The sequence below is a fragment of the Protomyctophum parallelum genome (genome assembly GCF_964188405.1).
Source record: "Protomyctophum parallelum genome assembly, chromosome: 4".
Taxonomy (NCBI): Eukaryota; Metazoa; Chordata; class Actinopteri; order Myctophiformes; family Myctophidae; genus Protomyctophum; species Protomyctophum parallelum.
In genome coordinates, this window is record NC_139700.1 from 11,177,456 (window position 1) to 11,465,813 (window position 288,358).

Consider the following 288,358-nt stretch of genomic DNA (forward strand, 5'->3'; position numbering starts at 1 on the left):
TATATATACACACAGTGATTGGTTGCCCGTGGTCCCCCAGAGGTTTTTAGACTACTTGGTGCCTCCTTTTTTTGCTCTTCGCCAAATCGCTTGGTTGGAAGTAACCGATGTACAAGATGACAACGTGTCACGTTGTTGGCTTGTAGGTCGACTATTTTCTCTGAATGTTTGGTGATGTTAGCCGAACGATCACCTATTATGATGACATGCTCAGAATAGGGACACTAGGGTTAATTTGGTTAGTAAACTCTGGATGAGAGAATACTTTTTATACTTAATATCTATGTTTGAGTTCAGTACAGTACAGGGAATGTTGGAATCTGCTTTCTGGGTGATTTCCATTTTCTTTTGTTTTTCTTGGATCGCCATGAACACAAAACACAAAACACCGGCTCAATTGTTCAGTTATTCAAGTACCAAATGATTCTTTATTTTGATAGCACGAAGAAGCCAACTTCAAACCTTGATTCAGATTGTAGGTGAAAGAACGTAACGTTAGGTGCTTTAAAGCCCTAACCACACCAAAGGGTCAAGGTGGTTTTAGCGTTAACTCCTTGCAACCGTTTGGACCCAAGGTGTTACATGGTGACACTTTGCTGTGGTTAGGGCTCAAGAAGTGACGACGGCTCCGTGTGTTGCTGAAGTCGTCAAGTTTCTAGATGACTCATCTTTTGGCACGTCGTGGAGTTCCAGAACAGGAGCGTCATTCATTCTCCCATGATGCTTGGTGCCAAGTATGAGGGTCACGACCCCAAAGAGACTGGATGGGAGGGTTAAAAAAGAGAGGCATGAGGTGACAGCTATGTTATGAACCCCAATCCAGCCTTTCTGCAGATGTACAGTAGCATATTTACACGCTTCTATTCCAATATATATTCAAAGTCAAAGTTGTACTATTTGTCACACACGTTACAGCAGTGAAATTTGTTCTCCACATTTGACCCATCTCTTGGAGTGGTGAGCCGCAGCCAATCATTTGATTAGCTGATTTGACCCCCCAATCCAACCCTTTGATGCTGAGTGCCAAGCAGGGAGGCATTGGGTCCCATTCTTACAGTCTTTGGTATGACCCGGCTGGGGATCAAACCCCAGCCTCCCAGTTTCAGGGCGGACACTCTAACCACAAGGTCACTGTCCTTGTGGTTAGAGTACATACGTATATATTAGTACACATACATGCTTCTTTCTCTCCATCTCATGTACGTTTCCCTTCTGTCTACTTCTTCTCTGCATTTCCCCTGAGGCTCGTCTTGCATGTTAGAGAATGAGGGGATTTGGGGTAAAACAAAGACAGGTGTGTGTGATCACTGATGAATAATTTAAACTCACTATAAAGGGACCAGATACAGTATACATGTAACAGCCAATGGTTTATTCCTGAACAATTCTTTTGTTCTTTTTCAGGGGCACGAGATCCTGCCTTGATCTCCTATGAAATATTGAGAACCACTGATACAGAAACATAGGTATTTCAGAAAACTGTCAGAATTTAGAAGACATTTGTAGAATCTGATCTCAGGTCAGAATGGGTTTAAACCTGTGATGTGACAATATAAAGATGACTCTGACGGGAGGTATAAGACCTGACTGTGCAGTGTTGACTCCATGGCCGCTGAACTGAACAGAGGTCTGTTTCATCCTACTGGCTGGCAAGCAAATAGACACGCCGGACACCCCACCCTCTCTCTCTCTCTCCTCTTCCTCTTCCTCTGTGTTCCCTCTTCCTCTCTGTCTGTTCCGGAGGCCTCTAGGCTCCAGGATATGAGATCAGCTGCGGGCCTCTTTTCTTTCTTTATTTTCTTCTCATCTGGCTGTGTGGATCAGAGCCCACCAGCCTCATGCAGCAACACAGTGGACCCAGTGATGGTGGCCCGGCTGCCCCCTCAGTCCAGCATCACAAAAAAAGGGAGGCTTTGTGCCCGTGTGCGTCTTTCCAACAATGAACGAGTCAATATGAGCCAAGTATTCCCCCCCGGGGGCTGGGAAGGGGGGTTCTGCAGGACTCCCCAACTACTGGGTTCTGCTTTAAATCTGTCATTCTGTGTCCCCATGTCTCCGGTTACACACTTTTCTCTCAGTCCTTCCACTGATGTTCATGATTATTTGCTTCCTCCCTGGGACTACTTCATGTACTGTCCTGCCCTGACTGTCCTCACTCCATTCACTGTAGACGCTGTGCATATATGCAGTGGTGTAATGGTGTTTTTTTTTCTCCCCCGGGGGTACGGCATTTTGACGTCACACACGTGCACGTGCCTGCATGCGCACACACAGAACAGCTGATTGGGACCGAAGGTCGCAGATTACTAGGAAAACCTTAAAAGCTTGTCAGTCGTCATATATGGAGGTCACAACTCCATATATGGTCAGGTTGCCAGTCCAGCGGCCTCGCTTCTTGCCCTCAGGGGGGCAGTGTTGTGACTAACTAGCCCCAATTTCCCATTCCCTTTCCCACATCATTGATGGGGAATCCAAGCTAATAGAAACTGCAGGCTTTCTAGTCCTGAAAAGTTGCGATGCGAAAATGGAAGCCATCGTTCTCATGATAATACAAATCTAAAAGAATATCTGCCTAATGATGATGTCACTGGTGGATGGGTTTCTGAACTGCCCACAGCCCTCCTATGAGACACAGACTGAGTAGAAAAACAATTGTGCCATTTTATCATGATTATTAGTGAGGACCTATTATATGAAGATAGGTTGAAAAGTGGTGAAGTGGTCCTTTAATGCTTCCAAAGAGAGATTAGACGAGGTAGCGCGGCGGGGCTTTTCAGAGTAAAATCTGCCTCATCTGCTGGGCACTCTAGCGCCTTTATTTTGAAAAATCCCAGGGGATAAAAAGAGTGATCTTTACTTACTGTAAGATCATCCAACTTTCAAAAGTGAATTTACATCAGTTTTCACAATGTTTGTTTGTGTTTGAGTTCTTGTCACTACCCATCTAGTTGAACCCTCTCTCAATCATAATTATGCTTCAACTCGACCACAATTTACATGATTGCATGATCATCATGTGGTGGACTGGATCATATTAGCACATGTACGCAACGCAACGCCCTACAATTTGAGAGCTTAAATGCAATGCAGGTCGACCCATATAACACACACACACACACACACACACACACACACACACACACACGTCATCCAGCATCCTCATACAATCAAGCTGGGCCAATTACGCCAAACATGATTAGCCAAATTTGGCACAGAGTCGGCATTCAATTAGGCAGACTGAGCAAGCACAATAGTTCTCCTCAGCTTGTTATAACCGGTAGTGTGTCCACTGCGAGGGCTGTAACAGACCAGACCAAGAGGTCACAAGGTCACTGTACCCAGACCTCATCTCCCAATATGAGCCCTGCAGAATTTACACCGAGAAATGTGGAGTGTTGACGTAACTTATAGTTAAGGGTCCATTTAGGTGAATTACGCATTGTTTTTGGTTTTACGGTTTAAGATTGGAACTAGAAATGTGTGCTCCTCAGAGCACAGGTTTTGCTCAAATCCACCTGTTGGTGGCGCTATAACAGGCCAATGTGAAAAGGCTGGGATATATTCCTCAGCCTAGTAGGAAATTGCAATAAATCACGTAAATTGCACGCTGCGTTCATGATTTCAGGCTTTTTTTTCCTAAACGGGCCAATTCTACAAACTGAAAGCTTGGAATCTGAAATATCGGACAGATCCGTCTTGAACACATGACTATAGAGATTGTGTTTATTGTGTAACGATTTGTGGGATTTATGGACAGAATCTGGAGGAGTAATATCAAAAAAATTGTTTTACAAAAGTCTGCCTCCTGGTGGCGCTATAACAGGCCGTACTGGAAGATTTGGGGCAGAGGTTCATCGTTGGCATCCAGGGAGTGTGTGTGCAAGATTTGGCATCGACCAGGTTAACGGTGCCGGAGATTAGCTGGTAACAGACACACACACACACACACACACACACACACACACACACACACACACAAACACTGACACACGGACGGAGTGCAAAACATACTCTCTTCCCATGCCTCCGGCCTGGTGGAGACAACTACCACAGCTTAAAATACACCGGGGAATTCACACTGGAGCTAAACCATATTGTGACCAGTGTGGAAAACACTTCATTCACAATTCATGGTCTTCAACCAGCCAAAATGCTCACGTGTCTCCCCCCCCTTCCCCGCTCCCTCCATTGGCTCCCGGTTGCTGCCAGCAAAGAGTACAATACACTGATGCTGGCCAGCCTGGCCTACAAAGCAACCAAAGTACAGTAGAGCAGCCCCATATGTGATGATCCAACCAGTCTGATCCAACCCTACAATTACCGTAACCTTTCCCCCCCCCCTGCTCGCTCAGATCAGATCAGCAAACACAGGGAGGCTGGCAGAACAGTCGGGACAACGCTCCACACGTCCCTGACTTTTCTGGCTCCAAAACTATGGAATGAACTTCCCATTGCAATCAGAACTGCAGACTCACTCCCAATCTTCAGTAGTCTGAAAACTCACTGTACGGTATACGCAAAGGCTAAACTTAGATTTAGCATTTTATGCACTCTATACTAGTTTCATTGTACAGTCCAGATATTCTACTGTTAGACAGATGTTAGGTTCCTAGCTTGCTTATCATCCCTAACTATTACTATGAATTTGATGTGTTACCATGTGTTGTACTCGTTCTTGCTTACTGTAAATTGCTCTGGATTAAGAGCGTCTGCTAAATACCTAAAATGTAAATTGTCGTCTGCCGGTGGCCATTGAGCACCAGTTAAACCATTACCTCATCCCAAGAGTCCTCCATTATCACTAGCTATAATGACAGGCTTCCCGTCACCATGACAAAGGGGGAGCGATTATCTGTGCATTACACAGCTCCAGCTGTCCTAAAACGTACCTGCCTCAGAATGAGACACGAGTTGAGGACTTGACACATGACGAGACATTCCTAAATGGTTTCGCTAGGGCGGCCATTAGGAATTTGGAGTGGAAGTTCCCTTGAGAAAGAGCTCTCTGTGCAGTGTGCACCCTCTTCTGACGTCAGGATTTGGATGTGACTTGTGGATTATAGCAGCTATTATATCAGACTCAGGCCGAGTATACTACCCATGATGAGACCAAAAAAATGCTTTGGAGTGGTCCGAAATTAGCAGTTTAAATGCAGTTATTTTGAAAACTATATGAAAACAAATCCTCAATCATCATTAATCCCTTTCATCTTCACAGCCTTCATTACTGACATGCATTTCAAAGGTTGTGCCTGGAGCCATTTTGCTGGGATGTGGACACTCAAAAAGATCATTTGTATTCACATTGCACACATACACATTGTATCACAATACATTGTGAGCTTGTAGAAGAAAAACATCACACCTGTGTGAAGTGAGGGGCTCTCTTATCATCGTACATCATCATGACGTAAACTAGACACTGAGGTAAAATCCTCCATTCATTGTCAATGGGAATTTAATGCTTGTGTAGGACAAAGTTTAGCTGGTAATATTATTTGTTTTATTTGGGAAGAGCAGTACATTACAGATAGCATTTTCACATATGACACACAAGCAATTCCCAAGATTTTTTCTTTTTTCCCACCCCTCTTCCCTCAGGGAGGCTAGTCTTAAAGTTATTAATTCAGAGGTGGAGGAAAACATATGGAAAAATACTGGAATTTTGAGGTTGAATGCGAAAGCTATAGGCCTATTATTCCAAATGCTGGCCCTGCAGCCTTGATATCCTCTCTGTGACCGAGTGGTCACATTTATCTATCCTCAAATATCTGACCTAAATAGAGACTTTTAGAACCCCATTCTGCATGACCACACCAGGATCAGATTCCACTAATCCTAAATGCCACATCTGGGCGGGGGGCAAGGAAGGATATGCTGCAGCCTCGATCGCTCTGCCTTTCTGGGATAAATTATGTTTAACCCAGTGGTTTTCAACCCTCTTCAGTTTCATATCAAGTAGTCCCATTAGTTATTTGGCTTTGGAGCCAGTGTGGACCCCCATTTGATGAGATTTAGCCTCTCGGACCCAAAACTTATAATATTTTTGTTTTCATTGTCTCCACCAGGCCGAAGGCATGTGGGGAGAGTATGTTTTGCACTCCGTCCGTCCGTTTGTGTGTTTGTGTGTCCGTCCGTCCGTGTGTCCGTGACAGGCTAATCTCGGCCACCGTTAACCCGGTCGATGCCAAATTTTGCACACACACTCCCTGGATGCCAACGATGAACCTCTGCCCCAAACTTTCCAGAACGGCCTGTTATAGCGCCACCAAGAGGCCGCTTTGTGCAAAAACTTCACCGTTAACCCGGTCGATGCCAAATTTTGCACACACACTCCCTGGATGCCAACGATGAACCTCTGCCCCAAACTTTCCAGAACGGCCTGTTATAGCGCCACCAAGAGGCCGCTTTGTGCAAAACAAGTTTTTGCACAGTACACCTACAGATTTTGTCCAAACATCACGCAAATTGGTACACAGTCTCTCTAGAGCCATTCAACGAAACGGGTCTTTCAGATTTATCACACTCCATCCTGATTGGTTAAGATTGGCTTCCAAAGTTCACAGGAGTGCTCAGTTTCAAACAAAATGCTGCAAATCATGAACACATCGCGTGATTTCCGTGAAATTGTGCACCCACATTCCCACTAGGCCGAGGACGAAATGCCACATGAACAATTTCAACTCAGCCTCAAGGTGGCGCTATAACTGGCCGAAAAGTGTTTTTACCTCTAACTGCACGGATCTGTGGATAACCTGTGCCCGGAAGGGCACTTTTTCTAGTTGGATATGATTTGGTCCACAATTCCATACGATTTTGCTTGAATTTATAGGTCAGGTAAAATGTCAGTTCATTTTTCTGTGGCTACATTTTTTGAGGGGTTTGATTGATTGATTGATTTATTTATTAACAGTTTGCAGAATTACAGTACATTTCAAGCACAAACTCAAACTCAAACGACTGTTAACTGTGAGTGGACGACCCAATTAAGCATTACACTTGTTTACAAGAGGGTCCACCTTGTTCAATTCATCAAATGTGCTAGTTAGTATAGTGATAGTCCAGCTTTGAGGGTTTGTGTAAACACAAACACTGTCCTAACACAAACATTGAATGCCCAATGACAATGAATGGCCAACTGTGAGTGTTTGCATAAACGCAAACATTGAATGCCATTGACAATGCATGGCCAGCTTTGAGTGTTTGTGTCTATTTTGGTGTGTTCCACAGAGGGTGGGTGGGTTTGTTTTACAGTACACTGACAGTCATTCGTGCCATGGACTGAGCTGCAGCCTGGCTGTACCCATGGCAGATGCTGTTGTCAGTCAGTCAGTCAGTCATGCTCCCTCCTCTCAGGTTCGGTTGAGAGAGTCACTCACTCACTCACATCTGGAAGGAAGGGAACACCCCCTCGGTTAAACTCAGCCAACCTGCCGCCGGGGTCTGTCTGTGACTCTGTGTAGTGTAGTCAGCAGAGGAGGCATCACTCCGATCGTTGTTTTTACTACACAGCCATCATCATCCAGACCAGACCAGACAGATCGAGACGTTATCTTTCCCCGCCGTCGTAGCCCATTATAGCTGCGTCTACAACAATGGCCAGAGCTGCATCATAGCAGCACAGTGCCGCCTTGGCTTTGCATTTCAGCAGCGCAGCAGTTAATGGTTTCTGAATGTGTTGTTGTGCGTTGCTGAGTGCCGTGGTGTGGATCCCTCCTCACTACTCCAGCAGCAGCAGCAGCAGACCACCACCGCCACACTAGGAAGATGGCGTCGGAAGGAGCAAGCGCCGCCGCGGAGCAGCAGCCGCCGCCTCAGTTGCCTCCTCCTCCGATACAAACACTGGCGACCACGGTCCTCGGGAGTGTCGACGCGGTAAGCCAACATAACAAAGATAGAACCTGGACATGTTTTGTTGTCGGTGTGGTTCGGGTTTAGAGAGAGACACACACAACACACACACGCGGCGGAAAAAAGGGGGGACGAAAATCAGTGCGCATCTATTACATCCAAGCGCTGCTGGCTGGCTGAGTGCTTGCTCATAAAAAAAGCCACAGCAAGGCGGCGTTATTTTTTTGTGTCGATGATGATAAATCGAGGGGAACGGTCGGTGATTTACGTTTGTTTACAACAAGGGACACGTATATCTTGCTGTTATACCGTCCCGAGTGGCCCAATAGAATAGCCACTATTAAAACGTTTTTCATTTAATAGTCCTTTTGTGTTTCACCGTACGGACTCGTGGAGGGCAGCTTTCTTTTTCATTATGAACACTCAACAACACAGCCCTGTCGTGAGGTTATAGGTACTAAGGTACCCCACCACCACGGGCTATGTATACATTGATTTGCTGCTGCTGATACGTTACTATAATAGACCCACAGTCACGTTGTTACACATAGTAGTAGCCTGCAGGTTCTGCCTATAGCAGGCTCTGCACGCAGTTACGTGAAATAATGTCAGCTACCCCCCGTCCCCCGTCCCGTCAAAAAAGATCTCAATTTAATTTCCCACTTCCAACTGAGGAAAAACATATTTTGGTCTGGAGTGCAACCCTTTTACAATTCAATAAGCTTGTTGTGGTTACTATACTGTGGTTGTGTGTGTGTGTGAGCAAAGCAGCCTTCATATCAAAATGGCCCTCTATTTGTATGAGGAGACCACATTTGTTGTTGTTGTGTGTATTCTGCCTGGCCTATATTATATTGCAGCTAGCTGTGATGATGAAAGATGTCAGCATTTAGGTTCCAATAGGACTAAAGTGGCAGGGGAGCAGAATGGAGTGTTACTTGCTAGAAGGCAGTGATGACAGTATGTTTTACAGTATGTTTGTTGTTAACTAACTGCTTACTCTGCTAAACTTGTTTACACACAACTACCTGTGATTTCTAACGCTTCGGCCTTTCACAGGTTGCAACATATGTGCCAGCTAGCCCACTGGCGTGCCTTGCCTCTGCTTTGCAAATCGGTGTGTGTATAGATGCTGAGAGTGGTGGTCTGGTGGAGGTCCATCAGTGTGTTTAGATGCCGAGGGTGGGGGTCCATGAGGGTCCAAGGGTCCATCCATGGAACATTTCCTTGGTTGGCCTGGCTGTCAGTGTATTCCTGTCTGGCCCCTGTGGCGTCTGGCGTACTGCACAGTCACTGCTCGGCTGTCCATTGATATTATTGACCAGCCAATAATAATGGAACGGTTTGTGGTGGCAGCCATCCCATTTGCCACTTAACCTTTGTAGTGTACTGCGCAGCTCAAATGGTAGAGGATGGCACTAATATAATAATACTGCCACTAGGCATGCATTTGGGGTTTGTTTCCCTGTGTACTGTAGCTCATTGGCAACAATGCTAATATAGAGGGTATATGTGTGCGTGCATAAAGTGAGTGACAAAGTGAGTTTAGCGTTGTTTAACGTCATTTAATGCAATCAGATAGTACTTTTCTGTTTGGGCTGTCAAAGTAGTTTTTTAACACTCAGTAGGCATTCCTGCGTAACTTCCGGGTACGATGACGATGCCACACACATAACCTCTCCTCTATACTGCCAGAGCAAAGGCTTGGGGCCACCCATGTTAAACATGTAAACAACACTCTGTAAAGAGTGTTGGATAAAAGTGTCAACTAAAATGGCACGTTAATGGGGTTTCTGAAGTTACTCGCTTGACAAAAAATAAATAAATATACAAACCATTACGTTTGGGGGTGTTGAAAGGGGTTAGGCGGCGGCCAATGGAAATGTGTTTCTGGAATTAGAAGGTCCCATGAGAACGGAGTAGAAGGGTAGTGAGAGAGACAGACAGACGGACAGGCAGTGAGCTGTTGAAATGTAAGGGACGTGTGTGGGAGGACAGGAGAGAGAGAGAGAGTGTGTGAGAGATGGACGGATTGACGGACAGTGAGAGGCGGGGGGGGGGGGGGGGGGGGCAGGGGCGGTGAGGGAGGGGGGTGTACACCGGAGACCTTTCTAAATTGGTCTTAATTTCAGTGACTCAGCCGGCATAGCTGGGAGTTCCGTGTCAGCCAGCCTTCTTCAGAGCGTGCTCAGTGCTGCACACTGCCTTGCTTAATCGGTCTACGCCGGGGGGTAGTTTACATTTAGCGTCGAGCACCAACAGGTGCTCCCAAAGACGTGGCGACCGGCCTCCCTCCTCCTCCTCGGATCAGTCCATACTGTATATATCTCTGTCTGTCGCACCAGCCAATAATGCCCGGAGGGTTTTAGATTTTATGTTTCGTACACCATTATTATAATTACTGTAAACATCAAGTCTCCAGGGTTTCATTCAGATTATGTATGACACTGATTTACTACGACGCTATGGGATATTGGGAGTGCAACTTGTAATAGTGGTTCTCAAATGTTTTATTTGAAAGGAGCCCCTTAACTGTACAAATGGACCCTTTAGGGGCCATTTGGTTCCATTTGTACACCCTCAGAGTTACAGACATGTTATATTATTGCCATGCAGAGCTAGCTCCTTATGTTTTTCTTTCTGGAAATATTATTGTCCGTTCAAAAATGGAATTTTGACAAAAATATCCACCACAACAAGCCAGCATGGCGGTGACTCCTAGTCCTGAATATGCCAGGAGTCGGGACGGCCTCTCCTCTCTATCTCCCTGAAAGGAGGAGTCGTGGTGGTCTGACTCTGTGCCCCCCAATTCCTGCCATGGTTGGTTTAAATTATATAAAGTACTTTGCTGCTCTTTACCCACGCCTGCTGCTACACATCTTTTGTTGGTCCACAGTGGGGCGGTTTCTCCGGTGGAGCGTTCTCACAGATGACCGTCCCACTAGAGACAGAGAGAGAGAGAGATCAGAGGTCGGCCAATGGTGGCTCATTGACCACTTCCTCCTCATTCAGCCCGAGCTGGTTAGACTGAGTAGAGCCGGTTTACGACCGGTATTGTTTGACTTGGCTGTGGCCGCCTACCTACTCAAGCCATTCCATAGAGCTGCGACAGTGCGTACTGTTCCACTACAGCTGCACGATTCTCCTTTTCATTCCTAAGTGACATGTGTACAGTACACATGACTTGCTGTTACATAATGGTTCACCATCAGTTACATAAACTGCCATGTCATAATTTTATCATTTAAAAACCTTTTGTACAAGGTACAAGAAAGTGTCAGATTATTGAGTATAATTTTGGAAAGGATACTTTGCAAACTCAGCCCCCGTGGAACTGGGAAGTAACACGTCGATGTCACTCGCTGATGAACTAGAGCAGTGCTTCTCAAAATGGGGTCCTTGGAGGTGTTCCAGGGGGTCCCCAGCGAAATGAGCAGAGTTCATACGGTTTCACGGCACTTTAACCCTACAGTGCTTTTGAAAATCTTGAAAAAGTTGGAATATTTTTGCATTTTAACAACGCAAATATTGTACGGGTTGGGGGTCCACTGACTCCCTGCTGGCACTAAGCCTTTTCAGATCGGGTACATGGCCAAATACTTAATTAATTTGGCGGTGCTTGACACGAAGATGTTTAAAGAACTGCTGAACTAGAGAACTGAGGACTGCAGGCCAGCACGAGCCTCTGAATATTGGCCGCAGCGACTGCTGCCTATGCCCTTTGCACATGGCACACACAGCTCATGGAACAAATTAGCGTCAGCTTCCCTGAGTTCCCTCACCTGCTCACTGTGCAGAAATGTGTGCACGTGGCTGCGCTTGTATGCTCGCTATGCCAATTGACCAAGGCTGTAGGTCGCATGACATGACGAGCGAGGCTCAGAGAGAGAGAGGGTGACTGTCCGGCTGGCAAGGTTTCCGCCACATCTAATTCTCCAAGTGCGTCTTTTGCTGAGCATTGAACGGTCAGCTGTGTGTGGGTAGGCTGGGGAAATCAAAATAATGGCTTGGAGTGAAAGAATGTCTTCTTTCTTTTGTGTACAGCCATGCCCATGATGATCCATTCTGACAGATGTGACAGTGTTGCTAAATTGAAATGCTTGATTTATGCAAGTGTTTTGTTTTGCTTCTTGGATGAATTGAATTGAGAGCATCCCGTGTTACAGCAGAATATTGCTTATGCTTTTGTTCAGGGAAAGAAGCAAATAACTGACTTTCTTTTCCCTTTTCTCATTTGAAGTTTGTCTGAAAATGTCAATAGGCTACGAACAAGGGATATAGAAGTTCCAAGATTTAAGATTCAAAAATCAGTCAGAGAGAGTTTGTTAATGAAAACGGCATCGTGCTGAAACTAAACCCCTAAGTTATGGTTAGCCTGTGATTTAGGAGAGGCCTTTGAAGATGACGGTGGCTCCTTGATGAAATGGAATAATCTTGGCAACCTTATGTATGCTAGTAAATCAATACAATGAATGCTCCTTAGCGAGGTGATTGAACGTTGTTGAATATAAAGCAGGTATAGCAATGAATGTACCCAACATTCACAGAAGGGAAGGAAGCTCTTTACTTTTACTGTTTTGTTTTAATCCCTGTTGTTTATTCATCATCATCATCCCTCAAGTGCCCTCGAGATCTCACATGCTGCCTCTGCTGCTTTCAGTTGCTCATTGATACAAACACGTTCATTCACAACGCAAATACACAATCTACAATCTACAAAAACGCCTCATGTTTGAGGCTATTATTACCTTTATTTTATGTTTACTTTTTTTTATTCCTTTTTACAGGTCAATACAGACAGACAGGCGATTCAGTCAAAACAGTTATTTTTCTTTCTCTCCCCTGTGCCCCACCCCCTCCCCCCGTCCAGAGACAGCAAACAGATGCAAGGATAGAGTATATATGCACAAAATGTATATAGAGAATAGGATAGCACACACATACACAGAAAACAAAAAACAAAATACAAAAAACAAAGACAACTAGAAAAAGTGCCCTTCTGGGCACAGGTCTCCACCAGGATAGGAATGTAGGACATTGCAGCTTGCCTTCATCTGGTGGTTGGATAAAAGGGCAACAAAAGTAAATTATCCACAGATCCGTGCAGTTAGAGGTAAAACACTTTTCGGCCAGTTATAGCGCCACCTTGAGGCTGAGTTGAAATTGTTCATGTGGCATTTCGTCCTCGGCCTAGTGGGAATGTGCGTTCACAATTTCACGGAAATCACGCGATGTGTTCATGATTTGCAGCATTTTGTTTGAAACTGAGCACTCCTGTGAACTTTGGAAGCCAATCTTAACCAATCAGGATGGAGTCTGAGAAATCTGAAAGACCGGTTTCGTTGAATGGCTCTAGAGAGACTGTGTACCAATTTGCGCGATGTTTGGACAAAATCTGTAGGTGTACTGTGCAAAAACTTGTTTTGCACAAAGCGGCCTCCTGGTGGCGCTATAACAGGCCGTTCTGGAAAGTTTGGGGCAGAGGTTCATCGTTGGCATCCAGGGAGTGTGTGTGCAAAATTTGGCATCGACCGGGTTAACGGTGGCCGAGATTAGCTGCTCACGGACACACACACGGACGGACACACGGACGGACGGACGGAGTGCAAAACATACTCTCCCCCCATGCCTTCGGCCTGGTGGAGACAATAAAGGTACAGAGACTGTAATAAAGGAAAAAAAATAACCGCCACCAGCAATCATAGTCCCGGGAAGGTGGTATATTCCGGCCACATCGACCCCAGTCCTCACTAGGGGGTTAGAACATGGGGTCTAGTTAACCTTTATTTAACCATGCAACTGATTAAGAACTAATTCGTATTAACAATTGACCTTATGCAGACCACCACGACCACCATCTTGGCTTTAAGTTAATGGCAGGGTGGCAACTAGCCGCAATTTGCCACAGCCCATACATCCAAACAGAAAAGTCCTAATCTGATTGTATTAAACGACGTCAAACTCACCAACATTTCAGCTGTACGAAAAGCGTTTTCTTTATTTATAGTGTTTGTTTCATAAAAATCCACCGTAGACATTATGAGCGTTACGTTACGTTATGAGCTACTTTCTGTCAAGAAATTCCTTGCAGGTGATTATTTTTGAGTGGTGCAAAAGAACGGCAATGCCTCAATGTCTGTGACCCTGTGTTGGTTAATGAGCACCAGTATGTACCAGTAGGGGCGCCAGAAACAGAGAGAGAGAGACAGTGCTGCACTGTTGAGAGAGAGAGAGAGAGAGGAGGGGGGGGGGGGGGGGGGGAGAGGGGAGTTGCACCACTCGGTTCACACAGGTGTGATTTTTTAGTTGGAATTTGCCAGTGCTCGTTGGATATATCACTCAACGGTCCTGTTTTGAATTTGCACCTGTTTTGAATTGACAGTATCTGCCTGTCTTCCAGGAGTCTGTTGTTGAATTGACAGTATCTGCCTGTCTTCCAGGAGTCTGTAGTTGAATTGACAGTATTTGCCTGTCTTCCAGGAGTCTGTAGTTGAATTGACAGTATCTGCCTGTCTTCCAGGAGTCTGTAGTTGAATTGACAGTATCTGCCTGTCTTCCAGGAGTCTGTAGTTGAATTGACAGTATCTGCCTGTCTTCCAGGAGTCTGTAGTTGAATTGACAGTATTTGCCTGTCTTCCAGGAGTCTGTAGTTGAATTGACAGTATCTGCCTGTCTTCCAGGAGTCTAGTTGAATTGACAGTATCTGCCTGTCTTCCAGGAGTCTGTAGTTGAATTGACAGTATCTGCCTGTCTTCCAGGAGTCTGTAGTCAAAATCCCACGGTCACCGTTTCCAAATGTCATCTTTTTGGACTTTTTGTATGTGTTTCTTCTTACAACCTGCCTAGAAAATGTTTCTAATTGAGGGTACCGGCATGAAGTGGTCTGTGGTCACTCATTGTTTGCACGTTAGTCCTGCGGTCACTACGGGCCAAATTAGAATCTAATGGCCTAGCTTTGATGTAATTGGACGTTAATGGCCTCAAGGTAGGATGAGACTCATTTTAAAGCTAGTCTTAATGAGACCATAGTTTGTGAGCGGGAATGAATAAGTGGAGCATCTGTCATAGGAGCCCAACCTGTTTGTTTTTCCTTTGATGTGACTATAACCCAGTACCCTGTTGACTGTACGTATGGTTCCTCTTTGCTTAATTATGCCCCCCACGGGACACAAGTCCACATATAGGCCACAATTTATCGTATCTGTCCACACATTCTGTCCAAAACTCACACAAATCGGTTCATATTATCTCCGGTGTCATGTGATCAAGATGTATCTGTCAGATTTAGCAGATTCCATTCCAGTTGGCTATGTGACTGCCTTGTGCCTTCCATATGAATGGATGGATGAATGACTTTATTTAAGTGTCATGCCACCTCGAGGCCCATCCCTCATTATACGACACCTTTTCATACAGTTACAATAATTCGGATATACTCAGTAATGCTGATCGTCTACTCAACATGAGTACAACAAAACAAAACAAAAATAAACAAAACAAAACTCTGGCTGTACATATTTTGCAGGGTAGACAAGACAACCTGGTCTGGCGGAGATCTGCTGCACGTGATTTTTATTTTTTTACAAGCTAGAAACGCTTTGCAAAATCTCTTCTTTTTGGCAAATGATACACACTCATGCAATGGAGTGTGTGTGTGTGATCTGTAGCACATAATACATAGCAGCTTATTGTTCCTCATCGGATGTCTATTTTATGTTCCAGGAACTACAGATGCAATTCAGCTCTGTGAAAATAAAAGCCTGTGTGCCAAGGCTAGCCATGGGACAGTCCATTGTCTCTGCTAAATAAACACAACATAAAACCTTTTGTTCATACTGTTGAGTCCTGCTATCGTTTTTTAAATGCATCTGTGCCTCTAAGAATCAAAAGAGCATCTGGTTCAGTTATCATTATACCCGTCCCATTTTGGAAATGAGGGGATGTTGTTGCCTCTGTGCTCCAACAGTGTGTAATGTCGCGTTCACACAAGGCATGTGCAAAGATGCAAAGCATGTTTGTCTCTTTGTAGATCTGTTGCTCACACAGTCTTTGACGTCATCAAGCGGGCATCCGTAGTGATGTGTGTCAGTTGTATCTTTTGCAGCAGCTAGAAATGTAAAGCGCCTTGGATGAAGGCGCTATAGCAATGCACCATTTACCATGTAAGAGTTGGGCATGTCCTTTAATAAAAGTCTTATTTGTTGTGTGCTCTCTGTGTTTCAGAAATGTGAGTTTAACATGGATAATCTGAGCAAGCCTGAGCTGTTGACCCTCCTCAGTATTATGGAAGGAGAGCTGGAGGCCAGAGACCTGGTTATAGAGGCCCTAAGGGTGAGTCCCCTAATATCTGTCTCTCTCACACACACACACACTCACACTCACACTCACACACACACACACACACACACACACACCCTTGCACTTTCTTTTTTAAATGGGACTTCAACACACACCCTTCCCCCATACTTATATCAACCAATCGGTGTGCATTTGATTTGAGCCATTGTCAGGTTGAATTGAACACAGCCTATTTGAAGCAGATTAGCATCGGGGATGGCAGATTAAATTCAAATTAGAAATGGGTCCTTGTTGAATCCTGACTGTCATAAAATATGGATATATATATTCATTCCATTTGCAGACTACTTGTATGATCATTTAAGATGCTTGCACACTTGTCGTGCAAGCATCACAAGGTGTTACAATACTGAAAGAATGCAATCTACAGCATAGTGTTAGTTCTAATGCTCCCCGCCGGGTCACTGTCTGGTCTGTGTACCGAGACGAGTCCCAGTGCATGTTCTTCATACTCGGCACAGTCAGTGAAATGCAGACAGCGTAACATTGCTGCGGCAAGGATGAGACTGAGGGTTAAACAGATGAACATATCGATCACACATGGAATTCAAGGGGTATCCAGGACGGTGACTGACTGTGGCCGGCACGCACTATATAATAGCCAAGATGAGACTGAGTTTGCTGTCTCATTGTCTGTCTTCTCTGTGTGTCTCTCTGTCGTTGGTGTCCTTGCATTGGAGGTCGCCCGTCCTCCACAGGGGTAGGAATGGCAAGTTATTTCTGAACGAAGCCTTTATGGACTCTCTCTCTCTCTCTCTCTCTCTCTCTCTCTCTCTCTCTCTCTGTTTCTCTCTAGTTCTGTATTTAGGTCAGCGTTGGTGCCATGTTTGGCCTGTGCTCTACTTTAGCGCTGTCCTCTTAAACTCTTTTCTTAAACGGGATCTTAATATGAGATTCATACACCCTATTGGTATTGAGAGAGGTTGCAGGCTAGGTAGCGAAACCTAGCCACTCACGCCTGGCATTAATCAATTTTGGTGTTGGCACCACCGAGTGGCGCGCTACGAGCTTGTAGGTCTGCTATTTTTGAAAAATCAAAGAACGACTGACATCGAAACATAGCTTTTTCAGAAAACTGTCAGGATGCAGAAGACAGTTTTTATCTCAGGTCTCAGATTTATCTCAGATCTCAGGTCAAAATGGTTTAAAGTAGAACCAAATACAGTATACCTTGTCCTTTTTTATTCAAACGTGCCTGCTCAGTTCTCAGTTCTAGGTGTCCCTCAGGGCTGGGTTGGAGGGTTTGTAAGGTAAGAGTAAGAGGAGAAGGCGTATTGGAGAGAAGAGATTCTGAGAACGCTGCTAGAAAGTACAGTACCACTTGTAGACCCCCCCCCCCCCCCCTTTCTGTTGGCAGACGCTTCTAGTGTGTCACCTTACGTTTTCGGCTGCAACACTGAATGAATGATGCACATCGCCATCCACATACATATTAACTCTATATATGATGATTTCAGGTGTATCAGTACAGTAGAGGGACCCCCTGGGGACCCCCACACGGTAACTCTGTCATTTCTCAACCGTTTCGGACGCGGGGTGGCATGCTGGAACCGGCCCGCCCCCCCTGGGGGTGTTCCTGGGGGTCTGGATGTTCCGGGGAATCATATCTTTAACTCATATCGTTGCTTCTGGGGATCCCTGGAACAAAATTAACATTTTGAGTTGGGGGCCGGTGGCCAAATACAGATACATTTTTGGGTTAATCAATTCCTCAAAACTTTCTCCTGACTGTATCATCACGCTAATTCCCCCATGTAGCCCCCCATCTGGGCTCCCGTCTCCCCTGTGGATGACATCCTATCCAGGCTTTAGGGAGATCAAACTCTCTCCCCTCCCCTCCATTCCCTTGATGCCCTGATGATGGCTGTCCCGTTCACAAAGGCACTGTTTGTTCTGTCACTGATAGGGGGGGTGTGGGGGGGGGGGGAGGGGAGAGGGAGAGAGGGAGAGGGGGGGAGAGAGAGAGAGAGATTATAAAAGAATAGCGATATCATTCCTGCCTCTGGAAAAACTCAGGTATAGAGTGGAGTGGACAGAGCCCAAACAAACTTTGTCCTGGCTTGGAGTCCCTTCGTGGAATTTGTCGAGGACTTTTCCTTTAATTGAACTGTTCAATTATTTTGACCTGCTTTGTTCCGCCACTTTTTTTTTTTTTTTTTCAAGGGCTGGATTGGAGTAAGTCCTTGCGACATACTATAGCGTCATCTCCAAGGGGTGTACTTGTACATCATGTCCAGGGGGTACATCAAGCTGCCTCACGCTACAGAAACAAGAGATAGGCTTAGACTCCTATGGGCCTCATGGCTCGGCATTAAGGATTACTTAAATAGATAAATGGGGCTTCTTTTCCACTCTATACTCGACAGTCTGCTCTACTCTCAAATTGATGATGTTTAGGCAACGGTTATGTCACTGGACAGTACTACGTGCCTGGATTACGCCCTAATATGGATATACCCGTCTTTATCATAGCTGACTGACATCGTCCAACTTTGCGCACAGAGCGTGTCGCTTCTGCAACGAGTGCAAAAACCCTGGCAACGCAAGGAAAGCTACTCACGTGGTGACAAACATCTTCTCCGTATTGTATATGCACATGCATTTATCGGACACACTTATCCAGTAAGTGTGAGAACAGTATAAGCATGAACTGTAGACGACAAAAAAGGTAAATATAGTCATGTAAGTAATGTGCACAGATAACAGTGCAGTAGATACAGCACAATGGCAGAAATCCCTATAACAAACATATGGTAATAAAATGCAACACGGTCCAAATATGGTTTGTTTCTTTTTTGGGACGGTGTAAGCGGGGGAATGGAGAGAGTGTGCCAGACAGACAAAGAGAGAGAGAGAGAGATAGAGAAACAGGGAGAGCTGATATGACCTCTCAGCATCCCTGGCAAAGCAGAACCGTGTGCCATGATACAATAGAGGATTAAGACTACATCATCCCCGCCCCTTGCTTTTTCTACTCTCTCTCTCGCTCTCTCTCTGTCTGTCTCTCTGTCTGTCTGTCTCTCTCTCTCTCTCTCTTTCTCTCTCTCTCTCTCTCTCTCTCTCTCTCTCTCTCCCTCCCAAAACGACAGAAAGACAAAGCATCGTCTGGCCACCAGCTGCATGGCATCTCAGTGTCAGAGCAGCACTGAACACGGCCACTCTTTTAAGTCAAACCGTGGAGAGATCATTACATCCAACCCGACCAGCACAGCCACTAAGCCACTACACACACACACACACACACACACACACACACACACACACACTAGTTCATGAAAAGAAAAGCCCGCCCTGACCCAGTATCACCGACTGGCACGCCATCATCGGCGAGCGTTACTTTGCCGTGGGCATTATTAAGAGGCTTTGGTGGCTGCGATTAATTAGCGTTTGGCTAAAAGCCGGCTGAGCCACCGTATCGGGTTTCATTCTGACGAGAAGAAAGGCGAGGGTGGCGTGGTGCAGAGGAGGAGGAGGAGGAGGGTCTGTAAGGAGATTAGCCAGGCCATGGAGATCACATGAGGATCGGAGTCATTGGCATTATTATTCTGCCCTGTGATTTTTCACTGAACATTTTGGAACCGGCATCTATTTACTGGAATATATGAATGTTATTGAAGTAATTAATTACCATCCACATGCAATGACTGATGCATCATTTCATTTCATTTCAATGGCCAGTTTGAACATTACCAGGTCTACATTGTTAACCGTCCGTCTGACCGCCAGTATTTAATTAATTAATTCACCCGTATATACCGCCAGGAATTTCCCCGTTTTATCCTCATTTTGAAGGAGCCAAAACCCGCGACCGGATGTTACTTATGTTACCTCGGGGTGGAACGGATCGGGATTCACGCTCGGACACAACAAAGGATCACAGGAAAAGGAGATAAATGCGAACGAAAGAAAGGGATACAGTGGGTTGCGGATGTACGTGCAGTATAGCGAAGATGGCCTTCACCTAGCAATGGCGCTAAAAGGGTTCAGAGCAGGGTTTAATTAAGCTATCTTCTGAAATTGTTGGCCAGATGCTTGTAGTCGTAGAACAGCACTTAGTCACTTGCCCAACAGCACTGTTTAGCTTGGAGTAGGAGTTACAATTCTTCCTCTGTATAGAGCGTCGCAGCCCCGCCCCATCGAGAGACCCGGGAAAATAATTCCCCGTTCATTTTCCTCATAGACTTTTCAAAAAGTATTTACCGGTATATAAAGACGTTTACGTCGCGAACAAAGCAAACTCTTGTCGTGACAAATCATGACAATAAGCACAATGTTTTGGGCCGAACAAATAATTAGAAAGAAGAAAAAAACACTTCTTTTTGTTGTTTTTCTTCTTTGTAATTATTTGTTTGCTCCAACATTTGGTCCAAAGTTTGTCATGAGTTGTCACGACTCGAGTTGGCATCGTATGACGCTTAAAAGGTCTTTAAATAAATACTTTTTGAAATGTCTATGGGAAAAATGCATTGGGAATTATTTCCTGGGCCTGGCGTCGTCATGACAGGGAGCGGGACCGCAATGCTCTATTGCTCAGTGGGTAGATCTTATAGAACATGGCACCAATGCTACCAGGGTTGGGAGTTTGACTCCCCTGTGTGTCCCAGTAATCTCTAGTAATCCCGCGGGGAGTTATTCCATTCCATTCCCCTATATATGTAGAATAAATGAATATAGCATGACTGAGTTCTCCCACGGGCGAATGCCTGATAAAACATTTACACACTCTCTTATGCGACTGTTTGAGTTGTTGCATATTAAAATAATACCTAACGTCAGCTACGCTTCTATAGGAAGAGCATACTGACATGTCTGAAGGCCCCAGATGGGATGAGAAGCATCCTCCGCCCACCCACTGGCATCTGCCATCGGAGCATCGATTGGAGCCTCGGCTGACTGGGCTCACACGCTTGGCTGGGAGAGGTCACGTGTCCCTGCATATGACTAAGACACTGCCACGTCACTGCACCCTAGGGGGGGCGGGGGGTCCAGAGAGTCAGCATTCAGCTCCCCTGCTGCACACACACCCCCCAGAGCTATCAGGCCTTCATCAGCATCCCGCTACACAGTATATATCCCAGTCATCTCACTATTTAAGGCGTGCAAACCCCCTCTGCTGGGCTTTATACAATTTACAATTACAATTTAGGCATTTAGCAGACGCTCTTAATCCAGAGCGATTTACAGTAAGCAAGAACAACACATGGTAATACATCAAATGCATAGCAATGGTCAACTAGGATCATACATACTGTAAGTAAACTTATAACTAAAAATACATCGCATGGAGGATGCACCTGGGACGTATCCTCAGTGATGTATCCTGAGGTCAACGGGGTTTCGGTGTCTTCCAACATCATACCCCTCACTCAGGCGACCCAGCCGGGGTTGATTAAATCCCGATTTTCGTCCCAGTAGCTACCCTCGATCAGTCCATCAGGGAATGAGCAAGGCCACACAATCCGTTGCTCTGGAACTATACTCTGCCCGGGACTGGGAGAACCAGATTCTGGTGCGTGGAAGGACTATAGGCTCTGTGGGTTGACTCCTGTCCGGGATGATGGAACCTATCATCCGTCTAACAGTATAATATCTGTACATTGTAACTATAAACACTAGAATGCTAGATCAATATTCTGTCTACATAACGTCTCTGTATGTCTGTACTGTACGTGTGTACAGCTGTGATGCAAGTAACTCCAGAACCGTTCGCCCTGCCGACTTCAGATTCGACACACAGGGGGTGCAGTGCCCGCTGTCGACACGGTCGGACCCACGGCTGTCCAGAACCACCACAAAAGGCCTCACACACTCCATGTTTGGGCATACCTGACATCACAACACTGGTCTAGTGTCTAATCTATCGTGTTCTGTTTTTCTGCCTCACCACTCGCCTGCCTCCCTGACTCTGTTTTATCTCTCTCTCTGTTGCTGTCTTTGTCTCTTGACTCTTATTTTATATTCTCTTGCTGTTTCTCTCTCTCTCTCTCTCTCTCTCTCTCTCTCTCTCTCTCAGTAATGAAGCCGTGTTTAGGAATCAATGTTTCATGTATATGAGACTAGTGTATCTATTCTATCTAGAGTCATACAGACAAGGGGAAAAAAAAACATCAAGCAGCAAACCTTTTTCATCATGACTAAATAATGAAACCCAATGAAAGAAAAACATGCATTCATGGCAGGATGCTTAGGGAAAAGGATACAGATTATCTTACTGTCTTTCTCTCTGTCTGTCTGTCTCTCTCTGTCTCTGTCTGTCTCTCTCTCTGTCTCTGTCTCTCTCTCTCTCTCTCCGTCTCCTTTTTGGACAAACAACATGTCTAGGCCTACATCAGGCAGAATCTTGTATCACTTTTAATCCTGACGCACGCACACACTCACACTAGCATCCCACCTCCTCTACTGTCTGCTTAGCAACCAGACCCCCCCCCCCCCACCACCACCACCACACACCAGCTCTCATAGCAACCAACCGAGCCTTGGTTTGCAGGGCTGTGGGTTCGTATTTCACCACCACCACCACCACCACCACCACCCACCGACAGCCAGGCGTTCCACAATGGTTCAAAAAGAGAGTTTTCACCCCTTAACCCACTTCTCCCTGACTGCCCACTCGCTGCCATGTTGGGGGTGGGGGGGGGAGCGATCTGAGAACCCATTGGCAAATACAGAGATAGAGAAAGGGCTTTTTGACGTGAGTCAACGGTCTGTCTCCAGAGACCAGGGGCAAAGTGGTAGGAGGAGTCGGACCATCCCAGGCTGTCTGTCTCTGGGGAAAAGGCTGGGATTGTGCCTGAAGTATTACTATATTTGAATATTCAGAAGTTTGTTATTTCTTATAATATACTGTAGTATACATACTGTATAGAAAGACCTGAGGCCGATTCTACAAAAGGTCTTCTAAATCTGAACATTTCTGAAAAACCCATCTTTCTATGTCAGTGTTTCTCAAACTATTTCATGTCAAGTACCCCAAAAATGATATGTACATGCATGGTCTTGACCATGTGTGCACGCCTACATGCATGGTCTTGACCATGTGTGCACGCCTACATGCATGGTCTTGACCATGTGTGCACGCCTACATGCATGGTCTTGACCATGTGTGCACGCCTACATGCATGGTCTTGACCATGTGTGCACGCCTACATGCATGCATGGTCTTTACAGTCTGTCTGTCTGTCCGTCAGCTGATATTGATTTTGATGTGATTTTGATGATATTGATATTGATGTGGGTTGAAAGCACTGGTGCTGTAACTCGGTGTGAATGTGAAGACAACACATCTCGTCATCACACACACACACACACACACACACACACACACACACACACACACACACACACACAAGGATGTCTGCTGTGAAACAGGACACTGTGGGACATAAACGTGTCACAGAAATAGTCCTCCTTCCTCTCCTCCTCCTCCTCCTCTTCCTCATTCGTCCCGACCCCTTTCTGTGCTCTCGCCCAACCCTAGACCGACCCGATCTACAGGCTCACACCTCGTCACAATTTGACGCGTCGTGAGCTTGTAGATCAGCTATTTGCAACAGACGAGCAACAGCATCATACGACACAGTATAACCCATTCTGGGCGTGAACCCCTTTTGGTGTTAGCATTATGTTATGCTTTAGCTTTTGAAAAATACGAGCTTGTAGGTCTGCTATTTTTGAAAAATCGTAAAAATGAATGTTTTTAACTCAGGCCTAAATGGGATAAAGCAGGCGTAAGCATTCAGGTGTTTCATCTCCTCTCATCATCTGAGAGTAAACCGGTTTGATCGCACACTCAGGATGAGAGTGCCATAGATAATTATGTGTGCAGAAACATCTAAATCCCCCACAGTGGCAGCAGCTAACTGGGCTAATTCTCATCTCCTATTACCACGGCTGCAGTGTGAGTGGCTCACTCTCAGCTATATATGGGTCTCTTTTCGCTAGAGTGGCCCTTGTCGAGTAAAGCGCCCAGATTTAGGACACGCAATTTCAAGGTTTTCATCCTGCTTGAACAGAACGAGCGGAGCAGCTGCGCTGTGCCTTGGCCTTAACGACGTCATCAAGAGCCTCTGTCACCATGGTTAACAGGAGGGAGGGAGAGAGAGGTATAGAGAGAGAGAGAGAGGGGGAGAGAGAGGGAGGGAGAGAGAGGTATAGAGAGAGAGAGAGAGAGTGTCAGGGTTGACGTCACGCCTACCTAGTTGTGACGTCATCCCCTCCTTATATAAGGCACCTTGCCAGAACCATTCTCTGTCTGATCATAAATCTTCCAATCTTCAATCAAGTCTGTATGAGAATCTAAACCTAAGCCTGACAACTAAGCTTTCTTAACTTGTCCATAAAGATGAAGATATCGCCAAGACCTACTTCACCAAGGAGGTCAGCACTTCCCGCTCTTGTGACCAAGAACATTCTCACCCTTACAGAGAGGGGGAGAGAGAGGGGGAGGGAGAGGTATAGAGAGATAGGCAGGGAGAGAGGGGGTGGGAGAGAGGGAGGGAGGGAGAGAAATAGGGGGAGAGAGAGGTATAGAGAGAGAGGGATAGAGAGAGGGGGAGAGATAGGGAGGGAGAGGTATAGAGAGATAGGCAGGGAGAGAGGGGGTGGGAGAGGGAGAGAGGGAGGGAGAGAGACAGGGAGAGGGAGATAAATAGGGGGAGAGACAGGGAGAGGGAGAGAAATAGGGGGAGAGAGAGGGGGAGGGAGGGAGACAGGGATAGAGAGGGAGGGAGAGGGGGAGAGAGAGGGAAAGAGAGAAAGAGAGGGATAGAGAGAGAAAGAGAGGGATAGAGAGAGAAGAAGAGGGAGAGAGAGGGATAGAGAGAGAAAGGGAGGTATAGAGAGAGAGAGATGGAGAGGGAGAGAAAGAGAGGTATAGAGAGAGAGATGGAGAGGGAGAGAAAGAGAGGTATAGAGAGAGAGAGATGGAGAGGGAGAGAAAGAGAGGTATAGAGAGAGAGAGAGAGAGATGGAGAGGGAGAGAAAGAGAGGTATAGAGAGAGAGAGAAAGAGAGGTATAGAGAGAGAGATGGAGAGGGAGAGAAAGAGGTATAGAGAGGGAGAGAAAGAGAGGTATAGAGAGAGAGATGGAGAGGGAGAGAAAGAGGTATAGAGAGGGAGAGAAAGAGAGGTATAGAGAGAGAGATGGAGAGGGAGAGAAAGAGGTATAGAGAGAGAGATGGAAAGGGAGAGAAAGAGAGGTCTAGAGAGAGGGGGGTAGAGAGGGAGAACAGATTGAGATCTTGTCACCCCCAGTCCCCCAGCCTATCAATGTGTAAAACCACTTAAGCCCTATTTTTACCTCAAAATAGCCTTTAAAAATATATGTGTAGGACGGGTTATTTAAAGGATGTGTGCATTTGTTTGGGGGGGGGGGGGGGGGGGGGGGGATGTTTTGAACATTGGTGCCAAGAATGTTGCACACTGTTTAATCATTATCAGGAGTCTGTTATTCTTTGCTCTATTTCTCTAGCTGTGCTTTTTTTCTCCAGGAAGTAGTGTCACTAGTAGTTGTTGATGATGAAGTCTTGCGCAGATGGCAAATGGTGCATTTATATTATAATAGCGCTTTTATCCAAAGTGCTTTACACAGATGGTGCATTATATTCATCCATTCACACACACATTCATATTACCGATGGCGGAGGAAACCATGCAAGGCACCAACCAGCACATCGGGAGCAATTAGGGGTTCAGAGTCTTGCTCAAGGACCCTTCGAGACTAACTGTGGGGGGAGCCTGGGTTCGAACTGGCCGTTCTACCGGCCACTCTACCGCTGAGCCACTGCCACCCCTTAGATGGAGTCAGTGCTTCGCTTCTGCCGTTGTGTGGAACTGGTCTGAGATTCCTCTCACCATCCTGGTGTTCAGAGATTCCTCTCACCGTCCTGGTGTTCAGAGATTCCTCTCTCCATCCTGGTGTTCAGAGATTCCTCTCACCGTCCTGGTGTTCAGAGATTCCTCTCACTGTCCTGGTGTTCAGAGATTCCTCTCACCATCCTGGTGTTCAGAGATTCCTCTCACTGTCCTGGTGTTCAGAGATTCCTCTCACCATCCTGGTGTTCAGAGATTCCTCTCACCATCCTGGTGTTCAGAGATTCCTCTCACCGTCCTGGTGTTCAGAGCTCAGACTAGTGACTCTCTGTCCTGTTTGCCGTTCTCTCCGTCTGGCATGACTTCCTAACCTGACTTTGCCAGATGGGGGCGGTATTGGGTAACCATGTTCCCCAACACCACAACCATCTGGGACCTTTCAGGGAGTTCAGCTAACACCAAACCGCTCCCGGTTCGAACCAATCAGCGTGAGCTAAGGGCGGGATATGTGCGAAACCAGATGTGAAGCTATATAGACACGTCAATATGATTGGTTGTGTTTGCACGCCCACACGGTGATAGACAGACGGTCCCATCCAATCATCTACCAAGTATCTTGAAAAAAAAAGGAACAGCCCTGTCATCGAATTTGCTTCCGCGATCCCAGATCCCAATAAGCTGTGAAACAAATTTGTGTAGCAAGCTTCTTGGATCTGGCAGCGTCAGGTTAATGACTTCCCGGAGACGAGCAGATCCGCCACCATGCTCCCAGATCAATAACGCTGCTGGTGCGTGTCTGCGTGCGCATCCATGTGTGAGCCACAATTCTGACTTGTGTGCTAATGAATATGTGTTCATCGAGCTGTGTTGGTCTGTGTGTATGTAGCTGTATTCTGTAGCAAGACCAAAGCTTCTGACCTGTGTGTGTGTGTGTGGTGTGTGTGTGTGTGTGTGTGTGTGTGTGAGTATCGTTAGCAGTGTGTGTGTGTTATTTATGTATATGTGTGTGTAAGTAAGTACGTGTGTGAGAGTATCGTTAGCAGTGTGTGTGTGTTATTTATGTATGTATATGTGTGTGTAAGTAAGTACGTGTGTGAGTATCGTTAGCTGTGTGTGTGTGTTATTTATGTGTGTGTGTGTGTAAGTAAGTATTTGTGTAAGTATCATTAGCAGTAGATATTGGATGGAGGTCCACACACCACAGGCACAAGAAAGACGTTCTTCATTGAGAATTCTTCAACGTTTCGAATTTGATCTTCATCAGGTCATGACGCGATGAAGATCAAATCGATCGAAACGTTGTCAGAATCTTCAATGAAGAAGCTCTTTCTTGTACCTGTGGTGTGCAACAGGGCTCCATCCACTATCTGCTGAAGTTTCTTCAGCCCAGCACCCAGCCGGTCGATGTGCGTGCAGCCGTATTCTACGTCCGCTCTAAGTATCATTAGCAGCCTGTCATTGTCCCCCTAATTGCATGTCCTTCTGTACCCTAATTATCCTGACCTGAGATCAGATTCTAAAAAATGTCTTCTACATCCTGACAGTTTTCATTCTGACCTGAGATCAGATTCTAAAAATGTTCGATTTTTCAAAAATAGCAGACCTACAAGCTCGTAGCGCACCACTCGGTGGCGCACTATGAGCTTGTAGATCTGCTATTTTTCAATAGCTAAAGCATAACATGATGCTAACACCAAAATGGGTTCCCGTTCAGAATGGGCTAATTATCCTCCTGATCCACCTTAGCCCCTGGCAGGGGTGGGATGGAACTACACTGTGTTTTTACTCCACTACAATTATCTGAAGACGTAGTTACTACTAGTTACTTTGTAGATTTTGATTATTATTACAAAACATACTTTAACCAATTCAGCCCTATATATTACATCTTGGCCGTTTGAAAATAGCCAATCTACAAGCTTGCAGAATCTCAATAGATTTGAAAACTTGTGAAATTGGACCTTCTGCATAATGATTACTTTCTACTTTGGCACTTTAAGTACATTTTGATACCAAATTAATACTTTTGTACATTTTCTCAAGTATATTTTTTAATTCCGGACTTTTAGTACTTTTAGCTGAGTATTTCTACAGTGCAGTATTAAGGAATGTGAGTACTTTATTCCACCTTTAGCCCCCCCCTAGCACTCGGAGCCTAACGGGCAGGAATGCACCGCTCTTTAGCTATAACTATAAACGACCTGCTGTCTCTACGACAACTGGTCTCTATGACAACAGTCAATAATGAGGAGGAGGAGGCAGCCATGCTTTTCCCTCTAGTTAGAGCCATTTGTTGTTGATGAGAGAGAATCGCTTACATAAGGGTTTGTGTTTCGAGACATTATGGAAATAGACATAAAGACCCTCAAATGTTTGACAAATCGGACGGGGACATGATACTGTATAGAGCTCATTTATTGTAACTTTAGCTGTTTGTGAAAAAAAGTGCAAATCTTTGAATATTATATTCTTTCACAGCAAACGTTCTTAACCCTATTGAAAAATAGCAGATCTACAAGCTCGTAGCGCGCCACCGAGTGGCGCGCTACGAGCTTGTAGGTCTGCTATTTTTGAAAAATCGTAAAAATGCGGCACAAATCTTTGAATATAAATTCTTTCAGAGTGAATCTTTGCTTCTGGGTGTGTGTGTGTGGAACAACATATTTTCAGATGGGGGTCGGTGGCCAAATACAGATAATATTTGAAATAGTTTGAGAAACACTTGCGTAGAAACCTAAGTTTTTCAGAAAACTAAGTGTCGACCCTAAAGCGTCCCTATTCTGACCACCACGCCATAATAGCCGAACATTCTGTGAAAATAGCACCGTCGTGAGCAGGCATTCATTCCTTTTGTGTTGGAATCTGTGGATTGTGCACTGATTGTTCCTTGTCCTGCACCTTGGTATGCCGTCTGTCTGCTAACCTGTTCTCGTGGCTCCAGCTGATGAACCCTGTGGGCGTGGTGGTGTTCGTGGGAGTTGTCTTGACATTCAGCAAAAAGGGGACTTGGGGACATTTTCACTTGTCACTTCAAAGCTTTCTAGGACGATTCTACAAATGGCTTCTGACAGTTTTCTGAAAAACCCATGTTTCTATGTTAGTCGTTCTCACATATTTTCATGTCAAGGACCCCCCCCCCCCCCAACATATATGTATATGGCTGCCGACCCCCATTTGAAAATATGTTGTTCCAGGGACCCCCCCCCCCCCCAGAAGCAATCATTTTAGTTAAAACGTTCACTCTGAAAGATTATATATTCAAAGATTTGCACCACATTTTCACGATTTAAAAAAAATAGCAGACATACAAGCTCATGTGCTTGTAGATCTGCTATTTTTCAATAGCTAAAATATAACGTAATGCTTAAGACACCAAAAGGGGTTCCTGCCCTGAATGAATTAACAGTCACTCTGTCTTATCCTTACTCAGAGCTTTGTATATTACATATTGTACTCAATGTATTATGACAGGTATTATTATTTGTAACTCATACAGGTAGAAGCAGTGAAATGTTACACAAATTGTACAAATTCTTACATCACCAGTTGTAATCCTGTGTTTGCATTTAACACGTATATTGCTGTATGTCTCAGAGCGCTACAAGTTTGTAGATATTCTTTTAAATATTGTGAAAACGCCGGGTGTAAATCTTTGTATTCCTTCACAGTAAACGTTTTGAACTGAAATCTTTCATTCTAAGGGGGTGCCTGGAACAACATATTTTCAGATGGAGGTCGGTGGCCAATTACATTTTTTAGGGGATGAAATAGTTTGAGAACCACTGTTATTGAAACATAGGGTTTTTCAGAAAACTGTAATAATTTAGAAGACATATGTAGAAGCGGATCCTCAGTTCTTAACCCATTCTGAACGGGCACCCATTTTGGTGTCGGCATCATGTTATGCTTTAGCTATTGAAAAAATAGCAGATCTACAAGCTCATATCGCGCCACCGAGTGGCGCGATACGAGCTTGTAGGTCTGCTATTTTTTGAAAATAATCGAAGAAATGTTTTTTTTTTAGAATCTGATCTCAGGTCAGAATGGGTTCATCAGACCAGTGTCTGTCCGGCGGAAACCTCGTGTGAATCTGATCTCAGGTCAGAATGGGTTAATGCCCTGACGCTGACGGATAGAAAGCGTGACAACGAGCGGCCTCATCACATGAGAACACTCGTTCACCATAATTGCAACTAAGACCACAATCTAACTACAAATGTACCAGATCTGTCTCAGTCTGTACGTCACGCTGTCCGTGTGTCCCTCACATTATCTCCAGAACCGCCCGACCAATTAGCTTCAAACTTAGTGTGTGCGTGTGTGTGTGTGTGTGTGTGTGTGTGTGTGTGTGTATATATCGCAGAGTGGGAAGTAGGTCAGATCGGCAGTTGTCCATTATATTAACCCGATGTTGAAATTGCTTAACCCATTTAGACCTGAGGACGATTCTACAAATGTCTTCTAAATCCTGTCAGTGTTCTTGAAAAATCCATGTTTCTATGTTCTCATACATTTTCATGTCATGGACCCCCAAAATATATATGTAATTGGCCGCCGACCCCCCCCATCTGAAAATATGTTGTTCTATCTAGGGACTGCCCTGCCCAGACGCAAAGATTTGAGTTAAAAACGTTTGCTCTGAAAGAATACATATAGTATTCAAAGATTTGCACCACATTTTCAAGATCTTTAAAAAATAGCAGACCTACAAGCTCGTAGCGTGGCCCTCCGTGTATTGCAGTCTAGTGTATGTATGTTTGTGTTTTATAAGTAGTTTGACCTCTCTTTTGAGAAACTTTATTTTTTGTTTTTACAAAATAGACGAAGGTCTGCACAGATCCTGAAAAATGTATGCTGTAGTATGTGTATAGATAGAGGTTATGCACATGCATAAAGTGAGTGGCAAATCGAGTGGCAAAGTGAGTTTAACATTGTTTAACGTCGTGTACTGTAATGCAATCAGACAGGACTTTTCTGTTGGCTGTCAAGGCCAGAAAGTAGGTTTTTTTTGCCACTCGGTAGGCGTTCCTGCATAAACTTCCAGGTATGATGATGATGTTATGCGCTCTATTATACCCTCTATTGTTTCTATATAGTGTCTATAATATATATAATATATAGATATAGGACTGTTTTAATTTTCCCTCTCTCTCTCACCAACCCCAGCAGCCCCGCCTCAGACAATAAATGTTATGTGAGAAAGGCTGTGCACATTCAGGACACACGGTGAGACCGGAGATGAGATTGGACAGGCGAGAATGTCATGTTTAAGTGCAGATAAAGCCTCCTGTCTCCTCGCCAGGGCCCTGTCCTGGAACGCACCCCCCCCCCCCCCACCGTGAACAGACTGGACATAAACACTTTGACACCACAAGCCCTTTGGATGTACTGTTAGGGGTGTTTAAGGGATTATGTCAACATTAGGGATCAGCCGCGAGTTTCACGCAGACACAAAGACTAAACAGTTTGAGAGATGGATATCAGAATGTTTCTATCCAGTCCCACAGCAGATGTGTGTGTGTCTATCTGTCTGTTTCCCTATAGGCCAGTTATTTTGTTTGTACAGCTTTTATTTAACATGGGTATTTGTTTTCCTGTTAACCACTCACTTAAACCCTATTGTCTTACAAGAATAGTGGAAAAGAGTTGTGAGCTTGTCGATTTGCTATTTTTGAACATTGTAGACATTTGTAATCTTTTAATGGCATGCCCGCCCCAAACTATGGATGCCAAAGCTGAAATAAAATCTTGAATAAACTAAATCTAAACACGGCACATAAAACTCAACTGTTTGCATGAACCAATTAATTTCTCTGTTGCTCTGCTGGCACATGGTTCATCATGAGTCTAGCCTAGCCTCACATAGGCAGCCTTCAAAGGCCTTTGCGATGCATATTGCCCCAGGCAGAATACGTCTGGCCCCTCTCAATTGTGGGAGGACTTTGCAGACCCGAACTCTAGCGTAGGACCAACCAGATTCGTCTGGAACCAACCAGGCTATAACCATCCAGGGCCCGGTATGCAAATATGGGGCGGGACATTTGCAATAGATTTGTTCCTTTTTCACAACAAAGATGGATGCCGCCATAGCAGTATATTTTTATTTAACCTTTATTTAACCAGTAAAAACACATTTATACTGTATAAATGGGACATTTGTGCTCGTGCTGGCTAAATATGGCATTAAAAGAAATTATGAATTTCTATTGAATATCTTAGTTACAATGAAATTGAACTGAGATGCACTAAACCCTGGTCACCACCAGGGTCCCTGGGGCCCCTGTGTCCCCACTGAGAGGCACTAAACCCTGGTCACCACCAGGGTCCCTGGGGCCCCTGTGTCCCCACTGAGATGCACTAAACCCTGGTCACCACCAGGGTCCCTGGGGCCCCTGTGTCCCCACTGAGATGCACTAAACCCTGGTCACCACCAGGGTCCCTGGGGCCCCTGTGTCCCCACTGAGAGGCACTAAACCCTGGTCACCACCAGGGTCCCTGGGGCCCCTGTGTCCCCACTGAGAGGCACTATACCCTGGTCACCACCAGGGTCCCTGGGGCCCCTGTGTCCCCACTGAGATGCACTAAACCCTGGTCACCACCAGGGTCCCTGGGGCCCCTGTGTCCCCACTGAGATGCACTAAACCCTGGTCACCACCAGGGTCCCTGGGGCCCCTGTGTCCCCACTGAGAGGCACTAAACCCGGGCATAAAGTTCATGGTGACGGCCTGGGAGCCCCAGAGCACTCAAGTCAAGCGGGCTGCTCTCATTGGTTGTCGTTGTAGGTCTAACCAATAGAGTCCGTTTGAATCGTTTTGTAACATTGAGAAGGGACAAGAGTATTATCCACTCAGTGATATTAGTCTGGCTACGCCAGGCGAGATGAGTCCCAGACCTCTGGCCTGGTCTGGGGGGTTTTCGTTGACTCAGCGTGGGAATAGCGACTTCTTACGTCCCCTTTCCGCTTCGCCCCATTAATCGATTAGCGCCCCTACTCGCCCCCCCCCCCTACTCGCCGTCCCGTCTTCCTATCGACTGCACAGTAGTGCATTGTGGAGGAAGAAGGCAATTACATTTCCAAGCATTCAGCACAGCGGATACAGACCGTAGACTGTCTGACTGTCTGACTATGCTCTCTCCTTTCTGTCTCTGCATGCTCTCACATTCACCACGGCCTCTTCTCCTCGACAGGGGCGATAAATGTAACAAATGACCCTCTGCCCTGATTTACGATGGGACTGACTGACATGACCCAAGTACTCTTCTATTTAGAGAAAACTAAATAATCCTCCTGTCTGGGGTCATGAATGATGAGCGATTTGGGGCTGTCCGGGAGGACTTCCGACTTGTAGTGTTGGTCTGATTATACAACACCTCTGGCTTCACTAAATTGCTGATCAACATTGGGCTCGTCTGTGAGTCTGTCTGGAACCTGACTGAAATACAAGACCAGATTTGAAAGGCAGATCACTGTCTGGGACGGGTCTACGGGGAATAACGGGGCACATACATTATTCTCAGGGTTATTTAAATTCCCTGTGGCAGAGGAGGCTGAAAAACGGCAACAAAAAACTAAAACCACGCACATCTACAACCCATTAGGCTGGGTGCCGAATAAAAAAAAAAGGATATAACAGTCTGCACACCAATTTCTGCTCCCAGACATATCTTTTTACTTAAAGTGATAACGTTTGGAGCCAAAGCTCCTCCTTCCGAACACGGACAGATATATGGGATACCCGTGGTGAGGAGTGGTCTATATAATGGATGGTATGCACATGCATAAAGTGAGTGGCAAAGTGAGTTTAACATCGGTTTAATGCAATCAGATATTCTGTTTGCATGTACAGTACAGGTATGGGCTGTCAAGGCCAGAAAGTAGTTTTTTGCCACTCAGTAGGTGTTCCCGCTTTGTAAGCTTGTAGATCTGCTATTTTCAGCATGCAACCAAGTGTAAAATGACTTATACAGGGTCTCTTGTCCATGTCCACTAGTCCCCCTTCCTATCATTTTAGTCTAGTTTTTAGCTGTTGACGAAATACATTTAGTCTCAGTTTTAGTCATCATATTTTAGTTTTCATTTAGTTTTCGTCAGTGACGTTGCAGGCTTGTAGATCTGCCATTTTTACTTTATTTATTTATTTGAATCATTTGACAATCTTCGCCTGTTCAAAAGGTGCCGTGTCATTAGTCAGAAGGTTAATTGTTCCTAAATTACTATCCCTATCTCTAACCCTAATGTAAACATAACCGCAAGCATGGGAGCAGTGCATGTTCGCATGTTCGGACTAACGGGACTTCGGATCTATGGGCAGTTCCCGTTCAAAATAGGGACACCGGGTTGAAAGTAATTAAATTCAGATGAAAACACTAAATTTCATTCCACTGGAACAGGAAAAGTTGACACTATGAACAAACTAAAGGCATGATCCAATTACTGGAGCATTTGGTTGCAAAACAAAATGCCTGGCATGTATTCACACCAATTAATAAGTACAGTTGAGTTGAGTTGTGTTTTGGAAGGTCTGTGGTTTCAAAGAGAGCAACATGCATGCTGAGTCATCTGCCAGGCCACAGTCTACCAGTTACCCTCCGTTTCACACCCAGCGTTGGCTCCCTCTGCTGCCCCATTAAAACCCATTTAGACCCGACAGTTTTCTGTATATAATACCACATGTTTCTATACCAGTGGTTCTCAATATTTCATGTCAAGGACCCCAGAAATTATATGTAATTGGCCGCCAACATTTGAAAATATGTTGTTCCAGGAACCCCTCAGAAGCAAAGATTTGAGTTAAAAACGTTCGCTCTGAAAGTATATATATTCCAAATTTGCGACACATTTTCAAAAATAGCAGACCTACAAGCTCATAGCAGGGCACTCGGTGCCGCGCTATGAGCTTGTAGGTCTGCTATTTTTCAATAGCTAAAGTATAACATGATGCTAATGTTGTGGAAGGTCTGTGGCTTCAAAGAGAGCAACATGCTGCATGCTGAATCATCTGCCAGGCCAAACGTCTACCAGTTGACCCTCTGTTAGTCCGTTTCACACCCAGCTCTCTCTGCTGCCCCATTAACCACACAGTGGGAGTGGGAGGAGTGTGCCAGGCTGCCAGCGCTGGTTTAGGCACCCAGGCTACTGGCAATGAGGATGCAATGGAACGCAGCTGTGTGTTGGGCTTCGTCCCCTAGGACTGGTGGCCCTAATCCATTGAAGTTCTTTTTTATTTTGTTCTTTTTTAGTTTTTATGGTAGCACTTTACAATAATGACCCGTTATAAAGCATTTATAAACGTTTATAAGCAGTTTGTAGACTATTAACAAATCATTATTAACCTGTTTGTTGACATTCGTAAATGATTATTAAAACCGTTATAACTATGTTTACAAATCATTTATAAGGTATTAGTAAGTAGTAAACTATTCATTAATAAGCCATTTATATACATCTGTAAATGATTATTAAATCATTTGTAATGACCCCATGATAAAGCATTTATAAACGTTTATAAGCAGTTTGTAGACTATTAACAAATCATTAACAACCTGCTTGTTTACATTTGTAAATGATTACTAAAACCTTTATAACAAATTTACAAATAATTTATAAAGTATTAGTAAGTAGTAAAACTATTCATGAATAAGCCATGTATAATACATCTGTAAATGATTATTAAATCATTTGTAACTGATGTTATATAATATATACAAGCTATTTGTATATTTGGGAAATGTGTTTGTTCATGTTTAACATATACTTTGTAAAACATTCCTAAAATATCTATAAATCCTTAGTACATGTTATTAAGTGTGGAGGACAGTCATACTCGGATACGAGTGACCGCCGATGATGATGAAAGTGACGACAGTTCATCATTTACAACTGTCTGTTAATGTTTGTTCATGTTTAACATATGCTTTGTAAAACATTCCTAAAACATATATAAATCCTTAGTACATGTTATTAAGGTCCCTATAGTAAAGTGACGACAGTTCATAATTTACAACTGTCTGTTAATGTTTGTTCATGTTTAACAGCTTTGTAAAACATTCCTAAAACATATATAAATCCTTAGTACATGTTATTAAGGTCCCTATAGTAAAGTGACGACAGTTCATAATTTACAACTGTCTGTTAATGTTTGTTCATGTTTAACATATGCTTTGTAAAACATTCCTAAAATATCTATAAATCCTTAGTACATGTTATTAAGGTGCCTATAGTAAAGTGACGACAGTTCATAATTTACAACTGTCTGTTAATGTGTTTGTTCATGTTTAACCCTACATCATTTTATGTTGAAGATGTTGTGTTGCATTGTGGGTAATCCTCAGTACAGAGGAACTCCATACTGAGGGTAAGATGGTCTCCTGTTTGCTCAGGCACAAACAAATTAATTACAAACATCTAAGCTTCATATAAGTGGCCAGATATGCACTCATGTTTACATAGTGTTATTCAGTAACATTCGTTTTTGTATGACATGGTATCATATGACATTGTTTATTTAATTGTTTGGAAAACGGTTAGCATGTTAGCTAGCTGTTAGCTGTGCTGTGTAGCCTGTGTTACATGAGAATTCACTGACACTCCATGTAAGTGAATTCTCAAAAACGAATGTTACTGAATAACACTATGTAAACATGAGTGCATATCTGGCCACTTATATGAAGCATAGATGTTTGTAATTAATTTGTTTGTGCCTGAGCAAACAGGAGACCATCTTACCCTCAGTAGCCTATGGAGTTCCTCTGTACTGAGGATTACCCACAATGCAACACAACATCTTCAACATAAAATTATGTAGGGTTAAACATGAACAAACATTAACAGACAGTTGTAAATTATGAACCCTACATAATTTTATGTTGAAGATGTTGTGTTGCATTGTGGGTAATCCTCAGTACAGAGGAACTCCATACTGAGGGTAAGATGGTCTCCTGTTTGCTCAGGCACAAACAAATTAATTACAAACATCTATGCTTCATATAAGTGGCCAGATATGCACTCATGTTTACATAGTGTTATTCAGTAACATTCGTTTTTGAAAATTCACTTACATGGAGTGTCAGTGAATTATCATGTAACACAGGCTACACAGCACAGCTAACAGCTGTGCTAACAGCTAGCTAACATGCTAACCGTTTTTCAAACAATTGAATAAACAATGTCATATGATACCATGTCATACAAAAACAAATGTTACTGAATAACACTATGTAAACATGAGTGCATATCTGGCCACTTATATGAAGCTTAGATGTTTGTAATTAATTTGTTTGTGCCTGAGCAAACAGGAGACCATCTTACCCTCAGTATGGAGTTCCTCTGTACTGAGGATTACCCACAAAGCAACACAACATCTTCAACATAAAATGATGTAGGGTTAAACATGAACAAACATTAACAGACAGTTGTAAATGATGAACTGTCATCACTTTACTATAGGGACCTTAATAACATGTACTAAGGATTTATATACGTTTTAGGAATGTTTTACAAAGCATATGTTAAACATGAACAAACATTAACAGACAGTTGTAAATTATGAACTGTCGTCACTTTACTATAGGGACCTTAATAACATGTACTAAGGATTTATATATGTTTTAGGAATGTTTTCCAAAGCATATGTTAAACATGAACAAACATTAACAGACAGTTGTAAATGATGAACTGTCGTCACTTTACTATAGGGACCTTAATAACATGTACTAAGGATTTATATATGTTTTCGGAATGTTTTCCAAAGCATATGTTAAACATGAACAAACATTAACAGACAGTTGTAAATTATGAACTGTCGTCACTTTACTATAGGGACCTTAATAACATGTACTAAGGATTTATATATGTTTTAGGAATGTTTTACAAAGCATATGTTAAACATGAACAAACATTAACAGACAGTTGTAAATTATGAACTGTCGTCACTTTACTATAGGGACCTTAATAACATGTACTAAGGATTTATATATGTTTTAGGAATGTTTTACAAAGCATATGTTAAACATGAACAAACATTAACAGACAGTTGTAAATGATGAACTGTCGTCACTTTACTATAGGGACCTTAATAACATGTACTAAGGATTTATATATGTTTTAGGAATGTTTTACAAAGCATATGTTAAACATGAACAAACATTAACAGACAGTTGTAAATTATGAACTGTCGTCACTTTACTATAGGGACCTTAATAACATGTACTAAGGATTTATATATGTTTTAGGAATGTTTTACAAAGCATATGTTAAACATGAACAAACATTAACAGACAGTTGTAAATGATGAACTGTCGTCACTTTCATCATCATCGGCGGTCACTCGTATCCGAGTATGACTGTCCTCCTCCACTTAATAACATGTACTAAGGATTTATAGATATTTTAGGAATGTTTTACAAAGTATATGTTAAACATGAACAAACACATTTCCCAAATATACAAATAGCTTGTATATATTATATAACATCAGTTACAAATGATTTAATAATAATTTACAGATGTATTATACATGGCTTATTCATGAATAGTTTTACTACTTACTAATACTTTATAAATTATTTGTAAATTTGTTATAAAGGTTTTAGTAATCATTTACAAATGTAAACAAGCAGGTTGTTAATGATTTGTTAATAGTCTACAAACTGCTTATAAACGTTTATAAATGCTTTATCATGGGGTCATTACAAATGATTTAATAATCATTTACAGATGTATATAAATGGCTTATTAATGAATAGTTTACTACTTACTAATACCTTATAAATGATTTGTAACCATAGTTATAACGGTTTTAATAATCATTTACGAATGTCAACAAACAGGTTAATAATGATTTGTTAATAGTCTACAAACTGCTTATAAACGTTTATAAATGCTTTATAACGGGTCATTATTGTAAAGTGCTACCGTTTTTTTTCTTTATTGTGGAAGCAGTGGCAGAATATGTATATCTTACGATAAGCTACAACATATACAAGTACTGTGCTGTATGTCCAGAGAGATGGACATTCTTTGTAAGGTATTTTCTGAGAATAATTAAAAAAAAACACTTGTTTTACTTTCAACCCAGGCTGAATGCCATCCCCAACCTAACCTTAACCGCAGCAAAACCATGCGTAGCCCATTTAGACGCCTATACGTTGTGGTGGGAACACCTCTGTGTGGTGCATGGTGTCGCTGCTATACAGTATACCGTATATGGCAACAATTTGAACGGTTTTCCAGAAAACTTGGGTCAGGATTTTAGAAGTTGTTTTCGTCCTCAGGTCTAAATGGCTAAAAGAATAATTGAATAAACTTTTTAAACTCATGCCTAAACTTAAACATATTGGGGCCATTCACTAACACTAAGCCGTGTACACCCATATTTCTGATGTGAAGGACTTTTCCAAACAGTCATTCTAATGACATACAGCAAGTTTTAAAGTCTGCATCCCAATTCCGAGCAGACCTGAGAGAGCGGACAAAAAAAACATGACTGATGAATCGGACTACTAACGTGGGAAGTTTGGAAAATTCCTTTACTCCCAAGATATGGGTGTAAACAGGCGAATCGGACCCAATAATTGTAACCAACAGAATGTTCCGCTAAAACGAGAATTGACACAAGAACCCCTTTAAATACAAACCACTGATGCTAACTACCACCACTGCACCTCAAGTTCCAAAACAATGTTTGGCATTTAAAGTCTAAACGGAACCAGATGGAATTCATATAGCCACTTGTTCTGAAAATGGAACGGGTCAGCAACCAAGGTCTGGTGGCTTCAGAACATCAAGTACCAAAGACTTAAAAGTCCACCAAACTCAATGTCTAGAAGTAATGCGTCCAACATGCACAGACTCCACACACCACATGCTGAAAGTAACATACGCTTGTGATTCTTAACACTTTAGATTTACACTTCATGATTTTACGTTCTGTCGCTATAACCAATATTCCCCTACATCTCCTACAGTCGTGTTGTTTTCCATCTTCTGCCCCACCACTATGTGAGAAGACATTACGACCAATTGGACCAGTTTATGACCCACATGCAACCGACGGCAACTCCTTTTTTACTGCGCCCTCAAGCACGCTCTCATTTAGTTTGGTTGGGTTTTTCTCTGGCTGCTTTTGATTCGGTCCCATTGAGTTGTTGTTGTTGTTGTTTGTTTTTTTTACCAGATGCACCGCGTCATTACCAAGAGGGTTCTTTATAGGAAGCCGTGGTATGTACATTAGAGCAGTGGTTGGGAGAGAGCAGCGGTGGTGGAGACTGTACCGTACTGCCTCTGAGATGTAGTGCTTTTGAAGTAAAATACTTCTGTAATAGAAATACAGAACTACAAATGCCTCGACATTGTACTTAAGTACAGTAGTTACCTTACGCCACTGGAGCAGTGGTTTGGAGAAAGAAGGAGCAACGCATTGAGACGGAAAGAGAGCACGGATGGATGGATGGAGAGAGAAGAGAAAGAAGTGGCACTCTAGAGACAGACTAGTAAGGAAAAGAGAATTACTGCCATCCAGCACAAAGGAGAGAGAGAGAGGGAGAGAGAGAGAGAGGGAGAGAGAGAGAGAGGGAGAAAGAGGCAGAGAGAGAGAGAGGGGGGGAGAGGGAGAGGGAGGCAGAGAGAGAGAGGGGGAGAGGGGGAGAGAGGGGGGAAGAGAGAGGGGGAGAGAGAGAGAGAGAGAAGGGTGATTTGTGAGGCTGAGCCCTTTGATGGATTTAGTGGGTCTGATGTTGAGTCACTCGGCAGTCAACTCCCACTCTCTCTCTGTGTGTGTGTGTGTGTGTGTGTGTGTGTGCGTGCGTGCGTGCACGTGTGCGGAGGTTATGGGCTGGAGCTGTGTGCAGCAAGAGTGGAGGACTCGGACGGTTAAATGTCTTTGGTCTCTTTACTTATGGCCGCCAAACAAGACACACACACACACACACACACACACACACACACACACACAAGACCATACAGCAGGAATGTATGGATGTCGTCTCAGAGACCTACTGTATGTTGTGTATCATCCAGTGAGTCAACACAGTGTCTCCGGCTGCCCCAGACATTTCTGTCTGTAGGAATATCTGTTGCTACTATATAGGAAATAGAGAGTGGAGGGACTAAGGAGCAGCACATATTCATCGTGGTGTAATAAATAGAGAGTGGAGGGACTAAGGAGCAGCACATATTCATCGTGGTGTAATAAATAGAGAGTGGAGGGACTAAGGAGCAGCACATATTCATCGTGGTGTAATAATGCCAGCTCCGGTGCCATTAAAATAAACTCAGTTTATCCCACGCTGTCGGTGCAACGCCACGTGTTGGTAGAGCTGTGTGGCCGGCCTGTCAAAGCGCCCTTGAGCAAGATGTCATCAAATTAAACTATATCTGCTGACTCAGTCACTAAACACAGCTGTCAGGTTAACAGTAGCAACTTAGCACATTTAGCTGACAACTACCAGCGTGTTATCACTGTGAATATCTTGTACAGTTCTCCCCTTTTAGAGGCCTCTTATTGTTAGCCAGTGGGAGTGTAGTGTACCAGATGTCCAGGGCCGGTCCACTAGCCCTATGGCCAAATGAAGCTACAGGAAGGAAAGAAACTGCGTCATTTACTGGCAACATGTCTGTGCTGACCGTGCAGTCATTGTGTGGGTAGAGTGTCTGACCACCAGAGAGAGAGAGGGGGAGAGAGAGGGGGAGAGGGAGAGAGAGGGGGAGAGAGGGGGAGGGGGGGAGAGAGAGGGAGGGAGGGGGAGAGGGAGAGAGAGAGAGAGAGAGAGAGAGAGAGAGAGAGAGAGACACAGACTGACTGACTGACTGACTGACTTTGGATGCTGAAAAGTAGGGGGGGGGGGGGGTTTGAGGCTGAGCCTGAGTGGTCACCGTGCATCTCAGTGGTGGAGTAGAATCCCAGGATGGCTCTCAATAAGAGGTCAGTCGACTTCCACCTCTGAGCAAAGTGTTCCAGTGAAGCATCTACAAATCTAGCCAAACCTTTGTGTGTGGGCGGGCGTGGGCGGGCGCGAACAGATCACAGCGTTGTTGTTGAATAACCGCCACGGCAGGCAGTAATTAATTATCCCGTCAGCGACACGTCCTACATCCTACAACATCGGTTGACATTCTTTCCTCCATTTCAACGTCTGCTCTAATTGGCCCCGGCAGGCGGGATTAGAACTGCGTTTCACTGCGAGGGCTCTCACTGCCCATGCCAACGGTTTGACACTACTGTCTGTGTGACGATGTTAACAACGGTACCTTAAGAGCCGACTGGAGGGTGGTTTAGCCACGCGATATCGGCGTAAAGTAGCGGATTGGAGCGTTATCAACCCACACATCAACCAGTAGGATCAAGTACCATGTAATGGAGCCAGTATAGGCTCTGCTGGAGCGGAGACGCTGTTGTTGGTTCCTTGTTTACCTTGTCTGCACCTTGCCCCACTCTCTCCTGTCCTTCCCTCCTTCCTTCCTTCCTTCCTTCCTTCCTTCCTTCCTTCCTTCCTTCCTTCCTTCCTTCCTTCCTTCCTTCCTTCCTTCCTTCCCTCCTTCCCTCCTTCCTTCCTTCCTTCCTTCCTTCCTATGTCCTCTGTCCTGCCTTTCCTATAGTTCCTTTCCTTCTCTCCGTCTCTGTGATAATAGGCACTTTTAATGTCGTTGTACTTGTTGCAATGACAAATAAAGATCTATATCTATTCATGATGATGATGCCTGTAGCTTAAGTTGCCTTTTGTACGCACGCACGCACGCACACACGCACGCACGCACGCTCGCACGCACGCACGCACGCACGCACGCACGCACGCACGCACGCACGCACGCACGCACGCACGCACGCACGCACGCACACACAGAGGCACATGATGTACACGCTGATCATGTGACAGCTTAGCTTGATCTACTGTTGCCACTGTTGGCTCGATACAGAGTGAACTTTGACACACACTGATGGAGGCAGTGGTGTGTGTGTGTGTGTGTGTGTGTGTGTGTGTGTGTGTGTGTGTAATTAGTGAGGTGAGGTGAAATAGGAGTTCAGTGTTTTGATTATGACCATCATGTGATGTTGGCTAACTCTTGGATTCGAGGCGACTGGCGCATGCGTGAACGCGTGCGTGCATGCTTTTGCATTTGTGTGTGAGCTTGCATACACATGCTTGACTTTTGATATTTACAGCAGTTAAATCAGCCAAGTATAAAATGCACACACACACACACACACACACACACACACACACACACACACCTACTTCTTTCAGATGTTTATTCTGTCTTCAGGGACTGTTGGGTTAAATCAGGCAGAGGTCCGCGTTAGCTTGTTGTGACATTAAGGATAAAAATAGTCTGCAAGGAGCTGACAACGCCTGCAAGTCATACACTGTGTGTGTGTGTGTGTGTGTGTGTGTGTGTGTGTGTGCGGGGGGTCAGTACATATCATCATTTTTTATTAGTGTGTGTGGCTGTGCATATGTGTGTGTTTGTGAGGGGGTCAGTACGTCATATCAGCTTTTGTGTGCGTGCGTGTGTGGATGCATATGCGTGCGTGTGCATGACGTGTGTGTGTGTGTGCATGACATGTGTGTGAGTGGAGCTGAGCAGTAGAGAAGGAGACTGAAGGATATTAGGGAATCTGTGACAATCCATAATGTGTTGGTTGTTGTATGAGAGAAACAGTGACTGAGTCAACAATAAACACTAGCACATGATAAAAGAATAGCATCTCTCTCTCTCTCTCTCTCTCTCTCTCTCTCCCTCTCTCTCTGTGTTTCTCTCTCTCTCTCTCTCTCTGTGTTTCTATCTCTCTTTCTCTCTCTCTCTGTGTTTCTCTCTCTCTCTCTCCATCACTGCACATTCACATGGGCATTGCTTATCATTCGATCATAAGCTATTTTTTCCCCATAACTCAACCCTGCAGGGCTCTGAACGTGGATTTGTGTGTGTTTTGTTTCCTGTGTGTGTGTGTGTGTGTGTGTGTGTGTGTGTGTGTGTGTGTGTGTGTGTGTGTGCGTGCGTGTGCGTGTGCGTGTGCGCTGCGCGCGGGTGGTATCTAGGGCTTTATCAAACATTCTTTATAAACATGAATAGAGAGCTGCAACATTGTGGCATTATGGGTAGAAACAGAAAAGGAAATACCGTCAGTCCTTTTAACCCATTTAGAGAACGATAAAAAAAAGTATTCTAAATCCAAACTATGTTTCTATGTCGGTGGTGCTCAACCTTTTACATGTCAGTAACCCACAGAATTATCTGTATATGGTCGCCAACCCCCATCTGAAAATATGTTGTTCCAGGGACCTCCCCAGACGCAAAGATTTGAGTTAAAATGTTCACTCTGTAATAATATATATTCAAAGATTTTCACAATTTAAAAAAAAATAGCAGATCTGCAATCTGCTATTTTTCAATAGCTAAAGTATAACATAATGCTTTAAAACACCAAAAGGGGTTCCCGCCCAAAATGGGTTAAGGCAGTGGTTCTCAACCAATGGTCCTTGAGGAGGTTCCAGGTGGTCCCTACAGCTAAACGATGGAGAGTTTGTAACCAAATGGACCCTTATAGATCTTTAACTCTTGGAAAGTGTACATGTAAAATCAAACCAATGAAATCCAAGTTTTGGGTACTGCGGGGCTGCCATTGGATCTTCTTTTTATTTTGGTTTTTTCATGTTATATGAAAGCAGGGAATCATACTGTAGCTTTAGATTGACATATTGGTTGTTCAGTTTGACCCACCAGTTTTGGAGATATGGCTTATAGTAACTAATGTCTTGCAGGAAACAGCGAGTTGAGAAAACGGGCTTGGAAAGGTTCAATTCTGTGGTCTCTAACATTACACCTAGCTACATGTTTAAGCACGTTTTTTCGATTTCAGCTCTGACACTTATTTCAGACATGCTCTAGTATGTGAAGAGTCTGCCTGTGCTATTATCTCATTTTGAAAAAAACAAAAAGTTTTTCTCTGGTGAAAAGCTGGAATGTGCGCGATGGCAGGCTCTCAGTCAAATCTGGTCACAAATGGTGGTCTGTGGCTCAAAAACCAAATAAAGAATGGGCCTTGATGTGAAAAGAGTTGAAACCCACTGCTATAAGGTCCTCCACACTGTACACTGCTCAGTAACACACAAAGATTCATTCAGTACGTGTTTCTTTGTGTGAAACCAGCCACAAGTGTGTGTACAGTATGTGTGATTTTTTTGTTGTTGTGTGAAACCAAACCAGCCACTGTCATATACGATTGTGCATCGTATATTGCGGTGCGTGCACGACGTGTGTGGTCCACACTACAGCACGATAATTAACAAGCATCATGTTGTCTTATCCTATACTGGGCGGGAACCCCTTTTGGTGTTTTAAGCATTATGTTATGCTTTAGCTGTTGAAAAATAGCAGATCTACAAGCTCATAGCGCGCCACCGAGTGGCGCGCTACGAGCTTGTAGCTCTGCTATTTTTTAAAAGTCGTGAAAATGTGGTGCAAATCTTTGAATATATATTCTTTCAGAGCGAACGTTTTTAACTCAAATCTTTGCTTCTGGGGGGTCCCTGGAACAACATATTTTCTGATTGGGATTGGCTGGCCAATTACATATAGTTTCTGGGGTCCTTGACATGAAATACTGAGCACCACTGACATAGAAGCATAGCTATTTCAGAAAACTGTCAGAATACATTTTCAAAATTTCAGGTCAAGTCAGGTCTAAATGGGTTAAATATCAGCTATTTCCTTGAGCAGCCCCAGCACTTTTCGCTGCAGGGGGACAATGTCACAAGAGCCTTCCACATGTAGTTAACGGCCAGCCGCAGCATTATGGGCACGGAACGACAGAAATACTTGACGTGTCGCTGGATTCTATCCTGACCTCTGACCCCTCTGCAGACGCTGAGGAAATGGATTCCATGTTTGTTCACCACACACAATCACCACATACTGCAGGGTTTCCCTTTTTCCCAAAGGGCGTATGGGAGCTCTTCTTTTACCCGGGAATGTGCCACCAACCACCAGCAGAATGCCACTGGTGCATTCTGTGGCTACTATCAGTGTTGTTTTCGTCGACTAAAAATAAGACGAAAAATGTTCGTCGACTACCTTTTTTCACTGACGAAAACTAAATGGAAACTAAACTAAAACTAAGCTATGGTGACTAAAACTAAGACTAAATATACTGACAATTTTGTCAACAAATAAAAAGTAGACAAGCTCACAATGCGTCGCGCTGCGACGCGTTGTGAGCTTGTAGATCTGCTATTTTCAGCAAGTGTAAAATCAGTCATTACGACGGCATTGGCGGTGCTCTCGTCGGCAATATTCTGAAACATGACAAAGTGCTTGTTGTGACAGACAGGAACACAGCTCTGAAACATGACAAAGTGCTTCTTGTGACAGACAGGAACACAGCTCTGAAACATGACAAAGTGCTTGTTGTGACAGACAGGAACACAGCTCTGAAACATGACAAAGTGCTTCTTGTGACAGACAGGAACACAGCTCTGAAACATGACAAAGTGCTTCTTGTGACAGACAGACAGGAACACAGCTCTGAAACATGACAAAGTGCTTCTTGTGACAGACAGACAGGAACACAGCTCTGAAACATGACAAAGTGCTTGTTGTGACAGACAGGAACACAGCTCTGAAACATGACAAAGTGCTTGTTGTGACAGACAGGAACACAGCTCTGAAACATGACAAAGTGCTTCTTGTGACAGACAGACAGGAACACAGCTCTGAAACATGACAAAGTGCTTGTTGTGACAGACATGAACACAGCTCTGAAACATGACAAAGTGCTTCTTGTGACAGACAGACAGGAACACAGCTCTGAAACATGACAAAGTGCTTCTTGTGACAGACAGGAGCACAGCTCTGAAACATGACAAAGTGCTTGTTGTGACAGACAGGAACACAGCTCTGAAACATGACAAAGTGCTTGTTGTGACAGACAGGAACACAGCTCTGAAACATGACAAAGTGCTTGTTGTGACAGACATGAACACAGCTCTGAAACATGACAAAGTGCTTCTTGTGACAGACAGACAGGAACACAGCTCTGAAACATGACAAAGTGCTTGTTGTGACAGACAGGAACACAGCTCTGAAACATGTCAAAGTGCTTGTTGTGACAGACAGGAACACAGCTCTGAAACATGACAAAGTGCTTGTTGTGACAGACAGGAACACAGCTCTGAAACATGTCAAAGGGCTTGTTGTGACAGACAGGAACACAGCTCTGAAACATGACAAAGTGCTTGTTGTGACAGACAGGAACACAGCTCTGAAACATGACAAAGTGCTTCTTGTGACAGACAGACAGGAACACAGCTCTGAAACATGACAAAGTGCTTGTTGTGACAGACAGGAACACAGCTCTGAAACATGACAAAGTGCTTCTTGTGACAGACAGACAGGAACACAGCTCTGAAACATGACAAAGTGCTTGTTGTGACAGACATGAACACAGCTCTGAAACATGACAAAGTGCTTGTTGTGACAGACAGGAACACAGCTCTGAAACATGACAAAGTGCTTGTTGTGACAGACAGGAACACAGCTCTGAAACATGTCAAAGTGCTTGTTGTGACAGACAGGAACACAGCTCTGAAACATGACAAAGTGCTTCTTGTGACAGACAGACAGGAACACAGCTCTGAAACATGACAAAGTGCTTCTTGTGACAGACAGACAGGAACACAGCTCTGAAACATGACAAAGTGCTTGTTGTGACAGACAGGAACACAGCTCTGAAACATGACAAAGTGCTTGTTGTGACAGACAGGAACACAGCTCTGAAACATGACAAAGTGCTTCTTGTGACAGACAGACAGGAACACAGCTCTGAAACATGACAAAGTGCTTGTTGTGACAGACATGAACACAGCTCTGAAACATGACAAAGTGCTTCTTGTGACAGACAGACAGGAACACAGCTCTGAAACATGACAAAGTGCTTCTTGTGACAGACAGGAGCACAGCTCTGAAACATGACAAAGTGCTTGTTGTGACAGACAGGAACACAGCTCTGAAACATGACAAAGTGCTTGTTGTGACAGACAGGAACACAGCTCTGAAACATGTCAAAGTGCTTGTTGTGACAGACAGGAACACAGCTCTGAAACATGTCAAAGTGCTTGTTGTGACAGACAGGAACACAGCTCTGAAACATGACAAAGTGCTTGTTGTGACAGACAGGAACACAGCTCTGAAACATGTCAAAGGGCTTGTTGTGACAGACTGGAACACAGCTCTGAAACATGACAAAGTGCTTGTTGTGACAGACAGGAACACAGCTCTGAAACATGACAAAGTGCTTGTTGTGACAGACATGAACACAGCTCTGAAACATGTCAAAGGGCTTGTTGTGACAGACATGAACACAGCTCTGAAACATGACAAAGTGCTTCTTGTGACAGACATGAACACAGCTCTGAAACATGACAAAGTGCTTCTTGTGACAGACAGACAGGAACACAGCTCTGAAACATGACAAAGTGCTTGTTGTGACAGACAGGAACACAGCTCTGAAACATGACAAAGTGCTTGTTGTGACAGACAGGAATGTCTTCTACATCCTGACAGTTTTCTGAAAAAGCTATGTTTCTATTTCAGTCATTCTTCGATTTTTCAAAAATAGCAGACCTACAAGCTCGTAGCGCGCCACTCGGTGGCGCGCTATGAGCTTGATCTATGATCTCAGTCGCCATAACTTATTTCAGTTATTTGGATACATTGGATCCCACAGAAGTATTCAATGGAGACCATGTTGCGCACCGGAAATTGCCGATCTACAAGCTTCTAGATCGGCTATTTTCGGTTTCGGTTATTAGTTTATTTTAAGATTAAAGCGTATTTTTGAATTGGTCAAACTAGCAATAGAATAAAATGTTGGAAGTATCTTCCATGTGTCCATTGTCCACCAAATGTATCTTTTTGGGTGCCTTGTATTTCACTGAGAACTACAACTCCCATGAGCTATCATTCCATTTGAAATGTTTGACAACAGGTGTGAACATTCCTTCAATCAAGTAATGAACATTATATTCTGTCCTATGTCACTTTGTCACTTTTTTGATTATGCCTCGAAGAAGTCAAGTCAATTTTATTCATTTAAAAACAACAGCAGTTGACCCAATGTGCTTTCCAGAGAACAGTTAGACCGTAGTCTATCCACAGTGCAAATAATAGAACATGTAATACAATAGTAAAACAGGCCAAGCAAACAATGAACAACAAACAATAACTTCACACTGTATTACAAGCCAGACTAAAAAGGTGTGTGTTTTCAAGTTGGATTTAAAAATCTCCAGGGTGGGGCTAGCCTTGATGTGGAATGGAAATATACAGTAGACCGAAAACTTGAGAATAAATATATTGATTGTGCACAGTTTTGTGTGTGTGTGTGTGAGTGTAGTGTTATCCTTGTGTGACTCCAGCACCTTACATAAGTTTTTTCAGCAGCAGTGTTTTTTTTTAAACATTTTTGTCTGGAAACATCTTCCATAAAACCCTAATTTGCCTCGGATATTTCATAAAAGCAAAGGTTAAAGCCTCAAATCTGTAATTTCGTCAAGTTGTGCTGTTACTTTAGATAACTGCGAGTGCTATTTGTGACGTGCTCCTCAACGGACATTCTCAGTCGTTAGATTTTATTTAGCTTTAATCCATTTTGACCTGAGATCAGATTCTAAAAATGTCTTCTACATCCTGACAGTTTTCTGAAAAAGCTATGTTTCTATGTCAGTCGTAATTCGATTTTTCAAAAATAGCAGACCTACAAGCTAGCTTGTAGATCTTCTATTTTTCAATGACTAAAGCATAACATAATGCTAACACCAAAATGGGTTAAAGCCTCAAATCTGTAATTTCTTCAACTGGGAATGTTGTGCTGTTACTTCAGATAACTGCGAGTGCTATTGTGAGTGACGTGCTCCTTTCAACGCTAGCCTAACGGACATTCCCAGTCGTTAGATTTTAGTTAGCTTTAATCCACAAGCCTTGTCGGAGACGTCGGTGTGTGCGCTGCCTGTCCCTCATCCATTCCCCAGTGCAGCGCCGCTTACATAACGCTGTCCCCCCCCCCCCCCCCTCAGGCAAGACACATTTTAGAGAGAGAGAGAGAGAGAGAGAGAGAGAGAGAGAGGAAACAAGAAAAGTGGTGAGGTAGGATGAAGGGAAACGCAGTGAGGTGAATTAAAGAACACATCACACAGTTAGATAGAAAGGAACAATCCACAGGGATGCTGCAGAGAGAGCATTGAGCATTGGGGGTACAGTAGTAGTGCTGCACGATTATTATTGCACAAAATGTGAATCTTGATTTTCCTCCACAAGAGTTGAGATCACGATTCTCATTTTGTCCATGTCAATATTTATTGTCTTTTTAGTCTGTAGTTTCTGAACGTTACTACATTCAACATGTGGCACCCGAAGCCATAACTACTATGCCTTTAAACAGACTATATCAAAGTGCTTGACTTAAACCTCTCTTAAAGTCTCTCTCTTTGTAGCGAAAACATAAAGAGTTACTATAGTGCTACACGATTCTTGCTCAAATTTAGAAATGAAATCGCTTATGTGCGTCTGTCGTCTGAATCTAGATCTTTTTTGTTTGATTAACTGTGCAGCCCTACATGGGGGTGCTGTTAGCTGACTGCCTGGATAATACGTCTAACAATTTACAATGTAGGTATTTACATTAGGCAAGAACAGAAAAGCATGGGAATACATCACATATATGCATTTACATGTCTACATGGGGGCGTGCTGTTAGCCCTACATGGGTGCTGTTACAGTAGCTGACTGCCTGCATCGTGGATAGTACGTCAAACCACATAATTGCAGTGTCCCAGTTCCACTCTAATGGGCCCATACATAGTAATGTAATGTGCTGTGAATCAGAAATGACACGTTAACGATGCCCTAATAAAAACAAAACAAAAAAACAACAACGACAATGTTGATTATTTCTATAACTTGTCCCCTGCAGGTTGTAACATTAGCCACCAAGGCAGAAAAGCCCACTATAGAGTCCACGGTATACCTCCAGTGGTTTCTATATCCTAATGTCTTTTACTGGAAGAGCACTCAGAGTCACTGTGGGGGGGTTGGTTTAGCACCGACATCCTCTCTCTCTCCGCTGCCAATTACCTGTCCCGAGTGGTTCCTTTTTAAATGCCAAGCAAGGATTTCAGCCATTACTTTTAGTGGGCAGAATAGACTTTTTAGAAGACCATTAGTTCGGGGCCCCCTGGCAAGAAATATAATCAGTTTTTCTCCATTAGATAGACAGACCGAGAGAGAGAGAGAGAGAGAGAGAGGGAGAGAGGGAGAGAGAGAGAGAGGCCTAATGAGAATGTCTTGTTTGTGAAAAAGGCAGTAAAATTGAACAGCAGCATCTCTACAGACGGTTAATTTAAAACACTACGACTATGAGTTCTCGGGGGGTAATTCAGAATGGCTGGTAATTTTCCTCCGCAACATTCTAATGCTGAATTTATGCATGGTGTTGTTCAGTGAGAACAGCTCTATTTGCACAGTGGTTTTCAACTAGTGGTCCCCAGCTAAATGGAGAGTCGGTAACCGAATGGACCCTTATGTATCTTTAACTCTTGAGAGCGTCAAATGACCAAAACCAGACCCTCACGGGTCCATTTGGTTTCATTTTATACTCTCAAGATTCAAATTATTGTGTAGAAGAATGCAGAATGTAGATCAACGTTTGCCTGTTATCTCTCCTAATGGTACCAACATCAAGACAGCATTGTGGACAAAATCTTATCCAACGACAACAACATATTTTTGTTTTATATATAGTTGTTTTAGACGTGCTGGCCATTGGGAAATTCGGGACAGTTCGGGAAATTCCCAAACGACCGGTCCTGCAGTGCAGGCCGGTCTGGGCCAGCCATTTTCTTTCATTTTTTTTCCTTTTTAGTTAAAAAAAAAACGAAAATCATATTTAATTTCGTAGATACACAATTATCTTTTAACAAGGTCACAGCCTATATAATCATGTTGCTTTGTGACATAATAATGTTGTGCACAGCAGCCGCTCTCAGCCATCCTGGCTGCAGCGCAGCCTGTTAGGTCACTATAGGACCTAAAGTGACCTAAAATGAGCTTGCACGCCCTGGATTCGTCGGTGTTTCGTTTCGCCGGCACACAGCCTTCTCCCGGGATGGGGGGAAGGGGGTAGCGCATCTCCGGCCGAGAGGTGTGAACGGTTTTGCCCGACGTGCTAACGGGGGACCATTAAAACAAAGGTGGCTTTGCATGCTGTGGTTTTCTACTAACAGAAAAGGTTCTGCCAAGTGCAAATTAGGTTATGTTTTGTTGTTTTTCCGCCCCCCCCTCTCTTTGAAGTATGAAAAAAACCACTGTATTAGCATCTCTCTGCACTCTTGCCTCCTCATTCCCTGGTTTCTCCTGCTGTGTGCTGCAATTCCATTCCCGGCAGCCGTCTGCTCTGCGACGCAGACTGCTACATCTTTTCTGTCAGTCCAATCTAATTTGCGTCGTCTTCATCATCATCCCTCCCATCATCTCAGTCTCTCTTGCTTTCTCTATATATCACTCTAACTTTGCTCTCTCTCCCTCTCTCTCTCTCTCTCTCTCTCTCTCTCTCTCTCTCTCTCTCTCTCTCTCTCTCTCTCTCTCATATATGTCTTTGCTCTTTGTCAGATCTAATCTTGCCGTTTTTATTGATCCTTCCAGCCAAGTTAAGTGAGGTCCCTCATGACTTTAAGATAATAGTGTTACTGCAAGCTACAGATACTGATGGTGGAGAAAGACCTGTTTCACGAATGTGCCCATGCTTCCGCTATGTGCGCAGTTGCGCACGCGCGCGTGCGTGTGTCTGTGTGAGCATGCAGTGTGCAAAAATGTGTGTCTGTGTGAGCATGCAGTGTGCAAAAATGTGTGTCTGTGTCCCCGAGATACTGTAACGCGGCCTCTAACTCTGCACGAGTGAATCCAACTGGTTTCATCGCGACGACACAGGTCTATTTCCAGCGGGTGACCCTGCAGTCAGATTGATACATGAGCGACTTTGGGGCGTAAATAATGATGGCCCGTCACGTCCATGTGACGACGTCGTCCTCTCCACAGGCGCTCGTATAAAAGGTTATTTCTATAACAGAACAGCTCCAACAAACTATTCCATGACATGAAAGTAGGGAGTCTATCTTGTAGTATTTTAAGCACAATATTTGTAAACGTAGCGGTCCGGGCACCAACTGTATAGGCTCAATGTAACCTGACGCGTGCGTATCACGGGTTCGAGTCCCGATCCCGACGGCCGCCTTTCTTGCGTGTCACTCCCCATATATCTCCCGACTGAGTTCCTAGATCACATGTGATGTATTCTTACATTTGATGATACACTATACAATGATATGTGACATACAGTATATATCTACATACCATACCAGCATATCTCATCTCTGAGCTGCCAGACCCCAGTGAAAGACAAGCCCCCCCCCCCCCCCCCCCCCCAGTGTGACTCATCACAGCTGAGCGGTTCTGATCTGATCCAATCTGCTCCATTCCACGCTGGCCTGGCAATGGCGTTCTGCAAGGATCATTGCCTGGTATTTTTAGATGCTTTTGTGAAATAGCGTGCGTGTTGAATAGCATACGCGGATGATCAGGGATGACGTGGGAACGCACAATAGAGCACGTTGCAGACTGAAAAACATGTAGGATGAGTATATCTCTGCTGTCCGGAGGAAAACTATTTATTTTTATTTTTTTAGGAAACGAAAAATATACGTTTTTAAGGAAATGAAATGAAACGATGCAATACAGCCTCATCAAAGTTGGTGTTGTGACTTTGGATATTGTCAATTATTTGCATGAGCAGGAGAGAGGTGGTGGAGTTAGCCGTTTTAGCAGACAGTTTGAGGGTCCAATGGAGTTAAGAGGTTTTGTCCAATGCGTTTTTTTACTACTTTCCATTGGTTCAATATTTTCGAAACAACACACAGACATAAAGGGTGTTCAATAGTTTATGGAATAAATCTCAAAAATTGAGTACAGCAACGAATTATATAATAACACCATGTAGATTAGAAGAATCAGAATCTCCTTTATCGTCACATAAAGAAGTGGGTGAAATTATTCTCAATATATTTTGCAGTAAGTTAATAATAAATGAAATGGCTGATAGAGAGACAGCATTAAATAACTGCACATAACAGATTTCCACATCCAACGGCGAATATAATATTAGGGCATATTATCGCAAACCTTTGAAATAAATGGAATTCGCTGGGATTTGTGAAATACCAGCATGGCTTTGGTGAATTAGTTTGGTCTCCTTTCCTTTGATGTCAGTCAGTCCTCTGTACAGAGCAGCAGTGGAGCGCTTTGATCTGGCTGTGGCTCTACGTCACAAAGCTCTGGAGTTCATTCTGGTACGGACGGAGGTGAGGTGATGTGTGTGTGCTGCTCACGGTGCTTAGTTTAGTAGTGACCTCTGTGTCCAGTCCAGTGTGGTGTTCATGGTGCTTTAGTAGTGACCTCTGTGTCCAGTCCAGTGTGGTGTTCATGGTGCTTTAGTAGTGACCTTTGTGTCCAGTCCAGTGTGGTGCTCATGGTGCTTTAGTATAGTGACCTTTGTGTCCAGTCCAGTGTGGTGCTCATGGTGCTTTAGTAGTGACCTCTGTGTCCAGTCCAGTGTGGTGTTCATGGTGCTTTAGTAGTGACCTCTGTGTCCAGTCCAGTGTGGTGTTCATGGTGCTTTAGTAGTGACCTCTGTGTCCAGTCCAGTGTGGTGTTCATGGTGCTTTAGTAGTGACCTTTGTGTCCAGTCCAGTGTGGTGTTCATGGTGCTTTAGTAGTGACCTCTGTGTCCAGTCCAGTGTGGTGTTCATGGTGCTTTAGTACGTGCACGTTTTATGGCCTGTGGCTTGTCGGCCCTTGAATGTCATTGTCAGTTCACATTGTAATGACTGGTATTTCCGAAGGAGGAGGAAAGGGTTCTATGATCATTGATGGGTGACGGAAGGGGAGTTATGTGCGCAAGGTAGTCTAGCCTGGCGGCTGCAGTGGGAAACATGCACACTTAACTGCTCCGAGTAGTTCTGTGGGAAACAGTGCACACTGCTCCGAGTACTTCTGACCAGATTTAGTCAGACAAATCCCACCCTTTCCGCTGTGAAGCTTCCCCGTGTTCAGTGACCCCTAACTACAGGGGAACACTTGAGCCCTACTAGGACAGCCAATGGTTTTCTTGAAATCCAATCAACCCTGCCTCATGTTTTCTTTCACTACAATACGGGTCCGGTAATGGATTCTTCTCTACCAGACCCTATATTACTACTCCATCCGGCGCTAAGGAAGTTCAATGGAGTGTAGTGGCGGTGGGATCTGTCTGTGTAGCGAGCCTATACACCCGCAAAACCCTGAGGGATAATTTAACCTATTTTGGCCGGGCGGGAACCCCTTTTGGTGTTAGCACTATGTTATGCTTTAGCTATTGAAAAATAGCAGATCTACAAGCTCATAGCGCGCCACCGAGTGGCGCGCTACGAGCTTGTAGGTCTGCTATTTCTGAAAAATCAAAGAACGACTGACATAGAAACATGGCTTTTTCAGAAAACTGTCGGGATGTAGAAGACATTTTTAGAATCTGATCTCAGGCCAAAATGGTTAACCATAAGGGTGTTTAAAGTTTACCCTGCGGAAAGCTATATCTGTTGATAGCTTTCATGTCCTATGGCGCTTGCCTTGGTGGGATACTACCCACCCATACATGTGAGCACGCACGCACGCACGCACGCACGCACGCACGCACGCACGCACGCACACAGATCTCTCCAGTATATCCCAGGGCTCTGCGTCCATATCTCCGGAGAACAGAGAGGGATCCAAGGAGATAATGTCTCCACAGGCTGCCCCACATGCATGCATGGCCCGCCAGTGCCAGCCAGCCAATCCCAGTCCCAGCCTCGTCCCCCTTACATGCGGGACGGGTGGTGGTTTATCTAGTCACTGCTGTGCTCGCCGCTGACCTAGAAACGCAGATGAGATGAGTGAGCGAATGAAAGAAGCATCTCCGGAGTGGAATGCAGCCCTGCTCATGTGTCTGTGTCATTCATCGCCGAGAGAGAGGAGCTCTCTGAGTCTCTCAGCCCCTCAATTCCTTACATTTCAGTTCAGAGCACTTGGCTTTTTACTGCCAGGTTTTATTTCCATGAAGGACATTCAGGCTATTGTTTGTTAATGTATGTCCCCAATCGCTTACAGCACTGTTTCCCCAAACAGTGGGTCGACTCGGGACCCATTTGTGGGGGTTGGATTTGAACCCATTTTGCGAGGGAGCCCCTTTTGGTGTTAGCGTCATGCTTTACTTTAGCTATTGAAAAATAGCAGATCTACAAGCTCATAGCGCGCCACTCGGTGGTGCGCTATGAGCTTGTAGGTCTGCTATTTTAGAAAAATCGAAGAACGACTGACATAGAAACATAGCTTTTTCAGAAAACTTTCGGGATGTAGAAGACATTTGTAGAAACTGATCTCAGGTCAGAATGGGTTCATCTCTCTTTTGGCTCTCGAGTCTCGACCTGAAACCTTTGGAAACCTGGCTTTCAGGCTTCCGTACCCGCACACACGCACGCACGCCATGCACGCACACACACGCACGCACACACCAAACAAAAGCCTCACGCAGTCATTGACCTTTCAATCCTGAATGATTATACATCAATCCCTTGCTGTGTCCCATTCAAGCCCTTCATTTCACCAAGGAACGTAAAAGGAGGAAAGGTCGCCAAACGTCCTTTTCTTTACCCTGCTATTCATCCAGCCTTCATGTCCGTCACACTGGGTGGCAAACAGCAGCTGAACCTCTGGTGGACCACATTGGAGTCAATGGAGCCGAATGGATGGACAAGCATAATGAACAAACACTATTTCTAAATGATTGACACCATTATTAAAGAACACAAAGTATGTTTCTGAACGTGCCAAGAATCTCAAGACATGTCCAAACCGCCTAGCAACCAAATCTCGCGATACCTCCGAGACAGAAACGAACCCTGTCGCTGTTTAGATGCCTCAATAAAATGAAACGACCTGCGACATGTCTTCTTTTATACTCCTGATAAAGGTCTCAATCATAAATAGTGTTTGTTCATGAGCTGGTTCAGCCGGCTCCATCCACTGCCATGCATTTCATGGAACTTCTGGTGCCAGGTTTGCCACCCGTGAGCGACAGCAGGTGCACGGTCTCGCGTCCCTTCCTTTCATTACGTTCCTTGCATTTCACCGAGGCCAAATTCCAATACCCAACATTCTCGGCCATTCGCTCTCTCACACTCGCTCACTCCAGCATGGTAGTGTTACTGTTACAGTGAAATTGGTGACCTGCCGAAATATGTGACCAATGTTGTGACCAACCAACATAACTTTCATGGAGGTCTTTAAATACGAGGCCTAAGTTCACCGTAACGCCGCCATGCTGGAGTGAGCGAGTGTGAGTGAGCGAGTGGCCGAGATTTGGTGTATTGGAATTCAGCTCAAGGGTCCTGCATGTGTCCTCCTCAGTGCCTGCTCAAAACTACTGCTCCCTGTCAGAAACTGTACAGAAAACAAGTTCCTATCCTTTGGCAGCTCTTCTTGAGAGGTCATTAATGTCATCAGGTGGTGGTCGGGGGGGGGGGGGGGGGCGGGGGGGGGGGGGTATAGCAGATGGAGACAACATGCTGTAACTGAAAGGCCACAAGTTTTAATTCCCTCACAACAGCCAATATGTGTCAGGCAGCTGTCGTGGGACCTGTCAGAAGTGGCCTTGAACAAAGCATGTGTAGGAGAAGGGAATTAGTTCAGTCTATTGCTCTTGGATGGAAGCATTAGGCCTGTAACAATCATTACTTAATAACCGCCTAATCACAATTATTTGAGATAATCTCAGTTATTCTTTTGCGTGGTCGTTTGCATGTCATAATCATTTTCCATTTCGAAAAAAAGTTACATACACCCACACTAGTGCTGCACGATTCTTGCTCAAATTCGAATCTAGTCTAGATTCGAAGGTCTATAGGTGTATTCTAGAGAAGCAGCAGAAGTGGAGCTTGACAGCCCCCACATCGAGGGGTAGGCCTGTTGACAGGGCTGTGGATGACAGCCTCCCACATCGAGGGGTAGGCCTGTTGACGGGGCTGTGGATGACAGCCTCCCACATCGAGGGGTAGGCGTGTTGACAGGGCTGTGGGTGACAGCCTCCCACATCGAGGGGTAGGCCTGTTGACGGGGCTGTGGGTGACAGCCTCCCACATCGAGGGGTAGGCCTGTTGACGGGGCTGTGGGTGACAGCCTCCCACATCGAGGGGTAGGCGTGTTGACTGGGCTGTGGATGACAGCCTCCCACATCGAGGGGTAGGCTTGTTGACTGGGCTGTGGATGACAGCCTCCCACATCGAGGGGTAGGCTTGTTGACTGGGCTGTGGATGACAGCCTCCCACATCGAGGGGTAGGCCTGTTGACAGGGCTGTGGATGACAGCCTCCCACATCGAGGGGTAGGCGGTGTTGACGGGGCTGTGGATGACAGCCTCCCACATCGAGGGGTAGGCCTGTTGACGGGGCTGTGGATGACAGCCTCCCACATCGAGGGGTAGGCTTGTTGACGGGGCTGTGGAGGACAGCCCCCACATCGACGACGTTGAACTCTGAGGTCGCAGTGAGCTCTCTCATGAGGATGCCGGGTCGATATATCGACGGGTCTGTCACTCCAGGCGAGTCTCGTATACCGTTGCCGGGGATGTGGCCGACGGAAAGCGTTGATTAAAAAGGAAGGAAACCTCTCATCGTTTTTCCCAGAGCGAGGTGCTTGGGAGACGGTAACCTAGGGTGAGAGTCAATCAAAGGTTGAAGTTTACAACTGGAAGACCAGTGCTGGTTCTGTCTTATACAGTATCTATAAAACTTAAGTGTCGGAGGCACATTATCTCACTACTGTTATTTTTTCGAAAGTATCCTGAGATCCCGAGGGATGCATTCCAGTTGTCCAATTAAAAGAAAAAGCTTCCATTGCTCGTCCGCTACTGCAGTGGAGCTGACTGCTCGCTCAGACCAGACTGGGCCTTAATATATGCCAAATGACTGCCTTCTCAGTGGTGACTTAATTCTTTAATTATCTTTTATCCTTTTATGTCATTTCTGTGTGGTTTACACGGCGGGACATATAGGGCATTAGACCGTTTTGAAACCAAGAATGCTGCAGTTTGTGCACAGTAGAAGTTGGTATTATGGTTCTATTGCGGTTTCCATTCTCCAATGTGTTTCTCAGAGCATGAAGAGCTAGGCCTACTGACTTATGCATCACGGCCAGATCGAGAGTTGACCGCTGATGTAATATTTACAACATCCCTGAATAGATAATTAAATGCGAAGCTTTGAATTAGTGATGCTCTGTTTTGTCCAACACGTAATGCTCAGAGTGACTGCCTGCTGTTACCGTTGGCGGAGCGTATTCTATTACAGTTTCATAAGATTTTTCTCCTGCCTCAGGCCTCTTTTCTCTCTCTCTTTGTGTACCCTCAAATCTCTGCATTCTTTTTTTGTATGACCTTACAGTATCGCGCCTTCTGGACTCTTGTGTGTGTGCATGATTTATCTCTCTCACTCACTCTCTCTCTATCTCTCTCTCTCTCTCTCTCTCCCCCTGTCTAATGAATTCTGTCTCTCTGCCAAGGAAATGGCATCTTTCCTCTCTCTGATCTCTGGATGTCTCTTCATCTCGTTTCCCCGTTTTTTATCTCTGCCCCTCGCTTTACCTCGCTTTCTCTACTTTGTTTTACCTTGCTCTCCTCTCACACACCTCATCCCACTCATCTCTCTCTCTCTCTGGCTCTGTCTCTGTCTCTCTCCCCCCCTCTCTCTCTCTCTGTCTCTCTCTCTCTCCCTCTCTCTCTCTCTCCTTGGACGCGTGCCCTCAACCCTCTCACCGGTGAGCACGCTGTAAAGGTTGATTCTAATAATACTGAGGTCTCGTTCAGATTCCCCGCGTTGCTGCCATACTTGTACATACTATAAAGTTACTGTACTGTAGCTTCACTTGTAAATGATATGATTATACCCCACACCACTAACTAAGTAAACATTAACATACTATAAAAAACCTTAACCACAAAACATCGTACAGTATTTTTGGAAATTATAGTTTAATTCAGGTTAGCCTTTGTTATGTGTTTTTCTTGTATAGTTGCCAAGGTGTCAGAAGGAACTTTGACGTCCAAGTGTAATAATCTACAGGCAACGTCTCAAACTTAATTCATGCTCTGTTGCATCATGTCCCTTGCTGAAAACTTTCTTTTCAAACGACACTAGCTGTTGTACTATGCTAAATAAATTGGGCTCCAGTCTCGTCTTTGGCTTTGAGATCATGTCTCATGTCGCCTTGTTACTCATCGGGCTTTCTTCACTACTACAGCTCACCAGTCTCTTCCAAATGTTTGCACCAAGCCAGTTTACAGTAACCTTCACACCTACAGTACCAGCCACAGATTTAGCAACATTTGGCTCGTAAATTATACCTCTCTCTCTCTCTCTCTCTCTCTCCCTCTCTCTCTTTGACAACAAACAACGACTATACACATTAGACACATTGTGATGTCACCGTGTATTGTCCAATGAATCATATCAAGGCAAGTATAGAGCGTCGCAGTCCCGCCCCCTCGAGAGACCCGGAAAATAATTCCCCGTTCATTTTCATCATAGACTTTTCAAAAAGTATTTATTTAAAGACGTTTACGCTGCGGACAAAGCCAACTGGAGTCGTGACAAATCATGGGCCAAACAAATAAATAGAAAGAAGAAAGAAACGGCAGGTTACAACACTTTTTTTTGTTGTTTTTCTTCTTTGTAATCATTTGTTTAGTCGTGTTAGTTTGTTGTCATGATTTGTCATGACTCGAGTTGGCTTTGTACGACACTTATAAGGTCTTTAAATAAATACTTTTTGAAATGTCTATGGGAAAAATGCATTGGGATTCATTCCCTGGGCCTGGCGTCCTCATGAAAGGGGGTGGGACTGCGACGCTCTATAGGCAGGGGTGTGTAATCGTTGTCCAATCAGAGGAGAGAACAAAAACATACTTTAGGACTAGTAATATAATAATGAATACATATTTGCTCAAATACTACTAAAACGTTATAATATTCAACCAAGACTGCAAAACCAATTTAAAAGCTAGCATTTGTTGTAGAAGTGCATCTATACTATAGTATACTGATAGCCCATGCAGGGTCGATGGGGATCTATAAAGCCCACAGGGGGTCTAGGCGTTGACAGCTGATCAGGTCTCGTGGGGTTCCATTCCACAGGCCCAACCCACAAATTAGAAGCCCGTAATAAGGTGACCTATGACCCTGAGCCAGCGCACCAGGGAATATCGACAGCCAATCTTTTCCGCTTCCACTCCCAGGCTTCGCTAGAAGGCACTGCTCCACATGGGAGGAGACACTGCACGCGTTCAGTGAAGAGTGAGATGTGCGGCCTACTCTTACACACTTTTGAGTGGTGCAACCACTCCTATACGGAGCTTTGTGTGTCTCTGGCTGCCTGTGTCCCTGGGTCCTAGCACGAAAATAGTGGTTGGTTTTCATCATGTGTCACTGTTGTGCAGCCTAACACACACGCACATATTAACTGTATATATGATGATTTTGGGTGTGACTGTGACAGTACATTACAGTGAACCACCACACGGTAACTCTTGTCATTTCTCAACCGTTTCGGACGCAGGCTGGCTCTTTTTTCTTTTATGAAAAACAAAAAAGGGAAAAAAGAGAATGAATAAGACAGACAAAAAGAAAAGCCTCAATCCCTCCCCCCCCCCCCCCCCCCCCGTACTGCTCGGTGACACTGCATAAAATACAGTAGCAAGATGAAATGCTGTCATGGAAAACATCTGAAATGATGATGATATACAGTCAACACACATCCTGTCCATTAGCTGCTTCTATTCAGGTAATGGACGAGGGGCAGCCAAACCTTATCAAACTGTCTCTCTTCATTTAGTACCTTATTCTCTCAAGGTGACATGATGTACTAGTCATTTCATTTAGCCAATGTTTGAATGCAGGAGCCTGAAATATAAATGACATGAGCATTACTTCAGGGCAGGCCGCAGCAGAGATACAGTATACCGGTCACTCCTGTTCCTGTGAAAATGATTCTGTGAATTAAGTGTTTTTTTTTTAAACCTTTAATGCATTTTATAAGTTGTCAGCCGACATTGGTTCCTTCCATTCGCTGTCTGTCTCAGTCTTCTCTCTCTCTCTCTCTCTCTCTCTCTCTCTCTCTCTCTCTATATCTGTCTCAGAGTGATGCGTGCGTGTTTGTGCATGTGTGTGTGTGTGTGTGTGTGTGTGTGCGCGCGCGAGAGAATGGGTCTGTAACTGCATCTCCTTCTTTGGCAAAGCATCTACAAAGTACACAAACGCTGCCATTACTCCTAGTTCTCTCTCTCTCTCTCTCTCTCTCTCTACCTCTCTCACCCCTCTGTCTCTCTCTCTCTCTCTCTCTCTCTCCCTCTCCTCCACATTCTCTCTCGTTCATTTAACCATTATTTCTCTCACAAAAACACTGTATGTCTGTAGTAAACTGTAGATACAGTATCTGGCACTTAACCGTCTGGCTCTCAAGGTTCAAGTGCTGCCCAGTGCACCCTGTATGTATTATTTGATTTCTTAGTTCTTGGCTGGCCTTTGTAAGCCAGACCAAACATACGAGAATCATATAGAACTCAATCAATGCGACTAGTGACTAGTCCAATCGATGGCATGATATTTCTGGGTGCCTTGTCAAAAAGTGCTGAATCAATTAGTAACACGTTTTAAAAACTTGGATTAGATCGTAGAACTTTTTTCTATTTGAGAACATTCATTTATCAGCAAAAGAGCGAAATAAAAATATAGACAAATAGCTTTTTCTTTTAACCCATTTTTGGCAGGAACCCCTTTTGGTGTTTTAAGCATTATGTTGTACTTTAGCTATGAGTTTGTAGGCCTGCTATTTTTGAAAAATCATGAAAATGTGGCCCAAAATGTTTGAATATATTCTTTCAGAGTGAACGTTTTTAACTGAAACCTTTGCTTCCTTGGGGTCCCTCCCTGGAACAACATATTTTCAGATGGGGGTCGTTTGCCAATTACATATATTTTTGGGGGTCCTTGACATGAACATTTCTGAGAACCACTGATATAGAGATCAACACTGATCCGCACGCTGTTCTGTGTGGAATGTTCTGGTGGTTTGTTCTGCCATGCCAAGTGTCATTAAAACGGCTGGTTATTATGGTCAGGGATTTGGCCTCTCAAAAGCGCTTTCACTGTGTGTGTGTGTGTGTGTGTGTGTGTGTGTGTGTGTGTGTGTGTGTGTGTGTGTGTGTGTGTGTGTGTGTGTGTGTGTGTGTGTGTGTGTGTGTGTGTGTGTGTGTGTGTGTGTGTGTGTGTGTGTGTGTGTGTGTGTGTGTGTGTGTGTGCGTCCGCACTGTATTATTACCTCACTGGCATATACCGCTAGCAGTCGTTTGGTGGCAAGACTATGTGATATTCTGGCTAACTGGAAGCTTAATAATACTGTAGCTGTGTTTGCCAAGTTAAGACTGCTTCATTGTGTTCGCGGTGACGTCCTCTGTGAGCAGCAGTGTGGTGTAGTCAATAGTCAAACTGCATCAGGTGTGAAATCAAACTATACCAAAACACAGACATTGACTGCTGTTATATATCAAGTTTATATCATTGAGCATGGCTCAACTAGTTGTGCTTGTTGCACTGCGATGCATTTTGAGCTTGGCATTAAGCTACTAATCAATAATATCTAAGCTGAAATCAATAATATATCAGTATTCTGACAGTTTACCTGCAGGCCGCATTACGTGAAGGTGGGGGGCGCATGTGGCCCCCGGGCCGCCAGTTGCCTGTGTATGCAGTACAGTACAGTACAGTACAGTACAGACAGTCATGAATCAGCAAACAAAACACATTTATTTTTGTTTACACTGGAACCTTCTTCAGGCATGCCTGCAACGTTGCTGCTTAAATCACATTGTAAACATTGTTTTTTTTTCTGCCTTTATTTCGATAGTAGTAGCCTGGCCCTGCCAACATATTACATATCATTTTTGGGGTCCTTTACATGAAATATTGAGAACCACTGATACAGAAACATGAGGTTTTCCTCTTTTCTCTTTTTTTAAAAGATTTTCTTAAAGTTTCGACATCAGGTCTAAATGGGTTAATTGTAACTCTCTCTCTCCGTCTCTCTCCAGGCGAGGAGGAAGGAGGTGTTTCTCCAGGAGCGCTACGGCCAGTACAACCTGACGGACCCCTTCCTGGCCCTGCAGAGGGACTACGAGGGCGGGGGGGCGTCGGGCGGGCCCGACAAGGACCGGCGGGCCGTGGGTCCGACTCCCATGGCGGTGCTGGAGGCCGTCATGGCTCACTGCAGGAAGATGCAGGAGAGGATGTCCGCTCAGCTGGCGGCCGCCGAGAGCCGCCAGAAGAGGGTAGGAAACAAACCGCTGTGGTGGGATGGATTGATTGATTGATTGATTGCGGTGGGGTGATCACCACCTCTCCCTTTGACCTGCTGACAGTGACAGATGGATTTTCAGGCCTGTTTTGTAGCCTCACGTATAGCGATACTAATATCACTGCGTGGATATTGGTCTCGTCGTCCCTCTCAGTATTAGGATTTTCTTCTGCAATGTCCCGCCCCATATTTGCATATTACTGGGCCCTGGTTGGTTATAGCCTGGTTTCCAGGCGGATATCTGGTTGGCTCGTCACCGCTTCAGAGTAATCTAGTAAGAGAGTGGCGACACTAGCCACAATGGAATGCGGAAGTGCTCATTCTATCTCAATGGAATAGTTCCAATGTCTGGAACTATAGCCCATAGGCACCCGCTTTGCAGCGAGATCTTACTAGATTACTCTGGTGGGGATGTGGCTGAAGAGAGATGTGGGGTTACGTGGGTTGGGGTGGAAGGTCATATGGTGCGTTCAGGGCTGTTCACACGGGCAGATGCAAAGATGCAGTCTACCATTCGTTGTCAATGGAAGCCTGCAGCGTCATGACGTTGACAATTAAAGATGCATCCGACGTTTGTAGCTGCGGCAAAAGATACAAGGCTATACAAAGCTACCAATTGAAGCTGAGCTGGGTTCAACTTCCAGATGCAAAGCTATAACTGTAGCTTCACATCACTACGGAGGCACGCTTGATGATGTCAAAGACTGTGTGAGCAAAAGATCTACAAATATGCTGTGATCTTTGCATCTTTGCACATGCCTCGTGTGAACACAGCAGAGGCAGAGTTTGTTATAAATGAGATTGAGCTGAGTTGAATTGAGCTTACTGTATTGATACTGTAAGAGCAATTGGATTTGTGACGGCCTGACGTATAATTGGTTGTGTGGACACATATGTGTAGGAGTAGGAGAATACCCCCTAAAAATATATTAAAAAATTCATACAGTAATTCAAACTTTTAAACAGTTGTATACGTTTATTTAACAAATAGGCGTAATTTATTATTTACTATTATTACTATTATTTTGTATAAAACATCAGATGTGACGCGCATACACACGCGCATGTGTGTGTGTGCGTGTGTGTGTATGCGTGTGTGTATGCGCTGAGGTGTCTCCACATGTTCCATTTGGCAAGCAGCTCCAAATCTGTTATTATTACTGGGTTCAGGGACAGGGCAGGGAATACAGTAGCAGTTAGCAAACACACACACACACACAGTCACACACACACACACACACACACTATTATATTGTTTTTTATTTTGGCGTGCGTGCGTGCGTGCGTGCGTGCGTGCGTGCGTGCGTGCGTGCGTGCGTGCGTGCGTCAGCTTGTAGTAACATATGGAGAGAGAGTGAGTGAGAGAGAGAGATGGAGAATAAGTAGGCCACAGCAGACATCTGGCTGCCTAGTAAATCACTGCCCCGTAATCCTACAGAGAGAACTGGCTCACAACACACATACATTTTCTATGACGCACGCACGCACGCACCCACACACACTCACACACACACACATAGCCTGGTTAATAAACCAGACCGAATCAGCCTGGTTTATTAACCAGGCTAACACACACACACACACACACACACTGACGGGACGGATAGCGGGAGTAAGAATCAGTTGTTATGACAGTAAATGTTCTCGTTGGCAGAGACACATAATCCCACTCTCGGTTGGAGGAATAATGTATTGCTGTTTTGATAAGCATGAAAAAGCAGAACTAAATCAGTAATATCCCTCTGGAAATTAACTGTATTTGTGTGTGATCTAAAACAAAACAGCATTCTGTGGAGAATGTTTTTTTAAATCGTACAAGATCTAGGTTCGGTACAAAGCAGCATCAACATTACAAACCTTACAAATAGCCAGTCCAAGAAACATAACAGTTAAAATGAAAATAAAAAAGAAGTCTCTTTAATTTTGCTTAATCAGACCAGTGTGTGTCCAGTGGAAACCTCGTGTGAATCTGATCTCAGGTCAGAATGGGTTAAGGCCAATGCTTTTGCACTTTTACCCATGAAGCACATTTTGAATTCCGGACTTTTACTTGTAACAGAGTCTTACTGAGTGAGTACTTTCTCCACCACTACAGGTACGGTACAACAAAACAGCAAAACTGTTGCTGGTCTCTCAAACCTGGCAACTTTTACCCAAAAGTCAAAGTCATACGATTTGTCACACGTCACCGCAGTGAAATTTGTTCTCCGCATCTCTTGGATCAGCCGAGGAGCGGTGAGCTGCAGCCGTGCCGCGCTCGGGAATCATTTGATTAGTAGATTTAACCCCCCCCAATCCAACCCTTTGATGCTGAGTGCCAAGCAGGGAGGCATTGGGTCCCACTTTTACAGTCTTTGGTATGACCCTGGCGGGGATCGAACCCCGACCTCCCAGTTTCAGGGCAGACACTCTAACCACAAGGCCACTGTCTTCGAATGCTACAGAATTTGTAGTTCCACCTCGTTTAGAGGTCTCCACAGGAAGCTGCCATCTGTTTGTGAGAAAAAGTAACATTTTAAAATGTCTTTAAAATATATTTTTTGAATTTCCATTTCTGCTAAGCAGCAGGCTAGATATCTAGGCTTCGACAGATGTTATCTTATTTACGCGACGGCAAAGGCGAAACGCAAGTGGGCGGAAATCTGCTTCTATTTTCTGCAGATTTCCTTTCAGAGCTTCAACTGTTGCTAGGAAGCATTCGAAATTTTTGAGCCAACAACATGTCTGTCTCGAGAGACTATAGCGACGTGTTAATTAAGAGATTTTAATCCATATGCTCCCAGTCCTTCAGTAAATAATAATAAGTAACACCTGCTAATGGAAGCCTGTGGCAACCAATGGCAGGGCTACTGCAAACACATCTAATGAAGCACCGAGTACATTCACACATGCACATTAATATTGGATGCATAATATCACCATCTACTGACTGTACACAACTGTTTGTGTAGGGGGGTGGGGGTGTGCCTGTCCCGGGCATAACTTGCGCACCGGTTGACTGCAAACCTGCCATGTTGTGTATCACGAATCACGAATGACCCAGGGATTGTTTACGTTTTACTCCAAGTTGGAATTTAGTCATATGATATCAGCGGCTGTCCATAACCTGAGGGGGGGGGGGGGTGTACACTAGAACTTGACAGAAAACAAGCTCACGGTGACCATACATACAGATGCTAATTGTTCTAGATTTTAAATTCTTCTACAAGGATCGAATCTATCTATTGGGTCTTTATTTCATTCACTTTCTCTCCGCCTGGCCTTTACTGTCTGTCTAATCAAGGTTTTTGAAGTTCCAAATATTCCTGTTGTGGTTACAGGGTCTGAACAGGGTTTCCGTTGCTATTTTTATCCCTGTCTTCATTCCACTTTCTTTTTTCACACGCGTACGTGTCATCTTTGCTGTGGGTAAAGCCACTGAATTATCCATGAGGTCTTCTTAGGGAGAGCTGAAAGCAGACTCATACCGCAACCCCCATCCATACACACACACACACACACACACACACACAAACACACACACACACGTGACACGCTCAAGCGCAACTCCATGAATGAATCATGAAGTTGAAGACCAAGAGAGCCCAATCTGACACAAAGCAGTCGACACCAGGAGAGACAACATCGGTTGTTGCTGGATTTGTGGGCAAACATTAGGTGTTGTTTTGGGAGGCACATTTTTTTCATTGTAAGTATGAGGTCATGAAATACGTCCCTCTGAAAATAGCTCTCTCCCTCCACGTCCTCCCTATCACCTTGCTCTCTGCAGCAGTGATTCCCAAACTTTTGCATTTCAAGGACCCCCAAACTGATACTCATTATAGCCTGCGTACCCCCCATTAGAAACGACATGCCAGGGACCCCCATAAGAGAAGACCGTTGCGGCTCTAGCAGTGATTCTCAACCCGTTTAATTTCAAGGACCCCCAGTTTGACATGCATCAGGCTACAGTGGGTCCGGGGGTGCACAGGAGCAGAAGAACCCACTGGCAAAATAATAACACAACACAACGGCTCTTTTAAGAGCTAATAGCAGCCAGCCGCAGCGCAAATATGCGTGGCTGCACCCACTGCCGTTATAGGAACCTTCCGCCACTGCTACGGACCCCCATTTAATGGCATCTCTATCTCTGGGACACCCAATTTATATATGGTAAAATCAATGTTAAGAGAGCCGGAATGGGCGTCTACGTTTATATGTCTATGGGCCTATTGACGTGTTGGAAGCTGCGCACGATAAGTGTTTTACGAACTGATAGCATTAGGTTCAAACCCACTTTCGTGTGTAGGTCATGTCTTTGCTTGCTTTCAAGGATAAAAGACAATTTTCCAATTTTAAGGCGCCCATGGAACAAAGCCTTTGCAGTACCTCCGGGGTGGCACGGACTCAGGGGTAGAGGGATGGGTAGAGTGTGTGTGTGTGTGTGTGTGTGTGTGTGTGTGTGTGTGTGTGTGTGTGTGTGTGTGTGTGTGTGTGTGTGTGTGTGTGTGTGTGTGTGTGTGTGTGTGTGTGTGTGTGTGTGTGTGTGTGAGTGAATGGGTGAATGTAATGCACAATCTATGTAAAGCACTATGTAAATGCACCACTTACCATGACCCTAAATAGGCTGTGACACAAAGGCGTCAAACATTGCTTTCAACTGTCTCTCTAATAATCACATGGGAAAAACTCACAGGAGATCATTTTGAAATGGATAATGGCGGAGTGGTGGAGGTGGTGTTGGATTGGGGGTGGTGGTGGTGTGGTGGGTGTGGAGACAGTTGTTTCATTGAAGCGGTCACTCAGTGATATGGGCTCTGTTGTTCTGAGGCTTGTTAGTGCGACAGGGAGCAGGCAGGGAAGGTTGCTAAGCCCTGTTTGGCCTCTGTACCGCCAACACAGAACTAACAATAGCAATGTCCCGCTCCAAATATACTGGCAGGGAGAGGGCAGACAAGTCATCGCAATCCAATCATTATGTAAAGAGAAGCTCTGTGAATAGATAACTGCCGGCACATTACGTTACCTAACGCCCCCTGTGTGTAGCGTCTTGTCTACCTAATGATCCACATTATACCTTTATCTCTGCCCTGTCTGTTAATTTGACTGCTCCTTCCCGTCTCTAATTGTTTTAACTGCGTAAATGAGGACTATTAGCTTTGACTTTTGCTTCACTTTTCGTCCAATGTGAGATGGACGAGCACGTGTCGTGCAAACAGAACGCAAACGCTTTCAATTTGATCCAGAGGAGAGATAATGCTCAAAATGGTCTCCTCGTCGTATATCTTTATCACAATCTGAGTCTGCCTTTCCCTTTCGTTGTGGTCCATTTGAATTAAAACATCATAATGTCTCTATAGAGGCTCTCTACATAATGCATCTGGGTCTTGTGCATCTTGTGTACAGATTAGTGTGTCTAATGAAGCCGATAGTCTAAGATATTTATGTCCTAATGTACAAATGGGCAGAAAGAGAGAGAGTGCTGCACACTTCTATTCATTAAGAAAGTGTATTGATTTCCTTATAGTGTGTATGGTGAGCTAAGCTCATCTAATGCCCAGAGACGGCAGAGTGGATTGTTTCTGGAACCACGTTGTTTGTTTACCACCCGCTGTCTCAGAATTGCGTCCTGCCAGGCCGCTCCTCGTGTGTGTGTGTGTGTGTGTGTGTGTGTGTGTGTGTGTGTGTGTGGCTCCCTTATGTTGTCTCCACAGGACACTTCCCACCGCCTGTCTCAACACATAAGATAAGATACCTGAAAGACCACAGTCTTGTCAGCTCAACTTTTATAGTACAAAAAAAAAGGTATGGCACCCCCATATCTTCAAAGTCTGATCCAACCCTACAGCCCACCTTCGCTCACTCAGATCCGCCAACACACTGGCAGAGGCTGGCAGAACATTCACTAAAAACAACGCTCCACACGTCCCTGACTCTTCTCCCTTCTCTAAAACATCCGGGACAACGCTCCACGCGTCCCTGACTCTTCTCCCTTCTCTAAAACATCCGGGACAACGCTCCACACGTCCCTGACTCTTCTCCCTTCTCTAAAACATCCGGGACAACGCTCCACACGTCCCTGACTCTTCTCCCTTCTCTAAAACAGCCGGGACAACGCTCCACACGTCCCTGACTCTTCTCCCTTCTCTAAAACATCCGGGACAACGCTCCACACGTCCCTGACTCTTCTCCCTTCTCTAAAACATCCGGGACAACGCTCCACACGTCCCTGACTCTTCTCCCTTCTCTAAAACATCCGGGACAACGCTCCACACGTCCCTGACTCTTCTCCCTTCTCTAAAACATCCGGGACAACGCTCCACACGTCCCTGACTCTTCTCCCTTCTCTAAAACATCCGGGACAACGCTCCACACGTCCCTGACTCTTCTCCCTTCTCTAAAACAGCCGGGACAACGCTCCACACGTCCCTGACGCTTCTCCCTTCTGGCTCCAACACTACGGAATGCGCTTCCCATTGCAATCAGAACTGCAGACTCACTCCCAATCTTCCGCCGCAGTTTGAAAACTCACCTCTTCAGACTCCATCTTAGCCCGTAGCACTTGCCGTAGCACGTGCGCTAGCCTCTGCGACCATACAGGCGTATGCAAAGGCTAAACTTATGTAATTTAGATTTTATGTAGACATTGCACACTATAATGTACAGTATACTCATACAGTAGATCCATTGTGCAGATATTCTGCTGTTAGACGGATGTTAGGTTCTTAGCTTGCTTCTGTTTTTAATGTATTAACATGTTCTTGTTCTTGCTGTTCTTGCTTACTGTAAATCTCTCTGGATTAAGAGCTTCTGCTAAATTCCCCAATTGTAAAAAAATGCTGGGGTCCCCATCAATGCTGGGGACCCCCATCAATGCTGGGGACCCCCATCAATGCTGGGGACCCCCTCAATGCTGGGGACCCCCTCAATGCTGGGGACCCCCTCAATGCTGGGGACCCCCCTCAATGCTGGGGACCCCCTCAATGCTGGGGACCCCCTCAATGCTGGGGACCCCCTCAATGCTGGGGACCCCCTCAATGCTGGGGACCCCCCTCAATACTGGGGACCCCCATCAATGCTGGGGACCCCCTCAATGCTGGGGACCCCCTCAATGCTGGGGACCCCCTCAATGCTGGGGACCCCCTCAATGCTGGGGACCCCCCTCAATACTGGGGACCCCCATCAATGCTGGGGACCCCCTCAATGCTGGGGACCCCCTCAATGCTGGGGACCCCCTCAATGCTGGGGACCCCCCTCAATGCTGGGGACCCCCTCAATGCTGGGGACCCCCTCAATGCTGGGGACCCCCTCAATGCTGGGGACCCCCTCAATGCTGGGGACCCCCCTCAATACTGGGGACCCCCATCAATGCTGGGGACCCCCCTCAATGCTGGGGACCCCCTCAATGCTGGGGACCCCCTCAATGCTGGGGACCCCCTCAATGCTGGGGACCCCCTCAATGCTGGGGACCCCCTCAATGCTGGGGACCCCCTCAATGCATTTTGAGAACCACCAGTGCTGCAGACATTCAATGTGACATTCAACAGACGAAGCCGAGATCAGTGGATATTTATTATAGATATTATGGTCTTTGATGCACAAGATGCATTATGGGAATTGGTCCAGCAGTATATCACAGAGGAGGGGGGGGTGGGGGAGGGGGGGGCTACTGTAGATGCTGGGGTTGTGTGAGATATGTGTTCACGTGTGTGTGTGAAATATAGGCTCATTCTGCGCATGATGACTCGCATACTGTACATGTGAAATGAGTGGAGTGTGTGTGTATCTTTGCTGGTGAGATTGATTGTAGGGGGATGCGAAAATGCTTGTATATTGAAAATTAAAATGCTGATGATGTGCGTGTGTGTGTGTGTGCGTGTGTGTGCGCGCGTGCGCTTTCAGTGTATTTGCATAGCCCATGTCTTTTCTGTGTTATACGTGTGTTGTGTTTTTGTAGACTGTGCATAGAATCTCACTTTGTGTACGTGTGTTTCATGTAATTACATAGAAGCAGAAAAATAGAAGGGCTAAATCTGACAAACGCAATGACATAATATGTGTGCATAACTGATTCACATTATGGGGCCTGCCTTTGAGGTTGTGTGTGTTAGTCCTAATACTGCATATCAGGTGTGCGTCACATACTTGGCATCTATTTTTGGCCTGATGGCGTTTATACTTTACTCTCTGGGTGGGAAATTAGCACCAGTCACCAGCCAATTATAACTGTGGTTGTCAAAAAGGTTGCTGTTGCAGAGCAACAGTCAAATCGTTACAGGCGGTATTCCTGCTCTGCTGAATGTAGCGGCCCGAACCTAGTCGTCTGTACTGTATGATTATTATTATTTGGCCAATGTTTATTTATAAAAATCTGAGGAAAGAAGACGCGACCGCCTCCACACAATAGGAACATTTAGGATTCAGCAAAGAGAATCGGCAAAATGTTGGCGTTTAAACACTTGGCCTGAAAGAGACCTGTCCTTTTTTTTGGCATAGGCATCACCAGGGACAAACTAGACACAGCTGCAGCAGATGAAAAATCGGCTAAAATGTTGGCGTTATAAAGCTGCAGACCACCAGTAATCACGCAGGGGCGTGTAACGATACATTTGAACATCATCATCATTTTTCGACCGCGGTCGAGATCATGGATTTCCACAATGCCATGCCAGACTTTCCTGTGCCTGTGTCCCTATAGCGATGACATCAGGGAACGACAGTTTTCTACCAGGCAGGACTGCAGAGAAGAAGGGAAGATATTATAACCTCATTGTCAGCTCAGTAGCGGTGGCCGGCAAACTGTGTTCTTCTGGATCGGACTAGTGAAGAAACACGGGGAAGGTTGCCGTATATTAGATCAGTCGATGGGTGGCTCTTCCAAGACAGATTTTGCACTCATTAGAAGGCGGTGATATGTATCACGATACATGGTTGATGATACGATACACGATATTGTTTCATTCATGGCAATACGATACGATTCGATTAAATGATTTTAAATCGATACAGTAACTATTTAGAAAATACATGAAATCTGTGTAAAACATGTGGATAGAGCATTTTTTTAAGGGAAATATTTATCTCTAGCATGGACATTATATTTGGACACATTGTGGACAAACCTGCACCTTGACATGAACACAGAGAATAACACATTTATCGATAGACCAAGTGTAGCGATGTGGAATGTAAAAGTAATTAAACCCCTAGTATTGATACAGTTGATTATTTGCATTTCAAAATGATACGATACAAAGTCAAACGATACGATATTTTGTTTTTATTTAGATTCTTGAAATTAAAATAGATTTTTCTAAGTAAGTAGTAATACTTACTTAGAGACTACTGTATGCCACAGTCGAATGGGTTCTCACCCAGGCGTTACCTTTTCTTTGGAAAGGAAAATGAATGTGGTCTCCAAGGCTATTAAACACTTCAACCTCCATCCATCCATCCATCTATCTTCAACCGCTGATCCAGAGTCAGGTTGCAATGCATTGTAGTGCTGCACACAATTCATCGAAAAAAGATTGAGATCTAGATTCAGACACCTTCGTGTGGTTAACTCTCTCTCTCTCTCTCTCCTCTCTCTCTCTCTCCTCTCCTCTCTCTCTCTCTCTCTCTCTCTCTCTCTCTCTCTCTCTCTCCCTCTCCCCTCCTCAGCTGGAGCTGGAGAAGCTGCAGCTGCAGAGCCTGGAGGCGGAGCACCGCAAGCTGACGGCGCAGCTGAAGGACGAGCGCGAGAAGAACAAGCACATCGTCATGATGCTGGTGCGCGAGTGCAAGCAGCTGGCCACGCGCGTGGTGGAGGAGTCCCAGCGCTTCGACGAGCTGCAGGCGCGCCTGGACGACGAGGCGCGCGCCTCGGGGGCCCTGCGCGAGGAGCTGGGCGCCGAGCGCCAGCGCAGCCAGCAGATGGAGGCCAAGATGGAGAAGCAGCTGTCCGAGTTCGACACGGAGCGCGAGCAGCTGCGCGCCCGCCTGGGCCGCGAGGAGGCGGAGAGCCAGAGCCTCCGCCGACAGGTGGAGCGGCTCAGGACTGAGAGTAGCGCCGGCGACGCCGCCGCCACCGCCGCCCCGCAGCCTGCTGGTTCTGCTGCCGGGGCGGAGCCCGCAGGCGCCAAACCTACACCCAAACCTGCGCCGCCTCCTGCGGCCAAATCCCTAGTGGTCTCTGTGGCGGTGCAGGCCACGGAACCCGTCGGCTCTCGGACGGCGTCGTGCCAGACGGATTCGCCCCCCGCCGCTGAGGTGGCGGAGGGAGGAGGGGGAGGGAGGAAGACCCCTCTCGCTGTCCCCGCCAAACCCGCCCCGGCCAACTACGTGGGCCTCAGCCTGCCCAAGACGACGGGCGGCCCCGGGGCCCGGGGCCCTCAGACGGAGAACGGCGGCTCGGAGGGCCAGCCGCTGCACGGCGCGCCCAGCGGGGTGAGCCCGCGCGTCCAGGCCGCCCGCTACAAGTTCCAGGAGCAGGACCAAAACGGCACAACGGCCAACCAGAGCCCGCCGTCGCGCGACCTCTCGCCCACCAACCGCGACAACTTTGCCGCCAAGCAGCAGGCTCGCCACACGGTCACGCAGGTGCTCTCGCGCTTCACCAGCCCCCCGGCGGGCGGCGGCTCGGGGGCGGGGTCCCTGCGTCCGGGCCTGCCGCACTCCGCCTCGGAGGGAGGCCCCTTCCCCCTCGGCCGCCTGAGCCACCCCATCGTGGGCCTCAAGTCGCCCACGGTGGCCCGGATCGACCGGGGGAACCCGCCCCCCATACCGCCCAAAAAGCCCGGGCTCTCCCAGACCCCCTCCGCTCCTCACCCGCCCATCAAAATGGCGGGGGAAGGGGGTCGCTCCCAAACCGGGCCCAAACCGGCCACTCCCCAGCTGCCTCCCAAACCCGCCCTGGACCTGGTCCCAGCCCTGACGGCGTCTCAGGTGGGTGCCTCATGCCCCCTCTCCCCCTCCCCCTCTGCCGGCAAGGCGGGAGGGTCCGTCGGGGGCCCTCAGCAATGGCACCCGGCAGCAGCAGCATGTGCAGAGTGCCCCCTCCTCCCCATCATCAGCCCCCCCGCCACCACTGTCAGTAGCCCCCCCTCCATAAACCCCTCCCCCTCATCCCCCACCGCCTCCTCCTCCTCCCCCTCCTCCTCCTCGGCTAGCGCTCCATCCTCCCGTAGCTCGCTCGCCCCAGCAGGCCTCCCCCTGGCAACAGCATCAGGTAAAGGGGCATCACCACATTCTCCCTCCCAATTCTCTGCCTCCCTCTTCTTATTGGCTACACTTGTTCTTCTCGTAATACCAGGTTCAGGCGAGCACGGCCCAGCTGATAGGCTAGTGTCAGTGGTGCTCTCTCTCTGATAGGCTAGCTCAGTGGTGCTCTCTGATAGGCCAGCTCAGTGGTGCTCTATGATAGGCTAGCCCCAGTGGTCAGGCCTCTTTCAGGTCACAGCAGGGAGCCTGTCCCTCCCGGACCACAGGAATGCAGAGCAGAGGAAAGCGCTTACCTCAGAGACTCTCTGTCACCCAACCTTAGGCTACCTCTGGAGATATGATCTCTCTCTCTCTCTCTCTCTCTCTCTCTCCCTCTCCCCCTCTCCCGCTGTCTCCCTAATAGCCTCTCTCTCTTGACGCCTGTCATCTCCGATGTTGTCACATTAGTAGCAGTTGGTATCAGTATGAACGTCATCCGCCATGTATATATATATATATACAGTAACATGTATAGCTAACATGTCAGTGAGAGAAGCTAGGCTAACTAAGCCCACACGGGAACGCTCCAAGGTTACATGAGACACATATTGTGCCCCCCCCCCCCCCCGCCCGCCCGCCCGCCACCACTACCCCCCCCCCCCTTCTTTCTGTACAGAGGGGTGTGTGGTCTATGGTCTTCCCTATAAAGTTAACCCCCCTGTCCTCTCTGAAGCTGATGCCAGAGGCTGCTCTCTCCTATCCTACCCTTCCTTCCCTCTTCCAAAACTCCCAACAACAACCACAGCATGCTGCGGCCACGGCCACACCCTTCCTGCGCGCACGCTTCCTATATTTTCCAGCCTGTGATTCCATTAACACCTCCCATTCACCCCTCGTGTCACCCATTCTTCCTGTGGCATTCTGTAAGCATTGTACAGTGTGTCATTATTATGTGTGCTAGCGGTTCTGTCACGTTGTGTTCCTGATGTTGCAAGTGTACACTTGGTTAATACCAAGTACAGTATGTCAACTACAAGTACGCAACATTCTAGACTCTATAGGGCTTGGGCTTATTTATAACCACGCCCCGTTTGAAACTAAAGGCATTTGCATTTCATCAGTGGCGTGCACAGATAGACATTTGGGGGTGCTAGAGCACCCCCTGCCCTTTTGGCATTGTGCCCTTTTGGGGAAAGAAATATACATTTTTCCTTTTTTTTTGGGTACAGTGTACACTGTACAGTATGTGGACCATGGTGACATTGATCAATTCTTGATAAAAAGCTTCTAATATAATATTTAGGCCCAAAAATCTATAAATCTCAGACTCGCACTATTAAGGCAACCGGCCGGTTCCACACGCTGCACAAGGTGCCCTTTTTTTCCACTTGAGCACCTGCCCCTCTAAATGTCTGTGCACGCCACTGCATTTCATGCTTATACATTTCAAGAGGTCACGTGATGGGTGTTAATAACACGGAAACACATCCAGTCGTGTTGGTTAGAGGAACAACCGGCCAAAGCCGAGGCGTTTCCAAGCCTGGGAGGAGGAATCACCTTCAGTCTTCATAACTCCAGCTCTCTCTCCTCTATGCCGTGACATAGACGGGCATTTCTGGGAAGTGTAATAATTACCTGACTGTGTCCTTGAGATTCTGAAATGCTCCCTGTACCTCCTGTCCTCTCGTTCTTAGCTCCGCTCTCTTCTTTCCTGTCTTTCTGACGACCAGCATGTGTTTACGAAGGTTTTCTGCTTTTTTTTCGAACCACACACTTTTTAACCTCCTCACCTCCAGTTAAAGGACGACCTCACCACTTTTCAACCTATCTTCATATAATTGGTCCTCTCCTCTCACTAATGTTCACCATAAAATAGCACATTTATGTTTTTTCTATGGGAGATTGGGGACTGTGGGCAATTCAGAAACCCATCTTCCAGTGACATCATCGATGGCAAATCCAAGCTAATGGAAAGCTGTAGGCTTTCTATTGCTGAAAAGTTACAATGCGATAGTTCTTGCGATAATAAAAATCCAAATACGAAAAAGATTATCTGCCTAACGATGATGTCACTGGAAGACGGGTTTCTGAACTGCCCACAGCCCTCCTATGAGACACATAGAATTTGTTTGGCTATTTTAACAAGCGAAGACCAAGTGATTATATGAAGATAGGTTGAAAAGCGGTGAAGTGGTCGTCTAACCCCAGAGCTTCCCCTCAGAGGTAACAAGATACTTTAGCCTCTTTACTGTTAGCAGAATGCTTCTCAACAAAGTAGAGTCTGGTTTAGTCCGTCGCATTAGCTAGGGATCTGGGTGTAGTCATAAGGGTCTATTCCTCTCCACTTCTTTTGTATTTGTATTTTTCTGCCTTCATATACTGACATTTAAAGTTGCTATAAGCAATAATATGTCCATATTTTAATTGCATTATAGGGGCCACACAGTCTGCATTCAAAGATTTTCCAAGAAGCTTTGTCATTGGTCAAACATTTCCCGACGGCAAATGACTAACCAATCAGGAAGTAGACGGGCAAATTCAATGCAAGGTCCACTGCGGCCCCTAGAGGAGTATTTGTTTTTAATTCCATTGCTGGCTGTCTAAAAAAAACCCCATTAAAATCTTGACATAATATTGCTTATTATAGCACCTTTAATGAATGATGAAATCCAGTGTGCATGGACAGGTTCACTGGTATTAATATGTTGTACTGCATAGAGATTGATGATTGGATGAATGCGAGTGTTGACTTTATTATGATTGACTGATGTGAGCTGTCGTCGGTGTCCACCTGTTATCACCTTTAAGTGAATGTCAAAGTCACCCAGGTTTGCACTGTAGTGTCACCTTGGTTTGCCAACCCTGGTACTTATTTTTTAATGTACCCTTTGCAGTACTTTGTTTTGTGTAACATTTTCAAAACGGAGCACGTTTAATTGAACACCCACAAAAAAAAGCTGAAAGTTGAAGCGTTCACTCGGGCAGACGCAACGACGCAGTCTACCATTGAGTGTCAATGGAAGCCAGCGACATGACGATGCAAAGATGCAGTCTAACATTTAGTGTCAATGGAAGCCAGCGACATGACGATGCAAAGATGCAGTCTAACATTTAGTGTCAATGGAAGCCAGCGACATGACGATGCTTGTAGCTGCTCCAAACGATACTCCCATTCGTCTCTGCGTCTGACCGCGTGAACGCAGCATAATAATTCTGGCTAGACTATTTTTAATGATTCCATTATTACACTTTAAATTAACCAGCGTGAAAAGGTTAAGAACCAGTGCTGTAGTGTGTGGATATGATATCCCGGTATGTATGGATGATATCCCAGGGGCTGTGTGATGCCTGCGGGCCACTGGGGAACTGCACCACCACTGCTACAGTATGGAACTCAGGTGTGTTCTCTCTTTCGCCCCAACCTTGTCCGCCAAACCTTCGCCATCATCTCGCTTCCCCCCCCGACCTCCACCAGAGGTTCTAGAAGAGTTCCACCATCGCCTCCTTCATCCTCCTCTTATTTTTAAACCCTCCCTCCCTCCCCTATACCTCCCTCTCTCTCTCCTCCTCCTCCTCCTCCAGGCTGGTGTACCTCCGTAGTGTTCCCTCCTCTGGATGCCGGCGGTGGGCCTGCTGCTGCCCTGGACAGCGGGCGCCCCTCCTTGCTCCTTCTCCAAGCTGCTTCCCAGGGAAACGTCACTTTATTGTCAATGCTGCTTAACCAACCTGACCCGACGACTGACACCACCACCACCACTGACACCACCGACACAACTATGACTACCGACGACGACACCACCACCACCATCACCGTGGACGACACCACGCCCAGTCATCACAACCACCAACAACAACAACTCCACGTCCATCAAACCTCTGCCTTGTTCGCTGCTGCTCAAAACGGATACACAGGTACCTGACGACGGCACCTAACTAGTGATTTGTCTTCGTAATTGGTTAATTTGTTGATTATTTGATTAACCCATTAAAGGGACACTTCACCCTTTTTGCAAAAAAAATATATGTTAATGACGTTTAGAAGATTTAGAACACTTTCCTGGGGTCTTTTTGTGTGTAATCTGTGGTTTTAGATACCAGACTTCCTTCCTGGACTACATGTTGTCTCAGTAAGACAGCCCTCCCCCTATCCACAAGTAGGAGTAGTGCACCAAATCATTATGGGAATTGTAAGTGAGCCCAGTGTCCATGACATCAGAGACACTGGGCTCACTGCTAGAATCTAAAATATCTAAAACCACATATTATACACATAAAGACCCGCAGGAAAGTGTTTCTTTCTTCAACGTCATTAACATATATTTTTTTGCAAAAAGGGTGAAGTGTCCCTTTAAGACCTGAGCTCGATTCTAAATCCTGACAGTTTTCTGGGAAAAAGCCATGTTTTTATATCAGTGGTACTCTGTCAAGGGACCCCCACCCCAGAATAAACTCAGAATATAATTCTGAAAGAATATATTCAAACATTTGGGACACATTTTCACGATTTCTCAAAAATAGCGGACCTACAATCTCATAGTGGGTGCCACGCTATGAGCTTGTAGATCTGCTATTTTCCAATAGCTAAAGTATAACATAATGCTTTAAAACACCAATAGGGGTTCCTGCCCAAAATGGGTTAATTTGTTGATTATTTGATTAATTTCATACCATAAAATGACAGGAACACATTGGACGCTAAAGGCGAGTATAGAGGGTATGGCAGATTGAGATCAAATTTGACTAAATTATTTGCAAGTATAATTCATCCCACTGAGGGTCTGTGCTCTGTAGTGACTTGGGCTGTGTGTCTTATCCTTATCCTGTCTGTCTGTTCTCTCAAGACTAGGAAACCCAGAATAGCTGTGTTTTACATAATGTATATGTCTTTACTCAATGTCTCTCTCGCGCTCGCGCACACACACACACACACACACACACACACACACACACACACACACACACACACACACACACACACACAGAGAGAGAGAACCTGATTCCTGCTGAGATGTTTGGGGTTGTACTGTCAGTCAAGAGCCATTGATCCATGAACAGCCCAGATACATGTGAAGGACAGGCAGAAAATTCAGAGGCACACTCGCGCGCGCGCGCGCGCGCGCACACACACACACACACACACACACACCAGGGAACACACACACACACACACACACGTGCACACACCAGGGAAGCAGGAGCACTAAGAGTGAAGGAGTGTGCACGATGCATACTAATGTGCTACACAGTACACACACACACACACACACACACACTGTACATGCACTTATGCATGGAGACATCTTAGCCCGTAGCACTTGCACTAGCCTCGCGACGACCTTACAGGCGTATATGCAAAAGCTCAACTTATGTAACTTCGATAGCATTTTATGTAGACCCAGCACTCTATAGTGTATACTGTAGTTATAGTTTCATTTTACAGATATTCTACTGTTAGACGGATGTTAGGCTCAGTTTGCTTGTGATCCTTGATGACTATTTCTATGTATTTGGTGTATTATGTGTTGTCGCTCTGGATTAAGAGTGTCTTCTAAATACTTAAATTGTAAATTGAGACACAGCTAATTGAACTATGTGTATTGTACGGCAGCAATTAAATTCTGTCTCCTGTCTTTCCCTCGCTGCCTCCTCTGTCTCTCTTCTCTGTTTCCTCCTACCGTCTCCCTCTTTCTCCTTCCACTCTTCCTCTCGCCATCCTCTCTCTCTCTCTATGTCAGACTGTGTTAGGCTGCTGTTAAATTCAGGGGTGTCCGCTGACGTTTTGGATGAAAACGGATTCACACCTTTACACTTTGCCTCCACAAACGGCCACTGTGGGTGAGTTCACGCGCACGCCCACCCACCCACGCACCCTCTGTAGAAGTACCGCCACCGTCCGTGCATTTCTCACGCGTCATTCACACGCCGACGCTGGAGGCAACCATGCGAGCCATGCGAGAGCAGTTTGACGGGTTCAGTTTCAAGGGCACTTTATCACAAAGCTGAGAGAGGAGCTATAGGAGGATCCAAACCGCTTCCAAACCAAACCACAATATATCTCCTGGGCCACTTGTCGCCAGTCCATGCCCTCTACTAGCAACTCCAATTCAATTCCACTATGGGACCCTGACGAAGGCTGATTGCCGAAACGCGTTGGTCCTCCCTTTTCTTGTAATGATCTTTGCCATGCCTTAAAACATACAATAAAGGCTTTTTCACTTCACTGGAACAGAGTGCCTTGGATTCCCTTCTTTACTTTCATGATTTAACCTCGCCATCGAGCACCTGTATTCAGTTCAACAAACAAAAGGACCACGGCAGCGCTTATTCAATTATTTCTATTCAACGTCAATTCAAAGGAGCTTTATGGGCATGAGAAAACATACGTATACGTTGCCAAAGCGTAGTGTGTCGAAATGTAATAAAAACAGTTGAAAATGAGGAAAGCATATACAGTTGTAGGGGTACAGCATTGTGTAAATAGAGCTACAGTATGTCACATTGTGTTACATGTACACAAGCTTTTTTTAAACAAATGCCACCAATCCTTTGCAGTAGACCAGTACTGTATGTTTGGCGTCCCCTAGTGGCCACTCTGTGTGCTGCTAATAAGCGACAGGCAGGGTCAGCTGGCGTCCCCCACTGCCTGCCATGTGTGTAACACGACCGCTCCACGCCAAGGCAAAAAAAATTAAAAAAGAAAGAAGAAAAACATGATGCCCGTCAGTGCCAGCGTCCCACCGGACCACTTGCCATGATGCCAGTCCGTGTGCCAGCAGCATGTCAGCTTGGCACGGTCCTTGCCAAGGCAGTTTCACCCCGCTTAGGCTAAGTGACTCGGGTGTCACAGATAAGAAGGGGCGATCAGGTGGAAAGCAGGCTCAGTGTTATTTGGAGAGATCAGATGCTGCCCTGTGTGTGTGTTGTTGAACGGGGGTGATTTCCCGTGGCTAAATTAAGCCAAGCTAACATTGGATGCCTCCCATTTCTGCTGCTCTCCGCAGTTACTGTTATTCTGGCCCCGAAACCCCCCCCAGCTGTGAATGGAACCACTTATACCCTGTTAGTCCTAGTGAAACTGACTCGACTCCGACCGCCTTGTTTCCGTCTACACCAAAATCTCTTGGCCTAAAAATAGCCCGATCTACAAGCTCAAAAGTGTGTCGCATTACCACACGCTTAGAGCTTGTTGATTGGCTATTTTTGGCGACTGTCCCCCCCCCCCCCATGCTTTGGGTTCAAGCAGGGTTCAGCAGCAGTAGATTATAGTTCTAATATCAGACGAGGGCCATGTGAATATTAACCATAAGCTCTGGCCGACAATTGCGTCAAATCAAGTCCCAGGTCTGTCTCTCGTATCCGTACACACCCACAGCTCCACACACACACACACACACACACACACACACACACACACACACCCACAGCTCCACACACACTTAGGCCATTTAGTACATTTAAGTGGCTGAGTGACTGTCCCCGACCTTATGACAGCATAGAGTTTCAGCTTTCCTCACATGACCCTCTCTCTCTCGTTGCTAGGCAGGGGACAAACTCTCTTCCCTGGCCTGCCGATGGCCTCTCCTCTGTGTGTGTGTGTGTGTGTGTGTGTGTGTGTGTGTGTGTGTGTGTGAGAGAGAGAGTGATGGCTTCCCTTGTCTCATAACAGGTGCTGCCATTCAGACACATGTGTGTGTACGCGCGCGCGCGTGCGTGTGCGTGTGTGCGTGTGTGTGTGTTCGTGCGTGCGCACGCATGACCTCACGTGCATGCGTCAATTAGCTTTCTCATGTTTTCACCAGTCCATCTGTGACCAAGTGGTTGCTAGTCACAAAAGGAATACAAAACAATAACAGACAATAGTTAAAATTGTGCTAATGTAGGCCTATATAACTGAAACAAAAAGGCAAAATATAGTAAAATAAGTGAAGTCGCTCTGCATATAAAACTGAGACCACAATATCCAATAAAATCACAAATACAGACCAAACAAAATACACAGAAAAATAATAAGTAACTTTTTAAAAGAAAATCTTCTGGTGTGTGTGTCTAACATTTATGGGGAGCATATTCCAAGCCCAGGAAGCTCTATGAAGAACAGTTCTCATCATCGTCATCATACAACAACAGCTATTGCATAACCAGAGGGGCCATCTTTACCCAACAGGAGTCAGCCTACTGTTAATAGTGTTACTACTAGCCTTAATTCCAATTCCCCAAATCTCGGCCACTCGCTCACTGACACTTGGGCCTCACTCACACTGTTTATTTATTTATTTATTTGACAGGGACAAAGCTCATTAATCAACATGTCAGTTTTCACCTCAATGTAAATGAGGCCAGAGTTAGTCAAAGCTAAATATCATCTGTAGTCCCCTGGGCAGGCTCTTAAAAAAATGAATGATAAAAGAAAGACAGAGTGTAGTGTGCCTGCACACAACACCATGCGTTGATGCCATGTGTGCATATGTGCAAGCACCCAACACCATGTCCATACAGAAACACAGTACAATACAGGACCAGATCAACATGGTACAGGGGACAGAACAACTGCAAAGTGAGGTGAAAAATGACACCGGTGATAAATGATAAATATTTATCACCGGTGTCATTGCAACATGCATACAACATTTGTCTTGTGTCTTGATCGTGTTTAATGGCCGGCCCGATGCATTTCCAATGGAAGTCACATGGTTGTGTTGTGCCACCCTCCCCCGCATCAAACAGTTTTTTTTGGTCAAACCATGTGACTTCCATTGGAAATGCATTGGAGCGGCCATTAAACACAGACAAGACATGTGTCTTGTCCGTTGTATGCATGTTGCAATACCTAAATATGTGACAACCGTGTCGACATCACATAACAGTCAGTGTCTGAACGTAACTCATTGCGGTTTGTTTATAAGCAGAGTTCAGCCAAGCGGTATTCAGGCCACCTACTGTACTGTATTTAAAGACCTCTATGTAATTTATGGGAAGTTTACAGGACTCTGTACTGTATTTAAAGACCTATGTAAGTTATGGGAAGTCTATACAAGACACTCCGCTGAGTCATCAGGCTAAATAACCACCACTCTCACCCTGGTGTAGTTTTCGTCGACTAAAAACAAGACGAAAAATGTTCATCGACTACGTTTTTCCACGAAAACTAAATGGAAACTACATGAAAACTAAGCTATGATGACTAAAACTAAGACTAAATATACTGATGATTTCGTCAACAAATACAAACTAGACTAAAATGTTAGGAAGGGACTAGGGCTGTCAATCGATTAAAATATTTAATCTGATTAATCGCATGATTGTCCTGTGATAACTGTGTGATAACTGTGTAACTGTGATTAATCGCAAATTAATCGCATATTTTTTATCCGTTCTAAATATACCTTAAATCAGTGGTTTTCAAGATTTTTCATATCAAGGTCCATTATTTATTCTGCATTTGAGCCACGGACCACCATTTTATGACATTTAGCCTTCCAGACCCAAACTAAAGAACTGTATTGATGTTGGCCAATGGTACCATTACGAGTGATAACAGGCCATGTTGATCAAAATAACATGTTTTCTAAGTTTTCTAATTGTGTAGACTTAAATTAACTTAAGTAATGCAGCTGTTTAACAATTATTCAACTCTTCAGTGTAAAATTGCCATGCATCTCTTGCCAACCATTCTGTCAAACTTCACAGTGCGTTAATCGCGCGTTAAAAAAAATAGTGCCGTTAAAAGGATTGTGAGTTAACTGGTTAATAGTGCGTTAACTTTGACAGCCCTAGAAGGGACTAGTGGACAAGAGATCCAGTATAAGTCATTTTACACTTGGTTGCATGCTGAAAATAGCCGATCTACAAGCTCACAACGCGTCGCAGCATGAAAAAAACAGCATCAAGGCCCGCCAAAATATATATATATTTTGTTCGACTAAATCAACTGTAGATTTAGTCGACTAAAACTAGACTAACACTAAAATATTCCAGGTGACTAAAATGTGACTAAAACTAAATGAAAACTATTCCAGAGACTATGACTAAAACTAAAATTAAAATTAGCTGCCAAAAACAACACTGCTGTGTCCCTACAGTATATTAGCGTGCATGTCAATAATAGGCAAAATCCAGTAAACGGTTGTAAGTGGTTGACGTTCCTGTCTCTCTCTCAATCTCTCGTCCTCCAGCTGTGTGGAGGTCCTGCTGGCTTCGGGGGCCGATGTGGACCACCGGGGGACGTCGACCGGCCACCAGACAGCCCTCTACATGGCCAGCGAGGCGGGCAGTCTGGACTGTGTCATGGCCCTGCTGAATGGCGGGGCAGACAGATCACACACCACAGCAGTACGTGTACTTTGAACTCTGTCTGTCTGTCTGTCTGTTTATCCCACGATTTCTGTGACCCAGTGTCAATTGTCTAATGTAATCCTGGGCGCTACACTGAGCACTCCCTCTGCCAACCTGGGGAGAGCAACGGACTGACCTCATGCTTCCTTCTATGCATGAGGAGTCCAAGCCGCTTCTTTTCACCTATCAGGGGGTTCCCCGGTTGGATGTAGCACGTAGAAGGGACACGGGGAGAACAAACTCCAGAAACACAGAACAAATGAAAAGTATTAACAAGACAAGAGCTTGCGACACAGGTTTTTTTTTTTTCTCTCCATTTCCTGAAAAGTAACGGTTTATAATATAATCAAATGTGACGGTTCATGTCATGAGCGGTTTCACGCCTTTTCACATAAATCTGACGAAGACTAGCGAAGCATCTTAATATCCCTGTGGATTCATTGGCAGACTCTTTGATATCTCGCTTCCGGCCGGGGGTGGGGGGGGACGGGGGTCCCTGTTGCTCGCTGCTTGCGTGAGAGAGAGCCGTGTTTGCTCTACATGTGCAGAGCCCGGCCCCCGCAGGTCCAACGCACACAGCTAGCGTAACCAACGGCGCAGCTAATCACTGCAACACACACGGCTATTTTTAGCTAGCCGTGGAAATGCCCGGCGGATAGGGTGTAATTTCTTTTTTTGCACAGATGTTAGCGGATCTATGTGGTGAAACGTCATTCTTTCACTGCCCAAGACTCTATATCGCGTCTTTCTAATTAAACCCGGAGACTTTCTATCAATATGAAATATGAAACGATTTAGCATAGCCCTGTCCCGGTTGCTAGGCAACGCCTTGCATACCCCCCCCCCCCCCAGCACCAGGAAACGTGTGCATGCATCTCATAGAGTCCCATTTAAAGTAGATAAGTATTTAAGTATTTGTCAGTAGCTGACAATGAGGTTATATCTTCCCTTCTTCTCTGGAGTCCTGCCTCAGGGCGGACTCCAGAGGTAGAAAACTGTCGTTCCCTGATGTCATCGCTATAGGGACACATGCTTCAGTAGGCAGGAACTGGGGGTGGCAATGAAGGACCGGGAAGTCTGGCGTGGCATTGTGGAATCCATGATCTCGACCAAACATCCGATCTTCGTATCTGATTTCTGAATTTTCACCACATCGGCATTGACATATTAGCGTTTCTGACGAAAGATAAACATTGTGAGCTAATGCTAACATTAGCCGTTTTCTCTCAGTCTGCGAGGCCGGGAAACCGCATGTAAATGAGTAGTAATCCAGTCATTTCCGTCAGCAGAAGCTACGTAACTACCTCCAATGGCCACAAGGTGGCAATGAGTGTGAGAGTCTACTATATGCAGTATGCAGTAGGCATGCCGTGGTAATACCGCGACAGGAACAGCCACGGTGAGCATACGGTATTTGAATACAGCGTCGGTGGGCAGCACATGCTGCGCATATGCAAAGCAACTCCACTCGCACAGACGCACACTAACGCAAAACATTTATTTTCACCACACAGCTGCAGTAGATTGAAAAGTTGCTTCCTACCTTTGAGTTAGTGTTGCTGAAAGACACCCAGATCAATTGTATATTCCATATTTCCATATGTACTAACTAAGTGTGAACAAGTGTCAACACGGAGGCACACAGTGACAGTTGTGAGCATGCGCAGATTGCACTACCTCTGCTACAGGGTACAAAACGGCCATTAGGGGGAGCCATAGTACAGTGAAATACAGTGGGGAATAGCTATTGATTCATTGATTGAATAATTTATTGGCAGAAATGTAATCAGTATAGGGTACAAAATGCCAAAATGCAGCAGCTAGAGTTTTAACTAGAACTAAGATGAGAGAACATATTACTCCAGTTTTGGCATCACTGCACTGGCTTCCTGTTGTTTTTAGGATTGATTTTAAAATTATTTTACTTGTCTATAAAGCTCTCAATGGTCTCGCACCTTCCTACCTACATGACTACCTGCCTAAATATGTCCCAAACCGGCCCCTAAGGTCTTCCACTGCTGGCCTGCTGGGAAGCAGCTTTTTGCTTCTACGGGCTGTCGGCATGGAACAAGCTCCCACTGTACCTTCGTCAGGCAGCCTCTGTAGACATTTTTACAGCTCAGCTCAAGACCCACCTCTACAACATTTCATATCACTTTTAAGTGATCTTTTAGTTTTTGTTATTCACGTCCTCACTGTATTGTATTACTGCTTGTTTTTTAATGTCGTTGCCTTATTTTATCTGTTCTTATCTTTGTACCACTGCCTTCTCCTGATTTGACACTGCGTTATTGTCCTATTGTTTTAACTGCATGCCTGTTTTAATGCTGTTTTGTTTTGCTTTTGTTTTTATTATTTTTTCTGCTCTGTAAAGCACTTTGAGCTACATTTATGTATGAAAGGTGCTATATAAATAAAGTTTATTATTATTATTATTATTATTATTATTACAGTCAAACACATGTCCAAAGGGATCACTGAAAAAACTTGTTTCCATTCGGTCCTGGGTAATCAATTTATAATCATGACAAGTCACATGACAAATAACAAAATTCAAATTATCATAAAAGGTAAAAAATAAAAACATAAGATATGTAGGCCTGCAGGTTGGGGAACAAAGAAGGGCTTATAAGGGGGGGGGGGGGCAATCTTTTTTTATTTATTTTTATATATAAATACCGTGGAATACCGAGGTATAAGTTATCAATACCGGCACCGTACCATACTGTAAAATATCATACCGTGACATGCCTAGTATGCAGTATGCCTGGCTGTTGTTATTGTCTCCCTGCCTTTTTATAAATGCAAAAAAAAAAAGAACGGGTCTGAAAGCATGTATACCTGTGCATGTTTACTTAAATCTACTGTGTGTGTGTGTCTGTGTGTCTGTGTCTGTGTCTGTGTGTGTCTGTGTGTGTGTGTGTGTGTGTGCTCTACAGGACGGCTGCACGCCGCTCCACGCGGCCGTGCGCTCGGGCCACGTGGACACGCTGTGTCTCCTGCTCTGCCACCCTGTGCCCGGTGTGCCCGCCGACGCGATGACCTCTGACCCCGCGGCTCATCCCGTCCTCCCCCTGGCGCTGCCCGCTGCGCTGCTCAACCAGGCCAACGCCGAGGGCTGGACTGCCGCGCACATGGCCGCTGCTCGCGGCTTCAAGGTAATATACACGGACGGCCGTGCCAGCACTCGCACTAATGGCGGAGGAAACCGTGCGAGGCACCAACCTGCACACATCGGGAGTAATTAGGGGTTCAGAGTCTTGCTCAAGGACACTTAGGGGTTCAGAGTCTTGCTCAAGGACACTTGGGGGTTCAGAGTCTTGCTCAAGGACACTTGGGGGTTCAGAGTCTTGCTCAAGGACACTTAGGGGTTCAGAGTCGTGCTCAAGGACACTTCGACACTAACTCTGGGTGATCAAAATGGGAACCTCATGGTTACCAAGCGTTACCATTTATATAGCGCCTTTATCCAAGGCGCTTTACATGGATTGTGCATCAATTCACCCATTCACACACACATTCACACACCGATGGCAGAGGAAACCATGAAGGCACCAACCTGCACATCGGGAGCAATTAGGGGTTCAGTGTCTTGCTCAAGGACACTTCAACACTAACTCTGTGTGTGTGTGTGTGTGTGTGTGTGTGTGTGTGTGTGTGTGTGTGTGTGTGTGTGTGTGTGTGTGTGTGTGTGTGTGTAGGAGTGTCTGGAGGTGCTCTTCAGCCACAGTGAACAGGACATTGACAGACGGGATAAATGCAACCGCACCATCCATGATGTCGCCACTGACGACTGTAAAGACCTGCTGGAAAACCTGGGTCAGTATACTGTGTGTTTTATTTAACCCATTAAGACCCTGGAAAACCTGGGTCAGTATACTGTGTGTTTTATTTAACCCATTAAGACCCTGGAAAACCTGGGTCAGTATACTGTGTGTTTTATTTAACCCATTAGGACCTGGAACGCATCCATGTGTCACTCTAGTGTTTAACCACCTTAGCCATTATTTTAGACTTTAGCTGTTGAAATGTTTTTGTTTGTTGAAAAAGCGTGAAAACGTGTGCAAATCTTTGAATATATTATTCCTTCACGGCAAACGTTTTTAACTCATATCTATATGATTTTTGGGGTTCTTGACATGTTTTTCTGAAAACTTTTGGGATTTAGAAGACTTTTTTTTTTTAGAATCGTCTAAATGTGTTAAGTAAAACATTTTGAGTACTGGGCGGCTGTGGCTCAGGAGGTAGAGCAGGTCATCCAATGATCCGTGGGTCGGCGGTTCGAATCCCCGCTCCTCCTGTCCACATGTCGAAGTGTCCTTGGGCAAGACACTGAACCCCACGTTGCCTCCAATGAGTTGGTCGGTGTGAGCTCGCCATCATTGGTGTGTGAATGTGGGAAGTGAGGACGCTGGCGTCGACTGTTCGCCGCTTCACCTCCCAATGTATGAATGAATGAACCATTGTAAAGAACTTTGAGCACTTGGAAAAGCGCTATAAAAATGCAATTCATTATTACTTGTTTCCCTCCAGACTCCTACAGGGTGCAGGTGTGCGTGCAGCTGTCCTCCACCGGAGAAGGAGGAGGAGGAGGAGGAGAAGGAGGTGTGGTGGTGGAGCCCATGTGTCCTCTGCAGGAGGAGGAGGAGGAGGAGCAGGGAGGAGGAGGTGCTGCTGGGAGGAGGACGGGCCGCTGGGCGGTGCTGGGCCGCGTGTGTGTGGAGCGCTCCACGGGCTGGGCCGAGCTGGGCCAGGCCCTGGGCCACGCCTTCACCTCCCACCTCCAGCTGCTGTGCTGCCGAGACGACCCCCCATCCCCCTCCGCCACCCCCCCAGCGCTGGCTGGCCCTCGGGACGACAGCAGCCTCTCCTCCTCGCTGGGGCTGGGCCCCGCCAGCATCGCCTCCGTGCTCATAGGTGAGGAGTTCACACACTTTAACCCATTCTGAACCCCTTTTGGTGTTTCAAGCATTATGTTACGCTTTAGCTATTGAAAAATAGCAGATCTACAAGCTCATAGCGCCGGTCCTGCGCTATGAACTTGTAGATCTGCTATTTTTTTTTTAACGTGAAAATGTGGCACACATGTTTGAATATATATTCTTTCAGAGCGGATATTTTTAACTCAAATCTTTACTTCTGGGGGGGAGACCCCTGGAACAACATATTTTCAGATGGGGGTCGGCGGCCAAATCCAGATATTTTTGGGGGTCCTTGACATGAAAAAGGTTGAGCACAACTGACATAGAAACATATATTTTTTTAGAAAACTGTGTAGGATTTAGAAGACATTTGTAGAAGTCAAAATGGGTTAAAGATGGAGTGCCGTGATCCCCCCCCCCCTAAAGCCCAAAACACACCAATGACCGCTGGGACGAACGCTAAAACGGCTTTGTTGCGTCTCGACCAACCGGTGTGGTTTGGGCTTTAAACATCATCATCACGTACTTTATTATTGTATTTGTTTATTTAGACGGGACAGAGCATATTAATGAACAGTAAAAATGTAGTGTAAATACACCGGATTTAGCAGGATTTTTTTCCATCCGTCGTCCCTTTAGGACATTGAACACTAAACAAAACCGACATTACAAGACATGAGAGTACAGCATACAGAAACATAATGCACACTAGGGGTGCACACAAGCGGTGCGCATGCGCCGTCAAAACGTTTGCTGCGCGGTAGATCAAAGGCATGGAGGCGCATTTGCGCACCAGCTGAGAGACAGTTAGGGATTTAGAGAATGCTGACAGGCATTCAAAAGGAACTCAAATGAGATGTTAACGTCCTGTAAGAAATGAAAAGAGAAGGGAACCCGCACACTCATATGCTCCTAAAGACCAATAAAGAAAATTTGTCAATAAAAGTTATCTTTTGGAGCATATGAGTGTGCGGGTTCCCTTCTCTTTTCATATGTAACTTTTTTGAACCCAGCACCTCCTTGAAGTGATGTGCGTATTTTTCTATAGTTTCTGAACGTCCTGTAAGAAGACTTATTTTGATGAGGCAGTTTCTGCACAGGAAGTCCGTTTCACTTGTAAACAAGCTACGATGGATGAGCTGTCAAAGTGCTAGTCCCCCCACTGTGTGCACCAAACTACATGGGCAGGTTCTCCTTTGAGTACTAGCCCAAAATAATTGTGTGCGCCCCTGATAATGCATTCCAAAACACAGTAAAAGGAGTACTAGGAGAAAGATTTTTTGTTTGTGTACAGAAAGTGTTAACATGTTGTTTTTATGGTGATCCACCTGAACCGAAGCTGTTGTTATATGATAAAGTACTGCAGACCCTGTAAAGGCTGGAATCTTTTAAAAAGGCCTGAAAAGGTTCCTATTTCGGAAGGCCTTTTTCGTGTTGAACTGTGTTGTGTGACCGAAGTCAGCAATGTCCTTTTTGTGCTTGACCTTTTTTTAATTACTCTGCTTCTATGATTGATTATGTGCTTTTAACCATGTAGCACTCTGGGATTCCTTGTGAATGAAATGTGCAATTATACAAATAAGATTCATTATTTTCGGCTTTAGGGTTAAAAAAGAAAAGGCAATCAGAAAATTGCCATTCTAAATTACTGATGTGTATGCATGCGTGTGTGTGTGTGTTCCGGACATAGGCCTGAACTTCAAAGCAGTTGATTGGGGACACATGTTTGTCCAGGGTGATGTTTAGGGTTTGGCATGTACAGTATCTGTTAAGGTTAACCACATTAACCTCCCTATTTTGAGCATGTTGCCACAGGCCAGATCTTCCCAAATGTTGACATGTTGCTGTGAGCTTGTAGATCTGCTATTTCCGCTGCTATATTCTGCTATTTCTTATTACATTCATGACCTGACCACAATAAGACACCATGTTGAAAGAGGCTGACTGTGCTTCACCATACTGTAGATGGGTCCATTATTAGTTTATAACGCATTCCAGCATCGCTAGTATTATTATGTACCGGTTCTTGGCGTCTCCGTCGCCTGCGTTGTGAGTGATGTCATTTAATATTTTCCCTCCGTCCACGCTATCTTTAGCGGCAATCTTTAGCGCCGCTTTTATCCACCGGCGTAGGTTCCATTGGGCCACGCGGGCCATGGCCCAGTCAGTTTAGATCTGGCCCAGTCTAACTTCAAAGAGAGGGGGGGCGAAAAAACAAGAAAAACAACAAAAGACAGCCTACTTTGGCAGCCCTTGTGCTGCAAATGTCTGCTTAGTAGCAAACCACAGCATGCAAACTGCCTTTGTTTTAAATGGTCCCCCTTAGCACGTCGGCAAAATCATTCACATTTCACACCTATCGCATCGCATCTCCCCCTCAACACCCCTGCCTTTTATTGATAGTATCAAGTGAAGAATGACAGGAAAGAGACAGAGAAGGGGAGAGACATGCAGCAAAGGTCGTCATGAACGGGACTCGAACACGCAACACGCTGTCAGGCCAGAGCCTATATATGCGCATGCGCCTGGACCACTAGGCCAGCGGGTGCCCGAAAGCGAAAGTATCTTAACCTATTCTGGACGGGAACCCGTTTTGGTGTTTTAACTAAGCATTATGTTATACTTTAGTTAAAAGTAGCAAATAGCAGATCTACAAGCTTGTAGGTCTGCTATTTTTGAAAAATCGTGAAAATGTGGCACAAATCTTTGAATATAATATATTCTTTCAGAATACTTTTTTTTAATATCGACGTCAGGCCTAAATTGAAATGATTCCGGTTCACCAAATCAGCTGGTGGCTCTTCAAAATAAGGGATCACGGCTGAAAAGCGGGTTGTGAGAGAGAGAGAGAGAGCTAAACTTGAACTTAAACGTGGCCCTTCAAGTGTTAACACTTGTACAGCCTATTGGCAACCATGACAACGTGTCTGACTCTGACGTACAGTACAACACACACTAGGGGGATTAACTAGAAGTCCATTGTTTAAGAGCTAATTAGCAGAGTTTCTATAGGCAACTGCCAGTGCAGCTGACTTTATACCATACTGTACAAATAATTCACAACCATACTGTTGAGGTTGACGTTTGGACTGGCAGCACACACACACACACACACACCCATAAAGACATACAGTAATGTATATCGATCCTACAGAGACACCTGCGCACACACACACACACACACACACACACACACACACACACACACACACAAACACCTCAGGCATGAAGGAAGCATGAGTTCAAGTCCGTTGCTCTCCCCTTGTCCCCCATATATGGGGACTAGGTTGGTGGAGGGTGTGTAGAGCCCAGGATCACATTAGATAATTGACACAGGGGTGAAAAATGGGTTACAAAATCGTGGGATAAAAAAAAGAAAAACACAAACACATACAAATTCACAGTTGCAACAGTGCCAGTGTCAGTGGAAAGGTTACCCACTTTAAACCCGAATTCCTTAGAACGGATACTCTTTTCATCTGTTACAAGACTCCCTCCACCGTCAGCAAAATTGTCTGGGCCGGAATTCAATTCCTGCCGGTAGTTTTCCTTGTGCTCTGACTCTCAGAGAACCTGACAAATGGCTGCTGTGAAGGAGAGTTGAGAAGCCACACTCTTCAGATGTATCAGTAGAGACATGCATAAAGTTAACGTCGCTTAGCGTTGTTCCATGCAATCAGATTTTTTTCTGTTTGAATGTATGGGCTGTCAAGTTGTTTTTCACACACACACACACACACACACACACACACACACACACACACACACACACAAATGGGCCAGTTGAGATGGTGAGGGTGTGTGTCTGTTTTAGGGTATGCATCTAAAACAATAATTGTCTGTGAGGGTGCTTCGTGTGTGTGTGTGTGTGTGTGTGTGTGTGTGTGTGTGTGTGTGTGTGTGTGTGTGTGTGTGTGTGTGTGTGTGTGTGTGTGTGTGTGTGTGTGTGTGTGTGTGTGTGTGTGTGTGTGTGTGTGTGTGTGTGTGTGTGTGTGTGTGTGTGTGTGTGTGTGTGTGCGCGTGCATGCAATCACACACCAAGGACAAACTGTCTCAGTCTGTCTCTGCATACAGTAGTCCCTGCTTTTGTCTCAGTCTGTGTTAAAGGGACATTTCACCACTGGAAGAAACTTAATAGTATTTGTAGTAGATAACGGTAGCACAAGTTGAAATGTGCACCCTATGGCCAGAAATATAATGTAGTCTGTGTGTTTGACTGGATTGCTGAATTCCTACAATGACCATAATGCTTTACTGCACTCCTTGTGAAGAGGGGGAGGGGCTGTCTTACTGAGACAACATGTAGTCCAGGGCTGCGTCCGAATTCATTCCCTATGCCCCAAATAATTTTACAAACTGTCCTTGCAGGGAGGTGACAGTCTGCAGTCACTTATTTGATACAGTCTGTTCCTAGCGAAAATTCAGCAGCAGTGTTTTGACTGGTTTCTTGTAGTCAGTTGATTCTTCATATCCAAATGAGTGAAATTCTTCAAACAGTTCTTTATGAGGCGATCTGAAAAAACCTAATGGGGATTTCATGCAAGTACATGAACCCGCGGACCTATAGCGCCCTCTACCGATATTGATGTCAGAGTCGGTGCTCCCCAAACAGGGAGTATTGTCCGAAATCATCACTATAGAGTCCACTAGAGTCTGGATCCCCGTATGGGGAGTAGGGAGTAGGGAACAACCCTAGCAATTCGGATGCAGCCCAGGAAGGAAGAGAAACCAGTGTCTATGACATCACTGGCATACTAAAATATATCAAAACACACATTACACTCACAAAAGTCTCAGGGAAGTGTTTCTTGTGTCCTACATCATATGACTAAACAATAAACATCATTAAAATAAGGTCATTCAAATCTGGTTGCAAAAGGCTCTATAATGTCACATACCCTGTGTCTTTCTGTCCAAAAAGGACAAGAAAGTTGGTCCACTTCTAATCTTGATATGTGTGAAGGACAGACATACCGACATTCCTTGAATTCAAAGATTAATTTATAGATGAATGCTGTGTCATCTACATTGATGAAGCCTTGACATTTAAGTATTCATATTCTCCTTTGATCTCTCGACTTCTCTCTGGCTCTCTCTCTCTCAATCCCATATTTTCTTTATGTTCTACTGTCACGTTTCATTTATTTCTTACTCTGGCTTATACAGTACATTATGGATGAGATATGAGAGAGAGAGAGAGAGAGAGAGAGAGAGAGAGATATAGAGGGATAGAAATGTCAGCTTTCTGTCAGCTGGTGTGTGTGTGCCCTGTGTCTAAAAAAAAGTCTATGAGGAAAATGAACGGGGAATTCACTTCTGGTTCTCGGAAATGGGCAGGACTGCGAAGCTCTATAGTGTATAGTAACGAGCTTTCTACTTTAGTAGACGGACGATAGGCTCTTCTTAGATTACTTATGATCCTACCATTGCTATGCATGTGATGTATTACCATGTGTTGTTCTTGCTTACTGTAAATCACTCTGGATTTAGAGCATCAGTTAAATGCCTACATTGTAAATCGTGTGCCATATTAAGCTAACGTGTTGTTTTTGTGTCTGATTCCAGGAGACACCTCATGGCTGCCAGGTCAGGAGCTGCCTCTGTCCCCCTGGGATCTGGTCCGAAAGCCCCTCAGTCAGCGCATCATGCTCCGCCTCAAAGGTACGAAACCTGGCAACCAGCAGTGCTGCACCATGAGTCACATATCTGTATTGTCATTGCTATACATCGATTTCCACAATACACACATCGCAAAGGACTGCAATGTCAAGAAGAGGCCAACTTGTGACGGATGACTCTACAGTTTGTTTATCAAAAGTCACAGAACTTTAACAGGATTTGTTATAGTTTGGTTAGACCAGTGGTTCACAAAGTGGGGTCCGGGGACCCCCAGGGGTCCTTGAGGTAGTTCCAGCTAAATGATAGATAGTTAAGAACCAAATGGGTCAGTAACTCTGAGAGTGTAATGGAACCAAACGGACCCTGACGGACCATTTGGTTCCATTTGTACACTCTCAGATAAATATTTATTTTTTAATGTACAGTATGTACAGTAATATATATATATATATATATACACAGAATAATTAATTAATGAGTATGGAAGAAAAAGTATGTAAGTATAAATATGAGGTATTATGTTAAATTGATAGCATTAGAGTAGAATAGTATTGTGGCTGTTTATCATGTAAAGTTTGACCGGCTTGACGTCTTTGCCTGCCAGAACAACTGTGATATGCTCCATTTGTGCAGAAACAGAAAAGACACACACCTGTATTGTGTTATGCTCCATAGACACACAATAGAAGTGATCACAGAGAGATGCAGAAGCTGCAAAATTGGTTTCTTAACATCGGAGGCAATGATGAGAACACATTTGTTGTTGGCAGAGACACAATGACATTTATGTTTGACCGCAATTCACATCTCCTACACCTACAGTATACAATGTGTCTCATTGCAATATCCAATTCATCACACATTGCATATGTTCTCTGAGCCGTGCAGCCCTGGTGCCGGCAAGCTGCATCTTCTCTGTAACAACAATATACAGCAGGAACATTACCATCAATAAGTTATAACAAAGTTGTATTCAATTCATTTATTATCTAATCTTTTCTCATCAGCATTTGGACTTTTAAAGATGTATCAAATCGCCCAAAATAACAGTTTTGGCACAGTATGTCCTCACAGTATGTGGTCCTCCAAACTGGGACAACAACACTGGGGCAGACATGGAGCACACATTTTGCCAACTAATTTCTAACCTCATTGTCAGACAGTGTAGAGAGTCTCTAAAACAAGCTTATTATCCTCTAGTGTAGTGCTCTAAAACAAGCTTACTATATAGTGTAGAGCTCTGCACACACATCAGGAAGTATCATCATTATCCCTCCCTGGATGATACTTTGTCCTGGTTTGCTCTGTTTGCACAGTGTGTGAATGCACGGAATCCATGAGGAACAGTCAGTCTGCCGCCTCCTCACACACCACTGCACCCATTTCCTTTCATTCTTTGTCTTCTCTCCTCCTCCACTCTCTCCTCCCTCCTCTCCTCTACTCTCTCCTCTCCTCCACTCTCTCCTCTCCTCCCTCCTCTCCTCCACTCTCTCCTCTCCTCCACTCTCTCCTCTCCTCCCTCCTCTCCTCCACTCTCTCCTCTCCTCCACTCTCTCCTCTCCTCCCTCCTCTCCTCCACTCTCTCCTCTCCTCCACTCTCTCCTCTCCTCCCTCCTCTCCTCCACTCTCTCCTCTCCTCCACTCTCTCCTCTCCTCCACTCTCTCCTCTCCTCCCTCCTCTCCTCCACTCTCTCCTCTCCTCCACTCTCTCCTCTCCTCCTCCACTCTCTCCTCCCTCCTCTCCTCTACTCTCTCCTCTCCTCCACTCTCTCCTCTCCTCCCTCCTCTCATCCACTCTCTCCTCTCCTCCCTCCTCTCCTCCACTCTCTCATCTCCTCCCTCCTCTCCTCCACTCTCTCCTCCACTCTCTCCTCTCCTCCTCCACTCTCTCCTCTCCTCCACTCTCTCCTCTCCTCCTCCACTCTCTCCTCTCCTCCACTCTCTCCTCTCCTCCTCCACTCTCTCCTCCCTCCTCTCCTCTACTCTCTCCTCTCCTCCACTCTCTCCTCTCCTCCCTCCTCTCCTCCACTCTCTCCTCTCCTCTATCCTCTCCTCCACTCTCTCATCTCCTCCCTCCTCTCCTCCACTCTCTCATCTCCTCCCTCCTCTCCTCCACTCTCTCATCTCCTCCACTCTCTCCTCCACTCTCTCCTCTCCTCCTCCACTCTCTCCTCTCCTCCACTCTCTCCTCTCCTCCTCCACTCTCTCCTCCACTCTCTCCTCTCCTCCTCCACTCTCTCCTCTCCTCCCTCCTCTCCTCCACTCTCTCCTCTCCTCCTCCACTCTCTCCTCTCCTACAATATCCTCTCTCCTCTCCTCCACTCTCTCCTCTCCTCCCTCCTCTCCTCCACTTTCTCCTCTCCTCCTCCACTCTCTCCTCTCCTCCACTCTCTCCTCTCCTCCTCCACTCTCTCCTCTCCTACAATATCCTCTCTCCTCTCCTCTACTCTTACCCCCTCCATTCTGTCCTCACATAACAGCAGCTTTATTCTGAAGCATGTGGGAAAGCAATGTCATTGCTGTGTGTGCATGCATGTGCACGCGCATGTGTGCATGCGTGCAACCCTGACTCAGGAGTCCGTATCGACCCGTCCACCAACAATCTTTCCTCGGCCAGTAATTGTGCGGCTTATGTTCAGTGAAAGAGAACCATGTCTGCCGTGCTGTGATGGCTGTGTTAGTAACACTATGCTGCATGGTGTTACTGTACCACTAGGGGCCACTGTACTGCCTGTAGCGTGTTAGTAACACTATAGCGCATGGTGTTACTGTACCACTAGGGGCCACTGTAATGCATGTAGTGTGTTAGTAACACTATGCTGCATGGTGTTACCACCATGAGCCACTGTCAGTGTTGTTTTCGTCGACCAAAGACCAAAAATGTTCGTCGACTACCTTTTTTCACTGACGAAAACTAAATGGAACCTAAATAAAAAACTAAGCTATGATGACTAAAACTAAGACTAAATATGCTAACAAATAGCAGACTAAAGTGTGTGTGTGTGTGTGTGTGTGTGTGTGTGTGTGTGTGTGTGTGTGTGTGTGTGTGTGTGTGTGTGTGTGTGTGTGTGTGTGTGTGTGTGTGTGTGTGTGTGTGTGTGTGTGTGTGTGTGTGTGTGTGTGTGTGTGTGTGTGTGTGTGTGTGTGTGTTCTGACAGGTCTGTCTGAATCGTGCCTGGATGAGTTGGCTGTGGATTCTCTCTTCCCCCTTCCTCTGCTGCACAACTACGTCCGACTGGTAAGCCATGCACACACACACACACACACACACACTGAACAACGTGAGAGGGCTTAGTTGAGCAAAAAAGCGAAACATGGGTGGGGGGGAGAGCAAGACAAAGACAGCAGCAGAGATGAGCATGTAAAAGAGACGAGGGGGGATTAAATGGACGAGAGAGAGATAGAGAGACAGAGAGACAGACAGACAGAGAGACAGAGAGAGAGGGAGAGAGACAGACGGACGGACGGACGGACGGACGGACGGACGGACAGAGAGAGAGAGACGGAGAGAGAGAGAGAGAGAGAGAAGTAGGTGCCTGATGATGCTGAGGATTCTAGCGTGACAGAGCACCCTCTACTGGCCATTTTATGAATGGAGTATAATTGTATACCAACGTATGCTCTAAACATTAGTTTTGTAGATATTAGTTCTCCGAGCTGCTGATGAAATTTGAGTCTATTCTCGCTTGTTAGTTATTTTAAAATTAGGTTGAGTTATTTTAAGATTATTAAGAGTATAGAAGCATCTCCCATAGACATGAATGGTCTCAGAAATGTGATAAAAAGCAAAAGTTTAAAAGCCTCAAATCTGTTATTTCTTCAACTGGTCGACTGTTAGGTGGAACAGCAGCAACAAAGAATGATAATTCCTAAACATCATTAACCCATTTAGACCTGAGACCGATTAAAAAAAAAAAAAACAGACAGATTTCTGAAAAACCTATGTTTCTATATCGTTGGTCTCAAACTATTTCATGTCATGGACCTCAGAAATTATATGAGATTGGCCGCCGACCCCCATCTGAAAATATGTTGTTCCAGGGACCCCCCCCCCCCCCCCCCCAGAAGCAAAGATTTGAGTTAAAAACATTCGCTGTGAAAGAATATATATTCACATTTTCACGATTTAAAAACAATAGCAGATCTACAAGCTCGTAGCGCGTAATAATAAATAATAATAATGTGTGTCCAGGTGGAGCAATATGGGAACCTCATCTTCCACGGGCTGGAGGGAAGCTGTCAGGAATACATCGCCAATCAGATCGCTCGCTGCATCAAGGTAAACACACTGCTCATCATATTTATTGGGCATTCTAGCCACGGACCACCATGTGATGACATTTAGCCTCTCAGACCCATTCAGTATTTAAGTCCATTATGTCCAGGTCCAAATGGCACCAGCTCCCGTCCGCATCTCATTGTAAATAGCAATATCTAAACGCGTGAATCTTTTTACAATGATGTTATTTTTCAGAAAGGAAGCCATTGAGGGTTAAAATGGGTCTTAATGCTTCCAACTCGAGTAGAATTATTATTATTATTAGTTTTGTACAAGTGTCCATGGCAAAGAAAATATATGATGTGGAGACAATAAAGACTATTATTATCATTATTATTGAATTTTAAGAGTCCATTTGCTCAGTAAAATATTTCGGGGGCATATTTAGAATGTGTGCATGCTTGAGTATGATTAATCTAGTGAATCTAGCAATTAATGAGGATTTATTTGACACAATTAAATAAAATAGCGAATCAGTCGATGGGGCGAGTCACAGTATAACTCTATGGGGACACAAAAGCGACACAAAAGTAGGACCCGGAAGTATCTCTGGAGGGGGCTCTCACGTCACGGCTAAAATACTGAATAGGATTCAAATGGACGTTTATTGGTCTGTAACTCTTGAGTGTGCAAACAGACCATTACAGGTGTTTACGGCAAAACACATCCGCCATTAGCATGAAACCTCTCACTGTCGTCATGGCTGCTGTGCTTCACTATATTATATGATGCAATGTTATTGAAACCGCCCCGGTATACAGCAGCTACTGTAGCTACTGTATCAACACCACATTTCTTCGACATAAACAGATAAACGTTTCCCCAGAATATGGACGCTGGGATTGAAGTGGTGCACGGGCTGGTGAACAGAACATTACTCCAATGTCTCGAGGCTAGCGGGAACATTTTACGTGTGTTTCCATGACAACCTCTGCATCTCTTCCTACCACCCGTCTGATAAATAAAAAAATCTGCCCCCCTTTTTTGCTCCTCCTCTCCACCCCCCCACACCCTTTTCCTCCACCCCACCGCCCCCCCAATTCAATTCAATTCAATTCATTTCAAAGGGCTTTATTGGCATGAGAAAACATGGCTGAGGGGGCATCTCTCTAGTGTTTCGCTGTGTGTGAGTGCCTTGATATGGAGTGCATCTGGGTCACTTTCTTTTAGGTGGTTATAGAATTTAAGTGCTCTTTTTTAATTTTGATTATCCTCTCCTCCTCTCCACCTCCTCCTCCACCTCCTCTCCACCTCTCCTCCCTTCCTCTCCTCCTCCTCCTCCTCCTCCTCCCCAGGCGAAGCAGGAGGCGGTGGGGGTGTGCTGTGACGTGGTGCGCGTGGAGGTGGATGAGAGCCTGACCAAAGAACAGCTGCTGGAGACCTTCATTACCTGTGGTAAAATATGCACGCAGTCAGCCACACACACACACACACACACACACACACACACACACACACACAAATGACTTACACTGGATCTCTTGTCCACTAGTCCCTTCGTAACATTTTAGTCTAGTTTGTATTTGTTGACACAATTGTCAGTATATTTAGTCTTAGTTTTAGTCATCGTAGCTTAGTTTTCATTTAGTTTCCATGTAGTTTTCGTCAGTAAAAAAAAGGTAGTCGACGAACATGTTTTTGTCATAGTTTTAGTCGACGAAAACAACACTGCTACCTTACCTAATGTCCTGTTCCCACGGTGCAGGCTTCCTGGTGCCAGCGGTAGGCGGGGGCTCCGGGGTCAGAGGTCACTGTGTGGTGGTGCTGCTGGAGGGCCTGGAGAAGGCGTCCTCCCTGCCCGCCCTGCTGGGGGACCTGTGCCACAGCTTGGACAACCGGGGCGCGGCCTGCCCACTGGCCCTGCCCACTGGTATGTTAGACAACCGGGGCGCGGCCTGCCCACTGGCCCTGCCCACTGGTATGTTAAGGCTTCTTACAGCAGGACAACCGGGGCGCGGCCTGCCCACTGGCCCTGCCCACTGGTATGTTAGTGCTGCTTACAGCAGGACAACCGGGGCGCGGCCTGCCCACTGGCCCTGCCCACTGGTATGTTAGTGCTGCTTACAGCAGGACAACCGGGGCGCGGCCTGCCCACTGGCCCTGCCCACTGGTATGTTAGTGCTTCTTACAGCAGGACAACCGGGGCGCGGCCTGCCCACTGGCCCTGCCCACTGGTATGTTAGTGCTGCTTACAGCAGGACAACCGGGGCGCGGCCTGCCCACTGGCCCTGCCCACTGGTATGTTAGTGCTTCTTACAGCAGGACAACCGGGGCGCGGCCTGCCCACTGGCCCTGCCCACTGGTATGTTAGTGCTGCTTACAGCAGGACAACCGGGGCGCGGCCTGCCCACTGGCCCTGCCCACAGGTATGTTAGGGCTTCTTACAGCAGGACAACCGGGGCGCGGCCTGCCCACTGGCCCTGCCCACTGGTATGTTAGTGCTGCTTACAGCAGGACAACCGGGGCGCGGCCTGCCCACTGGCCCTGCCCACTGGTATGTTAGTGCTGCTTACAGCAGGACAACCGGGGCGCGGCCTGCCCACTGGCCCTGCCCACTGGTATGTTAGTGCTTCTTACAGCAGGACGTGGGCTACACACTACCGGTATTTTATTGTTGTTTCATTTTATTTAAGTATTAAACCCATTTTGGGCGGGAACCCCTTTTGGTGTTAGCATTATTAGCTATTGAAAAATAGCAGATTTTATTTATTTATTTATTTAACCTTTATTTAACCAGTAAAAACCACATTGAGACTGAAGTCTCTTTTACAAGTGTGAACTGGCCAAGACAAGAGGCAAAATAAGTGACACAGCTCTGCCAGTAACAAAAAATACACAACAAAAAACAGGACAGACATACAATGCTCATAAATACAGTACCCACTACCGAAGAAGCTTAAAGGGAGAACAAGAATGCGACCAATAAGGACTAATAAATAAAAACTAAGCAATGGAAATTGCTAGTTGACTAAAAAGCAAGACAGTTGCTATACGTCAAAGCAGGAGCAATGTATGGGAAGTGTGCCCATGGCAATCCTTTTAAAGCTCACTAGGGGAATCACAGCAGCCAGTTTGAGTCTGGACTGTAGGTCATTCCAAGACCGGGTCCGAAATAAGCAATGCTTTTTTTCCCAGCCTCAGATTTTGTTGGAGGCACGACATAATGGTAAAAAGCTAAGATGACACAGACGCGTTCTCAGGTCTTAAAGGGGTTAAACTGCAGAGCTAAAGATGTATCAGCCACTTGGAAACAGCCTCTCAGTCAATCTGTGACATCATCATCTCTCTCAGGACCCCATCACTTCCGCGAGGGTGGCTTCCTGATTGGCACGCTGTCCAAGACCCGCCTCCAGGGCTCGGAGCTCCGCCTCCAGCAACACTTCCGCTGGGTGACGCTGCGCTGGGACCAGGAGCCGCTGCACGGCATGCTGGGAAGACACCTCCGACGGAAACTCCTCCACAAGGTCAGATAATGGAGTATTATTATTGTTTATGTCGAATCCATCCCAAATTTGAATCACATCATTATTTTAAATCATTTTTTTAATAATGATTTAAACTAAAGAAGTCTAAATATGAATTAACATTATGTTTTCAGTACTTTCTATATAGTATAGTTTTATGAAGTGCTTTACAACAATGCAATATGCTGTAGTAGAAAAATCTTAATCGGCAATAAAATAGAACCATGTACGGATATCTTTGGCATAATGAATCAAAGTCTTGTTTACAACTGGAAGCCTAAAGACTGCAAACCTTGTTAGAGAAACGATTCAAAATGAATCCCACAATACTGGTCTGAAGCCAACGTCTTACTCATTGTTTCAGTTGTGAGACTTTATTTAGCTTTAATTAATCCATCTCTCTCTCTCTCCCCCCTGCAGACGGGAACAGGTGTGTGGTGTTGGGAGGGTGCGTTGGAACGCAGTGTATTGTGGGTAAGCCGGGTGTGGCAGCAGCTCAACGCCTGTCTGTCTCGCCTGGGGACCCACGAAGCTCTGCTCGGGCCCCGCCTCTTCCTGTCCTGCCCCGTGGTCCCGCACAACACGCAGGCTGTGGTCAAGTAAGTCCTCTTGGTTCACACCAAGCATGTGCAAAGATCTAGCCTCGCGTAGCCCACCCTGGGCAAGACCTACGCTGTAGAGGCTATCATTTGTTTTGGGCAGAAGTTGCGGGATTTTAGAGGAAGTATCGGCCCAAGGAAATGACGTTGATGCATTACAAATCAGTTTACATTCTCCGCGAATGAAACAAGTGTTGTGATTGGTCGGGAAAATATTGTATCCGGGGGAAATACATCTGACGGATATTCCGTGGCGCGCGCGCGCGCGCGCGCGCGTGCGTGTTGAGAGGGACGTACCTCATTTACAATGAAAATATGTGCCTCCCAAAACAACACCTATGTTTACCCACAAATCCAGCAACAACTGATGTTGTCTCTCCTGGTGTTGACTGCTTTGTTGCAGATTGGGCTCTCTTGGTCTTCAACTTCACGATTCATTCATGGAGTAGGCCAGGGCACGTGTGTGTCAATTACAAAATACATTGCCAATAGATTTTCCAAAGCAAACAGTGATGTTTGCCCGCAAACGGGTGTGGGACAACCACAAGCAGACAGCTGCAATGCACAAACTGTACTGTACTGAAAGGGTGAACTGGTCGGATTAACGCGTTCCTTCTACTGCGCTGTCCAACCGGGGAAACTCCCCCCTGTCAGGTGAAAAGAAGCGGCTTGGACTGCTCATGCGTTGAAGGAAGCATGGGGTCAGTCCGTTGCTCTCCCCAGGTAGGCAGAGGGAGTGTAGCGCCCAAGGTTTACATTTGATAATTGACACAAAAGACGTGGGATAAAATGTCATAGTAACTATTAGTCGATGAAATCAACACTGGTGACAACTGACAAGTTACGGTTGTTATCTGGTTAACCCGGTCTCCTCTCCTCTCTCCAGGTGGTTGGTGCGTCTGTGGAACGCGGTGGTGGTCCCTCGCGTGGAGGAAGCCATCGTCTCCCGGGTGACGGCCAAGCGCTCTTCGCCATCCTCCTCCTCCTCGCCCTGTTCACCATCGCCGAAGTCACGGCGAGCGTCCTCCGGCAGCCACGGGCTGACCTCAGGTCAGCAGGCGGTGGTGAAGGCTGCCCTCAGCATCCTAGTCAACAAGGCTGTGCTGCTGGGCTGTCCTCTGCCAAGACACGGTGAGTCTGCTGTGTGTGCGTGACTGCGTGTGTGTGTGTGTGTGTGTGTGTGTGTGCGTGTGTGTTAGAGCCCTGCACCAAAATATGGGCCCGGGCCGTTATGGTGGCACAGTGTTAACAGCCGTAGCCCAGTCCAAAGCCCGACACCTTTTCTAGAACGTCGCTGCGCGTGCATTCACAGTGCGCGCAAAACAGCTGCCGCACTGTCAATCAGCGCTTTGCCCTCACGACTTATTTCAAACGTTTTCCTCTTATTACGATTAATTAGTATTACGTTTGATCTACGCTGTGAGATTGTATATTTGAACTTTTTGGCTATTTTTGCTGATTTTTGCATGCCACCATTGTACTGAAGTGATTAAAAAATATATATTAGAACTTTTGTGTCTATTCGTTGATAGACACAAATTTTTCTGAAATATTAGATTAGTAGTATATTTTTGGTTCTAAATTGTCTTAGTTTCTATTTCTATATACAGTATCTTCATTTACTTACCCAGTCCTAGTGCTTCAATAATACTAATAGGGACTGTGCTCACCCCCCATCTCTCTCCCCATTTCCTGTCAGCCTACTGTCTGTCCCTCCATAAAAAATATAAAATATAGGTGAAAGCCACAAAAAAAGCATTTAGAATGCTTTTTACTAAAGTACACATATTGTTTATTGACGCCCGCAACATTCAACTGTTGCTATGACAGACAGACAGACAGACGGACGGACGGACAGACAAAGAAAACATGAACCTGTTGGCGGAGATCCTTAACTGTACTGTCCTGCTCCTCCTCAGAGATTGACAGACACCTGCTGGAGTTCCAGGGCGGGTCCTTCCCCATGTCCGCCATTGGCTCCTGTAAAGGAAGTTCCACCACCGGGAGGAAGGGGCGCGACAGCGGCCAGTGGAGACGGGCCAATACCAGCCCACGGAAGGGAAAGGGAAGCCCCGCCTCCAACTGGAGCTGTGGCGGGCCGCTCAGAGAAGGTGAGAGAAGGTTTGCCGTACCAAAATGTTTCCAGTCAAAGAACCCCATAACTCTGCCAGAGGGTCCATTTGGTTAAACTTTTCACTAATATATATACAGCATCGTGGCTACGAGTGTGCGGCCTTTTTCTCTTTTTTACTTATTTACTGCCTTAGGCCAGCACCTCACCCACACTGGTGTGTGCCCTTTCCTGTTTTGTCAACCTTTTACACAGACCTGTAAAGGTCCCTGCAGAGTTTAAACTGCTGCGTCTTTCCGGTTCTTTTTTGTGGCGTTTTGATTGTTTCCGGCCCGATACTGACTCCCGACCTACTTACTAGTATGGCACTAATCTCACAAACCACTCGGAGACAAATCTTGTCCAGCTAGGCTACCCTTTTCTCCCTCCATATGTTTTATATTTTAAATATTGTGTTTCTTTTAATTTTATACTGGAAGTCAAAGGAGGCTCCGGCCTCCGTGCGAGCGTGCGAGGGAGCGATACGACTTCAAATCAGTATCACGATTATTTCTTCTTTTCTTTGAGAAATGTGTTGGCATTAACAGCTTCTCTTAATAAACAAGTATAAATACATTGAATTTTCACCCCAAAGAAAAGTATCACGATTATTTCAAACGTTTTCCTCTATTACGAATATTTACGATTAAGTTCGATCTACAGTACAAGCACACACCGGGAGTTCAACATTTTAACTTTTACTTTTAACTATTATATTTATATTTACCACTGTTACGTTTTATATATATTTTTTTTTCCTGTATCATGTGCTATCATGTATCTTTCTTTGTGAGAGAAATGCACCAACTCAATTTGCTCCTAAATAGATTCTGATTCTAATGTACAATCCTCTACTGTACCTATTGGTCATGTTTTATTTACAGAAAATGGTTGTCGGTGTACCCAGCACTGTACACTCTGTTTAGTATGCATGTATACAGTATAGTACAGGCCTACATAAGTAACTGTATTGTTTTTCTTTCCAGGCTCACTGTCCACCACTGATGTCCGCTTCACTAACGGCAACAGCCAGAGGTCAGTGTGCCGATGGACAACACACGCTTAAAATCATTTAAATTTAATTATACCCAAATACAATTCTTAGTTTCCAATAGTTGTTAATAGTTGCAGTGCCATGTGTAGCCAGGAGAGGGCAGAAGAGTGTAATTGATGAGTCAGTGTATACTTTTTGTGATGAAGCTGCTTGTAGCCTACTTATAATGTCAACTCCATAGTTGATTTCACCTTTCATTCTCACCACGTTAGATCCATCGAAAACACATGTCCTTGATTCCGGTGACCTTCTAATGCTGTGTGTGTGTGTGTGTGTGTGTGTGTGTGTGTGTGTGTGTGTGTGTGTGTGTGTGTGCGTGTGCGTGTGCGTGTTGTGCGTGTGTTTCAGGCTAGCTGTAGGTGAGCCAGCAGGCCTGTCGGTGTTTTCTGATGATGAGACCGATCTGATCAGAGAACTGACCTCCATGTGTTCCAGCAAGTCAGAGCCCGACATCAGCAAGGTACAACACACTCAAATGACACATATATTGTATCTACACCCTAATTCTCATCAAAGTGAGCTTACATGTAATTAAAAAAGGACATAAAGAAGTGTCCACACGTCCTGGGCCTCCTACGGGTGTAATTATAAAGGCTTGTGGGGACGTCCTGGGCACAATAAATATTAAAGATGGAGTGTCATGATTGTTTTCCACCCTAAAACAACGTTTTTATGTGGGCACCCCCACCAGTTCATTAAGTATGCCTGGTTTGCCTGGTGGGTGGTGATGGGTGTTGATCCACCTGAACTTAAGCCGCACCCACAGCTGTAGTTGTATGATAAAGGGTTAGGGGAGGGGCTGATAATGTGATGTCACTATATTACAGTTTATTTCTTTAGCATGTTTGACTGTCAAGGGTTCAGCCTCCAGGAAGAAACCCTAAATACAAAGTGAATACACCATTGCACATAAAAACAACTCCAGGGTGTCTAATGAAGTACTGTCACCTCATAGACACATTAAAAACTGGAAAAATACAAAAATGGTGGCACTCCATCTTTAAGTGTTTGTCCTGTGTTTTTGGCTGTAGATGGCCCAGTCCAAGGATGACTTGGATGTTGTTTACTCCAGCCCGTCCAGAGGACCCGCAGTCCCCCACCGACCCGACCAGGAAGGAAGCCCCCAACCCCGGACACAGACGGTGAGGCCATACGCAGTCATAGACGCATTTCCAGACGTCGTCACACTGATAAGAAGAACCTGTATGCGTCGCACAGGTCGGGGGACAAAAGAAACCGACCGCTCATTAGACGTACTGTAAAAGTGGTCCCAGCACTGACGTGTAAAAAATGCATCCCAGCAAACTTTCAGATGGTGTTTTCTTCCCCGTGTCCCCCCCGAAGAAGAAGGTTTAGGGTGGTGAAATGTGTACCTCGGTTTATGTTGTTAATTTGTGTGTAAACAATAATAGCGATACTCGAAGCATTTTGTTCCCCAAACCCCACCTCCAGTCACCGAGGGAGAGCTTCCTATGATCACAGCTGTAGCTCCTCAAGCCTAATTTGGGCTCCGCCGTGCTAAGGCGTTGCGTGCAGAGCATTGGCCGAGAACAGCAGACCTCCAAGCTCACAGCGGCCGCGACGCGATGTGAGCTTGTATGTCAGCTGTACTCGGAGCAGAGCACTGTTACATTACAGGGGTAGTACTGTCAAAGGTTATGCTAAAACGATAGCACAAAAAAAGAAGGCCCCCGGGAGCCCTATGGGAGATGCCAGCCACACGTCTAGGAAAACTTTTGTATCCGCAATCTTATTCTTTCGGTCGTGACCCACAGGTGAGAGTTAGAACGATGATTGCTCGGTAGACGGAGAGCTTTGGCCTTCTGGCTCGGCTCTAGTTGTCACAACAGTTGAACCTTGAACTATATGCTCTCTCTGTCTGTCCGTCCTTCCTCCCTCCAGCCCAGCAGCAGCCGTCCCTCCAGCCGAGGCCCCGCCTCCAGCCCCAGCCCCGCCTCAGAGCGCCGCGGGCCGCCCCCCGGCGGCCGCCCCGCCAAGTCGCAGCTCCCCGTCCCCAGCAGCAGGGGGCAGCAGCAGCAGCCACGAGCCAGCAGCAGCAGCACTAGTGGTGTTAGTGGTGGTAGTACTAGTAGTCAGACGACGCTCTCCAACAGAACCACCGCCAGCAGAACCGAGTCCAGCAGCAAAACCAGGCCCGTCCCGTCCGGTAGCAACCTCCACCTCCATCAGCAGCACCATCGCAACAACAACATCGTCAACGGAAACAGCCAACCGCACCACGAGGACATCTGGGTCCTCCACCGAGACCTGCACCAGAACAGCATCAACAACAACAAGTAGAGGGGAAGGGGGGCATACGTTGGTCCGACATACTAGTGGTCCGACATGCGTGGCCGGTTAAGACACATGAGTGGCCGGTTAAGGCGACACATGCGTGGCCGGTTAAGGCGACACATGCGTGGCCGGTTAAGACTCACCTCTGGCTCCGACATGCGTGGCTGGTTAAGACTCCCCTGTGGCTTAGGTTAGGGTTTGGGTGTCGGACTATTGCGTGTAGGACTGTTAGGACGTCGGACCAACGATATGCACCCAGTAGACATCTTCCTCACCCCCGCCCCTCCGTCCCAGGACTCCGCTATGATGACCCCCCCCCCGATCCACCCCCGATCTCCCACGACGTTGTAAAGATTAGGTTTATTATGATTGATGACCTTTGAGTATTTGTACTTGTCATGTGTACTCGTTACACTGTACTACAGTTGTGTACTTACTTGGGGACCATAGTTTTATTCTATTACAGTATTGAAGTAATGAACCTTTTTTGAGTTATTTTGTATTCTTGGAGAGGTATTGGCAGGGAATCATACGATGGACAAAAGGAAGGGTTTACGCACTCCGGTGGGCTTCATTCTGCTGCGTTAACTTGTGTATTAACTTATCTAGGATGCACTCGCGCACAAGTACGCTCGGTGAAAATGTCAGTAATGTGTACTGTGCTTGCCTAGGGTCAGTACCTTAGAGTATATATGAATAGAGACGGCACCCAGAGGAAACCCTGAGGTGAAATGGACACAGTGGCCGAATTTGGTATTGCAGCGCTGGGCCCAAACACATGAAGGCGCTGGTCTGTTGACTATCTTGATGACACGTGAACGCTGAGCGCGTGCAATGATAGTCAACGGCCAGCGCGTTCATGTGTTTGGGCTCAATCAATCCCAGAATGCACTCTGTTCCTACCCGGGAAGGAGGAGTGAAAACACCTCATGCGCTTTTTTTTTAATATTTTTTATGGAGGGACAGACAGTATACGCGGACAGGAAATGGGGGAGAGAGATGGGGGAGTGACATACAGTAAAGGCCGTCGGGATCGGGAGTCGAACCCGCGGCACACTGCCAGACTCGGGCTACCGGCCAAGGTGCCTGGAGCGCTAAGCTACGGCCCAGGCCACCTCATGCGCTTTTGAGCAACTTTAAGGCAAGTGGATGGGAGGAGAAATCCGGTGCCGTCTCTATTAATATGTACTCTAAGGTCAGTACTCAACACAATATAAGTACATGGTGTTATTTGAAGTACTTATACAGTAGAGTACATAGTGGTACTCGCATAGTAGTATACTAGTCAACTTATCGGTACTGTATCTTTACTTTGTCTCAGATGAACAGGAATGAACCCACTGTGAAGTGTTACCGAGGAAAAACTACTACTTAAAGAGTTTGAACTGTTTTGACTAAAAAGTGTTTTGAAAACAACAAAGACAGAACAGGCAAGTTAAGTATTTTAAATATATAAAAGTGTTTTATGTTTAAATAGTTGCAAGGTTGGTTTAAATACTGTTGATACTGTTGCTAATTAATCAGGGTTTTACCAAATATTTGTAAATAAGAATTAGTAACTTTAATGGCATATAGATTGGTGTATGTGGTGTTACTGCTTGTACAGTCAAAGAAACCATAATGGAGAAGAGAAGAAAAAAAGAAGTGATGAAGTTATGTTGTACATAGTGTTTGTAAAAATGGGTGTTCGGTTCTGAATTTTTCACTTGTTTCAAAGTGAACAGAATGTGGCAATAAAGTAACACAGAATCACGAAAACACACAAAGGACATTTTCTCTCTGAACTGTAAAGAAGCCATAAATAAATATTTTAACTACCCATAATCCCTCCCTGTGTCGTGGTTCCATTCAGTTTTGTTTTTGTTTTTTTTGTGGCTTTTGCCTTTATTTTATGGAGGGACAGACAGTAGGCTGACAGGAAATGGGGAGAGAGATGGGGGAAGACATGCAGTAAAGGCCGTCGGGATCGGGAGTCGAACCCGCGGCACACTGCCAGACTGGATTACCAGCCAAGGTGCCTGGACCGGCCCAGACAACGTCAGTTTTAAGGCCAAAGGAAAGCAATTCATAATCAAATTTTTTGCTTGTTTAGTTGGTTTATTTTCTAACTCGCACACCACTATACTGTGTGTGTGTGTGTGTGTGTGTGTGTGTGTGTGTGTGTACGGTATAGTATGTTGTTCATGGTTTGACGATTATCGAAAATGGCTTCAAGACTAGTGTAATCGTTGAAGTGCCTTGCACAGGAGGAGGCATGCTTCACACTCGTTGAATACAAATGATCTTAGTCAAGCAGCTGCCCTGCAGAGCATGCTTTCACACGGAATGTTTTTAAACTTTATGGGAATACACCGTGTGGCATCAAGGTGAAATATTCTTATCTGTTGACTGGATGTTTTTCTTCTCTTATTTGTTTTCCGTCTCTCATCTCAAAAGGAAAATGTCCCGGCCCCCACCATCGTCATACTACAGTACACTACATGTACTGTATATAACAGGACAACAAAGTATTGAACTTGCTGCTTTCCCTCCTTTCAGGACAGGTGAACAGTAACTATAACTTCTAACATAAACCTTTTAATGTCTCCTTGTTGGTGCTGTACTGTAGGCAGTGTTGTTTTAGTATTTAGTCTTCAATAGTTTTCATTTAGTTTTAGTCACAATTTAGTCACCTGGAATGTCTTAGTGTTAGTCTAGTTTTAGTCGACTAAATATGATATTTTAGTCGACTAAATCTACAGTTGATTTAATCGACTAAAATGTGTTTTGGCGGGCCTTGGTGCCGTTGTAATGACTGATTTTACGCTTGCTGAAAATAGCCGACCTATGTGCTGTGACGCATTGTGAGCTTGTAGATCTGCAATTTTCAGCATGCAACCAAGTGTAAAATGACTTATACTGGATCTCTTGTCCACTAGTTTTTTATTTATTTGTTAACGAAATTGTCAGTATATTTAGTCTTAGTTTTAGTCATCATGGCTTAGTTTCATCATTTAGTTTCCATTTAGTTTTCATCAGTGAAAAAAGGTAGTCGACAGACATTTTTGTCTTAGTTTTAGTCGACAAAAACAACACTGACTGTAGGTGAAATAATGTGTTGTTGGTCATTTATGGTATTGCTGCAGGATATTGGTTAACGTCATGGCTGTGTTGAAGTGCATGCTGGGACTTGTGGTTCTGCTTGTAGTCTCCACCTGGGCCCAAGAAGAGGTGAGTGTGGCTTTAATGCAGTGGTGGAAAAACTGCTCAAATGTTTAACTTTACTTAAAGTAAAAGTATCAATACTGTAATATCCATTACAAGTAAATGTCTGGAATTCAAAATGTACGTAAAGTACCAAATACCAATACCTCAAAATTGTACAACAACAAAGAGAGTTAACCAGGAGCTCAATGGAGGTGCAATAAAAGTAAAAAATAAAGTGGACTGGTGCTACAAAGATCCATGGGACTGGAATACTAGAAATAAAGGAGGCGATCCAGCTTCAAAATTGTACTTAAGTACAGTAGGCTACTTACTTTAGGTACATGTACTACTACTTAGTTACTTTCCACCACTGGCATATAGTGCTACAACTAATTATTCATTTCATAATTGTTTAGCCACTTTAAGCCCTGTTTTATACTTTCACACATTAAAAAAAAATAGTACAGTACAGTATGGAGTAGGGATGCCTGTGTGACAGTGGATAATTATTAATATACACCTCAATTCAATCCAGACCTCCCAAAACAAACTGGTCAGGCTCCTACTTGGCCTCACCCCCCGAACCCACCTCACCCCTGCCCACTTTGACAGGCTGGGATGGCTTAGGGTCGACGACAGAGTACAGCATCTGGAAATGGGTCTGGTCCACAAGATTCGATACACCACCAAGATACCCATGTACCTGTCTAAATACTTCCTTAATGTAAACGAAGTCCACACCCACAACACCAGAGGGAGTGCAACAAACCATGTACAACCCAGATTCGGCACAAACAAGGGACTAAATTATTTTCGCTCCTATGCCACCAAAATGTGGAACGCCCTACCAACAGTCATTAAGACATGTGAATCCCTTGACTCCTTCAAAACCGCTCTCAAAGGGCACCTATACGGATGGCTGCAATTCGAAACTGGCCTCTGTAAAACCTCTTTGTTATTCTAGGATTCCATCTAAATAGATGCCGTTCAAACTAGTTGCTTGTTTATGTATTCTAACTGACCTATTTGTTTCCTTATGCATCTACTATGACATCTGATGAACTCCCACTCATGTAAGTTCAAGTGTTTTTTTCCTCCCATATAAATACTTGGTGTAGCACATTGTAACGGGGATAGACTCCATCTCCCAGGGGTCTATACTAGGGCATTGTAACGGGGACAGACTCCATCTCCCAGGGGTCTATAGGGCATTGTAACGGGGATAGACTCCATCTCCCAGGGGTCTATAGTGCATTGTAACGGGGACAGAATCCATCTTCCAGGGGTCTATAGTGCATTGTAACGGGGACAGACTCCATCTCCCAGGGGTCTATAGGGCATTGTAACGGGGACAGACTCCATCTCCCAGGGGTCTATAGGGCATTGTAACGGGGATAGACTCCATCTCCCAGGGGTCTATAGCGCATTTTAATGGGGAAAGACTCCATCTCCCAGGGGTCTATAGTGCATTGTAACGGGGACAGACAACTTTTTAAATACAGATTACTGAATTAAATGAAATGCACCATACCATAATTATGCAATTACAAAACCACAAAAACACTGCTTATTATAGTATACAATACATAATCTATATTAAAGATTATATCATGTATAATTCTTTGTAGGTCCCAAGGGGTTGACTGTCTCTGAGCGGATTGAGAGAGCCAACAGGAATATTGGTAAAGACATTTTACATTTTACTGGATTTTTCTATCCAGGTCAGATTAATTATTTTCACTCGGAATCACATCTCAAATGCAGTTTTAGATTCTTGTCTATATGTGTGTGAGTGCATCCCTTTGGATCAAAATGCCTGTGCTGTTTGCATTTTTCTTTTGTGTAATAAAATATTCAATCAATATAATGCCAATCTAAGCATCAGAACAGAAATCACTAGCATGTCTAAAGCTACTCATGTAGAATGCTCTTGTGATGTTCTGTGCCAGTCCGCGGTCCTGGTGATCCATATCTGTTTTTCTGTGCCAGTCCGCGGTCCTGGTGATCCATATCTGTTTTTCTGTGCCAGTCCGCGGTCCTGGTGATCCATATCTGTTTTTCTGGTCCAGTCCACGGTCCTGGTGACCCATATCTGTTTTTCTGTGCCAGTCCACGGTCCTGGTGATCCATATCTGTTTTTCTGGTCCAGTCCACGGTCCTGGTGATCCACATCTGTTTTTCTTTGTCAGTCCGCGGTCCTGGTGATCCATATCTGTTTTTCTGGTCCAGTCCACGGTCCTGGTGATCCATATGTTTTTCTGTGCCAGTCCGCGGTCCTGGTGATCCATATCTGTTTTTCTGTGTCAGTCCGCGGTCCTGGTGATCCATATCTGGAGGATGACGTGGCCTACGCCTCTGAGGCCGAGAGGAACGCTGATCCGTGCACGTCCAGAGGCTGCATGTGGCCCAAGTCCGCTGACGGCAAAGTCTATGTGCCCTACGTCGTTTCTAGACTGTTCTGTAAGTATAGGTCTATGTGCCCTACGTCGTTTCTAGACTGTTCTGTAAGTATAGGTCTATGTGCCCTACGTCGTTTCTAGTCTGTTCTGTAAGTATAGGTCTATGTGCCCTACGTCGTTTCTAGACTGTTCTGTAAGTATAGGTCTATGTGCCCTACGTCGTTTCTAGTCTGTTCTGTAAGTATAGGTCTATGTGCCCTACGTCGTTTCTAGACTGTTCTGTAAGTATAGGTCTATGTGCCCTACGTCGTTTCTAGTCTGTTCTGTAAGTATAGGTCTATGTGCCCTACGTCGTTTCTAGACTGTTCTGTAAGTATAGGTCTATGTGCCCTACGTCGTTTCTAGTCTGTTCTGTAAGTATAGGTCTATGTGCCCTACGTCGTTTCTAGACTGTTCTGTAAGTATAGGTCTATGTGCCCTACGTCGTTTCTAGTCTGTTCTGTAAGTATAGGTCTATGTGCCCTATGTCGTTTCTAGACTGTTCTGTAAGTATAGGTCTATGTGCCCTACGTCGTTTCTAGACTGTTCTGTAAGTATAGGTCTATGTGCCCTACGTCGTTTCTAGTCTGTTCTGTAAGTATAGGTCTATGTGCCCTACGTCGTTTCTAGACTGTTCTGTAAGTATAGGTCTATGTGCCCTACGTCGTTTCTAGTCTGTTCTGTAAGTATAGGTCTATGTGCCCTACGTCGTTTCTAGTCTGTTCTGTAAGTATAGGTCTATGTGCCCTACGTCGTTTCTAGTCTGTTCTGTAAGTATAGGTCTATGTGACCTACGTCGTTTATAGTCTGTTCTGTAAGTATAGGTCTATGTGCCCTACGTCGTTTCTAGTCTGTTCTGTAAGTATAGGTCTATGTGCCCTACGTCGTTTCTAGTCTGTTCTGTAAGTATAGGTCTATGTGACCTACGTCGTTTATAGTCTGTTCTGTAAGTATAGGTCTATGTGCCCTACGTCGTTTCTAGTCTGTTCTGTAAGTATAGGTCTATGTGCCCTACGTCGTTTCTAGTCTGTTCTGTAAGTATAGGTCTATGTGCCCTACGTCGTTTCTAGACTGTTCTGTAAGTATAGGTCTATGTGCCCTACGTCGTTTCTAGTCTGTTCTGTAAGTATAGGTCTATGTGCCCTACGTCGTTTCTAGTCTGTTCTGTAAGTATAGGTCTATGTACCCTACGTCGTTTCTAGTCTGTTCTGTAAGTATAGGTCTATGTGCCCTACGTCGTTTCTAGTCTGTTCTGTAAGTATAGGTCTATGTGCCCTACGTCGTTTCTAGTCTGTTCTGTAAGTATAGGTCTATGTGCCCTACGTCGTTTCTAGACTGTTCTGTAAGTATAGGTCTATGTGCCCTACGTCGTTTCTAGTCTGTTCTGTAAGTATAGGTCTATGTACCCTACGTCGTTTCTAGTCTGTTCTGTAAGTATAGGTCTATGTGCCCTACGTCGTTTCTAGTCTGTTCTGTAAGTATAGGTCTATGTGCCCTACGTCGTTTCTAGTCTGTTCTGTAAGTATAGGTCTATGTGCCCTACGTCGTTTCTAGTCTGTTCTGTAAGTATAGGTCTATGTACCCTACGTCGTTTCTAGTCGTTTCTGTAAGTATAGGTCTATGTGTCTTACTGTACGTCGTTTCTAGTCTGTTCTGTAGTCGGTTCATGCATTTTAATGCAGTGATTCTAAAAAATATATATCTGCTGTCGGGAGGAAACCTCTTTACTTAAACAAATTTTACATTTTTCAGAAATTGAAGAAAACCTTATATTTTTGGCACAAAACAATACTGCCCCATCAAAGTTGGTATTGTGACTTTGTATATTATCAGATACTTGCATGTGTCATTATATTATCACCACTTTACCCGAATAAAGCTCAAGTGGAGTTAGGTGGTTTTCTCTGTCAAGATAGTTCTTATCAATGACATAAAAAACCTCCTAACTCCACTGACAAAGGATCTCAATTATTATATTACATACAGATTATTATATATTATATAATAATCTTTTCAAGGACCGCCATTCTGTGTTCATTTCAGCCATTAAGACCTGCAACACATCTGTGTCACTTTAGCGTTTAACCACTTTAAGTCTTTAAACCATTATTTTAAACTTTATCTATTGAAAAATAGCAGATATACAAGCTCGGCACAGAGTTTGCAGATCTGTTATTTCAGAAAAATCACGAAAATGTGGCGCAAATCTTTGAATATATTATATTCTTTCCCAGCGGACGTTTTTAACTCATATCTGTGCTTCTGGGGGTCCCTCTGGAACAACATATTTTGAGATGGTGGTCGGTGGCCATCGGTATATAATAATAATTCACACCGATGCCACCCAGTGGCCATGTGGCCGATTGCATCTCCAAATTAGTGTTTATTAGTGTCTAAAAGTACCATTCCTTTATACTTGCAGCCGGCCGCGAGGCGTCCATCATCGCACACGGCCTGAGGTCCTTCCACGAGGTCTCCTGCATCCGCTTCGTCAAACGCACCACTCAGAAAGACTATCTGAACATCCAGTCACTCAATGGGTACGTTATTACACCGTTCTAAAATATATCTGAACATCCAATCACTCAATGGGTACGTTATTACACCGTTCTAAAATATATCTGAACATCCAGTCACTCAATGGGTACGTTATTACACCGTTCTAAAATATATCTGAACATCCAGTCACTCAATGGGTACGTTATTACACCGTTCTAAAATCTGTATGAACATCCAATCACTCAATGGGTACGTTATTACACCGTTCTAAAATCTGTATGAACATCCAGTCACTCAATGGGTACGTTATTACACCGTTCTAAAATATATCTGAACATCCAGTCACTCAATGGGTACGTTATTACAGTTCTAATACTGTCTGAACATCCAGTCACTCAATGGGTACGTTATTACAGTTATAAAACTGTCTGAACATCCAGTCACTCAATGGGTACGTTATTACACCGTTCTAATATATATCTGAACATCCAGTCACTCAATGGGTACGTTATTACACCGTTCTAATACTGTCTGAACATCCAGTCACACAATGGTAAATCTGTATGAACATCCAGTCACTCAATGGGTACGTTATTACACCATTCTAAAACTGTATGAACATCCAGTCACTCAATGGGTACGTTATTACACCGTTCTAAAAACTGTATGAACAATTTGAACATCCAGTCACTCAATGGGTACGTTATTACATAGTTCTAAAATCTGTCTGACCAACCAGTCATTAGACATGATTTCCATGTATTTACAAATGCCATACATTAACCTAAAGTATTCATGTTAAGCTGAGCAACTGTGTTCCGTGAAATATTGACCATGCTGGTGGGAAATAGTTGGAATGGTGCACATCTGTCTTGACTCGTTCTAATGTCCCAGATGCTGGTCTTGGATCGGTCGCTATGGCGACGCCCAGGACCTGTCCCTGGACCGGTCAGGGTGCGTCTACCACGACACGGTGCAGCACGAGCTGCTCCACGCGCTGGGCTTCCACCACGAGCAGAAACGGGACGACCGCGACCAGTACATGCGTGTTCTCTTTGAGAACGTGGATCCAGGTATGGATGGGCCTGTGTGAAGTTACCTGTGTACAGTACAGGGAGAGTACAGTGTCCATGTCGACTGTCGTACATGCACACAGCACGCACGCAGGCACGCACACACATGCACACACACGCACAATGTATTGCAAGAATGATGTAGATGCCCGCTGTCATAGAACGTTGCAGTCCCGTCCCCTTTCAGAACAGCGAGGGCACCAGAAGAGAATTCCCCATTCATTTTCCCATAGACGTTTCAAAAAGTATTTATTTAAAGACAAAGACGGACAAAGCTAACTCGGATGATGACAAATCATCTTGACAATAAACACTTTTTTTTGGGGCCAGACAAATAATTAGAAAGAAGACATTTTTTTTAAATTAAAGTGTTGTACACTTTTTTCTTCTTTCTAATTATTTGTTCGGCCCAAAAAAACTTTGTTTATTGTCATGATTTGCACTGCGTAAAAAGAGGAGTTAACCCCTTTTGGTGTTAGCATTATGCTATGCTTTAGCTATTGAAAAATAGCAGATCTACAAGCTCATAGCGCGCCACTATGAGCTTGTAGATCTGCAATTTTTGAAAAATAGAACGTCTGACATAAAAACATAGCTTTTTCAGAAAACTGTCAGGATTTAGAAGACAATTTTAGAATCTGATCTCAGGTCAAAATGGATTAATACAATGTTATTTCTGTCTGATTTGTTTTCAGAACACGCGCACAACTTTGACATGATCCACACTCTGACCCAGGGCACTCCCTACGACTACGGCTCTGTTATGCAATACAGCAAGTAGGTTATAAAAGGGCTATGCTTTACTTCGATGTGCCTACTTACTGTACTTACTGTACTAAAAAAGTGAGATTTGTCTCTGGAAACAACTACGATGTAAATGTCATAAGTCCTGTAAATGATATGATGAGGTTGAATTTATTCACTGACTCCTAGTTGCATAAGAAAGTATTAATCATGCATTCGTTTGAAATACATTTTCTGTGTACAGGAGTACATTCAATTTGTATTTCCTTCATATAGACACCAGTCTTGTCAAACATTGGTTTCAGCAAATAAGACATTTTTGACATTTTGTTTCCAAATACTAGACATACAAGGATGACATCCTGTCATTCTCTTGTAGCCTATTATTTATTTCTCAATCTCACCACGGAGTAACCTGCGTCTCGGAGGACAGTCAAGGCGGGCAGTGTCAGTAGACCAATCACAGACAGGCGGGGCGTTACCTGCCATGCCTATGCTCGGACACAAACGAGATTCACGCATACGGCAGGGCATAATATATGGAACATAGCCTACTGTGAAGTTGTTCACAGGAAGTTCACCTATAACTTACCGGGAAAACATGCACTCTTTGTTTGCTTTCTTTTGCACTCTCTTTTATTCTAAGCCAAACAAAGATACGTTTTACTCTCATTTACCATTTCCTGTACACAAGATGTAATAACAATAAAGTCCAACCGTGAACCTTTTAGTACAATGTGTGGTTTCCAGGTACGCCTTCTCTGGTAACGGTCACCCCACCCTGGAGGCCTACCCCGACCCCACCGTAGAGTTTGGCACCGCCACCGAGATGAGCCGCGGTGACCTCCTCAGACTCAACAGGCTGTACTGCTGAGTGATAAACACACAACCTGCTGTAAGAAAAGAAAATACAGGTCAGCACTTTCACCATGTTGTCCCTATGTTGGGGCATGCCAATAATAGGAAACATTAGGCAAAATAATTAGAAGCTCTACAAGCTTTGTGGAGCTTGTATATCGGCTATTTTCAAATAGCCAAAGTGCAGACTTTAATAAAAAATCACACCCGTGTGAACTGAGTGGTGCAACTCCCCTCTCTCTCTCTCTCTCCCCCCCCCCCCTCCTCTATCTCTCTCTCTCATTAGCAGGCAACAGTACAGCACTATCTCTCTCTCTGTTTCTGGCACAACAGCGCTATATTGGTACTAAGTAATAGTCATACTCGTGCTCATTAACGTCACATACATAGGCGGACACATACATAGGCAGACACGGACATTGCTGTTCCTTGGAGTGGTTGCACCACTCAAATATATATTGGCCTGAATAAACCTTATTTCAATAAGTGAATTAACCTTTGATTTCTGTTTCAAACAGGAGACGGAGATGCGGAGAGAGTGACAGTGGTGTGAATAGTTGTACCGGTTTGATTCCAGGTGGAACCTCGTGCTGCTGCATGACAAGCAGCCCTCAATTTAATCACACTTTCCTGTCTAAATGAAATAAAATGTAAAAATAACATTTAAAAAAACAGAATGTTTCTCAATAATGTCTTCATCATTAAATCTGCATCACACTATATATTTTATTATTTTAATATTTATTATTTTATTAAAGACCTTTGGTTCCTAAAAGTCCATGATATGGCCTGTATGGCAATACTGTCTGACTGTACAATGTCAAGAGGTGGATATTCATAATAATGCTCTGCAGTGTAAATGTAAGTGTGACAGTGTAACATTTACACAGTGTCAATATTGTAACTTAAGGAGAATTGCTTTTTTTCCGAAGTCTCCTGAACACAGTATTTTGCGTTGAACTAATTTGTTTATAAATCCATGTCGTTACACCACATCTCCACTAGTTAAAGAGTGCTGGGTTGCGCAGATAGCAGATCTACAAGCACATAGCGAGCCACTCGGTGACGCGCTATGATGAGCTTGTAGGTCTGCTATTTTAAAAGAATCGTAAAAATGCAGCACAAATCTTTGAATATATATTCTTTCAGAGCAAACGTTTTTCTAAAATGGTCAGTCTAAAATGGGTTAAATTAACATTGATTTCACAATGTAAATTGGGGGTCCCAGAGACAGAAATGCTGTTAAATGGGCGTCCGACGTCCGTATAGCTTAATGCAATGTCAAACTGGGGGTCCTTGAAATGAAAACAGTTGAGAATCACTGCTAGAGCGGTACAGATGGGGGTCCGCAGGCTGATAAATATCAATTTGGGGGTCCTTGACATGAAGAAGTTTGTTTGCGAAACAACGGTCTACTCTAAATGTTGATAAAAATACATTTATTCTATTGCATCGGAACGACGTACATGTGTGCATCTCAGAATGAACATTCTGTCTTCCCTAACTCGTAGGAGTGACACACTGTCCAGCAGCCCTACTGTATACCCACGCAGCGGCACACACACATGTTCCAGAGATTAGATATACTGTAGCTGGTTTCACCTGCAGATGATGGGAAGAGGCAACGTGGCTTCAAGGTGAACTGTTCTTACAGTATCAACAACATATTTCCATGCTTCCATGCATGACGCCAGCATACTCAACTCAACTCAAACTGTATTTATATAGCACATACTGTATCACAACGATCAATGGTCGACCAAAGTGCTGTACAGGTATAAAAATAGAAAAGACAGAACAGTACATAACAAAAGTGCAACAATATGTAGGAACAGAGAGACAAAATAACAATTACATAATCAGGCACTGTCGAAGGCCACAGAGAAAAAGTGAGTCTTCAATAGGGACTTAAAAACCTCTAATGAGGTGGCAGAACGAATGTGGAGGGGCAGGCTGTTCCAGAGTCTAGGGCCGGCCTCTCATCTTGTATTTGGTTTTGGGGTTGGTCAGCAGTAGCTTGTCACCTGAGGGGTCTGGGCGGAACATAAGGGTCAATGAGTTCTGACAGGTACAGGGGGGCCAGCCCATTCAGGCATAGTCTTTTTTTTGTGGCTTTTGTGCCTTTATTGATAGTTACAGTGAAGACAGACAGGAGGGAGGGAGAGAGGAGGAGAGACATGCAGCAAAGGTTGACATGAGCGGGACCTGTCTATATGCGTCATGATATGCCTGGACCACTAGGCCAGCGGGCGCCCCTCCAAGCATAGTCTTTATAAAGCCACCTTTATCTCCGTACCTTTCTGGTGTTAGCTTTGGGGACTGATTGAGTGAGTCACACATTTTCTGACCTCTGACGAGTCTTTCATGTTTAATATTTACTTCATCATCATGGGGCACATTCTGCTTATATTTTCATACTTGAACACCATGTCACATTGATTTGAAAATACAATTTCTAACCCTGCAGGTTGTTAGGTGGACATCATGGCTGTTTTGAGGATAACGCTGGGCCTTCTGGCCGTGATGGTGGTTTTCACCATGGCAGAGGAAAACCGGGTAAGTATTTCATCCTCTCTCTGGCTAGATGCTGATCCTTCTCCATTGCTTTGCATTATTAATGAAAGGCTATCTCGTTAAGGGAATAAGGCACGTTTTGATGTATATTTGTCTTTGCAAACATAATATCCTTCTGTCTTAGCACTTGCCTTTTTGCATGCTGTGCTTATGTTAGGTCAGGTCAATACGTTGTTTTAATTTAAATCCTCTCTAAATTTGAAGCAAATTCTTTCCGTTCAGAGAGAATAATAATAAATTATTTTTGTTTCTCTCTTTTTTTTAGGATATTAAGTCTGCCTCTGAACGAATTGAGGAAGCCAACCGTAACATAGGTGAGACGGTCTTCATGTCATTTTCTGAGCAGAACCAATGAGATGCAGTCGGTAAGAAATTCGTGAGCTATTTTAATGACAGCAATTAGATTGATTGGCCCATATCAGAAAAGCTGTAGAAGCTCATTCTTACACTTAACGTCTAATATGAAATCTCCTGAATTAGACCTGATTACCAGTGGTGGAAAGTAACTAAGTGCATTTACTTAAGTACTGTACTTGCAGTAAGTACAATTTTGAGGTATTTGTACTTTACTTGAGTATTTCCAATTCCAGTACTTTTACTTGTACTCCACTACACCTCAAAGGCAAATATTGTATTTTTACTCCACTACAATTATTTGACAACTTTAGCTACTATAGTTGTATTATTATTACAAAACATACATTAACCACTTCAGCCATTTGAAAATATCCGATCTACAAGCTCACAATGTGTGGCGAGCTTGCATATTGTGAGATTGTAGCTCTGCTATATACAAAAGATTATTATATAGCTTTGAAAACTTTAAATTGGACATTGTATTTTAACTTACGTACATTTTCCACCACTGGTCAATATCAGAAAAGCTGTAGAAGCTTAGACTTAAGGTCTAATTATGAAATCTCCTAAATGATGATGGCATGGATCTCAGCGTATTGTCTGTGTATGTATTGTGTGCAGAGCGTTCTGTCGGCGGACCCCGGGTGGTGGACGACATCGCCTATGCTGACTCTGAGAACAAGAACGCTGATCAGTGCACCTCCGGCTCCTGCAAGTGGGACAAATCCAGCGACGGCTTGGTCTACATACCCTATGTCATCGCCAACGGCCACTACAGTAAGCAGCCCTCCATTCTAAACTTCACTTTTATATGCATTATTAGTCCCTATGTCATCGACAACCACTACAGTAAGCAGCCCTCCATTCTAAACTTCAGTTTTATATGCATTATTAGTCCCTATGTCATCGACAACCACTACAGTAAGCAACCCTCCATTCTAAACTTCAGTTCTATATGCATTATTAGTCCCTATGTCATCGCCAACCACTACAGTAAGCAACCAGTGTTGTTTTTGGCAGCAAATTTAGATTTTAGTCTCTTGAATAGTTATCATTTAGTTTTAGTCACATTTTAGTCACCTGGAATGTCTTAGTGCAACTGCTAAAAGATATTTTGTCGGGCTAATTGATGCCGTCGTAATGACTGATTTTACACTTGCTGAAAAATTCTGTAAATTCCAAAAATATTAAATTTTTATTTTAGATCGGCTATTGTAGATCAGCTATTTTCAGCATGCAACCAAGTGTAAAATGACTTCTACTGGATCTCTTGTCCACTAGTCCCTTCCTAACATTTTAGTCTAGTTTTTCTTTGTTGACGAAATTGTCAATATATTTAGTCTTATGTTTTAGTCATCATAGCTTTAGTTTTCATTTAGTTTTCGTCAGTAGAAAAAGGTAGTCGACGAATATTTTTCGTTTTAGTCGACGAAAACAACACCGGTTAGCAACCCTCCATTCTAAACCTCAGTTTTATATCGTTGCTATCGGGAGGAAACCTCATAACTCAATTTTGAGGTTTTTGATATATTTTCTATTGCCTAAATCAGTGCTACCTTTTGCGTCTGTGTGTTGTTTCAAACTCAGAATGAAGTGTACAAATGAAACCAAATGGACCCTGCATTGCATATATCCTTCCAGGCTCTCGGGAGCTGTCCGTTATCGAGCGTGGTCTGCAGTCTTTCCACAGCATGTCCTGCATCCGCTTCATTCGCCGTACGTCGCACAGAGACTTCCTCCACATCCAGTCCCTCGAAGGGTAATTCATTCATTCATTCATTCAAACCTTTATTTATTCATTCATTCATTCATTCAAACCTTCATTAATTCATTCAAACCTTTATTTATTCATTCATTCAAACATTCATTCATTCATTCATTCAAACCTTTGACATTGAGGTTCCCTCATTTGCAGTGTCATCGAGATACAGTACAACATAATACAACTTTTTCAAAGCAATAAACAAAAAAATACAAAACAGAACAGCAACATTTCCTCTTTTGATTCTAATACATGTTTAAAAATAGTTGCAGACACTTGGGGGTAAGTTTGCAACCAAAGATTTATATTGGCTTTTATGCTGAGTTGCCTTTCCTATACACATGGCAATTCCAACACGATACAAATAAATTATTATACAGTTTATTATACGAGATACTATTCCAACTAGGAATCTACTGTTCCAACTTCCAAACTGTTTAAAAACTCGCTACAAAACGGGTGATTATGATTATGTGTTTCAGTGATGTTAAATGGTTTATTTAATTTAGAGTCAACTAGATTATATTCCTCTGAAATGTATCCGACTTTGGCTCCAAAACTATGGAATGAACTTCCCATTTCAATCAGAACTGCAGAGTGCAGACTCACTCCCAATCTTCCGCCGTATTCATTAAAATCACCTCTTCAGTTCAGACTCCATCTTAGCCCGGAGCATTTGCATTAGCCTCAACGACCTTGCAGGCGAATGCAAAGCTAATCTTATGTCATTTAGATAGCATGTTATGTAGCACGTATAGTGTATACTCATAGTTTCATTGTACATATATTCTACTGTTAGACGGATGTTAGGCTCTTATATTTGATGCATTACCATGTTTTGCTCTTGCTTGCTGAAAGTCGCTCTGGACTAAGACTTAAGAGCGTCTGCTAATTTGTATCTATAGGTGCTACTCGTATGTTGGTCGTCGGTACTATGAGCAGACCCTTTCTCTGAGCCGCCAGGGCTGCATCTACCACAACACGGTGCAGCACGAGCTGCTGCACGCCCTGGGCTTCCATCACGAGCAGTGTCGCAGCGACAGGGACCAGTACATCCGCATCCTCTGGCAAAACATCACTCCAGGTGAGAGTGAATAGTGTCGCAGCGACAGGGACCAGTACATCCGCATCCTCTGGCAAAACATCACTCCAGGTGAGAGTGAATAGTGTCGCAGCGACAGGGACCAGTACATCCGCATCCTCTGGCAAAACATCACTCCAGGTGAGAGTGAATAGTGTCGCAGCGACAGGGACCAGTACATCCGCATCCTCTGGCAAAACATCACTCCAGGTGAGAGTGAATAGTGTCGCAGCGACAGGGACCAGTACATCCGCATCCTCTGGCAAAACATCACTCCAGGTGAGAGTGAATAGTGTCGCAGCGACAGGGACCAGTACATCCGCATCCTCTGGCAAAACATCACTCCAGGTGAGAGTGAATAGTGTCGCAGCGACAGGGACCAGTACATCCGCATCCTCTGGCAAAACATCACTCCAGGTGAGAGTGAATAGTGTCGCAGCGACAGGGACCAGTACATCTGCATCCTCTGGCAAAACATCACTCCAGGTGAGAGTGAATAGGGGTCCATGTGTTGGATTTAATGTGGAAGCCAGCGGGGCCTTCATTGAGTCTGTCGTCTCCTTTGCTGCCATTTGCTGGTATGGTAACATTGGTGCTTTAGAACGGGGTCGTTAAGGGGACTAGCAAGATCGTGGGGGTCAAATTCTGCTGTCTGAGTCATATTATAGGACGTGCATATTATAGCAGGTGCTACAAAAAAGCATAATCAATTAGAGCAGACATAGCTCTCACCCCCTAACCCGGGAATATTAATTCCTGCCTTTCGTCCAATGGTTAAAGACCCCTGTAACCAAAAACAACAGGTACAAAATCTAATTTATACCTACCTCCACTCAGGCCATCAACAAGGGACGCAGGGGCACATAGCTGCTGGTTTCAGGGGTGGGTGGTGAGGATATAGGAGTGCATGCCTTTTGTCCGACGGAGCATTGGTCCGAACGACAACCTACCTCCTCCCTCACCCTAACCCTAACCTCCCCCGGGGCAGACACCTAAACCTAACCGCAACCCTCTCCCGACCCGCAGCGCACCTCGGAGCATTGCTCCTTCGGAGCAATGCTCTGTCGGATGATAGTACGCCTCCCCATTCTCCCAGGATATAGTTGTACACTTTTGGTTCTAGTTGCACTTAAATGTAATAACCTGTATCTTGTGATATTGTTGTTGTTTATGTATGTTTTACTGTGTATACTGTGTTTTTAGACTTGTTATCATCTGCTGTAAAATCAATTGCCCAGCTTGGGACAAGCATGCATGACCCTGACCTTGAGGGCTGGTCAGTGATTCATTCAGAGGAAGAATATTGTTCCATTAATGTCACTTATTATTAATGTCACTTTTCTCTCCAGGTTTGGCGTATGCCTTTGATAAGGAAAACACTCTGAACCAGGGAACTCCATATGACTACAACTCTGTCATGCAGTACCACAAGTTAGTGGAGAAAACTACGTTATTTGAAACCACTGAATTGCAGTTGTGTACAAACAAATAATTAGAAAGAGAGAAAAAAACTCTTCTTTCTAATTATCTGTTCGGCCCAAAAGAATTGTGTTTATTGTCATGAGTTGTCACCATCCGAGTTGGCTTTGTCCGAGGCTTACGGGTCTTTAAATAAATACTTTCTGAAACGGCTATGAGAAAAAATGAATGTGAAATTCTCCTCCGGGCCGCTCCTCGGCGGCTCTATAAGACAAACTATTCAATGTGTTTTATATGACGTGATTTCAGGTATGCCTTCTCCGAAAACGGCCGAACCACCATGGTAGCCACTCCCAACGCCAACCAGGAGTTCGGCACGGCCACTGAGATGAGTCAGAATGACATCACCAGACTCAACAGGCTGTACGGCTGTAACTGAAGAGCCACGTACAGCCTATAGGTACCTCCATACACCCATTTAGACCTGAGGACACGTCTGTGTCGCCTTAGCTTTAACAACTTTAACCATTTTTTTTAGACTTTAGCCGTTGAAAGCAGATAGCAGATCTACAGTACAAGCTCATAGCGCGACACCGAGTGCCGCACTATGAGCTTGTAGATCTGCTATTTTTGAGTATCTGTGAAGTTCTAATTACATTTCTGCTTTTTTCCCAGGTGGTTGAGAGACAATCCAAGGATAAGAGCTACTGTATGATGATGAGGATAAGACCTACTGTAAGGATAAGACCTACTGTATGATGATGAGGATAAGACCTACTGTAAGGATAAGACCTTCTGTATGATGGCAATCGAGATCAGTCAGTCCAGCAAGAGTCATCTGTGTATTCTGCTGAATTAGTCACTCACTGTAATAAAAACAATTCACCACTTAAATGTGTCTTTTGATCTTTCTCGTTGGCATTTGATGATTGATTAAATGGCTTTGATACTAGTATTCAATCGGGATGTTTGCCTGGGGTTTCTTGAACCTTAAATCAGTGCAGGAATGCCCAGGCCAAGAGCTAAGGCCGTGGCAATATTCTGTGTGTGTGTGCGTGAGGTACAAACAGGTACAATGTTCATACAAGGGGTACAGGAATATTCTTTAAGAGGTACAACCAAGAAGGTACAATAATGTGTACTAATGTTAAAGGTAGTAAGAGTAGGCTACTGATGGAGTGACACAGAGCCTTAGATATAGACAGAGTTACGCAAACTGTGTTTTGTTCACTTCTCTCTCCTACATAGACTATTGAGCGTGGGGACAACCAACTGGGCCAAGTCCTGGACCGGAAGTAGGCAGAAATGCATTGAATGATCTTAAATACTTTATTTTATATAAAGTTATATTATATATTATATATGTTTTGTATAGTAATAGTACAACATAAACATTAAAGAGACTTTTGTTACTGTACAATACTTTAAAACAGTTGGCATGTTGCACACATGCTTAAAATAGCTCTTATTTGCGCCACCCTTGTTGAAAACAATGTTTTTGCCAACTCCAGCTTGGCTCAGTTTTTATTTTATTCAAGGTACATTTATTTAAGGTACATTCATTTCTAATAGTGAATGACCAGTTGTGATGCTTATAACTTTATGAAGGTAAAACAGTTCAACACTTTAGAAGAGCATCTTTGCTCATACAACTGCCCCCAGATAAACTACAGTTTAACGAGTGACACGTCAATGACTCTGTGAGGTACTTTTCCTGTTGCACATTCAGCAGTATAGCATCAATGCATCATGGACTGGTTTTCTCTACAATCCTAAAGGGAGATTTCCAAGTGAAATCAGCTGTATTTTGTTCCTATTCGCCAGTACTTTAGGTACAGAGTACAGACAGCCACACGCATCCTCTGGTATACACATGGAATCACAGGCCACTTTTCAGCTGACAAGGGAAGGAGTTTTGCAATGCACTTCATGCACTGATAGGTTCATTCGGGGCGGGGGTCACGAGACATGGCCAAAGCATTTCGGGGGGTCCCCAAATTATTTAAAAATAAGACATGGCCAAAGCATTTCCGGGGGTCCCCAAATTATTTAAAAATAAGACATGGCCAAAGCATTTCCGGGGGTCCCCAAATTATTTAAAAATAAGACATGGCCAAAGCATTTCCGGGGGTCCCCAGCCAAAAGCGTTGAGAACCCCTGATCTAGTAGGTCTACCACCACTTCCGGTTTCTCTCTCATGGAGCACAGAAGAAACAGATAACGATAAAGATGACTGGTAATATTTTGACTTATTTTGGACATACAGACCAAGTTTCCTCCAAAGTTAAGTTAATTCAGATTTGACGAGAGACAGTGGTTTTGAAGGAGTCAAGGGATTCACATGTCTTAATGGCTGTTGTTTCACATTTTGGTGGCATAGGAGCGAAATAAATGTAGTCCCTTGTTTGTGCAGAATCTGGGTTGCACATGGTTTGTTGAACTCCCTCTGGTGTGAACTTCGTTGACATTAAGGAAGTATTTAGATAGGTGTGTATCTTGGTGGTGGTGTAGTGAATCTTGTGGACCCAACCCTAAACATTTGCAGTCTGAAAATGGGCAGGGGTGAGGTGGGTTCGGGGAGTGAGGCCAAGTAGTAGCCTGACCAGTTTTTTGGGGGGAATTATGTAGCCTAGCTTGTTTTAAGGGCCTTTGAGGTGCTGTGGTACCAAAACACCAAAACATGGTTTGAATTAGAATATGTTTTGGAATTGGGATGCAGCTAGAGAGGCAGACAGATCGATCAACATTCAGACAGCTATGGCCGTCAAACTGAACAAAACTAAAACAAGGAACACGTCGTATGGCTAGATGAAGTTTATTGATTTCATGATCAGTATCTTAGACCACATTAAAAGTGAAGAAAGCACCCACACAGGATTAGTTCCCCCTGCGATGTCTCAGTCACCTGTATGAAAACAGAAACATACAATTATATCAGAGGGTGAATATCAACACATTTTGAAGCTACAACATAATATTGCTCAAGTTTTATTATTGTTCAAACTGAAGACAACATCTGATGCTTTCTCTTTGTCTTTAGTTGAATGTACGTATGAATGCATAGTATAAATAAAACCAGATAAAGGAGTCTGTTTTTGTATTCATGTGAATATAATGACCACAGCAGGAGCTGTGGAGGTTGTGTTTACTGTATACCTTACTGCTTAGCACTTGTACAGCCTGTTGAGCCTGTCGATGTCATTCCTGCTCATCTGAGTGGCTCTGCCGATCTCAACGTTCTGGTTGGGGATGGGCACCATGGTGGGCTGGTTGTTCTTGGAGAAGGCCATCCTGGTGGTCATCACAAAGAACACATCGTATTCAGCTGAATGCTAAACCCATTCTGACCTGAGGTCAGATTCAAAAGAAATTCTTCTACATCCTGACAGTTTTCTGGAAAACGTTTCTATGTCATTTTTCAAAACATAGCAGACCTACAAGCTCATAGCGCGCCACTCGGTGGCGCGCTATGAGCTTGTAGATCTGCTATTTTTCAATAGCTAAAGCACAACATAATGCTAACACCAAAAGGGGTTCCCGCCCAAAATGGGTTTTAATGGAAGGCAGGTAGAAGAATATAGTGCAGCGTGAACATGCTGATATACAGTATGATATACAGTAAGAGAACATAACCCACTTGTGGTACTGCATGACGGAGTTGTAGTCGTAGGCCGTTCCCTGGTTCAGGGTGTTGATCTTGTTGAAGTTGTGCTGCATGCCTGGAAACAAAGATCATTCCTGATTTATGAATAGTTGCACATCTGTGTCTCACGGTGTCAGGCACTGTGAGGCACAGACAAAGAGCTTGAACTACAAGGTCACAACGTGGCACAGCTTCTAGATCTGTTATAATTGTGAGTACTGTGATTGAGTATTATAAATCAGACCTCAAAAATAAATACTGCGCGTGTGTGTGTGTGTGTGTGTGTGTGTGTGTGTGTGTGTGTGTGTGTGTGTGTGTGTGTGTGTGTGTGTGTGTGTGTGTGTGTGTGCATTCGCGTGTTTGTGTGTAGGTGACCTGCAATGGGTGCAGGTGGAGTGTTGAAATCAGTATTTGTGAGAAAATCTGCAGCTTGTGTGTCTGTCTGTCTGTCTGTTTGTCTGTCTGTCTGTCTGTCTGTCTGTCTGTCTGTCTGTCTCTCTGTCTGTCTGTCTGTCCGTCTGTATGTCTCTGATTGTCTCTCCGCCTGAGCTATATGGTTTTGGGAGTCATACTGTCTTACTCTTAATCATGTTTTGCTTGTTTTAATGTTATTTTAAGTTTGTGTTTTTCTCTCTTTTTTGCCATGTAAAGCTTACTATTATTATCATCATCATCATCATCATTATTTAAGGATTCAGGAAGAATGTGTGCATAAATAAAAGGACATCTGACCATTCTGGACATTCTGCAGGAGGACGCGGATGTGGTTGTCCCTGTCGGAGCGGGTCTGCTCGTGGTTGAAGCCCAGGGCGTGGAGCAGCTCGTGCTGGACGGTGTTGTGGTAGACGCAGCCCTGACGACTCAGAGACACCGTCTGGGCGTTACCGGTACGGCCCACGTAGGAGTAGCACCTGCAAACGCCACGCAGAGAGAAAGAGGACATTTCTCATACACAATGTCCAACAGAGCTCACACAAGCGTCATTTGAAACCCATTGAGACCTATAGCTGGAACGCATCCGTCTCACTTTAGCTTTTAACCCGCTCCGCGCTACACAAGCTTGTAGATCGGCTGTTTTTGAGAGATTGTGAAAACGTGTGCAAATCTTTAAATATCTATTATTTCACAGCAACGGCAACAACATTTAAATAAAACTATTCTTATGTATCTGTACTTCATTATTTAACATGAATACAGAGCATGACAGCTGTTAAGTGCTATAATTCCGTCTTCTGAGTAAAATATATAGCACTTCTTGCAGCTGCAATTTCATTTTATGCTTTCTCGTTTCCAGTGAATACATGCATAATAATAAACCAATGAAAATAGGAAAACAAAATCAGCTATCAAAATGTCATCCAATGTTCATGAAAGTTCTACTGTTTGACATTATCTATTTAGTTCATTACTAAACAGAGGTCCAAGTTTCCACTTTCAAATCTGTTACTTGTTGCAACTTGCAGCCAGTATACGTGGCACCAACGTGGAACGGACTATGAACGTCAGGCATTATTTATCCTCACCCGTTGAGGGACTGAATGTGGAGGTAGTCTCTGTGGTTGGTGCGCCTCACAAAGTTGATGCAGGAAAAGCTGGCGAAAGACTGAAGACCACGTTCAATGATCTGGAGCTCTCTGGAAGCTATTGATTGATTGAAATTGATTGATTGAAAAATGTATTAACAGTTTGCAGATTTACAGTACATTTCAAGCACAAACTCAATACAAAGACTGTTAACTGTGAGTGGACGACCAAGCATTACAATTGTTTACAAGAGGGTCCACCATGTTCAATTCATCAAAGAATTGTATCAGAACAGTATTGGGTCAGAACAACAATGATCTGGAGCTCTCTACTTTGAATAAACGTGTGTACGATGAGACTACAGGACTTACAATAGGAGTTCTTGATGACGTAGGGCACGTAGACCTTGCCGTCGTTGGACTTTCCCCACATGCAACCACGGGACGTGCAGGGATCGGCGTTCCTGTCGTTCTCGTTCTCGTAGGCGATGTCGTCCTCGATGTAGGGCTCATCCTCGGTGTGCACTGTGTGCGTTAACACGAGGGAGGACATACATGATGACTACTTTGTAGCTGTGTGCCGGTGCATGTCATGCACTGAAAATAGCAGATCTATTCAAGCTCAATACAGGCTGCGTTTAGACTGTACAGTACATGGACAATATTTATTCATTCAGAATGAATTAATTCCGAACAGAGCCCACTGAGCATTCTTCAGGCTATTAGATGTCTAAAATAATTAGGTCTAAAATCTACGTTTTTTTTTACCGGCCTATTCTTAGATTAGACGTTGAAACAACGTCGTTTGAACAGCTAGATGTAGACGGTCTATATATAGATGTTTAAAAAACTGATTATCAACGTCTAAGCTGATCAAAAAAACGTTTTTAGACCAGCTATAGCCTGGTTTTAAACGGATGTCTAATAGCCGACTATTGCTCAGTGAGGGAGATTCATACCCAACTGTTTACATGGAACCTGAATACAAGTATTCCTCGTTCCAAGCCAAGCATTGTGGTCTAACAGACAGACATGTGTAAAATAATGCATGTATTCCAAACTGTACGTGTCGCGATCGGTGCCTGTACGTAAATCACAGGCTCAATGTTTTAGTACCCCTATAAAGGAATACAGACACATCACCAATAATAATAAATCAATAATAATGAACGTTGCCTCACCAACATCCTTGTTGGCCTTCCACAGCAGTTCACCGACAGACAGTTCCTGGGTGACCTGTGTTGAACACATTGAAGCATTCATCATTTCTTTATACCGTACAAGATAGAAGACGTACAATGACAGAGATCATGACAAATATCGTGTATCGGCTTTTATAGTGTTCCAGTTCCATTTTTGCCTTCTCATTTTTTGTGTTTTTGTTTCATCTCATCCAATTTCACTGTCCTGTCCTGTATGACTTCTCTCCTGATTGGATAAAATTGGTATGCCAGCCTTGAAATGCATGTCTGTTTATACAAAGACTGGCAGACCCCAGTTACTGAACAAACATTCTATGCTGTGGCAATGACTGCTATTGGAATATATAGAGCTATTTAACACTTATTTTAACAATAAATATCAATTTTTTCCCCCTTTTTTTAAACAAAATAGAACGGCATGTAAAATCATTTTGCTGTCATGCATTCTTTCATTTCAGAGTGATAATAATATTGTTCATTTGTCACAGCAGTGGGTAACTGTTGGTCTACACAGCGGATAAAGTGTGTATTATTACTGTTTGTACTCACCAAAAGGTTCAGCCCAAAATGACAGCACACAGAGAAGGGTAGAAAGAGAAAGCAAAATGTCAGCAGGTGTTTCCAACATGAAGACAGCACAGATGGTGTCAAGGCAAGAAGGCACTATAGTAACATATTCTGTCAAATTAAGTATAGTACACGACTTAAAGGACAACTTTAGTTTTTTTCAACCAAGGTTCATGTTTTAGGTTGTTATCAGAGAAAGTAAAAGATGAGTGTTACAATTTACAATTTACAATTTAGGCATTTAGCAGACGCTCTTAATCCAGAGCGACTTACATTAAGCAAGAACAAAAAAGCATGGGAATAGATCACATAAAAGTGTTATTTCTTTTTCATTTGCTGCTTTCTTTCGAACATGGGGCTAAATATGTATATTTTTACACAATTTACGCCAGGAAATTACATCTGGCCACAAAAGATGACAGGATCTACTGAATGTGAAGGAGGGTACTATAGAGGTATGCCATACGGTAACATGTCAGTTTGTCACCCCTTCACATTCAGTAGATCCCGTGATCTTTTGTGGACAGATGTAATTTCCTGGGGTCTAGTAAATGGTCTACAGTAAATAATACAAAAATAAATCGCTATAAAATTGTGTAAAAAAAAATACATATTTAGCCTCATGTTCGGATAACCCCGCCCCCCTGTCAAAAACAGCTAAAATCCCTAAAACAAAAGAAAGCAGCAAATGAAAAAAAACAAAACAACACTCATCTTTTACTTTCTCTAATAACAACCTAAAACATGAACCTTCGTTGAAAAAAGCTAACGTTGTCCTTTTAAGTAAAAGTACATTGAATCTTCATCAGGGAACCCCTCACCTCTTCCTCAGCCCAGGCAGAGACAGCGAGCAGGGCCAGGAGACCCAGGACGTACTTGAGGGCAGCCATGTTAACAACCTGTGGTCAGGAGAACAGTGTCGGTGCTTAGCAGTCGCTAAAGCAGTTCCTTTTATACCTCCTGTCATGCAACACAAACATATACGTTGCATATCTTCTGATAAGATGTACTGTGTCACGTACACTCACTGTGCCTTCAAAAGTCAAAACCTTCTGTCAATTCCCACATGCCTGCCCACGTAGACTAGACTACCCCTGGAGGGAGACAGCTGTTTCTTGCACAAAGATACCCACTGTTCACTGGTGTAGTTTTCTTTTCTTTTTTTAAGATTTATTTATTGATAATGCAGACATCATCATTTACAACAATGAATTACAGAATCATGATTTTCTTTTTTTTTAAACAAGACAAGACAAACTCAAAAAAGAAAAGACAAACAACAGTAAAAAAACAACCCCCCCCCAACCCCAGAAAGGTAAACTACACAGCTCTCATTACTCTGTATTGTACACAACACCACTTGACAACATCAACTCGGATAAATAAATGAAAATAACAAAACAAACTAAACTAACTAAAACAAAATCAACCCAGAGGAGATATTGAAGGTAGAACCTCAGAACCTACCCCATATCTTTTCAAAAGTAGCAGGCCTTCTTCTTACATTGTACAGTATCTTTTCAGGAGTACAGTATGATGAAAGCTCATTCAGCCAGTGTCTCTGTGAAGGTGATTTTTCAGATTTCTAATTAACCAAGATGATTTTCTAGTTTTCTGACATATGCAAATAAAATAATAATCCCTGATCTTGTGGAGCTTACTTAACACAAGTACAATTAAATCAAGGTTAATTATTTTGATGGTACTGTCCCATTGTTGTATCTGTATGTAGTTTCCAAAATATAAATATGATATGAAGGAATGTTAAAATTAGACAAAGTAAACCTTTTTAACAATAAATGCAATGCAATAGCCTAATATCTTTTTTTAACTGGTTCAGATTTTAACATATTGAAACCTAGTTTGTGTAATATTTGAAACACATGAGCGTGCATGCGTGTGCGTGTGCGTGCACGCAAAACAGGCTAAAACCGGCTAAAACTTGGTAGGTCAGGTATGTGTATGTATGTCATAGAGTTCAACTTCACACTGTCTGGGCCAGACAGTGTGAAGTTGAACTCTATGACATACGCAAAAGGGGGACCAGATGTCCCCCTTTGCGTGGGACAGTCCCTCGTTGCCAGGACTTTTCAGGTGTCCCACAAATTGTCCCACATTGTGACTAGCAGTGTTCAAATGCCCTATAGTTGGCTTTCTGTTGTAAAGCTCTTATTGCCTCTTTCCTGCAAAATGTAGCCTAAGTCTGTTAAAATAACATGAGAAATATCCCCTAGGCTACGGTACCAAGTCATCCATACTAGAACTACCCATGACCAAAATTTGCATTTACAACCAAATGTGAGATCAGAGGGGTTTAATAATAAAATGATAGGTATTATTAGGCCTATGGTCGAATATGACATCAACACATTTGAGTAATAAGTTGCTAACGCCGCCCCGTCTCCCCGGTTCCACACAAATAGGCCTATACTTCTGTACCTCAAATGAACAGTTTGGATTTGATTCTGGTCATCCTAAAAGGGCATCAGCAGAACAACAACAGGTAAGAGCTTGACTTTGAAGTCTATGTAATAGTGGCTCTGGCTCTGCAGTGCAGGGTGACAGGTTTGATACTGCATGGCCAAATTGTGTCTCTTTATAGACGGAGCTTAAAACAGAACCTGTATTCTCAGTTGAGATTCTGGTTGGTTTACATTACTGGTCAGTAGTCAGGCTGCATTCAGGTGTTAATGGCAATACCAAAATAAGTAGGAAGCTCCAAATTTGGGCTCCTAATCTAAGCATTATATGAAAATATGCCAGAATTTGCATAACTTTCCAGAATCAAAATATAGGAAGAGGCAACCTTCTTATTTAATTTTGTTTACACGTTAGAATCAAAGGTTTTAAGTAATAAGTTGCTACCCCGCACCCCCCGTCCCGTCCCGTCCCAGACAAGTGATACTTCTGTCCCTCAAATTAAGACTTTGATCACCCTACTGTCTGCCCCTTAATTAGGTCTGCCCTGCGGTGCCCTCTGAGCGCAAACGGTGACGTTTGTGTACGTTTTCCACTGCTGACTGTATCTATGGACTACATTAACCATAACCAGTGCACTTCCGTAAGATGTTTCCAACCAATGGTGAAGCACGTTTCACGCATAAAAGAACGACATTTGAAACATGTTTGTTTTTCTTGGTCGCTGACTGACTGTTTGGGGAAGATTGTTTTACGGTAGGCTGCCTGCTTTATAAAAATAATAACGCCAATATATTAAATATTTATTTTGTCGTCTGTGGTTGGCACTTGGAAGTTGTCACCGATGTGTGTGTGTGACTGTCGTCTTCGTGGTTTGTTTAAATATAACAATGTTTTATTTATTTATGTAGCTGCCTGCAGCACTATATCAGCTGACCGACTAAACGTGATGCGTAGCAAGATGACCAATTCAAATAATGACATTGACATTGCAGTAATGCTACAGTATGCGACAATTTGTGGATTTTAGATATTTATGTTTGGCAAAATGGAATTGGTAGGTTGTTTATATATATATATAATATAACTTTGTAATGTTTGTCTGCAATGCTCTTGAAAACAATGAATTCATGTATTGCTTTGTGGGTTTCAGGTCACGGGTCCTTTTTTATGTCAATCAAGTCACCTTAATTCAAGTGGCAGATGCCAAAAATAGTTTATTATATTCTTATTATTCTATATTTTAGGAGCATGTCATGTGGTCTACTTGCACAGCCTATGTGATCTACTGGTAGATCACGACACGATCTACCTTTTGGGCACCCCTGATTCTATTATTACAAATTGTAAAAATACTTATTTTTCTTAACATGAAGGTATTCTGTCTCTTTTGAATTAGCACTTTACATTGATTGCACTGCCCGAGGATGGATGCCTTCTCTACCGCTGGTAAATATAGGATTAATTAAACAGTGATTGTGTAAAATTGTAACAATTTGTTTAGCAGCTCTGCATGGTTGTGTCTTTGAGTTAACGTATACCTCTTTTTCCATAGATGACTTCTATACATTGGCTGAGGAGAAGTTTGATTTCGACGTTTCAATGTCTTCTGCGAGGTTTGATTGAACATTTTATTTCATAGTATGTAGAATGGGTACATTAAAACTAAAGCACAAGTCAATGCAAAAACTGCTACTTTGAGGACGAGACCGAAAAGCACTAGACTTTGTTCAAGGTTTCTTGGACCCCAACTTAAGGGCCTGCCCTGCACTGCAGCATACACAATACAAGGCACTCCTCCTCAACATCAGAACTTTTAAAGACATCAGAATTCATCGGAACATTAAAGACTTAAAGATGCACTTCTTTCACATGTTAATTAGAACATCCACAGGTTTGGGAATTGGGATTGTGTGGCAATGATCTTGTAACGCATGACTGTTTGCTGCCAGTGTCACTCAGGCATACTTAAATCACTGGTATTTGTCTACTGTATTATATCCCCTGTTTACAGTTCCAGAGAAGACGGAGGTGAGGATGAAGTATTTGTGGGTCCAGTCACGGACGAGGGCAAGGTCAGGGTGGAACATCTGGCCATGGACAGTGTCGGCAGTGGGCCTTCTTCTGTGGCCGAGGAGCAGCTGTGGAGTCCTTGCTCTGGAGAGGACTTTGACCGAGTGTGCAGTGAAGCCCAGAAACTATCCACTCGGTTCGAGGACCGCCAGCCACACACTGGACAGACAGACGGTACTGTGCCTGCTGAGAGGGAAGACCATATGGCGGATGACTTTGTGCAGGACGCTGGGGCCAAACTGGACATGTTCAGCAAGCCATTTACTCGGGCTCTCAGTCCAATTAAACGGGAGACATTCTGTGTACAGGACAGTCCCGTGAAACTGCTTCCGCCCGCCATTCAGAAACGCTTGCTGAAAGGCGGCAGTAGTAGCAGCAGCAGCGTTGGCTCGGGCGTTGGTGTCAACTCCTCTCGGGCTCGTCTCAACACCTCCAGTCCTGCTTCTGGGTCGTCGAAGACTAGGACGCAGCCCAAGATGGCACTGCGAAGCAAGGCCGGCCTGGGCACCAGTGGGATTCTCCCCAGCAAGCCGCTAGTTCCAGCCACAAGCTCTGCCACTTCACTGAAGACCGCAAAGACTAGAGCAGTCCCTGCAGAAAATGCCTCCAGACTGGCTCCATCAAGCAAGGTACGTATATAGAGTTTAACTCTTGAGAGCGTAAAATGAAACCAAATGGACCTGTAAATGAAACCAAATGGGCCTTACGGGTCCATTTGGTTTCATTTTACGCTCTCAAGAGTTAAACCTTTTTATTTTTTAACGACGACAAAATATTCCATGTCTTGGAGGCTGAGAGGCTGAGAGGCTAAATCTCATCAAATGGTGTTCTGTGGCTCAAATGCCCAATTGGTATTGAAAAGGTGCATTTACATGCTGCTGTAAAAAGGGGAAAACAATATGTATTTAATCACTTTAGATTAATAGACTATCCCCCCACCCAGTGCAGAGTTTTGGAATGATCAAAATGGAATCTTATTATTAATCTTAATATTATTATTTCACTTATTTTCCAATTATGGCGGCATAGATTTTTTTCCACTCGGTTCGTCTTTCTTACCATCAAATTTTTCTGCCAGAACTCTTAGCTTTTTAGTGTGACGTTAATGGGGGTGTTTTCAAGGACTGATTCCGGATCAGCGCTACAGAGTCTTAAAAGCAAATTGAGACCCCTGGCCCGGCTCCCTGCTTGATTTCTCGATTAATGTCTGAGTGGGGGTGTTCCTGCCCCATATCATGATTCTAGGTTGGTTTGAGGTCCAAAGCTCACCCTCTTCAGGCGAGGGGAGTGGTAGACGCCAGAAGACATGCACCCTCTTCCTCTTTGTCTAGCTTAAACTCCAGCATGTCCGTTTCTCCTACTGGGAAAGGTAAGCTATCTCCATTGTGTATATAATGTGATTTTTAAAGGAAGTTGGCTTAAATACTAACAATCGGCCAATGTTTTTTATTACTGTAAATATATTACGGTATGTCTATTAAATATCTGTAATGGGCCAGGTTTAAACCTGTAAATGTCTAGCCGGCCGTTGTATTTAGAGGAATGTTGAGATTGTTAAGACTGTTGAGTTATACATGTCAAACTGAAACTTGTCTTTGATGCCATCTGGTGTTCACCAACTTCACCTACAACACCCGTCTTCTTTGGCTTTTGGACCATCCTAGGAAAACTCAGCACTTCTCTGAACACGAGCACAAGTGGTCCCAGCAGCCGTGCGCCGACTACCATGAGCAGACTTGCCAGCACGAGTACTACTGCTGCCAAAACCCGCCGTTGCACAACCGCTGGCAGAGCCGCTGATCCTCCTCCGCCTCCTACAGCCGCTGCCACTGTCAGAGGTGTGCGGCGGTCCTTCTCGGTCCAGTCCCGGAAGACGTCTGACACGACAGACCCGACCAAACTTGCCAGGTCCACACCTGTGAAGAGAGCCGTACCGAGTACCCCCACTCTGTTCCAACAGAGCCCCTCCAAGCGTGCCTCCGTCTCTAGTGTGAGCTCCCAGCAGCCACTGGGCCCGAGGGCCAAACCCATGGCCTTCATCGCCCCTAATCCCAGTACTCGGCTGAGAGCACTCAAGCGATCTGATTCTGGTGAGTTTTGGTCGGTTTCACTCGGTACATTATTCACACCGCCAGCCTAATTTGTTTAGAACATGGAAAGAATCACACCTGTGTGAAGTGAGGGGTGCTCTTTATCATCATACATCCGGCCAATTACAATTTGCGCCCTGCCGTCCTCACCTTCAATGTTTGTTTACACAAACACTCAAAGCTGCACATAGGAGTGGCTAGAGTCCCCCAAATATCCTAAAGTTTATTTTGGTTATCGGCTACAGCAAAGCTTTTGTTAGGAGTTATTTATTTTCCACCCTGACTGCATGTTTGCAGTTTACCTACCTTCTACCTTGCACAAGCATTACTTAATTAGACTTAACTAATGTTTTCATGATGGATTCAAATGTGCCTTTTCTCCATCGTAGTGGTTCACTCCCCAGACCCACTGAAGATCGTGATACCAATGAGACTAAGGAGTGCTTGCAGTTTGGACAGGTACGTGTGCAACTGCATGTACTAGTGTGTTTAAAACATAAAAAATAAAAACTCTCGTTTAATTTGGATGTTTAAATGCCCTCTAACCTCTCTCCGCTGACTTGACATTTCTTCCTCAAGTCTCCTACAGGAAAAAGTGGTCCCCAATTCGCATTTGTTCCACTGTACACCCTCCGTGTCTAGGATAAGACGTCCATCGGCCTTGCCGAACCCCGTCAACAGGAGCGTCATCTCTGGTATTCCCGCTATGACCCCCAGTAGGCTGCCTGGGTTTGGCCCCGCTGAAGCCTTCATCTCTGCCAGGAAGACCAGTAACCAGAGGTGAGATGGTGAAAAGCAGCCCGTGTCAAACCCGACAGACCCGTGTCTGTCGGGTTTGGTTCAATGTGGGAACCCATTGGGTAAAAAATAAACTCTTTTCCCACTTCTTTGTTTATTCCTACTAACAACATTACATGTTTAGGGCAGTTAAGTGGTGGTTCTGCTGTTGGCAGAATCTCATCTGTCTATTAATATTGCTTGCTACTCTGCAAGAGTAACAGACCTGACCACCAGTAATTTCATATTAACGGTAATGTTTCATGCAGCGCACATTTCAAAAGTTACCAATTGTTTCTTCAAGTGCAAAATGCATGCATTAGATGTGATTTTGACCTCTCCCTCTCTTCAGCTCTACTCGGGTTGAGTCGGCAGCCTCAGAGGAGGATCTGGTCGTCTCACCAAAGAAACAACTGTTCTCTCTGGAAGATGCTGATCCAGCAGCTCTCCAGACACAAATGCAGAATGAAGCACTGACTTGTGTCAAAGTGCAGGTATGTCGAGGCAGGCAGGGTTTAACTCATTTAGAAGCCCCCGGAAGCAACGATTTGAGTTAAAAACGTTCGCTCTGAAAGAATATATATTCAAAGATTTGCGCCACATTTTCACGATTTTTCAAAAATAGCAGACCTACAAGTTCATAGCGTGCCACCGAGTGGCGCGCTGAGCTTATAGATCTGCTATTTTTCAATAGCTAAAGTATAACATGATGCTTAAAACACAAAGGGGTTCCTGCCCAAAATGGAAAAACCTGTTCTTGAACTCCCTTTTTTGTTTTCTTCTCGCTAATGACTGTACAACTTGCAGGAAGCTTATTATAATTGGCCATATTAGGTTTAGAATCATTGACATGACATGCATACTGTACATAAAGATGCAAATATTTCAGTGCTGCTCACTGTGCTTCAGTTTGTCTTGAGAAGTAAATATACATTCTGTCCACAGAGCCCGGAGGTTGCACAGGAAGTTGTAGTGAAGGCGCTTCCTCAGCAGGAAGTTGTAGAGAACCCTGAAGAAAGTGTGGCACCCCGGCAGGAAGTTGAAGAGAACATGGTCATGGAGTCTCAGAAGGAAGTCGTAGAGAACCAGGAGCCTGAGCCATGTGGAAACCTGATTGAGCTTCAGTCTGTTGAGGAAGTGATCTCTGAAGTCAAGACTGAGGAGGTAATGCTGTTGTGACACATCCATGAATTGCATTTTTATAGTGCTTTTCCAAGCTTTACAATGGTTCATACATTGGGAGGTGAAGCGGCAAACAGTCGACGCCAGCGTCCTCACTTCCCACATTCACACACCAATGGTGGCGAGCTCACACCGACCGACTCATTGGAGGCAATGTAGAGTTCAGTGTCTTGCCCAAGGACACTTTGACATGCCGGGATTCGAGCCGGGATTCGAACCTCCGACCCAGGGATCATTGGACGACCTGCTCTACCTCCTGAGCCACAGCCGCCCTGAATCAGTAGTACATGTTTGAGTCATGTTGTAGAACGGTGGTGAGAAACCGTGTCCTAAGGATCGACCAGAGCCGGTCGATCTTGACAGTCTTTTTTTTTGTGGAGCTTTTAGAAAACTTAAGACAAAGCAGCTATTCAAACTGTCCAAACTGATTGTGAACCTGAATCATATCAGGGTAGTGGCATACTATAGGCAGAGCAAATTACCAAGCCATGGTGACACGTGAACCAGATGCTAGACTAGAGCAACAACACACTGCCATTTTTGAGTGGTGCAACCACTCCAAGGAATGATGTCCCACTCCCTATGTCCCTATGTTTAGAGTACCAACAGGGGGCACTGTTTCACCACTCACTAGTCTGATTTTTAAAACACTTGAGCCCTATTTGATAGTGCTGCACAATGAATTCAGACACCTATGATATCTCATTTCTAAATTTGCAGTACTATTTGTTACTTTAAAAACATCCCGTCAGTATTGCTGTCCGTAACTTCAAATGTTGCTTCATGTCTTGCCTAGATTTTGCTGATGGATATCCCGGTTTCTTTGTTTAAACCTGAGGATAAACCTCTCATCGACTTGTCCAATACTCCAGACCTCATCAGGACCGTCTCGCACAAGGATGGTGAGATACAGGTGAGGACACATGGAAAAGATGATGTTCCTGTACTGCCACACCGTTTTGTTTTGTATTTATACTAAATATATTTTGGTGCTGCTGGAGGAAATGCCATTGTGTCACCAACCATTGGGGTTAATCTCTGGGACCATGAAGTTGATTATTCATTAATAGTTTCATGGTCATCTAATGGATATCGGGCATAAAGTTGGCCCAAGAGGAAATTGTTGGCCGTTAACACATCAGGATTAAGTATTTAATGGTGTTTAGAGAAGTACACACATTTATGGTGGGGAATAACCAAGATTATTATATGGCAAGTCACATTGTTAATTGAACAATCTATGCAGTAAAACTTGACTGGACCTGGCTTGGTTTGATGCAACATTGACCTGACTTCCCAGATTAATAAAATAATTGCGTGCTTTGTAATTGTCTGTTACGAGCTACAGTCAGTGTACGCTATACAGATAATTTAGACCATTGCCTAACATACTGTAATAGAGCTGACAAACTGCATGCCGCTGATGTGAATGTTTTCCTTCTCTAAACAGTTAATTGATCTGACCTCTCCCCTGATGAAATGGAGTCCAGACAAGAAGAACGTGAACGAGGCTCCCCTGATCAACTTCTCCTTTTGATCAAATGATGTCCCACCGACTCAGCGCTACTACAATCATTATGTCCATGTCTACTGATCTGTTTGTTTACTACATATTATGAAGTCTGTGTTTGTCACGTTCTTATGGAACAATTTATTTGTGATCACCTTGCTGCTTTTTTATCTATAAGTGTACAAGTCAATGTTTTAAACTATGAGATCATTAAAGTTCAAAAACTCACCTTTTCATTTACTTTACAATTTTGTGCATGGATCGTTTACTCAGTTGATGCTTATGGGCAGAATATGGATTCAGGCAAAGCGTGATGATCGTCCTGTTGCGACTCAATTACTTTAGTATGTAGCTGTTTTTAACTTTAGCACTATTTAAGAAAAAAAACCTTTTTGGAATTGGCCCATCTCAGTGTTGTGAGCTTTCACTGTAGATCATCTGCCATTGTGGAAAAAGTTCACCATGCCAAAAACGGGATGCCAGGTTGAAAACTCTGTGATGGCTGGCTCGCCTTCTGAACACCCTTGGCTTGAAAGAACATTTGTTAAAGAGGGAATGCCATGATTACGGCCACGGTGCCGGCCCTGTTCCGGTGAGCTGCCCCACGTCCAAAACGTTAGCGAAATGACATACCGTGTGGGGCTCCCTGTACTGGCACACCCAAAATCATCATATAGTTAATGTGTTTGTGTGTGTGTGTGTTAGGTTGCACACAGGTGGGGAAAAACAACCATGCTATTTTCGTGCTCATATACCAGGCACCCAGCTACCCAGCCAGGCACCCAGCCACACACAGCTCCAAAGACACAGGGAAGACTCATTTGAATATAATAGCCACACCTGGGGGTATATTAGAATAATGTTAACTCCATAGACGCATACAACAATCCCGGCACTCCTTCTTTAATACTATGCATGGATACAGAATTGCCAAATATATTACTACTTAATTCAATGCTATGTTACAGTAAGGCATTAAGTTGGATTATCACTTCACTTTAGGCCTAGCCTGGCTCCAGCTTCTGAATTGCTAACCATGCCCATTCAAATATATATATATATATTCTGGCTATTTTAGATCTATTGCTGTCACTAAACCGGCATCAGACATTATAGACAGTCCATAAGGTAAACTAAATATTGTTCTTTATTGTCCAAAACCATACACGTGACAAGTTTCAAAAAATGAACATCGATCACAGTAAGCACATTTACTTTCGAGGATGTTGATAGATATGTTGTACTTTACCAAATAGTGAAATAAGTTTTGGTGTCATAAGATGTTGAAATGTGGCACATCTTACCTCGCATTTGTTTCATGCAGCAATAACCTCTTTGACTAACAGAGGTAGCCTTCATAAAAAAAAGTGATATATGATTATGATCAGTGTCATCATCTGACTGTATACATTACACATGAGTATTCTGCATCGTCAGACAGATGAACTATCATTATGAAGCTTGACTGCATTATAACCAACAATGCATCCAGCTTTATATAAATGAAGTCTCTTATAATGCATTATAGATATTGTCTTCTTAGAATGTTTACAAAGTATGAATAATCCATTAACCACTTGAACCATAGCTATTGAACCCTATTCTGGGGATTTTCAGTACATTCACCGAACATAGATGATGGCTAACGAGTTGGGATGGGGTGCCTAGCATAGACCCCTGGAGGACTCCGCTGAACTAAGTTATAATAGGGTTTAAGTGGTTTAAGACTGAGATGGACAAATCATTCCAACTTCAGGAAATTATGGATAAACAAACGACCAGCCAAATAAATAAAAGCCAAATAAATAAAAAGTCATTCCTCCCATTTGAAGTCCCAAATCAATTAAAAGATGCATTTTTAAATTGTAAATTACATAATCCAAAAGCAAATGCACAATGGAGTTCAATTGGTCCAGAAAAGGCAAATTTCATAGCAGACAAAGAAACAAAAATGGTGACCTTCAGACACCTGGTGCTTATACAACCCGGCTCATTATGCTTTGTTTGTGATGAACATGACTGACTTTCTGCTCTTTATAAATAATAGTATAAACAAAGCCATATTTTACAGTATGTCAAATCATTCTAAAGTAGCTTCACTGCGACAAAGAACCTTGTCCTGAAGGTCTAAGACTCTTAAAAGTACTTTCTATAATTATTCACATAATTGTGGTATTTCAAAAAGACATGTCAGTTATTAATACTCCAGCCAGTAAGTAAGCCAGAAGGTTTCAATAAAAATGCACACAGCCAAATGAATGGACAGGATAATAAATCAGTGGGCATATATAGTGGTTTCAAAGTGAACGCATCTCAACCTCTACTGAACTTTTTCACATTGTCCAATTGTGCTGGATGTTTTTAGCTGACGAATCTAAAAAATATATTCGTGAAATATCACTCTGGACATTTAAGAAATTGAATGTCAACAAACTATAACTGTGATTCTTTTTTTCTTTTTGAATTTTTATAAAAATCCTAAAATCCAACAATCCACTTAACTTTAAACAGTTTTGTCTATGAATACACAATCTGAGAAGCCATCGTCAAAAAATAAAAGGAAAAACATAGGTCCTCTTTTCCAGTCTGTCTCGAGGGACTAATTTAATACACAAACTAATTTATATCATCTTCAAACTGAAGATTAAAATGTTAACTTTGGACCTATAGCTTGAAGAACAATGACAGGGATATATTTACAGTGTTGAGACCAGCAGCATGGATCATTTGTGTTTGTCCTTTCTCTCTAAAGCCATAAGCCATCCATAAGCTCACAAAGCGTCACGGATGATGGTGCGTTGTAATGCTTACAGAAACATCTCAGTGATGGTGTTCTATGTCGGAGGACAAATTCCTGTAGGCGTACATCTGCACAGCCAATTTACAGTGGTGGAAAAAGTACTCAATTGTTTTAGTAAGTAAAAGTACCAATACCGCAATTTAGAAGTACTTTGTTACAAGTAAAAGTACGGAATTGAAAATGTACAAAAGTACAAAAGTATTGGCATCAAAATGGGCTTAAAGTACTAAAAGTAAAAGTACTCTGGAAATTGGAAATACCTCAAAATTGTACTTAAGTACAGTACTTCAGTAAAAGTACTTTCCACCACTGCCAGTTTCTCAGTCAGTACTGTGTAGTACTGTAGATAATTCTAAATGCTAGAGCAGAGTACAGAATACAACCTGCATGGAAAATTGTCCAGTTACAATGAAAGCTGTTGTTTCACAATATACAGTATGCTTATCATCCAAGATAACGTGCCTTGCCATGTCTCACTATTTTGTCTAAACAAATTTGTAAACAGCTCTTGTTCCCCCCAAAAAAGCCAATATATCAATTTATGTTGATAATATGCACCATTAAAGATGGGGTGGAAAATAATCACGGCACTCCATCTTTAAGAAACGTTAATTTGCCTCCGATTAACACCTGTTTCGGTCTCACGACACAAACAAATGGAAGCCATGTAGGAGGAGGGATTCGGGGGTAGTAGGGTGGTAGGATGGGTGGGTGGGTGGGTGCACACACGGATAACAAAATACAGTATGACCTGTAAAACCCAAGTGGGTTAATGTCCGTCCAAAACGTTTGCTGTTCTCAAGTCCAGAACAAGCCAAACTTGTGAAAAGTGTTTTCTTGATTGCCAACTCGGTATAGTTCATGCTGGCTTAGATAAAAGTTAGTGCCACTGTGGGCCGAGAGACTTTAGTACCCAGTGGGCGGTGCTGTCAATGCATCGAAAGGGACAAAAATCACGTTTAATCAGAGCACAGAATGCAGCTCCTACTGAGATCTCGCCCGGTCAGTGGACGGCTACTGAGAGCATTCAACGCTCTGATTTAAACGTGATTGTGTCCATTTGAAGCGGGCGGTTAGAGAGGCATGTTCCCCCCTTGAACATGCCCCGTTCAAAGGGAGGTCTCCAGGCTGTGCAGCGGGCTTCCCGGTTGCAGACCGCCGGTGGCATTGGGAGCGATCAGACCGGTCTTCTTGCCGCTGTCCCTGTGCAGAGCGACGATCCGATCCACGGCGTTGTTGTTCTGATTGGGCGACGACGCCGACGGGAGGCCCGGGAGAGAAGAGAGCACCGGCCGTCGAGCGGTGGAGTTCCGGTCGGTCGGGGCCTCGTCCTCGCCCTCCACCTCGTCGATGAGGGGGATCGTCGGCTGGGAGTCCCCCATGTGGAACTCCGGGTGGTTCATGAAGTTGTGGATGGAGCTGCGTGACTCCGGGGTCTCCAGGCCGTCGTACGGGGACATGCTGTCTCGGAAGGCATTGACCACGCGGATCTGAGGAGTTGAACACACACAGGCACACGCGCACACACACACACGCACGCACGCACGCGCGCACGCGCACACACACACACACACGCACACACACACACGCACACACACACACACACACACACACACACACACACACACACACACACACACACACACAGAGTTAGAACCAGAGAGGAACTGGGAATGGGAGATCGGTGGGGGGCTCTTTCTCCTTTGACCAAATATAAATAACATCTTTATACATTTCTCAACAATGCAATATATGTGCAAAACCACCTCGCAAGGACAAATGTTGTACTCTGCTACCATAGTTACCAAGGTAACCCAAAGAACCTGCACACATGGGATGTGTCACAGACTCCCATTACATTTGATTTCATGCAAGTAAATTTGACTACCGAATGTAGTTATTCACTACATCCACCACCAGGGGACACTACTGGGTATTTTTATTTATAATGGTACATTATTCTATCATCAAGTGAAAGTGAATGCTAATGGTAAAATTATTATTAAATCGTGACTGGCCTCAAATGAGGATAAGACAGAAGTTCTCATAATCGGTTCTAGTGAGCAGAAAGAATCAATAATAAGCAGACTTGGCAACCTAACTGTAGAAACTAACAGTAAAGTAAAGAACCTGGGGGTTATTATTGATTCTGAATTGAACTTTAATTCACACATTAATCATGTCACCAAGATTGCCTTTTTTCACCTTAGAAATATTGCACGAATCAGAGCCTATTTGTCCTTGGACGATGCAAAAACGCTAATCCACGCCTTTGTTTTTTCTCGGCTTGATTACTGCAATGCACTTTTTTCAGGACTGCCTAAGAAAACAACTGACAGATTACAACTTGTCCAAAATGCAGCAGCCAGAGTTTTAACTAGAACTAAGATGAGAGAACATATTACTCCAGTTTTGGCATCACTGCACTGGCTTCCGGTTGTTTTTAGGATTGATTTTAAAATTATTTTACTTGTCTATAAAGCTCTCAATGGTCTCGCACCTTCCTACCTACATGACTGCCTGCCTAAATATGTCCCAAACCGCCCCCTAAGGTCTTCCACCTGCTCGCTTTGCCCAAAAAAATGGCAACTAAAAAATACGGGGAAGCAGCTTTTTGCTTCTACGGGCCGTCGGCATGGAACAAGCTCCCACTGTACCTTCGTCAGGCAGCCTCTGTAGACATTTTTAAAGCTCAGCTCAAGACCCACTTCTACAACATTGCCTTTAATTGATATTTTATTTTTAATTTTCCATGTCCTCACTGTACTGCAGTACTGCTTGTTTTTTAATGTCGTTGCCTTGCTTTTATTTTATTCTCCATTGTTCTGTAAAGCACTTTGAGCTGCATTTCATGTCATGAAAGGTGATATACAAATAAAGTTTTATTATTATTATTATTATAGTACCATTCAGAGCATCCATTTCGCTGCTTGACCTTGTATGAGTGAAACTTTTTGTTAGGCTTGAATGCTGGTGCAACTAAGATTCGCTGGGATACATCTTACTTTACACCTCTATATACTGTAGCTTTCACTTCATCTATACTTCTTAGTTCTTACGCATAAAAAAGTCATCGTTCTGGGCACTTAGGCTCCTATTCCATTAGCATATTCTTTTTTTTTTTAAAGATATATTTTTTTGCGGCTTACGCCTTTTATTGATTTTTGAAGGGACAGACAGTAGGCTGACAGGAAACGGGAGAGAGATGGGGGGATGACATGCAGTAAAGGCCGTGTCGGGTCCGGGAGTCGAACCCGCGGCACACTGCGACTGGATTACCAGTCCGGTGCCCAGACCGTTACGCTACGGCCTGGGCTCCATTAGCATATTCTAATCTAGCCTGTGCATTTTAGACCTTATAATGTAAGATTTCCTTTATTTTATTCTATTGTTCTCTTTCATTTTTTTTTTTTTTTTTTTCTAGATATTAGTCTTTATTTGTTTTAAAGAGTCATACGACAAACATATATATATATATAAATTAATCCTTAGTTTGATGACTGCGTCCATACCTGAGTTTGCACCCTGTTGAGGCTTCGGCACCACAGCACCTGTCCTCTCCTCATCTCCATCTCCCCGTGGTCGATCTCGTCCTTGTCCTGCATGATCTCCTCCAGCTCCTCCTCTGGGATCTCCTCCTGCTGCGTTCCATGGCCCGCCGTCTTCAGGAACTTCAGACGGCTGGTGGGGATGGTGGAGACCAGCTGGGACCAACATGGAGGAGACGTTTTAAAGACATTCTGTGATAAAATACCGTAGGGATGGTGGAGACCAGCTGGGACCAACATGGAGGAGGCGTTTTAAAAGACATTCTGTGATAAAATACCGTAGGGATGGTGGAGACCAGCTGGGACCAACATGGAGGAGGCGTTTTAAAAGACATTCTGTGATAAAATACCGTAGGGATGGTGGAGACCAGCTGGGACCAACATGGAGGAGACGTTTTAAAGACATTCTGTGATAAAATACCGTAGGGATGGTGGAGACCAGCTGGGACCAACATGGAGGAGGCGTTTTAAAAGACATTCTGTGATAAAATACCGTAGGGATGGTGGAGACCAGCTGGGACCAACATGGAGGAGGCGTTTTAAAAGACATTCTGTGATAAAATACCGTAGGGATGGTGGAGACCAGCTGGGACCAACATGGAGGAGACGTTTTAAAGACATTCTGTGATAAAATACCGTAGGGATGGTGGAGACCAGCTGGGACCAACATGGAGGAGGCGTTTTAAAGACATTCTGTGATAAAATACCGTAGGGATGGTGGAGACCAGCTGGGACCAACATGGAGGAGACGTTTTAAAGACATTCTGTGATAAAATACCGTAGGGATGGTGGAGACCAGCTGGGACCAACATGGAGGAGGCGTTTTAAAAGACATTCTGTGATAAAATACCGTAGGGATGGTGGAGACCAGCTGGGACCAACATGGAGGAGGCGTTTTAAAAGACATTCTGTGATAAAATACCGTAGGGATGGTGGAGACCAGCTGGGACCAACATGGAGGAGACGTTTTAAAGACATTCTGTGATAAAATACCGTAGGGATGGTGGAGACCAGCTGGGACCAACATGGAGGAGACGTTTTAAAAGACATTCTGTGATAAAATACTGTAGGGATGGTGGAGACCAGCTGGGACCAACATGGAGGAGACGTTTTAAAAGACATTCTGTGATAAAATACTGTAGGGATGGTGGAGACCAGCTGGGACCAACATGGAGGAGACGTTTTAAAAGACATTCTGTGATAAAATACTGTAGGGATGGTGGAGACCAGCTGGGACCAACATGGAGGAGACGTTTTAAAAGACATTCTGTGATAAAATACCGTAGGGATGGTGGAGACCAGCTGGGACCAACATGGAGGAGACGTTTTAAAGACATTCTGTGATAAAATACCGTAGGGATGGTGGAGACCAGCTGGGACCAACATGGAGGAGGCGTTTTAAAAGACATTCTGTGATAAAATACCGTAGGGATGGTGGAGACCAGCTGGGACCAACATGGAGGAGGCGTTTTAAAAGACATTCTGTGATAAAATACCGTAGGGATGGTGGAGACCAGCTGGGACCAACATGGAGGAGACGTTTTAAAAGACATTCTGTTCATGTGATAAAATACCCTATAATACAGCTTTTCATCAACGATTTCACCACCAGGGGGCAGTGCTCCATCAAATATGTCTAGAGACTGATTCTACTAAATGTCTTCTCTAAATCATGACAGTTTTCTGAAAAAACGTTTGTATGTTTAATGTTTCTATGTCAGTGTTTCTCTAGTCTCTCAAGACAGACTGTTAGGGGGTCGCTGTTTTCCCGAATATTTGACGATGGGATTCTCAGATTGGTGGTTCTCAAACTATTTCATGTCAAGGACCCCAACAAATTATATGTAATTGGCCGCCATCTGAAAATATGTTGTTTCAGGGACCTCCCAGAAGCAAATATTTGAGTTAAAAACGTTCGCTGTGAAAGTACATTTTCACGATTTTTCAAAAATAGCAGATCTATGAGCTTGTAGTTCTGCTATTTATTTGAGGATATTGCAAGTGGCGAGATGTCAATGATAATATTAACATTCATTCATTCACAATCAATTCACAATCAATAAAAATCTATTACAATAGTATTAAATAGAAAATGAAATGTGATGTTAGATATCTGACAGATAATAACAAATATATATATTTAAATATTGTAGTTGTAATTGCCGTGATCCAAAAAATTACCAATACACTCAATTTCAAGTCAAATAAAAAAGTCAAATAAAAAAGCTCACTCCGCAATTAAGGCTTTTACAAGAGCGTCTTGGGACAACATAATCCACAATATTAATTTTAAGGCTTCCAATAATAGCCACAAAACTTTCTTTCCTCTGACACTGGATTATAAAAAGATTATAACGTAAGTGCCTCACCTGTCCCCACAGAAGAGAACCGACCCCCAAGAACACACACCAAATCCACTGCTCAAGCGAGAGACGGACACAGCTGAATGGTTTACCGCCTAACTGCACGATAACAATCTAGAACACAAGAGACCAAGTAAAAGAGAGAAATTAGGATTCCATAAAAAAACACTACAAGCCTAGCACAATTTATTCCATTCTTATAACCATTGTCATTGTCAATAACAAATTATAATTGAATAATAACCGTATTCTGCAAGGTAAATAAATATACCTCACCTGTATAATCAACGTTCCGAAGACGATGGAGCAGAAGATGGGGTTGTTGAAGATGCCGTCGAAGACGTTCCTCTCGCCGTGGATCTTGCGCGCGTTGATCTCGTTGAAGATCTGCATCAGGACGAAGGTGTTGAACACGATGGTGTAGTGTTCGGAGGGCGGGGCGTGGAGCGGCGCGTTCCTGCCACTGTCAATGTCAAAGATCCTCTCGCCTGGGAAGGACACGGAAAAATCTGTTACACTTCATGTTGGGAAGAGGAACAGGGAAGAAGAAGCCACCCGAATTCTAATGATTAGAGTTGTTCCGATACCATTATTTCTCAGACTGAGTACGAGTACAAGTAGGCTACTTAATTTTTTGTACTCTCCGATACCCGATACGAGTACTTTATTTTTGTTGAGTAACCACTTATTTGAGCCCCTTTTTCTCATAGATGCAGATGGATCTCCGATCTACACTTGTCAGTTGTCATTTATGCTTGTAGATCGGCTGTTTTTGGCAATTTGCTGCAGTGTTGGGTCAGACTTCCTCCCGTTGCATTTGTTCAGCCTAGAGTAATTTGGATGTTTTGGTACTCGGGTCAAAGTATCGGACTGGTACCGTGTACAGGTACCTGAGGGTGGTATTGGCCCGAGTAACCGATACCAGTATCGGTATCGGAATCTACGAATGATATCAACCGATAATCACTACTTATTATCACTCTAATGCAATCGAGCCAGCAGGCTCGCCTGGAGCCGACTGCATGCAAAATTTAAGTCCTGTTTAGTCCTGCATATAATCTCGCAATATTCCCCTCTAGTCTCGCATATTTCCACAATATTTCCACGAGGACCCAAAAAAAAAACACTATAAAAAGAAGCACAGAATGAGAGAGAGAGACACAGAGAGAGAGGGAGAGAGAGAGCAAGTAGGCTCTACTGGAGCAGAGACATTGTTGTCAGCCATTGTCCAAGTTGGTCACGGCAATGGAGGCAATATGGACATTCCCACATACTGCCTACCGCGAGTTGGCGACTATAGGAAACGTGGAAGTGAAATTACTGCGAAGCGAAAACATCGTGAAACTGCGCTATACAACAACTTTGATTTATTTTTTACTTACGTGGCCAGTTAAGACTGAGGTTAGGGTTAGGGTTAGTAATAGGGTTAGTAGTCGGACAACAAGCCAAACGCAGTGTCAGACAACCACGTCAATATGTAGGAAATGTCCATACTGGCTTCATTACATGGTCTTCTTGATAAGGGCTGATAACGGAGATTAAATCATCTGATAACACAGAGAAGGGGGAGGGGGGCTCCTAATACAGGGCACTAGTTTGTACTTTCAAGACCCACACTGTAAGTATTTGTCTAGACACAACGTGAACATAGCAGCCAACGGACCGGCAAAGAGCAGCGTGAAGATGATGGTGAGCTGGTAGACGGCGTGTCCCAGGATGTTCTTCATCATGGTGCGTGAGATGAGGGGCTTCTTGCGCCCGTAAGGCTTCCTGAGGAGGAGGGACTCGGTGGGGGGTTCGGTGGCCAGCGCCAGGGACGCCAAGGTGTCCATGATGAGGTTGACCCACAGCATCTGGACGGCTTTCAGAGGAGAGTCCTGAGGTAGAAACGGGTTTTCTATCAGATCATTTGCAGTGTGCAGTATGACGGGAAATGTGACACCATTGGTTGGAAACAGTGGTGGAAAAAGCACTCACACGTTTTACTTATGTAAAAGTATCAATACTGCAATGTAGGATTGATACTCAAAAGTATATTCTCAAGTATTGACATCAAAATGTACATAAAGTACCAAAAATTAAAGTACTAATTTGGCAGAATGTCCCATTTCAAGTTTTCAAATGTATTAAAAACATCTTTTGAAAATAGCAGATCTACAAGCTCACAATGCTTCGCGACGCAACGCATTGTGAGCTTGTAGATCGGCTATTTTCAAAGGGCCGACATCTAGGGCTGAAGTGGTTAATGTATGTTTTGCAATAATAATCCATATCTACAACTAAACTAAAGTTTTCAAATAAATGTAATGGAGTAAAAGTACAATATTTGCCTCTGAGATGTAGTGGAGCAGACCTAAAAGTATTTGAAGTTGGAAATACTCAAGTATAGTACAAATACATCAACATTTTACTTAAGTACAGTACTGAATGTACAGTACATTTACAGTAAGTATAAATGTAGTCTGGTTACTTTCCGGCATTGGCTTCTGAACCATTTGACCAGGTTTATGAACCTGTATCTGTGTCTCCAAGGACCAGACGGAGGGATTTACATCGCCACACTGGCCCTGGGAACGTCTCAGGATCCCCCAGGAGGAAGTTACTATAATGTTGCTCCGGAGAGGGAAGTCTGGAGCTCTCTGGTGGAGCCGTTGCCCCCGCGACCCGACTACGGATAAGCGGTTTGAAGATGGATGGATGGATCTGTGTGTGTCTCTCACCTGAGTGATGCAGGCTCCGGTGAAGGCTACGATGACAGCCACCACGTTGACCGTCAGCTGAAACTGGAGGAACTTGGAGATGCTGTCGTAGACGTTGCGTCCCCACATCACTGCCTTGACGATGCTGCTGAAGTTGTCATCGGTCAGGATGATGTCCGACGCCTCCTTGGCCACGTCCGTGCCCGCGATGCCCTGTGGTGGGGGGGGGGGGGGGAACCGCGTCAGGTCAGGTTAGATGATATTTGTCACGGCGTATCCGTGACACCAATGACATGGCACCGCCTCGACACTCGCCGTAGGATGTTTGATCGTCGGTGTCAGATATATTTAGATGTATTGCCCTTCCACCCTGTATATCTATGTAAAATGCATATCTACTGTATCAACTTGGAGTTGTGGCAGTGGCAGGCAATGTCTGTCTTTCTGGTGCACTCTGCGCAGACAAGCTCATAACGTGCCACGTTGCAACATGCTCTATAGTGCAGGGGTGGACAACTTTGACGATGGAGAGGGCCACTATATTTCCACACTCCCTCCCAGAGGGCCGTATTACTGTCATAGTATTACTGTCATAGCAAAGAATAGCAGATCTATACAAGCTCAAAACTTGTCACATTGCGTTGATTCATTTTGTATTCATCTTTAGGGCCCCAAATCATACCCTAGAAAGCACTAATGTCTATTTAAAAAAGTGTTTTTTACCTGGGAGTCATATTTTGACGACAGTAGACTACGCCTGTCATAATTTCACCCCCCTCTGTATCGAATGCAAACTGCATTAGAGCTATGGACCAGAGCTTTTACTGAAGTATGTGAAACTGTTCTGTTCTTCTGTAAACATACTGAGTATGACCAAATAATTATAGTAGCCTACAGCCTTGGTGGTATAGGGCTGTCACGATCATGATGACGTTTTAGTTTTTACACAAAATGCTACAAGCACCTCTGGAGATTTCTCCTAATTCTATTCCAATTGGCTACAGTTGGCTTTCAAAGTTTGCAAGAAGTGGCTTGTTTTGCACAAAAGGCCAGACACAAACCACACATTGTCAACTGCATACATTCTCAGCCCATTCTCAAGTTGGATCTCACAGATTTATGTATCATAATTCTGAGTTTCCTTGTTTTTGTTTTTTTAGACAGGCAAATGTGAGAGAAAAAACTACAACATGTATACACATACTTATTAAGTACTTGTGTAAAATGCTCTATTATCCCAGGGGGAAATAAATGTTTGCAGTAATGCAGTTCTTTACTTTATCCACTTGAAGTCAGCAGATACAGAACTACAACTACGACTATATACCTGTCCTGTACACAGAAGTACACTGCTGCTGCAAATGTTTTTATCCATTAGTAGTGGACCTGTATGGACCAGCTAACACACTAGGGGCTGTTCTAAGCAATCATTCTTTACTATTATGCTATTTTGGCAGTGTTTGTGGACTGCCTCAGTGCCTCTGCTACAGTATGTACAGCAGAGGCGGGTGGAAACCTACAGAAATATGTCCAAAACTGTTATGCTGTAGACCTACTCATACTGGGTTAGGGTCCTGTTTCCACTACAGCCACTGGGGGCCGCCAGTTGTCCATGTATGCTCTAGTGAAGGCTTTCTAACTTATAAGCAACAATGCATTGCTTTAGAATACCTACCATGGCAAAACCAACATCGGCTTTCTTCAAGGCAGGGCCATCATTTGTTCCATCTCCTGTTACGGCCACCACCTGTCTCTGCTCCAACACTGTGCTATCAATAATACCTGTGGACACAAGTCAAGATTCTTAGTTTCATTAGATTTAGCTTAATCACATTTGCCAATGAATTCCAGAGGAAACCGCATACCTTTCACTAGAGTATGCTTATCCGTTGGAGAGGATCTCGCAAGGACACGCAGTTTTGGCCAAACCTTGTCAAGGAGATCTTGGTCAACCTGCAGGAAAAAAAGAAAGAAAAACAACATTTTTTTCTCCCTGCTCGGCACAATTGGACAACCATCAATAACCATTAACAGCAGGGAGATAGATATACAATAACAACCCACCCATGGAGAACAGAAGTAGCAGAGCCCACCGGTGGCGCTGGTGTGGCGGTGGGAGCAAACATTGCATAACAACAACAAGGAACGCAGAAATAATGCAGTCTTAAGCCCAAACCACACCAAAGGGTCTGGTTGGTACAAAACTTATTTTTAAGATAAACCACACCAATGTAACTCATTGAGTTGCAAGGAGTTGCATTGGTGCGGTTTTGTCCCGACCCGACCCTGTGGTGTGGTTTGGGCTTTAGGTGAGCTTAAATAGCCCAATCGGTCAGCTGATTTTTACGTCAGCGTTTGACATTATGGTTCTTGCATAACACTGTATACACCCACATACTGTAGTAACGCAGCATAAATGATTAAATGGTGCATTTATATAGCGCCTTTATCCAAGGTGCTTTACATAGATTCTGCATTACATTCACCCATTCACACACACATTCATACACCGATGGCGGGAGCAATTTGGGGTTCAGTGTCTTGCCCAAGGACACTTCGACATGTAGACAGGAGGTGCCGGGATTCGAACCGCCGACCTATGGATCATTGGACGACCTGCTCTACCTCTTGAGCCACAGTCTCATATTAAGTCACATATTAACCCCTCGAGTATACCTGACTGAACTAACTCCGCAAGCTACGTTTCATTTTTGTGCTTTGATAGTGTATGAGAAATATTCATCAAATTTAGTAAAGAATTTGCATAATTTCCTCATCATTCTCCACCTAGAACATGTCCTACCTCCCCCAGCTCGTTGCGTATCCTCTTGTTGAACTCCTTGCCCTCTATGCAGATGAAGTCGTCTCCCGGCTGCAGGATGCCACATTTGAGAGCGATGGCGCGGGCCGTGTTGATGTTGTCTCCGGTGACCATGCGCACCGTGATGCCAGCGCGCTGGCACCTCCTGATGGCATCTGGCACCTAACATGGAAAAACCACAACAATCGATCAATCAATATTTTTTCCACCCAAAAAACATGCAGTAATCCTGGTCTTCCCCTGGCCAGCCGGGGCGCCTGATGGAGGTGAAAGGAACTGGTTGGAATAACGTGTTCCTTCCATGCGCTACGTCCAACCAGGAAAACTCTCCCCCACCCCCCCCCCCCTGTCAGGTGAAAAGAAGGAGCTTGGACTCCTCATGCATTGAAGGAAGCATGAGGTCAGTCCGTTGCTCTCCCCAGGTTGGCAGAGGAAGTGTAGCGCCCAAGATTACACTAGACATTTGAGTTGGGTGTTTAAAAAATGGGTTACAAAACATCGTGGGATAAAAAATTTGAAAAAAACAAAAAAATCAATCAATCAAACAATCATTAAACTAGAGTTATAATAGCATATTCTGTACATTAGAGTGCAATATAATAAACGTTAAATTAAGAATTATATGTGCACAGACAAAAATAGGTAATGAAAAAATAACAAGGACTAAATAGAACATTACAACAAGTACTTACTACTATTGCTACTACTACTTATTACTACAATTACTACTACTAGTACTACTACTACATCACATTTGAATCAATGTGAATCATTGCAGAGTGTGATATTACAGCAATGCGTCGTGTTCAACCATGTTGTCGTGTGGTCATACCTCCGGCCTGACGGGGTCCTCGATGCCCACCACACAGATGCAGGTGAGGCCCGTGAGGATCTCCGTTTCGTTGTCCCAGTCGGGCTCTCCGTCGGCCGGGTTAAAGTCCCGGTAGGCCAGGCAGATGGTCCTCAGGCCCTCCGACGCCATGGGCTCGATGACCTTCGTCACCATGTCGTCCTTGTCCCGAGGCTTGAACGCCTTGGCCTCGCCACTGGCCGTGAGGACTCTGCAGCATCTGGGAGGAACGAGAAGGAAGCTTCGTATATATACGGCCGGGCCAAGGACGTTTTTAACTTGTAATACAACACGTCAAAGAGTCTTAAGGCCCCCGAAAGCAGAACCTAGTGTCCGTGCTGCTCCTTAACACTCAAATGAACATTGAGTGTAAGGATGCCACCAGCATCATAAGGGACCCCCGTCGTCACACCCTGTTTGTTCTCCTATACCCGAAGAGCAGTGTTGATTTTTACAGCAAATTTTGATTTTAGTTTTAGTCATAGTCTCTTGAATAGTTTTCATTTAATTTTAGTCACATTTTATTCACCAGGAATGTTTTAATGTTAGTCTAGTCGACTAAATATCATAGGATTTTAGTCGACTAAATCTACAGTTCATTTAGTCGACTAAAATGTATTCTGGTGGGCCTTGATGCTGTCGTAATGACTTGATTTTACACTTGCTGAAAATAGCCGATCTACAAGCTCACAACATGTCACGCTGCGTCGCGTTGTGAGCTTGTAGATCTGCTATTTTCAGCATGCAAACCAAGTGTAAAATGGCTTATACTGGATCTCTTGTCCACTAGTTCCTTCCTGACATTTTAGACATTTTAGTTTTATTTGTTGATGAAATTGCCAATATAATGAAATTGCAAATAAATTGCAGTATAATCAGTTTGTGTGTGCCTCAGCCTCAGCCTATCAGCCCACGGCTTCACGTTGCGCCGTTCAGACTATGGGTTTTATGGGTACGTCTCTCATTGGCTTAGAGGCAGCCTAGAGACGAGGCAGCCAATCATGAAAAAGTGTCCACTACAGTCGCTACTAGAGGTAGTAGCAGATGTTGTCCAGCGCCTGGAAAAAAGACAAAAAGCCACCAATACTTAGGACACCTACTTCTTGATCAGGACCTCGGAGGCTCCCTTGCTGAACATACGGAAGCTGCCGTCGGCGTTCTTCAGAACGGTGCTCATCGACTTGCGGACAGAGTTGAACGTGTAAACCTTGAAGAGTTTCTCCTCAGGGATTTCATTGCGGATTTTCTGGTAGTCGCGGCGCAGGTCCAGGGAGAAGCCCAGCAAGGCACATTCTGTCTTGTTGCCCACCTGACGCGGGAAACCACCCTCTTTCTCTGGAGGCTGTGGAACCAGGAAGTACGGAGGATTCATTCATGATGATTCATGACTTTTCAGCTGAAATGTAAAATGCGAATCATCTATTGCTGCTATATACTTCTAATAGTAGGGTAATGTCTGTGGACCATTTTCTCTTCTCTACTATACAATTATTAGATAGTAGAGAAGAGACAATGATGCACATATCAACAGTTTTCAGTTTAGCTCACTGGTAGAGCTGTTGTCACCTACCAACTTTTTTCTTTCTTTCTTATAATCATCCTAATTTGAATTTAACATCAAATGTATCAAAGTCTTATGTTGTGAAAATGTGGTTGTGTCTGACGGATTCTCCATTAACATCAGTCAAATTAAATCAGTTTCTGGATTTCTTTAAAGATGGAGTACCATGATTTGTTTTCCATCCTAAAACATGATCATCAATTATTGTTATATAAGGAGGAAGATTTATTTTCAAAAAATTGTACAGTATTCGTTAAAATGTCGTTTTTATCTGGGCCAGTTCATTAAGTGTGCCTGGTTTGCCTGGTTGGTGATGATGGGCGGTGATCCACCTGAACTGAAGCCGCACCCACAGCTGTAGTTGTATGATAAAAGGGGAGGGGTTAGGAGAGGGGCTGATAGTGTGATGTCACTATATTACTGTTTATTTCATTGGCCCGTTTGACTGTCAAGGGTTCAGCCTCCAGGAAGAAACCCTAAATACAAAGGGAATACATCATTGCACATAAAACGACTCCAGTCCAGGGTGTCTAATGAAGTACTGTCACCTCATAGAAAAATACAAACATTGTGGCACTCCATCTTTGCTGTGTGCTTTCCTCTATACTCTCTTTGGCCCTACTTTACGCGCTGAGCTCTTCTGGGTGAATTTAAAGCCAGTCCTAATAGCTCATACCGAATACTTTAAAGGTCTGGTGACAAAACATATATATACCTGAACCTGTACCTGTACTGTATATACCTTTTGACATTCAGTAGATTTTCTGTGGTCTGGTGTTTTCTGGCTCAAACAAGTGCTCTGATTTGCCTGTTTCCATTGCAGCTAAAAAGGCTTCAGGAACACCCAGAGAAAACCCCAAACCACAGAAAATCCACAGAATGTTCAAAGTTCAGGTTGTTTGGGTGTAATGAAGGTCATAAAATCTAAAATCTAAAAGACAAATAAATTAAAATGAATGTAGTGAAACCTTTAAGATACTAATGCTTCCTCTGTGGAAAAAAACTCACCATGATCTTAGTGGTGTAGGCGCAATTGACCCCGATACCCAAGACGAGCAACTCGAGGATCTTGTCGGGGATGAGGTCTGGTTCCGGGACCTTCCTGTAGTGGTGGTCTGCGATGTGGGCCTGCACCACCGTCATGCGGTTCATGGTGAGCGTGCCTGTCTTGTCCGAGCAGATGGCTGTGGCGTTGCCCATGGTCTCGCAGGCGTCGAGGTGACGCACCAGGTTGTTGTCTTTCATCATTTTCTGAGGGAGATCGGGAGAGCAAAATGTGTGTTACACTGATTCCTTTGTTTAATTCATACACAAAAGCACAAATTATTCCATAAATACAGTCAACGTATTTAGGTGGCTCGGGCAACCTAGGGAGGTCCTCGAGGCACGTCCCACTGGGAGGTGACCCCGGGGTCTCGGGATTCCCCGGGTGAAGTCACTAATGTTGCTCTGGAGAGGGAAGTCTGGTGGAGCTGTTGCCCCCGTGACCCGACTACGGATAAAGCGGTTGAAGATGGATGGAGTCAACGTATTTACACTTTTACTGCCAGGACGGAGATGTTCCGTCTTTTAAGCTTCATATTTGTTTGATATCGGCGAGTGACACACTACAGTCTGATCGCGTCTGTTGTGCAACTTTCGAAACCACTTCCGGTTGGTCCGTCAGCAAAAGTGTTCCCCCTCCATTATAGCGGATGGGAGCCAAAATCTTCTAACGCTGATATCTCTGCTATCTGCACAATCTATCTGCACAACAATGGAGTCACTGTGTCACCTTGAAAAGGGCTCTGAAGGAACAAATAGCTGGGTACTGGTTCCTACTGATGCTGGGCAGTAGTAGTGTTTTAATACAGTCGACTACACACAAAATATAAGAAAGTTCTGATGTATAAACCGACGGACTACCACTGAATCGACAAGAAGACCGCAGACAGGATCTTTTTGCCCAAATCAAGCAGCTCTGTGTCTCAGGCTGGTACAATCTGCATTCCTTCAGTGGGATTAGCAGTCCCTAAACATTACATTTACTAAAACAACAACACATTGTTTAATTGTACCTTAACTGAATATGCCAGTGAGATGGTGACGGCCAGGGGGAGGCCCTCGGGTACAGCCACTACCAGCACCGTCACACCTATGATGAAGAACTTGACCATGAACTGGATGTAGACGGGCAGACACTCCGGGACCCACGGTAGACCCTGGATCCAAAACGTGTCCAACAGGAACAGAGAGATGAGGATAATGACTGTCAATCCCGACATGAACAGACCTGGAGGAAAGAGAGAGAGAGAGGCATCCTGAGCATCGTGAGAGTAAAGGCCTATTCATAATTTCATACTCCTGTTTGAGGTGATAGCTTATCGCCGTGGTGTCGTTTTCTAACCGTCACTCGTGGCGGTGATCAGCTATCATAGCTGACCCCGACACATCTCTCTGTTTTTACTGTCCGACAAGTCCTTTCACTCTGTTTACTGATTGGTCTAGATTCTCTAGAAGTTGGCTGGGCGGCCCCGTGGTTTTGCATGCACGGGGCTTTGGCCTCTGAACCCGAGGGAAGCGGGGTCAATGCTTAAAGGACATCACCGCGAGTAGGATGGCCTCCACTCATTATCACGGTCAATGCTTAAAGGACATCACCGCGAGTAGGATGGCCTCCACTCATTATCACGGTCAATGCTTAAAGGACATCACCGCGAGTAAGATGGCCTCCACTCATTATCACGGTCGATGCTTAAAGGACATCACCGCGAGTAGGATGGCCTCCACTCATTATCACGGTCGATGCTTAAAGGACATCACAGCGAGTAGGATGGCCTCCACTCATTATCACGGTCGATGCTTAAAGGACCTCACAGCGAGTAGGATGGCCTCCACTCATTATCACGGTCAGACCTTTTAAAGGTATATTCAGTGATTTCACTTAATTCAAATATCACTTATTTTTTTGTTTTGTTGTGATAATCCCCCCTACTATAGAGTGTGCTGACCATATAAGGAGTTCCTCCCTGTCCCCAGTTAACCCCTGGGGGTCAAAAAACCTTAGGTTTCGTTTTTGACTCTCTATCCTGATTGGACGAAAGGCTGGGTCCCATAGCCAAAAACGAAACCTACGGTTTTTTGAGTGAAATCACTGAATATACCTTTAAGCCTCGTACAAAGCCAATTCTTGTCGTGACAAATCATGACAACACATTTTTTCGGACCAAACAAAAAATTAATAAGAAGAAAACAGCAGGTTACAACACTTTTTTTGTTGTTTTTCTTCTTTGTAATTATTTGTTTGGTCCAAAATATTGTGTTTGTTGTCATGAGTTGTCACAACTCGAGTTGGGTTTGTACGACGCTTATAAGGTCTTTAAATAAATACGTTTTGAAATGCCTATGGGAAAAATGCATTGGGAATTATTTCCTGGGCCTGGCGTCGTCATGAAAGGGGGCGGGACTGCGACGCTCTATAGCAGGGGTCCTCAACTAGAAATGTTGAAGGTCCACAAATATGGTCCAGTCTCATGCGCATGCAAATAAAGTTGCGGGTCGCGGCCCGCGGGCCATGTAGGCCCCACGGGGTGGGGCTGCCCCCCTCGCCCCCCACCCCTAGAAACAACTATGCCTGTTTAGTACAGTCAAACCAAAGCTATCCCAACCAACACTGGGGTGCAGAGTATGAAAATATATTTTTTCACTTTAACAAATATTCATTATTCATACCTCCAAAAATCAAATTTTGTTCATTCAACTGAATGTGTGAATGTGTCACTGCTAGTGAGCCAGTCAGCGAGACATTGTCATCATGACATGCCGGCCCATAATACACACAGTCAGTGTTAATTGCGTTTCTCGGCATTGATCGAATACAACGGAGAATTCAACTTGCGGTTGCGGTGACTTTTCTTCTTCTCTTTCTTCTTTTTTTGTTTTTCTGTTTTTTGTGGCTTTCGCCTTTATTTTATATGTTTTATGGAGGAACAGACAGTAGGCTGGCAGGAAATGGGGAGAGAGATGGGGGGGTCACTCCCACTGAGCCACGTCCCATGCAGGCCTTTTCTCTTTATTCTATCATTTCTCCAGGGTCCGCAGAGAGGTGTGCAGCGGTCCGGTCGTGGATCGCGGTCCGCCTGTTGAGGACCACTGCTCTATAGCCTGGCATGGCCTGCCTAATGTCACTGCGTACATATTAGTCTGGAACTTCGCAGTGGAAGATTTATTTCCAAGGGGCGGGGTTACAAACAGATTCCAATGTCTCACTTTTAATAGTGGACTCTGATTGGTCACCAAGAACTCTGGGGTGATTGAAATGTAATTCAAACTGAGAAGTGCCAGACCAATCTCCCCAGGGATTTATTTTTTTCCTGTGCCAGATTCGTCTGTTTTCCAGGCTAGGTCTACTGTGTTCAGTACGCTACTGATATTTGTGTAGACTTTATTGTGTAGTACATTTCTAATTGGTTTTTTTCTGCTTGAGTCAAAGGTTCACAGAATCCTTTAAAGCAGCAAGGCTGTGCAGGTCGACCACATGGCATGTATGAAAAATATAATTGAATAGAAAATATATATTTTTTGGGGGCATCTGACACTTGAAATAAGGTGACTTGATTGATTGACATCAAAAAGGGCCTGTCAGTTCTAACCCACAATGCAATACTTTGTTTTCAAGAGTGTTGCGCCCAAACATCAGTAGCATTACAAAGTAAAAAACTACCAATTCTATTTTCCCCCTCAATTTCCTATTTCTTATGTAATGCCAGTAATACCAATGCCATTACATTTTGTAACTATTTTCAGCAATGCGAATTGGTGGGTAGATCTTGTTGAGCTGGTCATTGTGAAAGTAGCTCTCAAGTCCAAAAAGTGTGGGCACCCCTGCAAAGGCTTTAAAGGTTTATAATACATACCTGCTTTGCCAATCTGCAAGGCTAACTTGGTCAACTTTCCTTGGAGGACTGATTTCTCCTTCTTTGGTAGGTTGGTTTTCTTCTTCTCTTCTCCGTCTTCATTGAGGGGCTCCATTTCTACAGGCGCTCCGTACTTTCCCTTTCCTACAGAAGGGACAACATTTAGAAGGATGCAGCTTTTCACATTGATACCAACATTCCTGATTACTAGGTGTCCGTTTGACTGGATTACATCAATTTAAACAACCCTAGAGGTAGCGACGGAACTGCATTAGTGCCTCCATGGTGTTTCGAATTAATGGACTCCAACAGCTGTTTGGAGTTTCATCTTTAAATCCATCTTCAACTAATTCACGAATGAATGAACACCCAGCTTAACATGCATGACATTTATTAAGTATTATCTGTGATTTATCTAGTATAAAACTAGATAACCCTGTTGGTTGTCCTTGCTACATACAGTTGCGCTGCGCCAGTCTAATCACATTTGGTGTCGCCACATAGCTTGTTTTTTTTTTCTTTATGTTTATGTATATTTCTTATGTATATTTTATATTTTTGTATGGAGGGACAGACAGTAGACTGACAGGAAATCTGGAGAGATGGGGGTGACATGCAGTAAAGGCCATCGGGATCGGCACACTGCCAGACTGGATTACCAACCAAGGTGCCTGGACCACTGAGCCATGGCCCAGGCGCCACATAGCTTGTTTCTGTCTTTTAGGGAAGTCGGTTCGCTCAGGTGCCATCTTGCAAACGCCCTCAAGGAGTAGATGTTGACTAATACCACATGACTCTTTAAATGGGGATTTGTTTCACATGCGGCCCGAAGTCGAGTAAGTAAAAATGTGTGTGCTGTACAACATCAGGCTTATTAATGTACTCATACAATTCTGTATCTTCAAAACAAAATTCTGTCACACTTCCTTCTAGTAGGCGGGTTGTGAGCTACAACCATTAACAGGCTAGATTCTTTGAAGCAAGGGAAGATATTATCAGGTACATTTTTCTTTATATCATAGCTATTATAATCTGTCTCTCTCAATTTCCTCATTCACTATAATGTCATGTGACGTAACAGTTAAATCCGTGGCAGACACCTGAGAGATGAGCCTGCCTGCCTGGCTGGCTGGCTGCCTGTCTGACTGACACACTGCATTATATTCCACTAAATCCATGACATTTCATTCCATTCAATTCACTTCGATTATATCTCGGTACAAGGCTGTTACTGTCACTTTTGAAGTAGTGTGCCCCACTAAAGTGGCTGCCACGCTTCTGCCCCCCCCCCCCCAGATGGTAAATGGTGCATTTATATAGCGCCTTTATCCAAGGTGCTTTCCATAGATTGTGCATTACATTCACACATTCACACACACACACATTCATACACCGATGACAGAGGAAACCATTCAAGGCACCACATCGGGAGCAATTCGAATTTAATCGAATGGAGGACAAACTGTATACTCTGTATGGTCCAACTATCAAAGCATGCCAGTTGGATGCTGGGGTTATGTTAACATGTTGATAGACACAGCTCAGTGGCCTTGTGGGTAGTGTGTCCCACCCATAGAGTAATAAAAGGATAGAGGACCCCCCCAATTAATTTCGATGGAAGTTGCTCAGTGGCATTTTGAAGCACCCGGAAGAACCATCTACTTCCGCATTTCGACACCAACAGTTGGTGTCCAAATGCGGTAAGTGCGACCGAGCGCTCAATGTTAAACCCGAGCTGCACGGGGGTTTCCTCAGGCAAAATGCAGGGGGCCGCCTGCATTCTCAGCTCTGACCAGTAGGGCCGAGTGCTTCAACGCTGGAGACTGGAGAGCCTCTCTGGGGGTTTGGTCCCACCCTGAGATTGGGAGGTTGGGCTTCAATCCCTGGCTGAGTCATACCAGACTATAAAATGGTGCCCAATGTCGAGGAAATGTGGAATACAATAAATTATACATTTAAGGAGATCAAATCACTCATGGGAAACTAGACTATGATAAGTTGTTTTCTGTCCCATTATTATCTTTACTGACATTTGACCTGTGACTTGTGTCGTCTGAGGGAAGGGTCTTCCCATTGTCTCATGTGTTAACACCCACCTACTAGGGAGTAGGAAGGTATTGAAGCTGAAGTCTGACTGAGTTGTGTTGGGTCAGTACATGGTGTTCCATTGCAACGCTTCATTGCTGGCTCCGTATTCGAATACAAGATTCTAATACTTTGAAACTCTGAATTGTGTCTGTCTCATTATGTTGTTTAACTGTGTTATAAGTGCTCTCCAAAAGATTCCAGAACACCAACATCTTCCTGCTTGGCACTCAGCATCAAGGATGTGAGTCCTTGTGACAAAACTAGCGTCATGTCCGAGGGGTGTACTTGGCTGTGTGTGTGTGTGTGTGTGTGTGCGTGTGGGGGGGGGGGGGTCTGTCAAGAAGCTGCCTCACTCTACAAAAACAGGAGATACGGTAGAGAGGCCACATATGGCTTAACGGGAGCCATTCTTTCCCAGGGTTACTTAATTCCTTACTTACATATCTAGACAGACAGACACAGATAGGAGGCGCTGTTCTGTGTGATCCTTTAGCAGCAATTGCACTGATTTGCTGTTTGGCTCATTGGTCTGTAATCCTAGTCTGGGGATTACAGAGCTCTTTCTGGGCTGACATTCTCTACAAGACATCAAACCAAAACATACTCATGGAACGCACGCACGCACGCACGCACGCACGCACGCACGCACGCACACACACACACACACACACACACACACACACACACACACACACACACACACACACACACACACAAACGTGTTTGTGTTTGTGTGTGTGTGACTGTGCGTGTGTGCATCCATGCGTGCGTTGCGTATGTGTGTTTCTAAACACAGTAAATGAGGCTGTTAGCGGGAAGAGCGGCAGGCAGGGGAAAAAAAAAAGCAGCTGCCAAGCTTAAGGTCTGTAATCTCCTTGGTCCTAATCACCATTGAACGGAGAGCACCTGCTGCTCTCATGCCCGATCCACAGGGACGTTGCAGGCACATGACCATATGGCCCAGAGCACTGGAGACATGCAACAGTCTGCCTGCCTGCCTGGCGGCAGTGGTGGAAAAAAGTACTCCAATGTTTGTGTGCTTAAAGATGGAGTGCCGTGATTTTTGTATTTCTTCAACGTTTTGTGTTTATGAGGTGACAGAACTTCACTGTAGCCCCTGGTGTGGTTGTTACCATAGATATTTAAACATATAGATGCCTCATTGGTCACTGTTCGTTGGAGCAACGGGAGGAGGAAGTCAAGTGGAATCCTGAAGGTGCTGCTGGGAAAGAGGGAGTCGCGACTCTGATTGGCCCCTTCCGTTCTTCAGTTTCTATGGCCAAATTGCCTCCTGTTGCCTCCATGTTGCCTTCCGTTGAGATACAGACACCCCAGAGCCGGAAGAGGCGTCTACGTTTATATGTATATGGTTGTTACGTGCAGAGATTTGCTGAAACCTTGACAGTCAAACGTGCCAATGGAAAAAACTGTGATATAGTGACATCACAATATAAAGAATGAATAATGAATTGCATTTTTATAGCGCTTTTCCAAGTGCTCAAAGCGCTTTACAATGGTTCATTCATTCATACATTGGGAGGTGAAGCGGCAAACAGTCGACGCCAGCGTCCTCACTTCCCACATTCACACACCAATGGTGGCGAGCTCACACCGACCGACTCATTGGAGGCAACGTAGGGTTCAGTGTCTTGCCCAAGGACACTTCGACATGTGGCCAGGAGGAGCCGGGATTCGAACCGCCGACCCATTGGACGACCTGCTCTACCTCCTGAGCCACAGCCGCCCATATCATCCCGTCCCCCTTTATCATACAATACACAGCTGTGGGTGCGGCTTCAGTTCAGGTGAATCACCACCCAACAGACAGGCAAACCAGGCATACTTAATGAACTGGTGGGCGTGTCAACAAAAAAAAAACATTTTAACAAATATTGTACACTTTTTTGAAAGAATTATTCATTATTATAATAATAATATACTAAACCTACACTAAACCTGACTCACACCGTGACACATCTTTGCAACGTGGCTGGCTGGCTGCCGACTGAGAAAGATGCTAGGAGTATCCTAGCATCAAAGCAGTTTGACTGACTAAAATACTAGATAAATCACACGTTAAGCTGGGTGTTCATAGTTCATAGTGTTCACATTATTATATAAAGTACAGAAAAATGCTTACCTTTCTTCTTGCCTTTCTCATCCTTTTTATCTGTAGATAAAAGAGGAAAGAAGCATTTTCTTTTATATAATCACATTGCTGATATGCTGTTTTTTAAGATTTGTTTTGGGGCTTTTTTTTTTATAGCAAACAGTAGATTGACAGGAAATGGGGAAGATGTGGAGTGACGTGCGGCAAAGGCTGTGAGCACGGGAGTCAAACCCATCCGCCATCCGGCTGGTTTGGCAACCTGGGGGCCCAGGCGGTTGATATGCTATTTTGTTAAAACTTTAATCTTTCAATAAAATAATATATTTTGTAAGTCTACCATCTGTGGACAATATAAACATTTTCAACCAAACATTATACCATGAAAACAATATTAAACTGGCAAATACAATAACTGGAAGATATATTTTATATTCACCCACAATACTTATGCAATGCATGACCCAGAACTGTCACTTCATGATTCTTGAAGAGACTTTGGTCGTGATATGTGACTGTTAGTACTTGATGAATTATTCATTAAAACCGATTTCATAGATTTGCAGCTACAAATAACCTGTCACTGACAATTGACATTTAATGGATTAATGTAAAAAAAAGAATCTCAATAGCATTTACATAACACCTTGAGCTTGACTCATGCTCCATGGCACACCGATTACACTTACTACACAACAGATCTAATAACGTGTCAAATTATATCCGTTTTTTTCTTCTTCTGCTACCTAGTTACCTTTCCCAAAAGCAATGTACTAGTTACATTTAAGACCTATATTTCCCTGTTTTTTCTGTTGCCACAAAGGAAAAATAATCCATTTGCGCCGTTCCCTGAATGAATGAGCTCTGTCAACGAAGATGTGCAAGGCTGCTGCACACAGCGACACCGCCGCCGCCGCAGATGTTACACGGAAATCAGTGACCCATTATGCTTTGCAGTCTGTGGTGATTGCATAATGATTGTAATGTACCGAATTCAATAGGTCACCACTTCTGGTATATATATATTGTAACGTTTAACACCCTGAGCTGGAGTCGAACCCTGGCCTCAGTAGACAAGTCAAGCAACAAGCCGCGCCAAGAGAGCTAGCTCGCTTGGAGGATCAAGTTACGGCCGGGTCTTTCGCAGGGTCGTTACAATATTTTAATGGCAGTAATCAGGTAACCTAACGAAGTGACGTTAGAAAGTAACGATACCCAACACTGGTTATGAAGCTTGTTTCAGGCACCTACTTTTCTTGTCTTTCTTGTCTTTCTTTTCTTTCTTTATCCTTTCCTTCTCCTTCTTCTTATCTTCCTTCTCCTTTTTCTTCTTCTCCTTCTCGGACTCGTCGCCTTCATCGTCAGCGTCACTACCGGCACCCAGGAGGGTGAAGATGATTCCTGTTTGAGAGTTGACGCCCACTGCCGTCACCAGGACTTTACCAGAGCCTTCCATGACATGGGTGCCTGCATGGTGAGAGAAAGGTCGACAGTGAGTGACTGAGTGACTGAGTGAGCCTCAATTAGTGCACTCCAGAGCCTAGGTGACGAATCAAAATCATTTCTGAACCTCACGACAACCAGTAAAGAGATAGAAAGAATCTTTCTTTCTTTTATTCTTTCTTTCTTTCTAAGGTTGAATCATCTGGGATGAACAACAAGTTGGACCGAAATCTTAACATTGTTTGACAACAAGCTGCCAACGTGGGACTCGAAGGCACAAACACGTTCATATTTTGGGTGAATGTGAACTGAAGTACTGTATTTCTGCCTGATGAACGTCATTGTGAACGTGTTCATTTCTGACGTGTGTGAACGTCACTTTCTCACGTTCAACTTCGTTCAAGAGTTTCCATAGAGCCTTCCAGGCGAAACCCCCGCTAAAACACACCCTAAACAGGCCTTAATATCTAGCGGAAAGCCCACCAATAAGCCCTTATCCGACACAAATTAATCTTTCTCAGCAGTACAATTTCACTGGAGCATGCAGGGCGCACCTACTGCATGATGATCCTGTCATCATGCACGCAGACACAGAACATGTCCCGACCCAAACACTGAGGAGGTAAACATGTTGTTTGATTAAACATAATGTGCCTGTTTCGTATGTGCTTGTGATTTATAATTTGTCTGTCTTAAAAAAACAAAGGGACGCTACAATGTAAGGATGAGAAGAACATATGTGTGTGTATACTGTAGTTCCCTAATAAATAAACATATATTAAAAAAAAGATAATGTGCCACGAAAAATAGCTTCCAATAGCTTGTTATTTTTGCGTTGATACACGTCCATACACGATCGCCACGATTGCGGACAACAAAACACATCCTCCCTCCTCAACCTGCCTAACAATGAAAATGGATGTTGTGCAAGGCTGTTGTGAATAGCGATAATATGACCCAGGGGAAGCATGCACACACATGGGGGACAGTCGCTGATGCCAAACACATTTTTCCAGGCATTTGATTAAAATGGAATGATCAACAAAATCAAATGCTGAGCTAAGATCTAGGTGGATTAAAATTGAGCAGTTCCCAGAATCAGCGGTATGACCTTTAATAAAGTTGTGCTGTGCTATGGTGAGCACGGAAGCCAGACTGAAAAGAATCAAAAACACTGTTTTAATTCATAAACCAAACAGCTCGCTCATAAAAGCAATGCTGGCCTGGGAGACATCAGCGACACAGAGAGAGCAGCAACACACCGGGGGAGGAGTGAATTACCTGACAGCAACATCGGGTCTTTGTCCAAGGTCTTCTTGACATGCTCTGATTCACCAGTAAGTGAGCTTTCATCAATCTTCAAGTCATTCCCTTGAATGAGCACTCCATCAGCAGGCATAAGGTCACCTGAAACCACATAGGCAAAGAAGCACAAATTATGTACATTACACACGCATGCACACACATTATACCAGTAAGACGCCTGAGGGTGAGAAGCGACCTCGCGAGCTCTCACTTTTGACATATAATATATACGTGTCCATTCAAACTCTAGCCAGGCCTAGTTATTCGTGCAGCCGTGCCCACGCGACATATTGCACGCATCCACCTCGTTGACGGCAGACAGACTGCTGGGCGAGTGCTGGCGCTTTGGCATGGGGGGGTTAGACCAACATGGAATTAATTCTGTACTGGCCATACAGGTGAGCTCCAGCATATGGAGATCTAAGTGTGTTATCGGGGACATTCTCTTGAGTGTACAGGGATTGATGAGGGCCCAGGTAGGGCCGGGCCTTAATTTTCGGGCCTGTTGAGAACTCTAGTTTTCGGTCGGCTGCGGCTGCACTAATAACTTTGGGGCAGGCCCGTCTAGAGTTTAAATGGACAGGTGGGCCTGTTGAGAACGCTAGCTTTTACCGGCTACCGGGCGTGGCTGCACTAGTAACTTTTGGGCAGGCCTGTCTAGAGTTTGAATGGACAGGTATAAGTCGAAAGGGAGACATCGAAGAGGAAGAATGGATGGGGAAGGATCGCATTTACTATGACATCAGGGATTACTATGACACAGCATTACGTCATCGTAACATCAGGTTACGGATATTCGGCTCTTCAAAATAAGGGTTGAAAGGTGAAACCCGTTGTCTGCCGAATACTTGATATGGCGCCTTTGATCGCTTTACATCAATATGAAACGGTTTTGCTGAAAACTAACTTTTAGCCCTAGCCCGGTTGCTAGGCAATGTCCTGTACACTCCCCGCCCGCAAAAAACTTGCTCGTGTACTGTATATGTAGACTACTGTTCTAACGGGGATCTTTTCTCGCAGTTTTCTCAGAAACTACGAGCGCTGTCAATGCATGGCTTTGATCATCCAAACAAAGTTCGGATCTGATTTGTGACTTTTTCACGGCATCGTGATTAGAATACTAACGTTTCTGGCGAGAGATAGACATTGTTAGCATTAGCAAACAATTTCTCACTCGATTTCTCACTCACACAATTTACAGATATGAAGCAAACGTCATTCACCATATTTGACTTGTGCAATGTCGCCAACTACGATGTCTGACACGGCGATTTGGACGACTTGACCGCCGCGAACCACCGTGAACTTCTGCTCCTGTTCGATGCGACTCTGGAGGCCACGGAACTGCTTCTCTTTGCTCCAGTCGTTGAAGGCGGTCACCAAAACCACACAGACCACCGACAGCAAGATGGCGGCGCCCTCGATCCAGCCGGTGTCGGCCTCGCTCTCGTCTTCTACCCCGGCCGCCATCCTCCCACAGTCTGGGAGAGAAAGTGGCGTTTAATTTAAACATTAAAATTATAAAAAATTATAAATAAAATCACACCTGTGTGAACTGAGCGGTGCAATTATACGTACTACGTACTAGCCCTCTTCCCTGGCCTGTGTGTGTGTGTGTGTGTGATGCTGCTCGTGGTCATACGATACATGCATGCACGCGCGCGCGCGCACACACACACACACACACACACACACACACACACACACACACACACACACACACACACACACACACACACACACACACACACACACACACACACACACACACACACACACACACACACACACACACACACACACACACACATACATGTACACTTTTGTACAGTATATCTGTATATCCTTTGCATATCAATAGCCCTGTTCTTGATATGTTTTAATAACAATATTAAACAAGATAATAGAGATAATACTGGATTGTTATGAAAAAGAAAAAAGAAAAGAAAATGAAATACCGGTATAAGATAGGTAAGAATTTTGGTAAAAAAGTACCAGTAAGACACACACACTATCCCCCTTACTGGCCTACCAGCACATCCAGAATGCCGCAGAACGCTTGGTCTTCAACCATCCAACATTCTCACATGTCCCCCCTTCTCCGCTCCCTCCATTGGCTCCTGGTTGCTGCTCACACAGAGTACAAACCTCTGATGCTGGCCTGCAAAGCAACCAAAGGTATGGCACCCCCATATCTTCAAAGTCCGATCGGACCCTACACAACACCCCCACTCGCTCAGATCAGCCAACACAGGGAGGCTGGCAGAACATTCACTAAAACAGCCGGGACAACGCTCATCAACGCTCCACAATGCACGTCCCACACTCTTCTCCCTTCTGTCTCCAAAACTATGGAATGAACTTCCCAGAACTGCAGATTCACTCCCAATCTTCCACCGTAGTCTGAAAACCCACCTCTTCTTCATACTCCATCTTTGCCCACAGCACTTGCCGTAGCACTGCCCTAGCCTCAACAACGCTCAGCCGTATGCAAAGGCTCAACTTATGTCATTTAGATACCGTACGTATAGTTTCATTGTACAGATATTCTACTATTAGCTTCCTTATGATTATTGATGACAATTTTTTATGTATTTGATGCATTACCATGTGTTGTTGTTCTTGCTTACTGTAAATCGCTTTGGATTAAGAGCATCTTCTAAATGCCTAAACTGTACATTTTAAAAACCTATTAGGCAGCAGCAATGGGGAATGGCAGAATGAAAGGTGCTGCTAATGCTAATTCTAGTGCAGTGAAGTAAGATATGCATACACATCAAATACATATCTATCTATTTACATCAGTGCAAGTACCAGTGTGAGCAAAACAATTATTTACGGATGAATGCAGTTTTTTGTACAAAAAGAAAAGAGGGAAGAAATACTGTATACAGAGGACAGCCAAACAGGGACAGGAAACCAAATGGAGAGAGACTACAACAACTAGTCATGTGCAGTACATGATGTACCATTTGTAGTTCTAATCTACATTATTATCTCCACAAGGCCGGACTGCCAGAAGGCAGAAGGCAGGACATTATGTTTGTCCGTTTGTCTGTCCTGTCCGTCTGTGAACAGCTATAATCCCCAAAACCGCACTCGGCAGCAGCAGCAGCAGCAGTGAGTGCACCCATCCATTCACACCTCACACGTGTCAAACCGCAGGGCAGACGTACTGTGTCAAAAATGTGCTGGTGAGCAACACCCCATGGGAAGTGTTCCCCAATCACCTCTACATCTCCGACTTGCACTTCAACTCATATATGTGCCAGCTAAAGAAGTTCTCTGATGATTCCTCCAGTGTTAGTGGCATCACAGATGACAACGAGAAGGAATAGAGAGCCTTGGTCGGGAGCTTTGTATAAGTGGTGCGACAACATTCTCCCCCATGCAGACATTGGAGAGACCAATAAAGGAGCTGGTGGTAGACTAGCAGCAACGCAAGAACAGTCCCCCAACTCCCATCACCATCGGGAGGAGATGAGGTGGAGATGGTATATAGACACCTACTGCACAAGTTCTTAGTGGTACAAATTAACAATGAACTGGACTGAGACTATCTACAGTTAGAGACAGTGCAAGCTGTTCTTCCGGAAGATGCTCAGGTCCGTCAATGTGTGCAACAAGCTGCTGCAGAGTGCAGATGTCTAGTAGTAGCCAGTTCCCTCTCTTTTTTTGCTGTGGTTTGTAGGAAGGTTAAACACTGTGTACTGTGTACTCCATATGGAGCAATTCTATATAAGTGCTGTCCTCATCTACAGCACTTACATATACGGTATGCACACGCAGATTAGACACACCAACGGACCGACATGCGGAAAAAAACAGTCAACAACATTTGAATTCATTATTGTATGTGACCAGATTTGACTGAGAGCCTGCCATCGCGCAAATTCCAGCTTTTCACCAGAGGAGAAAAACCTTTTTTCTCTCTTCACATACTAGAGCATGTCTGAAATAAGTGTCAGAGCTGAAATCGACATGTAAATATGAAATAAATGCCCAAACATGTAGCATGTAACATGCAGGTGTAATGTTAGAGACCACGGAAGTGAACCTTTCAAGCCTGTTCGCTCTTTCAAAAAAATCCAATGGCAGTCCCTCAGTCAAATTGAGTCACATATATTATACAGAATAGAAAAGTGGGAAAGAAATGACTGTCAACTTACTTTCTCTGTCGGCATCTGGAGGTCTATAAAAAGAAAGGCCTAGTGATATTATGGCTGCCACCTCAAGGATGATCAGTGTCACATCTTGCAATGCTTCCCACACTAACTGAAGAAAGGTTTTTGGCTTTTTGGGAGGTATAAGGTTCTTTCCATATTCTTCTTTCCTTCGCTCGATGTCCTCAGAAGTGCCGGCTAAGCCTATAAACGAGAGAATCAAAGGAATAATAATCATAATCAAAATAATCAACACATTCTTATGCCTGTAGATTTGTTTCAGATATACACTGTGTGTGTGTGTGTGTGTGTGTGTGTGTGTGTGTGTGTGTGTGTGTGTGTGTGTGTGTGTGTGTGTGTGTGTGTGTGTGTGTGTGTGTGTGTGTGTGTGTGTGTGTGTGTGTGTGTGTGTGTGTGTGTGCGCGTGTGTGTGTTATTAAATTCATGCTGTCTCCATGTTTAATCAAACTATGGGTTAATGCAGGTATAGCACATTTAAAGTACTGTCAATGTATAGTCCAGAGTTTTTGCAACACCAGGCAGTTTCAGCTTCCATTACTTTCCGGCTGCCCTCTTTAGATTACTACACTATTTAAATTAAAGCTGCAATCCATTTTATATCAGGGATATTCGAACGCTTAGTTGAGAGACAATTTCCACCACTCATTCAAGATCAAGAGGCAATCCCCCTTTATCCAGGCGATATATTTATTTTATGAGCTGTGTTTGTTATTTTCCATACCTATGTTTGATTACTTTGACTACTTACTATTTGTATATTCTCTTTGGTGAGAACCACATATAACCCCTCCATGGGTTTCTTTTCTCACCTGCACATACTTCTCTTTTATTGATGTTCCTTTTTTGTACTGTTTTTATTGTGCGAAATAAACTAAACTACCGGTAAACCCATTTTCCGCTCCCTCCGTTGGCTCCCAGTTACTGCCTGCACAGATAAAAACACTGATCCTGGGCTCTACACTCCCTCTGGCAACCTGGGGAGAGCAACGGACTGACCTCATGCTTCCTTCTATGCATGAGGATTCCAAGCTGCTTCTTTTCACCTGACAGGGGGAAAGCGTTAGACGGTCGGAACGTAGCGCGTGGATTGGAAGGAACACGTAATTCCAACCACATAGTTCCTTTCCCCTCCATCAGGCGCCCCGGCTGGCCAGGTGGAGGCAGTATAGAGACCAGGATTACTGCATGTTTTTTGTGAGGGTACGTACCCTCAGTCTTAACCGGCCACGTACAGTAGGTCAGACTAACAGACTTATGGGCAGTCCCCACCTTGACGACCATGATGTCTTATGCAAAGGTTAAAATGTAATTGATAGCATGTTATTATTTATAGACAGATACCTGCTTAATTTGTTTACCTGCTGCATCCTATAGTTTGTATAGTTTCAATGTACAGATTCATTCATTCATTCATTCATGTGAACAATCTGCCAGCTCAAAGCCAAGCTCCAGACAACCATAAGTACATCTCATAGTTACTGCATCTCTTTCTCAGGTATAGTGGAGCAAAAACGATTTATTTTTCATTATTATTATTATTATTACAACTTCAGTCTGCTTAAATATTAAGGATGAACAAGAAAAATGTGAATGCAGTTGAAACGTTGAAGGCTTTACAGGTTTGTTTTTCTCCAGTAGAAAAGTAGAATAATTTCACTGAGCTGCAGTCAGTGTTGCCACCCACAGCTGTATTGTAAGTGACACAAGAAAAACCTTTAACCTTGAATACTGAAGGTAAATTCTCTCTTGCTAGCTCATTGTGTGCTGAATGTTGCTATGCGAGTCATAGTGGAATAGCCTGAAATCACCCAAGCGCCATACCACTTTCGACCAGCTGGCGGCACTCATTGTGTTAATCGTATTCAGCTATTCGGTTTTCGGCAAACTATTCCCTATATTATTCGGTATTTGGTTTCGGCCGAGAATTTCCCATTCGGTGCATCCCTAGTTCCCTACTTATGTAGGATAGCACCAAAATGTCATCCAGCGTCAATCCGTAGTGACCATCAAGGCATGAATACTACACTCCTCACTGGATCATTAATATACGTCTCTCCACCTGTGTTGTTTTTGGCAGCAAAGTTCTATTTTAGTTTTAGTCATAGTCTCTTGAATAGTTTTCACTTAGTTTTAGTCACATTTTAGTCAACTGGAATGTGTTAGTTTAGTTTTAGTCGACTAAATGTCATGATATTTCAGTCGACTAAATCTACAGGTGATTTAGTCGACTAAAATGTATTTTGGTGGGCCTTGATGCCGTCGTAATGACTGATTTTACACTTCACGATCTACAAGCTCACAACACGTCGCACTGCGACACGTTGTGAGCTTGTAGATCGGCTATTTTCAGCATGCAACAACTGTAAAATGGCTTATGCCGGATCTCTTGTCCACTAGTCCCTTCCTAACATTTTAGTCTAGTTTTTATTGTAGTCTAGTTTTTATTGTATAGTTTCATGTAGTTTCCATTTAGTTTTCGCCAGTGGAAAAAGGTAGTCGACGGACATTTTTCGTCTTAGTTTTAGTCACTGCTCTCCACACAAAGCATTGGATAAACATAGGCATGTTTCTAAACATGTGCAGCTCATGCAGGATTTTCCTGGCCAAATGTAGGTTACAACCAAAGTCCTGTGCTTGAACTGACCCACTGAGATGGCTCAGCGGCATGCTTATATATGCTAAATCCCTCTAAGCAACGCATCTCCTTCTGACACCCTATAAAGCTCCCATTTCCAACCCAGTGGTGAGAGTGCCTCGCAGGCAGTACAATGACCGACTTCCCCTTAATTCATTCAGCCCATAGGCTAAAGCAGTCCTTTATAGGTATGTGGGCTCGTATATAAAGCCTCAGGGAGTCTGAACGCCCCTGCCTTACATAGTTCCGGGTCACCCTTGGGTGTGGGTGTGGCACCCATATGCCTCCCCCATCAGGGTCACGAGACTACTGCCTTGTAGTGAGGCCCTGCAAGGTCAAAGGCTAAAGGACCTCCCCTGAACAGAAAAGGGTCATGACCAACAGAGACCAGTGGAAGCAGCTTGTGTTGCAGATCTCGAGGGCACTCGAAGGATGATATCCTCCACAAACTTAGAAGATTTTGTTATCGGAAAACATTTTGTTGGGAGAGATATACAGTAACAGGCAAGCGTTCGATCAAAATAGCAATTCTTCTACATTCTCTAATTGCTCTAAACTTTTAACTCTCAAGAGTTAAAGATCTAGAGTAATAAGGGTCCATTTGGTTACCAACTCTCCATCATTTAGCTGGGGACCACCTGGACACCTGGACAACTGTTGTGAAAAAGTGTTACACAAGCGCGACAGATTTAGTCCACAACCGATCAATCAACTACTGATGCTTGACGTTTTGAGGTGAGTGGGATTAATGTGAATCAATCTGCCGCTGGCTGTCACAACTGAGATATAACGCATTTTCCTGCTGTATGCAGGGCAGTGGTGGAAAAAGTACTCAATTGTTTTACTTAAGTAAAAGTACCAATATATTATTATATTCAATTTCTAATAAAAGTTTAAATCGCCAAAGTAACTAGTAACTAAAGTTTTCAAATAATTGTAGTGGAGTAAAAGTACAAAATTTGGCTCTGAGATGTAGTGGAGTAGAAGTAAAAGAACTGGAAATTGGATTGTAGATTGGCTATTTTCAAATGGCCGAAATGTATAGGGTTGGAGTGGTATAATGTATGTTTTCTAATCACATTTTAAATCGCCAAAGTCACTAGTAACTAAAGTTTTCAAATAATTGTAGTGTAAAAGTAAAAGTTCTGTACTGGAAATTGGATATACCTCAAAATTGTACTTAAGTACAGTACTTAAGTAAAAGTACTTATGTTACTTTCCACCACTGTATGCAGGCAAGCTGCTGGTGACATTTTAAGGCTCTTTTTCAGTCTGGACACAGCAGGTGAGGAAGAAACAGGACGAGAGCGAGGGGAAATACTAACGGTGTTTATTGAGTGCATGTGATGGAGGCCATGGTGGATAAATAAGTAATGGATAGGGAAATGTCAGAAGACTGAGTGCTAGGGCTGGGGCGGTATGGGATTCTTATTACCGCGGTTATTGCCGGCCCCCATACCCCCCAAAAATAATATATGGGCAAATAAGAGGGCTAAAAAAGGTTACAGGTATGGTGTGTGCGATATTAATTGTGAGATTACCATAATGACGGTAATCATTAAGGGACCACTTTTCAACCTATCTTCATATAATAGGTCCTCACTAATAATCTACTCGGTCTGTTTCTGTGTCACATAGGAGGGCTGTGGGCAGTTCAGAAACCCACCCAACAGTGACATCAATGGAGAATCCAAGCTAATAGAAACTGCAGGCTTTCTAGTCCTGAAAAGTTGCAATGCGAAAATGGAAGCCATCATTCTCACAATAATAAACCCTGTTAGGGTCCATTTGGTTCCATTTGTACACTCTCAGAGTTACAGACCCATAAGGGTCCATTTGGTTCCAAACCATCATTTCCCTGGGGACCCATTGGGAAATCACTGCTCTATGTAATCTGATCTTTATAGTCTGATAAACTATTCTCACGTAAATAAATCTTGTTTAAAAATCAATCTGCCTAACGATGATGTCACTGGTGGTTGTGGACGGGTTTCTGAACTGCCCACAGCAGAGTGAGTGTGTGTGTGTGTGTGTGTGTGTGTGTGACTGTGTGTGTGTCCGTCCAGCTGATGGTCGTTAATGTCAAAGCAATGCTGTTTATGCACTGTCAAATAGGTCTAGGCCTACATCTATTCTAAGGTAGCATATACCTGTTTAGACATATTATCCTGCTCATTACTGTGTATGACATGACTGACTGAGCGTCACTGTTTATTATGATACACTTTTCATTTCATAATTATTATTATTTTTAACCGCGGTAATGAACCCGACACCGCGGTATGCGTTACATACCGGCGGTATGGCGGTATTGCGGTTATTGCACCCAGCCCTACTGAGTGCGACACTATCCCACTGTAGGGGGAAGTTTTGGAGACTTGTTTTTCAAGTGAAGATAAATTGACTAATTGAGATGATGTGTTTTAGAAATCGAAATTGGTTTGCACCCAACAATTTACAGCAATACTAGTTTGTTTTTGTACGTTTTAAAGATCTTTCTACATATGCATTCGTTCCAGTGTTGTTTTTGACAGGACATTTTAATGATTTTAAATGATTTTAGTCATACTCTCTTTAATTAATTTAATAGTTTTAATTTAGTTTTAGTCACATTTTAGTCACCTGCAATTTTTTTGTGATAGTCTAGGTTTAGTCGACTAAACAAATATTTTTAGTCATAGTATTAGTCGACGAAATCAACACTGATTCGTTCCAAATTCACATCCACCTGTAGAATAATATGTTCTACGAGGTTCAAAAGGATTTATTTTCAAATTCAGGCTACAAATCTAGCACACCCAAGCTGCTAGCACCCAATTTTCTCTGTTGTGAAACCAATACATTTATTTGACATTTCACTAGAGGATAAGCCCATTGAGTTGCAGGCAGCAACACATTTTCAAGGGGATTCTCAAATATACAGTAACACAATAAATGAGCTGTTGTGTTGTGTTATGTGTTTTTTAAACCCATTCTGGACGGGAACCCCTTTTGGTGTTTTAAGCATTATGTTATACTTTAGCTGTTGACATTTTTTGAAAAATCTTGAAAATGTGAATACTGCATATATTCTTTCAGAGCGAACGTTTTTAACTCAAATCTTTGCTTCTGGGGGGGTCCCTGGAAGAACATATTTTCAGATGTGGGTCCGCGGCCAAATACAGATAATTTATCCTCAGTAACTCCTAAATGGGTTAAAAGGACCTTAAAACAAATCTAAGGATCAACAGCTCTGCCCCAACCTATAGCAACAATAAATATGGCTTAAACTGTATGAACCAGGAATTTGTGCTGTTCTTTAGTCGTGATCATCAACTTTAGTGCATCAATAAAAGTACAGATTGTAACACAAACACAAGACTCTTCACTATGCTGTGAAGATTGAATAATTCATAGCATTCAATCATACAAAAACGACCTACAGTAGCTCAATGACTCACCTAAGCCCGCAATTTAAAATGCATTAAAGATGCAAAGATTCCACAAATTAATTTTATGCCCTCGTTGTCGTTGATAACCGAACCTGATTCAAACAGCATTTTGTTTAATTTCCGGGTGGCCTTTAATTACCACACTACTACAGTCAACAGATGTCAGAACATTTGAACACGTCTATTTAGTGAGTTTGTAACTTTAGCAAACTAGTGATTAACATCTTATCTGGCTCTATTTGGACTGTGCTGCTAACACATCAAAGCTATAATTATCATGGTAGCCTAATTAATTAATTGTCTTAACCAATCTGTATGGTAGTGTGTTAATGAAATATAACTAGTGTATCTGCATATCTGCAGTGGTTGAATCCCTAGACTCCTTCAAAACTGTACTGTACCTATACGGACGGCTGCAATTCGAAACTGGCCCCTGTAAAAAATAAATCAAAGTCGTCGTCCCCTTTTTGCCATAGGCCTACTGTACATGTTTTTCCCTTTTTTAATTTCATTAACTGTATATATATAATGATTTACCGGTACATTTTTTTCATAGAAGTGTATATTTGTACGTCTTTAAATGTTCTGATGAATTGAAAATGGAGGACCCTGATGTAAACAAGTCTCAGTGCTTTTTCTGGTTTCATCCTCGCAGAAGTTTTTGTATTGACCTTTACCTTCGTTTGAATTGTGCCCATTCTACAAACTGTGAATACAATTTTCAACCAATCAATCAACCTCATTATTGGCCCTGCTCCAATCAGACCAGTTGTTGCTGATTGGCGGAGTCGCTTTAAGAGAGTGGTTCCAAAAGTCCCTCAAGGAGTTCCAGGGGGTCCCCAGCTAAATGATAGTTAGGAACCAAATGGACCCTTGAGGGTCTGTACTCTGTAACTCTTTGGTTCCATTTGTACACTCTCTGAGTTAAATGCATAGCAGACGTTTTAGCCCCAAAGGAGAGATTAGACATTTGCCCGGTCGGGACCCAAACTAGTGAAAATAGCAGATCTACAAGCTCACAACGGGTCATTTCACGCCGCGTTGTGGGCTTGTAAATCGGCTATTTTCCACTACTTCATTATTTATTTATTTTATTCATGGAATTTCTTAGATTTGTTTGTTCGGTTGTTTTAAAATGTATACAATTCTTTCGAAAATTAATAATTATATATATCTTTTGAAATATTTATATATTTTCAGCTATAGGTAAAAGAAAATGGGATTTTTACTCGAGCTCGTGACCCATAAGAATTGGTCCGTGACCCACAACAGGGTCCCCGACCCACTGTTTGGGAAACAGTGGGTTGGTGAACCAATAGGAAGTCCTATAGGAAGTTGCTCCGCCCCTTTCTATGCCCATTAAACCATAGGTCTCTTTCAGGCTATATGACGGACATACATTACATCTCAGGGACATCTGACTCCTCAGGCAGGTCGTATTATGTACACATACAGTACTGTACAAAATGACATCCATGCCTTTAGGTCACCTTGCACTCGGTTCTTCTAATACCAAATGATCTGATCGTTCAGATGTATATGCTCCTAACTATACACGACATATTATATTAATAGTAGGCCTATATATGCATAGGCCTACTATTCATAGAATATGTCGCGTTGTATTTGGCAATAGAACCCAACAACCCATAGGCAGAGTGGTGCCCCATGCCCTGCAACGTCCCACTTGTCCCTGCTCTGTGTGTCACTACTTATCATGTCACTGCTTGTTTTCTGAGCTTGTGGGATTCTGAACATCAAGAGAGACATTTCGTCTTTCTACTTTTCGTCTCCCCTGCGGAGCTGACCCAAATCTTTCATGTTTATTTGTTTCATACATTTTGCATATATTGTACCCTGTGGGTGGGTCGCACACACCAAGACTTCAGTTCAAAATATTTATTTCATCTTTGAACAGGACATAAATACTTTGGACTGAAGTCTTGGTGTGTGCGACCCACTACCGTTATTTTGATATGTTTCGAACGGGTAGCGCACCTACAGTCAGAGCGCAGTGGTCACATGAAGCGTATATTGTACTCAAAATGGGTCCACACTGCATGGGTAACCCGTCCTAACTATTAGGAGCAGTTTGGGCAGCGAGCGACTGAGCTGCAACCAGAGACCGCTGTCCCTAACATGCACGTCTTTTTGCTTAGTGGTGCGCCGATCAGGGGTTTTATTTTGGGACCGATCCCGATCACCGATCACCGATTGTTTTTCTCACGATCGGTCGATACCGATGCCGATCTTGTGCGTACGCTTGTTATGACATGTCAAAACCTACGTCAGAACTGTTCCTGTGTGTGTGGGGAGGAAGGGGACAATGTTTAGGCCTGTCACAACGATATTATACTATATATCTGAGTGACTTTGGGAGGTTTTTTTGATCGGTTTCTCCAGATCGGGTAAATTGCAGATCACAGATCGAGTCATTTAGAGTGAAAATCGGCTGATCACTGATCGTTGGCCAATCGATCGGAGCACCGCTATTTTGGGTGTGGGAGAAAACTAGCCGAGTAAAGCTACGTTAACACTGGTAGAACAGGTCAACTGAGTGCCACACAGAAATGCCCCAGATGGGTTCAAGCCCATGCAAGATCATTTTGCTGTGAGGCAGTGCTAACCACTGAACCAAAAAACCTATGTTTCTATATCTCAAAATATTTCATGTCAAGGACCCCAAAATGTATATGTAATTGGCTGCCGACCCCCATCTGAAAATAATGTTGTTCCAGGTACCCCCCAGAACCAAAGATATTAGTGACAAAACGTTTGCTGTGAAATAATATACAGTATACTGTAAGCCTATGTATTCAATTCAAGATATGCACACATTTTCAGAAATAGCAGATCTACAAGCTCGTAGTGCGGCACTCTGTGCCACGCTATGAGCTTGAGTTTAAAATAATGTTTAAAGTGGTTAAAAGCTAAGGTGACACCGATGTGTTCCACATCTTATTGGGATAAAAAAAAATCAACAAATGGCCACATTTTGCACTTTACATTTACATACTGCACGATAAGACATATATTTACCATCAACAGGTGATGTTCTCAGCCTAGTACACAGTCCGTTGACATCTCCGTAACATTCCTCGATCCTCGCTTGTCCTTCGAGTCCTCTGAGCTCCATGAGGGAACGGAGTTCCTTAAGTGAGCAGCTGAACTCTGCATCGTGATTGGCCTCCGTCGTGCGGCCATGTTTACTGGACCCGCGTAAAGAGTTACGGAAAGAGTTGTTCATGGCCATGTCTTCCTCTGTCTTCCTACGATACGACGCTACTCAGTGACAAATTGTTCCTGTAGTATTTCCCATTAAAAAAAAACACTGTAATTCCTTCAGGAGTGTAGCTCGCTTGTCTCCCGGCAGCGTGATGACGTGCACACATAGAAATCTCCTTTCCTTTGGTTCCTGTATGCCCACTCGCTCATCTTCACTGCTGAGGGTGCCGCCATGTGTCGTTTGGAGTGAAGAGGGTACATCTGGAATGAAATGAATGAAAGATACAATTAGTGAACGTACACAGGCTTGGCATACAAAATGTTGCATCCTTTTTCTTTTTTTTTTATCCCTTTATTTTTATTTATCCCACGATTTTGTAACCCATTTTTCACCCCTGTGTCAATTATCTAATGTGATCCTGGGCTCTACACACCCTCGGCCAACCTGGGGAGAGCAACGGACTTGAACTCATGCTTAGATCCTTATCAATATATGGAGTTGGTACAACAGATGTTGTACATAATAACATAACAGGAGAACCACACCTTTGCTCTGCCCGACACACTAATCTTGGGAACTACTGCCCAAACCAACCAGAGGCCTCGATGCTTGGGAACTACTGCCCAAACCAACCAGAGGCCTCGATGCTTGGGAACTACTGCCCAAACCAACCAGAGGCCTCGATGCTTGGGAACTACTGCCCAACTCAACCAGAGGCCTCGATGCTTGGGAACTACTGCCCAAACCAACCAGAGGCCTCGATGCTTGGGAACTACTGCCCAAACCAACCAGAGGCCTCGATGCTTTTCGTATCCCTCCTCCTCTTGACCCGTGATCATCCCTTTTGAATAGATGTCTTCAAATCTGATAAATACTTTTGAGGGGCGCCTATGCCCTGTTTTTGTGTACCCCATAGTGATGATTTGATTGGCTGAGCAAAGTACGTAACGACTAGGATAAAACGCACACCCGTGTGAAGTGAAGGGCGCTCTTATCATCACACATCACATTCCGTGCTCAACCAATCAAATCATCAAAAATGTCATTCCGGCCAATCACTTTTGACGTCTTCACTTTTTCTGCCCTCACTTTTATCTTCAATATGTACTTTGCTCAGCCAATCAAATCGTCGCTATGGGGTGATCAGCCAATCACAAGCTAATTTGTGTTCTTCACACAAACCCGGAAAGCTGGGCATAGGAGGATTTTTGAAGCTTTCAAATCTTATATATTTTCAAGTGAAAATATGGGAGTGGAAACAAATCAACAAGTTTTCCTTCCTTCATTCTTGTCATAATAATCAATCAGTCATAATAATCAATCAATCAATCAATCAATTAATCATCTGTGAAAGCAACTGAAGAGAGAAACATGTTTGTGACAACCCTGTCATGCTTCTCCAACTCAATGACCAACACATGAAGTGACGTGACGCCTTAGGAGCGAACAAACTGCCAAGTACATTTAAGATATGTAAAGCCAGCACAGTTAAACAAACCCGACAGTAAATTAACAGCTTGCAGGCAGTGTTTTTACTTGACTTGAAAACCCCAAAATGGAATTCTGAAATGTTTACTAGCGGTATATTATGTAACCGTACACCGTTGTATACTGCTCATCTGTGCAGTAACTACAAGGTGAGTAGCATGCATAAACGTAAGGTTGCAAACAATGATGCATTATTACGGTTACTAGTGAGGGTACCAAGATGGCACAGCGCCAGTCAGCTGTTTGTGAACTTGGGGTTGCATGCCTACCTGTCAAGCCCTTCTAAGAAACGTATTAAATGTACCTGTCAAGCCCTTCTAAGAAACGTATTCATGTGTCGATTAGAGGAGTCTGACAACGGTGGCATCAGGATGCAGTTAACCAACCCTGTGAAGAGTTCTAATCGGTTCTCTTCCATGATTTGGAGACATTGGCGAAACTGCCTCTATGGCTGTGAGCATATGTACTGTATATGTATGTATGTATGTGTAGTATATATATTTTTTTTTTTTCATTTGTTTCATTATTTACTGTGTCTTATGTTTCTTTGTATGTGATATGGAACGTGAGTCTGTAATAAAGATTGAATTGAATTATGTACTATATCACGTTGTTCCATAAGTGTGTAGTGTACTATGTCCAGATGGGTGGAAATATTATTATGACAAGTGCATGTGCTTTGAACTGGACATCTTTACAATAAATGGAGCCTAATGGCCTGCCCAGACTGTGGTGGAGGTAGATGAAGTTAAAAGGCTTTTACTCTAATGCTGTATAAAGTTCAACCAACCGCAACAAATTCAACCAACTGCAATCAAGAATAATCACCCATTACAATCCATGGGCCTGAGTTTGACAATTGCAAACTCTGTGAGGTTATGACCATTTTTCGGTGCAAATCTCCCCTTGTAGTACAATCAATGCACTGAACATCGACGGCTGCATGCATGCATTTCAACAATCAAATGACGTCTTTTGACATTATGCCTCATGGCTGGCTGCTACTAAAAATAAAAAAAGGTTCTACTTACAAAAACTCCCCCCACTCCCCTCCTCTATAGCAACAGGAGGTATTACCGGTAGCCCAGTAGTCCGCTTACACAAGCCGGCATCTTTCACAGAACTCTAGATAGACCCTGCTGAGCTCCTAGCAGCACCTCAGCAGACAATGTGGATCGATCGATACTCTCTGTGACCAGCGTTGTGGCTGAATAGCTCTCTTTCTTTCTTTCCTTCTTTCTTGGAAATATGATTTGACCTTCAGCACGCGTGCACACACACAGAATCACGCACAGACACACAGACACATACATACATACACAGTTATACACGCGAGCATGGCTCGACCGACCGACCGCCGCAAGGATTCACAGCAGGGAAAAAGGGGCTGGCTAAATGATTATCTCGGGGAAAGCTCTCGCTTAATCTAATTAGACAATCTGTGCCATCACAGTACTGTGTACACTCTATAGAGCCTCTGCCAGTACATCAGTACTGTGTACGCTCTATAGAGCCTCTGCCAGTACATCAGTACTGTGTACACTCTATAGACTGCCACTGTGTACTGCATGTGTACTGCCATTACTGTGTACGCTCTATAGAGCCACTGTCAGTACTGTGTGCACTCTATAGAGCCACTGTCAGTACTGTGTGCACTCTATAGAGCCACTGTCAGTACTGTGTACTCTATAGAGCCACTGTCAGTACTGTGTACTCTATAGAGCCACTGTCAGTACTGTGTACGCTCTATACCAGGGGTCTGCAACAGGCGGCTCTAGAGCCGCATGCGGCTCTAGAGCACGCCCCTAGTGGCTCCCTGTAGCATTAAAAGTAGCAATAAATTATTTTTCATTTATGGTTTCTGTAGGAGGCCAAACGTGACAAGCATTCTTAATATTTATTCTACACATTTTTACAAAATTGGAAAACTTAACTAAACTAAAATTTGCGTCATAGCATGCGACACACTCAGTGCCGTGCCAGCCAGGTGTCTATTATAAACAAACCGGTGGGTGTGTGAGGCTGCTGCCTGCTACGCTATGGCTTCTACAGGGAGAGAAATAAAGATAGCCGACGAAAAACAGAGGATTTAACAGTTCATGGACAGAGGCTTTTGCCTTCACAGCCAATGCAGATTGACTGCCTGTATGTTTATGAGAAGCTATCAAACAACAAAAAAAGTAACGTTGAAAGACATTTCCAGGGAAAGCATGCTAAATTCTGCTAGTTTCGTTGCAACCCAGGAGATAATAAAGCTTGGCAAGTTGCATTATAATGCGTAATTTTCTTTGCGGCTCCAGATAGATTTTGAATTTATTTTTGAAATAATAATTTATTTGTCGAAAATGGCTCTTTCAACATCTTGGGTTGCCGACCCCTGCTCTATACAGAGCCACTGTCAGCACTGTGTACGCTCTATAGAGCTACTGTCAGCACTGTGTACTCTATAGAGCCACTGTCAGTACTGTGTACGCTCTATAGTCTATACAGAGCCACTGTCAGCACTGTGTACGCTCTATAGAGCCACTGTCAGCACTGTGTACGCTCTATAGAGCCACTGTCAGTACTGTGTACGCTCTATAGTCTATACAGAGCCACTGTCAGCACTGTGTACGCTCTATAGAGCCACTGTCAGCACTGTGTACGCTCTATAGAGCCACTGTCAGCACTGTGTACGCTCTATAGAGCCACTGTCAGCACTGTGTACGCTCTATAGAGCCACTGTCAGCACTGTGTACGCTCTATAGAGCCACTGTCAGCACTGTGTACGCTCTATAGAGCCACTGTCAGCACTGTGTACGCTCTATAGAGCCACTGTCAGCACTGTGTACGCTCTATAGAGCCACTGTCAGCACTGTGTACGCTCTATAGAGCCACTGTCAGCACTGTGTACGCTCTATAGAGCCACTGTCAGTACTGTGTACGCTCTATAGAGCCACTGTCAGCACTGTGTACGCTCTATAGAGCCACTGTCAGCACTGTGTACGCTCTATAGAGCCACTGTCAGTACTGTGTACGCTCTATAGAGCCACTGTCAGTACTGTGTACGCTCTATAGAGCCACTGTCAGTACTGTGTACGCTCTAGTCTATACAGAGCCATTGTCAGTACTGTGTGCACTCTAAAGAGCCTCTGCCAGCGGCCACTCCAGTGTAACTACTAGCCTAGGACATTATGTTATACATACAGTATATATACTGGGCATAATAATATGATGAATTCAGTCCTTTTGTTTAACCATGTTTAACCACAGTCTTCTCTTCACCATGGCATTTTTCATATACAGTAATATCAAATTGCAGGTTGGAGTCTGTCTCTATTTATTTTAGCTCTTATTGAGAAAAAGATGTATTATAAAAGAGGGATTCATTGGTAAAGTCATAGCTATATGGATATTTTACATGTGGTTTGTTTTGGTTCGTGCACCATTTCTACCACCAGTGAGACCTTTGTCTCATTTGGGGGTCATTCTGATAATTACCTGTTGTTTGCCTGATAAGGTACAAACATAATACAATGAATAAAAGGATCTGACCTAAAAGTCACTGATGTGATCAGCAAAGTAATTATATATTATTCAATCTGCATTCTTATTACTTACTATTTCAACTTGAACAATACGTAAACTTCAATTGTCCCAGTTTAATAAATAATAGGATGACTGTATGTATTCCTAGTGACCTTTTATAAATGTCACAATAAGGTTTTCTTTTCTTTGCCAGAAAAGTGAATTCTTACCTCTATAACTCTTAACTAGATGCCAAACTTGGCTATAGGCATAAGATTGATTGATTGATTGAAATATGTATTAACAGTTTGCAGAATCACAGTACATTTCAAGCACAATCTCAATACAAAGACTGTTAACTGTGAGTGGACAACCCAATAAAGCATTACACTTGTTTACAAGAGCTAGGGTCCACCTTGTTCAATTCATCAAAACATTCAACAGATCTGATGGAATAAGGCTATCAGAAACGGATATGAAGCATATCAATACATACAGTATTCTCATGCATGTTATGACACCTGGTCCACCCGACAAATCTATACATTTCACATCTTATACTGTTTTGTAATGTTAACAAAACATTAGACACGAATTGTGTTGCTAGGAAACAGCTTAATTGGGTCCAATTTCAGTCAGCTGATATGCAGCAATTAACTTCCATTTCTCAAGTTTGAAAATGTTAATTATGTTGTTAATACTATTAAAGAAAGAAAGAAAGAAAGAAAGAGAACGAAAGAACAAAGTTATAGGCTGCCTGGCTTTGCATTGCATTTGCATATAGCCTCTTCTCACAACTGAACTTTTGTTATTTTATTTCATTTGCATGCAGCTCCCCTTGTCTGTCGCTGTGTCTTTGAATGAAGAGTGTACGTTAACAACTTCAAAATACAAAGTTTGGAAGCCAGACAGAGCTGACAGACTGCACTGCCACCACCGTGGTCAAGTATTTAAAAATAAGCACGTGCAACGGCTGGGCTGCATGCTCTCAAACCGTCAAACAGATGTTCGCTCGTGAAGCACACACAACAAACAAACAAACAAACAAACAAACAGCATGATACAGTAGCCTATATCTATACAGACTACACTAGTCATCATAATAACACCCAAACGAGAGATCTTAAACAATTAAACAAATTGACACTAGTAATATTAGAAATACAACCGCGTAGCCGAGATTATTATTGTTTTTTTTTTACCCTATGTCGACTCGTGCAGCATCATTGCCCTCTCTCTCTCTCCTCTCCTCTCCTCTGCGTTCATCATCCGTCTAGATTCGGTCACTCGGTGACAGACCGTGTGAGTAGCAGCAGGTGTCAGCGGGGCGGGCTGGCCGCGTCGCCTCCCTCCCCACTCCCCTCTCAACTCGCATTAAAGCCGCGCCCACACCAGAACCATTGGATGATGACTAAATAAATACTAACTACTAAAATACAACAACGGTGTCGCTGTCGCTTGCCAGTTGCCAGACCACCATCAACACACCAACACACACACACACACACACACACACACACACACACACACGTTTCGGCGCGTTTCGCCTTCTGAAGTTTCTGAACTCATAGATAGTACAACACAACAAAGGGAGTGTTGTAGGGAGTTCAACAAACCATGTGCAACCCCATCTGGTCCATAGCCCCCCCACTGCTAATTCTGCCCTGGAATTAGCATTAGGCAGGGGCTATGGGCCAGAGCTAGTGCAACCCAGATTCGGCACAAACAATTGGGGCTAAATTAATTTCGCTCCTATGCCACAACAATGTGGAACGCCCTACCAACTGTCATTAAGACATGTGAGTCCCTTGACTCCTTCAAAACCGCTCTCAAAGGGCACCTATACAGACGGCTGCAATTTGAAACTGGCCCCCGTGAAATTTGAATCCCCCACCCACCCCTTTTCCCCCTCACTGTAGGCTATATATATTTTTTCCCCTTTTTACCTCCTTTATGATGATTTCCTGTTTTTGGCTATATACAGTATCTAAGTGTATGTCTCTAATGTTATGATGAATTGTAAACGGTGGACCCTATTGTAAACAAGTGTAATGCTTTATGGTGTCGTCCACTCACAGTTAACAGTTTTTGTATTGAGTTGTCCTACTGTAATTCTGCAAACTGTTAATACATATGCTTCAATCAATCAATCAATCAATCAATCAAACAAACATTTGGAGGTCAGCTGGTCAACTCTTATATGAATCTGCAATCTGTCAAAGAAAAGTACCTCTATTTTCTTTAGACCTGTGTGTATAGCTGTTCCTATGGAAACAACCTAATAAATATAAAATAGCCCGTAAACAAGAAAACAAAATATGTATTTATAGATTTTTTTGTTATAGGTCTGTTCCACTTCCTATATACACGCACGCATAGTGTGCATGCAACGAGTTACATGAACCACCTGACAGGGCTGTTTTCTGCCCTCTCATTGGCAGCCTTGTGTGGGCCAGCAATGTTAGGAATTCGCCAATCAGGATGGATCAGACAGATTCGGACAAACCTTTGTAGGAGTGATACCAGTAAGACACTCTGTCGCCCACGCGGCAGACGGAAGACTGCTGGGCGAGCGCTGGCGCTTTGGCATGGGGGGTCAGTGGTCATGATCTTCCTATATGGAGAATGGAGATGGCCATATATGGTGGCGTCATGGCATGTCACCAGGCGTGATGTCACGAGGCGTGACCATAATGGAGGCGTGATGTCACAAGGCGTGACCATATATGGAAGCGTGATGTCACGAGGGATCACCATATATGGAGGCGTGAGCTACTAACTGATGGACGGGAGATGCAGGTTTTCATAGTAAATTGGGCGCTATAATAGGGCAATGTTTTTGGCATTTGTTTCACAACGTATAGTGCAAATGTGCTTTTGTTCAAAACGGGCCACTCCTGCAAACTGCAAAAGATCCGTCTTGATCATATGACTATAGAAATCATGTGTACTGATTTGCATAATGCGGAAGTGAAGCTTCCTCCTCACCCCTCACGTTTCGTCTTTAGTCGCATAAATTTATCCTAATATAAGCATACTGTATATAGCTTGCTGCTTAGCAGAAATCGAAATACAAAAATAAAATGTAAAGATATTTTTTAATATATTTTCGTGAACCAAAATGGCAGCTTCCTTGCTCTGATTTCTATCATATTTCTCTATATAGCATTCGGAGATTGTGGAATAGTTGTCTGGCTACGGCGAGACTAGGTAGAGACTAATGACAGAGGGAGATGAATACAGATTGAGAGGTGGAGGTGTAAACGAGAGATATTCAGAACGTGTAGAGCTGAGATCCTGAGCAGTGAGATAGGTACATTAAGGATGAGGAATTGGTTGGACCTCAAAGTTTAGCCCTCAAAGGTTTACTCTTGGCAAAACAGAATCAGCTCGGAACTATTCCACATGGGTTCTTCTTTTCTAAGTGGCTATTGGTTGCTGAGACTCCAGCTTTGATATACTTTGTAGATTAATTTGACAAATCTCAGACATTATTGTGTAAATGTTTGTTGTTGTTGTAGTTCCTGTCATAGAACATTTAGAAGCTCCCCTAACTCTGAGGACCCCCTCGACCCCCTGTTGAAGACCCATGGAATAGACAGAGTTTGCATAAAGGGAAATTAATCAATATTTGAGTGGACTTAAAATGGTAAATGGTGCATTTATATAGCGCTTTACATAGATTGTGCATTACATTCACCCATTCACACACACATTCACACACCGATGGCAGAGGAAACCATGCAAAGCACCAACCAGCACATCAGGAGCAAGTCTTGCTAAAGGACACTTCGACACTAGTCTCTCAAGACAGACTGTTGCCAGGGGCCGCTGTTTTCCAGAATATTTGACGATAAGATTCTCAGATTGCTTCGACACTAACTCTGGGGGAGCCCGGGTTCGAACTGGGAACGTTGCTGTTGCCATCCGGCTGCTTTACCCCTGAGCCACTGTGTCACTATGGAAAGGCGTAATCATGTCTGCATCAAAAGAGCTGTAAGCAGTATCAGCACTTCAAAGGATATACTGTAATAGCCTGAGGATGCTCTGAGTCGAGACTGCTATAGATAGAGGGAGATATGGCATGAAAAGGAAATTAATCAATAGCATTTTTGTTAGAAAGGTCAACGTTAAGGGGTGAATAACAAACAAATGATCTGACACTCAATTTAAGTAATTACAGATGCCTGGAATTGTATTCATTTTTTCTTCTCTTAAACACAGAATTGAATTGATTGAGAGTTTCTTATTCAATTCACAAGGAAACGTCTTATCTGACAGGAGTGGTCTTCTGCTGCTCTTTGCCCAACTGCCTCAAGATTCAACACGTTGTGCTTTCAGTGATGCTCAGTTAGTAACTATAGTATAATATACTATAGTTATTGTTGCCTTTTTGTCAGCTTGGACTAGTCTGGCCATTCTCTTCTGTATTCTCCTACTGGTATATATTTTGTCACTAGAATGGTCTAATCACATCTGCATCAAAAGAGCTGTAAGCAGTACCAACACGGCATGGTAATAATAATAATAATACAATTTACAAATCCATTATCCATTCAAAACAAATCCCCATTTGCAACAGTTTTTGAAACCAACTCATCTGTGAGACTATTGAAGAAGTCAAGGGCTAGATCATCCAGTGGAATTGAATACGGTAATCTGGAAAATCTTCTTAAGCATTGAGATGTTGGGGGTTGGGGTGTGTGAGCAGGGTGGTCCTACTACTGCACTTCTAAAGTGTCATTTCCCACCAACGTTCACCTGTTCTGTGCTTATTGCACAGGCAATGTTTTTGACAGCATTGCTGTGACACCACCACTTTATTAAAAGTGACTAGACACAGTGTAATAATACCCAAACTGAGAGACATGCAGATACTTATAGGCTGGTGTGCAGATCTGCCATATGGCTGCGTTTTAAGCCATGCAGTTTCATAAATGCTTAATCTCAATATGGTGGTGCTAGCCTATCAACCTATAAATTCAACCCCAGACAGGGAACGTTAATAATCTGAGTTGCCTGGGTAACTTATCTAGTACACCTGACCTATCTGTGTGCGCGTGCGTGCGTGTGTGTGTGCATGCTTGCGCACATTGTTAGATTCATAAATTCATTGTGCAGTGGACAGCTACAGAGAGATATGCATTTAGAAAAGGCCACAGAGGCACCGATGGCCTTGTGGTGTGGTTAAGGTAAAGGTACCATACATACAGTATTAAAGGCTCTGACAGCAAAGTAACGGCTTTGATTCTATAGAGCCCGGTGGACCCTTCGCTGCATGTCACACCTCAATTCTTGCTCCATTTCCTGTGCAATCTCCACTGCACTATCTATCATCTATCAATAAAGATCAGAAAATACCCCAACATATAGATTTTTTTTTTAAAGAGAAGGTTGTCCAGGCATAGTTTGTTATCTTTACATATAGCCATGGTATAATAAAAGAAATGACTGACGCATGAATGGCAGCGCATTAAAAGGCAGGGTCACTTACAGGTGGCCGCGGGACTCCACTTGCAGGCAGACGTGTGGAAGAAGAAGGTCCGCCAAATCTTTACACATCTCTCAGGAAAGGTTGCCTGTCTGTCTCCTCCATCAACACCCCGTCATCCCTCACAGACTGTCAGACACTAAACACACGCTCCCACGAGAATAGATGGATGCGGTGGGGGGGGGTGGGGGGGGGGTCTGCTGCCGTTCAACTTCGTCCATTTCTTTGACCAACTAATGTCACGCGAGCGCGGCACTTAACTCCGACTGCTCCATCCCAGGGGATGGTAGAGAGCACGACCTCATCGAAACAGGATTAGCTATAAATAGTCGTGCATATCCTCTGGGAGCTGCATGCAGCCGGTAGCCGTATATATCAGCTCAAGCTTCTTCCTGAGTGAGTGAGCGAGTGTACTACATGGGTCTCTCTGGGCAGTTAGGGTGCTAATGGAGCAAAACACAGAACTTGACCCCCGCCTCCTCTCTCCCACCACCACGCCGCATCCCTCCCCCCGTCCTGCCCGCTGTTGGTATAGGCCACTGCCAAGGGGCCTTACAGAGTCAGCCAGGGCCAAAGAGGTTTAATACTCAAGGCTATGTGTGATGCTGTGAGCCCCCACTACCACCTCACCCCCATTCTGCCATCCCACAGAGAGGAACTATTCCCTCTCCCAGGGACATAATGGACATCATAATGGACATCACAGTACTGGTTTTGACCCCCCACATACTGGGTGAGGCCTCGTCTCTTCATGGCTGTCATCTCAGCACGGCTGTGTGACGCAGGATGACGTGAAGTTGTGCGCATGCACAGTACACACGTGCCACATCCTGGTCAGTCCACAACTCCACAGTACACACACACACACACACACACACACACACACACACACACACATACTGTATGCCTGCCTGGGTGCTGTGTCACGTGCACGAAGGGCCGAAGTTGGAAGAGGATTACACGCACACACACACACACACACACACACACACACACACACACACACACACACACACACACACACACACACACGTACACACAGTCACACACACACACACACACACACACACACACACACACACACACACACACACACACACACACACACAGTCACACACACAAAAGCGAAAAGCAAACAGGCAGATTATAGCACATAGAGACAGCACAGCAGGATTAAGCACACATGCACACAAAAATATTTACACACACTAGCGTAACCAGACAATTGAAGACCTCTGCCTAGTGTGATACGTCTGGTGACAGACAGACAGACAGACAGACAGACAGCATGGGAGATATCATTCAATTATTGAATCATAAATCATTGTGTCAGTGTGTGTGTGTGTGTGTGTGTGTGTGTGTGTGTGTGTGTGTGTGTGTGTGTGTGTGTGTGTGTGTGTGTGTGTGTGTGTGTGTGTGTGTGTGTGTGTGTGTGTGTGTGTGTGTGTGTGTGTGTGTGTGTGTGTGTGTGTGTGTGTGTGTGGCAGTGTCTGTCTATATTGTTCATAAGCCTGGTTGCGTGGTGGAAAAAGCTGAGCCGGAGCCTGCTGGTCCTGGCCTTAAGACTGCAGTTCCACTTTCCAGACGGTAGAAGCTGAAACAGTTCATGGTAGGGGAGACTAGGGTCTTGATAACCCTATATATATATGTAGGCTTTACTTACACACAGTCCATTATGTCAGTGGTTCCCAAACCTTTTCATGTCAAGGACCCCCAAATTGACACTATAATTAGCCCTGCGGACCCCCATTTGAAAATATATGCCCCCAGACCCCCAGTTTGACATGCATATTAGTCTACAGACCCCCATTTAACGGCATTTCTATCTCTGCGACCCTCAATTTATATGTAAAATCAAGATCAATTTAACTCTGAGTGTACAAATGGAACCAAATGGACCCATTTGGAGTAATGTTAATTCCATAGATACAAAACAGTACTCCATCTTTAAGTCATAAAAGATGTGTATGAGATAAAGGCTTGCCGATGGTGACGTCATCCTTTTCCCATTGGCGTGATGATATCCTGCCACTGACCCATGCAATACAAAAGATGTAATGAGCTAACATGACATTTTGCTTGTGGCGTAAAACAAACAAGCACCAATGGTGAATCACTGAGGTGTGCTGAGAATAGTGATCGTGTTTCCAGGATTAGCCGACCATTCTCCTGCAGGATAAGGGTCACTTTCAGTGCCCTATTTCAGTAAATGCAGAAAATATTTCATCTGAACCGAAGACTCAGTGGGATTTTTTGAGTTTTGGGCAGTACAGTTTTATGCACACATCATTCTTATTGACCACTTAAATCATATACTTGGGGGACCGGAGTCCCCCATCAATCTATACTTCATGGTCCCCTCCTTTGTTCCTTACACCAAATCTCTGCCAAAAATAACTAACTAATCTACAAGCTCACAACGTGAGTGTCTCAGAGCCTCTGCCTGATGGCCTCAAGACTCTAATATCTCCCCCGATCCAGAGGGATATCCCTTTGGTCTAGTTGTTAAGATGTTGGACGTGGGAGGCCCAAATTCGAATCCCGGGCGTTACAATGACATGGGACACTAAAAGGTAGATGCAAAGTCAAAGTGGGAAATTGGCTCTCCCCATATGAAAGCATTTTTAAGTGAGAATTTAGGACATATTTTGTATATACTGCAGTCAACTTCTAGCAAATACATGGACATTTTGTGTACGTCTTCTATTCTATGTAATGTGCAAAAATGACAATTCTAATATTCTAAATAATTAATTGAGAAATAAAAGTATAAAAACAACAAAACCCAATAGGATATCCACATATCCACAAAACAAAATGCATAAAGTAAGAGTAAACCTAAAACAAGAATAAAGGAACAAAGCCTGTCTCCTGCATGCCAGGTCAAGTTTAAATAATATAATCGATGGGACATTTGGAGATGTCGATGTTGTAGGCCTATATTTGTGTTGCATGCATATTCTTTTGAAAATATCAGCATCACCATTACCACTAATATGAGGATAACATTGATTGATTGATTGAAATATGTATTAACAGTTTGCAGAATTACAGTACATTTCAAGCACAACTCAATACAAAGACTGTTAACTGTTGTTTACAAGAGGGTCCACCTTGTTCAATTCATCAATTTACAATTTACAATTTAGGCATTTAGCAGACGCTCTTAATCCAGAGCGACTTACATTTGAGCAAAAACAAAAGCATGGGAATACATCACATAAAAGTATTTATCATGAAACATGCGCAAGCTAAGAAAGTAACAGTGGAATATCTATATAGTGAAACTATACATACACTTATACATATAAACTATACATCTTTACTACTATGCTATACATGTGTACTATGGCGTGCTATGACTACATACAATACAATTACAGTGCTGTCTACATAACATGCTATAAGTCTGTATCAAATGCTATATAATCCAACAGAAATGCTATCTAAGGGTTTAGGGTAAGTGCTATGGGCCATGATGGAGTCTGAAAAGGTGGGTCTTCAGGCTACGGCGGAAGATTGGGAGTGATGCTGCAGTTCTGACTGCAATGGGAAGTGCATTCCACAGTTTTGGAGCCAGAAGGGAGAAGAGTTTGGGACGTGTGGAGCGTTGTCCCGGCGTTTTTAGTGAGGGTACTTCCAGCTTCCCTGCGTTGGCTGATCTGAGTGCGCGGGAGGGTTTGTAGGGTTCAATCATACTTGTGAGATATGGGGGAGCCATACCTTTGGTTGCTTTGAATGCCAGCATCAGAGTTTTGTATTCTGTGCGGGCAGCGACCGGGAGCCAGTGGAGGGAGCGGAGCAGGGGGGAGACATGTGAGAATTTTGGCTGGTTGAAGACCAAGCGCGCTGCTGCATTTTGGATCAGCTGGAGAGGCTTAAGTGCACATGCTGGTAGACCAGTAAGGAGGGAGTTACAATAGTCGAGTTTTGACAAGACTGTTGTCTGGATTAGGAGCTGGGCTGATTCCTGGGTGAGGAACGGTCTAATTCGTCGTATGTTATAGAGTGTGAACCTACAGGATCGAGTGACAGCTGTGATGTGAGCTTTGAACGAGAGCTGACTGTCCAGGATAACACCAAGATTCCTGGCTGTTGGGACAGACGTTACCAGGGCGTTGTCTACGGAAATAGTTAGCTCCCGCATAGGGCAGGACTTAGCTGGGAAGAAGAGAAGCTCAGTCTTGTCTGGGTTCAGCTTTAGACACTTCTATATAGCCAAAGAACAGAACAGGAATTCATCATAAAGGAAGTAAAAGGGGAAAATAAACATATACAGATTTTACGGGGGCCAGTTTTGAATTGCAGCCGTCCATAGGTGCCCTTTGAGAGCGGTTTTGAAGGAGTCAAGGGATTCACATGTCTTAATGACTGTTGGTAGGGCGTTCCACATTTTGGTGGCGAGCGAATGACCTTAACTCCAACAAACATTTACTAGAGAAACAAAGATCCAAACCAGAAGTCATGCTCTATGAACCATAGTACTATTAAATTAACCTTATTAACATTTCATATTGGACATGCAGCCCCTTCAGTCAAAGCTCCCATCAGGTGACAGCAGGGGAACAGGTATCACTTTTCTACTTAGCTTTAACAGAACAAATAGAGACAATTAGGAGAGTTTAATAATCCATGGCAGCCATTGTTTGAATACCACATCTGTTCCAGCATTGTGGGCCCTATACCTGTGGTCCCCGAGGCTAGTATACCCTTTATGTTCAGTCAGAGAATAACTTGGTAATTGTGTGTTCAGTTCAATATCAACTTCCTTGGGGATATCTGTCCAGGGGTCATCATGTGTCCATGGCAAAGACTTGTCCTTGTCCCTGGAAAACGTACATCCATTATAATGCTCTTATTTTCATCATAAGACCAAATTTCCATATGGTGCCGAATATAAGATGACTCCCATTTTTCAAAACTCATTTGTGGAAAAAGAATGACCCTGTTTTTTTTTTTTAGGATATTTCCATTGAAAAAAAACATAGTCTTATATTCAGCACAATAGGGTACTTAATGTCAGTCTCCAGGTTTTCTTCAGAATATGATTTACCTGAACACTAAGAAATAGTGGGAGTACTAGTAGTAGTTGTTATCAAACTTTTTATTTGCAAGGACCCATAACTCTGAGAGTGTACAAATGGATTCAAATGGACCCATTTGAACACTCTCACACTCACTCACTCTCTTACAGAGCTGTTATATGGTCATTCAGGGCTAGCTCTTTGTGTGTTTCTGGTAATATTATTGTCTGCCCATTTTGTATGTCCATGGCAAAAACTATTTTTGACAAAAATGTCCACCACAAGCCAGGATGGCAATGACCCCTGCGCATCTGTCATTGCTGCTATGAGAACTGTCTGTACTGTACTGTACGTCATTTGTCATTATTTTTCTTAAACTCATGTCATCTGTTGATCTGTTGATTACACATGGACTCTGCATTATGAACGTGAGCCGTGACACATGAACTGTTTCTTTTTAATGCTGTTTTTAGTGCTTCTGCTTCTTATGGGCACGTGCAATATCAGTGGGTTGTGCAAATGCTTTTTTGCACTATAGGTTTTAATTATATTTAGTGTTTCTAGACGTACTGTATTTTACTTCTTTTATGCCTGACCAGGACCTGGGTAACCAAATTTCGTTCTGTACGTGTATGGAATGACAATAAAACTCCTTGATGTGGCATATCCCTCGATCTGCCTCTACTTCTCATTTTTACACTGAAAACCCCCCCTATTTTGCTCGATTTGGTCCATGTGTATATGCTGATTGCTGCATCAAGTCTGCACTGCTTTAGACACCACTTGGCTTTATAGGAAAGAATATTGGCATCAAATCAAATCAATCTTCATTGTCACATCACATCACATTACAAGAAACATGTGTGAAATTCTTGTTTGTGCAGGCTCTCATTGCAATTACGGGGGATAGAGACAACAATTAGAGCTACAGTACACAGCTGCAGCCATATTTCGGCGCTGCCCTGAGCTTCCTTACATCACCTAATTATAGCAACATGGGTTAGATTTTAATATATTCGCGCCCCTCACTTCACACGGGTGTGTTTTTACTTACAAAATGCATTATACACATGATGTTGTGCCACACAGCCACAGACTGTTGTAGGCCATAATGGTAATGTATCGTCTCTCCCACCACAAGATGGCACTGTTAAATTGTTGGATAATCTTTGCCATACAAATAATAGGAATAAACTGTGAATCCTTCGTTCGTTGACAAATTATTAAGTAACTCATGAAGTGGCTTAATTTGGCTACTGTATTTAATTTTGAAAACCAGCTTTGGAATCAAAATAATAATATAATTCCAAATAAATGTAAGATCATTGCACCTAATCAGTATACATAAATAAAGGAGTTGGATTTCATCTTTGCATGGGAGCTGACGGAATTAAAGCTAGAAGCTACAGTACAAATCACTGGGAAGCACTTGTGTTTGTTTGTTGTAGAACTGTATTAAGTAACAGTTTGCAAATACAGTGGCACTGGCACACACACGCACACACGCGCACGCACGCACGCACGCAGTAGTCATCCACGTCACAGTACAGCAGAGCCATACTCTTGCTTGTACAGTAGGTGGCGATATGAACATTTACGTTGTTTGCTATCTGCTAATATTAAACCGAGAGAGGAAGAGGCGAAAAGGAAGTTGTTGGAAGTTGGAACGTCAATGACAACAACCAACATGGCGGACTACCGAGGTAGTTCTTCTGACACGTATTTAGTTTTCAATATTCTAAAAGATTATCCTGTCTCTCATTCAACCAATTACATTTTCATGGTTTGTTCCGATTGGCGAAATAATCCAACACAACTATATGCTTTATTACGAGAGCTGCGTGTCAAAATAGCAATTTGTACAATGTTATCGAAAATAAGTTCCTGGATTTAGAGACAACTACTCTAGTCAACTGTATAATTCAGTTCATCTTGTATTTGGACTCCTTAACGTCTATTATACGGTCTTTTCAGTTGTTAATGTTGTAGGGCCTACAATAATGTAATAATAATTCTCATAGTGGGGATTCGGGGAGGGGGTCAGGTAATGTTATGAGATACTTTCTGATCGACTTATAGTCACTTTATAGCTTCCTTAAATATCTGGATTTTCGCAGGACATGGCGCTGTGGACGACATGTTGGATGCCGAAAATAAGCTTATGGCTGAAAATTTGGCAAGCAAAGTCTCCAGATTGAAATCGGTATGTATGTGTGGTAGTATTGATGTTTTGAACGAAATTGTCAATGATAATATAAAAGAAATGCACGAATACAGTTTGTTTGATTGATTGAAGTATTTATTAACAGTTTGCAGAATTACAGTAGCCTACATTTCAAGTACTACAACTCACTGTGGACAACACACTGATAAAGCATTACACAAATACACAGAGGGTCCACCCCTTTTCAATTCATCCGAGTCTAAGAGCGTTATTAATTTATGATTAGATTAATATTAATAATGTTAATATAGTAATATATGTTATATGTTAAAATAGTTTCACCCACATTAGACCTGTAAACCTGTGAAGGGGCAGCGGTGGCCGAACGGTTTGCGGAGCGGTCTTGATATCGGAAGGTTGCTAGTTCGTATCCCCGGACCGGCACGTTAAAATTACCACCGCTGAAGTGCCCTTGACCAAGGCATTGAACCCCTACCATGAAATGTTCTATAAGCAGGGCCTGGCTGTAAACAAGTTCTTGAGCTTAGTCCAGTTACCCTGGGTAAACATAGTAACTTTTCTTTGCTGATATGACAATACGGTTAAGTTGAATTGATATCTATTGAGTTAGTTTATGCTGTAGGTGAAATTGACTATTATTGTTTTTTTTCTTTGTATTTCTTAAACTTAGCTTGCCTATGACATTGATAAGGAAGCTGATGACCAGAACGGTTATCTGGATAATATGGTAAGAGGCTGCTACAGTATAGCTGTGCAGTGTGCATCCATTACACATGTCTATTCTTTAACCCATTTAGACCTAGGCTGATTAAAAAAAGAATGCTTCTAAATACAGACAGTTTTCTGAAAAACCCATGTGTCTATGTCAGTGGTTCTCAAACTATTTCATGTCAAGGAGCCCCAGAATTATATGTATTTGACCACCGACCCCCATCTGAAAATATGCAGTTCCAGGGACACCCCAGAAGCAAAGATTTAAAGAGTTAAAAACATTCACTCTGAAATAATATATATTCAAAGATTTGTGCCACATTTTCAAAAAAATTCTGTGGAATGTAAAAGAGCACTGTTTACCTGGCTATAATGTGCTGTTTGCACTGTTGCTACACCTAACAAAAAAGACAAATGTGAATCCATAGTCATGATATGATGTGATATAGTACTTTATTGTCAGTTGAGTTCACACTGAAATTTGTCTGGCGACCCAGCAGCCAAGTATGCAGAACACATATACACACATTTGACACAGCACAAAGAACAAAACAATTTACGTACATAAAGACATGAAGACAAGGGCAATATCCACCGCCTAGATTACCCATGGCTACTACAACTCCTGATTAAGCCTCAAAGTCGACTGGTGGACAAAGGACCTCTTTAGTCTGACCTTAGTGTATGCTGGTACACCATATATCCTTCCTGAAGGTAGCAACCTATATTCTCCTATTATATTCATAGCTAGGTATGCCATTTTTATTGCACAGCCCCAGAAAGTTAAACAAATATATATAATGGTGTATTTACTTTTGTGGGAATTGGGCAAGACCTTTGGGCAAGTAGAACATGACCTGTACTTTGGGCGACGGGCATGTCCCTCTGAGACCCCTAATACTGTACATCACGTGGTCCAGGGCTCCAGACTTAGGGGGTCCCTACGTCCCGGGGACTATAAAATATCTATTTGGGACATAAATTGATCTCAGCCGGGACGGTTTCGGGACTAGAGGAGTTTTTGCACTGAAAATGTACATATCGTGCACACCTACGGGCAGCATGAGACTATAGCAGCGCTGCATAAATGTTGCAGCGGCACCGGCAACACTTCAGCCACAAACTATTACTGCAAACTGTTACTGCAGGAGATTTCTTTTTATAAAACAATAAATAAATAAACTAAAACAAGGGAGAAGAACAGGCAGACAGACCATTCACACAGGCTCAGCGCTCCCTGCAGCACAAGGAGAAAGAGTGGTACTGTACTGTACAAGCCCTCCCCCCTGGCCTGTGTCTTTGTGTTAGTGACACTTTTTGGTGAACAAACGCTATAACGCTATTTTCGTGCTCGGACACAGGGACAGACCCAGCAACACACATAGCTGTCTATAGGAGTGGTTGCATCACTCAAAAACAGCCAAAACGTAATATTATGTAAGGAAACTGTCGCAAATTTGTACTGTACATGAAACAGTGGCTCTCAATAGCCACTGTGGACGGTGGATCATGGAACAATGTGCTGGATGCATCCTGCTATTAGTAAGATAATTAAGAAAGATCTCTAAAAAGATATCACACACCTGACACCGGAGGTGTTACCCTAAGGACCGATTCATACTCCTATTTTACCGCTCTTTCGGCGCTGTAGTGCCGAAATGATTTTGGCTCGTCAGAAATTTTCTTTAGCATGGTACCCGCCCCCCGAACCTCAAATGACGTCACATTGTAGGCACTACAGAGCAGAACCGACTTTTATTCGGTTCTAAAATAGGAGTATGACCCTAACACCCCACACTGACAACTTTGCCCGCAAGTGAGAAGATCACAGTGGGCAAGTTGAGGCTGTGCATTGATCAGCTCTGTGTCTGAGCCTGAGGTTCTGACGCACGTCAGTGAAAAACTACGTTTTCAGTGCCACACACGCAGACCGAAAGCTTTTACCTACTAATTACCTAAATATTCTGTATTGTGACTGTGCTTTTACTAAAATATTAGAACACATATTCAGAAATGCAACTGGCAACCCCTCCAAAAATGTGGTTACCCCTCTGGGGCTGATCTAAAGATTCTAAGAAGGCATTTACTTCAAGGATTAATGCATTTATCAAGGGTTATTATGATAAAAAGAGATTTTTTTTTAAAAGATAGTTATTATGATACCTTGATACCTATTATGATTCCTTGCCACTTTCAAAAGAAATGCTAGAAGTCTTTAAATAACCATTATATGTTCTGCCCTCACATTAGTGTGAATGGTTAGAATGACATAAATCTTAAAAATATATCGGGACTGTATACATTCACTTTGGGACGGTTCAAATTGTCTTGTGGGACGGTTCCGGGATGTTGGTGAAAAACGTAGGTCTGGAGCCCTGACGTGGTTTCGGTGAAAACAGTCTGAAAACGGGTGGGGTATATGAACTGTGATTGCCATTTGCGCTGAGTTTGCCTCCCGTACTCGAGTCGACCTGGAAATCAACATGTAAATGTATTTTATTTGTAAATCTGTGCATAATATCAAATATATATATATTTCCCCTCAGATATCTTAGTTATACCAACATTGTTCATGGGGAGTAGTTTGTTTATGCTTATTTATTGAAATTGCTACGGTCACAATTGGACCCCTGGGTGTCCTGGGGGTGTAAAGAAGGGATAAGGGCACCTCAGTCCGAGAGAAATTCAAAAACTGAAACTTCATTTCAGCTATATATACTGTATCCCCCACCAAATCTTTTAGTTACACTAGTGACTAGTTCATATGGTAGTAGTAGTAGTAGTTTGTTTATTCTTCTTAATGTAAATTATACAAATTGCTATAGTTTGAAGAACGCTGCATGGGTCTCTGACTGTCTCTCTGCTGTGAGAGCACCGTATCCGCGGCTTCCCAAGCTGAAACATCCCATACAAAAATCAAAATATATCATATATTAGGTTAACCCATTCTGGCCGGGAACCCCTTTTGGTGTTTTACCCCCTCAGGCCGGGAATCCTTTTTGGGGTTCTGTACAGTATGTACAGTATTCAAAAATGTAAAAAAAATGTAGAAAACTTTAGAGGGAGAGATTTAGAGGCGTTTTTACAATCGGCCTCAGGCCTAAACGGATAAATATAATATGAAATATCCCTCTTATTTCTCTCTTTTTAAGGACTCCAATTTCATGAGTGCTACTGGACTTTTGACTGGCAGTGTTAAGAGATTCTCCACCATGGTACGCTCCGGCCGGGACAACCGCAAGATACTCTGCTACGTATCAGTTGGACTTGTAGTGATCTTCTTTCTGCTCTACTATATGGTTTCCAGACTCCAATCCACCTGATCAGGATGAAGACTAAATTAATGTCTTGATTTTGAACCTACTTTACTTCTATTTAGCCAGTGGCCAATTATAGCTTTACCTCTTTAAGCTATTTTTTAATTAGTCCAGTCTGGCATGGTGGAAGTCTACTATAGTTCAGGTTTACCTGTGATGGGAATAATCTTATATAAGAACGGGACGTAGAATACGCACATCGACGGGCTGGGTGCTGGGCTAAAGAAACTTCAGCTGATGATGGATTGGAGCCTGCACACCACAGGTACAAAAATACTTTCTCTATTGAGAAATCTGACGACGTTTCGATCCATTTGTTCTTCATCAGGTCATTGGGGGATGTCCCCAGGTCATTGACCTGATGAAGATCAATTGGTTCGAAACGTCAGATTTCTCAATAAAGAAAGTATTTTTGTACCTGTGTTGTGCTGTCTCCAATCCATCATCTGCTGAATAATCTTACATAACACAGTGATTCTCAACCTGTGGGCCAAGCCAAAATATTGGCTAAACATTATGATTTTATTTTTTATTGATATTAATATATAAAAATGTCAGCATTTTGACTTTGTAACGAAAAGGCCTTGTGCACTCCTACAAGGACAGGTGCGTCAGAGCCGGCAACCAAATGCGAATCATGAGAAGAAAAGGGTCCCGCACTGTGCACACTGTCTTTCACTTATAGAGTAGTAGTTCAGTTTTATTAGATGACTAATAAAACTACTACTCTATAAGTGAAGCGGGACCCTTTTCTTCTCATGATTCGCATTTGGTTGCCGGGACCCTTTTCTTCTCAGCATTTTGACTTAAAAAAGTTTTCATTGTGATCACAAGTACATATAAGTTAGTTTCTAAATGCATGGCGAATGGCTGCTGTGTTAAGTGGTCAGATGGTTGGCCCACGGACGGTTTTGAGATGTTCAAATGATCCTTGATCCAGAAAAGGTTGAGAACTGCTGTTCTAACATAATAATCTGTTGCATTCCTCTGTGACGTGGCTCACCCAGTGAGACAATGAATGGTTAATGTGCATATTTGTATACATGCAACTTCCATCTCAGTTTTATGAGAGCAGTATACATGGATATATATTTATTATAGTTATCAATAAATAAAGGACCTAACTATTAAGCAAAGGGAAAAGTTGTGGAAATCTTCTAGTTTAGAGTTATGTCACTGATCCCTTTTCCACCGGTTCAGTTATTTTTTTCGCCACCTAATATTGAACCAGTGTTTCCACTGAAAATGAATTTGTTCAGAACCCTAAAAGTTGGTTTGGAACTGGAACCAAAATGGACACTGGTTCCGTGAAAGCACAAAAGGTTCCTAGAATCTAGAACGGAACCAGTTCTAGAACCCATCAACCCAATGTTCTTTTGGTGGAAAAGGGGCTGTTGTATCAGAGTTCTCAAGGTGTGGAAATGATCTGTTGTCAGATTTTGCTAGATAGTGTAAAGGATGATAAGGTGACCAGTACATGGGGGCAGCGCAGCGGTGGCCGAACGGTTTGCGGAGCGGTCTTGATATCGGAAGGTCGCTAGTTCGTATCCCCGGACCGGCACGTTAAAATTACCACCGCTGAAGTGCCCTTGAGCAAGGCATTGAACCCCTACTAGGGCTGTCCCCGACTAAGGATTTGTATAGTCGACTGATAGATGAATAAATTAGCTGTTAGTCGACTAATAGTCGACTAAGCAAAAAAAAAACAAAAAAAAAAAACTTTTTTTTTTTTTTTTTTTTTTTTTTGCCCCAAGAAAATTGTATATAAAAATACAATATTTACAAAAATATACAAAAATATTGTATTATTCCACTAGGTCTGTGGGGGACATAAACACATTTGAACATTCTGACTGTTCAAATCTTTCTTTTTAACAACTGAGAGGCTTGTCATTAGCCAGATTGAGCACAGCAGGTGAGATTGAGATTCTGGAGTCTATCAGGCCAGCACACTGCGATTCAAGTCACAGGCAGTGGCACATTGCCACACAGGCAGACACACTCCAGATGCACATTGGAGATTTGAACAGTCAGAATGTTCAAATGTGTTTATGTCCCCCACAGACCTAGTGGAATAATACAATATTTTTGTATATTTTTGTAAATATTGTATTTTTATATACAATTTCTTTAGGGCAAAAAAATAAAATAAATAAAAAAAATCTGTTTTTTTTTTTTTTTTTTTTTTTTTTTAGTCGACTATGAGGTGGTCAGTCGACTGAGACCCGTTCCGATCGATTAGTCGACTATTCGACTAATCGAGGTCAGCCCTAACCCCTACCATGAAATGTTCTATGAGCAGGGCCTGGCTGTAAACAAGTTCTTGAGCTTAGTCCAGTTACCCTGGGTAAACATGGTAACTTTGCTTTGTACCGAAACCTACAGCATGACGTCACGACGTGGTAAGCGACTCACCGCTCATCCAAACACATCTCTCTGTTTTTTACTAAGCACAGTTTCACCTGAAACTGCAGTAACAACCCAACACAATAGGTTAGACACTGCCTCTGGCTAGTGCAGTCAGGACCAAGTTAACTAAACTGTGTTCTATAATTGAAACTGATTACCTGTGAAGGGCCTAAATTACACATTGTCACTTTCGGGCATAAACATTTTGTGTCCAAAATCATTACTTTTATAGGTAGGTATAGGAAAGAGAACTCCAATGGATCCAGTCCAGTGTAGTTATCATTTAATCACAAGCTCTTGTTAAAACTTAAACCTTAAAAAAAAAAAAAAAAATTACCGACAGACTTAACCGCTTTCAAACTAGTATTCCTATTTTGGGAATGTTGTCATAATGTGAAACTTTCCCAAAATGTTCAAGTTACGGGAAAGAGCTCACAAAATGTAGGGGATCTTGAAATTTGGCTATTTTCGATTTGTTTTGCCTGTCAATGTAATAATCACATATTAAATGTAGGGTAATTGATAATAAATAGCTCTATATATTCTGATAGTCCATGAGTCTATGTATGATAACCTTACTAATTGATTACAGTGCATACATGTATTTTTTTTATTACATTTAATACATTAAACATACATGTCTTTAATTTTTCACATTATCAGTTGGTGGCTGCAGTTATGGTCAATAGATTGGACAAATTAAATTAGTATTTTACATATTGGAGAATTACAGTTCAAGCACAACTCAATACAAAACTGTTAAATGTGGACGACACCATAAAGCATTACACTTGTTTACAATAGGGTCCACGGTCCACCATGTTCAATTCATAACATTTAGAGACGTACAAATATACACTACTGTATAGCCAAAAACAGGAAATCATCATATGGGAGGTAAAGGGGGAAAAAACATATACAGTGAGGAGAAAAATAAGGTTTACGTTTTGTATTAAATATTAAATATATTTGTTGATATCCTGTGGTCTCATTTAATGCCTACATTTTGTTGTTTTAACGTAATTACTCTATTGTATTTCTTTATATTAATAACTCATTGATATAGACTGTTTTTATTGACTTACTAATGTTAAACGATTTTCGTATCGCGTCGTGTTCGTTCGGTAATTTCCGGTGCATCTCTTTCCTGTTCATGAAAACAAAACCGTTGGACGCCATTTCACTGTGGTTGCGCTTGCAAGTGTTTTTTTAGAATCTCGGAAAGCTAATCCTCATGTCTGCATGAACCATAGACGTAAATGCGTTGCACCAGTTTGTCCGTTTAAATCCTTTATTTAGGCTGTGCAATCGGTAGGGGCACCTTCCTATGCCGGCCGATCGCACCTCGGTTAGATTCGGCTTAAATCGTTTGCGGTAGGAGGAAGAGAATGGACGAAACGGACTCGGCAACGAAGGCGCTTGGGCTGGTCGAAACGCCCATAAGCAGCGCTGCTGCTATCGGCTCGGCGGCGGAGGAGGAGGGGGTGGGCTCAGACACCGAATCGGAGGCCGAAGTCACCACCATGACAGTCATGGGAGAGCCGGGGAGCATCGAGTCCCTGCCGAACTCTGACGATGCCGAGGCGGCATTTGCAGGCAAGCAAGCAAGGCTGACTCAGTCCGTTGGAGGATTACATATGCACGCATTACAATTAATTGCATACAACATCCCTCAACCAGCGCCAAACGATTTATCAAAGACAAAGTAGCGGCAGAACATTGCAGGCATGATGCAGACTTGGTTTTTGCATAAATAGCCAGCGTTTTGCATCATTTGCTATTATTGCTAGACTGAGCTTTCACATAGTTGTATGTAGTTAGATATAACAATAACGATATAATATAATAATGATAGGGCTATCCTGATATATGTTATGGTTATTGCTTATGTTAAATTGTATGTTGAGCATGCACACAGTTCTAAGTGAGATATACAGTATAATAATCAAATGTCAAGATGTCATGCGTACTGTTATGTTACAGACGTCACAACCGTGACCGTGAGTGATGTGCATTGCCACTCGGAGGACAATGTGTTCACGACAACCGTGGCCACCTCAAGAACCATCCCCGAGCATGTCTTTGTAAGTTCCCACTGATAATAGTTAGCAGCCTATATATATAAAAATAGTTCGGGCACCTAAATGTTTAATTGACAACTCTTTCCAAAATGGCAAAAAAAACTAAAATAATTTGGAAAAATGGTCTGCAGTAATGTAAAGTAGCCTACCAGTAGTTAATGATTTGAACATTTATCAGACCTAAATTTACCCCTTCAACTTATTGTTTATAAATGCTCAAAGTGGCATACATGTTAGAAACAGATTTGTTGCAATTTGCAGTAATTGTAGAAATATAATTAGACCTTAAATGTTGAATGATGATCAAGTGTTTTCAAATATAGTTTACTACTGCATTACTACTTTTATTTTATTTTAAATAGCCAATTTAACATCGGGTGCCCAGTCTGCACACAATAGGTGCCCACTCTTCCCGTTACAGCTGTGCCTATAATGACTGTGGCTCAGGGCTCAGGCTCCTCCTGTCTACATGTCGAAGTGTCCTTGGGCAAGACACTGAACCCCAAATTGCTCCCGATGTGCTGGTTGGTACCTTGCATGGCTTCCGCCGCAATCGGTGTATGAATGGGTGAATGTAATGCACCATCTATGTAAAGCGCCTTGGATAAAGGCGCTATATAAATGCACCATTTACCATTGAATGGTCAGTGGTGGCCCTATAAGTATACAATCCCATTGATTTACTGGACCTGGAGAATATACTGATGATATGATATAATAGGCCTACTTTATTGTCAGTTTGCACTGAAATTTGTCTTGCGACCCAGCGGCATTGTATACAACACATATATACACATTTGACATTGATAATGCAAAACAGAAAATAAAATACAATTACATACATGTAGAAACAAAGGCAAGAGCAATGTCCACAGCTCAGTCTAGAACTGGCCAAAATCCTGATTAAGCCTCAAAGTTGACTGATGGAGACCTCTTCAGTCTGACCTTATCTCCTTCCTGAAGGCAGCAACCTCTCCATACAAAACATGGCTAGTATTAGAGGTGATATTCCTGGGCGGGCTAACCTTAGGATGCTGTTACGTGGATGGATAGTACCGTCTCTGAAGTGGTTGTCCATTGATCTTTGAACAAATGTTCAGTTGTTGCAGAAATTCTGACTTTAAAGGCCAAGACATAGTCTTCACTTACGTTGGGGTGAGATAAGGCTACAGACAAACATCCATCAGGGCTCCAGTCCCAAAATACAATTTGAACCGTCCTAAAGTGAATGTATACAGTCCCGATTTATTTGTAATGTTGATGTTATTCTAACCATTCATACTAATGTGATGGCAGAACATAACAGTTATTTAAAGACTTCCGGCATTGCTTTTGAAAGTGGCAAGGAATCATAATAGCTATCAAGATATCATAATAATCCTTGATAAATGCCTTAATTCTTAGAATCTTTAGATCAGTCCCAGAGGGGTAACCAAAACATTTGGAGGGGTTGCCAGTTGCATTTCTGAATATGTGCAAAGTAATGAAAATCTGAATTGAAAATAAATAAATCCATGTGTTCTAAGTTAATATTTTAGTAAAAGCACAGTCACAATACAGAATATTTAGGTAATTAGTAGGTAAAAGCTTTCGGTCTGCGTGTGTGGCACTGAAAACATAGTTTTTCACTGACGTGCGTCAGAACCTCAGGCTCAGACACAGGGCTGATCAATGCACAGCCTCAACTTGCCCACTGGGATCTTCTCACTTGCGGGTCGAAGTTGTCAGTGTGGGGTGTTAGGGTAACACCTCCGATGTTAGGGTAACACCCCTGGTGTTAGGGTAACACCCCCGGTGTTCCAGGGACCCCCCCCTCCTCCCCAGAAGCAAAGATTTGAGTTAAAAACGTTCGCTCTGAGAGAATGTATACAATATTCAAAGATGTGTGCCACATTTTCACGACTTTAAAAAAATAGCAGACCTACAAGCTCGTAGCGCGGTTTGCAGATCTGCTATTTTTCAATAGTTAAAGTAAAAAAGAATGGTTAAAACACCATTAAACACCCCTCCAGAATGGGTTAATTATGGCCGGATCTCCGCTTTGTACTATTGAGGTAAACATGTGTCTGTTATATATATAGGTGAGAATTTCAAACGTTTAGATTAAAAACAACAAAAAATCCTTTTAAGTGTTGACCTCAAAGCTGTGCTCAAAGAACTTAATAAGGACAACCTTTGTTCATAGAAATGTAGTTCAGTCAAAAGAAATGTGCTATACGTTTAAATAAATAAAACTAATACTAAAACATAGAATACTTGGAGAAGTGTACATAAGTACAGTACTCCATGTTACTGGCCACCACTGATTGCTTTGTTGTGTCACCCAGTGAAAATTGTTGTTCAGTTGAAAATCTGTTGTTTTTGTAGGTCATATCCAACAAAGCATAAATTATGTGTTGGATAATGATGATGAAAATGCATTCAGAGTTCAGACAGACATGTCAAGGCCCATTATTTATAGTACAGGCAATCTAAGAAAAATAAGGGGTCGGCATTTGAGCATTTGATGACATTTAGCCTCTCGGACCCAAAACGAAAGAATATTTTGTTATCGTTGACACACAGTTCCATGCTGTTGGCAAACGTTGAAGAATTGAGCTTGTAGATCTGCTATTTGTTCAACAGATAAATGGTTAAAGAGGTTAACAGCTTTAAGGTGACACAGATGCATCCTCACTCAGGTCTATTGGTCTTAATACCATGAGTATACAGTATCTGATCTCCCTCTGCACTAGACTGGTAGGACCACGCTGCAGCTGGGAGACGGCCTCAACGCCCAGAAGGCCACGCTCATAGTGGTCCACACGGATGGGAGCATCGTGGAGGCCACGGGTCTGAAGAGCGCCGCCGCGGCCATCGCATCTGGTAAACCACAGCCTGGATTCATTCTCTCAATGCCCTGTTGAACTGCCATGCACACTCACAATTCCGGCTTAACCTACTGCCTAACCTAGCCTTATCAGCAAGCCAGGGAAAGCATCTTTTTCCATGTAACCACTACCGTGGTGTACACCAGAGGGGTATTCAACTAGATTAGGCCATGGGCCACAACTGTTACTGTGCATGTCTGCACAGTAATGGAAAATTGTAATATTATTCTAAGGTAGCGTATATAGACATATTATGTCTATAATAATAATAGATACGCGCACATGGGGGCATACACACGTAAAAAATAAATAGAACCGATCTTATTTTTAGAGCACGCATATCCGTGGCCCGCGGTATCCGTGCGTCTGGTGTAGCTGGTATCATTGACATATATTGGTCCTATCCAAACGCACTGTACGCGCGCAGTAAACGCATACGCACTGTGTGCACAAGCGCGAGCAAAATCGCCCGGTGTAGCCCGGCCGACTAAGGGCCACAAGGGGGCGCTCCGTGGGCCTCATTTGGCCCGCGGGCCACCAGTTAAATGTTCGCAAGGACTTGTTTTGGTGCTATCCTTTTTAGACCAAGTGTTTGACTTCCATTTCTGTCTAATATTCAGTAGTCAATGTACTCCAAAATTCATCATCCACCTGAAGTATATTACCAATTTTCTTTTTCTTTTTTAAAGATGGGAATCAGTGTGTCACTGATGAAGGCTGGACAGGCGGAACGTCTGTCTCTGTTATTATGTCGAATATAAAAATGATTGAAATTCATTCAGCCTTGCCACTGTGTGCGATCCAATACCTTTGTTTTTTTGGGTTTTTTTTTAGATCAAACACGTACACCACCACCTGTCTAGCCTGGCTAATAAGCCAGACCGAATCAGCCGGCACGACTGAGTCTGGCTTATTAGCCAGGCTACCACCTGTCCACGCTCATAAAAGTCTGTCATTAAAATGTAACCTGTTTTGTTGTTCTGTGTGTTGCTGTCCTAGGCCCTCAGACCCCGCCCACCCCACTGAGTCCCAGCACGGAGAAGGACAACTGCTCCAAGTACAACTGGGACCCGTCTGTGTATAACAATGAGCTCCCTGTGCGCTGTAGGAACACCAGTGGCATTCTCCATAAGAACAGACTCGGCTCAGGTTGGTGGCAAGCGTAGAGAAAGTAGAAGAAAAATGCTGCACACTGGGGTGCATACTTAGTTTAGACTAGTCATTGGTTAGACATGGGTTAGGTTGTTAGGTTAGGTTGTGCTGCCCCGTTGGAGGTTAGGTTTAGGGTGAGGGTTTGAGATGATTGTAGTTGTAGGACTAATGACTGGTCTAACCAATGACTAGTCTAAACCAAGTACTGTATTGTCTAAAGTTAACTAAGTACTGCACCCGCACAGTGCACACTCATAGCCACGATGCTGGAAATGTATTCTTTTTTTTTTTTAAGTCAATGTTTCGACCTGTAATGTCGAAATGTTGGCTTCTTTGGCTTCTTTTTCTATGTTTATCACCTTAGGCCTTTAGCACCTCACCAATACTGGTGTGCACCAGACAGTAAACATCATCCTTGAACAAAATAAGTAGTGTACTGCTTAAAGTAAAATGCAGACTTGCAAAGAAAAAGATTCCAAGGCACTCCGTCTTTGATGAAAAAATATGGATTTATTTATGAGCCAGGCAACAAGATATATATGACCAACCTGTTTGGACCTAGACGGTCTTCGTCAGGGTCTATTTATTATTAACGCATCATATTTCATTTCAATGACTGTTTAAGTGAACATAAATTGGCTACTCAAATAAATCCTACTCTTAACCTCTTAAACCCCAGGGGGTAAATCCGCAACATCGGAGTTGGAACCGGAGACCAATTGGGTCTCCATTGACCCGCTGAGCGCTGTTCAGAGGTGGACAGCCGCCGCCGGGGGCTAATGGGGCTCAAGAGGTTTAAAGCTGCGTTCAGACCTGAATATAATATATTTATATTCGCCCCATTTGTGCCACGCCAGGTCGTGCCGCGCAACTTGTCGTCTTTGCATTGACTTTGTAATCGCGCCGCTCTAACCGCCCAAGTCTGCAAAGCACCTTAGAATGAGCAAAGCACCTTTGTTTTTGTGCGTTTGCGTTACATGGCAGACCTATAGTACAATTGCCCCTAAATATGGCACGAATGTGTTCGCCTCGGTGGTTAAACTCCCTGAAGGTGAATTATATCCCGATAATGACCACCTAGCCAGATATTATCCCGCTTATTACATGGCTACCTAAAAAAAATTAATACATTGACCCAAAACACAACTAAATAAGTATTCCAACAAGTGTCGCGCTGGCTACGTCTGGCCAGCTGCAGGGCTGCAGCACTGTCGGAAAACAAGGAAGCGAGTTGATCAAATCGAATCCATTTTCGGGTCCCGCTTAGTCTATTTCTCGCTCAAATGTTTTCAAAAACATTTTTGAGAGCAATGTTTAGCTGTAAATGACACTGTGTGTCAATAGTGTGTGTGTGTGTGTGTTTACAAATGGCTGTCATGTTGGAAACGGCAGTAGATCAAGCGGGGCGCAGCCGCGCAGCTGGTGCTCAGAGGGTTGGATTAGGCAGAGGTCTGTTATACAGCGGAGCGGTCATTATGATGACATAAACTCACAGCTGAATTAACCAATCAGAATCAAGCATTCAACCAAGCCATGTAATAATAACGATTAATAGATAGTCAGCGGCGCCGGGGAGGCGGGGTTGGTGGCCGGGGAGGCGGGATTGGTGGCCGCTTTAAAAAATAAACCATAAAAAAGCATCGATTTTGGGGAAAATAATCTATATCTAATCTATCCATAATCCATCCACATAAATGTTGCCTCAATCAGGCTAATAATAACAGATACCATTACTTTACATTACCAATGCCATCATCAATACCAATAATGCAGGCAGTAGGCACACATCCTTTTAACGATTCATCGATTTATCTGACCCATCCCTAATTATTATGTGCATTTGATCAGATGAATAAGCTGGCCAGCTGTGTGTCAGTGGCTCAGAAAATAGAGCGTCTGTCTGTCTGGGAGCCAGACCGTTCCCAGTTCGATCATCAGCGCCTCCTCTTGGTTGTTGTTGTTATTCAGCAAGACACTTGAAACACTATCTCCACCTGAGGATAAGATTGGTGTCTTGCATTGGTTGCTGTGTGAATGTGTACATTGTATAATAATGTGTAACCTAACCATCACATGATGTGTTCCACCATAGTGGTTTCAGTGCAGTGATGCAAATAGCCTGCATCCCGCATCCGTACACTCACTAAATTGAGGAGGGATGCAATCATGTCACCCCCCAGGGGTCCTGGGATGCAATTATGTACTCGCGGTACTGTACTCTAATGTCATTGAAGTAGGACTCATAAAATGTCCCCCCTCTAAAAGACCACCCTGGGTCACGGGACCCATTACATTTACATCACTGGGTTTGTGCAAATAATAGAAGTACATGTAAATGGCATTTAAGTGGTTGGAAAGAGTACAAAAAAAGAACAAGAATATGAATGCAGTCAATTACCAACTTTATATTTAGCGTTACCTGCATTTAGCCATTTCACTTTTTTAAATCACAGCTTATCTCAGAGAATGAAAACCAATGTGGCTTGTAGTTGTTCCATGGTTTTTGTCCCTTTTTGAGATAGAATTCTCATTACATTTCTTTGGAATCTACTCAAGTCGATGACATAAGGAATCACACAGGAATCACAATGCATCTCAAAATTGTCACGAAGAAGAAGAAGAAAAACAAAACGAGGTCAAAGTTATATATTATTTCTACATGAATTGATCATTCCCTGAACCCGTGCAGCTTGGATTTACGTGTATGGTAATGATTTCACTGGAACCCACAGGTGGGAAGGGCCGCTGCATCAGGCACAACAACAAGTGGTACACGCCCACCGAGTTCGAGGCGGCGGCCGGCCGCGCCAGCAGCAAAGACTGGAAGAGGAGCATCCGCTACGCGGGTCGGCCTCTGCAGTGTCTGATCCAGGTACGTTGTGTTGGATTTTGGATTGCCCTCCTTGGTTTGTGCTCAGACCTTTAACCCGTTTTGGGGTGGGAACCCCGTTTGGTGTTTTAAGCGTAATGTTATACTTTAGCTATTGAAAAATAGCAGATCTACAAGCTCATAGACGAGCTTGTAGGTCTGCTTTTTTTTTTAAATCATGAAAATGTGCAAATCTTTGAATATATATATTCTGAGAGGCCGTATGGTAACCGCAAGGTTGCCAGCTCGAACCCAGGCTCCCCCAGAGTTAGTGTTGAAGGGTCCTTGAGCAAGACTGAACCCCAATTTGCTCCCGATGTGTTGGTGGCATGGTTTCCCCTGTCATCGGTGTGTGAATGTGTGTGTGTGAATGGGTGAATGTAATGCACAATATATGTAAAGCGCCTTGGATAAAGGCGCTATAAAAATGCGTTAATTTGTTTTAACTGATCATTTGGATTCCATATAGAAGCCAGCATGTCGTCTGTGAAAGCATGTTGCGCACAGAAAATGGTCTACAACAAGCTCACAACACGGTGCTCTGCGAGCTTGTAGATTGCCACGTTCGGTTGGAGTAACTTTATGTGAAGTAGCAAAGTAATTTATGTTGGGAAGCCTCTTCCATAAACATGCATGGTCTCAGAAATGTCATAAAAAGAAAAAGGTTAATGCCTCAAATCCGGTTTAGAATCACAATACCTAGTTTAGCCTTAAGGTCAACCTCGGCACACTGACTCCACTCTGTTCAGGAGCTACTGTGCTTGTTCCACATGGTTGGATTAAAACCATAGCAACCCGTGGCTACCTGTCACCAACATTCCGGACCCTAATTATTACATATTACACACAGTAATAATTATACAAATTTCTCTTTTTCACATTTCATAATTTTTTGTAAAATTTGTGCACAAGGGGTTCATAGTTCATTGTAGGTCTTGATCCAGAGTCTTGAATCGAACCCGACCCAAAATCAAAAAATAATCCAACATCACGGAAAAGTCAAGAAAAAGTCGATTGTTCCAAATCCATGGAAAGAAGCGAAGCCCTCACAACTCCTGAAGAGAAGCTTAATAATAATAGCTTGAATTTATATAGCGCCTTTCATGAACCCAAGGACGCTTTACAAAATAACAATCAAAAGCTATACCATAAGCCTGAGAGAATAAGTGTCTTTTCAAGGCAGCCTTAAAAGAGTCCAGTGTTGAAGTATGGCAAATCTCTATTGGAAGAGAGTTCCACAGGGTGAGGGGGCTGCCACACTGAACGCTCTGTCCCCGAAGACATTAACCACTCAATATCTTGACTTTGTACTTTTGCACTCTATACCAAATCTCTTATAAATAGATCGGCCATAAAATAGCCGATCTACAAGCTCACAACGCCTCGCAGTGTGTGAGCTTCAATCTGCTATTTGTTCAGCCAATGTTCCCCTCAGAATAGAGCTGCTATAGGGTTGAGGAAAAAGGCCAAGTGTTTGAGGAAAACCAACAAAAAACATACTCTCTCTCCCCATGCCTTCGGCCTGGTGCAGGAGACAATACAAAATACAATCAGTAGTAACTCTGAGGACCCCCTAGGCGTCCCGGACCTCTCCTGTCTAGACATGCCCAGAATAGGGTTCACGTGGTTAATTGTGTGATGATGAATGGTGTTGGTTCTCCTCCAGGAAAACATCCTGAATCCCCACGCCGCTTCGTGTACGTGTGCAGCGTGCTGCGATGACCTGGAGTTGGTGAGTAGTTGGCACCACACTGTGTGTGTGTGTGTGTGTGTGTGTGTGTGTGTGGGGGGGGGCGGTTCTATGCCCGCTGGCCTAGTCTAGGAATACAACTCTCTGTCTGGATTTGGGATGACGTGGTAATTTGTGACGCCGCCACCACCACTACTAAATCTTGGTCTCCATCTACCATATAATGCAGATGTATTAGTTAATTTGGTTTCAGTCTTTTTTATGATTTAATAAGGCTGCTAAGTGACTTCAACCATTAGTGGACGATCTGTTATTGATAATATAGATTAGTGTGTGTGTCTGTGTGTGTGTGTGTGTGTATGTAGTCATAGCACGTCACGCGTCATAGTACATATGTATAGCATAGTATAGTATATGTATAGTTTATATGTATAGTTTCATTATATAGATATTCCACTGTTACTTTCTTAGCTTACGCATGTTTCATGATAAATACTTTTTATGTGATGTATTCCCATGCTTTTTTGTTCTTGCTTAATGTAAATCGCTCTGGATTAAGAGCGTCTGCTAAATGCCTAAAGTGAGTGTGTGTGTGTGTGTGTGTGTGTGTGTGTGTGTGTGTGTGTGTGTGTGTGTGTGTGTGTGTGTGTGTGTGTGTGTGTGTGTGTGTGTGTGTGTGTGTGTGTGTGTGTGTGTGTGTGTGTGTGTGTGTGTGTGTGTGTTGATGTATCGTAGTCTGGATTGATTAGGTCAGTTCACTTGGGGACCATGCACTTCCTATTCAATAATTGTCAGTGACCGTATATGTTCTTTCTTTCTTTCTTTCGTTCTTTCTTTTTTTCTTTCTTTCTTTCTTTCTTTCTTTCTTTCTTTCTTTCTTTCTTTCTTTCTTTCTTTCTTTCTGTCTCTGTCTCTGTCTCTGTCTCTGTCTCTGTCTCTGTCTCTGTCTCTGTCTGTCTCTCTCTCTCTCTCTCTCTCTCTCTCTCTCTCTCTGTCTCTGTCTCTGTCTCTGTCTCTGTCTCTGTCTCTGTCTCTCTCACTCTCACTCTCACTCTCACTCTCTCTCTCTCTGTCTCTCTCACTCTCTCTCTGTCTGTCTGTCTGTCTCTCTCTCTCTCTCTCTCTCTCTCTCTGTCTCTCTCTGTCTCTCTCACTCTCTCTGTCTGTCTCTCTCTCTCTCTCTCTCTCTCTCACCCTCTCTTCCTAGTGTTCCAAGGATGGTGACTCTTTCGCAGCGGAGAACATGGGCATGGTAATTTAATTGATTTATTTTCCATTCACAGAGCAGAGATCAGTCAACCAATCCACTTTCCAAGGTTTTTCATTTAGCCTTCACTGATTTACCGACTTAATAAGAACAATCACTTCTGACAGAGTGCAGCTAGACACGCTGATTCATTTATCGTTGAGAATGATGATGCTGAAAAGTTCAAGTTCAAGTTCGAAGTTCCCATTATTGCTCCGTGCACTCAGGCCAATTTAATTCAGTGATTGCAGACAAAATGTCCTCTGACATGTACACTACAGCATAAGCTATAAAAACACTTCTGTCACTGGACAGCGGCATCTTTCTGTATTTCTATGGGCTCATCTCCATCATGTGATGGTAATCATAGCGCTAAATTGACCGATGACGGCCATTTAGGGCAGATTGATACTGTTCCCGAGATTTACGTAGATTGTGCATTACATTCACCCATTCACACCCACACACACACACACACACACACACACACACACACACACACATTCACACACCGATGGCAGAGCAATTAGGTGGTTCAGAGTCTTGCTCAAGGACACTTCAACACTAACTCTGGGGGAGCCGGGCCGGGATCGAACTGGGAACCTCGCGGTTCCCATCCAGCCACTCTACCCCTGAGCCCCCGCCGCTCCCGGTACGTATGTGACTCAGAGGGGCGCTGTGGACTATAGGGCTTAGAGCGACCGAGAATGTCCTGTCACAGAAGAAGAGTCACTTGTCAAGAGTTTATAAAGTTTGACTGTGTTGAGTGTTCCTGTCTGACGTTGTCTTCATAACAACAGTACACAACCAAAGCAGTGTGCGCCAATGCTCTTTTAAACAGCGCAATGCAACGTTGTCTCTCGCCTGCATGGCGGTGACATCACGTACGTATCCTTGGCATGTTAACAGTGACGTCACGGACCAATGGACCATAATGTGAATCTTCCCTAAATCGTCTGTCAGGCCGAAGGCGTGGCCGAGACTATCTTTTCGCCCCTTTCCGTCCGTCCATCCCTGAGCAGCTAATCTCCGGACTCCTCTGTAAACATTATCTCTGTAGTCATGTGATCAAGATGCGTCTGTCAGATCATTCTTATTCTATTCCGATTGACTACTATTGGTTTTCAAAGTTTGCTGGAGGAAACTTTGCACGCACACTCCCTGGCTTTGTAGGCCAAGGAAGAATCTCCACCCAATTGTTTTTCAAATCGGCCTGTTATAGGCATAGCGCCACCATGAGACACATTGTTTGTTACTACTCCTACCAATATTTTACTACCAATTCCAAACCTCATGCAACTCGTATACACTATCTCTGTCGTCTCTGTGACCAAGACGTATCTGTCACATTTCTCATATTCTTCTATTCCGATTGGCTATTATTGGCTTACAAAGTTTGTAGGGGTTTTGCACAAAATGCCTCACATGATGAATGCAGTGCACGATGGCACACTTTGCACGCACAGTCCCACTAAGCCAAGGAAGAACCTCTATCCCAAATTCTTCTAATGTGATCGTTTTGGCCTATAATCCTCTTAAACCCCATGGGTCCAGGAGTGAAAATCTAAAATATCTGAGTTGGAACCTGAGACCTTGACCAGCCCCATTTACCCGCTGAGAGCAGTTCATGAGGTGGACAGCCGCTGCCCCCGTCGGCGGGGATTGGGGCTTAAGAGATAACTCTTGAACCGTAGGTCATACAAAAAAAGTTTTCTTCAAAACACACTTTTTTCTACTACGCCTACAGATTTTGTCCAAAACTCACAGAAATCAGTACACATTATCTCTGGGGTCATGTCTTCGAGATGTACAGGTCATTTTCCAGATCCCATTCCACTTGGCCAAGACGCTGCTTTCCAAAGTTTGCGGGACCTGCAAGCAGCACAATTTTCTAGTTTATACTACTGTCGCTTGACCAAAACATTGTGTATTTCCAAGACATTAGGAAAGTCACAGTTTATTTGTCACTCCTTTCATTTCACTGTTCCACATTATACTTTAATCACAGTATATCTTTCCCTCACTTTCCCCTCACGCCAGACGGGCCCGGTGAGACTGTTCGTCCCGTACAAGAGAAGGAAGAAGGACAGCGATCAGCCAACCACCCCAGATAAAAAGGACCTCCCATCTCCCAAGAACATCACCCTGTCTCCAGGGGCCACATGTAAGTCCATGAACATCACCCTGTCTCCAGGGGCCACATGTGAGTCCAATATCACTCCATGATTCCGGGGGCCACATGTAAGTCGCTTCCTAGACACATTGGACCTCATTATCAACCAGATTTGATTGTGTTTTAGTCATAAATTACATTATAGTCAACCTTACCTTCAGTGTTGGAGGAGGATTGATCCAACTCTGATCCGTCCTAGCCCTGAGCTTTAGAAATGCCAGCTCTCACCAATAAATATACTTTATAAAATAAAAAATAAAAAAAGAATGCCAGCCCTCATGGGGGGAGATCCGTGTTTGAATCCTGGGTAGGATAATTGCAACTATAACCTTCTCTTTCCATCCCTCCACTTTCCTGGTGCTTTGTTTGCCTTCACTCTGCTTTGCTATGAATGCTGTTGCTACCACCACCACCACCCCTTTTCACCTGGTAGACCCTGTGTTGATTTATTTCTGTCAGACTCTCAAATCATAACGATTTTAACACAGTCCATGTAAACCTCCAGATATCTCGTGGAAAGCTATTAAACTCATCTTGGCCAAACACAAGATTTGATAGAAGAGCATGAATCCAGAATTAATAATAATATTTGTACTTATTTTAGCTTCCGTCGCTAGCCACCATTACTGTATAACATCCTCTGTGCACTCGCGCGCGCACACACGCAATCTTTATTGGTTTTAGGGCTCATAATAGGATAAAGTACGATGTTCAGAGCTTAATAAAACATTAATTCAACATCACCGTTAGAAAATTAATGTAACCGTGAGACGACAGATTACAGTCGCAACCTTTAGTAGAACATGGCCGATTAACACCGGGGCTCCACCGGGCGAGTCAGCGTCGCGTCTCCGTCACCGTCAGGGAATGTTCCCTTTTTAATCAATGAAGGGTGGCTCCACTGCCCGCGTTGCGTTTCGTTTGCGTGACTGCATTTAAATTGCCCCGGTTCGTTTTTTGACGCACGCGACAGAGACACAACACGCCCGGTGGAGCCCCGCCGTAACACTTCCAGTTCAAACAACCATAACACCGCTCTTCTTCTCTGCTTATTTTGTGCATTTGCCTCCCGGTTACCGCCTATGGTAACAGTAGGAGGGAATGTGTTCATTCACAAAAAAAATACATATTTAGTTGTCGTTTACCCACTTTTACACGTAATTGAGGTCCCTGGCCTACTGTCGGCATGCACAAGAAGTATGGCGCTGCTGCTTGGCCTAGTTTGTATACGCAAGATGTCCTGCTCTGCTTCAACCTTGGATCAACTGCTCTTCATGTCTGTTGATTTTGGGTCACTGGGACCCCTTTTCCACCGGTTGGTTCCCAATGGGAACCGGTTCAGTTCTTTTTGGTTTTTAGTCCATGAGCCAGAGCTCTAAAATTGGTGGGAAACTATACCCTATATTAAATTGTTTATAGGATCAATACAAGTAAATTAATACACGATACCCCTTCCACAGCAGTAGCTTTATCATATTTTCGACTATTTTGCATATTTTCCTACATAATGCCTCATTTGCATATTAAAAAATGTAAAATTAGTAATACAATAAATCATTGTCTTCGTGTAAGTACTCAATTGGGGAAATTTCATGGTGATAATAATCTAATATAGGTATGGTTTTGCACACTCAATTCATAATTAACGTTTCAATTTTGGAGCTCTGGCTCATGGACTAAAAACCAAAAAGAACTGAACCGGTTCCCACTGGGAACCAACCGGTGGAAAAGGGGCCCCAGAGAAAGGTAAAGTGGGCCATATAGCAGCTCCTATGCCATACATGGGCAACTGGCCGGCCCAGGGGACACATGCAACCCCCACTTTTAACCCATTTAGGCCTGATGTCGAATAAATAAATAAAAACTATTCTGAAAGAATATATATTCAAAGATTTGTGCCACATTTTCACGATTTGTCAAAAATAGCAGACCTACAAGCTCGCTATGAGCTTGTAGATCTGCTATTTTTCAATAGCTAAAGTATAACATAATGCTTAGTTAAAACACCAAAAGGGGTTCCCGCCCAGAATGGCCCGCTGAATATTGATATACCCTATTGGCCTGAATATAAGACATTTTTCCCCCAATGGAAGTATATCCTAAAAAACGAGGTCGTATTATAATCGGGGACTAGACTATTTGACATTCAATGTTCTTTTCCCACAAATGAGTCTTGAAAAATGGGGGTCGTCTTATAATCAGAGTCGTCTTATATTTGGCACAATATGGTATTAGTTTTTTCAGCTGTTACAATCAGTGAATGACTAGTATTATAATCTTAATCGTGTTTTTTATGTCTAATGTATTTGCAGTTAAGTTAAAGGGAAACCTTTTTACAAAACAATATTTGTTAAGGACGTTTTTGAAGATTTTTTGAACACTTTCCTGGGGTCTTTTTATGTGTGTAAGATGTGGTTTTAAATATTTTAAAGCAGTGTCTCTGATGTCATGATGGACACTGGGCTTACTTACCTCCTGGACTACATGTTGTCTCAGTAAGACAGCCCTCCCCCTATCCTCAAGGAGGAGCAGTGCACCAAAGCATTATGAGAATTATAGTCCAGTTATCCCACAAATCAATGTGCGTGCGTGCGCAGGAATTGTGTTCAGTTAATGTGCCACAAGAAATGAAGGACAATAACATGTGTGCAGTGGTGTGTGCAATTCACATGCAGTACTGTAACTGTGTGCTAAATGACATTATCTCTTTCTCATAAATCTCATTATCCTTTTTAAAATCAAATCTGACACAATGAGATTGCTTCTCATCTGTAAGATTACTTTGCCCTTGACTTGTGCTTGTTGATGGCTACAGTACCCCCTGCTGGCCTAGAAACCCAACTTCCACTAGTGCAGTGGGGACTACCAGTGGTCCTTGAGGGGGGTTCAGGTGGTCCCCAGCTAAATGATGGAGAGTTGGTAACCAAATGGACCCTTTAGGTGAGTAAATCTATGAAAAAACAGCACCTTCCCCCAACTGTTTTTTGTAGTATTAGGTGTCGCTAATAACATACTAAAAGTTTACCAAAGTTTGCCCACCCGAAAGGTGTTATTTTCAAGATGGCGTCCAAGATCGCCAAAAAAATCATTAAAATAGCTTAACTCCTTCATTATTTATCGTAGACAAATATTATTTGTGTCTAACCCTATGTTTTTGGGGCCTGTGAATCCAGTGGTCCAAATGGCAGAGATACAATTAGATCATTGTGAAATCCAATATTATGTGTGTGACTCTATTAAAACCCTCTGAAATGGACACCCATTTTCAGGTAGTCACCCAAATGTGTTGGCATGATGAACCACATTAAATATATTTTTAGAAAGGCTTTCTTTCTTTTTCTTTTTCTTTCTTTTTCTTTCTCACCTTTATTTATACTCGGTATACAGGCTAGCAGTGCCAGTGTGCTCACAGGGGCTGACAGACAATTCAGCTAGTGGCAAAGCATACTAAAATGGTAGCCTGACCATGAGTGCTGGAGAAACTTGCAAAATTTGCCATGAAGCATTAAGAGATGCTTCTGATGTGATTGAAGTCCGTCAGAAGGGAGCTGATGGAATCAACAGTGCAAGTGTGCGAAGAGGGGATGACATAGTCATTTCAGCTGGTGAAAAAGTACACTCAGAATGTCGACAGCAGTACATAAATCCCAAAAACATTATACTCCAACAAAAAACTAAAGTTGATGAGCCACCAAAGAGAAGTGCCAGATCAGCAGATAGTCCTTAGCAAAACAGACTGTTTACAGTACTCACTCAGTACTCACATGATCATCAAAGTGCAGCCTTTAGTTACAGTATGTACAGACAGATACATTTGTGGAGTCCATTCTTGAGTGTTGTGACAATCACTCAGATGAATTGGCCTTCACCGTCAAAGGCAGAATTGAATATCGTCACCTTATTAAACTAATGGCCTTAGTCATTTTTTGCTGAAAATGAGTTTTTGGCCTAAATCACCACCTGGTGATGCTGGCCACCTCTGGTAAAATCGCCTAAGCCCTAACGTAAAAGGCCTTCCTGTTACACCCTATTAAAACAATGGCCTATGTCAAGAGGGAGACTTAGGCCATTTTATTTTGCCTAAGTCATAATAAAATGTGACTTAGGCCATTTTAACACACCTTTCAAAATGGGAGTGAATGGGAATGGGAGGTACTGTTACTATGGAACTGATATAATGGGAGTGAATGGGACTGAATGGGAGTGAATGGGAGGTACTGTTACTATGGGACTGATAGAATGGGAGTGAATGGGAGGTACTGTTACTATGGGACCGAATGGGAGTGATTGGGAGTGAATGGGAGTGAAAGGGAGGTACTGTTACTATGGGACTGATACTATGGGAGTGAATTGGAGGTACTGTTACTGGGACTTATACTATGGGAGTGCATGGGAGCTTCAACAACAACAAAATCACCAATGCTGGGCATTATGGCACATGGAAAAAGGAAAAATGTCCATTTATATTGGAAAACGTTCTTAATTGTTAACACAAATACACTTATAACCCTATTATAAAGACAATTGTTATTATAATCACTTCACTATAATTTAATTTATAATTTATATAAGTTAATTGGATTCTTAGATAACCAAAATATAGGGTTAGACAAAATTACTTGTCTAGGATGAATAATCGATGAGAAATGGTATATTTAAGTACTGACGGCGGCCATCTTGAAAATAACACCTTTCGGGTGGTCAAACTTTGGTAAACTTTTAGTACTAGTCCTTACCCGTTCTGAATATATGAACAGCAAATGATGTTCAGTGTGGGTAATGTGTTGTAATAGATCACATTACTGATAGGGGGGAACGGGGAATTGTTTACAGATGGTCTTGGGAAGTTAGGTTGGGCACAAAAGTAGGCTAATTAGTAGGCTACTGTAGTTTCTTTTGCAAGAAAATGCTGCAGTACAATCATAAGTATACCATTGATAGCTTGGTATTGTGGCTGCTTTGGAGAGGTTATCCTTTAAGATGAATAATCAGTTGGATAAATATGATTTGAAGTGGAACGTGTTCCTCAGTCATGTTGCAGGTCCTTTGGTGTGATCCATGGTCAGGCAATGCCCTTTTGCTTGTTTATTGTATTAATATACATAGTCCTTACCCGTTGTATGGACTATTGCCCCCCATAAATATATTTAATTGCTCTTCATTTTAACTTGTATAATATATTTGTGTCTTTTTTGTGTGAATAGAAACAGCACTATAACATGAAAATATTTGTATAAATGCATGGTAGGGAAATGTTTTCATGGCAAGGACTGTAAAATGTACACTTATTAGCCCACAGACCCCCATTTGAAAAGTATGAAAGACCCCAGTTTGACATGCAGCACAGAAAGTATGGGCTGTCGCACAGGTATTCCCAAATGTACAGTGTGGGTAATGTGATGTAATATATCATATTATTGATATATGTATTTTGAGGAAGAATTGCTTTAATATAGACTTGTTCACTGGAAATGGAAAAACAGTACATCATAGTCATACATAGAACTGAAAGTCTCAAACAGTCATTGTCATGTTAGTAGTGTAGTAATTGCATTTATGGGGAGATGAGTTGTTCAGTACCCCAGGTGCCGCGGGGGGTACTGCGCCCTGGGTTGGATTATAATTTCATATAAATGGGTGATGTAAAAACAATATCTGTACAGTAAATACGACAGTTGCGTCGGTAAAAAGTAGCCTAGCTGGATTGTGGGAGCGTGCAGATTTATTTTGGCATGGAGAGATGTGTGCTAATAGTGTGGCTCGGTCGGAGATAGACCACGGACAAATAAACGGGTTTTTATTCACTAATAAATTCATTATTAATCTTATTGGAAAAATGGCTTCGTTAAGACCTCCATATTATTATGGTCAATGCCTGTGTGAAAAGTGGGAGCGATTGGTGCAGGCAATGAGGAGATAAGTGTTTGTTTCTGACAGACAGACAGACAGACAGACATTCGCTCGTTTATAGTATGATGTTATGACACCTAATACTACAAAAGAAAGTTGAGAAACCTTTTGTTGCAATTTTTTTGGGGTCAAACCATATTCTTACCCGCCTACTTGTAGACCTTTCACTTTTGAGAGTGTAACATGAAGCCAAAGGGCATTTGGTTTCATTTTACACTCAAGAATTCAATAGTTTTTTAGCAAGCATAGCTCAGCTCGTAAGCCCTTGATAGCCTCCAGCACAGTCACGTCTCCTGCTGGGTCAGAGGTGCCTCCCACTGGGGACTCCATTTGCTCGTACCCCGAGGTTCCTTGGCATGCCTCGGCTTGTTGTTTTTTCTGTTTGTTGCGTCTGCTGCTTGGCATGGTTGTATCTCACGGGAAAAAACACAGGTGGAATGTTGTCAAAAAGTTTATTTAGAAGTTTAGACAGTTCTGCTACTACTTCGTTGCCAGTATCTTTAGTTTCAATTAGTTTTAAATATTGTAATTGTGTGAGCGATGTGTCGTGCGTCTCACTCAGTCATGGCCCAAACCGGCAAGAATTCTATAGTTTTTAAACATCTGCATTACAAGAAGTCTACACAATTAGAAGAATTGTTATTGTGATCAACGTTTGCCTGTTATCTCTCCTATGGTACCTGTGGTGCCACATCAATAAACTAAAATCGTCGTATCCAACGATATTAAAATAAATCTTCAGTTTGGGTCTGAGAGGCTAGATGTCATCAAATGGTGGTCCGGGCTCCGTGGCTCAAATGCTGAATAAATAATGGTCTTTGATGTGGAAAAAGATTGAAGACCACTGTTCTAGTGCTATGCTGCTGTAGTGTCTGAATGAATTAATAAATTAATGCATTGTATTTATAGAACCTTTCCAATATATTATAGTCACAAAGTGCTTAACAGACCGGTCCCCATTGATGCCTGGTGCCACCTATGCGCTTTTACCTTTGAAATTATACCTCTGTGTATCATCAGTTATTGCTACATAATTATTTTTTTCTTTTCTTTTTTTTAATAAAAATGTGAAGGTTTTCAGAAAACTCAGCTTAGGTTTTAGAAGCAATTTTGTAGAATTGGCCTCAGGTATCAGGCAAACATCAAAAACACAGCAAAAACAACAAAACATCAAAGACAATCGAAAAAAAATATATAATTATACAACAAAGATTTTGTAGTCGGCTAGTAAACAAGTTTGTGCAACAAAAGCTAACCTAAGCGCGCATCCTTAGCAGAAACACTTGACGTGCAAATGTGTTTTTAAAAGCTTTTTCTGCTCACTGTCTGCTTTCCTTCTGTGGATTCAATAAAGAGAAACAAAATGGAAGTGAGCAACTGAATCTATTTTAAACACGATTTTTATTATCGTGAGAACGATGGCTTCCATTTTCGCATTGCAAAAAAAGCCTGCAGTTTCTAGCTTGGATTCCCCATCGATGATGTCACTGGAGGACGGGTTTCTGAACTGTCCACAGTCCTCCTAGGGGTACTGCCACACTATCAAAAGAGCTGCGCACGTTTTCGGCTGCGGACAGCTTCAAAACCGGGTTTTTAGACAGCTGGTGGATGGAAAAAAAGCTCCACTTCCGCGGACGACTTGCGAGACGGCCAGATTCCCGGAAACGCTCTCCTCAGCGTCAATCGTCCGCGGAGGTGGAGCTTAATTCCCATCCACCAGCTGTCTAAAAACAGCTGCACACACGCCGTCACAGCTTCTTCTGTCCGCAGCGCAAAACCGTTTTGCGCTTAGGTCTGGAAACGGGGTATGAGACACAGACCGAGTATCATGATTCATGAACATTTGTGAGGATCAATTATATGAAGTGGTGAAGTGGTCCTTTAAGGTTAGTTTAATTAACCCATTATGCCCGGGAACGCATCTGTCTCACCTTAGCTTTTAACCACTTATTTCAAACTTAAGTTTGGAAAAAACTTCAAACTGTTGGGAAAAAAGCTGATCTACAAACTCATAGCGCGGCACTCGGTGCAGAACTTCTAGATCTGCTATTTTTGAAAATTCGTGAAAATGTGGTGCAAATCTTTGAATATATATTCTTTCACAGCGAAGTTTTTCTTTTAAAGATATATTTTTGGGGCTTTTTGCCTTTTATTAATAGATCACAGTAGATAGACAGGAAACGGGGAGAGAGATGGGAGGGGAAGACACACCGCAAAGTTCGTCGGGGGTCCGCGGCCAGATACAGCTAATTCTGGCTGTCCTTGACATGAATTAGTTTGAGGATCACTGTTATAGAAGAAACATAGGTTTTTCAGAAAACTGTCACATTTGTAGGTCAACAGTTTAAGAGCCATAAACGTCAAGACGTTTAATTGCCAATTATGTACCGGATGCCACGGACAACAAGACGTCTTCCCTTGGGAATTAAAAAATAAATTTCCTCTAATCTGGTGTACAGGTGATGACATGCACATAACATGCATAATAGAATTACAAATTCTTTCTTTCTTTATAATGGGGGAATTGGCACTCAAAGCCTAAACTGGTGACCACCAGGTGGCGCTAAAAGAGTGTTAATGGGTTAAAACATAACATGTTTAACTTGTCCCCCCCCCCCACCCCCCTCTCTCTCTCTGGTCAGTCACTGTGTCCCCGTCGGGTCAGATCACCACGTCAGGCACCTTGACCTTTGACCGGTCGCCTGCCACCGCCATCATCTCATCAGAGGGGTCGTCCCAGAGCGAGGTGTTCACGAGCACTGCAGGTACACACACACACACACACACACACACACACACACCCAGACACATTTCATTTCAATTCAAAGGGCTTTATTGGCATGAGAAACATACGTTTACGTTGCCAAAGCAGAAAGAACAATAATACAGCAATACAATCAAAACAAACATGATGTACTTTGAAGGTCAGAATCTTCAACAGATCAACTTCTATGTACCAAGATCACTCGATGCAGATATAGTGCAGGAATATACACAATGATTAGTCTTTAGGGTGGTTGTGTTTCATTTGATATCCTTCTCCTATCACAGCAACTCACAAATCTTGCTGCTGTGTTTGCACATTGTTGTACTTCGCCCAGCAGATATGGGAGTTTTTTGTCATTGGTCATGTTTTCAAAATCTCGTGTGTGGTTGTAATCTGTGGGAAGTATGTGTCTGTGATGTCTTGGTACAATGGACACACACACACACACACACACACACACACACATACACACACACAGCAGGCCCATCATTACAACTACAGTTTTAAACAGCAGTTTGTCATTGTACCATCCGGTTACGGATATTTGGCTCTTCAAAGTAAAGTATTACGCGCGACAAAACCTTGGCAATACGCTATCGAGGGATTAATTAATGCTGGCGCGAATTGGGTTAAGTCTCTCCAGGGGTAATAGTGACATTATTTGGGCCGTCCACATATGTTCTGAAAGTATGTCATCCAAGTATGTCTTCCTTAAAATTAAGATACATTTCTTTGCCAAGAATCTAAATGGATTAAATAGTTTCCTATGAGCATAACTCATACTTACATGTGGGTCTGCCCCCAAGAGATTTAACAGAGGGGATGGCCTCAATTTACCATAAGGTAAACAATATGTTAATGTTTAACTTAGAAAAAAGTCGGAGGTCACTGTATGCACACATAAGTTGTGGCATTTTGCCATTGCACATTGAAACAGGAAGATATAGGGATGTTGCTGAGGAGGACAGGATATACTGTGATCTGAATGAGGTGGAGAATGAATTCCATTTTATTTTATTTTATTTTGTCCTCTGTATCATGATCTGAGAGTTGTTCTGGACTTGGTGGAGTGTGAGAGTGGTGCAGTGGTTGAGTTTCTTTTTCAGAGTATCTTTATTGGGCATGGGATAGGAGGCGAAGGGTATTAACTTATAGTAAGTAAGTAGCCTTGCCGAGCCATGGGGCCCATAGGGCAGGAGCCTATCTCCTGTTTCTGTAGCGTGAGGCAGCTTGATGTACAAGTACACCCCCTGGACATGACGCTAGTATGCCGCAGGGACTTACCCCCAATCCAACCCTTGATGCTGAGTGTCAAGCAGGGAGGCACTGGGTCCCATTTTTACAGTCTTTGGTATGACCCGGCCGGGGATCGAACCCCCAACCTCCCAGTCTCACACTCTAACCACAATGCCACTGAGCTGGTATTAACTTATACTGTATATGAACTGTTTTACAGATTGGTTGTATATTTCATGTACTACCACCTCTGTTTGTAATCTGATTGAGTTGCGGGCTAGCTATACACCTGAATGCTCTTGTCTTGTCTTGTTCTTTTGTTTTGTTATTGTTTTAATAGCTATTAGTTTTTTCTCATTTCTACAAGCTCGCAGTCACAACCCATTGCGAGCTTGTAGATCTGTTATTCTTACCAAAATGTTTGCGTATATGACATGCCCAGAAAGACATTGACGCTCGGGTTCAAGTAATACAGAGCACTGCTAAATAATAAGACGGATAATACTGGGGGACGACGACGACAAAATATGAAATTTAAATAATCAGACATGACCTTTGTTAGGACATGCAGAAAACCCAGCTTGACATGGGCAGCACATATTGCATATTCCGCACAGAGGAAATTGCTCATTAGTACGATCATCACTATGTCTGAGTCAAAGTGCTTCTGACACGTGTTCCACCACAGCTTGTGTGAAGGGGCTTCTCTAACCCCTCGGTGACGTTACCTGTTCCGACTTCCCTCCCCTTGGGTGGGCCACGCCGGATATTTAACCCATTCTGACCTGAGATCAGATTCATACAAGGTTTTCCACTGGACACACACTGGTCTGATGAACCCATTCTAACCTGAGATCAGATTCTAAAAATGTCAGTCGCTCTTCGATTTTTGAAAAATAGCAGACCTACAAGCTCGTATCGCGCCACTCGGTGGCGCGATATGAGCTTGTAGATCTGCTATTTTTAAATAGCTAAAGCATAACATGATGCTGACACCAAAATGGGTGCCCGCTCAGAATGGGTTAAAGGCACTGCCCCCAGCAACAGTGGCATTTTGACCTTGTGTGTGTGCGTGCGCCGTGCGTGTGTGCCACTGCATGCGTCACGTTCCAGTGTCTAAACTATGTGGAGGTGCTCCCCCCCCCCAGCCCCAGATAAAATGTCTCTGGCTCCCCCCCCAGCCCCAGACTGCACGGTTCTGCACCAGATATCCCAGCACATCTCTCCACGCGTGGCCTCAAACCCCAGAGCCCATTAATCATCATCCCATCTATCATGCGCCACGTGCAGGGATGCCCGGCAGAACCCATGCCTGCGATGCATGCCGATTGGCTGACACACATACTGTTCTTTCCCTCTCCGCCCCCCCACCTTCCTGTCCAATTTAACAAGGTCCCCCGAGACGGCGGTCGGCCTCACGTTTTTCTGCCAGGGAACCCCAACATACAGTGTATGAGTTCTTTCTTACTGGGTGAAGAATGAGCCGTCATTTTATCCCACAACTTTTATAATCCATGTTTTTCACCCAGTGTCAATTGTCTAGTGTAATCCTGAGCGCTACATTCCCTTCCTCTGCCAACCTGGGGAGAGCAACGGACTGACCTCATGCTTCCATCCATGCATGAGGAGTCCAAGCCGCTTATTTTATTTATTTTTCACCCGACACTGGAGTTTCCCCAGTTGGAAGGAACACGTTATTCCAACCAGTTCCTTTCCTCTCCCTCAGGCGCCCCCGGCTGGCCAGGGGCGAGGCCAAGATTACTGCATGTCTTTTGTGAGGGTATACCTACCCTGGGGGACACAGGGAGAACATGCAAACTCCGCACAGAAAGGCCCTTTTGTGTCGGACTCTTCCCTTTTCTTTCTCCGTCAACCGTGGTTCCATGAAGAACAGTGTTGATTGTGATGTGGATGCGGCCAAAAAGCTCTCTTGATCATGCACCACCCGTGTTTGAACCCGATATGCAAACTGTGCCACTTCACCCCTTCCGCAACCAGATGTTATTTTAATTATTTTTAGGACACAAGAGACATTTTCCTGTTTTTTTTATTTTTTATGTGCGCAATATGTGTTTTTAGTCATGGCGCCATGTCCATGACCAAAATTTGTCATGAAAATGTGGTCTCACTTCCTTCCTCGTACAAGTAACACACCTCACACTTCACAAGGAGGGGCAGTGCACCATTTTCTGGACATAGGGTGCAAATTTACTACAAATACTATTGACATTGAGTGACTGCAGTTTCTTCCAGTGGTGAAATGTCCCTTTAAAGTGTCCTTGATCTACACACCATACCTTTTTAGTATGGTGCTAGGAAAACAGCTGAAATCAATAATACATAATAATAAATAATAATAAAACTTTATTTATATAGCACTTTTTTAAACAACGTTACAAAGTGCTTTAACAGTCAGACAACAATAACAGAATACATCACAGGTGCAAAAGAAAAAACTGTAGAAAACGCAAAATAACAAACAGATAAAAAATCAGGGAGATGCAAAGGCTATTCTATAAAAATGGGTCTTTAGGAGGGTTTTAAAATGTGTTATGGACTGGGTTAGTCTCAGCTCCTCCGGTAGGCTATTCCAGAGCCTTGGAGCCTTAACCACAAAAGCCCGATCCCCTTTAGTGACCAATTTAGCCTTGTGGGTCACCTTCAGTAGACCCTGACCCGATGACCTTAAGGTACATGATGGCGGCACATAAAATTGAACCATGTTGGATAAGTATAGCTATGGCGCTACATCAGTATTCCGATATTAACCTGCGGGCTGCAGGCCCACAGGCCCGCAGGTATGTGGCCCCTGTGTCGGCCACACACACACGTGTCGGCCCCACACGTGTCGGCCACACACACACACGTGTCTGCCCCACACGTGTCGGCCACACACTCACACAGTACTTGTCAGAGCCACATGCCAACATTCACCTAGTTAGTACTCAACACACACATATACACTTGTCAACACAATGCACACCAGACCACACACTACTACACCTGTTCCTGTTCCTCCCGCTGATCCTCACACAATTAGACCCCCATAGCCCGGGCTCAAGATGGATGTCTGGTTATTTTAGGAGACGTCTCGTAGTGGGAGGCGAGCCCTGTGTGTCTGCTCTGCTGAGGCCTGAGCGGAGCCCCAGACTGCTTCACCTCTGGAAACCGTCACTTATACATACCGAGTGCAACCAACTATCGTCTCGCCTGTCTGCTCATTTTATTTAAGCTGCTGTACAATTTTGTGGTATCTGTACTTTATTTGAGTATATGTCACATTTTCAGTACTTTATTGTAACCCATTATTCACCCCTGTGTCAACTATATAATGTGATCCTGGGCTCTACACACCCTCCACCAACCTGGGTAGAGCAACGGACTCATGCTTCCTTCATGCATGAGTGTCCAAGCGTGTGCAAGTCGCTCCTTTACACCTGACAGGGGGGAGTTTCCCTGGTTGGACGTAGCACGTGGAAGGAACACGTTATTCCAACCAGTTCCTTTCCCCTCCATCAGGAGCCCTCACATGTTTTTTGTGAAGGTACCTACCCTACGGGATTAGTATTAATACTTTTACTTAAGTGAAAAATGTGAGTACTTTCTTCCATGTTGTTGTTACTCTGATAATGTTTTGGGGGTGCATTTGGTTACATTTGTACATTCTCAGAGTTAGATTATTAACACTAAAATGTGAAGATTGTGCATTCATATACTGTACAGTAAGACACTGAACCCCAAATTTCTCCCGATGTGCTGGTTGGTGCCTTGCCATTTACCATTTTTCTTAATATGAGTGACTGAGCTGCAACTATGAACAAACTGCATCATTACACACTAACTGTACCTAAACAGGTACAGATGCTGTGTGTCTCCCAGCTGTGCCAGTACGAGCACTGTACCGTACAGTAGAACACTGGCACATTCTCCTTCTGGCAGTGGTGGAAAAAGTACTCAAATGTTTTACTTAAGTGAAAGTATCAATACTGCAATATAGCAATGTAATTTGTATTTAAGTAAAAGTCCAGAGTAAAAGTAAAAGTCCAAAAATAAAAGTACTCAATAAGCAGAACGTTTTCAAATCTATTGAAAATAGCCGATATCTACAAGCTCACAATGTGTCACATCGCGACACATTGTGAGCTTGTAGATCAGCTATTTTCAAATGGCCTAAATGTATATAGGGCCGAAGTGGGTAATGTGTGTTTTGCTATAATAATCAAAATCTACAAAGTAACTATATATATATTTGTTTTTATGGCTTTCGCCTTTATTTTTATATTTTTTATGGAGGGACAGACAGTAGGCTGACAGGAAATGGGGAGAGAGATGGGGGGGTGACATGCAGTAAAGGCCGTCGGGATCGGGAGTCGAACCCGCGGCACACTGGATTACCAGCCGAGGTGCCTGGACCACTGAGCCATGGCCCAGGCCTACAAAGTAACTATTAACTAAAGTTTTTAAATAATTGTAGTGGAGTAAAAGTATAATATTCATGACTCTGAGATGTATAGTGGAGTAGAACTAAAAGTATTGGAAATTGTAAATACTCAAGTAAAGTACAAATACCTCAAAATTGTACTCAAGTAAGTAAATGTACTTAGTTACTTTCCACCACTGGCATTCTTGTCTGTACCTCTAAAAGAAAATGTCTTGCGCTCCTATACTGATTTAATTTGTAAAACTTGTATATCGCGGTACAAGCCACTGGGTACCCAGTACCACTACCCAGTGAAAAAAGGTACACCTCATTTTGTACCTTTTGTAGGCCAAACATTATCAAGTCCAGTCATCCAGTTATCATTGTCCAGTGAACTCAGATTTTTTTTTTTACATGTTGGAAACAGTTTTCTGTCAGTCTTTGTTTTATTTTGTATTTTTGTATAATATTATAATATATAGGTTTTTCATCTGGACCTAATTATTATGAGATAAAAGCACAGAATAGGACCCATGTGGATTCATAGCCAAACTCTGGCTGCAGTGGCTCAGCAACAATAGAACAATGGGAGGGGAATGTCTGCTCTGTCGTGCACTTAGTTAGGGAAAGTTAGACAAATTTGTGACCAATCTGTAAAATAAATGCTTACCAATAGCTTTCTGGACAAAATGTGATGAGTCAGCACTTTTGGAAAAGTGGCTATTAGATGGGGGGTACCATGTGGGTGCCAGTGCACTCACATGGTACCAAAGGCTTGGTAACTTCAGACCAGTGCACCCACATGGTACCAAAGGCTTGGTTCAGACCAGTGCACCCACATGGTACCAAAGGCTTGGTTCAGACCAGTGCACCCACATGGTACCAAAGGCTTGGTTCAGACCAGTGCACCCACATGGTACCAAAGGCTTGGTTCAGACCAGTGCACTCACATGGTACCAAAGGCTTGGTAACTTCAGACCAGTGCACCCACATGGTACCAAAGGCATGGTTCAGACCAGTGCACCCACATGGTACCAAAGGCTTGGTTCAGACCAGTGCACCCACATGGTACCAAAGGCATGGTTCAGACCAGTTCACCCACATGGTACCAAAGGCATGGTTCAGACCAGTGCACCCACATGGTACCAAAGGCATGGTTCAGATAAAACAACAACAGAACATTATCTATATGCATCCACGTTATCATCATCAGTACACAATGCAATTAGTGAAAGGCCTCAGGCGTGATCAAAGGCCATAGAAAAGAGATGAGTCACTGTCTTGAGAAGAGTCTTGAACGTCTCAATGGGCCGGGGGGGGTTTGGCACTGTCGCTGTTAGGAGCTCATTAAAATAATTACAATATTAACGCTTCGGATGACTTTGAAAGTGACGATCAGACACCAGATTAGTTCTGGTCTGGTTCTGGTCTGGTTCACCCGGGGTGAATTTCGGGGTTTTTTTCAAAATATAATACGCTTTTCTGTATGGCCGGCAGTGTAGTGAGGGACATTAGCACATTAAGACCTGGGTACACATCTGGGTCACCTTAGCTTTTAACCACTTTAACCATTTTTGTAATAGCTTATAGATTTTTTTTGAGTGGTGCAACCACTCCTACAACCATCTTGCAATGTCCTCGTACCTGTTTGTGTGTGTGTCTGTGTGAGCACGAGTATGTGACTTAATAATAGCAGTAGGGGGCGCCAGAAACAGTGAGAGGGGTAGTGTCTCTAATGAGAGAGGGAGAGAGGGAGAGAGGGGGGGGGGGAATTGCACCACTCAGTTCACACGTGTGTGATTTTTTTTTTTTTTATCGTGAAAACGTGTGTCAAACCTTTTGAATATTATATTCTTTCACGGTGGACGTTTTTAACTCAAATCTTTGCTCATGGGGTGGTCCCAGTACAAAACATTTTCAGATTGGGGTCGGTGGCCGAATGCAGATAATTCTAGGGGTCCTTTGAGACATGACAAAAGTCTGAGCACCACTGATTTTAGATTTAGAAGTCTGAATGAGTTAAAAGGTATAGGCCGTTCCAGAGCGTATTATCCCATTCTGGGCGGGAACCCCTTTTGGTGTTTTAAACATTATGTTATAATTTAGCTATTGAAAAATAATAATAATAATAATGTTTAAAACACCGAAAGCGGTTCCCGCCCAGAAAAATAGCAGATCTACAAGCTCATAGCGCGCCACCGAGTGTCGTGCTACGAGCTTGTAGGTCTGCTATTTTTGAAAAAATCGTAAAAATATGGCGCAAATATTTGAATATATATTCTTTCAGAGTGAATGTTTTTAACTCTGGCCTAAACCTATTATGCACTATACAAAAGTTCAGAGGGTTCAGCCCGTGTAGAGACTTCTAAACCAAAAAAATCAATGTAAAACTTGACAGGGAGCCAATGGAGTCCAGCTATCACCCTAACCAAACAGGCATGCATCTTCTCATTTCCTCTCTCTATATCTCTTCTTGCTCTCTATAATGTAATCTATAATGAATAATTTTCTTTCTTTTGACCCGTCTCTCTCTCTCTCTCTCTCTCTCTCTCTCTCTCTCTCTCTCTCTCTCTCTCTCTCTCTCATATATATATCCCTCTTTCTGTATACAGTACCTTCCCTCCCAGCCATAAGCGTCATCTCTGTCTACTCGCTTCAGTTAGAGAGAGACATCTCAGACAGCAAGGTCATAGCCTGCACACACTACCTGTCTGTCAAACCAGAACAGTTAGTACTGTGTATTCAGTACTTCAGTGAGTACTGCATGTATTCAGTACTTCGGTGAGTACTCCATGTATTCAGTACTTCAGTGAGTACTCCATGTATTCAGTACTTCAGTGAGTACTGTATGTATTCAGTACTTCGGTGAGTACTGCATGTATTCAGTACTTCAGTGAGTACTGTATGTATTCAGTACTTCAGTGAGTACTGTATGTATTCAGTACTTCAGTGAGTACTGTATGTATTCAGTACTTCAGTGAGTACTGCATGTATTCAGTACTTCAGTGAGTACTGTATGTATTCAGTACTTCAGTGAGTACTGCATGTATTCAGTACTTCAGTGAGTACTGCATGTATTCAGTACTTCAGTGAGTACTGCATGTATTCAGTACTTCAGTGAGTACTGCATGTATTGATGACCTTTATCATAACACATTATAAACACATCATGAAGTATTATAATACGTGATATTATAAGTCATTACAATAACGTTTATAATTAGTTTATTTTAGTGTTATGATCAAGGTTATAATGTCACAATGTGTTGTGTTATTTATGAGCGCCTATAAATATAATTATACATGGTTATGAGAAGATTCTAATGTCTTATAAGTATGTTCATAATCATAATGCGTTTTAAACATGGGATGCATAGCAAGTGTTACCGAGGCCTCAGCATCTCACCTATACCTCCTGTTGGGTTCTGATTGGGCTTGTATCTCACGGGCCACGGCCCACCCATTCATTTTGATCATTTCCTTCCGTGCCCACTGACTTGTCATTGAAGTTTGTGTGTGAATGGCGCACGTCACCCTCGCCATAATTCAGCGAGCAATTAACCATCGCATCGCTCCTCTCCACCACTCGCCAGCGGTTCACACACAGCAGAGCAGACGCGGCGGTCGAGCTGCCCTGATTGGCTGTTTTTTTTAAAAAGCCCCCCAGCGAGATCCAATCCCCCGTTTTTATCAGATGGATGCAGGACACGGCCGCTCACATGGGATGTCGCTACATAGCAGCACATTGAGTGACAGGTGAAGACGGCACGCTTTCGATTGGCTTTGCCACAGCGTGTGAACAAGACTAGGCCGCTTGTCCATCAAGTGAGTTATTGTGGTGTTATTGTAGACCTAGCAGGGGATGCAGTGAGCAGAGCCCTGCTCTGGGAACGAATGAGCATTTACACACACACACACACACACACACACACACGCACTAGCAGCAAATCTGTTTTCCGAGTGCCTTGTGTAGCAGACTGTGTGAAATTGTGAATTGAGGACAGTGTGTAAATCGACTGATGGGAAAATCCCTCGCAGACATACTAGACTGTCTGGCCCTGTCTGTTTAGCACGCACACACGCACGCACAGACCCTCTTGTAAACAAGACACACACACAGACACACACACACCCTCTTGTAAACAAGTAGTAAGTAGCCTTGCCGAGCCATGAGGACCCGGCCGGGGATTGAACCCCAACCTCCCAGTCTCAGGGTGGACTGTCCGCCCTGAGACTGGGAGGTTGGGGTTCAATCCCCGGACACTCTAACCACAAGGCCACTGAGCTGGTTTGTAAACAAGTGTAAGTGTAATGCTTTATTGGGTCTTTGTATTGAGTTTGTGCTTGAAATGTACTGTAATTCTGCAAACTGTTAATACACATTTCAATCAATCAATCAAAACAGACACATGCTCGCTCGCAGGCTGTTCCTACTCTTGTGAGTGATACTGAGTGAGTTTGTCCCTAAAAATGCCTTATGTTGTGTTCACACGAGGCATATGCAAAGATAGATTTGTAGATCTGTTGCTCACACGGTCATTGACGTCATCATTGACGTGTGAACGCAATGCACCATTACTATAACTGTAGCCATAACGTAAAGAATGAGCTTTCTTGTCTTAAGGTCTGAGCATTTAGTTGACTAAAGTAGTAACTGTTACTCTAGTGTCCAATCAGAGGGAGCACATGTGCTTCATGCACCATGCATTAGGCTGCTCCTTTATTCTGGGCCCCCAGTATGACTGCAAATCAGTTTGAGCCTCAAACCACTTGGCATGTCCGTGTTCGGTGGATGCGAGCTCAGTGCGTCATACTTCGGGGCAGGTGTTTTGAAGTGTACATGTAATTGCTGGAATAATGACATAGCCACGCATTGATGTGCATGCGCAATTGCGCACTCTAGTTCAGAGTCTATGTCCGTCCACTCTGTGTGGGATCTGGTACAGATGGGTGAGTCTGCAGAGAGTTGCATCTCCATGTTCTGGTCTGGTAATTGGAAATCGGAGGGCATGGAGAAATAGACATTCTCTACATGGTGGGAGTTGACTGGAATCAGCCTCCCCTCTCCTGGCACAGAAAAGATGGTGGCGGATCTCGTTCACGTCACTGGAGGTGGTCCCAGACAGGTACCAGCTACAAGTGTGTAACAATCGCCCTTCACTCATGCAAGGCAAAATATTACTAAGGAAAAATTAAGCGGGATCGTAGGGTTATATTATGAGTGATTTATATAGAGATGCTCAGAGATAGCCATTGACAGAACAACAGTAGACAATACACTTGGATGGTAACGCCTCTCCCTGTCTCTTTCCATATTAACACAACTTAAACCACCAAACAATAATTATTTCCCAAACCCCCCCTAAGTCAGCAGAGAATAATGTCCGCGTCCGTCGTCCCCCTCAGATGAGGCGCGCGCACGCAAGTGTCTATACAACTGTCCCAAACTTCCAACGCATCGAAAAAGTTCCTCTGCTCAAAAAACGAAAAACGTTCGGGGTACCCCTATATTTGTAATCCAATCCACACAGAACAACCTCGAAACAGTCTCACCGGTAGCAGTAGTAGCCCTGATAGCCTCCAATCACCGGCTGGTTATCCTCCGTTCCATCTCCGGTCCCCCTCGGCAGCGGCACCCGTGATGCCCAGTCCGCTGGGCCCGACTGTTCTTTACAACGACTATGGCTGCAGATAAGATTGTTTACACCTTAAATCGCGGTCGTACTGTAAACGTGTCACTCCCTCCCCTCTATACATAACCTTGGGTGGTGACAATCAACCAATCACTGACAGCTGTCACTCACCCCTGTACAAAGCCCATTACCATACTTGTGAAATAGAAGATAATATTTAAATAATCAGCATCACATGTTACCTTTCTTCACATAAATAATAACATGCATATGGCGAAAATCATCGCATAACAACATTGAAATGTGCTTCGTCACAAGTGAACTGCTGCAGTCGGTCAAAGAACTCTGTTGAAACATCCCAATTCCCAAGTCTGGCCAAGTTGTTCTCTTGAAAATCAGGGGTTTTTCTTCAATAACCTCAGTGCATTCAGATTTCCATGACCAGCAAAGGCACTCACAATGTCACATCCTGTAAATACGTGACAGACTCTCCCAGAGGTTCTCTCCCAAAACATGGCCACCACGACCTTCTCGTAAACACACAATACAAAGGCCAGGGAAAAGTCAGCACAGCCTTTGTGCGTAATGTGTGTAACCACACACGACGCACACATGCACTCACACACACACACACCCACGCACATTGAATCACTTATAAATGTACCGTGTAGTAGGAGCGCCTTAATTTGGCCTGTTCAGTATCCTCCCTAGCTCCCTGTGTCTTTCTTCACACCCCGTTTCATGCCAGACAGTCAGACAGACAGACAGACAGACAGACAGACAGACAGACAGACAGACAGACAGACAGACGTTGACGTGAACAGTCGATGCGAGGTTTTGGAGGTTTGACTCGGCTGAGCAAGGACGACTTTGACAGACACGGTTTCAAACTTGTTTTCGCCTCTTTTCTGTTCTTTCCGCCCTCCTTTTATTGGATTCCTTTCCTACGGCAAGGCCTATTGACGAGTGAGTGACTACGAGATTGGATGTATACTCAATAATTACTTAAAAAAATATATATATATATTTTTTTCACCCCTGTGTCAATCATCTAATGCATACATGGGCAACTGGCGGCCCGGGGGCCACATGCGGCCCCCACCATCACTTAATGTGGCCCTCAGGTTAATATCAGAATACTGATATGTTATTGATTTCAGCTAGTATTAAAATGTTATTGTCTTTTATTTAGTTCATAAAGTTAAACATAACTATAAAGAAATGCATTTGAAGTTAAATAAAAAGGATTCCAATTCAAAAATAGCAATTAATATATATATATTTTTTAAATATAGCAAAAATAGCTGATCTACAAGCTCAAAAATGTGGCCCTCTGGAGTGATTGTGGAAGTATAGCGGCCTTCTCCAACGTCAAAGTTGCCCAACCCTGATAATGTGATCCTGGGCTCTACACACCCTCCACCAACCTGGTCCCCATATATGGGGGACAAGGGGAGAGCAACGGACTTGAACTAATGCTTCCTTCATGCCTGAGTGTCAAAGTTGCTCCTTTACACCTGACAGGGGGGAGTTTCCCTGGTTGGACGTAGCGTGTGGAAGGAACACATTATTCCAACCAGTTCCTTTCCCCTCCATCAGGCGCCCCGGCTGGCCAGGGGGAGGCAGTTTAGTGACCAGGATTAGTGGATTACTGCATGTTTTTTGTGAGGGTACCTACCCTAGGGGACACGGGGAGAACATGCAAACTCCACACAGAAAGGCCCTTTCGCCAATCCCGCCATTCGGGTATGGGCACTCTCTTAGTAAGTAGCCTTGCTGAGCCATGAGGCCCATAGGGCAGGAGCCTATCTCCTGGTTCTGTAGCGTGAGGCAGCTTGATGTACAAGTACACCCCCTGGACATGACGGTAGTATGTCGCAGGGACTTACCCCCAATCCAACCATTGATGCTGAGTGCCAAGCATGGAGGCACTGGGTCCCATTTTTGAGTCTTTGGTATGACCCAGCCGGGGATCGAACCCCGACCTCCCAGTCTCAGGGTGGACACTCTAACCACAAGGCCACTGAGCTGGGCACTCTCTTAGCGATTGTTTATAGCCATGGTTCCTAAAGTGGGTCCTTGAGGGAGTTCCAGGGGGTCCCCAGCTAAATGATAGTTTGGAACCAAATGGGGTCTATAACTCTGAGAGTTAAATTAACATTGATTTTACAATACAAATTGGGGTCACAGCAGTGGTGGAAAGTAAGTACATTTACTTAAGTACTGTACAATTTTGATGTATTTGTACTTGAGTATTTCAAAATTTAAATACTTTTACTTCTACTCTACTAGTTACTTTGATTATTATTACAAAGCATAGCCTGCATATACATTTCGGCCATTGAATAGAAAAATTGCCAGAAAATAGCAATCTACAAGCTATTTTCAAAAGTTGTTTATACATTTGAAAACTTGAAATGGCACATTCTGCATAATGAGTACTTTTACTTTTAGTACATTTTGATGCCAATACTTTTGTACTTTTACTCAAGTACATTTTGAATTCTGGTGAATTCATGCGAGTATTTTTTCCACCACCGGAGGACCACAACTCCGGGCTGGAAAAAAATCCAACTTTTCACATCTTTTTTTAATGCTTTGGCCTTCCTGCCTTCACCGACACAAGTGAAGAATGACAGGAAAGGTGGAGAGAGAGAGAGAGAGACGGGGTGAGACATACAGCAAAGGGAGAGAGGGAGACGGGGTGAGACATACAGCAAAGGTCGTCAAGAATGAGACTCGAACACGCGGCGCGCTGTCAGGCCAGAGCCTGACATATGTGGCCTGATGCGCCTGGACCACTATAGGCCAACTTCTCACCTCTTGACAGCCAATCAGCATTGATGTTGTTCTGCTAACTTTTGTAGCCGCCTGAAGATCCATTTGTGCAAGTTGTGCTAGTTAAATTAACACTCTCCACTGGAGAGGTTCATGCGTACATTTCCTATCCTTTATTTTGTGCCTACAAACAAAACAAGCCCCAAATTGCTATTTGAGTCAAATACAAAGTGCGTCCTATTGAGTCCCGCCGTGACATCTTGCCTACGGCGGGAGATCTGCTCAGACAGCTCCGTCCTCCCGGTCAGCAGAGCTGCCGGCCAGGGAGGTTGTTTTGGAGAGCTTGATTGATTGTAAACGATCAATATATTTCAGTCATGAAATACAACATGTTACTGTAGTTGCCCAATCTTTCTTATTATGCAACTGCTTAGATTAAAACGTTATTAGAATTCGGTACGACAGTGTGAAGAGAGGCTGTTGAACACACAAATCAATAAATGAGCAACGTTAAGGTTAAAGTTGTGCGTATATCCGTCTGCGTGTCTGGATTATTTCATCCCATTCAAAATATTCTCTGATTGGCAGTACATCTGTCTATCTTTGTGTAAGAATCCATCATTCTCCAAACAAATCGCAGTCTTACTTAAGCCGGAGTTATATTTCATCATTGTCATGAGGCAATATTTCCCTAGCTGTCTCCGAACCTCTCTGTCATTCTCTGCAGCTGAAACACAGCTTTCATCACATCCCACCCCTCGACTATTGCAACAGTACATATCCTCTATGGCACCACCTCTCCAAAGTCCTCAATAAACTTCAACATGAGATGAGATGAGATGAGATGAGATATACTTTATTGTCCCACGAGGGGAAATTAGTACATCAACGCTTTTTAAAACAGACAGACAATACTCAAAAGACAATACATAGTAGCAGCAAAGTACAAGTATAGTATCAGAAGAGTATCACAAGAGATCAGTGCAAAATTGCAATCGGAGAAGGTATATAATATAAAGTGCTAAGAGTATTCACAGTTTATGGTATCACAGTGATGTGCAATAAATAACTGATAAAGATCAAGAAGTCCCTTCCCCACTAAGACCTATGAACTATGTGGCGGTTGTTTAGTAGAACATGTCCAGAACTCGGCACCTGTATTACCCAGAGACCATATTGGACAGCGCCTCCCTCGGGAGGTCTGGTGCACGGACGTTTCCCACCCGTAGCGGACGTTGTAGTCGGAGACGATCCGGGTGCCCCTTAATTTTGGGCGGGAACCCCTCTTGGTGTTTATAGCATTATGTCATGCTTTAGCTATTGAAAAATAGCAAATCTACAAGTTCATAGCGCGCCACCGAGTGGCGCGCTATGAACTTGTAGGTCTGCCATTTTTGAAAAATCGTAAAAATGCGGCACAAATCTTTGAATATATATTCATTCAGAGCGAAGGTTTTTTTGTATTTTTACGTCAGGCCTAAATGGGTTAAATGGAGCCCGAGGGAAGAGAGTGTGGGCCCTCTATTGTAATGGACTTTGGTCTAGAGTTGTACACACGACACCAGTCCTCCTCTGAGACCGTCACTGGCTCCCGTTCAAACAAAGAATCCACTTCAAAATACACCTACAAGGCACTAGGGCTTTCACTTCTAGTGATTTTTACTATAGTTGACTAGTTGCCTAGTTTACTAGTCGACTAGTTGTTTAACTACCTATTATGTAAAAAATATATATAAACTTTTTTTAAAGTAATATTTGTACATTTAAAAACTGTGTATATTACTATATTGGTTACTATAATCTAGCACAGGGGTCTGCAACCTTTTTGAAACAAAGTGCCATGTTTTTAGTTTCTGGATAGTCAGTGTGTCACTTTAATGACACCACACCACAATTCCAACATGTTTTGATTGTCCACGAATATAACCTTTTCCCTTGTTAATTATTCTTTCACATTGTTATAATTATATGATAATTATAATCATCATTAGACTCAGAGCATAGCCCTCCTATATCTCCCTCCCCCAGTCAGAGTTCAGAGTTTTAATGAATGTAGAATGATGTGCAGAATGTAATTTACATACAAATATGAATTCATTTATTTGACTAAATTTTTTTAATTGTTCATTTACCGGTAATTTGTTTTATTTTTATGCCAGTGTGCCAGTGATCACCCTGCTTTGTGCCAAGTGCCAAAGATTCTAGCATTCCGCATTCTATCTGATCTTGAGGCCTACAAAAATGAGAAAAACAAAACTAGTTTTTTCCCCCTTATCAACTAGTCAACTAGTACCAATGAGGTCAAATAGTGGATTTACTAGTCGATTAGTTGAATAGTCGACTAGTTGCTTAAAGCCCTACAAGGCACTATAAGCAACCTGGCTCCCACCTACCTCTGCGATCTTAGGGCCTCATTTATCCCATTTTGGGGCGGGAACCCCTTTTGGTGTTAGCATTATGTTACGCTTTAGCTATTGAAAAAATATAGCAGACCTACAAGCTCATAGCGCGCCACCGAGTGGCGCGCTATGAGCTTGTAGGTCTGCTATTTTTGATAAATAGCAGAAAACTGTCTTGATGTAGAAGACATTTTTAGGTCAAAATGGGTTATGAGGAGTGTATATATTTAATGAGGAGTGGATATTCTGACATTATGTTGCTTGTTGTACTTGTACATCTTTTGAAAATGTTCAACTATAATGGTAACCCCCCCCCTCCCCCCCACAGTGTTGACAGCGCTGCCGGCCCTGGCCATGCCCCCCCAGGCGGTGGTACAGGCCAAAGTGGCGTCCCCCCCGCCCCCCGGCCTCCTGGTCAACGGAGGGCTGGAGGCGGTGCAGGTGGTGCAGGGCACTCTGTCCCAGGTGGGAGGAGGAGGAGGGGCCGTGGTGGGGGGCGACGGTCAGAAGAACACGTGGCTGTACCTGGACGCCATGGCCAACACGCTGCTGAGCAACGTTCAACAGCTCAAGGCTCTCATCGAGCAGGCCAAGCAGCAGGCTGACCAATCGGGGCAGGACGACAAAGGTCACGTGACCAATAAGGAGGTGAGTGTGACCGTTAATGGCCCCTGGGGGGTGGGGGGCAGGGGCAATTTGGTTTATAGCAGATGGTAGAGGTTTGAAAAACAAAATACAACACAGCAACAGACATGAGACAACATAGCATAGGACAACATGGGCAACATCTGCGCAATTGATGAAAAGGATAAGAAAAAAAAGAGTAGCCAAGTACAGTACAAAGTATCATAAGCCTCATAAAGTGCCAAGAGAAAAGTGAGCAAAGTGCTAGGTACAAAAACATCATCATCATCATCATCATCCTCGTCATCATCACTTTTATTTTAAAACCTTCTTTCGGCAGCATTAATCCTGTGCGAAATAAATAATCAATAGTTGGAGCCCCGCCTTGGGCTTAGCAACTTACCAACTGCTTGTGTGTCTTCTTGTCCCCTCTCAGTGTGTCCCCGGCCTGTCCTTCCAGAGTCTAACTGTTTGTGTGTCTTCTCGTCCCCCCTCAGTGTGTCCCCGGCCTGTCCTTCCAGAGTCTAACTGTTTGTGTGTCTTCTCGTCCCCCCTCAGTGTGTCCCTGGCCTGTCCTTCCAGAGTCTAACTGTTTGTGTGTCTTCTTGTCCCCCCTCAGTGTCCCCCCGGCCTGTCCTTCCAGAGTCACATCTCGTTTCAGCAGCCAGACGACCCAGACACCAAGAGGGGCTCCGAAATCGCAGAGGTCAAGGTCAACTTTCAAGGACAAGAGATCATCATCAATGTACGTGACGCGCGTGCGCACACACACACACACACACACACACACACACACACACACAGAGTTTCATGTGAAGTCCCGCTGTTTTGACTGAAACACATTCACTAAAGGCTGTAAGCTGCAGAGGGCGATCACGCTACTCCAAGTACAAATCTGTCTCAAATGACAGATGCGTTTCTCTGGTCTTATGACCTTGAGAGAACATTCTCTCCGTGAGTCAATTTGACTAGTACAATTCTTCCCAAGGTCGCAACTCCTTCTGTCTTCGCCATCTTTATAATAAGAAACAGCCTAGGCTGGGAGATTATAGTGACACTGACCCGTCTTCCTGGGGAAAATTAAATATTTATTTGGAGGGAACAGAAATCCTCCCAGGGATGCAGTCCTGCCACCGTACATCTGGAAATACTTGGACTTGAGGGACAGGATTTAGTTTGAACTTTGAATGTCCCTCTTCAGGTTACAGGGTTTACGGCCATCACTCAGCGTCACGTTCAGAAACACTGAGTGGACGAGAGGGAGCGTTCAGTGTCTTATTCTAAAAAGAAAGAAAAACACATCGGAATAAACACATTAGAGCAATTTAGTTGGATGTTGTATAATAGGCTGCAAAACATAGTAGAGTAAGTCAATCATTTTATAATAAAAATGTAACAAGGAATTAGTACATCATTGAATATGAATAAAGGTAAGTGCTTTCATATTAAATCATTTAGCTTTTAATTAAAATTCCAGATTAAAAACAAAAGTAAGAAGACAATTTATCTTATTAAGAGGAGAGAGAGAGAGAGAGAGAGAGAGAGAGAGAGAGAGAGAGAGAGAGAGAGAGAGAGAGAGAGACGGGTCAAAGTTGCCCACCCCGGGTGTAGACTGAGGGTATGCGCATGCATAAAGTGAGTGTGTTACAACCTTATATGGAGTCTAGAGGCGAAGGATCTACTTGAAGTTCAATCTTATGGTTATGGTTACAGAAGTTGGATAGAAAATAGGGGGGGGGGGGGCAAGGCCAAAACAACAAATAAAACTCTACCCTACCTGAAAAGGAAAAGAGTTAAGCTATCGCACTAACAATCTATAAGCTCCCTAAGTCAAACATATGGATTGAATTAAATGGCTGCAGGACACCCCTACCAAGCTTCCCTTGTGTTTATTTTAAACACTCAGTAGAGCCTATTAAAGTTACATGGAGGTGACAGATGGCAAAAGGGCTGAAGTGGTGTTCATCTCAGGTTTTTATAATGGCTGGCTGATGAGGAGATGAGGCCCAGGTGTGTCTCCAGACACCAAACCTGCACTCCTCCAACCTCCACCTTACAAGGCACTGAAAACACTTGAGGGTTAGCACACCGAATGAGGCCACATATACAGTAGTGCCGTAACAGAAACTGAAAGGTTCCCAGTTCGAACCCCCGGGCTCCCCCAGAGTTAGTGTCGATCAAGTGTCCTTGAGCTAGACACTGAACCCCTAATTGCTCCCAGGTGTGCAGGTTGGTGCCTGGCATGGTTTCCCCCGGCATCGGTGAGTGAATGTGGGGGCGAATATAAGGCACAATCTCTGTAAAGCGCCTTGGGCTCCCCCAGAGTTGGTGTCGAAGTGTACCCTTTTCGTAACCTACCGTTGTGATGATGTGATCAAAATGTAATCATGTCTTTTGCTATTATAGCTCTACAACAACAGATACTGCCATGACAGTAATGGTAAAAAAGAGGTGTTTTGGCCAACTGTTTCCTATATTCGGTATTCGGGTTTCGGCCAAGAATGTCCCATTCGGTGCATCCTTACTTTCCTGTACAGCTGTTTAAAATCAAAGAGCTGAGTCCTTGCCACAACTAGCAGCACTCAGATGACCCCAGGCTACATTCTATTCACACCCAGTTTGCTCTTGTGTGGGCCCCAGATTTCCAGACATTATGTAAAGTAGGTCCCAATTTTGAATTGGTTTTCTCTTTTCTCTGAAAGGGTAAATCTGTCGGCGTGACTTAAAATATCTCTTCATCCTCCAACGCATAAACAACATGGGGAACAAACAACCTCGAAGCTGGATGACATTTAGCATCAGATAACTAGTGTGTGGGAGGCGTTTGGAGAGCGTGGCTGAGCCATGGATATACAGTAGCTGACACGTTGACACGTCGCGCTGTCCCGCCGTTGTCCCCTGGGGCCTGTCTTTTTTGTCTCCACGCATCAGAGGCCGCAGCAGTGACGGCTGTAGTGTCATCTCCGTAAGAGATATACTGTAGCATGAGTTTATGTATGATCTTATCAAAGGAAATGCTCCAAGCATCATTTATTCTCCGTCATGGGATTGGCGTTGCTCGCGATTTTTAACCCATTTAGGCCTGATGTCGAAATTAATAAATAAAAAATCTAAATCATGACAATTTTCTTAAAGATTTGAGGCACATTTTAACGATTTAAAAAAAAATAGCAGACCTACTGTACAAGTTCATAGCTTGTAGATCTGCTATTTTTCAATAGCTAAATCATAACATAATGTTTAAAATACCAAAAGGGGTTCCCGCCAAAAATGAGTTAAGCTAACAGCAACGCAACACAGAGACACGGCCGTGCGACACTGACAGGCTATAATTTCGGCTTTAGGGGTGGCACATGTGTGACTTTGTGTGTGCATAAGGCAGGTTTGCCGTAATTTGGGATCATCAGACGAGTGTGGGTTGTTTTAGAACATATCTATATACCTATATTGCTTGCAGTCATGGATATAAATAATAATCAGGGGGTGGTGGGGGGGTGGATATTTGTTATTACACATGTTTCAAAAAGCTGTTTTCTTTCTGTGGATGGTTTGGATGATAATATACTAAGTTAATGGCATACACTCCTATCTTCACCCCACAGCAAATGTGCGTAAACTGCGGGCGGGTGGCCATGAGTGAATGCACAGGCTGTCACAAGGTCAACTACTGCTCCACGTTCTGCCAGAGGAAGGTGAGACATCATCATTATCCATCAGTAGACCTGCAGAAGACACCTCAGTATTGTCATTATTTGTCAGTAGACCTTCAGAAGAAATTGTGTCAGGAGTTACAAGTTCAGTCAGATTACTCACGAATAGTGGTTGAGGGTTGAAACACTCTAAGAAGGTTGGAGACCACATGATGACCTCTTTCAGGCCAAGGCTTTATCCATTAGAAATGGATTACAATCGCATCTTTGATGTAATTTACAAACTGAGCGAAATACAATTAAATATGAAGATGTGCTTGATTCTGCACCTTATGCGGGCGGTTGTCTGGTTCAGCTGATCACCTGTTTTAGTTTTTTAGTTATTTTTGCTTCAGTACAATATTGCATTCCCCCTATAACACTCATTCCCCCCTATAACACTCATTCCCCCTATAACACTCATTCCAGTGGTCATCTCTTCCCCCCTATAACACTCATTCCCCCTATAACACTCATTCCCCCTATAACACTCATTCCCCCTATAACACTCATTCCCCCTATAACACTCATTCCCCCTATAACACTCATTCCAGTGGTCATCTCTCATATTGCATTCCCCCTATAACACTCATTCCAGTGGTCATCTCTCATATTGCATTCCCCCTATAACACTCATTCCAGTGGTCATCTCTTGGTTGCATTCCCCCTATAACACTCATTCCAGTGGTCATCTCTTGGTTGCATTCCCCCTATAACACTCATTCCAGTGGTCATCTCTTCCCCCCTATAACACTCATTCCCCCTATAACACTCATTCCAGTGGTCATCTCTTGGTTCCCCCTATAACACTCATTCCCCCTATAACACTCATTCCCCCTATAACACTCATTCCCCCCTATAACACTCATTCCCCCCTATAACACTCATTCCCCCCTATAACACTCATTCCAGTGGTCATCTCTTCCCCCTATAACACTCATTCCAGTGGTCATCTCTATAACACTCATTCCAGTGGTCATCTCTATAACACTCATTCCAGTGGTCATCTCTATAACACTCATTCCAGTGGTCATCTCTATAACACTCATTCCAGTGGTCATCTCTTCCCCCTATAACACTCATTCCAGTGGTCATCTCTATAACACTCATTCCAGTGGTCATCTCTATAACACTCATTCCAGTGGTCATCTCTATAACACTCATTCCAGTGGTCATCTCTTCCCCCTATAACACTCATTCCAGTGGTCATCTCTATAACACTCATTCCAGTGGTCATCTCTATAACACTCATTCCAGTGGTCATCTCTTGGTTGTCTCTGCAGGACTGGAAGGAGCACCAGCACTGTTGCCAGACTGGAGGAAGCCTGACGCTCCATGAAGAAGTGCCCATGTCGACCATAGACATGGATAAAGTCAAGGTCTAGTCGGCACACGGACCCACTGGTCTTTCTAACGGCAACAAGGAAACCTACGCACTTGAAGTCAAAGGTCTAATAATGGACATGCGGTTTAACACACCCTGACCCAACGCTGCTCTTCACATGGGGAAGAACACTGGGTTGGAACAGTAGAGCTCAACGTAAGGTGGGCACAGCAACACTTTGAAGGCCTTTTCGGACGGGCAGCGACTGACGTGCCTAGTGGTTCATTTTCAACGAGAGGCTTGCACTTATTTTGGACGCGTGGAGAAGTTGAGGGGCGATTGCGGAACCGTATTGTCACGGTCCAGTAAAATTGTCACGCGTGTTCTCGTCTAAACCTGGATTGTGTTGAGTTTATTTTTTTATTTTTTTTGCGCTACGTGTCCCACGCCCAGAGTAATGTAGTAAGAGAGTGGTGACACGCTTTGATCTCGCCGCAAAGCTGGTGCCTATGGGCGATAGTTCCAAACATTGCTCCTATGGCTGGAACTATTCCATTGAGATAGAATGAGCACTTCCACATTCCATTGTTACAATGAGAGTGTCATTACTCTCTTACCTGATTACTCTTCCCACGCCCCTCATGAGAAGACCTGGAGCAGACCGGTCGTTGATCCACGTTCCCCGCCTCAAAGGACACTGTTTCTTCATTATGAAGTAGCCAACTTGTCGGCGAAAGGCTAGAACCTGGAGTCAGCATTAAGATTCAAGTTCTTTATTAGTGTCCCCCGGGTGGGCAATTTGGTTTACAGCAGGTCGTAGAGGTTTGAGACGTAAAAACAGTACAACACAGGGACAGACATGTGACAGGTCACATATGTGACATGTAACATATAGCACTGGATAGCATAGCATCTGTGCAATTGATAAAAAGGATAAGAAAAAAAAGAGTAGCCAACCAAGTACAGTACAAAGTGAAGCATCATAAAGTGACATCCTCATAAAGTGACATCATCATAAAGTGCCAAGGGCAAAGTGAGCCAAGTCCTAGGTACTAAAACATCATCATCATCAACTCATCATCACTTTTCCTTTTTCTTTTGACCTTCTCTCGGCAGCATTAACTGCTCGGATCGAGGCAGGGACAAAGGAGACCTTTTTTTTGTTGCCCTAGGGACACACAAGCCAGATTGCAACAGTATATCACTGTGTGTCAACGCCATTTTCAATTGTCTGAGACGGAAAACATGTACATATTATATTTTAGTTACATACACCAAAGGCATGACAGCATTATTTGCATAATGATGTTTTTCTTTGTCTTCCCCCCCCTGGTTCATATTGGGAAACTAATAATGAAGTCTGTGTTTTAGTTAAAACCAGGGGCAGAGTTTGGATTGTTCATGTTTTTCCTGGTTGTTTGTGAACTTAGAGAAAAGTCCATTAGCTGTCAAGACACAACATTGTAGCTAGGCTGCAGGCAGAACAGAATAGTTTAATTTCAATACTTAAAGTAAAGTAAAATTATATGTGCTGAAGCAGTGCAGTAGGACTATGGCTTATCATCATAACCATTATATGAAGTTGAGCGGTGGCTTTTGGGAGGTTGTAATGACCCCTCCTTCCTGGACAGGTCATTACACGTGTGCGTGTGTGCGTGCATGTGTGTGACCTGACCCCAATCAGCACTGGAATACGACCCCAAAGGTGTGACACCTCTCAAAAACAACAGATGTCTGCAGAAGTGGCTATGATGATGACCCAGAACAATAATATTCAAATAATGTATTCAATAGTTGAAGGATTATGTCCAAGCCAAAATGACCTATTATTAGTTTTCTTTGACACATTTGTCTACTAATCTTTAATCCATGGCTAGTCATTAAAGGGAGTAGAATAAAACATGTTTTAGTAGACTAAATGTAACACGAAGTGTTTGTAAATAGTACTCGGGTGTGCCCCACACCCGGAGGTGGCTCAGGGCGGCGGTGGATCAGGGGTAGATTGCCTGGATGGTAACCGTCAGGTTGCCAGTTCGAACCCGGGCTCCCCCAGAGTTAGTGTCAAAGTGTCCTTGAGCAAGACGCTGAACCCCTAATTGCTCCCGATGTGCTGGTTGGTGCCTTGCATGGTTTCCTCTGCCATCGGTGTATGAATGTGTGTGTGAATGTAATGCACAATCTATGTAAAGCGCCTTGGATAAAGACGCTATATAAATGCACCATTTATTTATACCACACAGACTGTAGTTCATCTTCCTTCCCATTGATAATGGACCCAAAAACTATTTACAAATAAATAAACTCCTGGAAATCATCAGCAATAGATTATGTGCATAACTGTACTACCCCTTCCCAGAAGGGGGCATTATAGAGCATACTGTAGCAGTGGGCATGGTTATCTGGACCCACTGAAAAATCTGCCATTCATTTTTCCCATAGAGATTTTCAAACCTATTTATATCAATTGTTTTAAGCCCTAGAATCAAGCCGAAAAAATGAAAATGAAAAACACTAAACAAAGGGTATTTATTAAATGTAGTATATCATACTATAATTGAATATTCAATGATTTTCTTTCACAGAGCCAAATGTGTCATGGTCATGATTCACCAGCATCCTGGATGGCTGGATTCTAGGTTTAGAATAATTGATATAAATATTTTTGTAAATCTGTATATGGGAAAAACGAATCGGAGAGAAAGATGTTCCACAATAACTTGGCCCATGTCATTGGACAGTAAAATAAGCAACATGTAAAAATGTTGGGCAGATGTTGGCCAGCCAGCCTGGGTCTGTGTCTGGCTGGCTGGGTCTGAGCATGAAAATAGCATTTGGTTGGTTTTCACTGTTGTCACTGTTGTGCAGCCTAACACACATACATATTAACTGTATATATGATGATTTCAGGTGTATCAGTACAGTACAGTACAGTACAGTACAATAGAGGGACCCCCACACGGTAACTGTCATTTCTCAACCATTTCGGACGCAGGGCGGCTCGCCGGAACCGACCCGGCCCCCTGGTCACGTTCCTGAGGTTGTCTGGATGTTCCGGGACCCCCCCACACGGTAACTCTGTCATTACCGTTTCGGAACCGGGGCGGCACCCTGGGCGCGTTCCTGCGGGTCTGGAAGTTCCGGGGACCCCCACACGGAGTTGCACCACTTAATTCACACAGGTGTGATTTTTTTTGTTTGCTGCTTTCTTTCGTTTTAGCGATTTTAGCTTTTTTTTTTTTTTTTTTTAAGATATTTTTTTGCGGCTTACGCCTTTATGGATTCTTTAAGGGATAGAAAGTAGGCTGACAGGAAACGGGAGAGAGATGGGGGGATGACATGCGGTAAAGGCCGTGTCGGGTCCGGGAGTAGAACCCGCGGCACACCGCGACTGGATCACCAGTCCGGTGCCCAGACCGTTACGCTACGGCCTGGGCCGATTTTAGCTATTTTTGACAGGGGGGGCATTCGAACATGGGGCTAAATACACCTTTTTTCACAATTGTATGGCAATTTCTTTATTATTATTTACTATAGTCCTACTAGACCCCAGAAAATTACATCTGGCCACAAAAGAATATAGCTGGAAGGTTAATATTAACGGGACCATACAAAGCATCATCATATTTGAAAACAAAGTTGATCTTACGTTAGGAACGGCTGTACTTGAATCTGTAGTGTCGTCGTGTTCTCCGTGGATCGCCACCTTGCCGTGGTGGAGAGCCTTGCGCGTTCCGATGAACCCGAGAGCCATGCCGTCCGGAGCTCATGAGCTCCTGGTAGGGTCACCCATGGCGGTAAGGTCAAGGGTCATGAGCTCCTGGTAGGGTCACCCATGGCGGTAAGGTCAAGGGCGAGGTTCCAGACAAAGAGCGATCCCAAGGCGACCTTCAGCGGCGGCGGAGTGGGCCAACGATATGGCTGCAGAGAAGCTCGTTCCACGGCGGTCACACAGAGGCGGGAGAAGGTAAGAAGGCTGCATTTTGGGCGGGAACCCCTTTTGGTGTTAGCATTATGTCATGCTTTAGCTATTGAAAAATAGCAGATCTACAAGCTACGAGCTTGTAGGTCTGCTATTTTTGAAAAATTGAAGAACGACTGACATAGAAACATAGCTTTTTCAGAAAACTGTCAGGATGTAGAAGACATTTCTTTAATCTGATCTTAGGTCAAAATGGGATACCTTGACTTCATTGAGACATTTAAGCTCAGAATTACGCATTTACCATTTATTGCAATGCTAATGCAAATTATAATCACAGAATCACCCATTAAATAACTAGATACCACATCATCATCACCTTTAGTTATTCTCAGAAATACAGTTGAGGGCAAGCCCTCAATGTAGCCGAGGTTACAATTCACAAATACAGTCAATACAACACATCAACACAAGATTATAAATCAGGAAATACAATTACAAAGGAACTTGAATGCAGAACAACCAGTAAAATAAATCAATTGAAGCAGGAGCAATCACGGTGAAAAACAAACAACCACATACAACTCATGAATCACATATAATCACAGAATCACCCATTAAAACAAATAAATGCAATCAGTAATAGTGACTGCTTAAATGGACCACCTGATGGTACTATAGTGTTGGCGTGTGTGAGTTACTGTAGCTTGAAGTGAATGAGAATCAGACTTATTAGTGGGAGATGGAGTATATGAATTAACTATTAGCGAATGAATGGGGGCGTATCCGGGGAGAGATAATTAGAACTTCCATGGCTACATGAACTATCACTGCACAAGGGATTCTGACCTTATTGGCTCCAACTATAACTGGGGTTATAAATGAGTTGGGGCGTACGATGAGAACATGTTCACCAACTGAGCCTCATGCCAAGAGTTGATAAACTGAGGAAATTATTTTGAAAAAACATCATCCAGGTCTTGACGGCGCCTTTTGATCGATCCTTTTTACAAAGTCACCGTTGTAAATGTATATTTCCCGGACCCGGCAGTACATTTATAGTTCCTACTTCCTAATAATAGGACTGTCGAAAGAAGTGTTCTGTCTGCCTTGCCGCGAGTCTCTCAATCCAGCCAACTATTCCACAATCTTTGAATGCTTACGTATACATCATCAGGTCTGTATTTGCGGGAGGGAATTGATCATCCGCTTGCTATTTCGTTGTACAGATTAGACTGTGTGAAGAAGCATTTGAGTCAACTGTCTGTCTCAAGACGTGTTTAAAATCCAAAGTGCCTTAGGATGGATTTTTAACAGAGACAGAGACATACATTAAGGGTCGTCGGGATCTGGACTCGAACCCGTGACACACTGTGGCGCTGGATTACCAGTCCGGTGCCTGGACCGCTGAGCCACGGCCCAGGCCAAGATATGGATATATTAATATTTATATGAACTCATACACACACATGTACTCTATAGCATTAGCATAATGGCACTGTAGCTATTTTGTATCTTCTGTATGGAATTTCTCTCACGGATGCTCTCTCAATAATGGTGCCCCTGACAGCCAACCCTTTCTCCCGTGAGCACTATAAACTAGACACAGCTAGGTGTCCCGGCTTGTTAACTCATCTGATAATGGCTGTGGGCCTATTTGGAGCCATTTGGGAGTGCTATATATACTGTAGCATTATAAAATGTCATGCCTGAAGTGAACATTTCCATCAGCATCAGGCTATAGTCTGACAGAGACCATGCAGGATTTTGTCATGGTTTGTGTGCTTTGAAAGAAAACCCCCACCACCACTTTTCCTCTGAGAACACTCTATACGCTCCTCGCTGGCTGCAGAAATAGGACAGATTGCAAGCTGTACACTGGGAGAAAGTGTGTGTGTGTGTGTGTGTGTGTGTGTGTGTGTGTGTGTGTGTGTGTGAGAGAGACAAGATTACAAAATGATTTCGCTGGAGTCACCGGGCAAACGCAATCGACCTGTTACAATTGTCTGGAAAGACAATCAAAGCGCAAGTTATTAATTCATTGCAACATGCGTAAAGATCAAACTAAGTAGGCTAATAGGATCATCGGTGGCTGGAAATGTATGGGGGAAAAGGGTTAGTTTGAGAAACGGTGGATGTAATTAGAAGTAGAGCATGCAATTTTAATCCATTTCTTCCTTTGTACCCATTTCTTCCTTTGTACCCATTTCTTCCTTTGTATACCCAAAGCAGCATATGACGGCCAGAACTTGAGCCTCGGGTATGAACTAAAGCAGTGTATCGCACTGAACACCTTATTCCATCAGCTCTAAGCTCCCACATCCAAATTACATTTACGGAATTTCATCTTTTTTTCTCTCCTTTCACTGCACTAGATAAGAAATGCCAACAGAAGTTTGAATAGAGAGAGAGAGAGAGAGAGCGAGGGAGAGAGAGATATCAAGTGCCGGTGCTCAAAGGAGATAAAAGTTGAGTTAAAAGCGTAGATTGGTGCTTCTAGGATCAAAAGGAACCACAACTTGAAAAAGAGGAGATATCCGAGCACCTACAGTGAAGTTTGACGTGCACCATATGCCCTAGAACGTACTGTAGTCCACTAAGAATTCATAAAAACATGTGGCGAAAAACAAACCCCTCAAAATATGCCTCTTGTTGTTTGCATCCAGCCTTCCGTCCTTGAGTGCTTTTGACTTTAGAGTGAAAATGAACCAGCCCAACAATTTCAAGAAATGTGTGATGCCATGGTGCTCTATCCCAGTGCTTCCCAAACCTTTTCATGTCAAGGACCCCCAAATCAACATTTATTAGGCCAGGGACCCCCATTTGAAAACATACAGTATGCCAGTAACCCCGATAAGAGGATTTTTATTGCTCTAGCAGTGATTCCGAAACATATTCATTTCAAGGACCCCCAGTTTCACATGCATTAGTCTACAGATCCCTGATTTAATGGCATTTCTATCTCTGGTAGGCTATACACCAATTTATATTGTAAAACCACTGTTAATTTAACTCTGAGAGTGTTACAATATAAATCTGTAATTGAGGTACCCCCTGGGAACCCATGCTCTATCCGGCTACTGAATGAACGTATTAAACATATTCTTTTCACTTTACTTTTAGAAATCAAATCAGGCGTCACTCAGTCCTACAGTACACTACAGTGGTGAAAAAAGTATTTCTTTACTTAAGTAAAAGTATCAATACTAATGCAGATTGTACATTCTTCATTTACTTGAGTGAAAGTAAATCGGCATTGAAATATACTTAAAGTATCAAAAATATATTATTTCAAATCTTTCTGCGCATTGTGAGCTTGTAGATCGGCTATTTTCAAATGGACAATATTTGGATCCGAGATGTAGCAGAGTAGAAGTATTGGAAATGGGAAATACTCAAGTAAAGCACAAATACCTCAAATTGTTACTTAACATCTTTTGCGCTAAGGACGTGTATGCACGTCTTTTCTAATCAAACCGTGTAGTGCCTATGAGTATGACGTGTATAGGCGTCTTGATGTCCTTTTTAACGGGATCACTGAAATCTTTGGCCATACCTTCTTCAGCGATCCTATAGATATGTTTCGTGCATGCGCACTGCCGTTCACTACTTGTTTTTTAGGGGCCGACTAAACTGTCTCTTCTGGAAATCGGTGCTCTCCATGGTTTTGATCAAAACTTAACCTAGCATCTCGTTTGGAATATAAACGCTTCTAGAGAGACTTTAGATGTGACAGCGCGAGGTATAGTAACGGAAGATTATGCCTCCCGGTTTTTGGGGTAATGGAAGGCGGGGCTTTTCAGAGTAAAATCGGCCCAATCTGCTTGGCACTATAGTGCGTCGCAGTCCCGCCCCCTTTCATGACGACGCTAGAACCAGAAGTGAATTAGTCATTAATTTTCCTCATAGACTTTTAAAAAAGTATTTATTTAAAGACGATTACACCATGGACAAAGCCAACTCGAGTTGTGAGTCACAACTCGAGTGGCGTAATCGTCTTTAAATAAATACTTTTTTTAAAACATTGTGTTTATTGTCATGATGTGTGACAAGTTGTGACACATCATGACAATAAACACAATGTTTTTAGCTGATCAAATAATTTGTAAGACGAAAAACAAAAACAAAAAGTGTTCTATCCTGTCATGTTTTTCTTCTTACAAATGATTTGATCGGTCCAAAACATTGTGTTTACTGTTATGATTTGTCACAACTCCAGTTGACTTTGTCCACGGTGTAAACGTTTTTTATATAAGCCTAGCCAAACTGCACTCCTGCCATTCCGACATTCAAGTTTGGATGGGCAATAACTTTCTCCAACTCAACCAAACAAAAACTGAAGTCCTTATATTTGGCCCACCTTCCGATAGAGCGCGCTTAGAAAGCAACCTTGGTTCCCTACGCCAGCACATCACCAGCTAGAAACCTAGGAGTCACCCTAGATTCCAACCTCTCCCTGGAGGGCCATGTAAAAAAGGTTGTCCAGTCCTCATTCTACCACCTTCGCAACATTTCAAAAATCAAACCCTTCCTCTCACGCCCCGACTTAACTATTTAAGTTATCCACGCTTTCATCTACTCAGTCACGCCTCGACTACTGCAACTCCCTTTACTCATGTCTTTAACAAAAATCCATTCACCGGCTACAATTGGTCCAGAATGCAGCAGCCAGACTCCTAACAGGGGCAAGAATGTTTGACCATATTACCCCTATCCTGGCCTCCCTCCACTGGTTACCAATCTCATTTAGAATAGATTTTAAGATTCTGCTCTTCACATTCAAGGCCACGACCAGCCTTGCTCCGTCCTACATCTCCGACCTACTCGTTCCCTATGAGCCTGTCCCCTATGAGCCTGTCCCCTATGAGCCTGTTCCCTATGAGCCTGTTCCCTATGAGCCTGTTCCCTATGAGCCTGTTCCCTATGAGCCTGTTCCCTATGAGCCTGTCCCCTATGAGCCTGCCCGCGAGCTGAGACCCTCAGGCAAGGCTCTACTTACCATTAGACCTACTCGTTCCCTATGAGCCTGCCCGCGAGCTGACATCCTCAGGCAAGGCTCTACTTACCATTAAAACTATAGGCGACCGGGCCTTTGCAGTCCCTGCACCCTTACTGTGGAATGCCCTGCCCCTAGAAATCGACTCGGTTCCCTGTTTTAAGGCACTCCTGAAGACCCATTTTTTATAAAGCTGCTTTTAATCATTTTTTTTTAATGTTATGTATTTTCCTGTTATTGTTTTCCTTCTGTTATCCAATGTTTTATTGTCTCCACCAGGCCGAAGGCATGTGGGGAGAGTATGTTTTGCACTCCGTCCGTCCGTGTGTCCGTCCGTGTGTGTGTGTGTGTGTGTGTCCGTGTGTGTGTGTGTCCGTGAGCAGCTAATCTCGGCCACCGTTAACCCGGTCGATGCCAAATTTTGCACACACACTCCCTGGATGCCAACGATGAACCTCTGCCCCATAATTTCCAGAACGGCCTGTTATAGCGCCACCAGGAGGCCGCTTTGTGCAAAACAAGTTTTTGCACAGCACACCTACAGATTTTATCCAAACATCACGCAAATTGGTACACAGTCTCTCTAGAGCCATTCAACCAAACGGGTCTTTCAGATTTCTCAGACTCCATCCTGATTGGTTAAGATTGGCTTCCAAAGTTCACAGGAGTGCTCAGTTTCAAACAAAATGCTGCAAATCATGAACACATCGCGTGATTTCCGTGAAATTGTGCACCCACATTCCCACTAGGCCGAGGACAAAATGCCACATGAACAATTTCAACTCAGCCTCAAGGTGGCGCTATAACTGGCCGAAAAGTGTTTTTACCTCTAACTGCACGGATCTGTGGATAACCTGGTGGAGACCTGTGCCCAGAAGGGCACTTTTTCTAGTTATCAATGTGTTCTTTATTGTGTTCTCTTTTGTTGTTAAGCACTTTGTGACCTTTTCTTGAAAGGTGCTATATAAATAAAGCCTTATTATTAATATTATTATAAATACTTTTTGAATAGTCTATGAGGAAAATGAACGGGAAATTCACTTCTGGTCCTCAGGAGGGGGCAGGACTTTGAAGCTCTATAGCGCGACTAGTGTATTCGTGCCATTATTTTAGAAAGATTCTGGCGCATTCAAAGTCTTAATAAGTACAAGTACTGTACTTGAGTAAATGTACTTAGTTGCTTTCCAGCACTGATACTGTAGCGCCACAAAAGGTCTTTCAACCATAAGCCAATTACAGTATTAATGACTTCATTGGTGCGTGAACAGGGTGCAGCAGGTAGGGTGTTTTCTGATAATGCCGGTCGACAAATTACTTAAGGATCATTTGAGGGAGCATTTTATGGCAGTATTTACATTTGCACGGGCGGCGTTTCAGATCGCAATTACACATTTGCTACCTCAGTGAACTGGCAGCTTCAACGAAATGAATGACTGACATTTCTCAGTGTCACGAACCGACCTGTAGGTTGTCCCAAAAGATCTATTATGGCTGGAATATTTGATTTATGCTTCAGATGTTTTCAAAACTTAAATTCAGAACCTCCCAATTATCCATGCTTGGTTTTGCTTTGGTTCTACAGCTAGACACTGTTTAGTGTGCGTGTGCAGCGTGTGTACGTGCGTGTGTGTGTGTGCCTGTGTGTGTGTGTGTGGCGTGGATGCGTAATATATGTCTGTCTGCTTGCATCTATTTCCGCCTCATCTCACCTGTCCTGTCTATCTCATTGTGTGGTCCTGTCGCTTGCATTTATCGGTGCTCTGACATCCACCGTAGGTATATGGGGAGGGACTTGAAGGAGCTTTAACTGGGCGCCTTTTGGCAGCCAGTCCACGGCCTCCTGTCTCTTTGACTCTAACGAAGTATGACACGCAAAGATCTTCTTTAAACCCTTAAACACTTAATCCCTTTATACTTCATTGTGCAATGGTATACAGTACTGCGTGGCAAAACAAATAGACGATCTGCAAGCTCACAACGCTCCGCTGTGCAACCTGTTGTGAGCTTGTAGATCGGCTATTTTCACTATTTTCTCAAAAGTAAAAACAAAACATTTTACAATAATTAAAATAATATAATAAAAATCTGTGAAATGAATAAAATCCAGATCCAGGTCAGCTTTACAGAGCTAAGAAAAAGTTTAAAAGGCACGCACACCTGGCTTCTAGGCAAATGTACGAGCCCCTGAGTGGCCTTGGTAAGAAAAAGAAATTATCTTGTCTGGACGAGATAATAATTATATTGACCGGACGAGATACTATCTTGTCCGGACAAGATAATATCTTGTCCGGACAAGATAATATCTTTGCCGGACATATTATCTTGTCCGGACGAGATAATAATTTTGTTGTCTGGAGGAGATAATATATTTTCCGGACTTGTCTGGACAAGATAATATCTTGTCCGGACAAGATAATTCATTTTTCTTACCATGGCCACTCAGGGGCTCCGTTCTGTAATCTGTAGTATAGTCTGTTTGGTAGGGAGCTGCCTTAATTAAAAGTTATTGTTCTTTTGTTGCCAATGCACTTGAAATAACTTTAAGAGGGTCCACCGTGTCTCTTTCAGAGGAGGGCAGAGGCTAAATTAGATGGAAAATCTGTTTATTTTTGGCAAGTGACACCATTGTGCGATGAAGTGAATTAGGTTTTTTGTTCTTGTTTCTCCCGGAGAGAGGGTTGAAGAAGGTTAATGTATGTTTTCTAATCAAAATTAAAATCTCCAAAGTAACTAGTAACTAAAGTTTTCAAATAATAGTAGTGAAATAAAAGTGGTCATTGGTATATGTATAATAGGCCTATAGCACCTTTATCCAAAGTCCATTACATTCAAACAGGGATGGCGGTGGAAACCATGCAAGACACCAACCTAACTCATTGGGAGACGATTTACAATTTAGGCATTTAGCAGACACTCTTAATCCAGAGTGATTTACATTAGGCAAGAACAAAAAAGCATGGGAATACATCACATATATAAAATGCATTTATCATGAAACATGCGTAAGCTAAAAACGTAACTAGAACATATCTACAAAGCAGTATAAGGGCAGTATAAGCCATGGTAAGAACATTACAGAAAGGACCAACGTGTTCCGGCATTCAGCCTTCGTCAGGGCTGAATTTTCCAACAAACTAGATATAAAGGTTCAGTATAGACGAGCCCCCATTCTGTCACGGGTTGCTCCCATGGAAGTGGATGGACTGCGTGTGTCGAAATGTTGTATGCATGGGTCAAACTAAATCAAAAGCTGCACCGTCCCCTGTATCAACAACAACCCACAGTTCCAGTGAGTCACTTGCTGGCTACGGCCAGCTCTATCGTTGGCCCACAGCCGAAGCGAGGTGCTGGATCTGTCGTCGTTCAGGTGCGGGGATACCAACCTGCAGGTATTATTTTTTATTGTTTTCATTTATTTTCTTCTTTTTTTCATAATTAAGCTCTCCTAGTATCCACGTTTTCTCCCGCCAAGGCACTGGGGCTCCTTGTGTGTGTGCTTTGCGTCCTTCAGGCCACGTTGCCATGTCTGCTTATTATAAGCAACCTTTAACTTGTGTTTTTCTGTAAAGTAAAGTCACTTGCAAATAAATTATTAGTAGTTGCTGGTTGTTGGGTTTTTTGGGCGTGTAGTCGTGTACAGTAGTTGCTTATTTGGGCTTGCTTCCATATTTCTTCACATCAAAGAACCCCAGATTAATATGTAATTGTCCACGGACATCCATCTGAACATATTTTGTGCCTTTTGTATTAAAATGTTTAAAGAATATTCAAAATATTTCGATTTATTCTCAATGTGTTTTGTGTTTAAAAAAATATATATATATCCCACGATTTTGTAACCCATTTTTCACCCCTGTGTCAATTATCTAACGTGATCCTGGGCTCTACACACCCTCCGCCAACCTAGTCCTCATATATGAGGACTATATTTAGCTTTTATTCATTTGCTGTAGCACTTTGAGATTCTCACGAATATAAAGTGCGTTATAAATAAAATCCATTATTATTTTTATTATTATTCTTATGGGGGACATGGGGAGAGCAACGGACTTGAACTCATGCTTCCTTCATGCCTGAGTGTCCAAGTTGCTCCTTTACACCTGACAGGGGGGAGTTTCCCTGGTTGGATGTAGCGCGTGGAAAGGAACACGTTATTCCAACCAGTTCCTTTCCCCTCAATCAGGCGCCCCGGCTGGCAGTTTAGAGACCAGGTTTACTGCATGTTTTTTGTGAGGGTACCTACCCTTGGGGACACAGGGAGAACATGCAAACTCCACACAGAAAGGCCAACACCGCCTCGGGTATGGGCATTGGGCACTGATGGAGGAGGAAACACGCCGCCAGCACCCACAGCGCCCCGAGTGGGAATCGAACCCAGGACCTTCTAGCTGTGAGGCGTCAGCACTACCAACTGTGCCGCCGTGCCCCCCTCAATGTGTTTTTAAATAACACATGTACAACCTCACAATGTGTCGCTGTGAGCTTGTAGATCAGCTATTTTTATTTGTGGTTGTTTTCATAGACCTGGTCACTTGTTTGTCTTGCAAAACTGGCAACACAGCAAGAGAAAGAGGAACTAACAAACGCAAAGACTTATGGGCCATATGAAAAAGGTGAATACCTGCCACAGCTCAACCAGATGGTGTCTGAAACAGTCTCACTTTCCTAAGTTTCCTAAGTTCCTAAGTTATGCAAGTTATGCAAGTTGAAGGTGTCCCATGGGAAATATAGTTCTCGTCTAATTACTTGCGCAAGCAGAGCGCGCAAATAATAATTTCGCCCGGTCTCTTCCGCCGTGACAGCTGTCCCGCCATTTGATGTTTATGCAAAAAAACATCAAATCTGTGCCTGTTTTGCTGGGACCAGATTACACAAATGACCATATTTCTTACGTCATCATTTAGAGCTAGTCATACGTATACTATATACATAATCAGTAAAAATAAAATAGCAAATTGTGCCTGATCTGCTGGGACCAGAGTACGTGGTGTGTATATGTATGACTAGCTCTTAATGATGACGTAAGAAATATGGTCATTTGTGTAATCTGGTCCCAGCAAACAAGGCACAGATTTTCCGTTTTCTTGCATAAACATCAAATGGCGGGACAGCTGTCACGGTTTTTGGCGCAAAGTAACCACAGTATACCGCTAATCAACTTACAACTACATACTCTATATAGTATATATGTATATGTATACGTATGTCTTACGTCATCATTGAGAGCTAGTCATACGTATACTATATACATAATCAGTAAAAATAAAATAGGCAGGAAGGCAGGAATTCTTGTTATGAAATGAATAAAAAGATGAACCAATACCTTAAAGAGGAAGGAATTACTTTTAAATTAAAAACAACGAACACGAATTACAATACAATCAGGAATGACGGAGAAAAAGATATAGGTGGGGGAGTTATGTTTGCTATAAAAGAAGATATTTCCATTGAAATAATTCAAACTGAAAGCAGGATATTAGAAAAAGTAGAACACATATGTATACATGTAAAAGATAAAAATCTATATATCATTCTTATGTACAGATCACCTAAAACAGACCTTTCGAAATTAAACACATTTCTCGAAAACATGGTAAAGTATCTATCATCTCTGACTTCTGCAATTATGATAATAGGAGATTTCAATGAAGACCATAATACTGAGAAAGAAAGAAGTATAAAGACCTACATGTCAAGATTAGGCTTTAAACAATTAAATACAAATCCAACTACAGATTACGGAAGTATTTTAGATGTATATTTGAACAAATGTGAAAGTATTATTACAGAAATTGAAGTTAGAGACACATATTACTCTGATCATGATTTAGTATTAATATCACTATAGTCCAAGATGAAATACATTTAAAACAATTGACCATTTACAATAAGTAATACAATAATTATACTGTATAATATATTTTAATTCAGTTTATATACCTTTTATTTCATCACATATCAATGATTTATTTTTCTTTAAAAAACTAAAAAGGGATCCAGAATATATCTACATCGATAAAACTGTATTTCTTATATAGATAGAAACTTGAACCATACTTAATAATACTAGGTGTTTATATGCATAAAGTAGGTAGGTAACAAATACTTACACCTAATGATTATACAATTCAAACGTTCCTTCACAGAGATACTGAGATTTAACAGTTTACAGCGGTCGAAAGTACTTGCGCGCTCTGCTTGCGCACTAGTTGGCCATTTATGGCCTACTAGTGTGCAACAAGCAAGTATGCACTCGACAGAGTGCAGTTCTAATTGTAATTGCAGCTCAAAGAGTACCTACCAGCTCTGAGAGAAATGATAGAAATCCAGACAGCTCTAACAGCTGGTGCAGGCCTTTCAATTCAACGATCTTCCCCCGTTCACCCATGTGGATATAGACTACTTTGGGTCCATCGAGGTGAGACGCGGCTGTGTTCCTGTCAAGAGGTGGGGAGTAATCTTCACTTGCTTAGTATGCCGTGCTGTTCATCTGGAAGTTGCCATTCACCTGAATACAGACGCATGCATTAATGCTCTTCGTAGGTTCATCTGTCACAGAGGCTCAGTGAAAACCATCAGGTCAGATCATGGTACCAATTTGAAGGTAAACTATCAACATTTTTTCTGTTTTTGTTATGATAATTATGATGTCATGATGTTGCTATATCAGCATAAATACAAATTGTAGTCAATCTAACTTTGCTACGTAAACAGAGCTTAAAAGAGACTGGGTAGCATTGCCATCAAGTTAGCTGGACTTGAATGAACTGAATGCCCTCTGTATTAACTGTATCTGTTAACCCAAGAACACTCATTTGTAAATCACTTTCGGTGCCATGCATCTTCGAGCAGAGGAAACGAAGCCAGTGAGAAAACCAATCTATTTACAGTATTTAATCATTTATAGACTTCTTGTGGTGTGCTAGTGCCAGTGGACAGCTGTGTTGTCCTTGCTCTTGATTTCTATTGGAAACCTTCTGAAAATGTGTTTTGTTTATTTCCCCATGCCTGCAGGTACTTCAGGTAGCATATGTCACAGAGCTGAATGAAAGTGTGGATGATGACGAATCACCCAGACAAAAAGGTAACTGTGAGGGGGAAATAAACTGATTTCTGAAGCTGTACTCGTAGTCATTCATTGCAGCACAAAAGGAGCTGGAGGCATCTGTAAAACCGCTGGACAATGACAAAATCCAGAAAACACTACTCAAAAAAGGAATTGACTGGATATTCAACAGTTTTTGAGGGGCGCTATAGCCCCTCCTATGTCCAGAGAGGAGACAGAGCCGGAGAAAGATACGAACGAAAGGCAATACCTCTTATATTTTGTATTTTTCTTTTACAAATGAAGGGCCAATTACATTAATGCTTTTTTATTTCTTAATAGCACATTTAAGGCACATTACATTTAGATTTTTAATGACTACAAATTGCTACAAAACCTGTATGTCCACTCAAAAAGCTACATGTATACTTTATTTCCCACCATTTCCTTTATTATAAACTTAAAAAACTGCCCATTTAACTTTGAGCTGCCCACAAAGTTGCCCACTAGATGGACCTGTATCAGTCTTGTTGTTCTAGTATAAGTTATGTAAGTGTATCTAATCAGGGTTTAAAGTGCTATTGGAACAATGTTTGATGTGTTTTTTCCTGGGTTGTACCAAGGCTATATACAGTATGACGGCTTTTTTGTTTAAGAAAGTTGGCCAAATTCCAGGTCGATAAATCACTGATGATTTAATTTTATAGATCCTTCATTGAGTCTGTCCTCACCTTTGCTGCCATTTGCTGGTATGGTAACCTCGGTGTCAGACAGAAAAATGCCCTTAACGGGGTTGTTAAGGGGGCCAGCAAAATTGTTATTTATATGATGAGCAGGCGCTGAAAAAAGCATCATGTATTAGAGCAGACAGCTCTCACCCCCTATACCGGGAATATGAATTCCTGCCATCCGGCCAATGGTTAAAGACCCCTGTTACAAAAACAAACAGGTACAAACTTTCATTCATACCTACCTCCATCCGAGCCATCAACAAGGGAGGCAGCAGGAGGTAGATGTGGTTGCACTCGGTGCACTTCATATTTAATGTAACATCTGTATCTTGTGATAATGTATACGTATGTCTGTTGTTATATATGTTGTACTGTTTGTAATGTCTCTGAGAGCTTTTATCTGCTGTAAAACGAAGTGCCCAGTTTGGGACATAATGAATAAACTTGACCTTGACAGAAGGAGGTAGGGTCATCCGTGGGCCAGTCAGGCGCCTATTACTATGGGAGGACTAATATCACTGTGTAGAATACAGTGGTGGAAAAAAGTACTCAATTGTTTTACTTAAGTAAAAGTACCAATACTGAAATTTAGAACTACTTTGTTACAAGTAAAAGTACGGAATTGATAATGTACTTGAGTAAAAGTACAAAAGTATCGGCATCAAACTGTACTTTAAAGTACTAAAAGTAAAAGTACTCATTGTGCAGAATGTACCATTTCACAAAATGTGTACAAAATCTATTGAAAATAGCAGATCAACAAGCTCACAATGCGTCGCGTTGCGGCGCATTGTGAGATCTGTAGATCTGCTATTTTCAATAGATTTTGTAATGGCCAAAATGTATACGTATAGGGTTGAAGTGGTTAATATATGTTTTCTAATCAAAATTAAAATCTCCAAAGTAACTATAACTAAAGTTTTCAAATAATTGTAGTGAAGTAAAAGTACAAATTTTGGCTCTGAGATGTAGTGGAGTAGAAGTAAAAGTACTGGAAATTGGAAATACTCAAAGGACAAATACCTCAAAACTGTACTTAAGTACAGTACTTAAGTAAAAGTACTGTACACCACTACACCACTGTGTAGAATATTAGTTTGGAATGTCTGTGTGGAACCTGCATTTCCAACCGGCTTCTGTGGTGGATCCGCTGTACTTCCATCCGACTGGCCCCTCTCAGCTATATATATAAGGCAGACTTTAAAACCTCTTGAGCCCCATTGTCCCCTCTCCCCCCCCCCCCCCCCCCCCCCCCAGCGGCTGTCCACCTCATGAACAGCTCTCAGCGGGTAAATGGGGCTGGTCAAGGTCTCAGGTTCCAACTCCGATGTTTTTGATTTCCCCCCCTGGACCCCCCTGGGGTTTAAGATGATTTATTAAGGCAGACTTTCTCAAAGCGGGTGCCCCTTGGCACGCTATAGGGGGCCGTGACGTAACCAGCTCGGTGTTGCTGTGAGTTTAAAATATAATCTAAAAAGAAAAATCTAGTCCTATACAAAATGGATATTCTCTGTCTCATATAGCCATCCCGGATGGTCCTTGGCGATGTGCGAGCAGAGCTTGTAAGTCGGTCGGTATACTGAAGTGACATTTGATTTGACATAACTATGAGGGACACGGTCGTATCTGTGGCTCATGGACAACCGGCTCTCCATATATGCCTATATATGGGCATATCAGTCAGAATCTCGTGGCCATGGTCCGCCAGCCGGCTAGTCCTCCCTCCATTAAGCCCATTTTGATATAGTATAGACCAGGGGCATAGGCAACCACCAGTGCCAACATTGGCACAAAGGAGGGTGATCACTGGCACACTGGCAAGCGTGTGAGAGTATTTTTGGTTTTAAATAAACTATTTAAAAAAATGCAGTCAAATAAATAAAGTCCCTCACATTTTTGTATAAATGACATCCTGCATTCTACATTAATTAAAACTGAACTCTGTTATTGCCTTGACTCTAATGATCATTATGGAAGGAGGTAGGGCCCGCACACCATTCTTTTGGTAAATAATTACTTTATTGAATCGAAGGTCGATTCAATAAAGTAATTACCTCCTTCCATAATTGCCTAATTGGCCCTGCACCCACTGTCGAGGTGCGTGTAAATTGGTATGCTCTAATGATCATTATAACAACGTGAAAGAAAATAATTACAAGCTAAGTATGTTGGAATTTTTCACGTGGTGTCATTAAAATGAATGAATGTTGATATGGCACACTGACGATCTAGAAAATAAAAACATGGCACTTCATTTTAAAAAGGTTGCAGACCCCTGGTATAGACGGAGAACCAGAGTGCTGCAGTGGTTTTTAACCTTTTTCACATCAAGTCCCATTATTTATTCTGCATTCATGAGCCACGACCACCATTTCAGACCCAAAACTAAAGAATATTTTGTTATCGTTGGATGAGATTTTGTCCACAATTCTATGCTGTAGCCTGTATTGATGTTGGTACCATTAGGAGAGATAACAGGCATATATATACGTTGATCAAACTAACAATACTTCTACATTCTCTAATTGTGTAGTAGAGCCTTTACTCCTTGTAAATTCAGTAATGCAGAATGTTTAACAATAATTTAACTCTCGAGAGTGTAAAATTAAACCAAATTGACACGTATCACTACTGTACTTAAGTACAATTTTGAGGTATTTGTACTTTACTTGAGTATTTCAAATTTCCAATACTTTTACTTCTACTCCACTACATCTCGGATGCAAAAGTTGTACTTTTACTCCACTACAATTATTTGAAAACTTTAGTTACTAGTTACTTTTTTGATTATTATCACAAAACTTACATTAACACACTTTCGGCCCTATATGCATTTTGTCAATTTGAAAATAGCCGATCTACAAGCTCTGCTATTTTCAAAAGATTATAAGACTTTTGACAACTTGAAACGGGACATTCTGTTTAGTACTTTTACTTTTGGAGCATTTTGAAGCCAATACTTTTGTACTTTTACTCCAGTAACTCCAGTAACATAACATGACCCCCCCCCCCCACACACACACACACACACACACATCTGAGAACTCCATTCAAACCCCTCAAACATGGGGGGGGGGGGCATATGAGGTATGCGGTCAGCTGTATGGCTGGCTCAGGGAAGAGGACGCCCCTGCCTTGCATAGTCCCGTGGGAGGCAAATCTTAATGATTGGGCATGGGACACAAGCTAAGGCTTGATCACCCTTTAGCTGTATAGTGTTTGAAGGCCGAAACACCCACTGATTCATAGGCACACTACTGAGGATGTGTCCCGAAATTGACGTCATACCCTAGTTAACATCTTAACATCAAGGCAAATCTCATGTGAGCCCACACCATCTATTGGCACAATAGACAGTCTTAACATCACGTCCCGTGTTTTATGATTCCTACTTTTGGAGCATTTTGAAGCCAATACTTTTGTACTTTTACTCCAGTAAATTTTGAATTCCGGGCCTTTTGGAATAATTTCTGCCCTTAAGCCTAATTGCCCAGAATGGACATCTCTGGAGCTAAAGTCGTGTAGGGATTTATCACTTCCAGCTATTCTTAGTACACCGCTTGGCCGCCCCCTGCCTGATTCAATAACTAACCCGGTGGTGCGTCATATACGCTGAGAGTGTGGGCCCAGTTCAGGAAAACGTAATAATTAATTATAGAGACCTCTCCCTGGTCATTCCTGTTGCTTAAGTTCCAACCACCTTTTTGTTCCATCAATGCAAGACATGACCTTTCAGAGTTGGCATGGAAAGGGCATCAAATGGTTGTAAGACCTATTTATAGAAGGGTGCTTTGTATCCTTTGATCAAATTTCAAAGAAATATAGTCTACCTAGACGGCTAGACCACACTTCTACAGATTACCTGGCTTCCCCAATAAGCCTAATTGCCGAATTTCAAATTGGAGGCCAGCGCCCTTAGATAAGATAAAGGCCGACTGGGAACATGATCTGGGGCTCACACTGTCTGATGAAGTATGGGATTCTATTTTTTCTTCTATACACAAGTCCTCTCTTCCATAGTGCTCATTATGTCTAAGGCTGACGTAACTTCTACCTGTGTAAAGTGCAAGAGCGGTGATGCAACTTTGATCCATCAGTATTGGATGTGTCTGAAATTACAACCATTTTGGGGGAATGTGTTCAATATACTGTACGGAAGCATGAGTTCAAGTCCGTTGCTCTCCCCAGGTTGGCGGAGGGTGTGTAGAGCCCAGGATCACATTAGATAATTGACACAGGGGTGAAAAATGGGTTACAAAATCGTGGGATAAAAATATTAGAAAAATATATATATATATACTGTACGGATGGTCCTTGGCGATGTGCGATCGTTCAATACACGTGGCTGTCAACCATGTCAACCAAATGTGGTTTTATTAAAAGGCCATTAAAGGCTAGATGGTAAGGAAGCAACGGGTGTCATTTCCAATGTTATTTCGCCTCAGTTCAGTGCAAGTCTGTTTACTTTATCCGATTATTTTCGCTTGATACCGTTTCGTAGAGAGCTACACACACTGATCTGTGTACCAAATTAAAGGTCGACCTTCATAGATTTCACAGCAATTTTAATTTTAACTTTAAATATGCTCCGCAGATTTGAGCGATTTCAATTTAATTCTCAATGAAATGACGAGTGTTCTTGGTGCATCATGGTTCTGTGCACGGTGGAGAAAAAAAGAAAAGAAAAACGGAATGGGGGGTTGAGGGCAGGGGGGGTGGGGGGTAATGTAACGGGTAGCGGAGGTGTTTTAGGGATGCAGGCGGTGGCACAAGATAGCCAATTTTACAGGGGCACGCCTCTTACACAATGCTAAATCCACAAATTACGGATAAAGTGCCCGTGACGCAAGATTGGGCCCAAAGTGTGTGTGTGTGTTTGCAGGGCTTAAAGTTCTCAGTCCTGGGGACGGATTTCAGTCCTGTGTGGTTTCCAAAGTGGGTTATAGAGACCCCCAGGGGTCCTTGAGAGAGTTCCAGGGGTCCCCAGCTAAATGATAGTTTGGAACCGAAATCGCTTTAAGCCGTGTGTGTGTGTGTGTGTGTGTGTGTCACTCGGATCGCACTGCAACGCAGATTCATGGCGCTAGACCCAAGGTCACGCCGCAGGCAGGTGGACCTTCTAGTTCTGTACATCCACAGCATCTGGTTTACAGAGGAGTCTAATGTATGCTCAGTGATGACGCCATGTTGCACCACCATGACTTCTCATGCATGTTTTGTCATTAACATACAGGTATATGGATTTGCTGTAACGACTTATTGAACAAAAAAAAAACAATAAACATGCCTGTTAGGGCGACCCTCATTTAATGAAAAAATAGTTTATTCTGAAATATATTAATTAAGCTCGGCGCCACAGACAATGTATAAAAGAAATCACTTCAAACACCTGGTATGCTGCATCACTGGTATTTGCTGTAATTGATGAGTGGAAGCAGATCCAAATGCAGGGGTAAAGCGGGTAAAACAAAAAGGGATTTATTGCAGGCATAAGAGGGAGTGAGGGAAACAGACAGGGCGTCGGACAGAGAGGTGAGGTGAGGAGAGGTACGCTTAGCTGAGCCAAGTGTGGCTAGGATGGATCAGCTCAGGGAGTCGGCAGGTGAGGAGAGGAGAGCAGCCAAGCAGGGAGACCAGAGCAGACGGTAGTGATTCTGGAGGCACAATTAAGGAAACATGCTACTACACTACAGTATAGTATACTAGTAAAGCAACAACATGAAGAATTACTCAGGAATACACCGTTTTAGAAGAGTCGCTGAGAGCGAGAGACTATAGTACCACTGTAGGTGACACAGTGATCTGGCAATGAGTAGGTTGGAGGACCAGAGTAGATCTAGTGCTTATAGTCGCTGGAAGGCAGATGTATCCTAAGCAAAAATTCTGTCAGAAAGACACCCGTGGCTTCCGCGTTAGGTGCCACGGGTGTGTTAAGTGAGGGAAGCCTCGCTCTTTAGTACTGCATGTCAGAAGCAGTTGAGGGCTGATTTCACACCGCTGCGATGTATAGGGCTTGGGCAGGTGAGGTGAAAGAGCCTCCATCGGGAGGAGGGAACTGAGGGAGTGCCAGGAAGGAAGGAAGGAAGCCATGCCTTTGCACACACTGTAATACTCAGGTGAAGTGCCTTTAGATGTCCATTTGGAGGCTCATTTGGGAAATTCTAAACCGATTCACACCACAACTCGAGCCCCCTTCTATGATCTGTTGTAGATTTAAAAAGTCACACATTTGTTCTCTATATTGAACCAATGGAAACTAGATAACTAGATTTCCTGCACACTTTGAAAGCCAATGTTAGCCAATTCGGATGGAATATGACATATCGGATAGATCCGTCTTGAACACATGACTATAGAGATTAGAGATAGTGTGTTTTGGACAGAATCTGGAGGAGTAATATGTGTTTTTCAAAAGTCGGCCTCCCGGTGGCGCTATAACAGGCCGTTCTGGAAAATTTGGGGCAGAGGTTCATCGTTGGCATCCAGGGAGTTTGCATGCAAAATTTGGCACCGACTGGGTTAACAATGCCGGAGATTAGCTGTACACGGACGGACGGACGGACAGACACACACGGACGGAGTGCAAAACATACTCTCTCCCCATGCCTTCGGCCTGGTGGAGACAATAATTAACAAGAGCTTGTGACTAAATAATAACTACATTGGATCCATTGGAACTAGGAGTGTAACGATACATGCCTATGCTTATGCAATGTGATTCAATTATTTAAAATCGATACAGTAACTATTTAGCCCAAAAATGTGTCTTTGTGAAATATGTATTATTATGGATATAATTAAGTAAACTCAGTGATTCTCTGGCAAATACATTGTAATATATTTGAACACATGACAAACTGGCACCTTGACATTACTTACTTCTTTCATTGCAAAACAGCATATGATTTGTTGCTGTTTGCATATCGATACAGTTGAATCGTTGAAATTAAAATAGATGCATCGATTACTGTATCGTTACACCCCTAATTGGAACACATTTCCATTTTCTGAAAAGTAACAATATGATCTGTGCACCAACGTTCAAGGTTACTTTATTTTGTCTCCCAGGGGAGACATTTGTCTTGGACACAAAGACCCACACGGCAGCATACATTAAATACAATATGTATTATTTCACAGACCGTTAGTCATCTGTTCCAGTTGTTTGTGAAGAGAAGCTTTTCCTTCTTGTTTTGTCACCTATTTCTGTCGACTGTTCGCGTCAACAGAAATAGATCCAACCCTTTTTCAGCCACTATAACCGGCTGCACTCACCCCAGGTTGCTACAGTATCTGAGGTGCATGGCCGCCCTCCCTGATTGTTTGAATACCCGATGGCTCATGATCTGTTTGTTTGTGCATAATAAGGACGGTGCTTGCCTTGTGCATCCTGGCAGGCCCCATACACACATACAGAACACATGATCTGTGTTTTGTCTGTGTTTAACGGCCGCCACAATGCTTTTCCAATGGGAGTCACATGGCTTGACCAAACATTTTTGATTAATGGCTGTGTTCTGCCCATCAAACAAAACTGTTTTGCTCAACCCATGTGACTCGCATTGGAAAAGCATTGTGGAGGCCATTCAACATAGACATGCAAGACACAGAACATGTGTTTCGTATGTGTGTATGAGACCGCAGACTGACCAGCCTCGCCGCCGTCGACATCCAAAGGCAACCCCACAGCCACAGAGGCAGAGACAGATGAACCCAGGAGACACACACAGGGGAAGAGAAGAGACAGATGGACCCAGGAGAGACACACCACACACAGGGGAAGAGAACCCAGGAGACACACACCACACACAGGGGAAGAGAAGAGGGAAACACAACTCCTCACAGCAAAGCTTTTCCACATACAACATGGAAATGGCATTTTCCCTCGGCTGCTGAGAACAAACATTGCTGTCAACAATAAAATGATTCACAAGCATAAGTCAAAAGGAAAAATAATAAAGACCCAAAATATATTTTACAGTGGTCATACATAATATTGTCTACTGATTGTTCACTGTTAATTGTAGTGTCTCTTTGTGCTTTGTCTCTTGTTTGTATTATTTTACAGGGGCAGCAGTGTTTCAGGGGTAGACTAGACGCTTAATGTCCCATTTCGATACCGGGCTCCTCCAGAGTTAGTGTCGAACCTCCCCGATTGCTCCCGCTGAGCAGGTTGGTGCCTTGCATGGTTTCCTCCGCCATCTGTGTGTGTGTGTGTGTGTGTGTGTGTGTGTGTGTGTGAGTGTGTGAATGTAATGCACAATCAATGTAAAGCGCTTTTGATAAAAGGCGCTATATATATATGCACCGTTTACCATCGATTTATTTCCCTGGTCCATTCGGAGATGGCCTTTTTGTGGACGGTGCGATCATAAGATGCTCACCGGCCTAATTTATCCCAGCAGTTCTGGAGGAACTTTTTGAAGAAGTTCCTGAACTCCGTGTTGAACACGGTGTAGATGATGGGGTTGACGGCGCTGTTGACGTAGCCCAGCCACGTCACCACGCTCATCAGACTGGGAGGGATGTAACAGGTCTGACAGCGAGCTCTCAGGGTGTGAACCACGAAAAACGGCGTCCAGCAAAACAGGAAGACACCTAAAGAAGAAGAAATGAGACAGAAAAACATGAAAGACCCGAGATCAGATTGTACAAAACAGTTTTCTGACAAGCCAATCAGTGGTTCTAAAACTATTTCACGTCAAGGACCGCGGTAATTGGCCGCCGACCCGCATCTGAAAATATGTTGTTCCAGGGACCCCCAGAAGCAAAGATTTCAGTTAAAAACGCTGTGAAAGAATTTATATTCAAAGATTTGCACACATTTTCATGATAAAACAAAAAGTAGCATGGCACCCAATGCCGCACTACGAGCTTGTATATCTGCTATTTTTCAATAGCTAAAGCTAAATATCTTAAACATAATGGTTAAAGTGGTTAAAAGCTAAAGTGACACAGATGCGTTCCAGGTTAAAAATGGCAATATAAAGCAAACGTGAATAAACTTGACAATGTTGTGGCCACTTTAAATTCCATAGATGCATCGGAGAGATTGCAAGAATGTTAAACTATGTTTCTGGCAGTGGCAGATAAACATCACCCATATCTAAAAGGATTTTAAACAGATGGGTTCAAGGTTCATTATGGGTTTTATTGTTACATTCTGTATAGTGGTATGCGCGACGATGCATTTTGTTCTGGTGCCTTGGGGCATTATAGCTGCAGCCTAACAGTAGTCATAATAATAGTAAACATACAACAGGAAAATGAATGGGGGTAGTTGCAGCAATACCAAAAGGGTTTTATTGTTCTAGCTCTTATTATTCTGTGTGCAAGGCTTCTTATTCCTATCTCTGTGCCATTGTGCTTGGCATTAGTCCCAGGCACAGTCTTTGGAGTGCGAGCTTACATTAGTACACAGTCAAAAAAACAATTATTCACTAGACCCGTTGGAGTAAGGGGATTATGTAGTTAAATATGAACCCATTCTTCACTCATAATTACATTTCCATGTTTTTTTTTATGATTCAAATTTGTATTGATTTTTCAGTTTAGTCACAAGGGAATAACTGAGAATGTGCCTAGAATAATCATACAAACAATTAAGACAACAAATCATACAAAACTAGACAGGAGAATAATAAATACATTACACAACGAAATCTTTACAGAAAAGATAATACAATACAGACAATACAATACCATACAATGAAATAATAATAATAATGTTGATTAAAAAGATCCTGTTCAAGACCTGATTTCGACAAAGGGAACCTGTTTATTAGTCTCAACATGCCATATTCCCAATCTAGGGAGAGAGCCCTCCATGTAACTAAAATAAGATTCAGGAAAAGTAAACAATCTTTAATGCATGAAGACGCATTTCCACAAGGCCTCATTCACTAGTTGTTGAGGCAAGGTGATATGAAGTGACAATGGATACAATGGATTTACAAGATCTCCTCTTTCCCCACATTTTAGTGGCATAGGAGCGAAATGAATTGAACCCCTCGTGTCAGCCGAATCTGGGTTGGAACTTGATTATAGTAGAACTCCCTCTGGTGTTGTCCTGATGAAGGTCTAATCGACCCAAACGTCGACCCAATAAAGAGCAACATTTAGTGTCTGACAGTGTTTTCTTAGTTTTTCAAAGATACCCCTTTTTAATTTTGATTAGAAAACATACATTAACCACTTCAACACTATACATTTCTTTTTACATTTGAAAATAGCTGATTTACAAGCTCACAATGCCTCGCAATGCGACGCATTGTGAGCTTGTAGATCGGCTATTTTCAAAAGATTTGAGGGAGGGCAAGATTTTCTACACATTTTGAACTTGTGACATGGGACATTCTGCAATTTACTTTTAGTACTTTAAGTAGGCCTACATTTTGATACATTTTGAATACAGGACTTTTACTTGTAACAGAGTACATCTACAGTACATTGCAGTATTTACTATTTACATTACAATGTTTTACTTAAGTAAAACATTTGAGTACTGTTGTCGATGAAGGAATGACGAAGTGAAGTGTTGAGAATTTATTAAGAAGATTCACCAGAATAACAACATACAGACAGTGAGGAACTATAACTATTCCAACTGCCCCTCCGGGCGCAAGCCCCCCAACCCCATTCTCAGACAGTCTCTTATAGTCCATATACGGATCTGCGCTAAACATAAGGGCGACACACAAATAAGTATACGTTTGCTGACAGCGTGGAGGAGTCAAGTCAGCTGTTAGATTGACAGCTGCATGAATTAGACTGAGCACATTGGTGAGCAAAGAGACTTAATGGAAGGAAGACAAATACACAATAATGCATATATCTGGCACTGTAGTTGGCATTCTAAAATTCCCATTACAGTACTTTTTCCCCACCACTGCCAGTTTGTTTTATGTTTTGGGATGTCTGGCTCTCTCTCTGGTCGATTCTCTCTGTGTTGCAGTATAGGCACACATCAAACAGCTATAAAGGCTTATTGTGTCAATCACAATGATTGCCTCCATGGGGGAGTTTTGGGTTTTCCTAGAGCTTACTGCGGGCATGTTGAGGGGCTGAGGGGCAGATGTGTTCTAGCCAATTCTGACCTGAGATCAGATTAAAAGCTATGTTTCTATGTCAGTCGTTCTTCGATTTTTCAAAAATAGCTAAAGCACAACGTAACGCTAACACCAAAAGGGGTTCCCACGCGAAATGGGCTAGAGATCACATATCCTCTCTCACCACCTGGCATCGATCCAACAGGATCCAGCAGCAGGCGCAGCACAGACTGAGTTTGAGAGGTGTACTTGAGAGTTTTGGTGTGGAGTCTGGAGGACGGATGAGGATGATGGGACAATGTGTGTTGAATGCTAAAGCTGTAGTCTGTGAACAGGAGTGTTGTGTGTGTCCTATGGAGCAGTGTTTTGATTTGGTTTGGTTTAGTTTTAATTTGGTTTTAGTCACATTTTAGTGACGCTAGCGGCTATATGATGAAGTAGGGTGGTAATTTTTGGGCCGGGATTCTCATGCATTCTGAATATGCAATTAACACTCCGATGCCAAATAAATAGGATGGATAGTCTGAATGCCAAAGGTCCCCACAGCTATATCAAATAATATTTTATCCAGGGCTCCCAACGGTCATGACATGTCTGGAAATATTTTTTAATTAGAAAAAAAAACTGTTTTTCTCAAATGTTTTGGAAAATGTTTGAATATTAATTGTCTCTGTCGGGAGGAAACCTCAAATGCTCCCAAAACAGTAACTTGTCAGGCTTCACGCCACGTTTCGAGCAGATCTGCTACTTGATGCACACACACACACACACACACACACACACACACACACACACACACACACGTGCACACTACACACGCTATAATATAGAGTCACATAGCGGCTATATATGATGAAATAGGGCGGTAATTTACAATAAAAAATAGGTACTTGAGAGCTTTGGTGTGGAGTCTGGAGGCAGTGGAGGCGGATGATAGGACAATGTGTGTTGAATGCTAAAGCTGTAGTCTGTGAACAGGAGTGTTGTGTGTGTGTCCTATGGAGCAGTGTGGATTTTGACAGCAACATTTGTTTTCATTTGGTTTCGTTTCGTTTTAATTTGGTTTTAGTCACATTTTAGTGACGCTAGCGGCTATATGATGAAGTAGGGTGGTAATTTATAAAAAGAATACTCAAAAGTTCAAATATGGAGGTAATAGGTTTCTGCGAAAGACATTGTTTTTGTCCAACATTATGTGAAAGATGGTAACATGGTAAAATGCAGTGCTACAGTATACGTGATGTGTTGTTAGCTTATAGATCTGTTCTTGTCACATGAAAACCTTTGCTCGACTCTGTTTTGGTCCATCGATAGCGCACTGGTTTAACCCCTTTTGGTGTTATAGCATTATGTTATGCTTTAGCTATTGAAAAAAAGCATATCTACGAGCAGCTCTACGAGCTTGTAGGTCTGCTATTTTTTTTTTTATCAAAGAACGACTGACATAGAAACATAGCTTTTTCAGAAAACTGTCAGGATTTAGAAGACATTTATAGATTCGTTCCCAAGTCAAAATGGGTTAAAGGGCCACTTCACCCCTTTTGCAACCAGATCTTATTCTATTGATGTTTAGGACACAAGAAACACTTTCCTGTGCATGCGTAATATGTGTTTTTAGATATTTTAGTCCAAATCAAATTTAGTTTTTTTATATATATGTTTTGGCTTTTTCTGCCTTTATTGATAGTGAACAGGAAATGGGGAGAGAGAGATGGGGGGTGACACGCAGCAAAGGTCGTCGGGATCGGGAGTGGAACCGTGACCGTGGGTGCCGTGACACGCTGTCAGGCTGGCTTAGCAGCCTAGGGGCTCCATTTTCCTCACCGCTTTTTTGAATAGACCTAAAATGACTCCACAACGTGTCAATTATTCAAAAAAGCTTTTCTAATAGTAAAAAAAGGCAAAGAAGTTTAGGGATAAGGGGTTTAACGGTGAAGAAATGGAGCCCTATAAATGTGGTTTCACTCCCCCCCCCCCCTTGGGGCAGTGCACCAAAGCATTATGGTCATTGTAGGAATTCAGCAAGCCAGTCAAACACACAGACTTCATTATATTTCTGGCCACTGTAGGGTACAAATTTCAAATTGTGCTACTGTTATCTATACTACACATACTATTAACATTGAGTGACTGCAGTTTCTTCCAGTGGGGAAATGTCCTTTTAAAACCCATTTTGACCTGACGAGGACGATTCTACAAATGTTCTGAAAAACCCTGTGTTTCTATGTCAGTCGTTCTCAAACATTTTCATGTCAAGGACCCCCAGAATTATATGTAGTTGACCCCGGACTCTGATTGTTCAAAATATGTAGTTCCAGGGACCCCCCCCAGAAGCAAAGATTTGAGTTAAAAACGTTCGCTCTGACAGAATATATATTCAAAGATTTGCGCCACATTTTCACAATTTTTCAAAAATAGCAGACCTACAAGCTCATAGCTTTTAGATCTGCTATTTTTCAATAGCTAAAGTATAACATAATGCTTACACCAAAAGGGGTTCCCGCCCAAAATGGGTTAAACGTTTCATTAGTGCGATGAATGATCGCTATAGGCATAGGAAATGGAGTAAAATACTTTGCAAAGGCTATGGAAGAGCATTTGAAAATGCATACACGTCCATTAGTGTTGTTTTCATCGACTAATACTATGACACAAAATGTTCGTCGACTACCTTTTTTCACTGACGAAAACTTCATAAAAACTAAATAAAAACTAAGACATGATGACTAAAACTATGACTAAATATACTGTCGATTTTATTCAACAAATAAAAACTAGACCAAAATGTCAAAAAGTCATTTTACACTTGGTTGCATGCTGAAAATAGCTGCGACGCGTTGTGAGCTTGTAGTTACGATGACATCAAGGCCCGCCAAAATACATTTTAGTCGACTAAATCAACTGTAGATTTAGTCGACTAAAATCTTATGATATTTAGTCGACTGAAACTAGACTAACACTAAAACATTCCGGGTGACTAAAACTAAATGAAAGCTATTCAAGTAATAAAACTAAAATCATATAATTTCCTGCCAAAAACTAAACTGACGTCCATGCCCTATTATGTTAGCGTAAATTGATCAGTGACCTCTTGGATGTACTCAGTAGGTAGGCTATAGCAGCTGACAGAACCCTGTCAGATGTATAAAGATGTATGGAAATCAGGAGGAGCGAAACACCTGGCCTATAGTATGCACCACCAGCTGTAGTGAAAGTTCCCCTGAGACAGCCTCTGCGAGGCTCAATCTGTCAATCATTCACACACATACTGTAGATGTGACTGTATTCATATCCGGAAGGAAGGGACTCTAAGATGAGTGATTGATTAGATGTCACTGTCAATAGCATGTCAATAGCATGCCGTGTGTGAGTGTGTGTGTGTGTGTGTGTGTGTGTGTGTGTGTGTGTGTGTGTGTGTGTGTGTGTGTGTGTGTGTGTGTGTGTGTGTGTGTGTGTGTGTGTGTGTGTGTGTGTGTGTGTGTGTGTGTGTGTGTGTGTGTGTGTGTGTGTGTGTGTGTGTGTGTGTGTGTGTGTGTGTGTGTGTGTGCGCGCTCGCGTGCATGCGTGCGTATTCGATGTAAAGCACTTTGGATAAAAGATAAAAGAGCTATATAAATGCTGCAAAATGCACCATTTACCCAACACGTGGCCATGGCCATCACTGAAATGTGAATCAGCAACCACATGCGCAAGCCCATTTCACAGAAATATTGGCTTTTTGGCTGATAATGGACATCTGGGGTTGTAGAAAAGGCTCTGGCAGTGGAAAAGTACTGAGCCAATTGCTTCCCATTGGCAAACCCCAGCCTAGGCCTGATTAGAGGAATTCCATACACCTGCTAAATCCCCTACACCTGTATCTTGATTAGAGCGGTCTCCAAACTCCCCAGAGGCCCAGGCCACACGTATGTGGATCTTTTGCTAAACGCACATTTCTTTGTGCGTTTGCGGGCCTTTCAGCCACACGCAAACGGCGTTTTCGGCCACTCAAACGGAGGTTTTTGGAAACGGATAAATAAGTGAAGATTTTCGAAAATATCCGGATCAGTGGAGCTGTGTAGTCATGCGAAACGTAGCTCTTGAGAAACGATGATGTCACCGCTTATTAGCGCATATCATTTTTACTATAATTATGGTGAGAAATGCAGCTTATTGTGCCTGCATGGAAACTACACGGACGGATATCTCCGATTGTTCATGTTTATATATCACTGTTAACAACTTTAAAACATAATGTTGCATCAACTGCACTGTCTGCAGCGCGAGCAAAGTCTCTGCTCTGCTGCATCCTGGTGATTTCATTTGTATTGGTGCCGAGTGTGAAGCT

General features: G+C 43.5%; 9 protein-coding genes across 11 annotated transcripts in view; 6 read left to right on the plus strand and 3 right to left on the minus strand.

The window, feature by feature from the left end:
* Window positions 1-7,435: 7,435 nt before the first annotated feature.
* Window positions 7,436-111,305, plus strand: cttnbp2 (cortactin binding protein 2). The gene is made up of 23 exons (XM_083763856.1): window positions 7,436-7,875; window positions 16,075-16,182; window positions 64,271-64,507; window positions 74,176-75,721; window positions 79,276-79,605; window positions 81,429-81,528; window positions 85,866-86,022; window positions 88,965-89,183; window positions 89,727-89,844; window positions 90,559-90,942; window positions 96,513-96,608; window positions 99,725-99,804; window positions 100,759-100,845; window positions 102,141-102,240; window positions 102,551-102,715; window positions 104,137-104,309; window positions 104,730-104,908; window positions 105,795-106,039; window positions 106,828-107,019; window positions 108,005-108,053; window positions 108,421-108,532; window positions 109,104-109,214; window positions 109,975-111,305. The coding sequence occupies exons 1-23, from the start codon at window positions 7,768-7,770 to the stop codon at window positions 110,371-110,373; spliced, it is 5,295 nt and encodes a 1,764-aa protein (XP_083619982.1). The 5' UTR covers window positions 7,436-7,767; the 3' UTR covers window positions 110,374-111,305.
* Window positions 111,306-113,508: 2,203 nt separating this feature from the next.
* On the plus strand, window positions 113,509-121,181 carry LOC310858097 (hatching enzyme 1.2-like; the record flags this gene model as incomplete). Its single annotated transcript, XM_083764154.1, has 7 exons — window positions 113,509-113,577; window positions 115,663-115,714; window positions 115,861-116,013; window positions 118,414-118,531; window positions 119,385-119,563; window positions 120,259-120,340; window positions 121,058-121,181. 7 exons carry the CDS (start codon window positions 113,509-113,511, stop codon window positions 121,179-121,181), a joined length of 777 nt encoding a protein of 258 aa, XP_083620280.1.
* A 2,468-nt stretch (window positions 121,182-123,649) lies between these two features.
* Window positions 123,650-128,797, plus strand: LOC310858098 (hatching enzyme 1.2-like; the record flags this gene model as incomplete). The annotated part of the gene is made up of 7 exons (XM_083764155.1): window positions 123,650-123,721; window positions 124,005-124,053; window positions 124,718-124,873; window positions 125,738-125,855; window positions 126,764-126,942; window positions 128,289-128,370; window positions 128,668-128,797. 7 exons carry the CDS (start codon window positions 123,650-123,652, stop codon window positions 128,795-128,797), a joined length of 786 nt encoding a protein of 261 aa, XP_083620281.1.
* A 2,725-nt stretch (window positions 128,798-131,522) lies between these two features.
* LOC310856877 (high choriolytic enzyme 1-like) lies at window positions 131,523-136,183 on the minus strand (the record flags this gene model as incomplete). Its single annotated transcript, XM_083762390.1, has 7 exons — window positions 131,523-131,649; window positions 131,996-132,077; window positions 132,734-132,912; window positions 133,525-133,642; window positions 133,897-134,049; window positions 134,706-134,751; window positions 136,115-136,183. 7 exons carry the CDS (start codon window positions 136,181-136,183, stop codon window positions 131,523-131,525), a joined length of 774 nt encoding a protein of 257 aa, XP_083618516.1.
* Window positions 136,184-139,109: 2,926 nt separating this feature from the next.
* Window positions 139,110-145,518, plus strand: LOC310857871 (uncharacterized protein). Of its 2 annotated transcripts, none has more exons than XM_083763832.1 (11): window positions 139,110-139,160; window positions 139,267-139,327; window positions 139,726-140,413; window positions 141,030-141,153; window positions 141,449-141,874; window positions 142,264-142,333; window positions 142,454-142,654; window positions 143,004-143,145; window positions 143,597-143,815; window positions 144,630-144,746; window positions 145,284-145,518. In XM_083763832.1, exons 1-11 carry the CDS (start codon window positions 139,139-139,141, stop codon window positions 145,368-145,370), a joined length of 2,157 nt encoding a protein of 718 aa, XP_083619958.1. In that variant the 5' UTR covers window positions 139,110-139,138; the 3' UTR covers window positions 145,371-145,518. The 2 variants fall into 2 exon arrangements, with proteins under 2 accessions (XP_083619958.1, XP_083619959.1); XM_083763833.1 differs by having other exon boundaries at window positions 143,642-143,815.
* Window positions 145,519-149,252: 3,734 nt separating this feature from the next.
* LOC310858099 (plasma membrane calcium-transporting ATPase 1-like) lies at window positions 149,253-187,326 on the minus strand (the record flags this gene model as incomplete). Its single annotated transcript, XM_083764156.1, has 19 exons — window positions 149,253-149,633; window positions 151,656-151,847; window positions 154,061-154,168; window positions 154,331-154,542; window positions 155,718-155,931; window positions 156,775-156,966; window positions 158,429-158,535; window positions 158,619-158,706; window positions 159,557-159,736; window positions 160,407-160,644; window positions 161,525-161,766; window positions 162,994-163,236; window positions 164,043-164,257; window positions 166,881-167,024; window positions 172,327-172,542; window positions 173,800-173,925; window positions 175,047-175,304; window positions 177,993-178,190; window positions 187,113-187,326. 19 exons carry the CDS (start codon window positions 187,324-187,326, stop codon window positions 149,253-149,255), a joined length of 3,768 nt encoding a protein of 1,255 aa, XP_083620282.1.
* A 17,160-nt stretch (window positions 187,327-204,486) lies between these two features.
* Window positions 204,487-209,642, plus strand: bet1l (Bet1 golgi vesicular membrane trafficking protein-like). Its single transcript, XM_083763078.1, has 4 exons — window positions 204,487-204,512; window positions 204,927-205,012; window positions 205,665-205,721; window positions 208,858-209,642. The coding sequence occupies exons 1-4, from the start codon at window positions 204,497-204,499 to the stop codon at window positions 209,026-209,028; spliced, it is 330 nt and encodes a 109-aa protein (XP_083619204.1). The 5' UTR covers window positions 204,487-204,496; the 3' UTR covers window positions 209,029-209,642.
* A 3,177-nt stretch (window positions 209,643-212,819) lies between these two features.
* deaf1 (DEAF1 transcription factor) lies at window positions 212,820-257,270 on the plus strand (the record flags this gene model as incomplete). Of its 2 annotated transcripts, XM_083763204.1 has the most annotated exons (13): window positions 212,820-213,027; window positions 213,415-213,515; window positions 216,248-216,377; window positions 217,382-217,531; window positions 220,267-220,406; window positions 222,070-222,135; window positions 223,301-223,345; window positions 225,380-225,503; window positions 234,065-234,187; window positions 250,984-251,303; window positions 251,899-252,024; window positions 254,882-254,971; window positions 256,252-257,270. In XM_083763204.1, 13 exons carry the CDS (start codon window positions 212,820-212,822, stop codon window positions 256,351-256,353), a joined length of 1,725 nt encoding a protein of 574 aa, XP_083619330.1. In that variant the 3' UTR covers window positions 256,354-257,270. The 2 variants fall into 2 exon arrangements, with proteins under 2 accessions (XP_083619330.1, XP_083619331.1); XM_083763205.1 differs by lacking the exon at window positions 254,882-254,971.
* A 24,093-nt stretch (window positions 257,271-281,363) lies between these two features.
* drd4a (dopamine receptor D4a) overlaps window positions 281,364-288,358 on the minus strand; it is a gene marked incomplete at both ends in the record, with an annotated part of 43,572 nt that continues 36,577 nt past the window's right edge. Inside the window, one exon of the mRNA XM_083764157.1 lies at window positions 281,364-281,581. Within this exon, the coding sequence (XP_083620283.1) occupies window positions 281,364-281,581 (218 nt within the window). The remainder of the gene's footprint in view (window positions 281,582-288,358) is intronic.

What these genes read in the sequence shown, in the direction of transcription:
- cttnbp2 (XM_083763856.1), top strand. Translation starts at nt 7,768, where the DNA reads ATGGCGTCGGAAGGAGCAAGCGCCGCCGCGGAGCAGCAGCCGCCGCCT. An exon ending in CTGTCCTCTGCCAAGACACG is followed by an intron (nt 106,040 to 106,827) that starts GTGAGTCTGCTG and finishes GCTCCTCCTCAG; the next exon opens with AGATTGACAGACACCTGCTG. An exon ending in CCCAACCCCGGACACAGACG is followed by an intron (nt 109,215 to 109,974) that starts GTGAGGCCATAC and finishes TCCTCCCTCCAG; the next exon opens with CCCAGCAGCAGCCGTCCCTC.
- LOC310857871 (XM_083763832.1), top strand. Translation starts at nt 139,139, where the DNA reads ATGGATGCCTTCTCTACCGCTG. An exon ending in AGGAAGACCAGTAACCAGAG is followed by an intron (nt 142,655 to 143,003) that starts GTGAGATGGTGA and finishes CCCTCTCTTCAG; the next exon opens with CTCTACTCGGGTTGAGTCGG. An exon ending in ACAAGGATGGTGAGATACAG is followed by an intron (nt 144,747 to 145,283) that starts GTGAGGACACAT and finishes TTCTCTAAACAG; the next exon opens with TTAATTGATCTGACCTCTCC.
- bet1l (XM_083763078.1), top strand. An exon ending in AAGTCTCCAGATTGAAATCG is followed by an intron (nt 205,013 to 205,664) that starts GTATGTATGTGT and finishes TCTTAAACTTAG; the next exon opens with CTTGCCTATGACATTGATAA. An exon ending in ACGGTTATCTGGATAATATG is followed by an intron (nt 205,722 to 208,857) that starts GTAAGAGGCTGC and finishes TCTCTTTTTAAG; the next exon opens with GACTCCAATTTCATGAGTGC.